At 39.2% G+C, this 235,921-nt stretch overlaps 1 protein-coding gene and 1 pseudogene across 7 annotated transcripts; one reads left to right on the top strand and one right to left on the bottom strand.

Moving 5' to 3' along the window:
* Nucleotides 1-22,070: 22,070 nt before the first annotated feature.
* DGKH (diacylglycerol kinase eta) lies at nucleotides 22,071-207,974 on the top strand. Of its 7 annotated transcripts, none has more exons than XM_046028354.1 (31): nucleotides 22,071-22,293; nucleotides 29,065-29,268; nucleotides 101,877-101,987; nucleotides 104,681-104,761; nucleotides 129,693-129,797; nucleotides 130,072-130,204; nucleotides 136,758-136,864; nucleotides 137,526-137,651; nucleotides 149,272-149,374; nucleotides 150,409-150,568; nucleotides 152,852-152,960; nucleotides 153,090-153,229; nucleotides 156,505-156,589; nucleotides 162,755-162,840; nucleotides 169,505-169,604; nucleotides 171,098-171,371; nucleotides 172,160-172,282; nucleotides 175,896-176,027; nucleotides 181,639-181,756; nucleotides 182,735-182,845; nucleotides 182,984-183,080; nucleotides 185,500-185,607; nucleotides 187,243-187,356; nucleotides 187,603-187,737; nucleotides 189,141-189,304; nucleotides 193,351-193,456; nucleotides 194,525-194,617; nucleotides 197,586-197,705; nucleotides 198,034-198,142; nucleotides 199,840-199,970; nucleotides 205,158-207,974. In XM_046028354.1, exons 1-31 carry the CDS (start codon nucleotides 22,234-22,236, stop codon nucleotides 205,245-205,247), a joined length of 3,735 nt encoding a protein of 1,244 aa, XP_045884310.1. In that variant the 5' UTR covers nucleotides 22,071-22,233; the 3' UTR covers nucleotides 205,248-207,974. The 7 variants fall into 7 exon arrangements, with proteins under 7 accessions (XP_045884310.1, XP_045884309.1, XP_045884308.1 ...); XM_046028353.1 differs by having other exon boundaries at nucleotides 171,098-171,422; nucleotides 197,589-197,705; XM_046028352.1 differs by having other exon boundaries at nucleotides 171,098-171,422.
* Nucleotides 33,652-33,772, bottom strand: LOC123925391 (annotated as a pseudogene).
* Nucleotides 207,975-235,921: the final 27,947 nt, after the last annotated feature.

Here is a 235,921-nt window from a genome sequence, read left to right as displayed (position 1 = left end):
TTATCAATAAAATTGCTTTCCAAATTTCCCAGTAAGTTTTGTCTTTATTTTTTTTAATAAAAACCAAGCTCCCCCCCACCTCTCCTTTGTTTCTCTGTGTTTTCCCAAATTCTGTTGGTATAAGAAAAGAAGGAATTTAACATTTATTGAGATCCCTATGTATGAAGTTTTAGTATAGATCAAGATTATGTTTATCTTTTAGTATTATTTTCAAACTTTAAATTTGGTTCAGAAACAATTTTCACACTGTTCTCTTTTTGTGTCTTAGATTTTGTAACAATAATACTTTACTTAAGATACTTAATTACTGGGCGCCTGGGTGGCTCAGTGGGTTAAAGCCTCTGCCTTTGGCTCAGGTCTTGTGGGATCAAGCCCTGCATTGGGCTCTCTGCTTGGCAGGGAGCCTGCCTCCCCCTCTCTCTCTACCTGCTTCTCTGTCTACTTGTGATTTCTGTCTGTCAAATAAGTAAATAAAATCTTTAAAAAAAAATATATATATATATATATATAATCTAATTACTGTTCCTGTGATAGTCATCTGAATCACTCAAGTTTATTGTCCCTTCTTATAGGCCCAATCTTTTGTAGATGCAATTCTGTTAAAATAGTCCTTCAGGCTCTACATTTGCAAAAAGACTTCTGCCTTAAACAAAAATGAACAACAACCAAAGCCCAAACTAAACAACTAATATAAAAAAAAATAGCATATTGACATTATGATGGGTTTGTGGTGAGAATCAAATGTTTTTAAGAGACCTATGGTAATTTTATTCTTAGGACCCGCTTATGTTCTATTATATAAATTTAAACATCTTTTACTCTGAATCTTTGAATGATAACTCTGTCTCCTCTTTATTTCTGTTAAATATGACATGTCTTTATAGTTCAAAAATTTGACAGGTAGATATCCAGGAATAATTCTCTAGATACTCTTGTTCTTGTTCTTTCATAACTAAGGACAAGTTAGTTTCAGTGATTTCTTTCAGTATGATCTCTGTGATAATTTTCTTCTCTTTTTCTTTGGCAACACTGTTCACAGATTGAATTGGAGAGATGTTTCTTTGGGTCAATAGGTTTCTTTTGAATTGTTTTAAATTTTAAATCAACTCTCTTAGGATTTGATTTTCTATAACTGCTGGACTTCTAAGGATACCTCCTGGTCTCTTAGTGGGCTTAGGCTTGGAGCAAGGCCCTGTGTTCATGTTTTCCTTGCAGGTTAATTCCGTGGAACTCCCAATGTCCAGGTGACAGTCTCAACTTCTAGTTCAATTAAAAAAAATATATTGCAGGTTCTGAAGGAGATATTACTTCCTTGAAAACAATGATCTTAAGCCAGCAGAACCTTACGTTGCAGAGATGGGAAGCGAATATTTGTGAAAGGATAGATTCCCATCCCTTGATTCCTGGACTGGGCATTCTGGCTATGGGAGAAACACCACTATATGTTGGTCACCTTGATCATGGGTTTGAAGAATGCACTCCATCCTTTAAGGCAGGTCTCCAACTTTGTACCATGTCAGCATTCCCTAGAGGCCTCTAGATGATTGGCACTTGGGAAGACCAATGAATTCCATGGATATGAGGACATTGCACCACTCTTTTTGCTATAAAATTAGTTCTTGGGTCAGAAACAATTACTAAATTGATTATTTTCATTCAACTCCCTAATCAATCTAAGTTCATTTTAGTATATGTCATGAAGTATCATTCTAATTGCTCATTTATAGTTTATCAGAGAAAATAACCTCTTTTATACTCAATCTTTGTTACCTCTTGGTCATCTCGTCAAAAAAACAAAATAGAAAAGACAAAGGAGATGACAAAGAAATGTGAAATGCTCTGATTGATTTCATAATTATGAGAGAGCATTGGTCCTTGTTCCAATTAGTAGTTCAAAATCTACTTGTTTGCCTAAAATATGTTGATTAGCTAAGTAATCCTCAAAGTATTCAAAAGAAAAAACCTTAAAACAAAAAAAAAATCTTAAAAGGAGCTTCAACTTTTTGGTATATTATGAAATGGATATTTAATAAATATAAAATTTTAGTACATGATTTATTGGATAAATTGGTATTATTATACTGATTGATTGCATGTGACAAAACATGTAAGTTTATAGATTACATATATACTGGTTATATTAATTGGTTGTATTGATGTTGATATTTAGAATTTTTTTTCAATTAATAAAACCCTGTGAATAGTTTACTATGCAGCCTCCCAAGCTCTTTTGTATGCATGTATATATGGATGCACACAGTTTTTTTGTGTTTGTCCTAAATGTGGCATCATACTGTATATGTTGTTCCATAAGTTGTTTCTGAATGTATTAGAGATATTTTTGCATGTTAACGTCTATGGATGGCTGTAACCAAATGGTTTTAGGAATTGATTTTATAAATCAACTTAAGGAGAATTAACATTATATGTAATATTTATATAAATAATCTATAATAACATAAGCACGTAAATATATAATGTTTAAGCCTTGCCATGCAAGAGTAAGATACAGTCATATCTTCTTAAATGCCCTTTAGATAAACTTTATAGTTTTCTTCATATGAATCTTATACATTTCTATTTACCCTAGGTATTTTATATATTTTGTTACCATTATGAATAGGATTTTTAAAGAGAACAATGGATGATTACTATTTAATTTTGTACAAGAAAAAAGTCTATCACAGTAATAGTGAACATTTTTGTCTTGCTCTCTTGGTTTTAATGGATAAATGTTAAGTGTGATGTTTGCCATTATTTCTGATTGATGCCCTTTTACAAGTTGGAGAGTTTCCCTCTTTTCTTAGTTTACACAGAGTGTTGCTGGGAATGGGTGTTGAATTTCATCAAGTGGTTTTTAAGGACATCTGTTTTGGGATGATTTTTTAAAATATTTCTCTCAGGAAATTTGATTGTGAAACTCTAACACCCAATTCAATCATTATCTTTTGGATCTTTATATTGGTGTGCAATTGCCAGTTGTAAAATTGTTATATTTATTGAAGAAGATGTTTCAAATCATTTTGATAAATCTTAAGATTAGAGCTAGTTATGTACTAGTAACACCTGATTTGTAAACTGTGCTTTCTGTTTGAATTAATGCTATTGAACTGATGTATAGAAGTCAATTGAGTCTCACAGAAGTCAAGCTTAGAATAGAGAGCAAGTGATATAGAATTAAGAGAGTTTGTTTTTATGTTTCTTCCAACAAATGGTAAAGCCATTTATAAATGCATGCACAAACTAAGAACAGCATTATGATCTTTACAGAGCATCTGCCAAAGTAAATTATAAATACCTCAGTTAGACTTTGAAATTATATTGGAAAATATCATAGTTATGCACTACGGCTGACGATGATGAAAAATCACTAAACATATTTTAAACTTCTGCACTACATTCAAACAAAGTACAAACTCCTAACTCAACACCCAGGGAGAATGGAGTGAAAGGAGCATATGTAGGGAATAGTTAGGGGGACTGAATAAGGTGATCTTCAAACGCTTGTCCCATACTAATGCTGACTCATCACCTTGTCTTCTGGCCCACAGCATCCCTCTGAGATGGATTTCTGACTGTTTGGGGCCATGGGAAGCTAGAACTGGGCAGCCCCAGGCAGACAGTCTTCTGCAGCATTTTTCTTTCAGCCTGGCCAGCCAGACACCTGGCTTGATGCTCTGAGGACAAGACAGGTACAGCAGTAAAATTGTGGGGATGATTATTCCATAGCTTTTCTCAGTTCATCCAGAATATTTTTGGATCATGTGAGACTATGGCATCCATTTAATCAAAATCCTTTGGCAAACCTGTTAAAAACCACACTACTAAAACAAGGTGAACATTGAGCTCTTCTTCCCTCTTGCAGTGTCCAATAAAATACCAAAGTCAACAAACTTGTATCAAAAAAAAATTACATAAAATGTATGTTTTAAATCAAGGTATGATTTTTCTACATTTGAAAACATTTTTCTGTTCTCAAAATAAGGTTGTCTCTTTCTAAATATTATTATATAGAAAGACCTTCCTGTTATAAAGTGATGGCAATAGTAGTGTCTTTCTGCACAATTGGTTATTTGTTTAAAGTAATGGTCAGTACTAAAATGAAGACATCTGTGGTGCCGTTGAATTTGTAAAGAAGATCAACTTGAGTTAAGAGGTCAGGGGAGGCAACCTCAAGGAAATGGTACCTCCACTAGCTTCATTCTGGTGGGATCTGTGAAGTCAGTCTATTTATCACCTAAATGATGGCTATTAGAACTAAGTATTTCAAAATAGTAACTCATGAGCAGTATTTTTGCTAGTTTCCCTTCCCAGGTAGTGAACAGAGGATCTAATCCCCCAGAAGCTGGAGGCAAACATGAAAATATGTTAGTTCTGCAAAGAGAAAGGAGAATTTGGTCTGGGATGTTTCCTAGACTTGAAATATGTTCTTTCCTTCTCTTTCTTGGTGTTTTTCTCTCCTTACCCCCTAGCTCTATCTTCTCCTTAGGCTCTCCCTGGTTCTTTCTACTTTTTTGTTGTTCTACCCAAGACAAGGATCTTAGAAGAAAAGACATTAATGGGAAATAAATTTCCAAACCATCAAGGCTAATGAATTCAGAATCTTATAGCGATAAACTACTTTTTGGTATAGACACTTGGTGGTGACAACTTATATGAAGATAACTTCACCTTATCATGGAAATCTTTCCTTTGGGAGCCCAACTACAGAAATCAGGCTGGGTATTGTTCAGAGGATAGCAGTAAGGGAAAGAGGAAGTGAGATGACTGTGCTATTTGCCTTTACTGAACATATCTAGAGGAATCTATTATTGTTCTCTGGTTCCATGTTCATGACTCTCCCTGGACAGATATGGGACCACATCTCACTTCACTGCATCCTCCAATTTACATATTTCTGAATAATAATTCCCATCTCTCCTTTTTGTCCCCAGAGAAGAAAAGTTGTAAGTAGGCGTGAAACTATGATGCCATCTGAATGGAAGGAAAATCAGTTTGTTCTTAAAATACTTCCATTTGTCAAACCAAAGTAATAAGCAACTGTCTTGGACAGGTCCTTGGTTGCAAACAAAAATATGTACTCTAACTTGTCTAAGTGTCAAGGGACTTATTAAGTTATATACATAGCTTGTCCTAAAGGCTAAAGTGTTGAACTCTAGGTAGAACTCCCAAAACCACATTGCAAAACTAGCCTCCCAAGTGAGCTGCTGCTTCTCTCAAGATCAAGAATCCAGTTAGAAACCAACACACACGCTACTAATGTGGACCACACTGCCTTGACACTGACCCACCCCTTGGCATGAGCCTGGATCAAAGTCTCCCATGGATATGTCTTACTGGCTCATCCTCAGTCCCAGGTCTGAAGCCTAGAGACCAGAGAGGTTGGGAAACTGAGCTTTATGGACTTTGGGAATGAAGGTATATTTTATGGAGAATTCTCACACTGTGGAAAGGTTATTCAAAAGATTTGGGGCAGCTATGCTATGAATGACTGCTCTTCACTTTAGCATCATCCTCTTGGTCTAGCAATTAAAAATTTCTCTCCTTTAGGAAATTCTGGAGTCTGGGAACTCTAGTGAGCAAATAATAATCTAAAAAGGGGGCATAAGTGAAGCTTAATTACTGAAGATCTTGGACACCACATGAAAGAGCTTGAACTTGATTTGGTAGGCATTAGTGTGTCACTGAAGGAGAAGAGGAATGTCACTGGAAGATATACGTATGCCTAGAACCCTTCCCTTTTGAAGATATTATGTATTTCCATGGACAAAATTAAGGTTCTGTCTTGCAGTCAATTTTTTCCTTTAGCGAATTTTGTCTGTCTTGCTTGTATGTTGCCTACTGCTGGTCATCCGTAATAGTATTATGGTCACTGTTGGTCACCCTCAGATAAACAGAGTCTTGGTGTATGAAAATTTTGACCTCTTGATTGTTATTCCAAATGCTTCTGGATTGGCTCATCTGGGTCATGCTCTTTGTTATAAATACTTCCTACTGTTTTCCTATCTTTGCCATTATCTTAGGGCTGATCCAGGATCCAGGAAGGAGCCAAGGTAGCATCCAACTATGAGAATACCTGGGACTTATCACTGGTCTCTCTGAACCTATAAGCTTTCAGGGTGGTCCTAGTTACAGACCTTTGCTCTCTACAATTATATGGGGAGACAGGCAGAGAAGTAAGCAACAAGGCCAGTCTTGGTTGGCCATATGATTTGACGTCAGGACTCATGAGATTCCCCCATGGATATTAGATAAGCCTAGACGGCGGGTATGGATTTCAGGGTCCCAAGGTAATAAAAAGTTAATCAGTGATCAGATACAAAAGAATAGGAAAACTTGCCACATAGCAAAAGTAATTTTTTCTTGGGCAGAGGCAAGACTAAATTAGACCATGAAAAAACAAACCATCAACAGTATTACTAAAAAAAACTCCTTGTATTTGAAAGTCTTGGCTATGGGGAACCAGGTTGGTAGAGAAGCAGTGGGCTGTCTTTGGCAGAGTGGTACTGGGTGTTACAAACACACGGAGAGCTGTTGCCCGGGAAACAGTCTTAGCTTTAGACATGACCGTAGGAGTTGAAGGAGACAAAGATCCCGAGAGGTGATGACTCAAGGTATTAGTGGTCAGGCTGTCCCCCTGTGAAAGGGGAAGAGTGCCTATCTGGTTCTAACTGCTTTTCGGGATGAGACCCGGAAGAAGCAGGGGCATTTAACTGTTCTGCAGTTAGGGCTGGTGACCGGACTCAACATGATTTATAGAGACAGAGGGAAGATCTCAGAGAGGAAACTGGAATCCCACTGGAGAGGCATCTCAGGTCCTTCTGAGGATGAAAGGCACCCTCTGAGCACTGTGGCTAGAGAGTAGAGTAAGATCATGAGGGGGCCTCAGGAAGCCGAGTCCCCCCATTTCATGGATCCTGGGTGGATAACTCATAGGCGGTGGCTCCTTGAGGTTATAAAAAGTTCTGTATAAAAACAGAACTGTCGTTCTGTTCTCCTTCCATCCGACTTAACAAAAATCAGAGGAATGTTGGCCCTTGTTCTCCTTTTCCCCCATGTGTGGTAGGGGTGAAGACCCCTACCCATATACACCTGCATGTTATATCAAAGCACAGAGTGGTTGGAGCATTTCCACTCTGACAAGAAAAGGCACAAAGTCCAAACCCGGGGAGGCATGTTCTTTGTTGAACACAGTGCTCAGATCTTACTGCTTTCTCTTAGGATTCTCTCCTGTCAGAGACGTTAGGGTTGACAGGCTAGAGGGTCATTTCCTGACCTGGGAAGGCCACAGATGGGCAAACTAAGCCAAGTGATGTCATATAGTATCAACAAGCATGGACTGTGGAATGAAGCTTCTTGGGTGAAATCCCAACTCTCTTCCTTACTAGGTGTGTGACCTCTCGGTGCTGCATGTTCCTTATCTGGAAAGTACAGAAATAGTAGTACCTAGCTCTAGCGTTGCTCTGAGGTGGAAACGAGGGCACATGTGTAAAACTTTTATAACAGTCTCTGGCTCACAGCAGCTGTTACACAGTGTTGGCTTGTAGACATTGGGATAAAGTATTCATTCAATAATAATTTATTGGTCATCGACTATGTGTCAGGCACTTTTATGCTGTGAATAAAGCAGAGACCAAGACAGGTATGTGCTCATATGATGCTTACATTTTGGAAGGGAGGCAGTTAGTAAATAAATAAACAAATAACATATTTGGCAATGATAAGTGCTATGAAGACTATAAAACAGGGGAAATGATTGAGAGAGACTGAGAAACTAGTTTGAGTGATAGGGATAGCCTCTCAAGGGAGATGACACTAAATGGAAAGAAACCAACCATGTGAAAATTGGGGAAGGAGCATCACAAAAGGAAGAGCTTGTGCAAAGTCTCCAATACATCCAGTAGGGGGTTAATTCCAAAATACATAAAGAATTTATGCAACCTGATACTTAAAACCCTATTAAAAATGGGCAAAGGATTTGAATAGCATTTTTCCCAAAGAAGACATACAAATGGCCATTAAGCACATGAAAAGATGCCCAATGTCACTGATTATCAAGAAAATACAAATCAAATGGGGTGCATGGGTGGCTCAATGGTTTGAGCCTCTGCTTTTGGCTCAGGTCATGGTCTCAGGGTCCTGGGATCGGGCCCCGCATTAGGCCTTGTGCTCAGCGGGGAACCTCCTTCCTCCTCTCTCTCTGCCTGACTCTCTGCCTACTTGTATCTCTGTCAAATAAATAAATAAAATCTTAAAAAAAAAAAGAAAATGCAAATCAAAACCACAATGAGCTATCGCTCTCATATCTGTCAGATTGGCTATTACCAAAAAGACAAAAAAAAAAAAAAAAAAGATGTGAGGAAAGGAAAGCCTTATGTACTGTTCATGGGGATGTAAATTGGTGTAGCCACTGTGGGTAAGGAGGTTCCTCAAAAAATTAAAATAAAACTATCATATGATCAGTAATTCCGCTTCTGAGTATTTATCCAAAGAAAACAAAATATCAATTCAAAGAGATATATATACCCTTATGCTCATTGCAGTGTTATTTATAAGAGCCAAGATATGGAAACATCCTAAGTGTCCATTGATAGTTGAATGGATAAAGAAGATGTGAGATATGTATAATGGAATATTATACTGTAAAAAAAGAATGCAATCTTGCCATTTGCAACAATATGAATTGACCTAAAGTATAGTATGCTAAGTGAAATAAGTCAGACAAAGACAAATACCACATGATTTCACTTATATGTGAAATTTAAAAGATGAAACAAATGAACAAATAAAGCATAAGCAGACTTACACATATAGAGAACAAATTATCAATTACCAGATATGGGAGATGTTGGGGGGATGGGTGAAATAGGTGAAGGGGATTGAGAGGTATAAACTTCCAGTTATTAAAAACAATGATTCATGGGTGCCTGGGTGGCTCAGTGGGTTAAGTCTCTGCTTTTGGCTCAGGTCCTGGTCTCAGGGTCCTGGGATCAAGCCCTGTATCGGGCTTTCTGCTCAGAAGGGAGCCTGCTTCCCTGTCTCTCTTTGCCTGCCTCTCTGCCTACCTGTGATCTCTCTCTCTCTGTCAAATAAATAAATAAATAAATAATCATTAAAAAAAGAAATGATTCATGGGGATGTAATGTATAGCAGAGGGAATATAATATTGTAATAATAATTACAATATATTGTAATAATATTGTAATAACTTTGTGTGGTGACAGATGGTAACTAGACTTATTGTGGGAACATCCATAATGTATAAGATGTCAGACTATGATATAATCCTGAAACTAAAAGGATATTGTATGTCAATTACACTTCAATTAAAGAAAATGACCAAAAGGTACATGTTTGGGGAACAAAAAGGACAGTGTAGCTGGAGTACAGAAGATTAACAGAAAGTGGTATGATATGAGATCAGAGATGTAGGCAAGAGACAGTAAAAGGACCTTGAGAATTTTAGAATTTTAAATATTTTCAGAATAGTGTTCATAACCATTAGTAAATAGTAAGCAAATAACTGATATGATTTGATCTATGCTTTTAAAAAATTATTTATTTATTCTTTTTAGCCGGGTGGGGGGCTAGTGGGGAGTCAGGGAGCAGGGGCAGAGGGAGAGAGAGAATCTCAAGCAGAGTCCACATGAAGCATGGAGCCTGACATGGCGTTAAATTTCATGACCTTGATATCACAACCTGAGCCAAAACCAAGAGTCAGAGGCTTAACTGACTTTGCTACCCAGGTGCCCCTGATTTATGCTTTTACAAAAGCATTCTGTCTCTCTGCCACGTAGAACATGGATTGTACAGAAGGGGCAATAGTGGAAGCAAGGAGACCAGTTAGGAGACCAGTGCGATAATCAATAAGAGATTATGGCGGCTCATACAAGGGGAAAGTAGGGAGAGCTAGAAATTGGATAGATTCATTTTGGAGGAAAAGTTGACAGAACTTGTGGGGGAAAGGACTCATTTTATGTCTTTCCCTTGAGCTTCTGTGTGAATTTTGATTTTTTTTTTTTATTGGTATGGGGGAACTGAAAGGGAAGCAGGTTATAGGTGAAAACTATTTTGAATATGTTATGGTTAATATGCATATTAAATATCTAGTTGGAGATGTCAAGTGTGAAGGTGGGTGTATGAGAATGGAGCTTGGGGGAGAGTCAGGGTTGGAAATATAAATATAGATGTTCTTTCCATATAGTTGAAATGGAAAGGCATGAGACCCAACAAGAGTACCTGGAAAGAAGGTGTAGATAGAGAAGAGAAAGGGCTTAAAACTGAGTGTCGGGACTAATCAACATTCAGAGTTTGAGCCAAAAAGGAGGAGCCAGCAAAGGAGATTGAGAAGGAGTACCCAGTTGGTGGGGAAAAAACTAAATGAGAATAATATCATGGTTCTTTGTAAACTTAGAAGTCAAAAGAAGGAAGTATTTTAAAAAGTAGGGAGTAATCATGTGCGTTGAAAGGTCAAGTATGGTTGAAAAGCTAAGTTAGGTGAGGACTGAAAAGTGCCATTTGTTTTTGGCAACATAGAGGATGCCGGTGAGGTTGACAAGACTAGCTTCTGTAGTGGAGATAAATGAGTTAAGGAGAGGTTGGGAAATGGGGACTATTTTCTACGGACGGCTCTTTCCTCACCTTGAGAGTAGTAATGAAAGAAGGCTTTTGACTCTAGACCAACCTTAGCCCACCTCAGCTCAGCAAGGGACTGCATCACAGTTTGGGAAAAAGCTTCGTAGTAATTTGGAGGACACTGTCCTTTTCCACACTTCATTTCTGAAGAATCTTTAGGGGGACTGGCCATGTGGGGAGGACAGGATAATTGGTTTGTCTTCCCTCTATTTACTGAGAAACCCAATCTGTGGTTATCTTTAATACCAACAAGAAAACATTAGAATATTAATTTCATAAATCCCCACTTCATTTTTTGGAGTCTATGTGTTTAAGCTAATGACCCTTTACCTTCAATCCCAGCTCTTGGAAAGCTTTTAATCTTGTTAATGATATGCTTAAACAAATTAAACAACATGACTAATTCTGTGGCCTAGTCACTGACTGATTCCAACAGGAAATTTCTCTTTAGGAAAGTTCATTCTGAAGGTACATTCATCTGATGTCTAGTCATAGAAAGGGTGTTTTTCAGACCGTGAGACAAGAATATCATATTCTAATAATAGGCCCGTTGAACCTGAGATTGTTTATTCACTTTGATTTCTTTATTCAAAGCGGTGCTTTAAAAAAAGAAATTGTAAGAATCTTGTGTTTGAAATAGGTTTCCAACCTCATCCTCCGCCTGCTCTCCAAAGGGTAAAGCCTGTCCTAGCTTGTATTTCTTACTCCACCCTGGAGGAAACTGTTAATTTTTAGATCTTTCAAGATGCCAGACTGGTTAGTCAGATGATTTCTAAGCCTGTTCAACATGGCTTCCTCCCCCTTCAATCATCATTCCTGTGATTCTCGACTCCTTCAGCCTCTATTAAAAAAAAGAAAAAATTAGAAAAGAGAAGTAGATATTTTTTTAAATGATCCCTGTGCTCTCTCTAGTTTTGAAGACATTATATCAGGGTATTCAAGATGGAAGATAGTAAGTTGTTAAAATCGAAACTCACTTGCTTCTAGGAGTTATAAGGATTAATTAATCAATCAAATGATGTGCTCGCTGCTTGCTATTATTATTATGTTAAAGATGTGAACACGGTAAGTCTTTGCTGCTGTTCTAAGCCCTTCATAATCCATGATCTGTTCGCTTCCTCGGTCTCATCTCATACTCACCACCTCACGCTGCAGTTAACCATAATATTGCTCTTCTTTTCAGAACTGGAAAGAACCAGAGGAACTCCCTTGTACCTCTTGACTTTTATAAAGAATTCATTTTTTTCCCCTAGGACTGCTTTCCTTCCTCCCAGCTCCTTCCTACCCAACTTGGTCTAGCTAATTCATGAGAGTTGAGTCTCACTGTAGATGTCACTACCCCAGGAAGCCTCCCTTAATGACCCAAGATCCTTTGAGGCATCACTTCCATGTGCTCTGGTTATCCTTACATCTTGGCACTTACCAGACTCTTTTATAAAGGTACAGATGTCTCCCTGGTCCCCAAGTCTCAAGGGTAGTAAGTGCCCAACACATATGTGTTGAATGAATGAATGAACTGAATAACTATGACTTTATGAGTAAATACATTTAAAAAAACATTTTCCTTTAACACATTCAAAAACATTAAAATGATAAATATGGCATTAAATGAACTACTAATTTAACTTCAGCCTAACAGTTTGTAAAGTTCTAAAAGTTCCACACCTTGTGACCAGAGACACTTAGCTAATGAGAACTGTTTAATATGATTCCTGAACAAGCCAATGTTAATGAGTTGCACAAGGTTGGTGTCCAATAAACTCTTATGGGCAGAGAAATTAAAACACAAGGTATTGGGGCACCTGGGTGGCTCAGTGGGTTAAAGCCTCTGCCTTCGGCCCAGGTCATGATTCCAGGGTCCTGGGATCGAGCCCCACATCGGGCTCTCTGCTCAGCAGGGAGCCTGCTTCCTCCTCTCTCTCTGCCTGCCTCTGTGACTACCTGTGATCTCTGTCTGTCAAATAAATAAATAAAAATCTTTAAAAAAAAACCCATAAGGTATTGACACACTTTCTTGGTGACACAAAAAGCAGAGGTATCATTTGATGATTTTCACATCAAGGTTAGTGGCCCTATGATATCCTCTCTGACTTGCTACATGGCACACACAACCCCCCACGCCCATAAAGACTAAATGCAAACAGCTCCACTTCCCAAAGTCTCCCCTTCCCCATCCTCTTCCACCACCATCCTTGTGATCCCCGGGCTGCCACTAGCCTGACTAAGAGTACTATTGGGGGGGCGCCTGGGTGGCTCAGTGGGTTAAGCCTCTGCCTTTCGCTCAGGTCATGATCCCAGCGTCCTGGGATCGAGCCCCGCACTGGGCTCTCTGCTTGGCAGGGAGCCTGCTTCCTCCTCTCTCTCTCTCTCTATGCCTGCCTCTTTCCCTACTTGTGATCTCTATCTGTCAAATAAATAAATAAAATCTTTAAAAAAAAAAAAAAAGAGTACTACTGGGAGTGTCCATAGGAACAGGGCTATGTAAGGGAGAGAAGCAAGATTGGACTGATAAAATAGCGTGCACTTTGCTCTGGGCTTGGGCACAACTGGGACCCACTTGCGACAGGCATGAGGCAACACCAGCAGGGTCAGGAAAGGCTCTTTTTTTTTTTTTTTATAGGCTCTTGAGGTCCAGTCCCATTCTCTGCTTGTGATCCTCCAGGTCCCTAGCTGGGCTGATAAAGCTAGAGCAGGGAAAGTGGAGGAGAGGAAGAGGCTCCTCCTAGGTAGACTGGCCCAGGCCCCTGGCTGGGTGGGAAGGTGGTAGAGCCGGAAGCAGAGTCCAAGGAAAGCAAACAAAGGAAAGTGTCCAGGAAAGTAGGCATCATGTGCAAGAGTCTGGAAAAAAGGGAGGACCAAGAATGATCTCGGCCAGTCTATGACCTTTTTACTGAGTGCGTTGCTGTATCCTGGGGTAACACGAAAGAAAACACACTTTAGACCTAGACGCCAGCCAGGTCATAGTGACAGTTAACCTATAAGGTGTGTTTCTCTTCCTTGACTCCTTTACTCTTGGCTCTGAAGAAACGGAGTTCTATGAGCCTTATTCCTCGACCCATGCCTCAGCCCTCTCCCCAGGAATTAGTATCTCTGTCTTTGGCATTCCATCATATCCCCCTCTACTAGTTCCCTCCCACTTGCCGAAACACACGTTTGCTTCCCTTTGCTTTGAAACAACATTAACTTCCTCCCCCACCAGCAGAAGTCTTGAAGTGTATGTGGTCTGTTTTCCTTATTGGTCTATAAGAACTCCACGCAAGCTGGCTCTCTCTCTCTCTCTCTCTCTCTCTCTCTGACAAATTCTGTGACTGCAGGCAAATTGTTTAATCCCTGAACCGTAGTCTCCTCATATGTAAAATGCAGATAATAATAATTATCTCATAGGGTTTTTGTGATGATTAAAACCAAAGTGTCACTTATCTAAAAAGGACTTTTAAAAACCTGTGATGTTGAAGCTTTTAAAAAATGGATGTTTTTCTAATTCCAGTAGCTGCTAGTTTCAAAGATTATAGGACATCTCCAATGAGGGGATGAGGGGTGATGGTCCTTGTCTAATTTGTGGGACATAAAAGTCATATTCCCTTCATTTCTTTTCCTTTTTAGTTATGTTTGTAAAAAACACCTATATTATGCCAGACATTTAAAAAAAAAAAGATTTTATTTATTTATTTGACAGACAGAGATCACAAGTAGGCAGAGAAGCAGGCAGAGAGAGGGGGAAGCAGGCTCCCTGCTGAGTAGAGAGGCCAATGCGGGGCTTGATCCCAGGACCCTGAGATCATGACCTAAGCCAAAGGCAGAGGCTTAACCCACTGAGCCACCCAGGCACTCCCCTCCTCCCCCTGGTGCTGTTCTTAAGTAACACCCTGCTTCCCCCATCTAAGGGACAAGCCAGGCATTTTTAGTACAGTATTTCACTTATCCCTCACACACTACTGAGAAATGGGTATCGTTATGCTGCTTTTACAATGGAGGAAATGATTTGCCCAAGGTCTCAAGGAATAAGTGGAAGAGCAAGAGTTTGAGCACAGTTCGCTTTTACAGCAAATCCCGTGTGCTTTCCATTCAATGTGAGTGTTGACCAGGTGCCAAACCTCATTCTTGCCTTCATCTCTTCCTTGTAGTTTTCCAAAAGAAAATACCTTTAACCCACTCTGAGAAAACCACTGTAAAAACATTAGTCCCTTAATCTGGGATCGTTTTATTAAAATTCACCGCCCCATTACCCAATGCTGAAGGCTACCACTGACCACTGGCTCCCATTGCCCTCTCTGGCCTCTTGGCCCCTGCTCCCATCTCCCTGAGGACCACTGAACTGGGTGCTGGGCCACCTGGTCAGAGCTCCCTTCATATCCCTTGTCCCAGTTCCCAGCATTTTGCTTTGGCTTGATTTTTGCCACTTGGCTCTTGACAGCCCTCTTCCTGAGATCTAGAACTCTAACTTTGAATCCAAAGTAGCTGGACACCTGCCACCACCCAGATGAAGTCCATGACTGTATTCTCAGGGCTCGCAAAAGCCCCATCCTTGGCTTTGCTCGGTTGGTGGGAACCTCACAATTTCCCAGTTTGAATCACAGTGAAATTTGTCACATTTTATTTTAACTCTAGACCCAATTCTTCACCCTCATCTGGCCTAGAAGACATAGCCCGAGGCCCCAATTATTTTCACTTTTCCTCTGCCTTATTTCCCAGTCCCTATGTATCTCTTTTTATGCATTTAGGGATTTATATTCCCCTAAATATGATGATTTTTATTAGTTTCATTATGACCAATTGTTTGTAATTTTCTCTCAAAAGCAATAAATACTGTGGGAAGATAAGAAAATCAAAGAATGTGCACAATCTTACCAGACATCAAACAAAACGAGAAAGGACGAATACAAGAGATTGCGGAATCTACCCGCCCACCAGTAGTAACTAACCACCTTGAAGTATATCCTGCCAAACTTCTTAAATACTTCGTTACATAATATTTACATATTTTATATGTTGTGTTTTAAAACCTGCCTTTTCCCTTAATTGTATTTTTAGTTGACTATTTTCATAGTCAACAAATGTTTGATTTTTTTTTTAAGTGTTTTTCTCATGAAATTGTGTGGGATGAGGGCAGAAGAGTGAGATAAAATCATTTGTAGAATTTGTACGTCTAAGTTGTGGTCTATAATAAGTAGAAAACACCCGCAGCACCCTGCTACCTGAAAAACCACAAAGGGTCTCTTTATTAAGGCAGCAGGGATAACGGCCAATGTGAGCCGCAAAGAGTTGGATTTGCTATCACTCTTCTTTGTGTGTGTGTGCCCCACATTACTTTGATAAAGTGGACCAAAGGCTATGATTTCTACTTCCTGCTTCAGGTAGGTACATTATTACTAAGATGTAATCTGTAAACTTGCTTCAAGTACAAGCCTTAAGCAGAGATTCTCTATCAGATGATTTCTATGGGAGGTTTTGTTAGACTCCAGTAAGCTCCGTAAAAGATCCAGCCGGGGCAGTGAGATGTGGCAGCCCTTGCTTTTTCACTGTGGAGAAGGCTCTATGCCCACGTTTTAGCTGGCTGGATTCTCCATGGGTGCTAACTCATGCTCTCCAGCTCCCGGGTCAGAGAGAAGGAATATCCCTCTATGAATATAATCTAATCTGAGAATGAACTTCTGGTTGCCCAGACATGTGACACTGAAATTTACTAAGATATATCACTGTGGTAGAGCAGATGTTCTAAAGAGCACTGCACGAGTAGAAACATCTCATCCCAAACGTTCCTCTTAAAATATTTTCGATACTCCTCCCACTGATGAGTTTGAGGTCGTATGTTCCATACCCTTGAAACTGGGCAGGGTTTTGTGACAACTCCATTCAATTCACTTGGTGAAAGTTGATACTATATGATTTCTGAGGTGAGTTCGTAATAGAATACAGCACCCATCTGGCTTGTTCTTTCTTGACATACACCTTACAAGCCCTGATCCTACATATGTAAGAAGTCAATCTAGATATCCGGAAGCCACCGTAGTGAGAAGAGTCACAGAGAAGACTCTTAGAAATGGAGAAACCTAAGGAAACCCTTCATCTGCTTGAGACTTCCAACATCTACTGCCAGACATGTAAGTGAGCCAGGAAAACTTGGAGGTCCCTGGGTCAAATGTAATACCTCACAGAGGCTGCACACCCATCATGGAAAATAAGTCCCATTGAAGAGAAGCTCACAGTAAAACACTAGAAAGCACACAAGGAAACATACCACCACAATTCTGACTTAGCTAGTGCAACAAATGGGAGAACTTATACACTAACTATAGATATTAGAACAATTTTTAAAAATTAATTTTTTAATTTTAATTCTAGTATAGTTAACATAGTGTTATGTTAGTTTCAAGTGACAATATAGTGATTCAGTAATTCTACACATTACTCAGTGTGTGTCATGGTAAGTGTGATATATTAGAGCAATTTGAAGGACTTTTAAATAAAGGTGTTTAAAATGTTCAAAGGGATAAAGGAAAGAATAGATTCTAGGACAAAAGTAAGATATTAGGAAAAAAAAGAGCAGGTAGATTTTAAAAGAAAAGAAATGAAGATTTTAGAAATGTAAATAAATTAAAATTCTATGTCCATATTAAAGAGTATATAATCCAGCTGCAAAGAAAATCTGAGAGAGAGAATCAAAGGGATCTGGGAAAATTACCCAAGAGCAGCACAGAGAAAAAAGAGCAGAAACATGGAAGAAAAATTAAGACACGAGAAAAAGGGAAACTCAAACTCTCACCTAATATGAGTTCCAGAAACAAAATAGAGAGGAGGGAAAAAAAAAAAAAAAAAAGCAACGCTTGGGGTGGGAGTGGGGGGAAGGAATATTTGAAGTACCTAAGTGCTGAGAATTGTCCAAAACTAAAGAAGGACCCGAGTCTTCTGGCTGAAGATGTATATTGAGTCCTTAACAAGCTATCTAAAAAACAAAATCTACCAAGACAGATATCACTAATGTAAACATCAACTGGGGAAAAAAAAAAAAAAAAAGAAAGGAAAAAAGAAAAACGTTACTATGGTGAAAAAAGAGTCTATAAAGGAATAATAATGAGACTGACCAGCCTTTTATCACCAAATAGTAGATGCCAGAAGGTAATGACACAGTAACATCGAGATATTGAAGTCAATAGTTGTCAGCTTAGAATTCTTTAACTGACGAAATTCTGATTCAAGAATGTGAGAGAAAATAAAATGAGAGTGAGAGACAAAACAGAGAATTTTGCTCGCAGATCTGCTGAAGAACAATACTGAAGAATATACTTCACCAAGACATAAATTGAGCCCAGAAGGAAAGGATGGGATACAGAAAGCAAATAGTAAGAAAAAACACTGATGAATTATGTTGGAAAAATTAATTAAATAATTATAAAAGTAGTAATGGTGATGACTAATTTAATGAAGAACTAAAAAATACATGGGGAATTATGGGGCGCCTGGGTGGCTCAGTGGGTTAAAGCCTCTGCTTTCAGTTCTGGTCCTGATCCCAGGGTCCTGGGATGGAGCCCCACATTGGGCTCTCTGCTCAGCGGGGAGCCTGCTTCCCCCTCTCTCTCTGCCTGCCTCTCTGCCTACTTGTGATCTCTCTGTCAAATAAATAAATAAAATCTTTAAAAAAAATACACGGGGAATTAAAAAATACTAGATAGAATGAATCGAACACTACATCAAATACTAATAATGTATTATATGGTGGCTAACTGAACATAATAAATTAAAAAGAAAGAAATATGCAAGACCTAAAAAAAAGATACTATATAGCAATACATAGTTTATAGGAATTGTGAGCTAAGGTGTTTTACTTATTTTTGTTTAAGATCATCTTTAAAGGAAGGGGTTAAAGATATTGATGGAATCTTGGATGATAAGTATAAATGTTTATACTTTAAGGGTAACCACTAAAAATTGAAATAAAAGGTAAAAATTCCAAAACAGTAGGAATAGAAGGCAAGAAAGGGGCAAAAAGAAGCAAAGAGAAAGACAATTAAATAAATACAAAATGAGACAGTGGTAATAAATCCAAAGATGGTATTCCTGGTGTAACAGAGAATGCTAGTTTTCACCAAGATCTGTTCTCTGTCTTCCATGGTAATAGAGTTCTGGTTGGAACATGGCGCCCAGCTAATGGCTTCATTTTCCTGCTTCTTTGACGCTAGGTGTAACCATGTAACTAAGTTCTGGCCAGTGTCACATGAGCAGATGAGAAGCGTGTCATTTCTGGATTTAGGCTTAAGAAGTCAGGCTTATGCTCCTTTATACTCTCTTCTTCTTTCCTTGAGCTAGAACTAACTCCTCTAACCGGCTTCTCCCAGGTAGATAAAGGCAATGCCCTAGGGGAAGGAGTAGGAATCTGGAGCAAAGGGTCCACCCTAACAAACTGGACCACTTATCCCAAGACTGTTTCAGGAAAGAGAAATAAACATTGTGATTGGGAGAAGCCAGAGAAGAAGGATCTCTTTCTTACAATCACCTTTTACCCTAATTGATTAACATGATAAATGAAAACTGATTAAAACAGGAGACTAAAAGGCTGACTCTCAGAATGAGTTAACACTACCGAAATTCAACTGTTATTTACAAGATACACATAAAACATAATGACTCAGAATGGTTGGAAATAAAGAGATGAAAAGATACATACCAGGCAACCACTAACAAAAAGAAAACTATGGTAGCAGGCAAAATAAGATTTAAGGTGAAAAAACAATGGACAGATAAACACTTAGCGAATTTACCTAGGCAACTGGATTATAGTCCTGGTTTTGCACTTTATACAGTGGCACCTTGGGCAAATTGCTTTATTCTTACCTAGTTTCAATTTCCATCAGTATAAAAGATGATAATATTTTATTTGCAGAACTGTGAGAATTAAATGAAATAATACACAGGAAACTGGTTTCCCATAGCCATAAAAATATGGTAACTCAAATTCTATCACATAATTCATTCAACCTTTACTGAGCACCTATGATACATCAGAAGCTGTACTGAGAACTAGGAAAATGGAGATAAGTCGGTCATAATACTTGTCATCAGGGATACTATATGTTAAAAAAGTGAGTTTAAAAATGAGTTTAATAAAGTCTTCCAAGGCCTTGTGATGAGGGTGGAGGGGTGTGCATTTCATCCAGAGTGGGCGGCTGGTTCTAACCTGCAGCAGGGTCAAAAGATTTCGTAACAAAGCTACTCTTATAGTGAATCCTGAAAGATGAGCAGGTGTTTGGATAGTAAGTGTTTGGATGAGTAAGAGGAAGGCTATCCCATGAGACAGCACAGCATAAAATTAAGTGGCCTTACAGGGAACTGCATGTGAGGAGCTCAGAGTTGTTTGATGAGACTGGAGAAAGAGATGCTGGCTAAGATACGGGGACTTCATCCTACAGGTAATGAATGGGGAGCTATAAGAAGGGCTTATTCAGGGAATAACTCACTCTAGAGTTATTCTAGAATGCACTTCTAGAATAACTGCATTCTAGAAGGCTTACTTTGGCCACAGTGTGAGAGATGGTGGTGGTGGAGGTCCCACCAGCTTTGAGACATTTAGATTAATAAGGAAAGAAATGCAATTTTTCCGGGGCTTGAAACAAAGGACCTGAAAGGCAAGAACAGTGAAATGGAGGGAGATAGATAGGAGGGTGATAGATAGGAATGTTCTGTTGTGCGGGACAATTTTCAGATTTTTCCTTTGGGTGACTAGGTGGATTATGAAGACTTTTACTGAGAGCATGAGATGAGAGAAAAGCCAGCTGGCAGGAAATTAACCTTCTGTTTTAATCAAGCTGAGTTTAAGGTCCATGGGACGTCAGGGTAGAAATTTCTGGTAAGAAATCGGCTTTAGGGAACTGGAGATCTGGGGTAGGGATGGCCATTTTTCAGTTATCAGCACATGGTTGGTAGTTGAAGTCATTCAGGGGAGGATGTGCACGGACCAGGCAGCATTAGAAACAGAGTAAGGGCTGACTATTTAGGCACTCCAACATGGAAGAGGTGGCAAGAGGGCTGAACAAGAAATGGCTGGAGAACTTGGAGACAGAAGTGTCAAAGGGGCCAGTGGAAGAGATAGTTTCAAGGACGAAAGTCAGGTCTCCAATGACAAATGCTGCACATGGGTTAGTAAGAAGAGAACTGAAAATAAAAACCACAACAATCTCATTGTTTGGGGTATTTTTAAAGCCACACATGGCCTTTGTCGGCCTTAGTGGAGGAAGAACTTCTGCAGGGAAAAATGAGTAGTAGATTAAGATATGTATGTGAGAATAATGGGAACCGGCCTTTATCTCCCAAAAAACTTGGGTGGGAGGAGGTGGGGAGTGGAGGCAGACTGGATCTGGTAAGTGTTCTTAATTTTCAGTTTGTTTTAAAAACGTGAGAATGTGTTTGACATGATTAAGAGCCCTGGGAAGATGCTGAAAGAAGGAGCCTGGAAGTCCAGGAGAGGGAATAGCCCGTGAAAAGCCATTCTTGGCTTGGAACTAGATGGAAACCGATTTCCACGCCAGAAAGATGATCGGAAACGCCATTTGTAACGTTTTCAAAGGGCTGGAGAAGGTGACTGGCCATTTATTGAGCACTCACTGGGAACCAGTCCCTTTCTCTAATATGAATGTACTGCTGGAACTGGAAGGCTATCGACTCGGGGCCGGATTTCTTTTCACGAAACCGTTAATCATTAAAAAGGAATGAAAGGCAGCACTCTCTCAAGCTCCAACCCTACTGCACAGGCTAACCCATCTGCAATCTTTTTAACATCACAAAGAATACGGCACAGCTGGTTCGCGAGCCGCTCTGGAGTGCAGCTACCTCCCCTGCTCAGTGGAAGTCGGTAACTGTCCAGTGCGGTTTCCTTCGAGCCTCAGCGCCCGCGGGAGGGGAGGTGCCCGCGGCCCCGGCAGCCGGCGTTCGGAGGGAGGCGGGCGCGGGCTGCAGGCACCGGGAGGGGAGAGAGGGAGAAGGGTGCCGGGGGGCGTCTCCCGGGACTCTCGGCCACCGCCGCTCGGGTGGCCAGCGCGCCGACCCGCCCAGCCCGGGCTTCCCCTGCTGCTCCCGGAGCGCTTGGCAGCCCGTCCCCGGGAACGGCTGCTCGCGTCCGCCGGGCCGCCCGATGCCCGTGACCACCCGGCGGCCGCTTTCGGTTCCGCGCCTTATAAGGCCTGACAGGGGGGTCACGTGCGTCCCGGGCCGCCCGCTGGGAGGAGGGGGCGGCGGGGGGAGGGGCGGGAAGCGGGGAGGAAAAGGGGAGGGAGCCGGGGGCGGAGGAAGGAGCGAGGGGCGGATTCTGTGGCCGTGGGAGGCGGTGGCAGCGGCGGCGGGGAGCGGACCGCTTGGAGCTGGACCGAGGACGAGGAGGAGGAGGTGGAGGAGGAGGAAGGGACCGGCGCGGGGGCGGGAGAGCGCAGCTCGGCGGAAGCCGGAGACGGCGGGAGGGCCGGTGGCTGGCCCCGGGCAGGAGCCGGGGCGGCGGCGGCGGCGGCGGCGGCCGAGAGGACCGCGGCGAGGGAAGCGCATCCAGCGGCCCCGGCTGCGGCGGCGGGGGCCCGGGTCCCCGCGCCCGGGCGGCCGGCGGGCGCGGGCGGCGCGATGGAGCCGCAGCACGTGCGCCCCGCGCCCGGCGCCCGCAGCCCGGCCTGGGAGGAACCGGTGGGTACAGCGCCCGCGCCCACCCCCTCCCACTTCTCCTCTGCTCCCCCCCGCCCGGGCCGGGTTCCGTTCAGGAAATGGCCCGGGATGAGGTCCCCAGCTGCTTCCCAGCCGGGGCAGCGCTTCCTCCGCCGCCCGGGCTCCTCCTCGCGCGCCGCCCGGAGCGCCTTTGTCCGGCCAGCGGAGGCTCGCCCGGAGGGGCCGCTGGCGAACCGCTGACGACGGCCCTCGGAGGACCGTTTCCTTTGCTTCATCGACTCCTCAACTTTTGACTTGATTTTAGAGCACGGGGGGTAGGATGAGGGAGAGGAGAAACCCTGACTCTGGGGGCAGCGTGCGGGCTCGGAGGAGATCGCTCTTGCCTCCCGAGACCGCGCCCTGGCAGGCACCTGGGCGCTCAGGTTCCCAAGGACCGCGGCGACCGCAGGCTGCTGGCGGCTGGGAGCCTGGAGCCACGCCTCCTGCTAGCGGCTACGGCCCCGGGTTTTCCAGGGTTCAAGGGTTTTGCCCGGGATGAAGCGGGGAGCTAACCTCGATCTCATGCACATGCCACCCAGAGGTTGGGTCATTTCAGGGACCGAGAGGAGCGTGTGCGTGTGTTTTGTGTGTGTGAGGATAAGGAGGAAGAGATTGGGGGGCTTTGGATTTGTTCCCTCAAACTCCTCCAACTTCCTTCTCTCTTCCAACTCAGACAGTCAGAACCATCTCACATCCCTCCAGGGATTCTACCCCGGAATCCCCGTCTCACTCAGAGCTCTGTAATCCTGTGTGGGCTGCCTTTTCCCTGGCATCGAATTTTGGCTCTCCACGCCCTGCCTCGATGTTTGCTACTCCGTCTTGGTTGAAATTCTTGAACCTGTCTGGAAGCCCTCGTCTGAAATTTCTGGCCTCACCCGTGTTCTGTTCAACGTGTTCGGATGTTCTTTTCCCAGGGACTCTGCGTGTCTGCTCAGACTGGCCCCCCTGCCTCTTAAGAGTTTCTAGGTCAGGTGCCAGGCTCGGTTCTCCTTTTTTTTTCTAGTAGGTACACTCTAGGCTCCTTTGCCCAAATGCATTTCTCTGCCTCTTGTTTCCCGACCTTTCAGAAGTGTCCTTGGACTCTGACCCATCTGTATCTGCAGCTGTCTTTGCTTTTGCAAATTTGAACATGTTGTTAGGTTGCCCATCTGCTCCTCTTTCTTCTATTGTGGTTATCACTGGGGATTAAATTGTTCTTGAAACTAAAACTGCGATTCTGTTTTGAAGTTTAAATCAAAGATCACTGAGAACTAAATTCATTGACCTGGTTTTGTTACTTTTTTTTTTTTTTTTAAGTTTTAAACGTTCCTATACGAAGTCCCTTTTGAACCCAGATGCTTTAAGCCAACACCAATCACAGTGAAAAATGCCCTGTTATATAGTATTTTGCTTTAGGCGAGCGATGGCAGAACTACTTCATGCCTAGAAAAATAGGGGAAAAGTTTAATGTTGCTTTACTTCAAGTGACAAAAATGAAAGTGCTCGTTTATTTGCTTTTAAAACTAGAGCCCTAACAGAAATGTGTGAATGAACTGTGACACTTTATCCAGACTGCAGAACTCTCCTTAAAAAAATTGGGTTTATTTTCTTTAAACACTGGAGGCCTTTTTATTCACTCAAAAGAGATTTTATCCCTCACCTACTGTGTTCCAGGACTTTTGGATATAGCAGTTAACCCAAACACGAATCCTTGCATCCTCACAGAGCGTACATTCTTAACAGAATATCTTGTTTCATATATGTTAAGTGTTGAAATTCAGACAGTTAAAAAAAAATCTTCAGAGATCTCATGTATGTGGCACAAAATGATACTTTGACAAAGTGATTTTATTTGCAAACCTGTGGTCATACGGGTATGTCTAAGTCTAAGAATTCTCATTTAAGTTCCTTAAAAAAATGTTACCCAAGTTACTGAAAAGTGGCATAGACAAGAAACAGGGTGATAAATTGAGGGGGGGGGGAGAATTCTTACATGTTAACTTAAGTATTTGAATCGAAGGGAGGAAATATCAGCTTTGTCTGATATTTGTTTTGAAAGGACACAAACTCCATCAAAATCAGGAATTCTGAACTTATCTTGGGTCAATGAGCCCTTTAAGAATCTAACCAGAGTTGGGGCCCCTGGGTGGCTCAGTGGGTTAAAAAATCTAACCAAGGCTATGGCGTGTCTCCCCACAATGTATCTATGCAACACGCATATAAAAATAATAATAAAATTTCAGGCGGGTCAGAATTCCTGAAGCCCAGTCTGTGGACCCTCAAAGACCATGGGCTAAGAACATCTGCTTTGACTAGGATGCCATTTGGCAGTTATTGAAAATCTACTGTCTGATTTCAAATATCAACAATTTTAATACTTTACCATAAAAGTATACTCCTTTATAATAAGAACATTTAATATTGAATAGGAAATATTCACAATACACAGACCCTGAATTTTTCCTTATTGTGTAGAAAGACATACCTATAAGGATTTACTCTCTTTGTTCTTTTTTGATGAAACATAAAACATGATGATATAATTCTACCTAGAACTGTTCAGACAGATGAGTAAACATAATCTCAGGAATTGATGCTGAATAATAGTAAAGAGAACAGAGCTTCTGGCTTGCAATATACCCATGTCTGGAGCTGAGAGTCGGCTACTGGGCTTCATGACATTCTTTATATTTGGAGATAAAAATGAAGTTATTTAGTTAAGGGAGGATATTTAAATAAACAGTTAGCCTTATCATTACTCCAGCTAGGGCATCAGGCCTAAAAGAAGATAAATGTTAGCATTCGGATTTCTGTGTATTTTCCTTAATACTAGCTTTGGGATGTAATCAAATATGTGGGCAGAGAGGCATTACCTAAATTCCTAATCAATATAAAAATATTTTGGTGGTGGGAGGGAAGACATTTAGGGAAATAACCCTTACTCATAGATGATGTCCTAGGATGGGGGTGGGGAGATGGGTAACTTGAATTCCAGCCAAAACTCAGAAACTGTGGGAGTATTTACAAAACAGACCTCAGACAGTGACACTAGGATATTAGGGTACATTTTACTTACTAAAATTTGTTTTTTATTTCCATATGGTTTTTATCTACTTGGCTCTGATGGAATGATTCAAAACTAATAGAAAATTAGCAAAGGAAGAGTTTCAAAGGAAAAGGGGCCAAAATATAAATGAGAGGTTGTAAGCATATTTGTGCATTAGGTCTAGATGACAAAAGGTTTTTGCCTCAGGTACAGGGATGCCCATAGGTACATGTTGTTGCTATCATGATGAATCTAAAATCTCTTATTCAAGTAACAACCAAGAACATTTTGATGGAGTGAAGTTTTGAATGTTGAATTTCAAATATATAACAGATAGTATATTGTGGAAGTAGTTAGAAAGTTTGAATGAAAGCAGGCCTGTACTTATTCAGCCTGCAGTGTTCTTTGCATGGTTCCCATTGATTAGAAGTATGAGTCCTAGAATGTTACTGTTTGAAAGTCCAACTTGGGTTCTTCAGTACACAAGTGCAGACTTCTACATATTTGTGATATAGTGTTTAACATAAAAGCATAGACCATAAGGGATTTAAAGGTTGCAAGTGGATATTAAACTTTTTTGTTATAGGTAATGATCAATAATAAGACTATAATTTAAAATATCTATCAGTAAAAATATGCTAATATTCACAAAGTTGGTATCAATGAGAATTGGCTGTGATTTATACATCTTCAGAGTAATAATTTTTCCTTCTTTAAATGGGGCAGAAAGCCCTATAAAGTAGAAACCTAATTTAGTGATAGCTTCTATTTCCTTTCATCCCAAATGCAGTGTCTACATGGCTTATGTCCAAGTTTTTAAGAGTGTGTTTGTGATATGTTATGTACCAAACAAAGATTTCAGAGTAACAATAATAAATACATAAGACACATCTAAGAAATTATTTGAAAGTCTAAAAACACCAAGTATGGTAAAAGTCAAGGGAATTTTGTAAATTGAAGAAATAATGTAATATGCCACATATTTGAAATTTGTTTCAGTTGCCATTCTGAGCTACATTAAAATGGTTGAAAATATGGCGCTCTTGACATTGCTATTATATTTTTAGCAGAAATGAAGTGCATTGCAGGTATACAATATACAGGTTGGATATTCATTCTGGAAACTTCTAATTTACGGATAAGAACTGAAAAGAATCTAATGGATCAGGTACTTTACATTAGTTATCACTTGAAACGATCTTGTCAGAAGAGGTAATTAAAGAAAAGAGGGTTTTCATGAACTGCCTTTTGTGGGAAATGAAGTGACATTCCTTCATTTGCCTACACACTGTTTTCACTCTGAGCATTCTATGTGCTAGGGAAACTGTAGAGCAGGGATAATTTATTTAGCATGAGTAGGCTAAGACTGGCTATGCTTTCAAAGTCACAACCAAGTTTTAGAACTCGTTATAGGAGTCTTTGAAGAGCAGGTACAACTGAGGTTAAGTTTTTAATGGAGTATAAATACCTTCACTTTGAGGTATTAATTGCCCAGCTCTTGCACATGAAACACTTTTAAGGTATCTTTCAGCAGTCAGTATCTGAATCAGAATGAGAAATGTATTCACCCGTCTTCTTCAGATCACAGGATGGGCATGGGTGTTCAACAATGTGTTTCAGTTTAATCACTCTATCTGGACTCAGGAACATGTTACTATATAAAACTTGAAAGCCTAAAGTGTGAATACAAACATAATAATTGACAAACTAACTTTTGTTACATGGTGTGCTGAAGTGAATAGAATATTAGCATAGTGATCACCTAATTTTGACTTTGGCCCTAACTCATAATTTGGGGCCTCACTTTCATTAAAGGAGAGGTCTGAACTAGCTTTATTATTTCAGAAGGCCCTTTGCTAAGTGTTCTTATCTACACTGACAAACTCATCAGTGACCAGACAGGTTGGGCTGAAGGCCGTTACTTTGATTATTTTTCTCTTAAAGAATTCCTGTCACAACAATATGTTCTGTGTAGATCTAGAATTGCATATTTACAAAACCATAAGGGCTCATAAAAGTTTAATTTGCCTCGCTCCTTCCCTTCCTAAAGAGGACAGCAGAAGCTGGAGAAGTAGCTTCCATCAGTTAGTATTTCAAGGCAGCAATCTCCTGTCTTTGAAGATTCAAACCAGCACATTTTACATTTTAATCAGCAATGTGGATATATAGTATTGGGATTGAATATTGTTTCGTCTAACCTCTTAATACTGTTAGTTTTGACAGAGCAATCAAATTAGTGTTGAGAGTAAGATTACAGCTAAAAAGAAACAAAACAAAACTCCAATAGAATGCTAGTGTGGAGGACCCTTAAAGGTCATGTCAGCTGAAAAAGTAGAAGGTCATATCAACTGAAAAGCTAGGACCGGGGGCTGAAGGACAGGAACACGCTGAAGAGATTAAGTGCTTTACTGAAGTGTGAAGAGTCTCCACAGTCTGGCGGGGACTTTTTGCCCTACTTAAAAACACAGCTAAGTTTAGAGTTCTCTGTGGATGACAAGAGGAATCTGTCATTTTAGTATCTTCTCCCCCAAGCCCTCCCACACCTACAAGGGTTCTTCGACGCTCAGCGTGCACACCCCGCCGCGAGGCTGCTATTCTCAAGTGCCCGCTTAGCCCGCTCGCTTGGGACGAGTTGTGAGCGCTGGCCACAGCCTGTTGATCCCATTTCCTCCCGCTCCGGTCCGGGTTAGGGAGTGGCTCTCCCAGGACCTCCAGTGTTTTCGTGCTCGGGCACGGGTGTTCACAGGGTTTCGGTGCATTGTTTTCTTCCAGGCAGTCTCGGCTGGCGCTTCAGTTTAGACATTTATTTCGCATTCTGTGGTCTTGGGCTGTGTGTACTCTCTTGTTTCTGCGCTCTCTCCACGCCCTTCCCAGTTTCCTGTTAGCCAAAGGGATCGCTCTTTCTGAACGAAAAGTTCTCAGAGCGGAGTGGAACCTCCCGGAAAATGCTCTTCTCTTCCGTGTGCGCCGGATGGAGGTGGGGGTGGGCCAGAAACTAAACGCCACGGTCGGGATTGCGGAGAGGACCCAAACCCCGAGGCAGAGGCGGGAGAGGTATGGTTCAGCGGAGATGCGCCGAGGGGTCGTGAGACGGACAAGGGGCAGCGCCCATCCATCTGGGGAGGCGGAAGGGCTTTTATTCAGTGGGAACTGTGCGGCGAGGCCCAAGGCTCTGGAGATATTCTAGGTCTGGGGTGGCAGGGTGTACCCAAGGGAGTCGGGAGGAGGCCGTGGGTTCCCTTTCTACTCCAGGGGCCGTCCTTGCCCTGTGAGCCAAGGGAGGGAGCTTAGCCGCTGCCCGACTCGCGGAGGTTTCCTGCCCACCCCCCTACCCCCCCGGTCCATCCTAGGGACCCCAGGCTCCCGGGGGAAGTAGTAGGTCGCCCCGTCCCTCTGTCACTCCCATCCTCTCTACCCGTGCAGGTCGTATTCTGGGTCAGGAACCCCGTAACATCCCGAGGCTGGGTGCACAGGGGTCCCAAGCGGGCGGGGGTCCGCGTCCCCCGTGCCCCACTGCGCTCGCCGCTCTGGCCGGAGCCGGGCGGAGGGGCCTGGAGGGCCGCTGCTGGGAGGGCGTCTGATCCCCCGCGCCCCTTCCCCTGCGGGGGCGGCTGGGGGAGCGGAAGATGGCGGCTGCGGCCGGGCGCGGGGCTCTGGGCCCAGCTCGGACCGAGCGCACCCACTGACCGCCGCCGCCGCCCCCGCCGGGCGGTGCTGTGTCCCCACAGGAGTCGGAAAGGATGGCCGGGGCCGGTGGCCAGCACCACCCTCCGGGCGCCGCGGGAGGAGCGGCCGCCGGGGCCGGCGCTGCGGTCACCCCCGCCGCTGCGTCGGCGGGGCCCGGAGACGATTCGTCTGACAGCGAAGCGGAGCAAGAGGGACCCCAGAAACTGATCCGCAAAGTGTCCACCTCGGGGCAGATCCGGACCAAGGTGAGGCGAACCCTCGGGCAGCGCGGAAGGCGGGAGGCTTCGGGCGGGGAAGAAGAGCGAGGGCGCCTGGGGCGCTCGGAGCGCGCGCGGGAGATCCCGGGAACGTGGGGCGCAAGGTGAGGGCGGGGCCTGGCGGGGGCGGGGCCGGCGGGAGCTGGACCGCCGCGCGGCCGGAAGGGATTCCCGGGCCCGCACGGGAAGCCGCCAGGGTGGGCTCCCGGGGAGCTGGCGGCCGCGGTGGAGGAGCAGGGAACGAGCGGCTCGGCGGGAGCGTGGGAAAATGCTGAAGCGCTCTGGAGAGTTCCCACTCAGGGAACTTAAAAGGACTGTTTTATTTTTTTGTCCTCCCTGCGTGCGATGGTTGGGTGGAGTGTGTGCCTTCCGTAGGGAGCCCGGCGCAGGCCGACCAGCCAGAGATGCAAAACGCGCCCCCCCTTCCCTTCCCGCGGGCAGCGGCAGTCTCCTCCCAGGACCACTCTGAATGGGTGGGTGGGGAGGGGACAGCAGACAGCCGCCTTACCTCCCGCTGCCGTTTGGAAGGCAGAAGTCCAGGCGCGACGCCTGTGTAAATGATGCTGGCGGTTGAACACCCTGCGTGGCACATCAGCAAGCCAGGCTTTTGAGTAGTGGGTTCCTGCTCAGCGCGGGGTTCAGATCTTAACAGCCATGGTTATCTTAATGAAGATTAACCGCCTTGTCTAATGTGTGCTGTTACTTCTGTGTCTGTAGCAGATGCTTTTGAGAGCTCAAAGTTGAAGAGTTTTAAATAGATCTTGACCATATACATAGGAAATGCTTACCACACTGAAGGGCTATTTATATTTTTAAGTTTTCATCGTACTTTAAAACACATCGTACTTTTGAAGTGTGTTATCACTGGAGTACTTTAATGAGGTTATTTGAAGAGAACCAATGAAATTACTGGGCTTGTGTGCTCTCATTAAAAGTAAATTTGTAAAAGTTAATTTTATGCTTAGTTTTATGAGAATTCATTTTTTAAGATCAGTGGACTCCTATGAGAGTAGAACTTTTATTACATGTTTATGAAATAATGTTTTTTTTTTAGCCTACATCCTTATTTTCTAGAATAAATAGGGAGGGGTAAGCGCATGCAAGTGGTAACAAGATGCACTTAGCAAAGAGTCAAAGATTGCTTCTGTCAATTTTTTAACTGCCCACTGTAACTCATTTTAATAGTGACGTTTCTTCATTTAATAAAATCTATGATAACTTAAGGATTTGGGTTTAATATGTTTTTAGAAGATTAAGGCTAAACAAGATAGGGACTTTCTAACAGTGCCTTTAACATTTGAAATCTCAATTTTAAAAAAGTTCATGAAACCGTGTTACTAGCAAACAAAATGGCAGGTTTAAAAAAGTGGCATATTTTATAGATTCTTATGCAATGGTTAAAATTCCATGGAAAACGTATCAAAATTTACCAGTACATTTATACTGCTTGAAAGAAAATTTAGAGATGGCTCTAATTTGAGTTAAGTTAAACAACAAATTTGAGGGCGTACAATTAAAATTTGTAGGTCTCATGAATTCATGGTAGTAGCTAAGTTTATATATTTTAAATTTTATATTATCTATGGTTTGGGGTAAGGCATGTTTTTAAGACTAAATAAATTTGAAAAGTTCATTTATTATTGGTTTTCCATTTAACTTTCTAATAAAAATATTTAGCACATGTTTTTTCCCCATGATTAGAGACAGTTATCATTAAATGAAATATTTCTTAAATTTCACAAGATGTATTGAATTTCAGAAATCCTGCATTTTATACTAACTCATACAAATGCATGTAACTTCATCAGCATTTTCATACATGAACACCTGAGATCCAGGCCTAAAACTCCTGAGACTGGTGAGCCTCAGCCTCTCTGCGTGCCCCTCCCGCCTCAATCCAGACTGTTTATATATGCTACAGAATTCATCAGTTACATCTCTTTATCCCTGATTCTCAGGGAAGAGAGAGCTAGTGCAGTAAGGGGATTAATAAAGTGAGAACTGCTAAATTTAATACTGGTTCCTAGCCTGTATTACATTTTCTAAATTTAATACTGGTTCAATTATGGTCCGGCTAAGAGTTAAGGGAAAAGATCTTTTAGAAAAAGACTGTACTTACTTGATCATCTCCACGGATATGCAAGGTGGGAGAGTCTAGAGGAGAATGAGACCAGGACTAGTGGGTTTTGAGACAGAAAGCAGTTCTGGGACGCTTAGGTGGCTCAGTTGGTTAAGCCTCTGGCTCTTGATTTGCACTCAATGTGGATGTGATCTCAGGGTCATGAGATGTGAAGTGATCTCAGGGTCATGAGATCCGCCCCTGTGTCGGGCTCAGCACTCAGCATGGAGTCTGCTTGAGATTCTCTCTCTCCCTCTTCCTTTGCTCCTACCCTGTTTGCGTGCGCTCTCTCTCTCTCTCTAAAAATAAACAAATAAATCTTAAAAAAAGAAATACAAATATTTATTAAATGAATAATGTATATATTATAATGTATATATCATACAGTTATATATAATGCTTCATATTAATTCATATTAATTAATTAATTCATATTAATTCATAGGTATTATTATTAAAACATGTTACTTATTTTGGTTTCCTTTAAGAGCCTTATGATCATGAAGTTGTCTGGTTAGTTTAGGTTTGGGATAAAAAGGCCACCAAAGTAATTACCTTATTTAAAGTGTTCTTTGTTGTAAATACTGGTTTGTATTTTAAATAATTTGAATAATCTTAAATTAATTGTAGCATTTGGAAAGTATCCAGGTACTTCTTAACTAAAATAAGTATCGCGGCCCGTAATACAATATTGAACAGTGTGAGAGGCTGTTCAGTGATGGGAGGGTATTCTGTGAAAAGTCAAATCTCCCTCTCACTCCAGACCTTCTAGTCTCCATCTCAGAGGCAATTGTTGGCATTTTTCTTGGTATACTTCCAGAAAATGTCTATGAATGTACATATGTTTCTTTAAAAAGTACAAGTGGGAACATTCTGTGCACAATGCTGTGTCTTGTTTGGAGTTTGAATATCATCATTTTCCTAATGGTGTGTACACATCTACCTCATTCTTTTTAATGGTAGGAAAGTATTCCATTATGGTAGGTTGAACTAAATGAATTTGTGAGGTCAGTAGGTCAAGAAATGGTCAAAGATGACCAAGGGCCTGGGTGGTCTGGGAACTGGGAAGACGCTGTTGAAAGGGTACAAATGTTCAGTTCTAGAATGAATAAGTTCTGGGAATCTAATGGGCAGCATAGTGACTATAGCTAACAGTACTGTATTATATCCTTGAAATTTGCTGACAATAGATCTTAAGCATTCCTACTTTTTAAAAAAGATTTTGTTTATTTATTTATTAGAAAGAGAGAGAGAGGAAAGAGAGAGAGCAGGGGAGGGGCAGAGGGAAAATGAGAGAGAATCTCAAGCAGACTCGCCGCTGGGTGCAGAGCCCGACTTGGGGCTTGATCTCATGACCCTAAGATCACAACCTGAGTCAAAATCAAGAGTCAGATGCTCAACTGACTGAGCCTCCCAGGCACCCCTAGATTTTAAGCATCCTTAAACGTGAGCACACACACACACACACACACACACACACACACACACACACACATTAATTAAGTGAGGTGCTGGTTATGTTAATTAACCTAATTGTGGTAATAATTTCACAATATGTATGTCTATCAAATTATTACATTGTATACTTTAAATATAATTTTGTTTGTCAATTATATCTCCACAAAGCTGGGAAGAAGTGGTTGAATATGGGAAATTTCATATGGTTTGGCCTAACATGATAGATCATCATTTAATTACCTAGTTCTCTATGGAACTTCTCTGTGGAAGTTCTCTATGGTTATTTTAAGACAGCACTAATCTCAGTTTTGTATATTTGTTTTGCAGTGGATATGATGACTTTTATTTATTTATTTATTTTTATTTTTTTGACAGGAAGTTGGATTTATTGGTGGGCATGAATATGGTGGGAGGGAGTAGTACCAAGGTTCTCATGAGTGCAGAGCCCTCCATTTGTCCAAGGGACCATGGTTAGGGATGTATTTGAACCCACAGCCATCTGGGATAAGCCACTTTTCAGCCACCATGTCTTCAAATTCATCCACATTGAACTTAGTAAAGCCCCACTTCTTGGAGATGTGGATCTTCTGGCGGCCAGGGAACTTGAACTTGGCCCTGCACAGGGCCTCAATCACATGCTTCTTGTTCTGCAGCTTGGTACGGATGGACATGATGATTTGGCCAATGTGGACCTTGGCTACTGTGCCCTGGGGCTTTCCAAAGGTACCCCACATACCTGTCTGCAGCCTAAATTGGAGATACCCATGAGGTCAGACCCCAGCATCCACCCAAAGGGCTGTCTTCAAGGTCCCTTAGGGCAACCCATACAATCAACAGGCTGCATACACTACCAAGGAGACTATTTATGTGACTTTTAAAGTAAAAAATAAGACTGGCGTGCTTTTTTTTTTTTAAGATTTTATTTATTTATTTGACAGAGAGACACACAGCGGGAGAGGGAGTACAAGCAGGGGGAGTGGGAGAGGGAGAAGCAGGCTTCCTGCTGAACAGGGAGCCCAATATGGGGCTCTATCCCAGGATGCTGGGATCATGACCTGAGCCGAAGGCAGAGGCTTAACCCACTGAGCCACCCAGGAGCCCCAAGACTGGCATGCTTTTAAAATTAGTCTGATTTAATAATAAAATTCTCCCATACATTTTAGTATCCTCCTCACATCCCCACTTTGTATACTCTTTGTTCTCCTTTTCATTTTTCTCCTGTTTCTTTGTCTTTGCTGTGTACTATTTTTCTCTCTCTGTTTTTCACTTTTTCCTTTCTCTGTATCAGCTAAGTAGAATTTTGGGTAGTCTCAGCTAGCTACTTGGGTGCTACACAGTAGATAATTTTATGGCTGCTTCTGTTTCCCCAAAGAAAAAAAATCCTTTACTTCAAAAAGTGGAAATGATGCTGATGTGAGAAAGCCAGTGGGAGCTATAAGTCATTCCATCTCTTCCTCTCTCCTTATCGTTGACTCTTATTCCTAATTCTTAGTTCTGTCTTAAGGAGGAGGTTGATTTTACATTCAGATTTACCATTACAAAAAATTTTGCAGATATTTATTAAGGACGAGACATTCTGAAACAGCATTAATATAAACTCCGACCACCTTGGTTTTGAACATGAATGTGAAAGAAGCTTTGTTTGCTCTTTTTTGCCCGATGGATACTGTTGGCCCATGAATACAGGGACTGGCTGGAGGAACCTTGGTCAGATTTGCAGACTGAGATTGTTCAACCATCGTAAGCCACATGGTATCAACAAAGGAACCATCTCTGACTTTTTCTGACAATGACTCATCTCTGCCAAGGTCTTGAAGTTTCATGTGTCAAAAATATCTCCTAATTAGGTTTACTGTGCTCTCACATCTCACATTACTGTGATCTGGCATTTCTATGTATTCTTACAGTTAATTTGGAATATTGATGGGTCTTTCTTTTTATGGGTCTTTAAATTTAGGTAACACATACCTAATCCCCTAAATGATATTCAGAACTTTGCAACATTATATCTGGATTAAGATATCTCTTTAAGCACAGTGACAAAATAGTCATCACAATCTTCAATTGTTAACTTGGTTTTACTTTAACATGAAAGTTAGTATAAATAAATTCTTGTACCTTTACGGTAAGGCACTATATGGAAATACTGATTTGTATTTTTCACTGCTTAATGAGATGCAATTTGTGCAACTAAAACATTATCTTTCACTGTAACTGTAGTTAGAGTAGTCTAGGGAAGAAATGCTCAGCATTTTTCAAATTGTAGGTGGGAGCCCATTAGTGGGCCGTGATAGTTTACATTTAACATTTGAAACAGAATAGATTAGAAACTATTACTCAAAACTTTTAACCACAGTTCTGAATGGAATTTTTGGATGGGGTAGTGATCCAAATATGAGGAGAAACAGAAACATGGCCAGAAGATTGTTAAGAAATGAGAATAGGGGCACCTGGGTGGCTCAGTGGGTTAAAGCCTCTGCCCTCAGCTCGGGTCATGATCTCAGGGTTCTGGGATCGAGCCCTGTATAGGGCTCTCTGCTCAGCGGGGAGCCTGCTTCCCCCTCTCTCTCTGTCTGCCTCTCTGCCTACTTGTGATCTCTCTCTCTGTGTCAAATAAATTTTAAGAAAAAAAAAAAAGAAAAAAGAAATGAGAATAAAATAATATTGATAGGTTTATTGTTCAGAAGTTCAATATGATATGAGAGGCAAGTAGGAATTTTAATATTTTGCTAGGTGGTGAGCAGGAAGGTATTTTAAATAATAAGAATAATTAATATTCATCTAGGGCAGAACTTGGTGAACTTTTCTGTAGAGGTTCAGAGAGTAAAGTCTTAAGCCTTATGGGACATGAAGTCTGTGTCAAAATTACTCCGCTCTACCGTTGTTGTGTGAAAGCAGCCATAGACAATCCTTTTTTTTTGAAGATTTTATTTATTTATTTGACAGAGAGATCACAAGTAGGCAGAGAGGCAGGCAGAGAGAGAGGGGGAAGCAGGCTCCCTGCTGAGAAGAGTGCCCAATGGAGGGCTCGATCCCAGGACCCTGGGATCATGACCCAAGCTGAAGGCAGAGGCTTAACTCACTGAGCCACCCAGGCGCCCCATCCATTGACAATCCTTAAGTGAATAAGTGGTGTGGTAACACTTTAATTAACTATTTGAATTTCATATAGCTTTCAGGCATTAAGAAATACTCTTTATCTTCTTCTTCTTCTTTTTTTTTTTTTTTAAAAAGCCATTTAAACATGTGAAAACCTTCGTAATTGATGGGCTATACGAAATCAGGTAGCCAGAAGAAAATGGCCCATACATTTGGCTGGCGGGCCATAGTTTTCTGACCCCTGTTCTAGGTGATGGAAAATGGTACAGTTTGGTTTGCAACGCACTGCAAAGTTAAGGTGCTGCTCGATGCTCTCGGCATTTAAGGGACCAAATAAAGCTAGATTTCAATCCATTTAAAAATCTCATCTTTGTAGAACATTTTATTTTTAGCTTGGTTTGCGTCTTTGCTTCCATTTTAATGTGAACTAAATATAGACTGGAAACTCTGAGTCCTGGTACAGTTAATACATGGTATAACAGCTTTCCATTCTGATTAGAAGTTAAACATGATATTCCATTATTAAAGATAAGACACATAATAAATAATTTACTAAACCTTTACATCTAACTGAAGATGCTAATTTGAAAGTATCTAAATTTAGAAAGCTTTCACTTAGTTTAAGGTTGCATCTTTGCTGTTGTGGTAGGAGTGACAAAAGGTTATATGACACGACCATTGTCAACCACCCAGGGCTCCTTTCTGTTTCCAGGGGACAGGGTTTCACTCCTATTGGATGTGTTAGACTTTCCTTACTCAGGAAGTGTGTTTACAAGCAAAGGTTTTAATTAAAGAGAGTTTGTTTTATATCTAAGAATAGACCTTTGAAAAAGGCCATAATATGTTAGTACATTATTTTCCCTTGACAAATTTGTGTGGTTTTGCTGGGTATCGTGTATATTTCTCCATGAATATTTAGTCATTTGAAACACTTTTATATTTTTGATTTGGTTAAGTGGCTTAAAATGGCCAGTAACCGTTATTGATAACAGCCTTCATTTAGGATTCAGTGCTTGTTGTTTCTGCTTCAGGTAGTCATTTTTTTTTTTTTCAAATGAACATATATGGTAATAATCCCCCCCCTTGCTCTTTGTTATGAGGATATTTGGAAGACTATTAAGCTCTTGTTTTATACCAAAGAAATATGATTAACTTTATCGTGCATGGAGCTGGAATTTCTTTTTTTTTTTTTTTAAATATTTTATTTATTTGACAGAGAGAAATCACAACTAGGCAGAGAGGCAGGCAGAGAGAGAGGAGGAAGCAGGCTCCCCACGGAGCAAAGAGCCCGATGTGGGGCTCGATCCCAGGACCCTGGGATCATGACCTGAGTCGAAGGCAGAGGCTTTAACCCACTGAGCCACCCAGGTGCCCCGAAGCTGGAATTTCTAACCTTCTCCCGGTGCCGTTTGAGTCCCATGACTTTTTCAAACCACCAACATGTGATTTACTATAATAAATCTTTATGTATAGGCTTGGAGCATTTATGTCAGAAATTTTAAAATACACTTCTACTTAGCATTTTACTGTTTACAGAGCAGTTTTTATAACTGAATGAACTGAATAAACAGGAGCTTATATAACAGTTCTGCAGAATTACCTAAATTTTACAAATCATAAATCCGAGACTCAGTTTAGTATCTGCTGAGTAAATGGCAGGCTGGAACTCAAAAGCGAGACTTGTTACCATTATTCCCTGGCACAGTGGACCCAATGGTAGGTTCCAGATTCCTTTTTTCGAGAGTTCCATCAGCTTCTTGGGTTTTGAAGCCTTACCTCTACAGGGTACAGGCACAGATGGGGGCCGGCTGTCTCCACTTCCCTTCCCCACTCCACACTTCCCCTGTCCCTGTCCCTCTCCTCTCTCTACCCCTTCCTCCTCCTTCCTGCCCTGCCCTTCATCAATCTTTTTAGTCTGTAAGTATATCTCTCACCCATGTTATGGATTTTATAATGTCTTTTTGCATCCGAATCCCACATTTTTCGTGACACGTTTAAGAGTGTGTGTTTGCAAAGTAAATTTCTGAATATAAAAGTTTCGGCTGAAATTTCTCCTGATTTTAATTACTGTTAGCAAAATCATGGAATCACTTTGAAAAACATCTTTAGAAGGACTAAGTTAGAAGAAATGCCTTTAGGTAGCTAACTCTTCAGGTAGATTTTCAAAGAAAACTGTTAGTTTCACGTCCATAAGGTAAGATGCTGTTTTTAAAAGGTCATAATATAGTGTTAAAAAGAATTATATGAGGTAATTTTTCATGTGGCCCGTTATAACATAGTTGAGGAAAAAGTATACATAGAATTTATTTTTAACTAGTTAAGGGATAAAAATGATATTTGGCATGCCATTTTCTCCATCTACCTATTTAATTTAAATGAGAAATTTTGCCAGGCTGTATACCTGAGCAGGCATACTGTTTTGACTTGGATTATTTATGCAAACTCATACAGTACTTTAAAGTTATAACAGAGATGTGTGGATGGCTCAGTCAGTTAAGTGACTGACTCAGGTCATGGTCTCAAGGTCATGAGTTTGAGCCCTGCTTTGGGCTCAGCACTCAGTGTGGAGCCTGCTTCAGATTCTCTCTCTCCCTCTCCCCTCGCCATGTTCGTTCTTGCTCTCTCTCTAAAAAAAAAAAATTACAATATTAAAGTAATGTTGTAATGTTAGATATCATTAATATATAATAAATGTAAATTTTATATATGCTTAACATATAAATATATATAATGTGTATTATAGATGCTGTATGAACATAGTATATAGTTATAATGTTTTATGAGCATGTTACATGCATGTTACATATATGGACATACCTCTGTAGTTTGTGAAGCAGAGTGGTGAAACAAGCAGCCCTGATCCCAGTGTAAGAACCAGGATATTTCCAGGCCCATATATCGACCCAGGTGCTCCTTCTCTTTTTTATTTCTTTGTTGCCCCTCAGTTCATTCAAAAAGATACGTATGGTGTTTCCAAGCACCTTCATAGGTGCTGGGGATTGAGCAATAAACAAAATAGACAAAAACCTCTGCCTTCTTGGAGTTCACATTGTAATGCAGGCAGAAGTTATAAACTCATAAATATATAAACTGTGTCACATATTAGAAGGTGGGAAGTGCTGTAGAGAAAAAAATTGAGTGGGGGTGGGGTTGGAAGGGGAAAGATCTTCCTGAGAAGGTGACATCTGAGCAAAGATCTTGAGGGAACGAATCACGGACTTCTGAGGGAAAAGCAATGTAGGCAAAAGGAACAGCAGATGCAAAGATCAAGAGACAGAAGCTGTGATACGGAGGGGGATCAGTGCAACTGAAGTTGGGGGTGGTGGGAGTCAGGGGGAAGCAGATAGAAAGTTGGAAGTAGGTAAACAGTGTCAACAGTAAGGTGGTACTACAGAGAAGAGTTCTTAGCTTGGGGTTCATGCATTCCATAGCATGGGTGGGCTTTGGAGGGCTCCTTGCCTTTTATATCTGTGTATACATCCCTCAGAAGACTGAAACCATGGATTTGTAAAAGGGAATTGCTGGACAGACCATAAATAGTGGATGAAAAAAAAATACACATACACTGTAACCAACAGTTGTTGTGGCCATTTGGAGACATGCTACAGTGGGGGGTGGGTTCAGTGAAATGAATCATCTTGAGTGGGATAGGATAGCAAGGTTCCTTTCAGGAGTTAGTAGTATTGGGTTTGTATCTTGGCTATTTCCAGTCCTACTAGGTGACCTTAGTCATGTTACTTAATGTGACAGAGAATGCTGTGCCCATCAGGTTCTATTTCTGCTGTTCTTCCTGGCCCACTGTTGGACTTCATTTCCCCCTGCAGATAGGTGGGGTTAGGTGACTGAGTTCAGGCCAGGGGAATATGGATGGGAGAGATGTTTGTTGTTTGGCTTCTGAAGCGTTTTATGGGACTCTGTCTTTTGTCTCTTCTCTCACCTGCCAGCTAGATGTAGATTATCCAGTGAGAGGAGCTTGGATCCTTGAATGACTTCATGGAGCAGAGCCTCTTTGCTCCTGTCCCTAAACCTCACTGGTCGCATTGGATGGTGACATTAGAAGGAAATAGACCTTCACTGTGTTAAGCCTCTGAGATTTGGGCATTGTTTGCTGTATCAGCATACTGTGACCAATACAGTTCATTTCTGTGAAGGCCAGGGTTCTCATTTACGGAACAGATATAGTGATTTTTGCCTCATAGGGTAGGTAGGTAATGAAAGATAAAGAAATACACCATATGCTTCTATATCCTTGATTTTTATAATTATTTTTTTAAATTAAAAAAAAAATTTTAAAAATTGATATAAAATCTGGATAACTCAATTATTCACGATACATGTATTTCTTAAATAACTTAATCAGTAGGGTATATAGACTGCTGTTCTTTGTTGACTTTTTAAAAGACTTGATAAAACTATTATGTTCTATAGACCATTATTTTATCATTAAAAGTAAAATGTCTTTCAGGCATCTGGGTGGCTCAGTGGGTTAAAGCCTCTGCCTTAAGCTCAGGTCATGATCTCAGGGTCCTGGGATTGAGCCCCGCATCGGGCTCTCTGCTCAGCAGGGAGCCTGCTTCCTCCTCTCTCTCTCTCTGCCTGCTTCTCTGCCTACTTGTGATCTCTGTCTGTCAAATAAATAAATAAAATCTTAAAGTAAAAGAAAAGAAAATGTCTTTGCTACCATGAAGGGTCTTATGGACGTGTGAAAACTCACATTGCATGAGCAATGAGGATAGGCTTACCCTACGTGATGATTTTAGCTAGGGTCAGTCTTGTTCCTAGAGTAATGTATGTTATACATGTCTTATGAAAAAATACTGTAATAGGAATGAGTGACCACTTAGAGATGGTGGTAGAAATAATTGGCCTGGTAGCCTTTTAGGTGCTTTTGTGGCCAAGTCTACTTTACCCTGGAATGTTCTTCCTGACATCCTCCCTGTCTCTTTAAGTCTTATTTACTCCTCAGTCCACACAATCTGGCTTTTGCCCCAACCATTTTATGAAAACGTCTTTTGCAAAGGTCACTACCACCTAATTGCTAAAAAATCCAGTGGTCTCCTTTTAGTTTTCACTCAACTGTATTTTGTGCCAATTTTGATGCTGTTGACCATTTTTCTCACATCTTTCCCTTTTATTTTCAAGGTTTGAATTTCTCTTATCTTTCTTATTAGCTTTTTACTGCCTGTCTGTCTCTAGCCCTGACTCCTTTGGCTAATGCTAAATGTTTTTGTTTCCTAGGATTCTTACTCTAAGTCTGTTTGCCTCTGTCTTAGTTAATGTGATCGATTCGATTAGACTTCCCCTACCAGCTGTACCAGTCTTTGCCTAGCCTGTGCTCTTTCCTGAGACCTGGACCTATATCTCCTTTGCCTACCAGTGCTGACTCTAGTGAGTCCTCTAGCCATTTCAGTCTTTGCTTCACTACTTTAATATCTTACAGGATTTGCCTTGTAGTTAACTTTGACTGTTTATCTTGCTGATCATCTTCATCAACTCATTTGCTGTCAGTAAAAATGCATTCAGAGTCTACTGTGGCTGGGCAGAGTGCTAGGCCCTGCGGACGGAGCCCTGAGCTCCGTAGGAGGCAGGCACAGCCCCCTTCCTCATGGAGCTCAGTCAGCAGTCACCAAATGTAGTCAGTTTCTGTTTTGTTATATGTTATCTCATTTAATTTTCATAACAAAGCTGTTAAGTAGGTAGGTGTAACTATTATATTCGTTTTAGAAATGAGGAAGCCAAGGGTTAGAAAGTAACTTGGAGGTTGCACAGTTCTCCAGTGACTGGTTTGATGCCTGGTTTCAGTCTATGATGATATACTGTCGCTTTGTCTACTGGGTGTGTTGGTTGTGAATTCATCCATTTCCTTTTATTTCTATTGCTACTTACCCTAACGTCATTAGACCTGCAAAATTTATCATTTTGATGTTTGCAATGGATTTCCTCTTTGATCCACCGCCAGAGTTCTATGAGAGGGAAGTGTGATCATAACACATTTTGTATAGCTCTTAGACATTGCCCATTGCTAGTGGAATAAAGTCTAAATTTCTCAGCATAGCTTAGTAGGTCTTTCTCAGTTTGATAGTAAAATAACATAAAAAATCCTACCTACTAGGTCTTACCTTCTATTAAAGGAGAAGTTAATACCCATATAAACAAATATATGTCAGATGTTCCTAAGCATAATGAAGGAAAATAAGACAGAGTAAAGGGGGAGGGAGTGATGGGGTGGTGTATGTGTGTGTGGAAAGTATTTGGGTTGACTAGGTCCAGGAAGGACTCTCTTTGGTGAAGTGATTTTGAACAGAGATCTGAATGAAGTGACATGAGCCATGCAGATATCTGGTGTTGGAACATACCAGGCAGAGTCAGGGCCCTGGTATTCCAGTTGTGTTTTCTGTCACTGTCATCCTGTGGGCGATCGTGCCAAACTCTTCTCTGTTCCCAAAGTAAGTCAGGTACTGTTCTATCTCCAAGTGTTTTTATGTGATATTCCATCGACCTGAAATGCTCCTCTTTCCCCCCCTATTTCTCTGCCTGATTTATTTATCTATTTATTTAATTTTTTAAAAGAGATTTTATTTATTTATTTGAGAGAGAGAAAGCAGGAGCATGGAGAGGGGCAGAGGGAGAAGCCGGCTCCCCGCTGAGCAGGGAGCCTGATGCTGGGCTCCATCCTAGGACCCCTGAGATCATGACCTGAGCCAAAAGCAGATGCTTAACCAACTGAACTACCCAAGTGCCCCTGCCTGATTTATTTGTATGTACTATTATTTCCCAACATTTCTGAAAATATTTGAAGTGATTTATGTTAATACTGTGTATCAAGCTTAGGTAAAATATAGATAGGACTATGAGACCAAGAATGTTAGTAGGTTAGTCTATAAAGCAGGGTGTCTGTGTCCTATCTATCTATCTATCTATCTATCCATCTATCTATCTATCATCTATCTATTGTTAAAGATGACTTATTAATTTGTCCCCAAGCTTCCTGGTAGTCAAAGCAACAAGATCATTTACAAAATTTTATTGTCAGAGAAAAAAATTTTTTTCTAGGTCCCAAGGAAATGTGTCTGTTAGTCGTCCATGGTGGGGGGGTGTCACTGAGGGATGAAGTTGATGACATCACCAATATGTGTGGCAGGATGGGATTTTGTGCAGGCCTGATCTGGAAGCAGAATTATTTATCCAGAGGGTGCAGTAGATTCGGAAGGAGGTGCTTTCGGAAGCTCTTTTCTGATTATTTCAGTTTTCTTCGTGGAATAAGAAGCTAGATTATCCCCTGAGAATAAGATGGGGGAGAGGATCTTAGAGATCTGGGAGAGAAGAAAAGGTCTGCAATAGGAGAATTAAATAGAAGAATAGGAGAATGGAGTAGACATGCAGGGTAAATATCAGGAGGCATTTTAGGCACACCTGAGGCAAGTGACCATGAATTGAAGGTAAGCCCTGTCACCCTGGCTGTGGGACCATGTTCAACTACATGGCTGTAGGCACAGAATAAATAGAGAACTGGGTTAAATCAGGGTTATGGTTTGGCTAAATAAGTATGGCAGAGCAAGAGGGGATAGGGGGATTGAGGGTTGACACAAGGGAGAGATTACAATGACAAGCTCTGGGATTTATGTTGGGTAAAGAATGAGTACTTGAGGTGTCTTCAGAAGCAACTATGGGACCAAATAGCTAAGGAAGGGTAGAAGAGAAAATAATTGCAAAGAATGAAATTTTAGCCACTCAAAGAAGAAGAGAGAAAGAAAAGAAAGTCTACTAAAAAGCTGTAGAGTTCTAATTATTTTATTTAAAAATTTTTAAGAGAGGGAGGGGAGGGGTAGAGGGAGAAGGAGAGAGAGAATCTTAAGCAGGCTCCATCTGTACCCAGTGCAGAGCCGGACTAGGGGCTCAGTTTCACAACCCTGAGATCATGACCTGAGCCAAAATCAAAAGTCAGACACTTAACTGACAGAGCCACCCAGGTAGCCCCAGTTTTAATTATTTTAAGTATGCTTTACAGATGCATTAGTAATAGGTTTTGCTGGGGGAAATCTCTGGGTCATGTATGTATAGCTGAGGTCTCTTCATAAGTAAAATACAAAGAATATTTTACTCAGAACATGAGAATAGTTCGTCAAAGAAATAAATGGATCTGGGTTGGAATTTAAAAAACAACATACAAATGAAAACTTAACGTGCATTAAGTAACCCATGAGCCCTAATTCTAGTCCTTACTGGTTAAGTCAGGAACCTCTCCAAGTTTGAGTTTTCTCATATTTAAATTCTTATAAGGTTCTTGTGAGGATTGAAGAGATACAGTCCTTAGCTCAGTGCCTGGCACACAGTAAGTGGTAGTAAATGTTAGCCACATAGTCAGGAATCTTGAGGGGCACCTGGATGGCTCAGTCAGTTGAGCATCTGCCTTCCGCTCAGGTTGTGATCCCAGGGTCCTGGGATTGAGCGGGGAGCCTGCTTCTCCTCTGTTCATGATCTCTTGCTCTCTCTTTCTTGCTTTCAAATAAATATATAAATAAATTAAATCTTTAAAAAAAAAATCTTGTGTTGAAGGGCACTCTTTCTGAAATGTGCTTTTGCTCTTAGAAGTATGCAAGGGAGCGAGTTGCTAGTGAAATCTTCAGTCATAGTGAAAATCCCTGTGCGTAGCTTGCCTTTGGCAGGCCCGAGTCTAAGCTGTGTAATTGTAAACCTTTTTGAAGGTTGATGAGGGGATGGAGACATTCTCATAGATCTAGCTAAGATTCTACAGTAAGATGTTGAAAGAGATTCAACTTTCCCCTGGTAACACGGTTACCTCAACATCATCTATACATATCACGACAATTCTAAATTATTACTATTCAAGCATTCATGGTCTTTCCCCTCCTCCTTCTCCTCTTCTTTTTTAAGATTTTATTTTTATATAATCTCTACATGCCACATGGGACTTGAACTCACAACCCCAAGATCAAGAGTTGCATGCTCTACCAACTGAACCAGCCAGAAGCCCCTCCCCTTCTCTTCTTAAAGAGGAAGCATTCTAACACGTTCTTTTAGCTCCTTCATTCTTCTTGTTATGGAATATGATGGTGGATCTAATGAGAAAACAGGAAAATGCTCATTCTGTGGCATTTTTCCCTTCAGGGTCCCAGTACGTGTAGTGTAATTGAGAAGCTGGAATGAACAGGGGAAGTCACATGCTCTGACTTTCCTGTCAAGGCAAACTGTGAACGTACATGAGACATTCTCTGGGAAATATTTAGATGAAGGGGAAGGACTAGGGTCCCACATGAGCAAGTAAGAGAAACAGGCGTACAATATGGATTATTGTCATCACTGTGACCCCATGTATACCTATAGGCTGATAAGGCATAGGAACTTGAGGTATAGTTTAATTAACCATCTATATAGTACGAGCACATGATGTATAAAACATTTAACTTATAAAGCAGTTGGACACTCATGTTCATAGCAGCATTATTCACAAGAGCCAAAAAGTAGAAGCAACTCCAATGTCCATTGACTGTCGAATAAAAAAACAAAACAAAACATGGGATATACATGTGATTGGCTCAAAAAAGCAAAGAATTCTGATACCTGCTACAACATGGATAAAATTTGAGGACATTATGCTAAGTGAAATAAACCAGCTACAAAAGAACATGTGATCTCACTTAGATGAGGTCCGGAAAGTAGTCAATTTCAGATATACAGAAAACAGGATGGTGGTTGCCAGAGGCTTGAGGGGGATCAGGGAATGGGGAGTTAGTGTTTAATGGGTACAGAGCTTCAGTTTTGCAAGCTGAAAACAGTTCTGTGGATGGATAGTGGCTATGGTTGCACAGCCATGGGAATGTACTTAATGCTAGTGACCTGCATACTTAAACATGGTTAAGATGGTAAGTTTTATGTTAAGTGCATTCTACTATAGTTAAAACCAATGATAAAGTGGGCTTCATAGGAATGGCCCACTGTAAACTCAAATAGTATTATGAGATTTTTTTAATGAGATAAAGATGAAAAATAAGTTTAAGACGTGCAGAATATCAGGAAAACAATGAAAACATCAAGAAAACTGAAACTTTGCTGAGATGCAAAAAGAATCTGGATGAATGCTCCAAGTTTTATCAAGTTTACTCTTCAATTTTACACAATTACAAATACATTTGCTATTTGAATTTGGGCTAACTCACTAAAATGATCTATAAAGTCTTAAAATAATACATGTTGAAAAGGAGGAGTAACAAGGGGTACCTAGCCAAGCAGACGTCATTAAAGTAACAAAGCCTCAAAAATAATAAATGTGGCTTTGATATGGGAATAAACTGAAAGATAAATGGAACAGAATAAAGTGTTCAGAAACTTACCTATAAATATGTAAGAATATAGTTTATAATTATGATAATATTTCAAGTGGGGAAAATGGATTACTCAATAATTCCTCTTGAGGCAACTGGCTCACCATTTAGTCAAAAAAATTGGAAGCCTGAGTCTTACCTCACATTATGGGCTACATACTTTCTAGATAGGATAAAGATCAAATTTACAATAAACAAGTCATAAAAGTACTAGAATAAATATAGGTAAGTAATCGCATAGTTTCAGGCTTGGAAAGAATTATAAAATGTGACACTAAAGAAGAGAATATAAAGTGAGAGCTTGTGGAATTCTGACATATTGAAACTCACCATAAACTAAGTGACAAGGCAGGGTGCCTGTGTGGCTCAGTTGGTTGGGCATCTGCCTTCGGCTTGGGTCTTGGTCCTGGGATCCTGGGCTTGGGTCCCGCATCGGGCTCCCTGCTCGTCAGGAAGCCTGCTTCCCCTCTCCCTCTCCCACTGCTTGTGTTCCCTTTTTCTCTGTGTCTCTCTCTGTCAAATAAATAAAATCTTAAAAAAAAAAAAAACCCAACTAAGTGTGACAAGGCAAATAATTTCTCAAACCTCTTCAGTATTTAGCCAGAAAGATTATTTCTCATTTTTTGTTTATGATACAAATGTCCAATAATAAGGAACTGGTTAAATTAATTATGCTGTATCTATATAAAAAATTCCATCAGGTATGTGGCGCCTGGCAGGCAGTTGACGTTCAGTAGGTACTAAGAGAGTAGATAGGTGAACAAATTAACTATTAGCATCATCTTGACATGGAAGGTACTCCCATATATGGGGCAGAAGAGGAGATTGTAGTATGTATAGACTCTGGGCCCCAGGAAAGGACATATCAGAGACATAGTGGTTTCTCACTGTATTAGAGAATTATGAGTATTTGCTCTTTTCTTATTTCATTATTTTTTTAAATTTTAATTCCAGTTAGTTATCATACGGTGTTATATTAATTTCAGGTGTACACTACAGTGAGTCAGCACTTCCATACAATACCCTGTGCTCATCTCAATAAGTACACTCCTTAATCCCCATCATTTATTTAACTCATCAGTTTGTTCTCTGTAATTAAGTCTGTTTCTTGATTTTTCTCTTTCTCTCTAATTTTTTCCCTTTGCTTGCTTGTTTTGTTTCTTAAATTCCACATATGAGTGAAATCATGTAGTATATATCTTTCTGAGATTTTGCTTAGTGTTGTTCTCTCTAGTTTCACCCATGTCATTGCAAATGGCAAGATTCTAATCTTTTTTATGATTGAATAATATTTTATATATAACATATATATATAATATTGTATATATCACATCTTTATCCATTGATTTATCCATTATTTATCCATTATAAAATATTATATATATATATCTCACATCTTCTTTATCCATTCACCAATTTATGGACACATGGGCTACTTACATTTCTTGGCTATATTATAAATGATGCCCCCAATAAACATAGGGGTGCATATATCCCTTCGAGTTAGTGTTCTTGTATTTTTCAGGTAAATACTCTGTGATTGCTGGATCATGAGGCACTTCTATTTTTAACTTTTTGAGGAACCACTGTGCTGTTTTCCATATTGGCTGCACCAGTTTGCATTCCCACCAACAGTGCATGAGGGTTCCTTTTTCTCCGCATTCTCACCAACACCTGTTGCTTCTAGTATTGTTGACTTTAGCCATTCTGACAGGTATGGGGTGATATCTCATTGTAGTTTTGATTTGCATTTCCCTGATGATGAGTGCTGATGAGCATCTTTTTATGTGTCTTTTGGCCATCTGGATGTCTTCTTTGCAGAAATGTCTATTCATGTCTTCTGCCCATTTTTAAGTTGGATTATTTGGGTTTTTTTGGTGTTGATTGTATAACTTTTTATTGGATGCTACCCCTTTATCAGATGTATCATTTGCAAACATCTCCTCCCATTCCATAGGTTTTCTTGATTGTTTCCTTTGCTGTGCAGAAGGTTTTTATTTTTATGTAGACCCAATAGTTTATTTTTGCTTTTGTTTCCTTTGCCTCAGGAGACGTACCTAGAAAGAAGTTGCTATGGCCAATGTCAAAGAAGTTACTGCCCACGTTCTCTTCTAAGATTTTTATGGTTTCAGGTCTCACACTTAGGTCTTTAATGCATTTTGAATTTATTTTTGTGTATGGTGTAAAAAAGTGGTCCATTTTCATTCTTTTGTATGTTGCCTTCCAGTTTCCCAGCACCACGTGTTGAAGAAACCGTCTTTTTCTTATTGGGTATTTGTTAATTGATTTGTTAATTGACTGTGTAGTTGTGGGTTCATCTCTGGGTTTTCTATTCTGTTCTATTGATCTAGGTGTCTATTTTTGTCCCAGTACCATACTGTTTTGATGACTGTAGCTTTGTAGTATAACTTTAAGTCCAGAATTGTGAGACCTCCAGCTTTGCTTTTGTTTTTCAAGATTGATTTGGCTATTTGGGGTTTTTTGTGGTTCCATACAAATTTTAGGATTGTCTGTTCTAAATCTGTGAAAAGTGCTGTTGGTATTTTGGTAGCAATTGCATTTAATGTATAGATTGCTTTGGTTAGTATAGACATTTTATCAGTATTTGTTCTTCTAATCCATGAGCATGGGATGTCTTTCTATTTCCTTATGTTGTCTTCAGATCCTTTCATCAGTGTTTTATAGATTTCAGCGTACTGGTCTTTCACCTCATTGGTCAGGTGTATTCCTGGGTATCTTATTATTTTTGGTGGTATTGTAAATGGGATTGTTTCCTTAATTTTGGCTTTCTGCTGCTTCATTATTGGTGTGTAGAAATGCAACAGATTGCTGGATGTTGATTTTGTATCCTGTGAATTTACTGAATTAATCTGTTCTAGCCTTTTTTTGGTAAAGTCTCTTAGGTTTTCATGATATAGACTATCATGTCATTGGTAGATGGTGCAAATTTTACTCCTTCCTTGACAATATGGATGCCTTTCATTTCTTTCTGTTGTCTGATCGGTGTGGCTAGGACCTCAGTGCTATGTCGAATAGAAGTGGTGGGAGTGCACACCCTTGTCTTATTCCTGACCTAAGGGGGAAAGCTCTCAGTTTTTCCTCATTAAGATGCAAGCTGGAGATTTTTCATAGATGGCCTTTATGATGTTGAGGTATGCTCCCTCTAAACCTACTTTGTTGAGGGTTTTTCTTGTTTATTTCTATTTTCAGTTCTGTTTTACAGATTACCTGTTTGCTTTTGCAATAAGAAAAACCTTTAGTTTTTAAATTTGGATGTGTCTCATTACAGAAAAATGCAAAGAGAAATTTTGAATTTTTTATACCAAAGGAATTCAAATACCAATGACTTTGTATTAATGAAATGTCTGATAATTAGGTGGTATACTTCATATTTGTAGAGGTGGATTAAACATTTCTGTAGGAATAGTCAAAGATTAGATGGTATCACCCACCTAGAATATGCATTAATTTTTCTGATTCCATATAAAGGAATAATCAAATAATAATTCAATAATTTATCATTTGTATAAAGGCAAAAACAAAAAATACTCCCTACTGGTATGATCTGTATTTATTGATGTGATTATTATTAGGGTGTTATTGAGATATTAGAAGCTAAAAGTCTGCATAACCTAATTTTTCTAAAAAGTAAAAGGTTTAATATTGATAATAAAACCAGTAGCCCCTAAGACAGATTGTTGAAATTTGCCAGAATTGTAAATGGAATAATATGGCTTGTAAGCTGAACTTACCTGCAGACTGACTTTGGTTTTTAATTTGTTTCTTTAGTAAATTAAATATTAATGTAAAAAACTTGATAATGAAAAGCCTTGGCTCTCAGTAGCATTTCTAAAACTTAACTGGACAAAAGTTTTTAGTAAACTGGAATGTATTACTACTACTATTACTATATGACTATTACTATTAGTAATGTATTGATAGAATACTAATAGGAACTTGTTTGATAAAATGTACCTCTTCTGTGACAAATTCTGTTCTTTCAGCCCCTGGAACAGTATCAGCACATCTACTAGAAATTTTTTTTTATGCAAAAAACCATTGGAACATATTTTGACATAATAGGACAAGATATATGACCCCAGACAATGATGACATACATACATACACATTCAATAGTGAAATGCTGCTTTTGCATCACTGTGAGGTGAGAAGTCATATCTTCTCACGTCCAGCATTCTTTAGTGCAGCTTGCTGGTGCTCTTGTGTGACACAGCAGAACATTTAGTACAGTTCTTCACACAAGAAACAACGCTACATGCACATACTTAACATTGTATTGGGTGGATCCTCCTTATTCACGGATTCTGTATTTGCTAATTCACCTACTCACTAAAACTTATTTCTAACTCCAAAATCAATACTTGCCATGCTTTTGTGGTCATTGGTGGACATGGGTAGAGTGGGGAAAAATTTGAGTTGCTGCATGAACATGTCACCAGCTGGGGTTGATCCAGCTGACTGTCTGTCTTCCCCCATAGTAGATAAGTGGCCTTTTTGTGGTCTGTTTATGGAGACGTTTTTCACATTTTTATGCTCTCTGGTGGTGATCTTGCTGTTTAAAACTGGCCCCAAGCCTAGTCCTGAAATGCTTTCTAGAGTTCATAAAATCAAGAAGGTCGTACATGCCTTAAGGAATAAATTGTTATCTAAGCTTTCTTGAAGTGTGAGTTCAGGTGCTATTGGCCATGGGTTCAATGTTAGTGGATGAACAACAGATAGCAAACAGGGTGTAAAACAGTTGATCAGTTGATGGAAAGGCTCACAAGAACTTAGCCCTGCATTTCCCCTAGGAGCTTTGGTTCAGTACTCACCAGTTCAGTATTCACAGAGACTTTTTTTAGTTTCTTGAGTTTTGAGGTATCTTTTTATTGTTGTTCTATTCAGTTTTTTTTTTTTTTTAAAGATTTTATTTCTCTTTTTGACAGAGAGAGACACAGTGAGAGAGAGAATACAAGCAGGGGGCGTGGGGGAGGGAGAAACAGACTTCCGGCTGATCAGGGAGCCCAATGCAGGGCTTAATCCCAGGACCCTGATATCATGACCTGAGCCAAAGGCAGATGCTTAATGACTGAGCCATCCAGGTGCCCTCAGTTTTGTTTTATTTAAATAATTATATTGAGATATAATGACATAAAATACTATGTTAACTTTAGATATGCAACATAATGGTTCAATATTTATAGATACTGCAAAATGATCACAGTAAGTGTGGTCGGTGTCCATCACCATACATAGTTATAAATATTTTATTCTTGCGATGAGGACTTTTAAGATTTACTCTACTAGCAACTTTCAAATATGCAATTCAGTATTATTAACTACAGTCACCCTGCTGTATATTATATCCCCACGACTTATTTATTTTATAGCTGGATGTTTGTACCTTTTGACCCCTTTTACAGATTTTATAATCACCCCCACCCCCACTCCAGCCTTTGGCACCTGTCTGTTTTCTGTATCTACAAGCCTGGGGATTTTGTTACTGTATTTTTTAGTTTCCACATATAAATGAGATCATATGGTATTTGTTGTTTTTCTCTGTCTGAGCTTTCACTTAGCATAATGCCCTCAAGTTCCATCCATGTTGTCACAAATGGCAAGATTTCTTTCATTTTTTAATGGCTGAGTAATATTGCATTATACGTACATATACCACATCTTCTTTATCTCTTCATCCACTGATGGACATCTAGGTTGTTTCCATGTTTTGGCTATTGTAAGTCATGCTGCAGTGAACATGGAGGTGTGTGTATCTTTTTGAGTCAGTATTTTCATTTTCTTCAGATTAAATACCAAGAAGTGAAATTGCTGGATCATATGATAGTTCTATTTTTATTTTTTTGAGGAACCTCTGTGTTTTACGTAGTGACTGCACCATGTTATATTCCCATCACAACTTCACCAAAAAAGGTTATTGGGCTTTTTTTTTCTTTTTTGATTATAGCTGTTCTAACAGATAGGAGATGATATCTCATTGTGCTTTTGATTTGCATTTTCCTGATGATTTGTGATGTTGCACACCTTTTCACGTACCTGCTGGCCATGTGTAGGTCTTCTTTGAAAAAATGTCTATTTTGTTTGTTTGTTTTGCTATTGAGTTTCTTGAGTTCTTTATGTATTTTGGACATGAACCCCGTATCAAATATATGATTTGCAGTTGTTTTTCATTTTTCATTTTTCTGCCTTTTCATTTTGTTAATGATTTCCTTGACTCTACAGAAATTTTTTAGTTTTATCTAGTCCCATTTGGTTCTTTTTGCTCCTGTTGCCTGTGTTTTTGGTGTCAGACTCCCAAAAATCATCGCCAAGACCGATGTCAAGGAACTGACCGTCAGGGAATTTTCTTTTAAGGGTTTTATGGTTTTAGGTCTTACATTCAAATCTTTAATCCATTTTGAGTTAATTTTATGTATGTTGTAAGGAAATGGTCCAGTTTCATTTTTTTCACATGTGGTGGTTCAGTTCTTCCAGCACCGTTTATTGAAGAAACTGTCCTCTCCTCAGTGGATATTCATGGCTCCTTTGTTTTGTGTAAATCAATTGACCAAATAAATGTGTGTGGGTTTACTTCTGGGCTCTCTATTCTGTTCCATTGATCTGTGTGTCTGTTTTTATGCCAGTGCCATACTGTTTTGCTTGCTATAGTTTTATAATATAGTTTGGAAGCAGGGAGAATGATGCCTCCAGCTTTGTTCTTCTTTCTCTAGGTTGCTTTGGCTTTTTGTTATCATTTGTTGCTCCCACAACAAGATTATAGAGCATAGCTACTGAGAATAACAGCAATCAGCTGTATAGAAAACGATTTCAAAGGAAAAATAACATTCATTTCTAAGTTTTTCTTTTCAAAGAAGACTAAAATTGTCTGTGAAATCCAATTTAGGAAATGATTCTACAAGAAAACATCTATTAAAAGACTTAACTTTATTGAGTTTCTTCTTTTTATTCCTCAGGAGAAAAGAGTTATCAAAGACTTTTAAATACTTTTTATTATTCATGAAAGCAGAGTCAATATTTGAGTTGAAACCAATCACTTCAGAACCCATCAAATCAGAATAGTATATCCCAAAATCTGTTCTGTCAGAAGAGAAACTAGTTTAAGATTTGATTTCAAATCACTTCAAAAAAAAAAGAATTTTGATGGTAGAACACAGAATTACTCATTTCATTAAGATGACCCATTTTTCCCTACACCAAACACATATTTGACTTTGAGATAATCTGTTCATGTGATAGAAAAATGGCTTTTATCCCAGAAAGACCATAAAAGCTTGAAATGACAAATAGATTCCATTTTGTGTTGGTGAACACCAACAATTTACACTAGTTCTTAATCTTTGGGTTTAATTATTAATTATTGCTACAATTGATCCAACAATTAATAATACATTTCTTGCTTCTGTGTTGATTTAATTTAAAAGGAACAGCTCTGAGACGAGAGATATTCTTAGAGACAGAAGGATGTGGTTTACTTTTGTTTTTATCAGTTACATTTATTTCCTTTTCCCTGTTGTAATGGCTCTTCTGGGATCACCATTCACTGAGTTTATGAAATAGATTCCCAAAATGGTCTTTAAAAATAGGGGCTGTGTTTTGCTTCTAGGAGTTCATATTGCTTAATGTCTGAATTATAAACAAAACCCTTGTTATGAGGTCTCTTTCCATATGAAGCTTATATGTGAAGAATTAATAAGCAGGTATGTTAAAAGGCTGATATAATACAATTGCTCTTACCTTTGAGGCAGTAAAGTGTTGTGGTTAAGAACATGGACTTTGGTTTTTGAGAAAGACCTAGTCTTAAATTCCATTTGTCTAACTTACTGTCTAGGTGATGTAGTGGGAAGTTACTTAATCTCTCTAAAGCAGACTCACCTGTAGAATTGGGAAAGTAGTACTCCCTTACCTTACAGACTTGTGAGGATTTAAATGAGATAATATGAATACTAGAGAATGGTTGGAACATAACTGGTACTCAGTAGAGGTCAGTTATTATATTAATATTAAAGCAAATAGGTAATATACCATAGCAAGTTTGATGATTAAAATAAAATCAGCATCTAAAAAAAAATTTACTCTGTGATGGTCAAGGGAAAAAAGTTTACCTTTCAAGGAAACATAGATTTGCTCATTGTCATCAGACAATGGCAACTCATTAGTTCTGCTTAAAGTAATTTCTTAATTTACTGGATTGTGAAATCTTATTATGAAAGCATTGATAGGGCAATGTCTTTTTGGAGTTTTGTTTATTTCAACAACTTACAGAACATAGTGTTTTTAACCAATGAATTTTTAAACAAAGGAAAAGGTCTCTTTAACTAATAAGATTTCCTTCCTCCCTTCAGATGTTGCCTCAGTGAGACCTGCCCCCGGAATGCTCTCCAAAATCGCAAATCCCCACCCAAGCCTGGCATGCTTCAGTTTCTTTCCTTCTTTCCTTTCCCCTCATCATTGATCACCATCCAATACCTATATAGTATGTTTATTTCTCTATTGTCCTTCTTCTAACACTAGAATAAAAACTCCCTGGGGGCAGGGATATTTGCTTTTCCCCCTGCTCTATCTCTAGTACCTAGAACACTGCCTGTTAGAAAGTTATTGCCTAAAAAGTCTTTGTTGAATGAATAAGGGAACAGTTCTATTTTGAGAAATTCTTTTATATATTTTAGTTGTGGTGGTAATATTCATCCTTCCCTTCGATATCTCTGTGGTAGGAGTAACTCAATTTTAGATTAGTATCCTGCCTGATAGATACTCAGTATTTTATGTAGCAAGGTATGCAGCATGCCAATACTTTTTTTCTTTGCCATTTATTAAGGGTTCATTCTGTGCTGGGGATATAACAGTAGAACACAGTCCCTTCTTGTAGGGGATGGATGGGCAGACACCTTGTATACAAATATATATGGTAACGGATGCAGGCTGTAAGAGAGGCAAGCATAGAGGGCGCTCGTGGCTCATGGGCAGATGGGAAGACTTCCGGGGGAGGCCATATTGAACTGAGCCTTGAAGAATGAGTAAAGGAAGTCAGGCCCCAGGGAAGAAATGCATCCCGGCAAGCTTCAATGGCTTTTTCTTCTGGTCCTCTGCTACATAAGTACTTTGCTACCCTCACTTTAAAACATATTTTTCTGTGTGTGTCCACTGAATTCATTGAACTTTTTTTCAGGTGTTCTTATAGAAATTACCACGACACTTTGGTTAGACTGTCTACAACAGGAAAGACTAATCAGAAAATTTAGAAAGTTCTGTTTATACTTTTATTATGGCCTAATACATGTTTTGGAAGTAATGATTTTTCTTTTCATTATAGTTGTTATGGTTTTAAGGTACATAGAAAACAATCACAGTTGAAGGGTGCTGATTTATTTTCCTTTTTTGTGTTTTGGACATAGGAGATTATTACTGAGTTAAGTATGTTCTCTAAGGAGTAACGAAGCCATATTAAGTAATTCTTCAGAATCTGATTTTTGCCATGATTACACCCTATTATTCTTAGTTTCATGTCTTCGATAAGGTCACCACATTTACCAAGACTTCATCCTGAAGATGGTTAAAGTTCAGGTATCTCATTCAAAAATCAGCTGTGAAAAGCACTAGATTTTATCTGCCCTTTCTTCTTTTTGTAAATTAAACAAAGGAAATATTGGTAAACTCTTTATTTATTGTGACATATTAAAATAAGTATTAAGATGACCCTGGAAGCAATCCACATTATGGAAAGGGGGAAAAAAAGGGGATCTCTGCCCTACCTTGGCATATGAACCATAACATATCTGTGTATCCACTAACTCAGGTCATGTTCCAAACAGGCTGCCTCCAATACCCATCCATCCACTGTCCCCCTAACACCCTTAATATAGGTACTATTTATGCACCAGAATTACAAAGATTAATAAAACACATCTTCGTATTAACTATTCACTATCTGGTATAGCTTTCTCAAGTTGAATAATACTGCAAAAGTTCTAATAAATGCATGGTTTGATTTAACAGAACAAGTTGTGAAAAACGAAATAGCACATTGGATAGTAGATGCCACACTGGAGAGGAGTGGTAGCTGGTACTCTGTTTCATATCCAGCAGTAGAGCAATAGTGCGTCATTATGGATCTTGCCTGGGTTTTTAAGGCATAGGGACCCTTCTGCCTCTTACATGTACTGCTTGTATGCTAATAAGTGAGTTAGTGAATATCTTCAAGCCTCGGTTTTCTCATTTTCAATTAATATGAGTAGATCACTCCATGGGGTCGTTACAAGGATTAAATGGAATAAGATGGGAAAGTGAGCTTTAGCTTACAGCCTGTCTCTTTTGAACTCTTTCCTGTGTTAGATCCTATTTCTGCAGTTGGTTACACTGATGTTACATTTACTAGTGGTGTTTGAAAGTGTAATAATCCCTCCAGTTTGGCAATACATCTAGAATATTCATTTTCAGGCTGGCAGGTTTGTGCTGGTTATGCCGTGACGTTGTTTCTCACTGTTCTAAAGCAAAAGAACTTTATAACTAAAATATTTACTTGATCATGGAAGTGTATCTCTTGGGGCTGAGGACATCAATGAACGTGAGATCTAAGTGTAAAAGTGCAGTAAGTACTTGGCTGACCTTCCACGCTCATTCTTTTTGCACCCTTGTTAATCTGTAAATAAGATCCTGTCATTCTTGTTCCTGAATTTGCAAATCTTGCAGAAGTCCCTTTGAAATTGGGCCCATAACACATCTGTCAGCTAGTCCCCATTGCTTCTGCCTGCCATTTAGACTACTTGCGTGTTATTTATTAATGTCTGTGGGTTGCTGGAGCCACTCTCTGAAATTTAGGGAGGGGTGATGCGAAGGTGGGGACTCTTTCGGTCCTCTTGCAGTGCTGGCTGTTCATTTGATCGCTGTGGTTACCCCAAGAGCACCTGCTGCTACTGTCCCTGAAACTTCTTTCTGTTGTTTTCTATTTTCGGGCTGCTGTCTACATTTTACTCATTGTCACCTCGGATCCACCGGCGGTAGCTATTTCCATCCTTGGATTTGTATGCTCCTAATTGAAGCTCCCTATTTTTCTTTTTGAAGGCTCTCCATCTCTTGAACAATTTTAGACAACATACAATACAGCCAGCTTTGAATCTTCTAACATAATAGCTTTTTTCTTTTAACATGAGCCCACGTTCAGTGGGATTCCATTTTTCACTTTGGATCATCACACATAATCCTCTTATAACCTTTCTCTGGAAATTGCAGATGGTGTTTGTAAATATTGCATGCATGGTTTTTTTATAAATAAACTTCTCAAAATTTAGTCTGTGATTTAAAAACAAAACAAAACAAGTCTCCAGCCTCCAAGACATAACTTAAAAAAAATTACTTGACTGGTAAAATTATTATTCATGCTCTTGAGAGGAAGATAATTCAATCTTTCATTGGCCCGTAGAATAAAAGTATTACTGCTGTAGACCCCATGTGTCTCCCCCAAGTTCATATGTTGAAACCTAATATTCAGCGTGATGGTATTTGGAGATGGGGCCTTTAGGGAGGGGCTTAGGTAGGAAGGGTGGAGCCCTCATGAATGGGGTTAGCACCTTTATAACAGAGGCTCCAGAGAGCTCCCTCACTGCTGCCCCCCTGCCGTGTGAGAACGTGGTGAAAAGATATCCATTATGAACCAGGAAGCCCTCCATCACTAGACACCGAATCTGCCAGTGCTCTGATGTTAGACTTTCCAGCCTCTGTTGTTTATAAGCTCCCCAATTTATGGTATTTTGTTAGAGTAGCATGAACGGACTAAGACAATTACTATATAGCAAAAAGAATTCCATGCGTATATTTGGATGTATAATCTGTGCTAACGTAGTAGTTTATTTTCTGTTCCCTGTCATGGAAACTTTCTGCACTGGCCTTTTGGACAAGACCAGCTGGAGAAAAAAGAGGAATATCAACCTCCAACATAAAGCTGGAAGGGGAAAGACATAATATTTATATCAGTAAAGTGTTTTGTAAGAAAACATGATGACTTTTTTTACTGCTCATTTTCTAGAAATCTTACTGCTATTCATGTTGAGCGTACCCAGGCTTTCTGTGATGGTGACTCTATTTCTGTTTTCTGTGACCATAACATTTTAACATATAACGTTGAGAATTTGATTATCTTTTCATAAGTAAGTTACAGCTCTTTTCTAAGAATTTGTAAGCAACAGAATATTGGTTTAAAGTATGTGCCATTTGGGGGTGCCTGGGTGGCTCAGTGGGTTAAGCCTCTACCTTGGGCTCAGGTCATGATCTCAGGGTCCTGGGATCAAGCCACCCATCGGGCTCTCTGCTCAGCGGGGAGCCTGCTTTCTCCCTTTCTCTGCCTTCCTTTCTGCCTGCCTCTCTGCTAACTTGTGATCTCTCTCTCTCTCTCTGTGTCAAATAAATAAATAGAATCTTTAAAAAGAGAAAATAAAGTATGTGCCATTAATAAAGGATGTGACAGTATGGTTCTTCCAAGGGAAACAGCTAAGTCCTGCTAATAAAAGGAAGTTGAGGGGCACCTGGGTGGCTCAGTTGGTTAAGCAGCTGCCTTCAGCTCAAATCATGTATCCAGGCTCCTGGGATCGAGTCCTGCATTAGGTTTCTTGCTCAGTGGGGAGCCTGCTTCTCCCTTGCTTGTGCTTTTCTCTCTCCCTGCTGCTCTCCCTGCTTGTGCTTTTCCTCTCACTCTCTGACAAGTAAATAAAATCTTAAAAAAAGAAAAGTTGATAATATCTCCAGTTTCTGTAGTATTGGCAAAGAAGCTATTGGTATTAGATTGTTTTCTGTGGATGGGTGTATGTGTCGGTTTTTCTTTTGGTGGCTTCTAGCTTAAGACTTTTATTTCTGGGGTGCCTGGGTGGTTCAGTGGGTAAAGCCTCTGCCTTCGGCTCTGGTCATGATCCCAGGGTTCTGGGATCGAGCCCTGCATTGGACTCTCTGCTCAGCAGGGAGCCTGCTTCTCCCCCCCTCTCCCTGCCTGCCTCTCTGCCTAATTGTGATCTCTGTCTGTCAAATAAATAAATAAAATCTTTTTTTTTAAAAGGAGAGGGAGAGAAAGTCTTTTTTTTTTAAATATTTTATTTATTTATTTGACAAAGAGAGAGAGATCACAAGTAGGCATAGAGGCAGGCAGAGAGAGAGAGGGAGAAGCAGGCTCCCTGCTGGGCAGGGAACCTGATGTGGGGCTCGATCCCAGGACCCTGAGATCATGACCTGAGCCAAAGGCAGAGGCTTAACCCACTGAGCCACCCAGGCGCCCCATAAATAAATAAAATCTTAAAAAAAAAAAAAAAGAATGCTGCATCCTTTGTAAGCTTTGCAGTTAAAAAAAAAAAAGACTTTTATTCTGTTAAAAGTTCTCAAAGTTTTTTCTTCCTTTTACAATATGGAATTATGCACCACTTTCTCTTTCTCCACAATATTTATTCACTCCCTTTGGCAAATCAGTTCAGATATTCCTCTTGGTGCTTTTAAATTGCTTATATTTGCAATAATCCCTCCACTTCACCATTTAATAAATTCAGTAACATAGCCCTTGAGAAACTGGACAGTGTATAGACAGACTTCAGTATTCTGCCCATATTATGAATTGAACATGTCTAAAAATAATAGACTATTTTTTTCTGATGTAGTTAAACTCACCATTTTATTAATACTTAAAAAGATGATGTTACAGACTTCAGCATAGGCAGAGTCTATGGTTAGGGCCTTTAAAAGCTTGCATGGAACTTTACTATTGATTATTACTGGTGGCACTTGGCTTTATGTTTCAATACTAAAAGAATGAAATCATTTACTCAAGAAATAAAAAGGTATTTTAATATTCATTCAAGGAATAATAAATATAAGTTTCTGAAAATTGTTTATTTGAAAGAGAATTGAAATTGGAAAGCAACTTTTCACTGTCCTTGGCCCTGTCCTTGAACTTTTATCTGACTAATGGAAATGTTATGGTGGTTTAGGTCATCCTATTTAGAAATATCTTAGGGTACTTTGACTTTCGCTTCAAGGCACTCATCTGCTGTTGTGGCTAAAGGAAATAGAAAGTCCTGTGACCATCCAGATTTAAATGTTATTTACTTCTATTTCAACCAGATACAATTAGGATAAAAATATCTAGCTATAGTATGGCCTCAAGGGTAGTTTGGGATTATTGCGTCGGGATCCTAAGTGGTTTTCCTGATTCCAGCCTTGGTTCCCTATAATCCTATTTCTACACTACAGCTAAAATGAGATACTTATTTCTTTAAAGGAGAAATATTTGGGGGGAAAGGAATTTAGAAAGTAAAAGGGAATAGCCTTTCATATGCTACCATCCAGAATGCAGCACCATAAATGTTTTGTCATATTTGCTTCCATATTTTTTATTTACTTGAACGAAAATCGCTGCATTGTTTTTGTAAAAATAAATATAATACCTGCTATTGTAAAGAATCAAAAAAGTGCTGTATCCTCAAGGTTTCAATGCAGTAAACAAAACATTCTGGGTATTTTAAATAAAGAGGGATTTAATTCTAGGAATCGGGGCCTCACCAAGTCCTCCAGGGGTTGGGGGAGTACAAATCAGAGGCCACCAGTGGACTGTCCATGTTCAGGTGCCATCCAGGGGTCAGGAGGCTGACTCTGTTCCTGGAAACAGATCTTTTGCTGTCACAGCTGTCTCTTACCTGCAAATACTTTCAAGAATGGCTCATGGATATATTTTTTTTCATTCTTTTGGTTTGAGAATGTCTGTCTCTTGTCAATATACATGAATAATTTGGCTGAATATCATATTCTTGAGTCCCATTTTCCTTCCCTCTAAATTTTGTTCCATTGTCTTCTGACTTTTTTATTACGGAAAAATCTGAGAACAACCTGATTTTTCCACATTGCCTTTTCTAGTGATTCTTTCCTTATCCTTGAAGTTAAATAATGGCTTATTTTTCCCTATACCCAAATAGAACAATTACTATTTAACCATGTAACTTAGATTTCTTTATCCTCACCTATTGGTGCCCTCTGTCTTTATGTTTTTTGACATAGCACTTCCCATAGAATAGCTAATGTTTCTCAGATCAAATGTAAGAAGATTAAGGAAGACTTTTAACTTTTCAGTTCCACATTTATTTTAGACCTTATGAGATGCTGGGTTTCCCACCGTATGGATGGATGAGCAGTTTTTGAATGACATGATTTTCTGTCCTCTAGAATAGAAGGTTGGAATAGGTGATCCTTAAGTTCCTTCCCAGCCTGGATAGTCCTTAAATAGTACTTTGTGACTTCCAGTATTAGCCCATACCTGGCAGTTTCATCATATTCTGGTGAAATCCTTTGGTAATTATGTTTGATGTAATAAAAATGAATTAACTAATTCCAGTTCTTGCAAATCTTTTAAAAATGAATTTCTGGATCAACTCATCTTTCAGAAATTTCCTTTAAGAATTTTAGATTCTGGGAAGACTACTAAACTTGACTGTTGTTCATGTCGGATCTGCAGTACTAAGTTGTAACAGAATCTTTTATGGCTATTTTTTCCCACCCTACATTGTTTTTTGAAGTCAGAAAACTCCAGATTTGTGAGCATTTTCTATTAAGTAGACCCATTTTGGTTATTACTTAAATTTTCCTCAGAAAATTTTATTCCCAAGTGATTTATCTGAATTTTATATGTTATAGCTTCATGCAAGATTTTATTTGGGGGAAAATGGCTTTCTTGAACAGCTTAGAACCATGAACCTAGTTCATATTCCTTTACAATGAGGAAACTAAGAATCAGTGAAGTAGCCAAGGATTAGGAACAGCCTGTTCCGAATTGTTATGCTTCTTAAGCCACACAGTGCGGGGAAACAAAAGCTCAAATCATTCTTCATTAAAATTTTGTCATTTTATATATGTATCTTTTTTTTTTTTTAAAGATTTTATTTATTTATTTGACGCAAATAGGCAGAGAAGCAGGCAGAGAGAGAGGAGGAAGCAGGCTCCCTGCTAAGCAGACAGCCCGATGTGGGGCTCGATCCCAGGACCCCGGGATCATGACTGGAGCCGAAGGCAGAGGCTTCAACCCACTGAGCCTCCCAGGCGCCCCTATGTGTATCTTTAAATGCTAGACATATATATGTATTTTAAATAGTGACTATGGTATTTGCCAAATGGATTTTCTTTTTTTTTTTTTTAAACATATATCACTTTATTTTTTTTTTCCTTTTCAGCATAACAGTGTTCATTGTTTTTGCACCACACCCAGTGCTCCATGCAATACGTGCCCTCACTAATACCCACCACCTGGTTCCCCCAACCTCCCACCCCCCGCCCCTTCTAGACCCTCAGGTTGTTTTTCAGAGTCCACAGTCTCTCATGGTTTGCCTCCCCTTCCAATTTCCCTCAACTCCCTTTTCTAATTTAATCATTCTTTCTGTATTTATTAGTTGCCATTCTACTAAGGAAATGCTTTCTCTTCTTTCCATCTATTTTTAAATTTATTTTTGTGTATGTCAGTAGGAACGCATGACTTCCTATTGTGCTAGACGGGGTCTATGCCATTACCATTACTTATTTCCATGCCTGAATTCTTAGATCATCCAATAGAAGCTCTCTCAGGTTAGTTTCTCTATTTTTCTGATATGTCCACATCATTCTTAAGCACTCCTCTACTTTCTGGCGTAATGAAATATCCCAGAGATACGTTCTTTCCTTTCCCTAGCCTTGAAATAAGCCCTTTCTGCAAGAAGGTCTGGAGGCCCAAGTTCCTTTAAAAGGAGCATAGAATTTAGAAATCAAGATCTGAGTATTAGTGGCAGTTTACGTCGTACTTATTTCTGTATCTCTTCCTATTGAAAACCATAGTGTCACTCTGGTATTCTTCATTTTAGTCCAACACCACAAGTTTTGTTCAGGTTTTCTCCCTTTTCGGAGAATGGGAAACCTGGCTCCCATTATCCTTAAGTATATTTACTTAATAGATCAGTGACATTTTTAAGATTCTCTCACTTCGCAGATGACATGATACGTTATATGGAGAACCCAAAAGACTCCACCCCCAAACTACTAGAACTCATACAGCAATTCAGTAATGTGGCAGGATACAAAATCAATGTACAGAAATCAGTTGCTTTCTTATACACTAACAATGAAAATACAGAAAGGGAAATTAGGGAATCGATTCCATTTACTATACCACCAAGAACCATAAGATACCTTGGAATAAACCTAATCAAAGAGGTGAAGGATCTGTACTCAAGGAACTACAGAACACTCATGAAAGAAATTGAAGAAGACACACAAAAAGATTGGAATGCCATTCCATGCTCATGGATCGGAAGAATGAACATTGTTAAAATGTCTATACTGCCTCGAGCAATCTATACTTTCAATGCCATCCCGATCAAAATTTCACCGGCATTTTTCAAAGAGCTGGAACAAACAATCCTAAAATTTGTATGGAACAGGAAGAGACCCCAAATTGCTAAGGAAATGTTGAAAAAGAAAAACAAAACTGGAGGCATCACATTGCCTGATTTCAAGCTTTACTACAAAGCAGTGACCACCAAGACAGCATGATACTGGCACAAAAACAGACACATAGACCAATGGAACAGAGTAGAGAGCCCAGATATGGACCTGCAACTCTATGGTCAACTAATCTTCGACAAAGCAGAAAAAAATATACAGTGGAAAAAAGACAGTCTCTTCAAAAAATGGTGCTGGGAAAACTGGACAGCTATGTGTAGAAGAATGAAACTCGACTATTCTCTTACACCATACACAAAGATAGACTCTAAATAAAAGACCTCAACATGAGGCAGGAATCCATCAAAATCCTAGAGGAGAACATAGGCTGTAACCTCTTCAACATCGGCCACAGCAACTTCTTTCAAGATACATCTCCAAAGGCAAAGGAAACAAAAGCGAAAATGAACTTCTGGGACTTCATCAAGATCAAAGCTTCTGCACAGCAAAGGAAACAGTCAAAAAAACAAAGAGGCAACCCACAGAATGGGAAAAGATATCACAAATGATAGTACAGACAAAGGGCTGATATCCAAGATTTATAAAGAACACCTCAAACTCAACACACACAAAACAGAATCATGTCAAAAAATGGGCAGAAGACATGGACAGACACTTCTCCAAAGAAGACATACAAATGGCTCACAGACACGTGAAAAAATGTTCATCGTCATTAGCCATCAGGGAGATTCAAATCAAAATGACATTGAGATACCACCTTACACCAGTTAGAATGGCCAAAATCAACAAGACAGTAAACAACAAGTGTTGGAGAGGATGTGGAGAAATGGGAATCCTCTTACACTGTTGGTGGGAATGCAAGTTGGTGCAGCCACTTTGGAAAACAGTGTGGAGATTCCTTAAGAAATTAAAAATAGAGCTACCCCATGACTCTGCAATTGCACTCCTGGGTATTTACCCCAAAGATACAGATGTAGTGAAAAGAAGGGCCATCTGTACTCCAATGTTCATAGCAGCAATGGCCACAGTCGCCAACTGTGGGAAGAACCAAGATGCCCTTCGACGGATGAATGGATAAAGAAGATATGGTCCATATATACAATGGAGTATTATGCCTACATCAGAGGGGATGAATACCCAGCTTTTGTATCAACATGGATGAGACTGGAAGAGATTATGCTGAGTGAAATAAGTCAAGCGGAGAGAGTCAGTTATCATATGGTTTCACTTACTTGTGGAGCATAAGGAATAACACAGAGGACACTGGGAGATGGAGAGGAGAAGGGAGTTGCAGGAAATTGGAGGGGGAGACAAACCATGAGAGACTGTGGACTCTGAGAAGCAAACTGAGGGTTTTGGACGGGAGGGAGGTTGGGGGGATGGGTGAGCCTGGTGGTGAGTATTATGGAGGCACGTATTGCATGGAGCACTGGGTGTGGTGCATAAACAATGAATTTTGGAACACTGAAAAAAAATTAAAGTAAAGTAAAAAAAAAAAAAAAAAGACATTAGTTTCCCTGGATTCACATTACTGGCTCACCTACTGTTTTTGCTGCTGCCCAGCAGGGGACACCCTCTGGGAGGGGTTGGGAATGGGCCCTGCCCCACCCCCCCAGGGACTCCCTAGCAGAGGTTAGGCAGGGTGGTTAGCACACTTGCCTGCAGTGGCCAGGGTACAGGTAGTGCCCAGCGCTCTCCCCTATAGGGTATCCTGTGGTCTCTATGGCTGCCCATAGTAAGACTGAGAATCCATGGCTGGCACATGAACCCACCCTCTTCTTTTTGCAGACCCCATTTCCTTTCCTCACTTAATCCGCTACTCTTGCTGCCTTGGGCTCACTGTTTTCTAGGGTGTCTGAGCTAGGTAGGTAAGATAAATAGCTTTCTCTGTCTTTAAAAACTAAGGAAAATATTGAAAACAAAACAAGGAAAAAAAAAAGAGAGTCAGAGAGTGAGAGAAATTAAAACAAACCAGAAACCCGTTATGTTTTCTCAAGAATTATACCAAGTAAGAAATAAAGCCAGAGTTAGGTGTTACACCCAGCTTTAAGGAGCATCAAGGACACAGAAAGGAACAGCCTGGGCACTCCAGATAAATGCGGTGACCACAGCAGAGGGCCAAATACAAGAGCAGATTAAGGTGAAGCCATATTAGGAACTGATACCCGAATTTTAACAATGATCTTTACATAGTGATCTCCTTGACACCCATATTTATGTGAATATGTTAATATAAAAAACAGACATTTATACATATGTGAACTTTATATGTTTATAAATGTTTGCACCAAAATGATTATGAAGTAAGAAAAAAAATTTGTATTATTTATTCACAGGTATATCTTAGAAGTTCTTTACTGTTCATTTTATTGCTGTCCAAACAGAAACAGTACAATCTGTTCTTTTTTCCTTTGCTATCACATTGTAGGAAATGATCCCATCTGCTATTCAGTGTTGTATATAAGAGTGCTTGCGTGTTTTTAGTTTAGGTGTAAATATTTAAAACTACCAGGATTTTTTCAGGAAGTTATTCACAATAGCCTCATTCATCTTAAAGAGTTTTACTATTTAAAAAAAGTTGATACTAAGGTTAGCTTTATACGATCATAAGAAGATGTAGTTACCTTGAAAAATGTATGTTACTGTATTTGAGTTTTAACATAGTAGGGCATTGCCTATATTCTTTTCACTTTGAGCAAACATTAAAATAACCTTTATGGTTATATTTGACCAAACCAATATATTCTTAGAATATAATTTTACAGTTAACAATATCCTGTGTAAGCTATGGAGAGATAGCTAAGGATTCAATTTTTTTATTTCTCAAACTAGTAGTTTAAACATGCTAGATTTCTGTTTTCTGCAATATACCTATAATAATTTGGGTTGGTAGTATGCTGGCAAAACGATGGGACTTTATATTTGTCTAGGTTCTGAGTTTAACAGAGAAGTATCGCAAATTTGGAAAACAGATGTTTGTGGTCAAAGTAATCCTGTGTTCTTAACCCAGTGAAAATTTTCATAATGCTTGCTCTTTGTTAATATAAAATAACCTTTAATCCCATAAATGGATATTGTGTATGCACTCTGGACTTCTGTTTACTATTTTTGCTCATGGTACTTTATACTGCTATTTTTATCCCTACTTTTAAATATCCAGCGATCATCCATTTTGAGCTAGTGATCCATTTTATGAATTTTACATATGATGCAACATAAGGAAAAAAATACAAATTTAGGTTATATTAATGGATGTGGTAGGCTGAAATGATTAAAGTGTTAGCTGAGATGGGCTCTGTCACACTGAAAAATAGTTGGGGTGAACTGACCAACATTATATTTATAGGGCATATGGAACCTTCGAGACTATAACAACTATTTGTAAATCAGTATTACATTTCATATTTGTAAAACATATATGAACAAAATAGTCTCAAGAATTCTCTTCTTACATCCTCTACTCCCACAAAATAATGGACATCCTTCCTCCATAACCTTCCTAGGAGGGCCATGGCTCCATGGAATACACTTTGAGATATACTGATATAGGGGAAAGTACAGTGATTGTGATCTGGAGCTTGTGGCAATAGTTTGAAAGTTCTGACTGTTCTCAAAATAGAACCAATGAGGCTGTTAGGATACAGCGAACATCTTGAAATGTTAAAAGAAATGATCAAAGATGGAAGTTTTGCAGGAGAGCCGTCTTTTATGTGGATGGAATGGATGTTTTGGGGGAAAAATGTAAAGTAAAACCAACATTTTTAAAGAAATAAAACAGTGCCAGGATTTAAGATTGTGAAACAGAGTTGTATGGTTTTTTTTTGTTTGTTTGTTTGTTTGTTTTTGAGGCTAGCGAAGGCAGAGTTTTTAAATTGTTTCTTCTCTTGAAAAATCCAGATATCTGGTTACTAGATATATCTAAAGTCCATAGTTTGAGTTATGCCTTTCCTCTATGAATTTCTGTGACACTTAAGAAATATCTTTCCAAAGACATTGACTACACACCGTGTGTATGTGTGATGTCTGTATCTTTATCTCACCTATTAGACTTTCAGCTTATTATAAGAACAATACGAATAATGACAGTTTATGCATCTTTTTTTTTTAATATTTTATTTATTTGACAGAGAGAAATCACAACTAGGCAGAGAGGCAGGCAGAGAGAGAGGAGGAAGCAGGCTCCCCGAAGAGCAGACAGCCCGATGTGGGGCATGATCCCAGGACCCTGGGATCATGACCTGAGCCGAAGGCAGAGGCTTTAACCCACTGAGCCACCCAGGCGCTCTCGACAGTTTATGCATCTTTGTATCAACCTTTGTGCCTAAAACATTGCCCTAGATATAATCAGATATTCAATAAATGTTTATTAATGAATGAATAAGTGGAAGAATTTCTCCTGCCATTTCTCTTACTTTGCCATCTCCACAGTATTGAAATACAAGGATAGGCCTGAAAACTACAATAACTTTGTTGTTACACAGTCAACCAGAAGATTGTTGTTTTACTTTTCAGTGTTTTTATCCACTGAGGAAAAAGTTGTTCTAATATATATCCTCCCAACTATAATTTTCTACCTTAAGCAACCATTAGTTATAGTATGTTCCTTTTTTTTTTTTTTTAAGATATATTTATTTGAAAGAGAGACAAAGCAAGCCAGGGGAAGGGGTAGAGGGAGAGGGAGACAGACAGACTCCCACTGAGCATGGAGCCTGATGTGGGGCTCCATCCCAGGACCCTGAGACCATGACCTGAGCCAAAATCAAGTACTGACTGAGTCACCCAGGCTCCCCTATAGTAGGTTCTTTTAAAATTGTTTTGATACAAACAGATGTTTAAAGAGATGAAAAATTAGACAACAGTGAGAAAATAGTTTGCCTTCTGCCATGATGGAGTAACAGAGACTATCTGCCTTAAATAACCATACTAAACAGTGGTTTTCAGATAATAGATAGCACATGTCAGTGATCCCTTAGAGAAAGGGGGAGGGCGGGCTGTGTGGAAATCAAGATGTGAACCCTATGATTGCCCCAACTTAATGCCTAAAGAGAGTTTCCAGGCCACAGTGCTGGGGGGGGGGGGGACACGACCCAAAGAATGTTCTTTATTCTTGCTAAGTTGATGAAGTAGAATTCAGAGTTTTAGGAGGGCTTAGAATTTGTGTGGAAGAATACTGAAGAGGCGAGAGCTGCACAGAGAGAAAGCTGTAGAGATCTGTTGAATCCTCTTTGGTGCAGAACTAGTTTTTGGTGCAGAACTAGTCATTGCCTGTATAGGAGAATACTATCTGAGGAAAGAAATACCAGAAAGGAGTAGGCAAAACAATTTTCAGAGCTCATACACAGCTGGGAATAGTTTATTTTCTCACTGGAGAGAGTGAAAGATGTGATAATATACAGAACATCAGGTAGAATCCTCAGAAGGATATTGCCTCAGTAATGGAGACTAGCCCTAAGGTTTAGGTTATTCTTGTCATGCCATAATAAAGCTAATAAGTCAGCCTCAAATTAATTTAGTTGTGTTCTACTATAAAGCCCAATGATAGTTAAAGGAATACAATGAATTCCAGATCTCAGTGACACAATTCATAATCTCCAACATCTAATAAAAAATTATGAGGCATACAAAAACTGGAAAATTAGACCTTTAAATAGGAGAAAAAGTAATAGAAACCGAATTACATATGGAAAATATGATAGAATTAGCCAATAATCATTAAAACAATTATTATAAGTGTACTCCATTTGTTTAAGGAGGTACAGGAAAACATGAACATAATGAGAAGAGGAATGGAAAATACAAAAAAGGACTCACATGCAACTTCTGGTATGAGAAATATGGTATCTGAAATGAAAAAAATACCAAGTGGGCTTAACAACAGATTAGATACTGTAGAAGAAAAGATTAGTGACTTTGAAGATACAGCCTTAAATATATCATATAAATCAAAGTTAATAGTTGATGCTTTGCTCATTTTTTTTTTTTTTTTGCAATGAGCTGTGGGATAATATCACACCTAAAACACATGTATAATTGGAATCCCAATAGGAGGAGAGCAAGAAAGAAGAGAAATGGAGAATGTATTTGAAGAAACAATGCCATAATTTTTCCAAATTTGATGAAAACTAAATGTACAGCTCCAGGAAGCTCAATCAACCCCAAGCAGAAGAATCATAAAGAAAATGGCACCGAGACACATTAAGATAAACTTGCTAAAAACCAGAGGCATAGAGAAAATCCTAAAAGCAGCCAGAGAAAAAAGACAAATTATATGTGGAACAAAGGAAAGTGTCACAGCAGACCTCAACAGAAACCATGGTAGCCAGAAGACAATGGAGTGACATCTTGAAATTGCTGAAAGGAAAAACCTGTTAATCTAGAATTATATGCCCAGCAAAAATATTTTTCAAAACTGAAGGTAAAATGAAGACTTTCAGACAAATACTGAGAAAATTCATTACCAAGAGACCTACACGGAAAGAAATATTAAAGGAAGCTCTCAGAGTGCCTGGGTGGCTCAATCAGTAAAGAAGCGGCCTTCGGCTCAGGTCATGACCCTAGGGCCCTGGATCCTAAAAAAAAAAAAAATGGAGCCATGCATCGGGCTCCCTGCTTGACAGGGAGTCTACTTCTCCCTCAGCCCCGTTTATCCCTGCTCATTCTCACTTGCACTCTTCTGTCTCTCAAATAAATAAACTCTTAAAAAAAAAAAAAAGGAAGCTTTCCAAGCAAAAGAAAAATAGGACCAGATGAAAATTTAGAAGTATAGAAAGGAATGAAGACCATCAGAAATAGTATGTGAGGAAATACAGAAGACTTCTGTTTTGGTATTATTTTTACAAACTTAAAGGATAATGGGTCCTTAAAAGCAAAACTAATAGTGTGTTGTGGAGCTTATAACATATGTGGAAAAAAAAGAAATGTAAGATAACAATAGCAGAAATGAGAGGGGATTGGAGGGAACTGGATGCTTACCATTGAGATTCTTTTTTTTTAATTGAAGATTTTTATTTCTTTATTTTAGAGACAGAGAGTCACGGGCGGGGGGAGGCACACAGGGAGAGGGTAACAAGCAGAGTCCCTGCTGAGTAGAGAGCCTACCACAGGCCTCATCCCAAGACCCTCAGATAATGACCTGAGCCAAAATCAAGAGTTGAATGCTCAGCTGACTTGACCCATCCAGGCACCCCAAACCATTGTGGGATTCTTACAGTGTACATGAAAAGAAATCTGAGTGTGCACTGTGATAAAGATGTATATGGTAAACAATAGAGAAGCCACTTTAAAAAATACAAAACACTAAGCAACAGACACATAGGGACGCCTGGGTGGCTCAGTTTGTTAAGCTGCTGCCTTCAGCTCAGGTCATGATCCCAGGGTCCTGGGAGTTTTTGAGTTTGAGAGTTTTTGGCTGAGCTCTTTGCTCAGCAGGGAGTCTGCTTCTCCCTCTGCCTCTGCCTGCCACTCTGCCTGCTTGTGCTCTCTCTCTCTCTGACAAATAAATAAGTAAAATCTTAAAAAAAAATAAATGACTCTTAATCTCACAAAACAAACTGGGGGTTGCTGGGGGAAGGTGGGGTTGGGAGAGGGGGAGGGGGTTATGGACATTGGGGAGGGTATGTGCTATCGTGAGTGCTGTGAAGTGTATAAACCTGGCGATTCACAGACCTGCACCCCTGGGGATAAAAATACATTATATGTTTATAAAAAAAAAAATTGGAAGGGGAGGCGAACCATAAGAGACTATGGACTCTGAAAAACAACCTGAGGGTTTTGAAGGGTCAGGGGTGGGAGGTTGGGGGAACACGTGGTGGGTAATAGGGAGGGCACGTTTTGCATGGAGCACTGGGTGTTGTGCAAAAACAATGAATACTGTTACGCTGAAAAAATAAATAAATTAAAAAAAAAACTTAAAAAAAAAAGTAATAGACACATAACCAATAAACCAATAACAGAGATTAAATTGAATGCTAAAAATGATATTCATTTAATTTCAAAGAAGGCAAGAAAAAAGGAGGAAAGGTGGCAAAGAACAGGCGAGACCAATCAAAACAAATAGGAAGATGGTGGATTTAAACCTAATCATATTGATAATGACATTAAATGTAAATGTTCTAAATAATCCCTTTTGGTTACTGGATAAGTAAGCACAGTCCAATTATTTACTGTCTATTAGGAACCTGCTTTAAATATAAAGATACAAATGTGTGAAATGTAAAAGAATGGGAGAAAATATACGATGCAAATATTAATCAAAAGATGGCTAGAGGTGTTATATTAATATCAGACAAAATAGACTTGAGAACAGGGGCTGTTATAAGGGGTAAAAGGTACTTATAATAAAGTGCTCCATTCATTAAGAAGATCTAAAAATCCTAAATGTGTATGGAGCTAATAACAGGTTTAAAATAGCTGAAACAAAAACTAATACGAATGGAGAAATGGCCAAATTTACAAATCTATTTAGAAATTTCAACACCCCTTTCTCAGTAACTGCTGGAAAAAGTAGAAAACCATTAAGAATATTGTGACTTGACTTCCACTGTTCATCAACCTGATCTAACAGAAATTTGTAGAGCACTCAATCCAACAACAGTAGAATACCCATTCGTTTCAAATATATTTCCCAAGATAGACCATAGTCTGTGTAATAGTCAAGTCACAATAAATGTAATATCTTGGTTTTTTTTTTTTTTTTTTTTTTTTTTTTTTATTTTTTTTTATAATATCTTGGTTTTTGACTGCTGTAACAAATTACGAAAAATGTAGTAGCTTAAAACAACACAATTTTATTCTCTTACAGTTCTGGAGGTCTTAAGTCCAGAATGGGTTTCACTGGGTTAAAATTAAAACTGTTGGCAAGGCTCTGATCCTTCTGGAGGCTCTAAGGGAGAATCTGTTTCCTTGCCTTTTCTAGCTTCTAGAAGCCATCCACAATGGCTGCAATGTTTGGGTGAGTTTTTACTCATAGTGCCATCTCTTTGGTTCTGTTTTCTACTACCCTCTTCCACTTAGAAGGACTCTTGTGGTTATATAAGGCCTACCTGGATAATCTGGGATACTCTCTCCAGCTTAAGGTCAGCTGCTAAATAAATTTAATTCCATTTGAAATCTTAATTCCCCTTTGCCATGTAAGGTAACATATTTCCAGGTTCTGGCTGGTAATTAGAATGCGGAACTTATTAAAGGGGAGCATTATTCCGCCTACTACATTTAAAATGATTGAGATCATGTTAAGTATATTCTCTGGCCACAAGGAAATGACATTAGAAAAAAATATCAACACATTTGAGGATCCATACTGTATCCTGGAAGCTAGGGCCATTGCTGGCACATAGCTGGAGTTGAACATGTATTTGTTAAATGAATGAATATGAAGTATTTAGTGAGATAATAAATGTTTCCTGAACCCAATACATTGAATAGATACCTTTGTGTGCTTTAGAAAGAAAGCTGTTTCATTTTTTTAAAGATTTTATTTATTTATTTATTTACTATTTATTTATTTATTTGAGAGAGAGAGCATGAGGTGGGGAGAGGAGCAAAGGGAGAGGGACAGCAGGCACTGCTCTTAGTGTGGAGCCCAAAGCAGGGTTCAGTATGACCTGAGCCTCAGTGCGGAGCCCAACACGGGGTTCATTCATTTCGGAAAAATATGAGCAGCACAGATTCAATAAATTAAGGTCACCTGACTCAGCTGTTCCTCTTACATTTAGAAAAAAAACTGCCATATTGTTATATTCTTGTATAACCTTCTTTGTCTTCCCACATTTCCACGTGTAGTTCATGATATTGCAAAATGCTATGAAACTGCAGTTCTAGTGTCTTCTGCTGAGTGTCAGTTTTTCTCTGCCTCTTTCCCTAGACAGTGGGGCACAGTGGGAAGAGGGCAGGCTTGTCTTTGAGTTCTGTCACGTCATATGTGCACACGTCCCTTCAACTGTCAGACTTCATTTAGCTTATTTGTAAAATAGGCTAGTAATGCCTAGTTTGTTGTGTGGTCAGTAAAGGAAGGTATGGGAAAGCACTTCCAAGACCTAGTAGGATATTGGTAAATTTCTTCAGTCATAATGATAAATCAATATTTTTTGGTGAAAAAACACTGGGGTTGAAATTTTGCCTCCTCCAGTTATCTGTTATTTGATTGTAGGCAGGAGCCTTCACTCTTCTGAACTGATTAAGTAATACCTGCCCCATAAAGAATTATACCTACCTCATAAATTTTAAGAATTAAAGGTGACACGTAGGAAGTGTTCAGTAAACTTCAATTATAAAATGATTTTTAAAAGTACCTATATACATGAAATCAACTCAAAATGGAAAAAAGACTTGAACATAAGATGTGAAACCATAAAACTTCTAGAAGAAAACATAGGTAGTAAACTCCTTGATGTTAGTCTTGGCTGTCATTTTTTTTCTTTATTGAATGCTGAAAGCAAGGCAACAAAAGCAAAAATAAATAAATGGAAATACATCACACTTGAAAAGCTCTGTACAGCAAAGGAAACCGTCAACATAATGAAAAGGCATCCTACTGAATGGGAAAGAATATTTGCAAATATATATCTGATAAAGGGTTAATATCTAAGACATATATAGTACTCATACAACTCAGTAGGAAAAAAGCCCAAACAATCTGATTGAAGAATGGCCAGAGGGAGGGTGCCTGGGTGGCTCAGTAGGTTGAGCATCAGACTGTTGGTTTTGTCTCAGGTCATGGTCTCAGAGCCATGAGCTGGAGCTTTGGGTCCACCTCTGCACTCAGCAGGGAGTCTGCTTCTCTTCCTCTCCTTCTGCCCCACCCCTGCTCTCTCTCTCTCTCTCACACACACAAACACACACACACACACTCTCTCTCTCTCCCTAAAATCAATCAATCAATCAATCAATCTTTTAAAAAGATGGGCAGAGGAATTGAATAAACATTTTCCCAAAGAATACGTAGGAATGGCCAATAGGTGCATGAATAGGTACTCAAATCACTCATCAGCAGGGGAATGCAAACGAAAAGCACAGTGAAATATCACCTCACACCTATTAGGAGGACGATTATAAAAAAGATAAGAGATAAGGAGCGTTGGTGAGGATGTGGCAAAATTGGAATCCTTGTGCACTGATGGTGGGAATGTAAGATGGCACGGCCATTTACAGGAAACAGTATATAGTTCTTCAAGAAATTAAAATAGAATTACCACGTGATCCAACAATTTCACTTCTGGGTATATACCCAAAAGAATTGAAAGCAGGGTCTCAAGAATATTCATAGCGGTATTATTCACAGTAGCCAAAAGATGGAAACCCTCCAAATGTCAGTCAAGTAAGGAAATTCTAACACATGTGATAACATGGATAAACCCTGAGGACAGTATGTTCAGTGAAGTAAGCCAATCAGAAAAAGAAAAAAAATTTACGATTTCACTTACATGAGCTACCTGGAGTAGTTAAATTTCTAGACACAGAAAGTAAAGTGGTCGCCAGGGGCTGGGTGTAAAAGAGATTGGAGGATTGTTTAAAGGGTGTAGAGTTTCAGTTTTGCAGGCTTGAAAAGAACTCTGGAGATAGGCTGTACAACAATGTGAGTGTAGTTCTCATGACCAAATTGTACACTTAAAAATGGCTAAGATGGGGGGTGCCTGGGTAGCTCAGTTGGTTACACAACTGCCTTCGGCTCAGATCATGATCCTGGAGACCCCAGATCGAGTCCCACGTCTGGCTCCCTGCTCAGTGGGGAGTCTGCTTCTCCCTCTGACCCCTCCCCTCTCATTCTCTCTCTCAACTATATAAATAAAATCTTAAAAAAAAAAAAAGGCTAAGATGGTAAGTTCTGTGGTATGTGTATTTGACCCAAATTTTTTAGAAAAGCTTACAAAAATTGCATAAAGGTGCTTGTTAAAATAGTACTCAGAAAAAACTGCTCTGATTTAGTTGTACTTCTAGATTTCAGGCAGCTTTAAAAATCAAAAATTGACTCAGAAATGCTCAAGGGATGCCTGGATGGCTCAGTTGGTTAAGTGGCTGCCTTCGGCTCAGGTCATGGTCCCAGCGTCCTGGGATCGAGTCCCACATTGGGCTCCTTGCTTGGCGGGGAGCCTGCTTTGCCCTCTGACTCTGCCTGCTACTCTGTCTGCCTGTGCTCACTCTCTCTCTCTCTCTCTCTCTGACTAATGAATAAATAAAATCTTAAAAAATAAAATTAAAAAAAGAAATGCTCAAAAGATGAATATCGTATTCTTCTTTAAATATACATTTCCTAATCATAGAGTAGAGTTGGGTTTGGAGATGTAGAATTTAGTGTGGGTCTGTGAAAAGCATCACAAAGTTCATAGGGATTTGTCCTGATATCTCTTTAGTAGGGGTTCTTTCCATTTTCATGGTTCATAAAGGGTTTGTATTTTTCCTTTCTGTTTCTCACAGGCCCGAATCTGTCATGAGCTGAGTGCTCTCAGCTGGATAGAGTTAAGGGATGCATGTACAACGTTGTACCATGTCAGAATTTCTGGAAAAAGGAGATTTAAATTTTTGTACAAATGGCTGCCAGATTTCACGTTCAGAATTAACTTTGTTTTATGCAAAGCCCATATGTTGTGTTACGCAGTGTCAGAAAGACAGACTGATGGACAGATTCCCACCCCTATATGTCATGCATAGCAGCTACCACTCCTTTGTTTCCTTATAGGTTTTTAGCAGTTGTGTTTTAACAGAAAACCGTAGAAAGGTAGCAGAAAGCAAAGAGGTAGTGTGAAATGTGCCAGTTGGCTCTCTGACTTGCAAAAGCCCTTGACATATAGGTAGAACACAGGGCAAAGCGGGGAGAGGGAGGGAAGGCTGGGGAGCAGGACATCACTGAAGGATGGGAAGGGGGTATGGAGGGACAAGCCACTCTCCTAAGACATATCGCCTGCTTCACAGTTGTTCTCTCTTTCAACTGTGAAAGATGTTAGTACAGTACTTTCTTACATACAGCAGCCGCTCAATAAACGCTGACTACTTTTACTGAATGCGTCATAACTATAGGAGGAGCAGATTCAATGTTGGAGTTAGGAATTGTGTTTTTAGCAACGCTCAGCAGCTTTTTCACTTGCATTATTAGAACATTAATGATTAGTCATTTTTTTTATTACCTCTAATTTTCTTCCATAGTCTCTCACTTAAGAGAAAAAGTTAAAGACACTTATTCGAGGTACCTGGGTGGCTCAGTCAATTAAGCGTGGCTCAGGTCATGATCTCAGAGTCCTGGGATCGAGCCCCGCATCCGGCTCCCTGCTCAGCAGGAAGCCTGCTTCTCCCTCTCCTACTCCCCCTACTTGTGTTCTCTCTCGCGCTGTCTCTCTCTGTCAAATAAATAAATAAAAATCTTAAAAAAAAGACATTCTATTTTTCTTAGAGTGAATTTAAAATTTTACTGTACTTCTGATGATCTACATATGAAAGTATTTATATTTATATATTGAACTTCCATAAAACAGTATTTGATTTGATCCCTGTGAATAACCATTGACCTAAATATTGTCATAATTAACACAGTTTAGGTAACTATGTGTGGTTGGTAATCTGGTTTAAAAATGTTATGTTTGCTTTACCCAAATTTCTGTCTAAATTTAGAGAGCAGAGCATTTGCAAATGTCCATTTGGAAATTATGTCATGTCCCTGTTGCATTTTCTTGATAGAGTTTTAAATTTTTTATTTTATGATTAATTTTGTTTTGGCTTATGTAAATCTAGTAGTTTTGGGTCAGAAGTAATTTTTGAGAGACCTCAAATTCAGCTTTGATTCCATTTATGTGGCAAACTTTTTACGATCATTCCAGACTGGCCAAGTTTATTCCATCAATGACTTTGAATAGTTTTTATTCAAAAAGTAATGCATTGCACATTCTGTGGTGTTTGGGTGGATTTGCAGGATACATAAAATTGCTGCCCAGCTGGAGACAGTGTTCCTTGTACCTGCCTGAGGACTGTGTGAAAGGGGAGGTGCCATTTGAGGTGGGGTGGAGGGAACCACATGGAAAAGAAGAATGTGCAAAGATTCTTCAGGGACTCATGATGAGTCTGAGTACGTAGGAGGAGAGGCTCCTGGGCAGGCGGGTTTCCATCTCTGAAGATGGTTCTGTTTTTCCATCACATAGGTTGGTGGTTTGGCTGAGTTTCCAATTCTACTTTGGAAGCCATTTTCCCCTCAGAACATTGAAGACATGGCTCCCCTATCTTGTAGTTTCCAGAAATGAGAAATTCTTTACAACTTGGATCTTTGATGCTTTGTGTGCCTTTCATCTCCTTTATTTTTGGAAGCTTCTGGGAAGTTCACTTTTCCTCAGGAATCTGAAACTTCACAGCAATATTCACATGGGTTTATTTTCATCCATTGTGTGGGCTTTTTGTATGCCCTTTCAGTTCTGAGAAATTGGCTTGAATTACCTCTTCTCTTTTGTTTTCTCTGTTCTTTTTTGGGTTGGGGTATTACAAAGTTGATGCTAGACCTTCTCCACTTATCCGTCATCCCATTTTCCTCTTCCCCTTACCTACCTCATTTCCCAGCTTTTCATCTTTTCGTCCTGGTTTCTGGGAGATTTTCTCAACTCCATTTTCCATCTCTTCCACCGAATTTTCTGTCTCCTTAGATAGCTAGATAGACAGACACATATACACATATTCAATGACACATTTTATAATAGACTTAAATGCTATGAAAGGTCACAGTAGAGGGAAATCCATCTTGGCCGACACCCAACAAAGAGATGCTTCATCTCTGGACATCCTTTTGTAACCTTATTTAAAACTCATCTTCTCGTCCATACTGATTCACATAGCTATGGAGTTGTGAGTAACCATAAAGATGCCGAGTTTATCAGTTCTTTCCCGGCTGATTCCAACCCACAGCTTCCCACTAAGTACTTGCCCTGTTTCTGCTTGCACATCACAGTGCTTGGGCAGCCCACCTACGTCTGTCCTTGTGCTAGTGGCACTGCCGATTGTTCCATTCTCCTCTCTCTCTACTTCACATTATCAAGCCTCATTGATTCTTCCTTTGCCATATGTCTCCAGTTCACCTATTCAATTCTAGCATCTCAGTATGTTTATTTAAGCACCTAATATGTGCCTGGGTGTGTGCAAAGTGCCGGGGCTGCATAAAGGCCCCTCAGGGAGCTGCTACCCCCTCATGGGCACAGTAGACGTGGATTGAAGATTTCAGGAGAAAAGCAGACATGTTAGCAAAGTGTTTTGCAGAAGATCCTATGGGTGGCACGGGGCTGATGCCAAATCCACAGGGGGGAAGGCCTGATGCTGCATAGGCATTGGGTGTAGGGTAGTATTGCTGGTGTAGAAGGTGTTCTGGCTGAAGCAGAGCTATAAACAAGGATGAAGACTTGAAAGATACTTTACTCAGGGGCACTGGGTGGCTCAATCCGTTAAGCGTCTGACTCTTGGTCTTGGCTCAGGTCATGATCTCAGGGTCATGAGATCGAGCCCTGTGTTGGGCTCTGCACAGAGCATGAAGCCTGCTTAAGATTCTCTCTCTCAAAACAGTATGGAGATTCCTCAAAAAATTAAAAATAGAGCTACTCTATGACCCTGCAATTACACTACTAGGTACTTACCCCAAAGATACAGGTGTAGTGAAAAGAAGGGCCATATGTACCTCAATGTTCATAGCAGCAGTGGCCACAATAGTCAAACTGTGGAAAAAGCTGAGATACCCCTTCAACAGACTAATGGATAAAGAAGATATGGTCCATACATACAATGGAGTATTACTCAGCCATCAGAAAGGATGAATACCCAACTTTTGCATCAACATGGATGGGACTGAAGGAGATTATGCTGAATGAAATAAGTCTAGCAGAGAAAATCGATTATCATATGGTTTCACTTACTTGTGGAACATAAGGAATAACATGGAGGACATTAGGAGAAGGAAAGGAAAAGCTAAGGTGGGGGGCTTGGAGGGGGAGAAGAACCATGAGAGACTATGGACTCTGAGAAAAAAACTGAGGGTTTTAGAGGGGAGGGGGTTGGGGAGATGGGTGAACCCAGTGATGGGTATTAAGGATGGAGCACAGGGTGTTATACGCAAAACATCGTGAAACACTACATCAAAAACTAATGATGTATCATATGGGGACTAACAAAATACAATAATAAAAAAAAAAAGATTCTCTCCCTCTGTATACAACCCCTACCAAAAAGATATTTTGCTCATTCATTCAACAGATATTTTTTGAGCACCAACCATGTGCCAGGCAATTGTTTTGCCACTGGATGCAGCAGTGAACCAAACATACAAAAATCAGATAGAAATGTGAATTGTATAATCCTATAAAATAGAAGTATAATAAATCAGTAGATCACATAATCTATTCGAAGGGGATAGCTGTGATGGAAGCCAGCAAAGCAGGATGATGGAGATGGGGATCTTGAACCCTGATCTGTGGTTGAGTAATTTTCACACTGTAGTTCAGGGAAGCCTGAGGGCTTCTTCCGGGGGTTGGTGAGCATTGACATTAACTGCAAAACCACCAGCACATACACTTACACCACTGTGGTAACTCCTGCTTGGAAAAAGCCTTGACTTTCAAACAGTTCTGTTGCGATTAATTGTCTTCATAGTATATAGTTTTATCCACTTAAACCTAAAGATGAATTGAGTTTAGTAAAGCATCTCACCTATGTATTTGATACATTGAGAATCAATTGCTAATACTATTTGAAAACCACCGTGTAGACATTCAGTGTGACTTGTGTTATCCTAGCTGCCTTCCACACCTTTAGATTTTCTCTTTCTAATCACTCTTGCATACTATTGCCAGAATTAGTTTTCTTAGAACACTGAAGTTCTTAATTAAATGCTTGAAATTAAACCCTGTCAAGGGGGAAAGCAAACCCAGATGTTACCTGTAGCCCTGCCACAAGATGCTCTCTGTGACCTTAAGCAAATCTTCGTGTTCTCATCTGTATCTTCTCTGCTCTAAATGTTACGCCCGTGATTCTTTCCCCCCAGCTGTTAGTGGTCTTTATGATGCATACCTAGTTTATGCACTCAGTCCCCATCCTGCCCTCATCCTCTCTACTCTAGCATGCCCTTCCTCTTCACTCATGTCTTTTCCCTTTCCCAATGTATACACCATTTGCTGATTAATTACTCTCTGCGTAAGTCCATGCTATTTCCCCAAGCCAGACTGGGCTCTTTCCTTAGCCCATTGAATTAAATTCTGCACATTCTTTAAAAATCGTCGTCTAGAACTGATGGCCAAAGCAAAGTTCCTGGAAGAACACTGGTGGTACCAAATGATGCAGCTTTAACGTAGATTGAGCATTGGGAACAAACAATTTGATTTGTCTAGAACAGTGCTGTCGGGTACAATAGCCACTATCCATGTGTGGCTCTTTCAGTTAAAATCAACTAAAATTAAATACAAGGAGAAATTTTGTCTTTCAGTGCATTTCAAAGTGCTCAGTAGCCTTCTGTGGCTCATGGATGGACAATGTGGATTTAGAACATTTTCTATCACTGTAGAAAGTTCTATTGGGCAGCACTGGTCTAAAGGTTCACAGATGACTTGAAAATTGTTTCAGGGACTTCTGGAGGAGGTGGTTAGAGGAAATGTTTGGTGAAGAGATAAAAGCGATATGTTTAGACAGTTGGTTCTAGAGATTTGACAGTGGCAAGAGGGAGAGACATAGGGGGAAAAGTAATGGCCAAGTAAAAGGAGGTTTATGGAAAAACATTATGTAGAAACAGAAGGACTGAATCTGTTACAGACATTGGAGGAAGAGTGACTAGGAAGAGGCAGATATATTGGATAGTATGAAAAACAGTCAAAACTTATGTTGACATAAATTTCACTGTGTTTTGATTTTGGCTGAAGCCCCAAAAGGTTGCATAGCAAACCAGCAAGTAGGTGGCAATGATATCCACATTCCTAAGGAAGGTTTACACCCCTTGGCCCAATACCTTGAAGGTGTGCCTGAGGCGGAAGAGGCCAAGATGGACTGAGAGGGCTGGAAGGAAAGGAATCCCTGCATTGCCCCTCTAGCTGAGTGAATGGGTTGGAAGGAGACCACTTGGCTCTTGTGACATGATCTGTGCCCTCCTGGGGCTGTGAAGACCAGAACATGGACCAGAGACGTTTAGAGGTCAGTGCTGGGGCTATACCTGCCTGGCCTCAGAACAGGGGGATGGCTACACCGGGAGCCTGCTGTGTCTTCTCTAATCACAAGGTAGAGGGTCTGTCTTCCATGGACCAGGAGAGGCCCTGGTGGTCTTTTTTAAAGAGTAGCTCCAGCCAAGGGCCTTTCCTGCCAGATGAGGAGGCTGGAGGGCACGCAGGCATTTGGAATGATCAGGGCTTATCTTGAGCCTTGGGAGCTGCAGAAGAATGTTTCCAGAGGGAAAGTCTCTGCAGAACCCACAAAGAGGCCCCATTTGAGGAGTCAGACAGTGTGGGTAGGGAATTGAAGAAAGGAGTGGACAGGTTCAAGAGAAGCCTGCTGTGTCTACAATAGCCTGGGCTGGGGTCAAGGAGAAACTTTAACTTTGAATAAAGTTTGGAGTTTGGCCTGGACATTCTACTCACTGAAATACAGTTCTTTTGGGACGAAAGGTTACCAGAGGACGTTTAATTTTTGTAAATGACTGGGACAGCTTTGGAATAGGTTTCATCATGACAATTAACAGGCTTCTGAATGGATTAAAGAGACCCGAGGAGAAAGAATGTGGTTCCTGCTCTTGCCCTCAATAGAGCCCTGCCTGTCTGGGGCAGTGGCTGAACTAATTTGGAGTTTGATGAAAGTACAGAATGTTTAGAAGAGCTTTTAGGAGATTCTGTTGAGAATTAATAAGGACTAAGTGTCAGAATGATAACCTGCAAAATGACCAGTTGAAGAGAGACAACGGGAATTTACTGCATCAAGCAAATGAAATTTTTTGGTTCTGTTTCCAGGAGCAACTCCTTAGTTTGGGCTAAGGAGGAGATTGTTAAATATTTATTTGGGGTTTATAGTCTTGGTAATTTTTGGATTGTCATTTTGAAATCAGAGGAAAGTAAATGGAGAAAGCTATTTACCCTAGCTGAGCTTTCTGCTGTTTGTGGTGGTTCCTGTGTCCTTTGATGCTATTAGTGTGAGGGTAATTAAATATGTTTTTTTTCAGTTCATGATTGGGCTGGAGTGGTGTATTATCTCTACTTTATTTTTAGGATTGGTTCATTTATTATGTATATTCAATGGGGACTTTACCAGCCAGGACGCCATCAGCTGTAGGGAACAACAAACCCTAAACCATACTGGCCTAAACACGTGGAAAAGGGGTGGGCTCAGACTCCCTTCTCTCAGTGATACTCCAGGTTTTGCCCTCCTCTCTATGTTAGCTGTATCCTTAATACATGCCGGAATCAATTCCAGGTGTCAACAGAATTTCTCTTCAAGTATACCAAATGCTGCCCCCCCAACCCTCAGGAGACCCCTACTTACATTTCATTGGCCAGAATTGGGTCACAGCCTACCACTGAAATAATTATTGCTGGTAAGGGAAAAGGAATCCTCCCAGCAATTTATTAAACTATTCCATAGGTACTTGCTAAAACAAGGAATAGCGTCAGCATCCCCTGAACATATGACTTGAAGAGAAAGAGTGGATGTCTGAACCAAATCAGGGTTAGGAAGGAGGAGAAGAGAAATGGATGTTATGTGGAATCTTGTATCTATTCCTAAAATTACATATAATGACTAATTATAGATTAGATGGTAGGAACAGAGTGTATGTAGACTAGCAAATCTGCTGTGACAAAAGCCCCAAATTTTCTCTCACCAGGAACAGTACAGAGGCATGTGGTCCAGAGCTGGTGGGGTAGTTCTAATAGTTTGAATATTACAGCTGCCATATTGTGATGGCTAAGAAACCTCCCAAATTCAGAGGTAAGGAAAACAAAGAGCTTTCACTCTTACATCACAGTGTGAGGCAATCTTGTGAGGTTGAGGAGGTATCTCTGCTACACTGGGCCATTCAGGATCCTTGTTCCTTCCATGTTGTTTCTTGGATGTCTCCCAGGGTCATTGCCTGCATAGTTAAAGCTGTGTCACCATTTCCAGGTTCTGGCCAGAAAATGGCAAAGAGAACGTACAGGAGGTAGGCCCTGTATAAAGGCCTGGACCAGCGGCACCTGGGTGGCTCAGTTGGTTGAGCAACTGCCTTCAGCTCAGGTCATGATCCTGGAGTATCCGGATCGAGTCCAGCCTCGGGCTCCCTCCTCAGCAAGGGGTCTGCTTATCCTTCTGACCTCCCCCCTCTCATGCTCGCACTCCTTCTCTCTCAAATAAATAAATCTTTTTTAAAAAGTAAGTAAAGGCCAAAAAAAAAAAAAAAAAGTAAATAAAGGCCATTACTTTTGCCCACATTCTGTCACAAGTTCTTAACTATAGGGGTACATGGAGTTGCAAAAAGCCTTGTGTCTCTGTGCCTTCAAACTGCTATAACAAAGTATCAGAGACTGGATGGCTTATTTACACGTTTATTTCTCATAGTTCTGGAGGCTGGGAAGCCTAGGGTCAGGGCGCTGGCAGATTCACTGTCTGATGAGGGTCGGTTTCCTAGTTCACAGCCGGCCATCTTCTCCCTGTGTCCTAACATGGCAAAGGGGGTGAGGGAGCTCTCTGGAGTCTCTTTCATGAGGACACTATTCCCATTCATGAGGGCTCCACCTTTATGACCCAGTCACCTCCCAAAGTCTCCACCTTCAAATACCATCCCACTGGGATTGGGTTTCAACATAGGGATTTGGGGGGAACACAAATATTCATCCTGTCACACCCGAGAAATGTGGTATCACCAGGCAGCTTCCAAGGTTTCTCATGGCATCACCATTGCCAGCCAGCAGAAAGTGAGTTCAAACCCAGGTGAAGCGTCTGTAAGGAGATGACAACTTGTACCCATTGCTCTTAGCCTACATTCAGTCACATGGCCACATGCAAGGGAGGCCAGGAAATGGAGTGGTGCTAGAAGGCCAAGTATCAGGACAGGGGAAGAATTGGTTACAGTGAGCTAACTACTAGTGGCTTCTCTCACACAAAGGTTTCTCTCTGTTCTGCATAGGATCTTTCCATTTGGAGACTGTTTATTTACAAAGCAAAGTTCTATTTAGTGCCTGAGGCCAAGAGTCACCCATCATAACATTTCTGAGGTTGGTTACTTGCCATTCTTCCACTATAGGAAAAATCAATATTGGTGGTAAACCAGTATTAGCACAGCCATTGTGAATAGAAAAATTTCCAGAGGTGCTTTTAATTAAAAAATATGCATAATCTTGGCCTTCTTAAACAATTTGTGTGGCTGTGTGTGAGTGTATGCGTAGGCATATACTTTTAAACTCAATAACCTAAGATTGTACATTTGATGTATAAAATAAAAAAGAAAACAGCAGGCATTTCCTTGGAAGTGAGTGGTTAAAAAAAAAATTTTTTTTGAAGCTCCTTTGTACTTTTGATTATGCCCCCCTGAGGTGGCTGCTTGCTTTTTCATGTAGAAAACTATTCTTTGACAGTTCTTTGGCTATTGTCCTAAACTTTTATATTCACCCTCTTACATGCTATTTTCAGATTTTTGGGGGGTCATACTTACGAACTAGTTTAGTAAGGTTTATAAGTTGATGAATAGATTATACACACCTTTTAGATGTAGACAAACTAAAATGAAATTAGTTGTTAAAAATCCTTCACAGAATCAGTCTGAAGCATAACACTCAATATATTATTCGTTCCTAGAAGGCAGGCATTGTTATCTTTGTGTTTACTGTTCTAGCTCCAGGACCTAGACTAGTTCCTGGCTTGCGGTAGACAGTAAACACATGGTAATGAATGAAAAGATATAGAAAACACAAGATAATCCATCGAACCTGATTTTCACTTCTGCACTTCAGGAATTTGTATTTCTTAGGCATCTGGGTGAAGTAGTCTTTATTTGCCTCAAATAATGGAGAAAGGGCAGCAAGCGGTGAGTCTCCCCTGACTCTCTATGACCTCAGCAGACGGATTCTCTGTGTATTCAGAGAATTGTATATAATAAAGGTAACACGTGTAATATGGCCTAACATAGGCATCCAAGACATCGGGATAGGTGAATTGGAGTGAAGGAAAGGAAGTGTTTCCTTCCATCCCAACAGCAACAAAAGCATTCACTTTTTTCCGATCATTTTCTCAAGTGAATTGGAGCGTGAGTAGGATGAGGAAAGAAATAAAACAATCGGGATCTTAGATGGACTTTTGAGGGTTAGGGAGATAGGGTTAAACAGAGTGGCTAACTTGACCTGTTTTATGATTTATTTTCTTTTCATACTGTAATATATTTTTCAGAATTCATATGCCACTGACAATATTGAAAATGGGAGAGATAAGCTTTTTAGAGTAAACATCATCTTAGCACATTGCTCTCCTCTGTGAATCCATTACCTTTTACAAATAGGGCTCTGTGAAGACTGAGCCCATGGTATTGCCAATGAGTGAGCTCTGCTTGGGTGACACATTTGGAAAGGGGAGTGTGAAGCCCTACATTTAAGGGTGAGTCGATGAGAGGCAAGATCCTGGGTCTCTGGAAAGACTGACGTGGAGTCCCCCAGATAGGAGGATGTGTGTTTTGTTCAGGTGGTGGTAGGTAAACCGGTGTGCCCAGACCGGAAGCTACAGGGCTATAAAGAGGGAAATTGCACCAAGATATGAGGACACAAAAGCAGAAAAGGTGTGGACAGTCAAGGGCCCTAAATGCAAAGTTTTTGTTTTACTCTGTGGTTTAGGAGCAACCAACAAAGACTTTGGGCAGGGAAGTAATAGGATGAGAGCCGTATCTTAAGGAAACAATTCTACGTGGAAGGAGTATGGATAATTAATTAGGAGGGAACAGTTTATGTCCATGTGATTTTCTTTTATGAACAATAGGACACATGGGTTGGATTGCAGTGTCCAGTGGGGGCCGGCCCCAGTTAGCTAGCATCCCTTATTCCTCTACTCAGAGGAGCAAGAGCTGTGAGGATGGTCCCCGGCCAGGCCAGCAGGAGGGTTCATCTTCTTAGTTTGGGTTTGGAGATCTTGAGTGTGGTGTTTCTCTCAGCCTGTGGTTCTTGATGATAGGGAATGCCTGGTCTGCCCTGGCTGGGGGAGCCAAGACAGAAAGGTCCTGAGGTCCCTGTTTGGGCTCACAGACCTGGAGAACAAGAGGTATTTTGTTCATACCATATACCATGGTCCTTGGTGTTTTGTCCCTTTGGCTCCTAACCAACCTTCAGCAAAGACTTGTTTGAGAGATCTGCCTTGCCTCTCTAATGAGTTATTAAGAGCAGAGTTCTTTCCCACATGTGGACCAAACTCACACTGGAGCAGCAGGATCTTCTTAATGAAGGGTTAGTGCTGGCGGTGGTCTGGCTCTTGTCTCTACAGTTCTTCCTCCAGTGCTAGTCCTGGTCACTTCATAGGTGATCACTGTTCATGTCTTGCTGAGAAATCACACAGTTACTACGATTGGGGCAGTGGTGGTAGGAGCAGAAAAGAAGACCAGGTTTTGCAAACGTGCTGATGGCACTTTGAAGGATTTAGGAGGAAGGGAGAAGAGATGAGAGTTTGGCAGTTTGGGGATTGTGTGCTTAGGGAAATGATACCCCTGCTAACAGATGGGGTCACAGGAAGAGGAACAGAGTTGCCGTGGGAAGGTGCTGCATTCAGTTTGAATTCTGGATGGGTGACTTTTACCCAGTGTTGTGTAGTTATTACCTGGAAGTTTCAGAATTAGAATCTAGGTTTCCGGACCCGAGCACTGTTTTTTTCCATTATACTAAGATGTACATTACATGAAATGAAATGTACTTGTTGAGTTTCCAATGGTGGTAGCGTCTCCATGTGCGGATGTCAATAGGCAGCTGTAAAAGGAGTTGGAGTGAAAAACTGAGAATAAATGCAGACATTTGTTTTGGGAGTTATGCTATATTTAGAGGACATAATTGGAGCTATGCAAAGGGTAAGTTCACCCAGAGAGAGTTGGCATGTGGGGTATTATTGGAAATAGCCATAAGGATGTTTTCTTAAAGAAAAAAGGAAATTATCTAGTAAGGCTGAGGAAAAGGAAAGAGGCAGCAAGGATATTAAATTTTTTTTTTTTTTAAAGAAGGTTTGTAGTAATAGAGAAGAAGGCACAGATTGTGAGCTCGGATGTAATGAACAGGTGAAAAAAGTTTTTTCTTTTTAAGATCAGCCATGCCCAGGGAACAATGGATAGAGAGGGAACAATTAGATATTAAAACAGAGAATAGTTGAGTTTGGATCAATAAACTGATCATGAATGAGTAGCACTAGGGTGATGGGCATGGTGCTGGCTACTAGCCATACAAAGAAGTAAATGTGGTCCTGCCTTTTGGAAGTCTACTGCTACTAGAGGACAGGAGCAAGAATGACCCAAGAACAACTGATCTCCTGAGCGCTATGTGTCAGGAAATGTACTTTACATGCATTGAGTCATGTAGTCCAAACGACACCCCTGTGAGGTATCTATCATCGTCATCATCCGCCTTGTGAAGGAGAGGAAGCTCAGGTGCAGTAACTTGCCCAACATCTTTTAACAACCAGTCAGCCAAGGAGCCATGATTTACACCCAGGCCATAGTACTGCACCTCTACATATCATGTGAAGATTATTACAGTACAATGCAAAGAGAGATGGAAGAACAATGTACTAAAGTAGCACAGAGGAAGGGGGAGTTTAATTTTTCTGGCAAGGGAAGAAGTAGAGCAGGGAAGATCTCAGAGGGGAATGGGTCCCGATGAAGGAAACCACGTCATGACCAAAGTGTAGAACCCACGGTGGTATGAAGTGTGTATGTATGTGTTACTGTTTCACCTGGTAATTGATGCAGCCTTCATCTCTCATCTTTTTCTGCCCCATCCTTATCACAGAGGACACTCACATTTGGTTTTATCCATTTCTGTGAACATTAAGATTTTTTTTTTTTTTTAAATCTGATAGGATGAAGGGGTACCAGGGTAGCTCAATGGGTTGAGCGCCAGACTTTTGGTTTCGGCTCAGGTCATGATCTCAGGGTTGTGAGATCAATCCCTGCATCAGGCTCCATGCTCAATCAGGAGTCTGCTTGAGAGTCCTTCTCTCTCTGCCTGCCCCTCCCCTACTCATGCTCTCTCTTTGTCAAATAAATAAATAAGTCTTTACAGAAAATATGAGGAACTGGGTTATTCTTTGAGCAGTTATCAGTCTTGTCCATCAAAACCATCATTAAAATAGTTTATGATTTGAATATAGCATATACATATCTCTCTGCCTACCCACCTATCTATTTATCTATGAATTCAAAGAACTGGCAAAAATCTGAGAATTTCCTGCACATTGGGGACCCAAATTATCTCTGGAGAAGAAAGAGAATTTGAGAGGCCGATTATTGAAGATATAATTGAGACTAGAAAATAAGCAGATATTTGCAGAGAATGGCTAATAGCCCTTTCTTTCTTACTTTTTTTTAAAGATTTTATTTATTTATTTGACAGAGAGACATCACAAGTAGGCAGAAGCAGGCAGAGAGAGAGGGGGAAACAGGCTCCCTGCTGAGCAGAGAGCCCAATGCAGGGCTTGATCCCAGGACCCTGGGATCATGACCCGAGCAGAAGGTAGAGGCTTTAACCCACTGAGCCACCCAGGTGCCCCAATAGCCCTTTCTGAGATAAGTTTATGTAGTAAATAGATGACTCCTGGTTATATCTGGTTATATGTACCAGACCTGAGCTTTACCCCATTTCCCATCTCATTGTTGGCCATACCACTGACCCCCAGCTTCTACCCCAGCTGAATGGCAGTCTTAGACCGGGAACACCAGGGAGAGCACCAGTTTTGTCAGACTCAAGCCTGGTGTGATGTTGTCTGTTTTATACAATAGTTACTAGTTTAGCAAATTAACATAATGTTTAGTCGTTTATTTTAGGCCATATCAAAATGCCTGTACATCAAAATAGTTGTGTCATTGTGGCATTGTGGGAAAGTGGTTACATCAGAACGTCACGTGTGGGCAAAAGATTATTCTTGGAAGTGAGGAGGGGTGTTTGATAAGGGAAGAATTAAATTCAGAATTGGAAAAGTAGATTTTTTTTCTTAATCCCTTTTACAACACAGTGTTACTAAGTGCCAGTCACAGGTATAGGCAAGGACCCATCTAACTGCCAAGAGGCCTATCCCTGTTTTCTGTCTCTGAAAGAAAACCTGAGCATTAGGCATGACACCACTGCCACCCAGTGGTAATCTGTTGTAATTCACTGTATTTTATGAAGAAAGTATGTCTGTTGTTGATGGGGCATGAACATGTTGTATGTTCTCCTTTAAATAAAAGTGTAATAGCACTTTATAAAATCAGATATTTTAATTTCTTTAATAGTATTTTAAAAGTACGTTGAAAATAAATAAATAAATTTTTAAAAAAGTACATTTAGAAACTCTTTAAGAAGGAACATCTTAAAAGTAGAGATAGAACTTCATTTTAGGAAAGAACAAATACAATGTCACAAAATAACTATGGTCTCAGGAAGGTTATTTATATCTATAGATCTTCTCAAGAAAATTACAAACCAATATAAGGGCCAAAGTACTTTAGTAAGAACAAGATGGTTCATTAGTAAATAGGGTAATTATTTTTTTAAAAGATTTACTTGTTTACTTGAGAGAGAGCGAGCGAGCAGAGTGAGAAAGAGCCCAAGAAGGGAAGGCAGCAGGTGGGACGGGGGGAGCAGACTCCACTCTGACCAGGGAGCCCAATGTGGGACTCGATCCCAGGACGCCGGAATCATGACACGAGCCAAAGGCAGATGCTTAACTGACGGGGCCACCCAAGTGCCCCTAAAGAGGGTAATTAGGATATGCTGGGTAATCTCCATGGTTTTGCTTTAGAAGGCATTAATTTACATTTAAATATAAGTGTCCAAAATATTAGCGTTTATAGTAACTCAAATGAAATAATGAAGATATTGTGAATATATTTTAAGTTTTCAGGAGGCTCAGTGGGAATGAGGAAACTACAGCTTCCCCCTTCAGCTTCCCGATGCATGTGTTCCCTCAGTGTCTTGAGGAGCAGAGCTTGTCACTTCTCAGGGTCTGTGCATGCTGCAGCGTAACTAGCTTTTATTCGCCATTTTGGATTTTTTCCTTTTTAGGCAGGAGCTGTGATGGAAAGCCTTTTCCATCATTGGACTGAACGCAGCAGGATGAAAAACTGCGGCGCCAGAGACCCATTTTAGTGTTTTATGCCTCACTTGACTTGACAGCCACTTGTACGCACAGCGCTGGCGGCTGTAAACTCCCCGTGTCGGACGGATGACCACACTACATTTTCCTCTCAACCTGTACATCTCAGACAGCCTGAATCAGAATGCGTGTGCATGTGTGTTACATCTAAAAGTAACGATTCTGGTAATAATTAAAAGACACCAATGGAGGTTGCATATTTTTCTGAGAATACAAATGAATGAACCTATTTCACAAACTTCTAGAATATTAAATGTCAAGGTTTTGTTGTATGGATACTAAATATTCTGTTTAAACACACGTAATCATCTTGCCTCACCGTTTTTAACCTGGATTTCAGGGAGCTGTGGGATCCCTCTGAGGGATCCCTCCTCAATCCCAGAATGAGGAGGCTGAGTTGGTCCAGTTCTGGGTTACTTCTTCAAAGTACCTGGTGTTGTATCCTCAGATTATTCTGGTACCCCAAAACTGCTTGAGGACAACTGTTCCAGGTGGCAACTTATAAAAAGGTGTTGTTTCAGCCTATTCCATTATCATTAAACACCGGTTCTGGAAGCCCACTCTGTGTCCATTCTTTTGTAAGCTGGGGTACCTCTCGCTTACTGCATTATCCTCTGGGTCCTGACTGAAACACCCCTCATTGTAACCACTACAGTTCCTCCGCCAGCATTTGCCTTCTTGGCAGGGTCAGGCTGGGGCCGGCACGGGTTTTGGGTGGTGGTGCAAGCTAGAGACATAGTAGGGAAAGGGGAGGGTAGGCAGCTGAAGGACTCCTCTCTCTCCCCATTACCCAGCCCTTGGTAGTGTCCAGTGCAAATCCCAGCTTTTTATTCCTTACCTTCCAATGCAAATCAAACCTGTTTTGCCTCTGAATGATAGTTGAACAAAACCTGGTTTCTTGCGGGCAGCTGGCTCTCAGGAGGAGGAAGGGGAGAGCTGGCATGGGCATGCTGTGTTATTAAACCCAAATCATTCCCCTCACCTCCACTGGAGCACAGCCAGTGGGGGTGCGGAGAGGGCAGGGGGGCATGTGAATGGGGTTCCACACACAGAGAAACACATTTTAAGTGTAGAGTGTCTATACATACTTACTTACATACTGTTTATCTGAGTGTTTATTCAACCTGACTGATGATAACAGTCACCAAGAGAGGTTTTTGATATGTGTAGGATTCTGTGCCCTATCCCAGATTGATTGAATGAACAGATGAAGAGGTTCTGAATGTCCGTAAAGTTTTCTGTGCCGTTCAGATGACCAGCCAGATTTTAGAACAACTAGTATATTTAATAGAATATATGTATAAGATATGTATATTTTTAGATTTTATAATAAATGTATATTTTATGTAGTATACATATATTACATATATATACATATGTATTATACATACATATACATTTTTTTTTTAATTTGAGAGAGGGAGCATGAGTGGGTGGGTCAGAGGGAGAGGGAGAGAGAATCTGAAGTAGGTTTCCGACTGGGTGGGGTGGTTGAGGCGAGGGCCTTGAGATCACAACCTGAGCAGAAACCAAACATGGGATGCTTAATGAACTCTGTCACCAGGCGCCCTTATATAGTCCTTTTCATGAAGAGGCTCAAATTTGTTCTTAAGGGAGTTGGAAATCTCTGGTTGGATAAAATTCAGAAGGGGAAAGGACGCAAGGCACGAAACCCAAAAGGGCCCGGAATCAAGACAAACTGAGGGAAATTTTGGAAGTTGAGACAAAAGCCGGGCTTGAAGCATTTTAACCCGTGACTGACAAAAAGAGGTAGACAGACTGAAGCAGAGTGAGATGCAGCGGCCAGCCTTCTAAAAGCCGTGAGAAGAGAGGCAGCAGTCATTCAGTATAGCTTCTGGCATGTGTGTGGAGAAAACAGTTCGTGTTTTATAATCACACAGAGAATATTTAGAAGGGCTAATAAAAGAAAAAAGCAGTGTTACAATCGGAGAGACCCAATTCAATGAGACTAGTGATAAAGACAGACTTGTAGTTTCAGAGACATTGGATCAAAAGAGTGATGGATTTGACCACCTTTCAAGCCAAATTATGTAAGTTCAGCTGTTGGGTAAAATATGGCAGGATAGAAAGTCTCTTTTAAACAATAGCTGATTTATACACCCTCCGGGTGTATCTGCCTTGTCTGCCACCCAGAGACCATATTAACGCGGATAAGAGAGATGGCCTCCCTTAAGAATGATGGAAAAATATTTCTGTGGACGAAAACAGAATGGATTTCAATTTAGGAAAAAAAAATAAAAAGTAGAGTAGTCAACAACTAAAGGCTTATAATTGCTGCAAGGACATTTCCAAGAAGAAAGTGATGGCCAGAAAAGCTCCTCTGGTTCCAGCTGGAAGAATGCTGGCAAGGCTCCTGCCCAGGCTCTCCCTTAAGAGCACTCAAGATAGGGGCGCCTGGGTGGCTCAGTGGGTTAAAGCCTCTGCCTTCAGCTCAGGTCATGATCCCAAGGTCCTGGGATCGAGCCCCGCATCAGGCTCTCTGCTCAGCAGGGATCCTGCTTCCCTCCTTCCCTCCTCTCTCTCTCTGCCTGCCTCTCTGCCTACTTCTGATCTCTGTCTGTCAAATAAATAAAATCTTTAAAAAAAAAAAAAAAGCTCTCAAGATAACGTACCATTGCTCCCTGCATTCCTGTGTTCTGTGAATAAGGTTTAGGTGTGATTCTCCGTGCAAGGAACTGTGATAAGTCGCTCACAGGCTAGTTGGAAGATAGATACATCAGTTCAGTTAGTTCAGCTAATGAATTTTGAGGTTCCAGTGACTCCAAGGCACTTTCTAGCCTTTCTGACTCTTCTTAGACTGACATTCTAAGTTGTAAAATAGTAATTTATAGTAGCTGTAAATTCTGCTCCGTTATTAAATACTAGCTCATGACTGCGCTATGCTCTTAGGTTTAATGTTGAGAAAACTTTATACATGTTGCGAACATACACCTTATGGGATTAAACACGGTCTTCATGGAAGTGGTTCCAAATCCACCACTTGACAGATACGTCACCAAGGTGACACTACATTTGCTTCTAAAAAATGGCTCAGATAAAGGTTAGTACAGGATAGATCTGGAACCCTTAAAACAGTGATTTTCAGGGGAGGTGTTTTGGAAATTTTGTGTGTGTGTGTGTGTGTGTGTGTGTGTGCGTGTGTGTGTTTTAAATCATCCCAGTGATTTGGGCATAGTGAGCCCTCCTAGCCATCAATCCTACAACATACCAGGCAGGTCCAAACTTCAAAGAATTGTCCTCTATCATTTATGACCTTCAGATGTCCTCCAGGAGATTATTATGGGCAAACTTGATTTATAAGCACCTGAGCTTAAAACCTAACTTCATGTAACACAAAATCTTAAAGCATTATTATAGGATATTAATTTTCCAGGTTTATAACTACTGTGTGTAGAAAGGGAGGTTATAGTTTGTGTGTTTGTTTTGAGAAGGGGCAGAGGGAGAGGGAGAGAGAGAATCTTAAGCAGGCTCCATGCCCAGTGTGGAGCCCAATGTGGGGCTCCATCTCACAAGCCTGAGATCATGACCCAAGCCAAAATCAAGATTTGGATGCTTAAGACCGAGCCACCCAGATGCCTCTATAGTTTGGTTTTTGATCAGAACTTTACCAGGAGCTATTTACAACTTCAGAAGTTATGTCACTAGTGGCCACACTGTTCACTCCCGTGTCGTCTGGCGTTTGAGGTTGGTGCATTGATGGAGATTTTATGATCAATGCAGTCATCTCTTTCCTCTCTTATGTCCACCATTGTAGTCATTTGCATATGGAAGTACACATTATCTATTATATATTACATTATATATACACATTATATATTACTCTTTAAAGATGTCTCATTTATATTACACTTAGAATATTACTTTCATTTTTTAATTATTGTTAGAATTCACTTCATTAAGATTTTCACAAAATATAAAACTCAAACATAATTGTCTATGTCTACCACAAAATAAAATAAAATAAGTGGTTAGTGCGTGCACACACACACACACACACACACTGTCTCTGATAACTTCTCTTTATGTAGGCATCAAGCCCTTGTTCAAGAGTGTTATCTCTTTATTTAACTTGTGTCAGTCCCACTTAAAACACCTTTTCCCACAAGTATGACCTGCTAAAATAGTACCTTACTTACAATACTTTATACATATATAGCATTTGGGAGCTTATGAAAGATATTTACATGTCATTCTGTTTCATCCCCAGAACTCTGAGGACTACGGGGCAGGTGATTTTATCCTCACTTTAGAGATGGGGAACTTTGGTTCATAGGTGTTGTTACTTTCATTTCTTCCTTGTTGTTTCCTGATTACTCAGTAAGTTGATTCACATGTATTAATGATTTTCTTAATGTCAGGTTCTATGGCTATATTATGGCTCTATGGAGGGTGGAAAAATAAATAAGATACAAATTTTTAAAAATTCCCTTACCACATGATTCATGCTGTAAATGACGTATGAGCAAAGTGCTGCGAGTGCGGGTCGGCTGTGATGGCGGTCTGAACCTTGAAGGATGATGGGATGGGGCGGGAGTTATAAGAAGCAGCAGAAGACAACATTCCGAGTAGAAGGAATAGCTCTTGAAAGAGGCCGGACACGGGGAAGGATAGAGGGTTTGAGGAGGAGCAAATGCTTCTCTTCTACTCTGCTGTTAGGTGGATTTAGGAGGACTCCTGAAGGTTTAGCTGTACAAGAAGGTGGGTCACTTGAGGAAGGAGGAGTCTGTGTGCTCAGCTCACAAGGCTGGAATTGTACTATGGGTGATAGGAAACCACTGAATATATTAATACAGAGTTTGGCAGGATCCCGTCTGTTTTTCAGCGATAATTCTGTCCATAGTGGGAAGAATGGACCAGTGGTGGGAAAAATTGATAGCATGAAGCATGAAGGACCTTTAAGGAATGGTTGAGTTCAAGGGAGTTAAAGGAGCTTGAACTAAGGCAATGGCAGGAAAAGTGGAAAGGGATGGACTAAGGAAGTGAAACCTTTCTATAATAAATAATACTTATGATGGGGGCTAATAATAGTCAAGATAATATCTTGCCATGCTACATTTAAACATTTTTTTTCATATTACATGTTTAAAGAATTGTGTATTCTTTCACACCCACTGTCTCATGTGTCATTGTAGCACATGGTGATACACAGGTATTATTTCCAATTTAGAGATTAAAGTCCATAAAACTAAAGAGGCTTACCATTAAAGAAAGTCAAATAGACTCACGATGTTATAGGTTCTGTACAGACACCCAGGAAGGCATAGACAGCTTTCTGGGAGCCTGTATAACAAAATGGATAAGGAAGTATATGTGTCAAAGAAAGATTTTCTATTTGCGGGGTAGAGTTGACAGAAGTTAAGAGAGATGCAGTGGGGTTCTGGGGGACACCTGGCTGGCTCCGTCAGTGGAGTCTGTGCCTCTTAGTCTCAGGGTTGTAGGTTCGAGTCCCATTTTGGGTATAGAGATTACTTAAAAATAAAATCTTTAAAAAGAGAGAGAGATGAGAACGATGGTATGAAGACTCTCTCGACCCATGTCTTAGTCTGTTCAGGATCCTATAAGAAAAACACCATACATTTGTTTAGACAACAAATTCATTTCTCACAATTCTGGAGGCTGGGAAGTCCCAGTCTGGGCACCTGCTGATCTTGTGTAGGATGAGGTCTTGCTTCCTGGTTCATCAATGGCGGTCATCTTGCTGTGTCCTTATGTGGCAGAAGGAACTCTGTCTAAAGGCCCTACCTCCTCATACCAACAAAATGGGGGTTAGGATTTCAATTTCGGGAGGATACACCAACACTCAGTCCATAACAACAAATTTCATTCCCATTCCTTAGAAGAGAAGTTAAGGGGGTCATGTTAGGCAAGAGGAGGAAAAGCTAGAGATTCTTCTGGAATTTTTGAAGACATCTGTAAAAGATGAGTCATCACTGACATTTCCATTTCACTATATCAAGCTTTTCACCACACCTATTTCGATGGCCAAAAAAAGTCAGCATACGAAAATGTACATTTATCAGATAAATCAGGCAGTGACTGATTTTTCAAAAATTCTTAGCTTTACAAAATGGCTCACTGAGTGACTATTAAAATTGTGTTCTCCTTGGGACGCTAAAGTAGTATCCCATCGAAGTAGCTTCAACTTGTGGCACACAAGTGCTTCTGAAATTGTAGGTGAAATCTTAGAGCAGTGTGTGTATGTGTGCGTGTGTGTGTGTATGATTACAAAAGAGAAATGACTTGTTTGAGCTGCATAAGGAACATGAAATGAACAACTCTATGTCCTTAAGACATTAAATTATAGACTTCCTTTAAAAGCCAACTAGATAAGAGATTTTTCAACTTAAAGTTTATTTTATTGAAATGATTTGTTTTTCGAAGCCAGGTTTTTCATTGAACTTTGTGTTTTTAACACCTGGAAACTGGGTTATTGGATTACAGTTAAGTCTTCAGGGCTTTACTGACTTTTCATGAGTGTTGGGTAGTACTGAACCAATAGGCCAGTCAAATGTAAACATTTCTAAGCCTTTTCTTGATGGAGGGGAGAATTTATCCCCTAGCCAGGAGACTGTGAAGAAAATAAAATTAAATTTTGTACTTAATTTTAACAGGTTCTTAATCATAACCGTCTTATCATAACTTTCTTATATTAGTTCCTAACTTCAAATTGTTGCTCTACTTGAACATCAACTTTGAATATAATAAATATTATGATTTTAAAGAATGATTGCTTGTTTATTCACATAGTATACACAGTATTTGGAGATTTTTTTGGACCCACACATGTTTTTCTCTGAACCACACTTTGATAATATGATTATATTTTCTAGAGCTGTTGCAAATTAATCATTTTTTGTTATGCTCCTTCTTTTATAAGAAGTGTTCGTTTAACTAGCCATATATAAACAAGTTTATTTTGAGGATTTACTTTCATGTGAATAACTGCCTTCTAGTTAAATGTTTTAAATCCCATCTCTTAGAAGAAAGCAGCCTCAGGATTTTTTTTTTCTTTTTTTTAAAGACTTTAAAATTAACCGTGTAACATAAAAAAAGTTTGTAAATGCATGAAGATAAGGACTATATCTTACACATCTTTGTATCCCCCACAGCCTCACACATTGCAGATTAATTCATGCTTATGCAAGATTTAAAGAACATAAAGTGATATAGAAAGAAAAATACAGATAACTATTTGCTTTGAAAGTGACTATGTGAGGATCATCTCTAAATTAGCAATCGGGATAGATAGACATTTTCCTGTCCTCTTCCCAACTCTCCCCAACCCCTCACCCAAGGAGTGCACCCAAGGGCACATACCCCTTTGGGCCTCGTATCTGCTGTTTTTATATGCATGAGAAGAAGCAGGCTCAGACCTGCTGAAGGCTGGAAAATACAAGGTCATATCCAGCCACTGGGTCCTGGTTTCTCATTCTTTCATTCTTTTAAAATACAAAGTTATCTGACATACTATTTTACATTTAGCTGAAAGTTGCTCAGTAGCATTTACAGAGGCCCTAAGGTGTCAGCCAGTGTTAGGTGGTGTAGGATATTGCCTTTGCTCTGAGGAAGCGCAAAGCATGGCTGGACCACGCACATGGAACCCGATGCTCTCTCATGTCATAGATGCTGTTATACAGAGAGGATAAAGCACCTCAGAGGGACAAAGGTGGGGTGAGTGACTTCTTCCTCAGGGTCAGGGAAGCCAGGGGCAACGGCGTTGGATCCGAGCTGAGATGAAGAGGAGTTTTCAAGACGGGCCAGTTGACAAGACTCCGTTTAGGGCCTAGGGAGGAGCATGGGGAGAGGGGCAGGTGACGAGGTTGGAGAGATGATGCAGGGTCCTCTGTAGTACCTGTGGAAGTCTGGGCTTCCTGCTGCCGGGGGAAGAAAATTAAGCTGCGGTATGACATAATCAGGTTCTCATTTTGGAAAATCACTCTGATAACCGGGTGGGGGATGAAGGAGGTTATTTGATGCTTCCCTTAGTGCTGATAGAACATAAATAGACCAAACATGAAGTTGTCTTCCTCATGGCCTTAAACAAAACTGTACAAAAAACTCAATACATCCACTTTTAGAACAAATGGTTTGTTCTTTGGGTAAGTTATATTTTTATAGTATTTTATAGTATTTAAGCACTTTATGTTAATAGTATTTTAATATTTTATAGTATTTCAGTACTTTGTGTTTAAGAATGACACCTTTCTCCCCGGGGTGATACCAGATACAACACCATTCCCCAGTCCCCATTTTCTCGGTCTCTCGCGTCTAGTTTCCCAAGCCAACAGCTTAGACTTTTCCTCGGTCCTTCTCCTCTCTCTTGCCCTTGATCCCTGCCAGGAAGTCCAGTGGATTCTGCCTCCAAAATAACATCTCAAATGGCTCTACTTCTCTCTAACCCAGTGACGCCACAGCCTCCACTCGAGCCCTTGAAGTGTCCCTCCCCTGGACATTTCCCCATTCTCACTCTCTGCTTCAAACATTTCACTAGCTTTTTGCACTTACAGTAAAAAACGAGCTCCCCATCGTGGCTGCCTCTCTTGGCCCTTTTCTCCCTTGACCTCATCTCTTGACGCTCTCCTTCTGCCCCAGCTGTTATTTGCCCTCCCGGTGGCCTGCAAACACTTACTCTTTTCTTCCAAGAAGCTCTTAGAGTTTGGTGCCTGGCAAATACTCCGCAAACTTAATAGCATAATGATATCATAATAATAACACTTTCTGCCATTTATTGAATGTTTTCTGTAACCCAGACAGTGTGCTAAGTGCTCTCGAGCCATTACCGTATAATTAAATTAGATGCAACAAGCTTGTGAAGTTGGTATTATTATTCCTGTATTTCAGGAGAGGAAACTGGGACAGATTGCTGAAGCAACTAGCCCTATTTTCAGTGTGTGGTGGAGTCTGGCTTGAAGTCTGTCTGTCTGACTCCAAATCGAGCTCTTCGGTATGAAGTTGCAAAACTATTTTGTTAGTGTTAAAAATGTACAATTCCTGGAAGACGGTCTCAGAGCAAGCTATGGGGAAACTCTCATTGACATTGAAAGTAAACGTTAATATAATTTGACTACCTTATTGGCGACAACACATTTTTCTCGATATTTAAGTCTTGTTCATAATAGAAGATGGCACAGTGTAGACATTGGGAATAAACTCTGGAGTCAATCAGAAGTTGAGTTTTAGTACCTGCTCTTCATTCATGCAGATCTGAATTGCATGTGTGCTCGATAATGCTTTTGGCACTTGAGGTCATTGGTAGGCAATCCAGTGGGATGGATTTAAAATTTTGGTTCTATGAGTCGTTTTTGTCCTGGAAGTTCACCATCGCTTTACTGCTCCTTTAGGAATTCAGTATAAATGTGAGCCCTCTTGGACCCCATCCCAAGGGGATCCGTTTCAGTCAGTCCCGTGACATGTCTCCTAAGGACAATCTCAGAGGAAGACTACATTTAGCTTGCCATAAGTTAGTTGCCTTCTTCCTTCCTATTAAATGAAATGTTGAATTTAATTTTATTAGACATAATAAACCCAGGTAAAGTCTATTCTAATAGGGGTGGCACAATAAACATCATAAATGTGCAAATTACATCATGCATTGGAGGAGGAAAGTAAGACCTTTGCGTGAGGGAGTAAATAAAATGAGGGGAAATATGGAGATCACATTGTGGTATTGAATAAGAAGTCAGTGAGGTGCACTGAGAAGGTCCAAGACTTGAAGGAGGCGAAGGAGTTGGTCAGATGGGTATCCAAAGGAAGAGCAGCCCAGGGGGAGAGAGTGGGTGGTGTCCAGCCCTAATAAGAGCATGCAGGGCCCCTTGAAAGCAAAGTACCATGTGGACAGTCAGGACAAAGGGAGGGAGAGATGCTGCATGAGACCAGGGGGTTCTACGTATCTTGTTCGTAATGAAATGAACTTCATACATGAAGCACTCAGCAGAGGGTCTGGTCCAGAATCACAGAGCCCCTGCCTCCCTTCTCCAGTCACATCTCCTGCCGCTCCCTCACTGCAAACCCTACTCTGCATTTATAACTGGAAGTTCTTTGGAGAGTCCCCAAATATGCATGCTGTTTTAAACCTTTCTACTTTTGCATGCACCTAAAATAGGCTTCTCCCTCCCTTGTCATTCTGATAAATGTCTTGTAAACCCACCCCAAGGGAGTCTCCTCTGAGAAGACTTCTTTGCCTCCCTGTGACAGAGCTGATGCTTCCTTCTCTGGACCACCATGCTTAGTGCTTTGACTACGTTTGTTACAATAACACATAGCTAAGGTTAACATTTAATGAGCACTTACTGTATGCCATGAGATAAGTCCTTTCTATGCTTTTGATGTATTCCTCATAGTAAACCTATCAGGTGTGTCACAGAGTCATCCCCATTTTCCAGATGAAAAATAAAGGCATGAAGAAGTTCAGTAACTTGCCTAAGATCATCTAGCCACTAAGTGGTGGCATCAAGAAGGTTTCTGGCTCCAGAGCCCATGGTCTTAATCATTACATTATATTGCCGCTCTCTATTTTCCAGCGTTATTGAATACTTCCTATATACAAGGTAGGGTACACATCATGTGGAATTGTATTAGTTTGGTGCACGTGCCTCCCGTATTACTTGTGACTACTTGAAGGGCAGAGAACCATGGCAGATTTACCTTTGTTCATGAGGCTTTGCGCATGTCCCTTGGTTGAACAGAAAGAGGAAGACAATTTCTCGTGTAATTTCTAGGACCTGCGAAATGATATATAAAATATCGCTGGGAGTGTGTCATTTATTCTGAATTTTATTTGGTTCTGAATTTCATTTTAATCATGTTGTTGGCCTTCTGTTTCTCCCCAGACCAGTATTAAAGAGGGACAGCTGTTGAAGCAAACCAGTTCCTTCCAAAGGTGGAAAAAGCGTTACTTCAAACTTCGAGGCCGTACACTTTATTATGCAAAGGACTCAAAGGTAATTTGGAAGAATATTACTCGCGAGCGCTTGAGGTTGTGGATGGATTAAAATTTTAGTTCTATGAGCTTTTTGTCTTGGTGCTCAGTAGAGGTTTACTGTTCTGCGAATTTGGTATGCATGTGATCCGGCTTGGACCAAATCCCAAGGGAGTCTATTTAAGTCCATTTCATGGTGTCCATGGAGGACGATCTTCTGGGAAGGTTCTAGCATAGTATTCTTTCTTCCTTTCCTCTTTCCTTACAATTAAAGTAAAACACTAAATGTAACTTTATTAAATGTAAAAAGCTGAAAATTTTGAGTTTCCCCTCTCTACCTTTTGCCTTCTACATCTTTCCCTGAGCATGACAAAGAGTGATTTGCTAGAGTTGCTAAGGAGGTGTCCTCTGGTTTCAGATGAGGGATTGTATTCTACTTCCAGCACATTCCACTGGAGTGGCTGCGGGCAGCTCTTGTTGCATTGAGTAGGCTTCAGTGAGATAACACACATGGTACCTGACACAAAACAATTACTCAGTTATGCTAGCAGTTAAGAATAAAAACCATAGTGAAGTAAAATCAAGGCTTTAAATAATTTTTATGTAACAATTGAAGAAACTAAGAATGATGTGGTTTGGGAAGAAAACAATTAATAATGATGAGCTTCCATTTAAGACTGATATCTTAGTGTTCCTTCAAAAGTAAACATTAAGATTTCTGGCTACTGTATCAGTTGAATAATTGATAATTTCCCTATTTAAAAAAAATGTATGTTCCTGATATAATTAGTAGAGTTATACGCTGGGAGGTAAAATCAAATATGCAAACAAATGTAATTCTTAGTTTATGCCGCTGTACAAGTAATAACCAAATAAAGTAATCTCATTTGAAAAGTCGTTATGGTCAAGGTTGTCCCTGATCTGGCTCCATGCTGCCTTTCTACATTTGTCTCTCGGCAGCACTGACCACTTGATAGCCTTGGCCTTGCCCCATGTTTACCATCTGCAAATGACCTTTCCCTCCTTCTCCACTTGATGAAATTCCCTGTATTCCTTAAGATCTCCTCAAAAAGTCTTTATTCCGTCATTTCACAAGAGCAAGAGTTTGAATGTTTTCTGCAGGGGAAATGATCCGTGACCTTCCATAGCATTCTGTAGTATTTCTTCCCTTGCATTTTCAGTAGACCATCTTATATTACAGTTAGTCATTATGTTTCTTCTCCTGCGCTAAATTAAAAATTCTTTCTGGTTGGGGAGCACGTCTGATAGTCATATTGGTTGGAGTGAAGTGGGCTTGCATACCCCCCAACCCCGCCAGGGATCTTGGGGGTGGTGTAGAAGTTATCAGACAAGGGACCCTTTTTCTTTATTTTTTGGGGGTAAATTTATTTTTATTAATTTTTATTTAAATTGAATTTAGTTAATGTATGCTATGTTATCAGTTTCAGAGATAGAATTTAGTGATTCCTCAGTTGCATATAACATCCAATGGTCATTCTTAACGTCCATCACTCAATTAACCCATCCTGCCACCCACCTCCCTGGTAGCAACCCTCAGGTTGTTTCCTATAGTTAAGAGTCTCTTATGGTTTGTCTTCCTTTCTGATTTCATCTTATTTTATTTTTCCTTCCCTTCCCCTATGTTCATTTTTTTGGTTTCTTAATCTCCACATGTAAATAAAATCATATGGTATTTGTCTTTCTTTGACTTATTTCACTTAGCGTAATACCCTCTAATTCCATCCACGTCATTGCAAAAGGTAAGATTTCATTCTTTTTGATGGCTGAGTAGCATTCCATGTTATGTGCGTGTATATACAACACATCTTCTTTTTCCATTCATCTGTCACTGGACATCTGCACTCTTTCCATAGTTTGGCTGTTGTGGACATTGCTGCTGTAAACATTAAGATGCATGTGAAAGGGGCCCCTTTTCTGGAGTTTCTAGAGTTGCTTTGTGACCCTGCCTTGCTGCAAGAACATCAAGTGAGTGTGAACAATGACCAAATGACTGACAGTGGGAAGGATACATTTATTTAGTAGAATTTTCTAATATCTAAATCAAACATTATTAAAGATTCCCTTTCTGTGGAGTTTTGATCATGGAAACTTTTTGATTGAAACCACTTTTAAGAGTACGAACAAAACACCATTTTATATTTGCAGAGCACATTCACCTTCTCATTCAAACCCATTTATGGATGAAGAAAATAAGTCTCAGAAAGTTTAGTAACTCACCATGATCCGAGCCAGGACTAGTTCTCATTTCTTACTTAGAAGATGTGGGAAAGATGACGTTGCCTCTGCCTTCCTGGCAAAGTTGTTCTAGGCTGTTGCCTGTCAAGCGGTATAACTGTGTGTGTGGGAGTGTGTACACGCACGTATGTGCACGTGTACGCACGCGCATGTGCACAACACACTGAGGAGGCTCCCCTAGATTATGCTTCTAGAGAGCAGGGAGCATTTTGCTCTGAAACTCTGTGCTGTGGGGTTCTTTGAAGACCTTTTCAGTTTGGGATTTAGGAGTTAGTTGTACTTTGTGGTTTGACTCTTCCTCAGAAGATGTTGCAGAGACTCACTAATGACTTTCTCTTCATTTTCTATTCCTAATTCCTGACGTGGCTTCAGAGTCATGTCCTGATGGGGGAAAAAAATTATTGATGAGCATTGAGTTAGGTTTTCATTTAATGTGTTTGTGTTCTTTTTCATTAACAGTCTCTGATATTCGATGAAGTTGACCTCTCAGATGCCAGTGTAGCTGAAGCAAGCACAAAAAATGCGAACAACAGTTTTACGGTATGGTTATATTCTACTGACTTCCTTCTCAGAAGTTACAGAAGGGCCTTTCCTAAGTGCGTACAGAGTGTCCTCTTCAGTTACCAACCCTGTGTCGACTTACACATGTTGGAGTTCCTTGCCGACACAGTAAACTTGATAAGTATGCTGTATACCCAGTGCTGTTCACGATTGTTTGGGTCAAGAAGCCAACATATTAAATGTATTTTCTAAAAATATTTACAACATTTTCCACTTTAGGCCTTTTAATTTTAGTGCTTTAAAATTGTCACCTCTTTTAAATTTAATACTTCAACGAATTGCATTGTTTTGGAATATTCAAGAAGTTTGTTTCTTACCTTCAATCTTAAAAATAATGTTTTCCCTTCTCTTCTACTTTTCTCTGTTGCTGTGGTTCAGGTCTTCATTTAGTCTCATATAAGTGATTCATTTGATGGTTACTTAAGAGGTATCCTCTGTTCCAGTTGATTCTTTTCCAATTACAAATCACACTTCTGGAAAGAGCTCACTGGCTCACTCTTGCCTGTCAAATTACAGCGGCAGCTCCATCCTGGAGTCTTGTGAAATCATACCTCGGCATTCTAGTGTTACTGAGACCATTCGTCCTCTCGCACCCCACTGGTCCGGCATTTCTGTCCATGCCTGGGCTTTTCCCATTCCCCCTGGCTTGACTCATTTCTCCTTCATCTCTGGCTGTTCTTCAAAGCCAGTCTCAGATACCTCATTCTTCTCCTACTTCTTTCGTTCAAAAAACAAGATTTGAATCCCCACCATGGGCTAGGCACTTGGGCTAAGCACAAGAAATTTGGAGATGAATAAACAGATTGTTACTTCTCTCAAAATATTCAGAGTTCAGTGAAGTTCCTCTGGGGTAGTTTTTATAACCTCATATTCCTAGGTCCTCTAAGACGACTTGCTCCTGCTATGTTGTTGCCCCCGTCCACACTCCCAGCCCCTGTTCGAGAAGCCAGCACTGCTAACAGACAGTGGTGTGCTGTGTCCCTTCTCCCAGGCTTGCCAGGGCAGGGAAGACAGACAGATAAACAAACACAGAGCAGTGCCATGATAGAGGTAAGCGCTGGTGGGGGTGGGGGGTGGAGTGGGGGAGGAAGCAAATGCATTCAGATTTAGCCATATGGATTTACTGGCACATGGGATAATCCTTGGTGTCCCTCCCACCTCTCCAGGGAGATTTTTGTTTGAGGAGAGGAAAGCCAAGAATAGAATCCTGGGAAAATGTTAAAATTTAAAGTTGGACCAATCAAGACAGAGCATTCTGAAGTATAGAAGGAGTCTTGGGAGGCGATGATGTTAGGAAAAGCCTGTGGAAGATAGTTTTAGGACGGAAGTTGTTAAACATCAAATACTGTAGAGAGATCAAGTCAAAGAAGAAATGAGAAGCGTCTGTGGAATTTGTTAACTTGGAGGTCATTGGGTCACTTTGACTGGATGACTTCGGGGAGGGGCGGGGGTGGCGTGCATTAGGCTGCCCTGAAGACCAGGTGGGAAGGCAGAGAAGCCGGGGTGGATTGCTTCTTTGAAAAGCTTGGCTGTTAGGAGAAGGAGAACAAGTATGATGTTCAGGTTTGGAGGAGCTTCTGTAGAAAATGAGAGTTGAAACTGAACAGGGACCTGGAGAAGATTACGAGGTAGTAGACTAGCAAAGATGGAGATCGGGTTTACTAATGTACCTAATTCCTATGCCTTTCACATTTTTTTTTCTTCTAAGATGGGGAGCGAGAACAACAGCTAAATTGACCCAGGGTTAATGGTTTATATATATATATATATATATATATATATATATGGGGCTTATTGGACAGAAAGACAAAGGCATTGTTGGATATTTGAGGGATCAATAAGTCATCCATCTTCCCCCCTGTGTTACAAGTTGTTGAGATAAAATGTAAGGAGTGAGGGACAGCTTATTTGTTGCTGAACAAGATCCAACAACCACTAAATTCAGAGCTTCTGATAAATTGTTGGAGGCCTAATCAGAGTTTCTGATCAATTGTTGCTTCTTTTTCCTTCCTTACAAATGAAGGTGGGATAGGCTGATGAACCACTTGCCTTCTCTAGGGAGTGATCCATAGTCCTCTCCCCTCTGTGGAGATTCATGGGGGAGTGGGCAATAAGGGTTTCCCCTTGACAGGGATCTAGAATTTAGTCTGAAAGAGGGTTCCAAAATTGAAGATTTGAAGGATAGAACAATTTCAGATGAAGACAAGGTCTAGAGTATTGGTGTAGATAAAGGTAAAAAGAAGTGAAAAGCTTGGATTTGAGAGAGGGTATTCAAATCCTTCGTAGAACTCTTTCTTGGACCTGCATGTACATTCATTCTCTCCTATAGTGCCTTTCTTATTATAGAACTCACTATGTTCTGCCTTGTACTTAATTAGGTACTTAGGTTTATTATAATCTCCTTGAGGACAGAAGACTCTGTCATATCATTTTACCTCAGAGTACCTTATCCGTATTTGTTGATTTAATTAATAAGATGAAAGTTTATTTTCCACATGAGAAGACTTCTTGTTGAAATATTTTCAGGAGATTTATCCACTCAACCAGATGTTATTTCTGAAGTTTGTTGGACTAGAAATGTGGAGACTAAAATATTAGGCAGATTGCTTAGAGTTTTACAGCAAATGAGTTTGCTTGAACTTTCTAGGGCATACAATAGAATAAGGGATAGATTTTCAACCAGTAATTGACAATCTTCCCTATCTTTAAATATTTAAATATCCTACCTTTCTGGATTGCATTGACTGCTCTTCATACTGTTATTTTGGCTAGTTCATGTCAAAGGTTAATGGTATAGTTTAGTGGTATTATGACTGGAAAATACAGGAATGACCAAATTCAACTTTGCTATAGCTATGCCTTGAAGTCCCTAAGGATGATATACTGAGAGGGGACAATAGTGAATGGAAAATCTGGGATTAGCAAATGGAAAATAGAAAAACTATGCTTTGGGGGGCGCCTGGGTGGCTCAGCGGGTTAAGCCTCTGCCTTCAGCTCAGGTCATGATCTCAGGGTCCTGGGATCGAGCCCCCGCATGGGGCTCTCTGCTCAGCAGGGAGCCTACTTCCTCCTGTCTCTCTACCTGCCTCTCTGCCTACTTGTGATCTCTTTCTGTCAAATAAAATAAATAAAATCTTTAAAAAAAAAAAAAAAGAAAAGAAAAACTATGCTTTGCCTGAAAACCCAGTGCCAAACTCTCTAATAAAATGGTTCCAGGAGAGCTCCGCAGAAACTGACTTCACATGGGATGTTACTCTGCATTGTTTCCACCGCATCTGTCAGAATGAGTGAGTAACTCAGGTTGGCTGAGCTTCAAGGAAGGGGATAGAGACACCAAAAGGGTCGCGTCAAAGGATCTGTGGACATGGTTCAGACCTACCTACTCAGTGGTTACTTTTCCTTCCTTGTGAAGTCCTGTGCTCCCATCCCTGGAGTTAATAATTATCTTGTTGTTTTCGTTGTCAAAAATCACCTTGGGTACATATTAGTTTTCTATTGGTTTGTGACAAATTACCACAAACTTAGTGACTTAAAAACAGCACCCATTTGTTATCTGACTGTTTCTATTGGTCACACAGCATAACTGGGTTCTTCTCCTCCAGATCTCACAGTGTTGAAATAAACAGATTTTTAAATATAGATAGATGTGTATACACACACCACAACCCCCCCCCCCCACAGCCATGCATATTTAATTACCTTGCATGGGGTGACTTTTGACCTCTGTTGGAGTTTTGGGTTTTATAGGTGTCTTCTACAACAGGCACTCCTGATGGCACCAACAAGACACTGAAAGCATTTTCCGTGCATTAGGTGTCAGTGGTGTGATCAGGGAATGGAAAAGGACAACCCCTGACAGCCTAGTTGGTATTTTATAAGCCTTCAGGATTCATTAATGTTCATCCCTAATTTATGAGTGGCTTATGTTCTCCCATAGCATTGTCTATGATTGTGGTATCTATAATACATTCCTAATTTTTCCTTCATTTTTTGAATTGTGTATTTCCTTTTTTATTTTACTGATTTCTGCATGATGTTCTGTTTTTCACATCAACATTTTTATCTTTAACACACCTCTGTGCTGTGGGCAAATGTGTTCTTCTATTAGACTGGAGAAAAGAATTGATTTTTTTCCCCTTGGTCACACTGATGCGCCCTTTGGAAGGGTCCCAGCCCTCCTGATGCTTAATCCAGGGCTCTTCCTTTTCACACAGTGTTCTTTCCATCTGGTTAGTCTTTGCCTCTGTTCTGTCCCTCTTCTCACATCTGCTTGCTCTCTTTGTCTCTTTCTCACTCATCGTGATGTGTACATCCCAGCTTTTTGTGACTTGGTCAGTTGCAGACCTTAGACCATGAAGTGAAGTCAAATAGCATGGGTTTGTGTGCTGGCTTGGCCCTCTCTAGCTACGTGCCTTTGGACTAATTCGTTAACCCCTGTGAATCTGTGTCCTCTGTAACTGAGAATAGTAGTGGAACCTGTCCCATGGGGTTGTGAGGATTTTAGGGCACTATTAATTCCCTAGCACCGTGATGAGCACATAGAGTTTAGTAAGTGCTAATGGCTGTTATTATCCTGAGGTTATCACCCTGCCTGCTCCCTTCACAGGTGATAGTCTGTTGTCAATTCCTAGTAAGTTTGGGGATGTTAAAGAAGAATACAGATGAACTTCATCTCGAGAAAACTGTTCACCCTGCCTCTCTTTCAGAGGTGTGGTGAAGATTTATTTCCACTTTTATCTCATATTAATAGATGTTATTGGAAAAAGCCACCCTTTTGTGATGAATGAAATGTCGATTGTACCTTGTTAGCCATTTGCATAGGCTAACAAAGAGCTTTTTTTTTTTAAGGGGAAAGAGAGGGGAGGGTCAAGCCATGTGGCCCCTGCTCTGCCCTGCCCCCCCCTTTTTACGAAGAGTTATTTTATTGAATGGAGAGTTGTCACAATTGCCATGGCATACGTTAGATTTTCAAAATGTGCTGTTCAAGTAATTGTTTTCTTTAAATTTTAATGACAAGTAGGCTCAATCTTAAATACATAGTCATCATTTTTAATGAAAGTACTGTATTGACACTGTCAGAACTTTTTATGGAAGTTTGTAAAGAAAGCAATTTTTATTTTTATTTATTTTTTTTAAAGATTTTATTCATTTATTTGACAGAGATCACAAATAGGCAGAGAGGCAAGCAGAGAGAGGAGGAGGAGGCAAGCTCCCCGCTGAGCAGAGAGCCTGATGCGGAGCTGGATCCCAGGACCCTAGGATCATGACCTGAGCTGAAGGCAGAGGCTTTAACCCACTGAGCCACCCAGGCGCCCCCAATTTTTATTTTTAACTAGAAAGAAATATAGAGGTAATTTATTTGGCTTATTTAACTACCCTTCACTTTTGTTTTTTTAAGATTTTATTTATTTGACAGAGAGAGAGATCACAAGTAGGCATAGAGGCAGGCAGAAAGAGAGGGAAGCAGGGTCCCCGCTGAGCAGAGAGCCCGACGTGGGGCTCAATCCCAGGACCCTTGGATCATGACCTGAACCAAAGGCAGAGGCTCAACCCACTGAGACACCAAGGTGCCCCCTACCCTTCACATTTTTAATGAGTGATCTACGAGTGTACTTGGAATCTCACAGTGACTACACACCCACACTGGCTTACTCGACTGTGTGAAACCCCCACATGGTAGCACTTATTTTTAGAGCTTGCTGAACACCGGAACAGAGTCATTTTAGTTCAGGGTCACTTGCCACAGCAGACACGACTGAAAGTTGATTAACATTCGAGTTGATTCCTCCAGTGACGTTTCAAAAAATACGCATAAAAACAAGAAAAAGAGAACATCTCGCACCTGAAATGCGGAAAATTATACATTCATAGTACAGTTGAAATGAATGGGCTGTGTTTTAATGGGAGGGGGAAAAAATGTTCCTTTTTTTTTTTTTTTAAGATTTTATTTATTTATTTGACAGACAGAGGTCACAAGTAGGCAGAGAGGTAGGGGGAAGCAGGCTCCCTGCTAAGCAGAGAGCCCGATGTGGGGCTCGATTCCAGGACCCCAAGATCATGACCTGAGCCAAAGGCAGAGGCTTAATCCACTGAGCCACCCAGGCACCCCGGGGAAAATGTTCTTAAAGAACTCCTTTCTTTAATGTGTACTTTCTGTTTATTTTGTTTTTTCCTTAGCTTCCTCTCTGTTATTATAATTCAGTTCATCTTCTCTCTTAAGAGAAATACCATATCCTTTGAACCGAAGTATCAGTTTACTTATATCCATTAGTATTTCAGTCTTTAGTTACAAAGGAAGGGGCGAGATGTTATTTTCCCCTCATTTGTCAATGCTCATCATAAAACAGGTGTTTAATCATCTGAATAAGTAATCCCTTAGATAAATAAGTTGCCTATTCTGATGGTAGTATTTATTGTAACTATATGTACCTCTTCTAAATGCTGATCATTCATTCTTTATATCAGTCCTATAAGATAGGTACTATCTTGCTCTCCATTTTGTAGATGAGAGATCTGAAACAGAGAAGTTAACACCTAACACATGGACTAACTAGAATCTGAACCCATCTGGGTCGTCTAACCGCAGTCTGTACTCTTGACCTCTCCGCTCTCCTACCTCTTTATTGTGGACCTTTAAGTGAGTATGGTCCACATAGTTTTCCTCTAATTGTTCGTTATGTTTCAGTTGTCTTTTCTCCCCCAAGTCCATCACAGAATCTTGTCATATTACCAGATACGTAGTTAGCCCTGCTGGTCCTACTGCCAATTTAGAATACTACATTTTATTTGGGGCCCTGTATTTTTAATTGAAATGTTGATAAAGAGCTCACGGAGGACGGTAACCAATATTGTACAAAGATCTGTCAAGTCGTGGGATTGACACTAGAGGCCACTTTTTTATCTTCAAGATTTGGGGAAGTGTGACATCTTTTTAATATTTGAGGGATTATCATGCAGAAGAGGTGGTTGGCAGGTTCTGTGTTACTTCAGGGTTCAGGACAAAGATTCACAGTTGAATTCACAGAGGGACAATTTTAGCTCTGGGTAGAAGAGAGCTTTCTAACGCGAGTCTTCTGATAGAACGGGCCTTTTGTGATGTAATAGCTCTGTCCATTATTAGAAATCTCAAGTCCTCTCATTCCCTATGAACTGGAAAAGGCTTTCAAGAACAGAGTTCTCAGAGCAGACTCGGGCTCACAATGCTGAAATGAATTTCTCAAGGTTGGATGGCTAATAGCTATGCACAGCTAGTGTGGAATTTGGGGCTCCTAGCTCTCAGGGTTTACTGAGAGTAGGCGAGGAGGAGTGGATTTAGAGATTCCCTGGCCCTTTCCACACACACTGTCATTCTACCACACAGCAAGAGCTAAGTGACCATCCTTTGAGATGCTGTTGGAGAGATCTTTGCGTGGTGTGTGTGTATGTGGGAGGGAGTAAAGGGAGGTGGCGGAGACTGAAATTTTCTTGCAGACGCAGACTATCTTCCTCACCACTGGATCCCCAGGGCTAACACAAGACCTGGTACAGAGGGGAAAGACAATAAATATTTGTCAAACGCATGAAAGAGAATGTCTTGTTGAATGAATGAATGTAAACTCTAGTGTTGCTTTGGGAGAAATTTGTCATTTCAAGATTTAGCTAGAGAGCACAGGTTCCTAATTTCCCCCAGTGAGATTGGATTATAATATACCCATAAATACTTGTATTCTAGTTGAACTCTTTCTAGAGGTGACTCAGGTGATTTTTTAATCAACGACAAGTCTTACAAACATGATTCTTGCTGTGATTAATGGTTGTGGTGGTCTCCTAGTTATTCCATGCCTGATGTTGGCAGACCACAGATTTTTTATTTATTTATTTATTTATTTATTTATTTTATTTGACAGAGAGAAATCACAACTAGGCAGAGAGGCAGACAGAGAGAGAGGAGGAAACAGGTTCCCTGCGGAGCAGAGAGCCCGATGTGGGGCTCGATCCCAGGACCCTGGGATCATGACCTGAGCCGAAGGCAGAGGCTTTAACCCACTGAGCCACCCAGGCGCCCCCAGACCACAGATTTTTTATGTCTATGTTGGCTTAACTATTTTATGGCACTCGAAAATCATACCACATTAATGCAATTTGAGTGGCTGTTTTGCTTCTTAAAATTGACTTATATGCAGTTCAGATGGCATCATTCGATGAAATCTGATAATTTATAAGTGGAGTTTGAAATTGGCATTCCTTTTTTTCTCTAACTTGGACATCAGGCTTTTAGAAGTGAAATAGCTGATCATTGTTTCTGTAGGTATATCATGTTTATCTTTTCATTGAATGGTATAGCATCTTTTCCAAGAGTACAACCCAGAGAAACACTTCTTAATGTTATGATGAGCTTCCTCAGACCAAAGTCCTAGGAAACAAACCATTGGTCTTTTTGTGGTTAGACTAAAATCTTGAGGTGCTCTATTTGCTAGGCTCATAATGTAAGAAAATCCATCAAGACAAATCGGCTAATCCTTCTCCCTTTGGGGACCTTTGTAGGAATTTAGAGTTGTTTTGTACAAATGAAGTGTTGCTCATCAAAAATGTCTTAGGTTATACATGCCTTTTCAGGATGGCTAAAAGCATGTCCACCAGTAAGGACTGACAGAGCTGGACTTCAATGTGCTGCTGAAAAAGAAAGATTTTAACCTGAGGTTAAATACAGTATGACCAAGATAGGCACTTCACAGGTTAGGTTGTAAAAAGAGTTTTTTTTTTTAAGTCCTTAAAAAATGGGTTCATCAGTGCCTTCACTGCCCACATTATCCAGCGTTTGCAGAGATAGTGAAAAGTACTGTTTATGTGCGCCAAAACATACGTACAAGGCTACTTACCCATTGTAATAGCATGAGATTGGAAATAACCTAAGTGTGCAAGTTAGAGACTGGTTGAAATGAATTATGAACCATTTCACATAGTGCAATGTTACACCACCATGAAAAAGAAGGAATCAGCTCTGTATATAATATTACACACTGAACTCCAAGTTGTATTCAGTGTGAAAAGCCAGATGTGGAACAGTGTGCATGTATAAAACGTTACTCAGTGTTTTTTACTCTGTGTGGGGGTGGGGGTGGGGTGTTGTGTGTATGGGCCCACAGTCATGCATTTAAACCCTGAAAGATCACATATTTGCTGCATATACAGAGACTATCTCTGAAGAGATACAGATAAGCTGACAGATATTTGCCTTTAGGAGGGAGCCTTGGTAGCTGGGGGGCAGACTTGGGAGGGAGATGTACTTTTCATCCTAAATACATTTAAAATTTTTTTGTTTGTTTCACAAATGCTCATTCCTTATTCAAAGAAAATTCTAAATGCTAAATGGGAGCCCTTTCTGGCAACTTCCTATCAGATGCATTTGACAAGAGTGATGGACTTAGCAGGAAGCCCAAGTTGGACACTGCTACAGTATCCAGGGGAGCCATTATAAGGCCATATCAGACCATCTGTAATGGGAGGGAAGGAAGTAATACATGAGGGATCTTGTGGGAAAGACTGGAAAGGTGTGGCTAACAGGAAGGGAAAAGAGAGAGGAGGAAGCTAATATAGAGTTGTTGAATTTGGTAGGATTGCTATATAAATGATGCCTTTAATTAAGGTTAGAAAATGAGAATACAAGTAGGTTTATTGGTAGTGAAAAAAAGACATTGTGAACTAGACACTATGAATTTGAAGTGATAGTAAGATACCCTGGTAATGTCTAGTAAGCAATTGAGAGATGCTTTAAAAACCTATTAAAATGGCTTAAAGGATTCCTTTAGTGTCATTTCATGGCTCTTTTTTAAGTTTCTAGCATATCAGATGTCTTCTGTATTACTTAAGTATGATCATGGTGTAATGGAAAATTTAGGTTTTAGAAATGTTTTAGCTTTGTGGTGACTGGTATAAACAAGGTAATTATTTTGTTTTGAACTTTCCCATTACATATGTGTTCTGTACAAAGCAATTTACGGTTATAAACCAATAGAGCTTGTGCCAAGGGAATGAGGCTAATGCTTTGTTCCAATCTCTGGTACATCCTGAAAATATTCAATGAGTGGTAAAACTTCTACTGTGTCCATTAACTAATACTCACCGCTAATTTACAGTAAGAGTGTATGTGGCAGCCTGCATAAATCATTTCTAAAATCACTGTGATCCTTGTCTTTACAATTAATACTGAAAAAAAACCCCTCTCGTTTTCCTGTGTACAATGTACAAATAAGATACTATATATGATTATGCATATGACATGTGTATGTATATCATACTATATATGATAATATATATGATTTTATATATCTTGTCAATATTTTGTTTTTTAAAGGTTCCTGGTTTGCGGAGACCTGAGTTAGCACATTTATTATTATTGTTGTTATTATTAATTTACTAGCACCTTTTCTTGCTCATCTTTAAAGTATATACAAGTATATATAGGATTTAAATACAACTGTACAGCTGCCCTGATTCTTTTTAAGAGGAGAAACAGTGAGCAGCATGTGAAGGCTTTTCTGCCTATTCTTGTAGAGTAATTGTCAGTAAGTTCTTTGCTATGCCTTCATTCTCTAGTAGATGGCTAAGAAGGCAGACAGAATTTAGTTTCAAATCCTACGTGTGCTTTGTGACCTCGGGCAAATGACAAACCTTTCTGAGCCTTAGGTTCCTCAAGTGTAAAACGGGTTGCTACATTTGGGGTTGTGTAGACTCCATAAGATCTTGTGCCTTCTATAAATCTTACTTATCTTCTAGAAATAATATATTTTATGTTTAGCACACACAGGTCCTGGCCTGTTAAAATTACTCCGTAAGTGGTAATTTTGGACTTGGAAGCTATTTCCATTCCAGATGTGAAAGCTGGAGTCGTCCAGACTTCTCCCTCATTGTCACACCTCACAAGCACATAGTCACCAAGTCCCATTAATTCTGTCTCCAAGAAACTATTGACTCTTTTTTGTGTGTCTTCTCTGCCCACATCTTCATGTCATGGTCTCATACACAGCAGTCCACTGCCGCCGTAACCTCATAGCCCATCAGGCCGTTTCCAAAGGTTCATGAATCTTCCTCTGGGTGTCAGTTGGTTAAGTGTCAGACTCTTGATTTCAGTCCAGGCCATGATCTCTGGGCCCGGGATCAAGCCTCTCAACGGGCTTAGCTGGGAGTCTGCCTGGAGATTCTGTCCCTCTCCCTCTGCCCCTCCTTGTTCTCTCTCTCTCTCAAATAGATAAATAAATCTTTTTTTTAAAAAAAAAAAGGTCTTCTCCCTTGGGACCCGACCACCAAGCTGACGCTCTGTACAACTGCCAGCCTCCGTCTAGAACGTGTGATTCCTGGCTCTTCCTGGCTGAAAGCCTGTTAAGGTGTGCTCTGTCACTGATCCATTTCCCTTAGCATGATAAAAGGTTTTCTGTGATTACCTCTCTGGCTTTGCCTTGTTCTTCCACCCGTGGTGGCCATCTTATGCTACTCACAATACCCAGCCCTTATCTTTTTATTTTTATTTTTATTTTAAGATTTTATTTATTTATTTGACAGAGAGAGCGAGGTCACAAGTAGGCAGAGAGGCAGGCGGGGAAGGGAGGGAAGCAGGCTCCCTGCTGAGCAGAGAGCCCAATGTGGGGCTCGATCCCAGGACCCTGAGAACATGACCTGAGCTGAAGGCAGAGGTTTAACCCACTGAGCCACCCAGGTGCCCCCCCACCCCAGCATTTATCTTGACCTTTCCTCCTTATGGGTTTGTGTGTCCCTTTGTTTGCAAGATCCCTTCCTCCTCTCCCTTCTCCCTGGCTCCCTCCCCACAGAAATCTCCCTCCCCAAATCTCACTTGCCTCTCACCCTTGCTTGCTTGAATATCACTTCCTGGAAAGCTTTCCCTGACTTTCGACCTTGGTTGGCTTTCTTTCACTGCATTCTAGGAGCTCCCTGGGTGCTGACAAGTAAATACAGGTCCAGATCTTGAAGGAGCTTGGAAGCTAAGCTGAGTGGGTTTGGAAGATGGCAGGAACCTACTGTACTGGAATTAGGTTTACTTATCTGTGTTCCTCATTGATCTGCAGGCTCCATGAGTACAAGGACTGGGTCTTCATCTCTGCGTCCCTGAGTTGCCACGTTGCTTGGCATAAAATAAGGCACTCTCTGTGTTTTCTAGTGAATGAATGAAAATTTGGTGTTGGAGTCAAAGAGTGTCAGTTTTAAACTATCACAATAGTTATCATGATGTTGTAGCTCATTTACCCCGTCGTCGTTGCCCATCACTTAAGATTGATATGCTCTGCGCTAGAATTGTGCTTGACCTTTGCAGTACATTGTGAAGCAGACACGAAGTGGGCAGACTCCGAAAAGGATCAAATGCTAATATGTAATTGGACAGAAGTGCTGTTGAGGTAAGAATAGCAGGTTGTGGTGGAAAGTCAAAGTGGAAAACTTCTTACATGAGGTTATCGAGAAAGCGAACTGCTTTTCAAACACTTGGGCGCTGAACTTGAAGAGAAGCTTGGAAACTTCCCAAGTGAACTGCGTAGAATAATGCAGCTGACTTGTGTAGACTGGCTTTCAGTTCTGAACTCTTCTATGTACTTTCATGGTTGTGAAATACGCTTGCTTTATATTAGCGGTCTAAATATTCATTGGGATTTTGGTCTGCTATTAAAAGTCCTAATTGATTAGTAATTTTTAGGCTTTTTAAAAAATACCAATTTTGGGGGTGCCTGGGTGGCTCAGTTGGTTAAGCATCTGCCTTCAGCTCAGGTCATGATCCCAGCATCCTGGGATTGAGCCCTGCATTGGGCTCCCTGCTCAGTGGGGAATCTGCTTCTCTTCCCCCTTTTTTTGTGCTTTTGCCCCCTTTCTCTCTCTCTCTCAAGTAAGTAAATAAAATCTTTAAAAAAAATACCAATTTTGGTGAACCAAGTGTATTTTTAGTCATAGGGCATAGTTATAGCTATTATTACATATATAGTGAATTGGAATTATAGCTTAATTATTTAAAAAATTTTTACATACAATATTACTTTATTATTGCTAATCTGCAACATTCTATATCTTAATGTTTTTATTTCATCTGGACAAAATTGTTTTTACTGGCAGTTGATTTCTTAGAGCTACACATGATATGTGTAAGGTTCTGTGGTCCACATAAAGGCAGCTGAGAAACAGGCCCAGCTTGTCTGGTGTAACAGGGAAAAGAAGTGTGATTTGAAACCAGACCTGACTATGTACACTGATTCTCCTACTTACCGAGTTTGCTTTTACCTATCAAGTGGGCCAGTTATATGGGAGATTAAATGAAATAATATATGTGATCTTACTGACAGCAAAGCACTTTGAAAGTGTGAAATACTGCAGGAGTAATCATTCTGCTTAATTATCAACCTTAGAGGTCCCTAAGTATCCTGTTTTTCCAGATCTTCACTATTAATTATTTGGAAGAAATGTCATTGGTATTCATGGATAGTCATTAAGATATGAATATAGTAAGAAAATAGAGCACCATGTTGTTGATTTTCCTGTTCACTTTTATAATATCAAAAGTTATAATTGTATAACTTATATCACATTATATCTATGATATGGGGGTGGTAGGCTGAATGATGGACCATAAAGATATTTACATTCTAATATCTGTAAACTGTGAATGTCACTTTATATGGCAAAAGGGACCTTGTAGTTTTGATTGTGTTAAGGATCTTGAGATAAGATTGTCTGGGGCTATCGAGTCCGCCTGGTATAATCACAGGGGCCCTTATAAGGGAGAGGCAGGAGGAATCAGGGAAGATTTGACCAAGGAAGTAAGAGGTTGACTTGATGCAAGGAAAGGCGCTTGAGCCCCAAGGAATACAGGCTGCATCTAGAAGGGAAAAAAGCAAGCAAACAGATTCTCTCCTATAGCCTCCAAAAGCAATGCACCCCTTTGGACACCTTGACCCTAAACTTCTGACTGCCGCAACTGTAAGAGGAATAATTTGTTACAGCAGTGATAGGAAACTAGTATGTTAGGGGCTGACCCAACATTGATAGCTACAGTTTGTTTGAATTCTTTTTTTTTTTAAGATTCGTTTATTCATTTATTGGACAGACCAAGATCACAAGTAGGCAGAGAGGCAGGCAGAGACAGAGGAGGAAGCAGGCTCCCCGCCAAGCAGAGAGCCCGATGCGAGGCTTGATCCCAGGACCCTGGGATCATGACCTGAGCCGAAGGCAGAGGCTTTAACCCACTCAGCCACCCAGGCGCCCCGTTTGTGTGAATTCTAAGAAACTTTTAATACTGACTTGAATCCAAACCTAATTAGTCTTCGAAGAAATAGTGGTTTATTGTTATACATGGAATTTTTCTATACAAATAATAGAATAGGACACCACAGTAAACAACACAGAAAGCCTTCTTGGTGGACTCCCTGGGGCTTTTGCCCCAAGTCCCTTTTCCAGGGAGAGCAGGATTGGGGAGCACAGTCTACAGAAAGGCTGCCTTTATCTTCTGTGGTTTCACTATATCCTTCTATCTTTGGTTCTCCAGTGAATCAGAGACTCTGAGAAGTCACAGTTAGGCCCACTACTCTGAAACAAAATCTTAAAGACAAGATAGTTCCAGAAGATGTTAGATAGATTGCTTTCTTTAACACTTTTCATGTAGATTCTAGGACTATATAAATTTCACAGTGTTGAATTCAGTTGCTTATTTGAAAACTGGATTATGCCAGCTTACATGCCTCAATTTTATTGTGTTAATGTTTTATTAAATGCTTTTCAGTAAAATTTTGATTTTAGAGTATTTTGGATTTTTACATTGAAATAAAGGGGAAAAATCACTTTTTAGATGGTGAGATCCATGAAAATACTGTGTATGTAGTGAGAACATTGGTACTTGACCTCATTGAAATCTGTGGTTCCTTTTTTCATGAAAACATATCAGAATTTATGTTTTATTTATATTTAATACTCTAAGGTAGTAAAAACCCAACATTAGGTTATAGAGGGAAATCAAATAAACATGGAAAATGACTTTGTTATGAAGCCATTATTCCTTAGTCAAGAAGTAGGTTTTGTGGCCTGCAAACCTAATCTTAAGCAGAATCATCGAAGCTCAAGAATTATGGAAGTAAGATTTGCATGGCTCTCCTCTGCTCTGACCACCCCACCCCATCTCACTCAGTGATCAGAAGACTCACATCATTAGCTTCTGTGGACATTTGAGGTCATTTGGGCGAGGGGACCACATTACTCTCTTAATGTGAATTTGATACAGGAAAGGGCAGTTAAAGTTCAGAAATTTGGGTCCTGATGGGTGTGGTCTGTAAGCTGAGTTCAGGTCAAGGGTTAAAAAGGGTCTACCTAAGAGAAGACTAAGACACCTAAATCCCTCAACTCTGTTCTTGTCTTTAGTTCATTGAAGGGTTTTGCTTGTTCTCCAATACTTGTTCTCCAGTACAAAAAAAATATACATTTTTTTCCGAAGAATTTTTTTTTAATTTTTTTTTTATATTTTATTTATTTGACAGAGAGAAATCACAAGTAGGCAGAGAGGCAGGCAGAGAGAGAGGAGGAAGCAGGCTCTCCGCGGAGCAGAGAGCCCGATGTGGGGCTCGATCCCAGGACCCCGGGATCATGACCTGAGCCGAAGGTAGAGGCTTTAACCCACTGAGCCACCCAGGCCCCCTACATATTTTTTTTAATTGTGAAAAAGTCCACATCCCCATTGCCCAGCTCCTACTACTATCTTGATGTTGCCAACACTTGCTTTCCCCTGTTTTATTGAGAGTGTTTTAAAGCGGATCTTTCACATTGTTCTACTTGACCCCTCATTCTTCAGGAGCCATCCCTAAAAATATCATTGCCAATTTTTAACTCTACTTCTTTTTCATTGTTTTCAAAGTCTGTGAAAGAGCATTATGGAATTGCCTGTAGCTTCTCAATTCAGTATTTTACAGTGAAGGAATAATCTTTTATTTTTATTTTTATTTAATTTTACTTGCTATAACAGTGCTGTTACTGTTTTTTCCTTTTTTCTTTTCTTTTTTTAAAATATATTTTATTTATTTATTTGACAGAGGTCACAAGTAGGCAGAGAAGAAGGCAGAGAGAGAATGGGAAACAGGCTCCCCGCTGAGCAGAGAGCCTGATGTGGGCTTGATCCCAGGACCCTGAGATCATGACCTGAGCCAAAGGCAGAGGTTTTAACCCACTGAGCCACCCAGGCACCCCTGTTACTGTTTTTTATTAATTCCTCATAATAGAAGCATATTAACGTATGATAGACAACTCATTTAGCTTTTACATTTGTTTTTCCCCTTCAATATGTTGTAACAAAATTAATCCCATGCTTAATTTATAGAGATGGTTGAAGAATCAATGAGATATGGCCTTTTTGCCATAAGTCTGTAGTCAAGTATTCCTGTACATAAGAAGACAGACATTTTCTTGGCAAAGATGTTCTGCTCTTGTCCAAAGGTTTTTTTCCTTTCTATAATTAGTACATTTCTCAGAATAGTTGTTATACATATTTACCAAAAAAAAATTCCATCAGAATCTATTTTGTCAATACTTAACACTTTTTTGTGGAATCTTTTCACAAGTGAGTAATGTTTCATATAATGCTACAGAAATCTCCATCAATTACTTATTCCAGGGCTTAGGTAATCCCTTGATTTATAGTTCGATTTTTGAAATTAATATTATATATAAAGATGATAAAGACTTAAAATAAGCAGCATTGGGGTAGACTTCCCTGTGTCCTCCCTCTTTATTCTGAGAGCTGATGCACATGTTTGATACCCCCAAGTCTACATTCCAGGCATGCCCACAAAGATCAGTAAGTTGTCTTCAGCTAGAATGACTCATCCATTGGAAAGAGGACCAGTCCGCCAAAACCAGAAGGATGGAATGACTTGCAAAGATCCTCTTTAACTCTCAGTGAAGGGTGTGTATGTGCGTTTGTGTATAAATCTAAACATGGCTCAAAAGAGATGTCTGAAAAGATTTGTAGATCTTTCTGGAAGGGACTAGGAAGACCTTAGTTCAACTTCCAAGCAATATGATTTAGAATCCTGTTGACATCGAACACTGCCTGCATAGCAGAATTTCTTTATAAATTCCAGCAGTAGATTAATAATGAGGCTCTTGAGTGTATATGAATTACCTGTCAACCTCAGCCTTATCGTTTAGCCATATTACATCGTTATATGTTATTTGACATCATTTGAGATGTTGTCAGGTTTGTGCTCCAAGATGTTGTGGAACTACTCTCTGCATGAGCACGGAATGCAGGTTCCACAGTGTTCACAGCTCTGTGAAGAATGTTTAGGGTATTACATCAGTACAGTAGGGTCTCTTTTAATTTTATTTAATTTTATTTTTTTTTTAAGATTTTATTTATTTATTTGACAGACAGAGATCATAAGTTGGCAGAGAGGCAGGCAGAGAAAGGAAGGGAAGCCGGCTTCCTGCTGAGCAGAGAGCCGGATGGATGCGGGGCTCAATCCCAGGACCCTGGGATCATGACCTGAGCCAAAGGCAGAGGCTTTAACCCACTGAGCCACCAGGCGCCCTGACTTTTTAATCTAAAATTCTGTTATTCAGTTGATTTGAATTATACTATCTGGCTCTTTCTTTGGTCTTGGTGCCAAAACCACATTTGTTGTGACACGGTACTTTTCTTAGTCTTCCATTAAAATTCAAGCACCACTGGGACAAAATAGGCACAGAAAGTTTATCATCTATAACGCCTCAGAAAAAAATCACTTTTAGATCAGCGGTTGTCATCTTTGGAAATAGATGGAACTTGAGGCGACTGGATGATAAAATAGGGAAGTATTGATCCCAGCGGGAAAAGGATTCAGTCCGTGCAGGACTTGCAAGCTCAGATGCCTCCAGGGCCCCTTGGTGACCGAAGTGTATGAAATAGCCAGCAGAAGAAAATAGGTTTAAGAGCAAAATACATGTCTAAAACGACGGATTTTAACTTCTCGTCATTGTTGTGGTTTTACAACACAGCTCTACAGGGTTCGAACAGGATGGCCAAACAAAAACATCAGAGATCATCATTTTGGGGCCTCTGTTATACACACGCGGTGCGGTAGGTGGTAGACTCATTCCGGTGGATCCCCCACAAAGGAATACTGTTTAGGGACAGTTCAGGATACTGGAAATTTGGGAGCACAAGGGTGCTGAAAAAGGAGATAAGGAGCCATAAAGATTAACAGCACTTTCGTTCCATTCCTGAGACCAGATCCTGACTTGACTAATGGCAAAGTTGGATGCTTCTAGTACCTTCCATGATTAATACAGAGGCGTGCATCAGAATCACCTGTGTAGCTTTGCCAGACTACAGAGTACATGAAATTATCCACGCCTGCCTCCAAATTAAGATTTTGATGCCCCGCATCTGGTTTGAGCATGATTGGCTATATTTTGGAAAAATCCTTGGCTTGATTTAGGTGTACACACATAGCTGAGGACCTATGCTCTTGGATGTAGAGGTTCCCCGGTTACTGTTTGAAATATGGGAGTAAGTATCTCTACTTTCATAATAGCACTTAAGTTGAAGGGACTGCATTACAATTTGGCACATTTAAATTGTCAGAGTGAATTATTTCATTTCATAAAAGAAGAATAAAAAAATGCAATATATACATAATTTAAGAGCTGGTTGTAGATATATGAGGGAGGATGAAGAAGTAGGTACTTTAAAACTGAGCTATTGGCAGCTTCAGGTATCACAAACCTAGTGTTAAAGAGACATAATTACACCTGAATTGGCTTTAACAAAAGTCAAATTATATCCCACAAGTTATAATAAACACAGGCAGTAAAAAATTGTTATGACAACTAAACTTTCTGTTTGTTCTGCTGTCCAAGAAAGGCTTCTTACTGCGTATGAATTTTTATTTCAATCAAATAGTTCAGGTTTAATCACTAAAGATAAAAAAAATAAATGTTGCATTTCATGGAAATGGAATCACACAATATGTGGTCTTTTGTAACTGGCTGCTTTCACTTGGGATGTTTTCAAAGTTCATCCATGTTGCAATATTGTCAGTCTTTCTCTTTTTTAATTCCCTGTATTTATTTAAATTTTTCCTTTTTTACTTTTGCAATTACATCTCTGGAAAGCAATACTTTTGAATTTCAAGTTGGGATATCAGGTTAACTTTGTAAATGCATTTGGATTAAGGAACTGATTTGATTTAAATAGATAAATTATGTAGTTGTTATCAAACATGGCGTCAATTTTTTATGTCAAATCTCGTTTTACTTTTTTAATTAAAAAATTTTTGCCATTAATTTTTTTTTTATCTGGGCATGGGTGTGGTGGAAACACAATGTTGCATTAGTTTCAGGTGCACATCGTAGTGATCGGGCAAGTCTTTACATTATGCTGTGCTCACCACCAGTGTCGTTCCCATCTGTCGCCGTACAGCGCGATTATGGTGTCATTGACAGTGTTCCTTATGCTGTGCCTGTTTTTCCTGTGACTTAGTCATTGCATAATCAGAGACAAAGTAGAATTCATTGTTGCCAATGGCTGGAGGTGGGGCCAGGTTTGGAGGAAATTGGGGAGTTACTGTTAAGGGGGTTCATTTTTGGGGTTGTGGAAACGTTCTGAAACAGATAATGGTGATGGTTGTATAATGCTGTAAATACACCAAGAATCATTGACTTGTACGATTTAAGCAGATGAATCAAATAGTATTGTGACTTAATCTCAATAAAGCTGATCTTAAAAAATAAAAAAAAGTAAGATAAAATGTATATAGTTTACTTTTTAAAAGATTTTTATTTATTTATTAGAGAGAGGGAGGGAGAAAAGAGAGGGAGAAGCAGACTCTTTGAGCAGGCAGCCTGACATGGTGCTCAATCCCAGGACACTGAGATCATGACCCGAGCCAAAGGCAGATGCTTAACTGCCTGAACCACCCAGGTGCCCCTGAAATATATATAGTTCCAAAAAAAGGACTGCCATAGGGCAAATATGATTAGTTTGTTGTAAAGAATTTTAGATCAGAAATAAGATTTCCTAATGGAAAAAGTTGTTGGACATTTCAGATTACCACAGAAGTTTTCAGAGTTTCCTTCATTGTAGAATCAAAAATCTGAGTTAAAAGAAGGAACTGTCTGTTGGAATAGTTAAAGCATGGTACCCTACTAGAGACGGCATGCCCAGCTTTCAGTATTGTGCAGGGATCTGATGCGTTTCGCTTTGGTAATCCTTCTACCATTTTATATTCCTGCTGTGGGTGAGATGAGATGCTGTGCAGTTAAGGGGGGACAGTTTTTTCCTCAGGTTTGTTGGCATTTTCCCAGTACCTTCTAAGGAGCAGCTCATTGTCATTATTCCCCTTTTGGTGGTTTCTAGTCAGTGACTATTTTGTTGGCAAAATACCTCCAGTTCTTTTTTTTTTTTTTTCAAGATTTTATTTATATATTTGATGGAGAGAGACACCGAGAGCAGGAACACAAGCAAGGGCGAATGGAAGAGGGAGAAGCAGGCTTCCCGCTGAGCAGGGAGCCCCATGCAGGGCTCAATCCCAGGACCCCAGGATCATGATCTGAGCCAAAGGCAGATGCTTAATGTCCCAGGCATCCCCAATTCATGTTTTGACTGTGGACACACTTTTAAAAGATACATGTAAATCTGTACATGTATACATAATTTCTGTCAGCACCAAGAACTGGGATGCTAATATTTGCTGAGCTTTGGCTTTCTTACAGACACTATGCTGAATGCTTTCCATGGATTGTCTCACTCACCCATACCACACTCCGTAGAGCTGGGAGTTAGTGCCTTATCTTCACTTAGCAGGTACCACACTGAGGCTCATAGAGTGGAGGGAAGGAACATTGTTCACAGCCACACATTGAGAAAGGCTGCTGTTGGTCTTCATTCAAAGTGGGCCTAACTCCAGAGTGTAGGCACTGAATCACTCTGCTGTTGCATTAGTGGCTTCTAATTGGGAATTTGCAGATTAGCAATTCCCTGTAATTCACTGGGCTCTAGAAACATCCATCATTTTTTAAGTTCTAACAGTGTTGTGGGGAACAGCAAAATATCTTTAGGGCACTGCTTCACAAATGTACCTGAACTTTGCTATTATCTGGAAGTTAGAAAAAATAAAACTGGTGCCTGGGTCCCACCCTCATCTGTTCTGAGTTAATCCATATGGATTGTGGCCTGGACATTGGGATTTTAGAAATTCTCCCAGGTGATTCTAATGGGCAGCCAAATTTAAGAATTCCTGCTTTGAAACAACACAGAGTTTTAAGTTCTGAATTCCCATCCTTCTGTTAGTTAAAAAATAAAAAAATAAATAATTATGTTTCATTACAATAGTACAGCAAATTTGCTTTAGAAACCATAGACAAACCAAAAACATTATAATTATCTGTAATCCCTTCACTAAAAGATGACCAGTCCAGTATTTGTGTTTTTTATGTTTATGTACTTAAAGTGCATGTTTATGTACTTAAAGTCTTCACTATAGTGTTACTCATTTATAGGATTTATATCTTTAATGCCAGATTGTCTCCTGTTTTATGTATCTGTATGCTTTCCCAGACTCAAAAATTCTCAATTCTTATACACATGTAATAGTGTTGTTGGATTAATACTTACAGCCCAGTAACTCTCCAAATGGGTCAATATGTCTATTAAAGGAGAGTTTGTATATTATTTGAGGCAGCATTTAGGAAATCGATTTAGATGTCTCTCTTTAGTGCTCATTGTATACAGCTCTTTTTCGGACAAGCAAACTTTGGTTGCCTTCCCTGTCTCTCGTCTAGATTATTGAGACAAAGCCCCTGTGGTTTGTGGCCCTGGGCTCTGACATACCATACATGCTCAGTAAATGCTGGAGTGTTCAGAATCTGAGGTCGAAGTGGTGGTTATAGTCAGAAAACTAATGACTGAAATAAGTTCAGATGTGCCTTAAAAAAATTATTTGGGACTGTTGGGATGGTGGAGAGAGAGGGTAAGAGTAAGCTTGAGATAAGAAGGACAGGGGCTAGAGGACACTTGAAGATAGGTAAGCTGCAGATCCTTCAAAAAGGTAAAAAGTAAAAAAAATGAACGGTAAAAAGTCCTCTAGACTTCCTGGCCTTGGTTCCACTACCCCCCTGCCCCTGCCCAGTCTCAGACAGCTCTCCCTGGGACTAGATCCCTCCCCACACCTCTTATCTTTCCATCTCCCCACTCGGCTCACCTGTCCTAATAAAAAGGCTGAGTATATTGATACTTTCAGAATGAGAATCAAATAATTTCCAGAGTTTGCTGCTTCCCAAATATTTTCCTATTAAAGCCTTGGATGAGAAACCACTGAGATATGATGGGGTTCAGTTAGGGTACAACCGAAGCTTATCAGCTAACAACTGTGACTGTCCCATTTTTTTCCTACAAAGGTGGAGGTTGAGGAAGAAATTTTAAATAAAAGGTGGGGAGAGGGCTTAGAGCTTTGGTGGGCTGGTTTGAGATTACTCCAGAAGAAACGGCCAAACTGGGAGACCTTACAGGTTTACTTGGTAAGTCAGCCTAGCCATCAGCTGGTCCCAGACAACCCCAGGCAGAGCAGCAGGCAGAGAGGGGGGAAGCAGACTCCCTGCTAAGCAGACTGCCGGATGTGGGGCTGGATCCTAGGATCGTGACCTGAGCCAAAGGCAGAGGTTTAACCCAGTGAGCCACCCAGGTGCCTCTGAAGACGTATTTTTGATACTGAAGGCACAAAGCCAGACATCTCTGCATCACATGATTTACAAGGGATTTTCTTTTTCATACAGACTTCTTATAATGTAACTGTAATCAGTAGATTTCTTAATTATGCTTAATCACAAGACTGGTAAATCAAAATTACTTATAAGTTCTTTTTGGCTCTTAAAAACACCTTTTGTGTTATGATCTTTATTTGCTTATTATTGACCACTTTTTAAAGCATGTTTTTGTTAAAAAGGAGAAATTGCAAAAGTACACCTTTTACTTCCTTAGCAAATAAGGTGCATGCATGATTTATGTTGCTGAATTTTTTTAGGATTGATTCAAAACTATTTCCCTATTCTTCTTTCTCACCTTTTTATTGAATTCACGGTGATTTTAAAGAACATAAAGGCATTAAAGATAGTTAAAACCATCAGACATCCTGCTTTACTTGGAATTCAATGATAAACAAAATCAAAGAATAAGATAAGTCTGATTTATTTATCTGAATAACGTCTCACTATACGATTATAATGAAAGCAGGGGAATGCTTAAGAGTTACATCATGTAGTATAGCAAATTAAAATAAATAAATAAATAGAAATGCTAGTGGAGATATTTATCCAGATAAGTATCAGATTTATTCAGTTAGTCCAGTGAAACTGGGAGGTTTCTGGAGTGCCAGGCCGGTCGTCAGAGCCAGGAGAGTATTATGATTTAATGTTGTCTTTTCTGCTGCATTTGATGAGCTGTCCTAGAAAAACATTTTGAAGCAATAAAGCATCCATTTGGCTCCTAAGTAATGAGGGAGGCAGTGCTCTTTCATTAACTATTTATTCAGGAAGAAAAGTGACCAACTGCTAATAAGCTTTATCCAAAGAGGGTGGCGGAAAACAGGAGAAAATGCAGAAGTGAGGTTCTGTTCAATTTCTTATGCAATTAACAAACACCCAAAGCTAAGCGGTTGGTGCTCCTCCTCCATGTGACTTCTAGCTGGCTGTATTTAAGTGAGAGTGCCTGTCAGATGCATGAAAGGCCCCTTGGTTTAGGAAGGATTGTGCCGTCTACACCAAAGACAAAAAGAAAGGAGGCAATGAGTGGTGAGTAGCTAAAAGGGGACTGATCTCTGTAGTTCTGAATAATGGACTTATTTCCTAAGATGAACAGTAATGATTGAGGCTTGCAGGGTTGCTCCTTTTGTTTTTAGATGATTACTGCTTTTTCAGGACTTCAGACATCTGCTCCGTAATGCAATATGTAGACGATCACTTGATCAAATGGCTTCTAACTTGAGAAAATTTCTTATTGGCTATGTAAGTATATGACTTGTTATTTAGAGAGAGTTTCGAGGTAGGCATGTAAAGTTTGCTCATCTTCCACAGGTAAATATAGGGCCCCTTCTTTGTAGTGAATGCGTAGGATTTAGCAACTTCAGGATTACACCGAGAATGCTGTATTCACACATAAATAGAGGCTCCTTTTAATTCATTTCAGAATCTCACTTTTGAAGTACAATCTTCATTTCACTTGCTTAAGCCTTTTAATACAATTAATTTGCATTCTTTAGTGATATGATGAAAAGATGAAAGTCACAGTTATTTTCTTCCAAGCCAACTGAAGGACTTTTATGTTATTAATTCTTCTGCCCTGCTCTCACTAAAACATAGTAGTAGTTCTGTACGATGGGGGAAATACCTTTCCTATTTAAATCATATTAAAATAGACAATGGAAAGGATATGTAAATCCAGCATTATTTAATAACAGAATATTCCTGATATTATCACGAACTGATTATGAATTATTCAATATTGCATTCCTTTGGTTTTCAGTTTTTTAAATTTCCATATTGAAAACTGTGTCTGAATTCTAAGCGTACTATGAATTATTCTGAAGTATATTTAAAAATCATTTTCAACATACATTCCATGAGATAGGAGTACATTGTTTATTTGCATTCATAGCCTTTGGTACTGGGCAAAAAAAGCCTAAGTAAGGAGCAATGATATTAAAGACAAGAAACAGCCTCCTTGGAATTTTTCTTTCCTAGACCCCATTGTATCGTACTTAGAGAACTAAACTCTTTTATGTTACAGAGACTCTTACTGTCTTCATCAAGGAAATAAGGACTCCAAGAATAGAAATGAAATTTCCTCGTACGATTGATTGCTAGGTTTTACAATAATCTATCTTGTTGGTTACTAACAATCATTAGATCGAATTACCCCTTTCAGATAATAACTCCATTCAGAAGACTGATGCTGTGCGCTGAGAACAGGAAGGAGATGGAGGACTGGATGAGCTCACTGAAGTCTGTACAGACTAGAGAACCTTACGAGGTAAAGTAGCATCTTTTCCCGGCACCTTCTGTTCTTCGAGAAGGAAAGTCATTCAAAGAGCTAAAGCTATATTCTGCAAGGAAAACTATGTGTAGATTCATTAAGCAACATGCTTACATCTGATATTGACCTTTTTAAATTTTTCACTTAAAGTGTTTCCATTTTAAAAAGTACACATTTGAAATTTTAATCCTAACTAAGTGCATCCCTGAGGTTCACGGTCTGTCGTCTTGTTCTCTCTGTTGGCAAATCTGTGCTCCCGTCTCGTTTCTAGGTGGCCCAGTTTAACGTGGAACATTTCTCAGGGATGCATAACTGGTACGCCTGCTCCCACGCGCGACCCACTTTCTGTAACGTGTGCAGAGAGAGTCTCTCCGGAGTCACCTCCCATGGCCTGTCCTGTGAAGGTACTGTAGCCCGGGGCCGGCCTTCTCCCTCACCACTGACCACACAGGGAACACGCTGCCAGCCTAACAGAGAAACATCCCTGTTTTGTAGCCATTTCCCATGGGTGGAAGCAGGAGCTGGGAGCACTCCAGTGGGAACGTAGCGTTTAAGTTTTACTGTAGCTTCAAGTGGAACTCGACGCACATAGGACCAACTTGGGAAATGTTTTTGCTGAGGGAAGGATGAATACAAATCACTGGGAAGGAAGTATAAATCAAAATGTAGCATTGCATGTCTGAGGACCTAGCGCCTGCTGCTTAAAAATTGTCTTTAGACTGTATCCGTTTTTCTGCTTTTCTGGTCTTCTTTTTCTGTTCTGACTGGTTATGAGGACAAAACTTTCAATGAGGACAGTACAGGCTCTTTGACAGAACTTCGCATTGTTATTTCTGTTTCATTGTTTTAAATGTTTTCTTTTACTTCACTTAATGTTTAATTGAAATGGATGCCATCCTTTTTAATTTCTTGAAGGTTTCCTGAAAATAAGCCCAGGGCTGTTGTTTTCATTATAGGATTTGTGGGTGGTGGTGGTGGTTGTTTTTTAATAAAAAAGCAGTGGCCAGTAGAAGCAAATATACTTAATACTTACCAAGAGAAAACTCATAACTTTTTAGACTTATTTAATTCCATACCTCAGTGATCACACTACTGTGTACTACTTTCTGAACTAGATCTAATGCTAATATTAGCTTTTTTTCTCTAATACAAAAAAATCTGCATTTTGAACATAACTTTATTAGATTCCATAATAAAATAGTAATAGAGTCGCAGCTTTCATTCACTTTAAGGTAGCTCCACGTTTTGACTTTCCTTTCCTGATCTGCAAAACAGGGATAATAGTCATTTATATTCACAGATGCTATGAAAATTAAATAGGAGAATATATCTGTAAGGAAACTACTTTTCTAGTCAAATAAATTGTGGAAGGTTGTAACTGTGTCCTGTAAGAAATCCGTCAAGTAAATAACTATAGATTGTGTCATGGCCCGAGGCATTAAAATTTGTGAAAATGAACATTTGGAAGAGGCATTACACATTGTTTTTGTTTTTTTAAGATTTAAAGAGTGGTTGCAAATGAGATGTAATTGCCCTTTATGACTTTAGTAATCTACAAGGGTTCCTGTGGCTCTGAGTTACTCTTACCAAGTGTAATACTCTAAGGTGTTATTTTAAAGGTCTTTTTAGTTGCCTCCTAGTCTCCCATTCCAAAAATCCTAAAAAAGATATCAGATCTGAGATACTCTCTGGTACCCTACTAATTTGATTTATGCATTATTGGATATATTTAGTTGTTTGTATATTGAGTTTAAACTGGGATGACTAAGTATTTTTCCAAATCTTTTAAAAGAAAAATGAAAATTGTATTAACGGATGAGAATAAGAAACTTAAAGTCCTTAAATAAATTTATCATTATTCTGTTAATAATGAAGTCTTCCTGACTGTTTAATGCCTCAGTTACTGTATTTTTGAATTATAGTTTCAGAAGATTATATGTTAGCCCTCATTTTCTCTGCTGATAAAAATTTTAAATATGTGGTGTCTTGCCCATTGGTATTGTTAGAACTGTAGCAAAAGGTTTTAAATATCCCAAGCGTTTTATGAATGTATAAAGAAGTTATTTTTTTTAATTTTACAAGAATGTGATTATTTAGGATCATTTTCTTGTAATCCAAGTCATACTTAAGCTTTAGACACTTCCCCCAAATCTGAATAAACTCCTTGCTTAACAAAAACAAAAGACAGAGGATGCAAGAGGCTTTAAAAGATAAAACAGAGATGCAAATACAAGAAAAATTCGTTTCACAGTGAGTGAGTAACTTTGTATTGGAATGGAATTCAGTTTCTAGTGTGTAAAGCCATCACTAAATTTACTTAATCCTTCTGCCCTTGTTTTTCACAGGAAAACAAGCCTGTACTGATTTGTCTTCTGAGTTTGTGTTGATTAATTACTAAAACTGTTATTTTAAAGCCTTGTATGTGTAAAATATAGGAGTGAAAAATAGAAAATACTTTTCATAAATGATTCCCTAAATCGAGAATGTCAGTAATAATTTCAGAGCCTATTTGTTCTTCACAGTTATTTAAACAGTCACTGAACAAAAAAGTTAAATGGTGATTTTTTTTCTTTTTGATTCAACAGCATCAAATATGTTAACATAGGTACCTAAGAATTCTTATCTTAGCCGCTCTTGAACACTTAAAAAGATTCAGTGTGGTAGACTGAAAATTGCAATTAAAAATCATAACTTAGTGACATGTCAGCATATTTTTTTTTAAGTTCTGTTTTTTAAGTAATAGCTTTGTAGGTCAGGGGAAAGTGCTTTATTTCAGAATAACTTCAGAATGGACACCTAACAAAATTAAGGTGCCTATTAATCATTTCCATTCCTTAGTGACTGTAATCACAGTATAGTTTATTTTATTATTATTGTGCACTACATTAAGCACCTTTGCAATTTTCAAGACTCGTTGCACAAAGCACTTTATTATTTCAAGTGTGATTTTTGTTTTTAATGAGCTATTTGATTTTTAATGGCAAAATTTTCAAAAAGCCATGAAATCATTCCCCGTTGCTCTCTTTTATTTCCTCCTTTGCCTCTTAAAAAAACACTTTTTGACTATTAATATCAAATACTTCATTGTACTTAAAAAGCACCCTGGGAATTAGTTGCAGATAAAACTTAAAACTAGGACCACACTTTTGAGAAATACCGTAAAGAGATGAAAGACCTAGAGTTCCTGATTAACCTCGGGTTTAAAATAGTCACTTGCATGGGAGCAAAAGGGAGCGGGTCATGCTAAAATTGTTTTTCAGACTAAGCTTACTTCCTTCGGTGCTCGTCTTTACACATTTGTCTATCAGCAATGAGATTCCATTGAAAAACCGGTTTATTCTCTATGAAGCCTGTGCTCGAGTCCCCAAGTCATTTATCACAAAAATAGTAGGATTTCCAGGAAAGAATTTGTCAAGGTACACAAAAGACCAGTTAAATGAAACATTTCCAATGTCTAGACTAATATTTTTCAAGGAAAAACCAACTCCACTTAAGTGACCTTTTGCATCTCGGCTCCCCGTGACATCCTGAAGCATTTTGAACATTTGGCTATAGACACTCAGGGATTTTACCCTTTCATTTGTGTGCTACAGTAAATTGGGACTTTTTTTTTTTTTTAAGATTTTATTTATTTATTTGACAGAGAGACCTCAAGAGAGGGAACACAAGCAGGGAGAGTGGGAGAGGGAGAAGCAGGCTTCCCTCTGAGCAGGGAGCCCTGTGGGGCTTGACCGCAGGACCCTGAGATCATGACCTGAGCTGAAGGCAGACATTTAAGGACTGAGCCACCCACGTGGCTGTAAATTAGGACTATAATTTCGGACTTTTAAAATTAGAACTTTTTAAAACAATGGCATGCATTCCATCATTTCAAACCTGTTAAGGGTTTGCAGTTAGAAATGCAAAAATCATGTGAAAAGGAGCCACCTTCCATTAGCATTTAGGAGCAGTTACTTTTTCTATTTCCACTGACGTGATCTCTGCTTTTAAGTATCTGCAAAGTCAGAAACTGGTATAACCATCTTATCCACCAATGCTTGGATAATTTGTATCCTTAAAAGTATGAAGTTTAGTAGTAGTAAAGTTCTGATTTTCATAAGTAAGGGTCCCTTTCTCAGATAACATGTGGCTTACTTGTTTTTCATATATGAGCTGCTGCTTTCCTGGTTCTTTCCTCTTATTTCTCTCTTTTGTGTTTTTGATTTGATATTTGTACAGATTGTAAACCGATTATCCAAATAGGTCTACTGAACGTCTGTCACCAACCATAGTTACAGAATTTTTTCCTTACGATGAGAACTTTGAAGACTTACTCTTAGAACAACTTTCAAATATTCGAAGCAGTACTGTACTCACCATGCTGTGCATTACATGCCCATGGCTTATTTTATAACTGGAAGTTTGTACCTTTTGATGCCTTTCACCCATTTGGCCCACCTCCCTCCCCCCGCCTGGGCAGCCACCAAAGTGTTCTCTGTTTCTATGAGCTTGGTGTTTTGTGGGTTTGTTGTTTTTACAGTCCACATATAAGTCAGATCATAAGGCATCTGTCTTTCTCTGACTTACTTCAACTTAGCAAAAATCCTCTAGGCGCACTCATGTTGTCTCAAATGATTCATTTATATGGCTGAATAACAGTCCATTGTGTAGATACACATATGGATATCATATTTTCTTTATCTGTTTATCCACTGAGGGACACTTAGGTTGTTTCTGTATCTTGGATATTATGGATAATGCTATAATAACATGAGGGTACAAATGTCTTTTCAAATTAGTGATTTCATTTTCTTCAGATTTATACCCAGAAGTGGCATTGCTGGAATTGATAGTTCTATTTTTAATTTCTTGAGGATGCTCGGTACTGTTTTCCAGAGTGGCTGCACCAATTTGTATTCTCGCCAATAGTGCACACGTGTTTCCTTGTCTTCAAATCCTTGCCAACACTTGTAATTTCTTGTCTTTTTGATAATGGCCATCCTAACAGGTGTAAGGTGATATCACATTGTGGTTTTGATTTGCATTTCCCTGATAACTAATGATATTGAGCATCTTGTCATGTGTCTGTTGGCCATCTATATGTCTTCTTTAGAAAAATGTCTATTTAGATCCACTGCCCAGTGGATCTAAGTGGATTAAGTGGATTGCTTGGTTTTTGCTATTGACTTGTATGAGTTCTTTGCAAAATTTGTATGTTAACTCATTACCAGAAACACGATTTGCAAATATTTCTCCTGTTCAGTATGTTGCCTTTCATTTTGTTGATGGTGTTGTTTGTTGTGTCATAACTTTTAATTTAATGTAGTCCTGTTTGTTTATTTTTGTTTTGTTGTCTTTGCTTTTGGTGTCAGACCCAAAAAGATCATCTCCAAGACTGATGTCAAGGAGCTAGCTGTTGGGAAGTTTTCTTCTAAGAGTTTTATGGTTTCAGGTCGTTATTCAACTCTTTAATCCATTGTGAGTTAACTCTTATATATGGTATAAGATAGGGTCTGGTTTTATCTTTTTGCACATAAATGTTCAGTTTTCCCACACCATTTAATGAAGAGACTGTTCTGTCTTTATTATGTGTTCTTGGCCTCTTTGTCATAAATTAATTGGCCATATATATGTGGATTTAATTCTGGGCTCTCTCTTCTGTTCTATTGATCTATGTGTCTTTTTTTTTTTAAGATTTTATTTATTTATCTGACAGAGGGAGAGAGATCTCAAGTAGGCAGAGCAGCAGGCAGAGGGAGAGGAGGGAAGCAAGGCTCCCCGCTGACCAGAGAGCCCTATGTGGGGCTCCATCCCAGGACTCTGGGATCAGGACCTGAGCCGAAGGCAGAGACTTAACCCACTGAGCCACTCAGGCGCCCCATGTGTCTGTTTTCATGCCAGTACCGTACTGTTTTGATTACTCTGGCTTTGTCATATAGTTTCAAATTAGTGAGTATGATACCTTCCACTTTGTTCTTTCTCAAAACTGCTTTTGCTGGCTATTCAGAGTCTTTTGTGGTTCCATAAAAATTTTTGAATTATTTGTTTTCGTTCTTTGAAAAATGCCATTGGAATTTTGACAGGGATTGCATTGAATAAGTATATTGCTTTGGGTACTATGGACATTTTCACAATATTAATTCTTCCAATTCATGAGCATGGGATGTTTTTCCCATTTATTTGTTCTTCAATTATTTTTCCTTCATGTCTTGTACGTTTTAGTGTCTCTTATGTCTCTTTTTTAGGCTCCCTTTTGATAGTATGGCTGGGCAGAATTAGTGATGGATATAATGTACTACTTCTTCATTATTTTCTTCTGCATTATAATGTAGTGATCCCAAACAGTAATATCTTTAAAAAACAATGCCATCTTTGTGAACTTTATCAACCTATTCCCTGGGACTGCATATTTTCTTGACATACTTGTATTTTAAATCTCCTTCAGATTATCCTGTTCTTTATCTTATTGATATTTTCAAACTTTTTATTTTAAATACATGTTCTGAAAAATACAAATATCAGAGGAGTACAACTGGTAGGATTTTTCACAAATTAATGGCATTTATGTAATCAACATGCAGATTAAGAAAAAGGGAGTTCCCAGCACCTCTGTATTACTGAATTTTATTTAATTCTGTTTGTGTGTGTGTGTTTTCTCCTTTCTCCTAAAGAACTAGTTCTTTTGTATTTATTTCCTTTCTGTTTTATTAGTGAGTGGAATCTAAGTAGCAATCTATAGATTGATAAAAGTGCTTCATAAATACATAACCACATGTATCATAAATACATGAATATCTTCTGAAAAGGTATTTTCAGTATACCTTTAGTATTGCTGAAGAGTAACTAAACTTTTTGAATTATTGTATTTTTCTTACCCCACCCTTGAAATTCCATGCTGTGAATTCCTCTAATCATTGTTCCAAAAGTATATATTCCTTTAGAAATGGTTAACTTTTTTTTTTTTTTTTTTTTTTTTAGTGTGTAAATTCAAGGCTCACAAAAGATGTGCAGTGAGGGCAACAAATAATTGCAAATGGACGACTCTAGCCTCCATAGGGAAGGACATCATAGAGGACGAGGATGGAGTAAGCTCAGTTCTGTCTTTGGTTTCTTCCCAGTACCACCTCCCTCTTATTGTTTGCCCTGTGGAAAATGACAGAGTTAAGTGAGAGTATTTACTAGTAGGACTCAATGGAAGGCTTTGGTCAGTTAGGAGTTTCTATTTCCAGTTAGATCCTCCGTAGTTTCCTTTAGCTCTTAAATTTTGAGGGAAATGTGAAGAGGGCTTGGCAGTGATTGCTGCGCTGGGCTGGTGTTGGAGACCCTTACCTGACAGGAAAATATTCTTCAAGGCTGGTCTCAGGTGTCTGTTCGGATGTCTGCTTCTAAGACGTTGGGGCCTCCCTTCGGCAGTGTCCCCTCCACCTTCAAAACCTTGTCTTCATGGCAACTTGCATACGCATCTCTGATAGCACTTTGTAATCACTTCATGATTATGCCTTGACCTTCATTGCTCCTCAGTCAGACTACAAATCCTGAAGGTCAAGGATATGGTGTTACTTATTTTTGTATCCCTGTGGTGCTCAGGTCATAATAGAGGGTCAATAAAAGTGGACTAAATGAATGGGTCCCACAAGTGATACGTATCTTGATTCCGTAGAATGAGAAATAATTGTAGACCTTCCCTAGGGTAAGAATGGTGTCCTACCGTCTTTAATTTGCCTGCTGTTTATTCTCGCTGTGTAGGTAGCTATGCCTCACCAATGGCTCGAGGGTAACTTGCCCGTGAGTGCCAAATGTGCTGTCTGTGACAAAACGTGTGGGAGTGTTCTTCGTCTACAAGATTGGAAATGCCTTTGGTGTAAAACAATGGTGAGAATCCTTTCTAATTCCTTCATAATTTTTTTTTAATCTATGGAATTTAGGAGTAAAGAATTTACGGTCTAACAGAGCATGGTAGCATTCAACTTTTTCCAAAGTATATTCCTTCCAGTCTGGTTACTTCTTTTATTTATTTATTTATTTATTTATTTATTTATTTTAATTAATTAATTTATTTTTATTTGCTTATTTACAGCATAACAGTGTTCATTGTTTTGGCATCACACCCAGTCATCCATGCAGTACGTGCCCTCCCTATTACCCACCACCTGGTTCCTCAACCTCCCCCCACCCACCCCCCGCCGCCCCTTCATAACCCTCTGGTTGTTTTTCAGAGTCCATAGTCTCTCATGGTTCATCTCCCCTTCCAGTTTCCCTCAACTCTCTCTCCTCTCCATCTCCCCATGTCCTCCATGTTATTTGTTATGCTCCACAAATAAGTGAGACCATATGATACTTGACTCTCTCTGCTTGACTTATTTCGCTCAGCATAATTTCTTCCAGTCCCGTCCATGTTGCTACAAAAGTTGGGTATTCGTCCTTTCTGATGGAGGCATAATACTCCATTGTGTATATGGACCACATCTTCCTTATCCATTCATCCGTTGAAGGGCATCTTGGTTCTTTCCACAGTTTGGCGACCGTAGCCATTGCTGCAATAAACATTGGGGTACAGATGGCCCTTCTTTTCACTACATCTGTATCTTTGGGGGAAATACCCAGCAGTGCAATTGCAGGGTCATAGGGAAGCTCTATTCTTAATTTCTTCAGGAATCTCCACACTGTTCTCCAAAGTGGCTGCACTAACTTGCATTCCCACCAACAGTGTAAGAGGGTTCCCCTTTCTCCACATCCTCTCCAGCACACGTCTTGCTAATTTTGGCCATTCTAACTGGTGTTAGGTGGTATCTCAATGTTGTTTTAATTTGAATCTCCCTGATGGCTAGTGATGATGAGCATTTTTTCATGTGTCTGATAGCCATTTGTATGTCTTCGTTGGAGAAGTCTCTGTTCATATCTTCTGCCCATTTTTTGATATGATTATCTGTTTTGTGTGTGTTGAGTTTGAGAAGTTCTTTGTAGATCCTGGATATCAACCTTTTGTCTGTACTGTCATTTACAAATATCTTCTCCCATTCCGTGGGTTGCCTCTTTGTTTTGTTGACTGTTTCCTTTGCTGTGCAGAAGCTTTTGATCTGGATGAAGTCCCAAAAGTTCATTTTTGCTTTTGTTTCCTTGGCCTTTGGAGACATATCTTGAAAGAAGTTGCTGTGGCTGATACCGAAGAAGTTACTGCCTATGTTCTCCTCTAGGATTCTGATAGATTCCTGTCTCACGTTGAGGTCTTTTATCCATTTCGAGTTTATCTTTGTGAACAGTGTAAGAGAATGGTCGAGTTTCATTCTTCTACATATCGCTGTCCAGTTTTCCCAGCACCATTTATTGAAGAGGCTGTCTTTTTTCCATTGAATATTTTTTCCTGTTTTGTCGAAGATTATTTGACCATAGAGTTGAGGGTCCATATCTGGGCTCTCCACTCTGTTCCACTGGTCTATGTGTCTGTTTTTATGCCAGTACCACGCTGTCTTGGTGATCACAGCTTTGTAGTAAAGCTTGAAATCGGGTAACGTGATGCCGCCAGTTTTGTTTTTGTTTTTCAACATTTCCTTAGCAATTCGGGGTCTCTTCTGACTCCATACAAATTTTAGGATTATTTGCTCCAGCTCTTTGAAAAATATCGGTGGAATCTTGATCGGAATGGCATTAAAAGTATAGATTGCTCTAGGCAGTATAGACATTTTAACAATGTTTATTCTTCCAATCCAAGAGCATGGAACAGTCTTCCATCTTTTTGTGTCTTCTTCAATTTCTTTCATGAGTGTTCTGTAGTTCCTTGAGTACAGGTCCTTTACTTCTTTGGTTAGGTTTATGCCCAGGTATCTTATGGTTCTTGGTGCTATAGTAAATGGAATCGATTCTCTAATTTCCCTTTCTGTATTTTCATTGTTAGTGTATAAGAAAGCCACTGATTTCTGTACATTGACTTTGTATCCTGCCACGTTACTGAATTGCTGTATGAGTTCTAGTAGTTTGGGGGTGGAGTCTTTGGGGTTTTCCATATAAAGAATCATGTCATCTGCAAAGAGAGAGAGTTTGACTTCTTCCTTGCCAATTTGGATACCTTTGATTTCTCTTTGTTGTCTGATTGCCGTTGCTAGAACTTCTAATACTATGTTGAACAAGAGTGGTGAGAGTGGGCATCCTTGTCGTGTTCCTGATCTCAACGGGAAGGCTGCAAGCTTTTTCCCATTGAGGATGATATTTGCTGTGGGTCTTTCATAGATAGATTTTATGAAGTTCAGGAATGTTCCCTCTATCCTTATACTTTGAAGCGTTTTCATCAGGAACGGATGCTGGATTTTGTCAAATGCTTTTTCTGCATCAATTGAGAGGACCATGTGGTTCTTCTCTCTTCTCTTATTGATGTGTTCTATCACATTGATTGATTTGCGAATGTTGAACCAATCTTGCAACCCAGGGATGAATCCCACCTGGTCATGGTGGATAATCTTTTAATGTGCTGCTGGATCCTGTTTGCTAGGATCTTGTTGAGAATCTTTGCATCCATATTCATCAGTGATATTGGTCTGAAATTCTCCTTTTTGGTAGGGTCTTTGCCTGGTTTGGGGATCAGGGTAATGCTGGCTTCATAAAAAGAGTCTGGAAATTTTCCTTCTGCTTCAATTTTTTGGAGCAGCTTCAGGAGAATTGGTGTTATTTCTTCTTTGAAAGTTTGGTAGAATTCCCCAGGGAATCCGTCAGGTCCTGGGCTCTTGTTTTTTGGGAGGTTTTTGATCACTGCTTCAATCTCATTACTAGATATCAGTCTATTCAGGTTGTCAATTTCTTCCTGGTTCAATTTTGGGAGTTTGTAGCTTTCCAGGAATGCATCCATTTCATCTAGGTTGCTTAGCTTATTGGCATATAACTGTTGGTAATAATTTCTGATGATTGTTTCTATTTCCTTGGTGTTAGTTGTGATCTCTCCCTTTTCATTCATAATTTTATTAATTTGGGCTTTCTCTCTTTTCTTTTGGATTAGTGTGGCCAATGGTTTATCGATCTTATTGATTCTTTCAAAAAACCAGCTTCTAGTTTCATTGATACGTTCTACTGTATCTCTCGTTTCTACCTCATTGATCTCTGCTCTAATCTTGATTATTTCCCTTCTTGCATGTGGAGTTGGTTTGATTTGTTGTTGATTCTCCAGTTCTTTAAGGTGTAGAGACAGCTGGTGTATTCTGGATTTTTCAGTGTTTTTGAGGGAGGCTTGGATGGCTATGTATTTCCCCCTTAGAACCGCCTTTGCTGTATCCCATAGGTTTTGGACCGAGGTGTCTTCATTCTCATTGGTTTCCATGAATTGTTTAAGTTCATCTTTGATCTCCTGGTTGATCCAAGCATTCTTAAGCAAGGTGGTCTTTAGCTTCCAGGTGTTTGAGTTCCTTCTGAACTTTTCCTTGTGATTGAGCTCCAGTTTCAAAGCATTGTGATCGGAGAATATGCAGGGAATAATGTCAGTCTTTTGGTATCGGTTGAGTCCTGCTTTGTGACCCAGTATGTGGTCTATTCTGGAGAAGGTTCCATGTGCACTTGAGAAGAATGAGTATTCTGGTGTTTTAGGGTGGAATGTTCTGTATATGTCTATGAGGTCCATCTGGTCCAATGTTTCATTCAATGCTCTTATTTCTTTGTTAATTTTCTGCTTTGGTGATCTGTCTATTTCTGAGAGAGGCGTATTAAGATCTCCTACTATTATTGTATTCATATCAATATGACTCTTTATCTTGATTAATAGTTTTCTTACGTAATTGGGTGCTCCCATATTGGGGGCATAGATATTCACAATTGTTAGATCGTCTTGGCGGATAGTACCTTTAAGAATTATGTAGTGTCCTTCTGTATCTCTGACTACAGTCTTTAGTTTAAAATCTAATTTATCTGATATGAGAATCGCTACTCCGGCCTTCTTTTGAGGCCCATTGGCATGAAAGATGCTTCTCCATCCCTTCACTTTCAGTCTGGGTGTATCCTTAGGTTCAAAATGGGTCTCTTGTAGACAACATATGGATGGGTCCTGTCGTTTTATCCAATCTGCAACCCTGTGTCGTTTTATGGGCGCATTTAGGCCATTCACATTGAGAGTGATTATTGAGAGATAGGCTTTTATTGACATCGTGTTGCCTTTGCAGTCTTTCTGTCTATAGATTGTTTCTATATTTCTGTTCAATGATATTCTTAGGATTTTTTCTCTCTTATAGGACCCCCCTTAATATTTCCTGCAGTGTCGGCTTGGTGGTTGCATAGTCTTTTAAGCCTTGCCGGTCTTGGAAACTCTTTATCTCTCCATCCATTTTAAATGTCAATCTTGCTGGATAGAGTATTCTTGGTTGCAGGTTCTTCTCATTTAGTACTCTGAATATATTTTGCCAGCCCTTCCTGGCTTTCCAGGTCTCTGTGGAAAGGTCTGACGTTATTCTAATGGGCTTTCCTCTGTATGTAAGAAGCTTCTTTGTCCTAGCTGCTTTTAAGAGGGTCTCTCTTGAAACATAATTCCCCATTTTAACTATAAGGTGCCGTGAGGACTTTCGAGAATCTAAAATCTTGGGAGGAAATCTTTCTGCCTCTAGTACATGAACATTGTTTCCATTCGTGAGATTGGGAAAATTTTCATAGACAACTTCTTCCACTATATCTTCTAGACGTCTTTCTTTTTCTTCCCCTTCAGGGATTCCAATAATTCTGACGTTGGAACGTTTCATGGCATCGTTTATTTCCCTGATTCTGTTTTCGTGGCTTCTGAGCTGTTTGTTCCAGGCTTCCTCCTGATCCTTTCTCTCTATCTGTTTGTCCTCCAGATCACTAATTCTATCTTCTGTCTCAGTTACCCTAGCTTTTAGAGAATTTAGATTGGATTGGAACTCATTGAGAGCATTTTGAACATCATCCCTGGTGGCTTTCAGTTCTGCCCTAACATTGTGAACATCATCCCTGGTGGCTTTCAGTTCTGCCCTAATCAATTCTGTTTGGTCATCCATGGCTTTCTCCAACCTAGCTATTGCCTGGATAATTGTTAGTCTGAATTCCTTTTCTGACATATTGTCTATGTCGATAGCCATTAGTTCTGTTGCAGAAGGCCCATCCTCTGTATTTTTCTTCTGTTGGGTATTCCTCCTCCTAGTCATTTTGGTAAGAGATGACTAAACAGATGCAGCTGGACTTATCGATTGTGGTGCAGTTAATGTGCACCCTGGAACGCTTCTGTGCAATCAGGATTCCCCACCCAAATGAGAGAAAAAAGAAAAGAAAAAGAAATAGAGAAGAAGAAAGAAAAAAAAAGGGGGGGGGAAGAAAAAAGGAAAAAAAAGAGAGAGAGAGATAGGAAAAAAAGGGAAGATACAAGAGAAGGCTCAGCCCAAATGGGCCACAAGGTAAGATTTGTGGAGTATACAAACAAAAACAGACAGACAAAAAGAGTGATAAAAGTATATGACAAGAGAAAAAAATATGTATATATAAGCAAAAAAAAGGGAAAAACCTCCTCAGAAAGAACCCCAAGTATAAGATTTATATATTATCAGGACAGACACAAATTCACAGAAACACTGACAGAAGGAAAAATTGGGAGAATGGTTATAGATTCTCAGTGTGGGTGAGGAAGGTTATTTTGATTCTTCCTGAAGGTATCTTGATGTTTTTGTTAAGGGACTCAACTTTCCTAAGTTACAGGGGGATTAGAAACTGGTTTGCCTATAGGGGTAGCATTGATTGGGGAAAGGGGATTACCTTGAAGTTTAACTCTATATGTATAGTAGAAAATAAAAATTAAAAAAAAGAATAAACTAGACTAAACTAAGTTAAAATTAAAAAAGAATTAAAAAAATAGAAAAACAAAAGAAAAACACGGGTGTATGTATCAAAAAGTTCAGTTTAGAAGGTTATTAAAGAATTTGATGTCCTGGACATCTCAGTGTGATGGTAAATAGGTTAAAAAATTATCTGTATGTATAAAAAAAAAAAAGAACCAGAATATTGGTAAAGAGTTAAAAATAAAAGTTGTATTTATGAAGTAGTGGTGGTTGTTCTCTTGTAGTCTTTTTTTTTTTTTCTTCCTTCCTGGTTGGTTTTCTGGGGGAGGGGCCTGCCACGTGGGTTTTCAGACAATGATGTTCCCTGAGCTAGGTCCTCCGGCTCCCCTCAAGGGGGTGAGCTCTTTTTTTTTTCAGGAAACTGTTTTTTTTCAGCCTTTTGTTCTCTGGGGGTTTTTATGTTCTTTCATCTGCTTTCTCTCGCCTTGACAGCTTTTGATGGTTTTTGGAGGTTTAGAGGAGAGCAAACAGCACCCCGACCTCCCTCTCAGAGAGAAGCCTCAGACTGTTTTGCAAAAGCTGCTGGCAGAGTCGGTTCTGGGGATGCAGGAGCTCCTCGTTGTGCCCAAAACCAGGGCAGCGGTGGCTGTCTAGGCAGCTCCAGACCGCCAGAGAGGTTCCGAGCAGAGATCGTGCACTGAGATTTTCCCGCTGTCCCGGGCTGGGAATGTCTGGTTTTTCCGGCTGCCAGAGCTCCAGGCTAGCGCCTATGAGCACCTATCCCAAGGGAGGGTGTGGGACGCGCGCGTTTCAGGATTGCCGTCTGGCCAGGCTCCCAGCCCCTCATGGGAGCCAGACCCCACTCGTTCTCGGGCGCGCTGGCATTCAGGCGCACCGGCGGCTCAGGGACGGAGACCTGATTTCTCCGCCGCACTCTCTCTGGCTCCGCGCCAGGGGAGGCTGTCCTGGGTCCGGGGACTTAGGACCCTGACCCTAACCGCCCAGGTTCCCACTATTACCCCCCCGCCCCCGCGATCCTTTGCTGTTTGTTTTTTGAGTGCTTTCAACCAGACTCCAAGTTAATGCTGGTCCCCAGACGCAGAGCACTCTCGTGTTGGGGTGTTACTTTCCGATCGGTCACCTCTGGTGGCTCCCTCCCCCTTTTGTTTATCTTCCGATATCAGTCGGACGTTCCCAGTCTGCTTTACCTGCCACTGGCGTCTTCTGCTCCAGTAGAGATCCAGACGTGTATAATTCTGATCTCAGGCTGATTTCATGGGTGGTCGGAGTTCTTTGGTAGGTAATCAGCTCACTTTAGGGTACAGGTTGAAATGGTGCCTCCTCCTACTTTCCTGCCATCTTGACTCCCACCCAATAGTTCCAGTCTGGTTACTTCTTAAATATCCTTTTTGTAATGCCCTTGTCATCTGTTTTTTGTTTTTTGTTTTTTTGTTTGTTTTGGGGGGTTTTTGTCTGAAGACCTTTTTCCCACAGTTTTGTTGTTTTTCATTATGCTGTAGCCACATTTAATGGTTTACTATTTTTTAGCCCTGTTTTACCACCTGTTACACACAGAAAGCCACCAAATTTTGATTGACATGCGAAGTATAATTTCAGTACAACCCTGCACATGTTCTCTGACGAACGCCAAGTTCAGTCAGCCATACACAGGTATAACTGAAATTAGATTTTTTAAAAAAAGATTTTATTTATTTATTTATTTGAGAGAGAGAGAGAGATGAGAGGGGAGGGTCAGAGGGAGAAGCAGACTCCCTGCTGAGCAAGGAGCCTGATGTGGGACTCGATCCCAGGACTCTGAGATCATAACTCAAGCCAAAGGCAGCTGCTTAACCGACCAACTGAGCCACCCAGGTGCTCTGAAATTAGATTTTTATATTACATATATATTATATAGATAAATGTTTTAAAACTTTCTCACATGTGTAAGAAAGCAATGAGAAGTATGCATGGCATAACATGGAGCCAACGGCAAGGCATGGTCCTGTCTGTGCCAGACTGTATGAGGACTGAGCCCGCATCTCTGATAGCACTTTGTAATCACTTCATGATTATGCCTTGACTTTCATTGCTTCTCAGTCAGACTACAAATCCTGAAGGTCAAGGGTATGGTGTTATTTATTTTTGTATCCCTGCTTCATGAGGGCAGTCAGAGCAGGAACTCCGAGGGTGGACTCAGGCCGCTCAGAGGTTGGTGTGCTGCTCACTGTAATAGGCTGGGGAGGCAACAGCTGTGGGTGCTCATCTCAGCACTGGGCGATGCCGTCCAACTGTGACAGCGATTGCCTCATATTGGGCTGATTTGTTTGGTCTTGTGTTGAATCTTGGAAGTCACTTCCCACCCCCCACCCCCCCCCCCCCACAAAAAAGGGTGGAAAACTCATTTCTTTCAGTAAGTATGATGTAGATCCTCAAAGGAGAATGATGTGAGTACGCTGGGTTGATTTCGTAATCGGTGAGATTAATTTCATTCTTTTCCATGGGAAAAAAGTCCTGCAGTTTTTCAATTGGGCCTGACAGGTGACCTGTTTCCTTCTTATTTTTTTTTTTAAGATTTTATTTATTTATTTGACAGACAGAGATCACAAGTAGGCAGAGAGGCAGGCAGAGAGAGAGAGAGAGAGAGAAACGGAAGCAGGTTCCCTGCTGAGCAGACAGCCCAATGCGGGGCTCGATACTAGGACCCTAGAATCATGACCTGAGCCAAAGGCAGAGGGATGAGCCACTCCCACCCACACTGAGCCACCCAGGCGCCCCTCCTTCTTATTTTTAAATCAAACTTGATTCTATCCTCATGCTTTTATTATTCTTCATCAGTTACCCCTTTTGTCAGCCACAGGTATTACTTCTAATTTCTCTGATGCCCTGTAAAATAATATATAGACTTTCTTAGGTATATCTTTGGCATTTTGGTGAAACTCTAACCCCTAAAACCCTCTTATGGCATAACCCCAGGATCAAGAATCACACACTTCCCAACTGAGCCAGCCGGGTGCCCCAGCATTCCTTATTTTATTTTGTTTATTTATTTTTAAAGATTTTATTTATTTTTTTATTTAGAGAGAGTATGTGAATGAGTTGGGGGGAGGGGCAGAAGGAGAGGAAGAGAGAGACGCTCAAGCAGACTCCCCGCTGAGTGCAGGTCCCCACATGGGGCTCGATTTCTGGACTCCCGAGATTGTGACCTGAGCTGAAATAAGAGTCAACCAACTGAGCCACCCAGGAGCCCTCCTGGCATTTCCTTATTTTAAGAGTGCTTGCAAAAGGCCTGTAAGATAAAAATGTTATAAATAAATAAGAAAAATAAGTAAGTAAGTAAATAAAGGCTCCCATAAATGACATTTTAAAACTTCATCCCACCTAAGATTTCTCTTCATGGGGGGCAGCCTCTGATGTGTGTGCCTACTGCTAATTTCATTAGTCTGTACGTCTGTTTCTCTGCTCCTGGAACTTCTGCTGTTCTCTTTTTGAAAAGAAAGCAGATTATGTATGTGATCAGTTACTTGAGAAAGGTTTTATAGAAGTTGTCTCTACCTGCGGTGTGTAGGTCTCTACTTGTATTTTTTCAGTGGTTTTTCAACTTTGTTAACGTTCACAGGAGGAGTTCACTAGCTACTTTATTTGCTCTCTCTACTCGCCCCCACCTTTTAAAAATTTCCTGAACGGTGCAGAAGGGTGGATACAGAATATGGAAGGAGGCATTCTGTAATGTCTTCTCCCTCTTTTTTCTGGCAGACTTAGATATCACCTTATCATGAAGTCGTTCCTGCCCTGTACTGTGTCCGTCCGACATTCAGGCCACTGTCACTTTGTCGCCTCCTTCTCAGTCTGTACTTCCTATACAATATCACTTACCTCTTCACACATTATTTTGTCTTTAAAATAATGAGTTTCTGACAGAATATCTAGTTTGTAAACCAGTCATGTAGTTTATTTATTTATTTTTAATTTTTTAAAAAGATTTTATTTATTTATTTGACAGAGAGATAGAGAGCACAAGTAGGCAGAGAGGCAGGCAGAGGGGGAGGGAGAAGAAGGCTCTCTGCTGAACAGGGAGCCCGATGTGGGACTCGAGCCCAGGACCCTGGGATCATGACCTGAGCTGAAGGCAGCGGCTTAACCCACTGAGCCCCCCAGGCACCCCCCAGTCACGTAGTTTAAACAGAGTAAAGTAAGACCATAGTTCCACAACTCTAATGAGTCCATTTTTCCATTTGTTGTCCAGTCTCTGATTACACTTTTACCTTTTTTATAAAAAGAGTGAAGATATGATTTTATCTTCTGCTTTTTTCATTTAACTTTGGTATCAATATTTTTGTTTTGCTCTGTAATTCTCATACTTTATTTTAAAGATTTTATTTATTTTTATTTGAGAGAGAGAGTGAGAGAGAGCATGAGAAGGGAGAAGGTCAGAGGGAGAAGCAGACTCCCCATGGAGCTGGGAGCCCAATGCAGGACTTGATCCTGGGACTTCTGGATCATGACCTGAGCTGAAGGCAGTCGCTTATCCAACTGAGCCATCCAGGCACCCAATTCTCATACTTAAAAAAAATCCTTTTAAAACTACCTGTACGTGCTTGTTTTTTTTTAATCCATTTAAGATTTTAATTTTTATAAATAATATTAGGGAACTATCCAAAATTAGGTCACCACATAAACAAGAATCACTATTTAATTTCAGTTATTTTCTCAAAAGTTTTGATAAATAGGTGTTTAATTAAATATTTTATTAATTTTCTAAAAAGACTGATGAAATAAAGCTGTATTAAATTTAAGTGCTTTATGAAATGTCTGCTTTTACTGCTTAAAACATTTCCAGGCTCTTTAGGTAAGTACTTAAAGTATTGTAAGCTCCCTGGGTTCTACTTAGCAAGTTAGCTCTGCTCCTGTTCACAATAGTATCTTGACTCACCTTGAAACTTTGTTTCTACGAAGTTCACATATTTACTGAATGACTATGATATATATCACTTTCCAGGATAAGTGTCCAATAATAAGACCTTTTCCTTTTCTTTACAGAGCCAGAAGTCTAGCTGAGAAAATAAGCATTCATGTATTTATACCTATAATAACATGAAAATGTTATATATAAAAAAAGGTGTGAATAGAAAGTTATAGGACCACTGCAGAAAGAGCAGATACATTACAAATTTTATTTTCATTAAATTCTATAAGAACATTATAAGATAGAGGTCATCAGTTTCTTTATGGACGATGATATTGACAAGTACTAGTGAGCTTCCCTCCTTTCTCTTCCTCTCCCTTCCTCCTTCCATTCATTCCTGCCTTCCTCTCTCCCCTCCCCTCCCCTCTCTTCCTCTGCACGGTGTTCTCCTCTCTTCCTCTCTCCTCATCTTCACTAGGCAGTCTTTTCTTTTATTTAAAGTAATATCTGCACCCAGTGTGGGGCTCGAACTTCCAACCCCAAGGTCAAGAGGCTCATGCTCTGCCGACTGAGCCAGCCTCATTCTACTCACCGGGCATTTCTCGATATACCCTCCTTGCCTGTGATAATCATAAAAGTAGGCTACACAGACCAAATCAAATTCCCATCTCTACAATAATCCGCCCATTCTTTAGCATTGTAAGTATTGTGCCATGAATTACTGAATATTTTGTGATATAGTTCATCTTCAATGATCACTTTCTTAGATGCAATTTATGCCATAATAAAACATTGATGTGTTTTTATGATTCTTGAAAGTTTATTTGTTTGTTATTAGGTACACACTGCCTGCAAAGATTTATACCATCCTGTGTGTCCCCTTGGCCAATGTAAAGTGTCTGTCATACCTCCAATTGCACTGAATAGCACTGATTCTGATGGTATGTATCAGTAGTGTAAAAATGTATATTCCTGGTGTATTAAGTGTTGATTTATACATTTACTTTCCTAGAACAAATTGAACTGTGGTTGGTTATTCTGGTCAGTTTTTATATAAATCCATTTAAATTGCTGAGCAGTACATTTAACTTTTAAAAGAACATTGTAGAATTAGAACTTAACATAGCTATTAATACACTGGTGAAATTACTACATATAAGCCTTACAGATTTTACATTTTGGTGAGTAAAATAAGATCATTATTCTATAACAAAATGCAATCCAAAAGGTTAATTTTTGTGTGTTCTTTTTTCCTTCTGTAATTGAAATTGCCCGTTATCATAGCTCTTATTAAAATCTGTTTTCCTATAATTTCCTTGGAGGAACTTATATTTCTATAAATTCCATCACTTTTTCCAGAATTACAACTTGGTTGAAAGTGCTAAAGAACACTGTCTTCCTTCTAAGCAAACAATATTACAAAAGGCTTTTACCATATGCTGTTTTAAAGTTTTACATTGAAGTGCTTTATGATTTTCAGACTTTTTATGTTAATTATGCTGATAGATATTATAAATACAAGGATATGGGCTGAAAAGATGTGATTTTTTTTAACCTATGCTGTTAACAGCCATCCCCCACAAGCCCTGATAAATCAAGCTTCTATTATTTATGATAAATTTTAAAGTATTTTCTAAAGCCTCATGAAGGAGAAGTTAAAACATTTTATAATACTGAGACTCATTGGTGTTAACTCATTGGTGTTAAGGTAGGTGGTGTATCTTCAATTATCTATTATTAGTACTTTTGCTATCTTTGGTAGGATTTTTTAATATAGAGCATATTTTAAAAGATAAGTTCTATAGTCTTAGTATGTAAATAAAACTTCTCTCCGTTTGGGGGGCTAAATTTTAATTTATTGTTCAAGTAATAAACAAGGTTCTTTATGAATTTATGTTCTTTTCTCTGAAGTTTTGTCAGTAGTTTAAAAGAGGCAGCTGTTCATATTGATCCTGTGTTGTGTGTTTTTTTACAGGTTTCTGTAGAGCGACATTTTCATTCTGTGTTAGTCCTCTATTGGTTTTTGTCAATTCTAAGAGTGGAGATAATCAGGGAGTAAAGTTCCTTCGTCGATTTAAACAGTTGCTAAATCCGGCTCAGGTGTTTGATTTAATGAACGGAGGTCCTCATTTAGGGTAATTGATTATTGATAAATCTCACTGGAATGAAATAGCACTAAGCATGAAATATGTTTGATTTTTCAGTTTGTGAAGATTGTCGATTCATCGAGACATCTCTGTATTGATCTTCCCACTCTTCCCTTTTTTAAAGCTCTAATTCTAAATTTTAACTTCACCTTTTGATATTTGTATAACTTCCTTATGTGCTGAAAACTCCAAAATTTGTTCAGAAAATGTTTTAGAATATATCCTGCCTCAAACAACACTAATGGTTTGCTCAGCTCTAAGAAAGATCAACTTGTGTAAATATAGAAATACCCGGTAACTTTAGAAAATGATCTGCACGGAAGGCTAGCAGCATTGATTTTTATGTAATACAAATAATCAATTATTTAATGAAAGCCCAAACACCACTGTGGGTCTCAAGGACAGCTCCTCAAGGACTTGAGACTCAATTCCTACATGAATGACAAAAAACACTGGTGTTGATTGTTCCTTTCAGCTTTCAGAAATGTCCTCTAACTTACAATCTGAAAAAAATTTAAATGATTTTCAGTGAGAGAAAATATGCTTTATGGTACTTCTAATGCATTTTTGGTGTGTGTATATGACTTTGTTGAGGAGGTGATATTGGATCCCCTGACCCTGGGTTCTGGCAACCTCTTCATGATTGAATTCTGCCAACTCCACTTTTCTCTTGGGTTACTGTCACTTTAAAGCATGAACAGAGATGTAAAAATGGGGATTTTAGATACCCTGAAAAGGCCCTGTGTTTTTAATTTAGTATTTTCCTGTCTTTTCTCTCTCCTGCCTCAGTCTGTCTGTGTGCCTCTGTTCACTTCTCTTTGGGTTTCTTTCTTCTTGTTTCTGTTGCCTTCTTGCCAAGTTTCAGGCCCTCTGGTCCTGTTGATGTTGGTCTTCATCCTTTCCGAATGCTCGCCCCCCGCCCCCGCCCCGCCCGCACCCCGCCCCATGTCTCCTTGTACATGTCTTCCCCTTGTTTGGGTCTGGCATTTCCTCACCTGGCCTCACCTCTCAAGTGTGTCTCTGGCATTTCCTCACCTGGCCTCACCTCTCAAGTGTGTCTTTTGCATTGCTGGTTAGCTGTGTCTTTCTAGTGTGTCTATTTCATAATCCCTCACAGTTCCTGTATCTTATTTTCTTTATGTGTACTTTTCCCACCCATCCTTTATGATTCCAAGGAAGGCCCTTTGTTGAAACTTCTTGAGATTGTCTCGACAGCATATTTTATAGGGTTTTCCACGGTACTTGACGTGTACAAAGGTACATTCAGGAGATGGGATGTGTCCAAATTTAAGATGAAGGAAGGACAGAGGTAAAAGACTGACCCAGACTAGGGAACGAGGGGGAGGAAAAGCAAGGGTTCCGAAAAGTGGTATGTCGGCAAGGTTTGGTGGATTCCTTTAGGAACTGACCGGAGTGCCAATAATATCAGCGCCCTAGATTCTCCACGCCCGGTTTGTAATATGCCGTTCTTTTTTTTTTTTTTTAAGATTTTATTTATTTGACGGAAAGAGATCACAAGGAGGCAGAGAGGCAGAAAGGCAGACAGAGAGAGAGGGGGAAGCAGGCTGCCAGCCGAGCAGAGAGCCCGACGCAGGTCTCGATCCCAGGATTCTGGGACCATGACCCGAGCCAAAGGCAGAGTCTCAACCCACTGAGCCACCCAGGCACCCCTGTAATACGCCATTCTTAAGGAAATCACATATCCTTGTAATGGGAAGGAAAAAAATCACTACTTTGACCATGTTTTACAACTTACCTTTCATTTTTTTTAAAGATTTTATTTTATTTTATTTATTTGAATAAATAAATGAGATAAGAGAGATCACAGTGTGTGAGAGAGAGAGATCATCACAAGCAGGCAGAGCAGCAGGCAGAGAGAGAGGAGGAACCAGGCTCCCCACTGAGCAGAGAGCCCGATGCGGGGCTCCATCCCAGGACCCTGGGATCATGACCCGAGCCAAAGGCAGAGGCTTAACCCACTGAGCCACCCATTTCATTTTCTTTCCTGGGTTCTGCTTCTTTGTCTTCTCATTTCTCACTCCCCTTCCCTCCTAATTCTATCTCCATTTCTACTTATAATCCCCTTTCATCTTCATGAGTAAGAAGTTTTCTCAAGTTAAAAATTGCACTTCCATCTTTAGAGTATCACTGCTATGTATGTAAGCATTCTTATATTTGATCTGAACACAAATACCAATATGTACAGAATAACAAATTGGGGAAAGTGATTTTTATTTATTTATATTAAAATAAAATGCTTTTTGCTTTCAGTTTAAGATTATTCCAGAAGTTTGACAATTTCCGAATTCTTGTTTGTGGAGGAGATGGAAGTGTAGGTTGGGTCTTGTCAGAAATTGATAAGCTCAACTTGAATAAACAGGCAAGTACTAAATCTTTTCATGACTCGTTAACATGCATGTATACTAACCTGCTGACCAGAGGAGAGCAGACCCGTCATGGCTCCTGTTTCTCATCGTGCCTGAGATCTCCCTGTTGTGCTCTCTTCCAGTGTCAGCTGGGAGTATTGCCTTTGGGTACAGGAAATGACCTTGCCCGGGTTCTAGGCTGGGGTGGTTCCTACGACGATGACACCCAACTTCCTCAAATTCTAGAGAAGCTGGAACGTGCCAGTACCAAAATGCTAGACAGGTAAAAGTGAATTTTCTTCTAACACTAGCCTGAAAATGGCATACTGACATCATTGTTGGCAGTGGAAATTTTACGAACTGTAAGCTCGATGAGGACGGAGACTTCCTGGTCTTACGCACTCTTTTCACGCCTGAGGTCTACTAACTTGCGTAGGGTAAACGCTCAATAAATATATTTTTGGGGTGGATGGATGAATTGTAGCAAAAACTGAGAAAACTAGTCTAATGAACCCACTGTTTTAAAAATAGAACATCCTGCTTGTAGAGCACTTACCTTTCATTGTTGTTCAGGTCAGAAGACTTAAGCAGTTCATTTTGTGTGGGGGCTTTTGATGACTAATGGGTATGGCCCCATTGTCCTGTGGCTTCATTAAAGCTAAGGAAGATGTATAAACTTGAGATGTGTTAGATATCTCTTCTTGATTATGCATATTAAAAACGAATTGAACCAACAAAGAACTAAATACTAAAAAAGACAATCCTTTCCCAGTGACTGGGAAATACTAAGAACACCATATCAAGGAATTACTACTGTGTTTGTGGTATCCTTGATCACATCTCAACTTCTTTCTCTCTAAATGCCCCGTGTATAAAAAAGGAAATCACAGTGTGTGTACCCTGAGTATTATAAAGAAGGTGGGTAGGATTGGGACCCAGTGAGCAGTAAGCACCCCTCCCCCCACCATAGGTAGAAGACAAATGTCAGAATATCATTATAAACTTAAGCTAGCATGAGTCAAAACAACTTTGATAGGATTAGCCATCTGTGGAACTGTTCCTGAAAATAACAAAATCTCATCAGGGAGCCACCAATCTAAAATGTAATTACTCTAAAATGAGCTATAACCTAATTAATTGTAACCTCGGCCATCATAAGGTAATGTATAATGGTTGATTCCTTTGCTGACAGGATATTTAAAAAGAGCTGGGCTGTAGAGCTTCTGTCTGTGGTTATCCAAAACTATTCGTGAGAGGGATACCCCCGTAGCTGGGGTGTGTAAAGTGGATTCCGTCTCCAGTCTTTAACAGAACCTGGAGGTGATTTCCCAATTCTGTGCTTACCAAACCACAAAAAAATGGCTTTTTGCACACATTTTAACACCATTCTCACTGCCTCCCAGGAAATGCTACTAGACATTTCCTCCACACTGGGTGTGTGCTTTTCCTTTGTATGTTAGAAAAATTAACTTCTCCAGGTGGTCCGCAGAGGAACAGTGCCCCCGAGGGGAGAGTCTTTGATACAAACCTGCACGCAACAAAAGAAGAGAAACGTCAAAAGAGGCTGGAGAACCTACGACCATTATTGGAAACATAAGACTATTTCGTTCCGGTGTTGTCTTCGCTAAGAATACTGTTGGGAGAGAACAGGTGGCAGAAGTCACTGTTTAATATTATTTGAATTACAGAAGCTTTTTGGTTTTAATCAATTGATTTGCTCCTCAAAACAACACTGTCAGGCGGCTACGAACAACATTATTATGACAATTTTACAGAGATGAAAGTTGAGGCTTGTGGAGACAGTGAGAAGAATATTTTTTTGTCTGCCTGGTACTTTTACTTCCTTTACGTATCTCATTTAATCATCCCTCCACACCTAATGCTGACTGAAATTATAATCTCCATCTTACAGGTAAAACGGCTGAGGAGTTTTTGCTATTATCAGTGTCGCACAGCTAGTAAGTGTAGAACTAACCGGCACTCTTTCTGGAATCCTGACTCTAGTTCTCAAGCTCTTTCCTCAGTACCACGCACTGTGTCCTCAACGCACACATGCGTCAGACAGGGCCCGACCTTCCGGCCTCTGACTTGGTTAGCTGGTCCCAGTACGCACCCTTTCTTCATTTGTCCCGCCACTTTCTCCTCTGTCTTTGGCTCCAGCCATTTTCTATCAAGGGAGGATGTACAGCATGGAAGGTACAGCAAACTTAAGATGTTGGATTTCTTTCCCATTTCTTTCACTGTCCTTTGACTGGAGGAGTATTATTTCAGCTATAGGGAACTTGACTTTTATGTTTCTTGTGGTGGTCTTCCCTCTTTGGCTATCTACAGAGTTTCATTATTTTATGTGTTTTCTGCACCAGGATATAAACTTCATTTGGAAAGTCTTAATCAGCATTGTGTTTCCAGACCACGGAACACTGTCTGTCATTTTGAGATGTTCAATAAGTGTCTGTTGCATGAATGAGTGAATGGCTTTTGGTGCCCAAATATCTATTCCTTGATAGTATATTCATGTCAAGATTTGAGGAGTAGGTATAGGTATTCAGTTTTTACATCCTAACATACAACCTATGGCTTTGGGGGAAATTTTCTGGGAATTTGGATTTTTATGCAAAGACTTATTAGTTTGAATGATACACTCAGCTCTGTTTAAATACTGATGCTAATCTTGGGATTTTCCCCAGGTTCAATTACTGGCTTCAACCGTGATATGCTTTTCTCAAAATTCATATGTTACGGTACTGCTTTTATTATGCTTTGTGTCTTCATAAAATCATGATTTCACATCCTGTTACTGACAACAGTAATGTCCTACCCACTGTTCTTCCCAAATTGTGAAATTATTTTAGATGAAGACTGGATTTATCTGGAGTTGATTGCTTTTAGCAGTAGGTGATGCAGTGTTTGGTTTGAAATTAATATTTACAGCTAATTGAAATAAATTTGCTTCAAGTGTTAAGAAGTTAAGTATTATTTCTGTTGATTTTTTTCTTCTCAACCCCATGCTTAATTTCTTACTTATTTTAAGAAGGCGTATTTAGTTAATTTTCATTTTATGTGTGTATAAGCTGACTTGGCAAGACTGGTTTGGTACACAGAGAATGATTTATCTTTCATTGACACTATGCATTTGTTTAATCAGAGATATTGTTTTAGAACTTTGGGATGTGATCCATTAGTAACCTGTGAATCTAGTTAGTAGCTTGCAGTGAACATTATTTAAGAAGTGAAAGAAAAAAGAAAAGTTAGAATGCATTGCACTAGTAAAGAAGGGAAAGATTTGTTATATGTGTGCATTTCTTACTATGGGTCATGGCCTTTAAAAAGTTTGGGAGTCCCTAATCAGAGGCTTGGTAAGATATGGACATCGTTAAGTATGACTTCAGAATTTTGTGAGATTACCAAAATTCCATCTCTTTCCTAATGTTTGGTTGTTTTAGGTACAATAAACCATAGTTCATGCATATTTGTGCACATGTATATACATGGGGTAAGAACAAAGTCAGTTTATTAAATTTTGAAGGAATTTTAGACCAAAGATTTTTCTCCCTTCAGGTGGAGTATAATGACCTATGAACTCAAATTGCCACCAAAGGCTTCTCTACTTCCAGAACCTCCAGAAGCATCGGAAGAATTTTATGTAAGACTTTAACCCTTTGCCTCTTTATCATTTGAAAATAGGGGTGAATATCTCGAACGAATAAGAAAACTTTAGAAGATATGGTAGCATGTTTGCTTAATTTTATGCTTTATTATGTTGGGTCTGGGTTCATTGACTACTTCTAGTCCTCTGCCCCAGAAGAAAGAATCCTTACGATTTAGGTTAGAGTCCTTCTACGACCACTGTCCTGGGAGTGTGAACTTGGCCATATCACTCACTGTCACGGGCCTCCATTACTTTATCTGTAGAGCAAGTTCCCAATGTTAGGAGGAGTAAACACAGGACCCAATGTGTATAACGCACCAGGCATGCGAGTTCCCTTCCCCCACCCTGATAGTTCTCCCTCACTAGTCCACCTGCCTGCTTCCGTTTACCAACGGGGCTCTAGGGAAGGCCCGCGGATGAGAGGCTCCTGTTAGCTTTTACTCATCTTCTGCTTTGGCCGTAGACATCTGACTGACCAGTAGGTATTAGCTCAGCAATTTCCAAACACACCAGTGCTTGTGGGCAGAATATTATATAATTTCTCTCTTCCCACTTTGTCTCTTCGTTGAGGATTCACCATTACAAGTTTCCCCGTGAAGCCTATTGGTCATGATAAAACAGTGGAAGAAAGAGCGCTCACTTCATTCCATCCCTGCTACAGACCGGTCATCACTCTACTTCTTAGATGTTTAAAGACTGAGTGTTTTGACTAAACCTCAAAGCACTGGAGAATTGAAACAGATCCTAATTTTCAAAGGATTATCCTCTGACTGACAAGCTGTTTGATCTATGATAACTTATTTTTCCCTCTAGGAAAATTCATCTGTTTATTTACAGTTGAAATCTCTGTTTTGTCATTAAGAAAATTATGAACATGTCAAAACTAAGGAAAGGAATGATAACTAGAAACGGGGCTATTCCTTAAAGAAGCTAGTTGTAATTGAACATTTTTTTTTATCTAAAAGTAACAAAAACTGCTTCTAAAAAATATGGAAAATACAAAAATAATTGAAAAAATAATCTTACCTATAGTCCTGACGAAGATAATTCCTATTAAAGATTTATATGTTTACTACTTTATTTTCAACAGTATTTTTATTTATAGTATTATTTTATCCAACTATAAATATAATACTTGTTCTTAGAGAAACCAGTCTTTTTTCTTAATAGTATCTTTGTAAATGATATTAATTTTCTCCCCAGAGGGACAAAAGGGGGAATTCTTTTGTTCTATTTACTTTAGAGAGGTCTATTTCCTAGACCTAGGTCTATTACCTTTACAATGATAAAGATAAACAATTTACTTTTATTACATATATGTAGCCGCTAAATATGAGATACAGTTGTAACTACATGGAAAAAAATCTTTTTTTTAGTATAAAAAGGTTTTGAATAAGACTTAATTTACTTTTTTTTTTTTTTTGTTAAAATATTTATAACAAGGGATGGCATGCCTTAAGATTACAAGTTAAATGAATGTTGCATATCACTCCAACTAGTGGCCATGTGTCCTTTTTGCCTTTAAAACTATAATAAAAGCAAGTTGAACCTTCCTTCTTAGGCTCAACCTAATTCCCCAGCTTATATTTTTTTAAGTATTCATTTTAAATTCCCTTATGCATGATTGTGAAATTATTATTTTTCCAGTTTTCCTTAAAAGGGCACAAATGTGGTTGAACTTCCTAATTATCTTATTAACTTAGCATTCCACTGGCATCATAGAGTCACAGAGCTTAAAGAATTGTGACAGTTTTATTAATTCCTGATGGCCATAATTAAGTAATTCTGTTTGCTGTTGTACTTTTTAAACCTAGAAAAAACAAGGATTCCATAATTCCTTTCAGTAACAATGGTTCTGTTAATACTCAATATTAGGAAACATGTTGCTTACATTTAACATGAAATCCCCTTGCCGTCATGTACTTTTCTTTTCTATCCCTTTGCGAATGAATATGTGTCCCCCCAGTGACATCATGCTCAGTTCATACCTGTCCTTACTTCAGGTATCACCTGCTCCAAGAAACCATCCTTCATCCCCCAAGCCCTAGTACCCTCTCCTGCTTCACAGGTTCAATGGCCCCCTTCCATTATCTTGGTGCTATTGTACTGTCAAGACCAGGCAATTCATTCACCATTGCGTTGTCATCTGGTGTTGGGACGGCACAAGGTGGACAATTAATAAACAATTCATAATTCATTTTTTGGTCTAAATACCAAACGCTTTTGGAACAATGGGCATCTTGTCATCCAAGCCCTCTGGCCTTGTGTATTTCTTGGAAGCCCAATTCCCATCACATTCAGATTAGATTAAAAGTTTTTTGAGGCAAGAGTCATCGTTTTTGTCTCTTTTGTATCATACCCCTATCACACCAGTATACTCCTATCACACCGTCTAGTGAGCTTATTTATTAATGATAAGGTCATCAGAAAGAAGGTGTGAGCTGCTGTCTCTTCACCAACTCCCTGAAAATGAGAGAGAATGGCTTCAAATCTCTGGGAATGGAATTCTTCCTATTAATTTGTTTTTAAATTTACTCTTTTTTTTTCTTTTTTTACAGGTGTTTTTATTTTTATTATTTTTATTATGTTAATCACCATACAGTACATCATTAGTCTTTGATGTAGTGTTCCAAGATTCACTGTTTGCATATAACCTCCCCAGTCCTCCACGCAATACGATATCCCAGGCATATCTTAAGTATGTTTCTAGCTTTGTAAAAATTACCATATTGCTTTTCAAAGTGGTTGTACCATTTTGTATTCCCATCACCAGTGTATGAAAATCCTAGCTGCTTTTGTTCCAACCAGCACCTTTAATTATCAATTTTTTTGTCATTCTTACAGGTATATATTGACACCTCATTATGGTGGTTTTAATTTATATTTTCTTAATGACTAATAATGTTGAACCTCTTTTTATGTGTTTATTGCCATATATATATCTTCTTTGGTGAAATATCTGTTCAAATATTTGGCCTATTATTTCTGATTGGGTTACTATTTTTTTGAATGTTTTTAAATTTACTCTTACTGAAAACTTCTCTCCCCTCAGTTCTTTCTGTTTCCTAAGCTGTTTGGTTACAGCATGCTAAGATGTTATAACTTTATTTGTAAATTATATTTATTATTTCTTTCAAAGGGCTCTTATGTTGCTAGGGCATAACTACTAATTAAGTTGTTTGTACTTAACTACTGTTAGGTATTCCTTTTGGCCTTGGGGTACTGTGACAAAATCATTCAGACATTAAGGATGCAATGAGGCCAGAAAGTTGGAGAATCTCAGTTCTCAGGGGAGAACTATATTTAAGTTCTCTATAAGAGAATTTATAAGTTCAGCTATATTTAAGTTCTCTCCAGGGCATAATGGTTGCACAGAAGAGAGGATGTTTCATCTGGAAAACTCAGTGACGTCTTTACAGAGGAGGTTGTATGTGAATGGGTTTTTGGCACCAAAAAAAGAGAAGTTGGAATTAGCCATTGAGAAGGAGCATGACATAGAACCTCATAGTAAGGACCTTGGTACATTTGGGGCACTGCAGGGAATACTTTTGGGTTAGAGTGGGTGGTGCAAGGCAAGAGCATCAAAACACGTGACAGGGAGAGAAGGAGGATTTGGATCATGGAGAATCCTGGGAATTATGGAAGGTCTTGCATGTTAGCTGAAGACTTTTGAGACTTTATCTGAAATGTAAGAGGGGGGGAGATCCCTTCAGACATGAGAGATATAGTGTGCTCAGATTTGTGTTTTAGAAAAAAAAAAAAAAATCAGGGTGCCATGAAGTGGAGAATGGTTTGAAAGGAAGAGGAGAGACATAGGGATCCCAACTACCAGGCTATTATAATGATACACTTGAGAAATGACAAAATTTATATTTGACAAATACTGTTAACCAAAGACTAAGACTTGCTTGTGGGGGGAGGCAGTATGATGGGATAAGCCACAGACCTGGCCTCTTAGTTTGTCTTTTCTTCATCAGCTGTGGCTCTTGGGCAAATCTCTCAACTCACCTGAGCCTAAGACTCCTTGGCCTAAAACAGGACAATTAATGGGATAAATACATACAGAATATTTCATCACAGTGCCTGATACACAATAAAAATAATCATTACTACCTTAACTCCCTGACTCTAAGTGACTACCTAGTAAGTGACATCAATGATTATATCTTCGGACAGAGAGGTTATTTATTTTTCCTCTGGGAGAGGTTGTATTCTTTGCCTTTGGTTATTTTTAATGGACAAAAAGCTGGATTTTTACATGTACATTCAAATGGAATTAATGAGAGTTTAAAATATTTCCCCCTATCTTCTTAGGCTTTATGACTATGTATCCTGTAGGGAAAAGAAATAAAACTAATCTTTTTGAAAAATATTTCCCTTCATTGCTTTCTAAGAAGGTAATTTTCATTTTTCTGATCGTGACTGTAAAGAGGCAGCTTTTAATGTTTAGACTAGAAAATGAGCGAAATGGATTTACGAGTGAACACAATGTTGTGTGAGGCTTTGAGGATCCTTCCCTCCCGTCTTTCCCCATGAAGAAAGTAAGATCAAAATTCAGAAGACAGACATACTGGTTAGCCACCGGTGGAACTGGATGGAAGTCAGGAATGAGATCTTTTGGGAAGACGCTAGTCAGGAAGGCTTTAAGGAGGTGGAGGGTGTCACTGGATCTTCATTTCAATCAGAATAAACTGGTGCCAATGGGCAAGAAGCAATGAAAGGACATCTGAGTGGGGCAGAAGAGCACAGGAGGCCAACTTGAATAGAGTGGGTGGTTTACACTGGCAGTTTCTGAGCTGTAGGACGTGGTATATATTTGAAGCAAACATTTGATGGAAGGCTCTGACTTGAGGCTGTTAAAATACTGTGCACATTTTTACTTATTAGGAAGATATGTTCTTTAAACAGAACATTAAATTTTGAGTCAAACAGAAAAGGGAACATAGGACTTCCCGAGCATTTTGATTCCTTCCTTCTCTAATCTATTTATTCACATGGTTGTAGGACAACGCATTCAGCATTTTAAAAAACTTCTTATTGAATTATACAAACAGAAAAGCGCACAGATCATACATATACTATTGGTAAGTTTCCACAAGCCAAACGGACCCATGTCATCAACCCCCAGATCACAAGGCAGCATTACCTGCACCCCACGAGCCCCCTGAAACCCCCTTCCATTCACCATCCCCAACTCCCACCCACAGAACCACTCTCTCGGCTTCTAAAAGCACAGATTATTTTTGTCTGTTTCTGTATTTATAAAAGGAATGCTTTTGTAAGCAGCCCTTCTCTGAATCCTTTCCATTCAACTTTACGTCTGTGGGATTCATCCACCTTGTGGCATAGTTGTAAATCACGCGTTCTCATTGCTCCACGATACTCATTGCACAGATATGCTACATTCTGTTATCGATGCTACTGTTGAAGGAATGCGCTGTGAACATTTTCTAGCACGTGTCTTCTGGCGAACATACATCGTGTTTCTTAGCGGTATATATGTATGTAGAAATAGAATTGCTGGGTCATATGCTGTATGCCCGTGTTCAGCTCTGATAGACACTTAGCAGTGTTCTGGAGTGTTTTTATCATCCCCTGCCTCCCACCGGCAGTGAAGTGAGAGTTCTGTTGCTCCAGAACCTCGCTAGGATTTTGCACTTCCCAGGCGTAGTACTGTTTTTGCTTTCACTGTAGCTTTTCTGGTGGATACAGTGAAACTCCATTGTGGTTACAGCTTGTGCTTGTTTCCACAAACACAAGCTGATGGCTGATGAGGCTGATCACCTGTCATCGGTTGTGGCCCGTTGGTATTATCTTCTTCTTTAAATTTCTAGTCTTTTGCCCATTTTTCATTGGTCATCTTGTGCCTTTTTGTGCAGATGCAGATGGGTTCTTTAGCTATTAAGCTATTCGACATTTTTTTTAATTTAATGGATTTTATGGAAGACTCTAGATTAAGGAATTTCAGAAGCAAAAAGCTTTTTATAAAAAGGAAGTTTTATTTCTTTCATATGATGACTCTTTTATATATTTCGTTATAATCATTACCCTGTGTCGTGTGTGTCCTGAACGGTCCCAGTTTAAAAAGCAGTAATAACTGGGCAGTATAAATGCCGGAAACAATAATACAGTGTAGGTTTTGTTTTGTTTTGTTTTCAGATGACAATTTATGAGGACTCCGTTGCAGCTCATCTTACAAAAATTCTAAATTCTGATGAACATGCTGTGGTCATATCATCTGCCAAGTGAGTGACAAAGTTGAAGCCATTAAACAGTTACACGGTGAAAATGCTCATTCCTACCATTTATGTCACTTTTTGTGATTTTTTTTCCTCCCCCAAAATCCATGAAGTAGTTTACAGAGTTAGATGTACTAAACTTGCATTGGTTTTGGTTTTTTTTTTTAATCACTTTACCATCTTGTTTGCAGTGGAGTATATATTTAGAGGGGTTTTTTTGGATGCTTAATCTGAAATATTTTTATCAGAATAGTGTAGTGTTTAGAGTTTAACTAATCTAAGCTCCTATTTAAAGAAGCATTCATATGTTAACTAAATTGAATTTAAATAAAAATTTAAAAATAATAAGTAAAATAAAGAAGCATTTATAATTAATTATAATATGAAAAACACATTTCACTATAATTTATTATTTCCATAAACACTACTCCTTAGGAATTGTTTACATCAGGAAAGGGAAAATATTGAAGAGTTTTTCAAGATGACATCAGCATGTTTAAATCACATAATTATGTTTTAATTCAATGTTGTCAGATTTTAGTTAAACTGATTCTGTACATGGAGCCAGAGCTACTTGATTTATTATTCCAAATGTTGTGTACCCGGAACTTAGAACTTCATTTTGAAGCATCCTATACTGATGTCCTGAGACCTAGAAAGTCAACTAGAGGAAAGGGAGAAACCCACTGCAATTTTCAACAGATAAGCAAGGGTAAAATCATGCTTTACAATTCTTGCTTAGCAAGGAAATATTACTCATCTACACAAAGAGGAGAAAAAGAAGAAGTAAAGAAAGAGAGTGAGGGATTCGGGAAGCTGTGGGGTCAAAAATACACTGACTTTAGTATATCAAGGGAAGACAAGATAAATCATTATAAACAGATTTGCTTGTGACAGAGTATAAATGTCGTGACAATTGCTTTTGATGCCATAAGCCCCAGGAATAGGAAACAGGGCTGGGCAATAGGAGGAGTTGAGCAGCTTAAGGCAGGGGTGCACCCTGGTTGTCCAGAGAGGTGGAGGGGCAGACATGGTGTTCGATGCGTACATAGAGCTGCTGCTGGTTTTCTGTTGCCGTTGTCTGCTTGGGTGTTTTCTGACGAATTGTGTTGCCTTGTGGTGAAATGTAGAAATCTCCAGTTTGTCCCAGGCCTCGGTACTCCCTATTGTTTTCCTCATCTTGGGCCAAATTTATATACCCAAGTTATTCCTTAGGTACTTCCTAAATTACTTCTACAAAGAAGACATTTGCGTTTACTGCCCTTGCCCTGTGAGTCAGATGCTTTTTTTATACGGCATTTAGAAGATCGTGCTAGAAAAGATGGAAAGCTGAAATGGAAACTTTTAAAAAGTATAACAAGTTATAAAAGAATTATTCTTTGATGCAGTTAAGTAAATATTTTATCTGGCCCCCTTTCATAGTTTGGATGTTAGCGAATCTGTAATATTGGCCTTCATGTGTTTGATGTGTTTGGTTACTGCCTTCTATACATCTAACATATTTTTAATTGAGAGATAATTGACTTTTAACATTGTCTTTTGTGAAATAAGATCTTATGTAGAATTGCAATATTTTAAAAATTAAAATTGTATTTTTTTGTCATTAATAATTTGGGCAGTATTAAATTATTAGTCATTTGTGAGAAAAATTAAGCTACAATTGTAGATGACACCTACAATTTTGTATTTGATACAGCTTGTAGTTATTTCTGTATCTTATTTCGACTCTTGAAGACAATTTCCTTACTGCCAGGTAACTGAAATAAAATACAGAAAGAATTGAAAGCTGCATCAAATATAGTCTACGATTTGCACCAAAAAAGTGTGAATTCTAAAGTAGAAGCTGGCATATTATTTGTCTCTAATATCTCTAATGATTATTTGAGCATGTAAAAAATTATATCCTACATTTCTAAATGAAATTTGAATCAAGTATTTGCAGAATCTTTGACGTATTTCTGGAAAACAGCTTGAACACCACTGGAGTAAATCACAACGTTGGACTAAGTAGAAGTCATTCTGAGGTCCTAGCTGAGATTCAGCCATTTGCTAGCTTTGTGGCCTGTGTCCATTTTATCAAGAGTAAGAGAGGAAAGCGTGCCTTTCCTTTCTCCCTCATGGAACTGTTGGGAGAATTAAGTTGAGTAATGAAATATAGAGTTTATAAATTACAAAGTGCTATATTAAATTATGGTATCATCTTCTCATGCTTTAATCAATTACATTCAAATTTTTTGTTTGACCTTGGCCTGGCTCTTTATCTAGGCTCTACTATTAGCTTTAGCTTTGGATTTCTCTCTGACTTGCTCATTTGCCTTGAAACAGATTCTGTTCCACCCCTGGCCCCCTCTTGTCACTCATCTGTGCTCCCAGACTGCCCAGGTGTCCTGCCTTTATAACCCCAGATTAAAATTTTAGGGGATTTGCCATAAAGAGGTATAAGAGAGAAGAAAGGACAAAATGTAGTAAATTTGTACTAGTAATATGGTATATTTTTAAGTTTAATTTTTGTTACGAACACTTTCAAACATACATAAAAGTAGAGAGACTGGTATAATGGTTTTCCACCATACCCATCACATGGCTTCAGTATTTATCAAAGTTTTGTCATCCACTCCCACTTTCTTCTGCTATAGTATCTCTAAGCAAACCCCAGAAATCATTTTATTCTGTTTTCAGTGTATATACCTAATAATCTTGTTAAAAAGTCTAATAAAATTTGGAATTCTCGAAGACTATCTGTATACTCCATCCATATCCATTGTCCCTAATTATCTCAAAGTTTGTTTTAAACAGTTGATTTGTTCAAGTCAAAATCCAAACAAGGTTCAGGTATTGCATTTGGGTTGTATGTCCCTTTAAGACTTGTAAAGTCTGTAATAGTTCTCCATGCTTAAAAAATTTTTTTGTTAAGGCATGATAACATGATATTTCTCAGTAGCTTAAGCTGTTTTAACTATTTTTGAAATGCTGAAAATACTGATGGAAAAGCTATATTCCATTAGCATAGCTGATATGTAGGTTAACTAATGTAGTTACTATGGGTTAACCAATATCATGTCAACAGTTCTTTGATTTTGAAATTTTGTCAGTTTGGCATGGTAACATGAGTTACCTTCTGAGAGTCAGAAGCATTAGTTAGCAATTATAAGTCTCATTTACTAATAAAAATACAAAGCAAAGTTATTAAGTAAATGCAATTTGTTCTGTAGACAAAACTTCTTAGAAAATGGGATTATTGGCCAGAAAAAATAATAAGATTGAAACTATTGCCATAAGATCACAGAATTTCAGAGTTGGTATCTATCATAGAGATAATTTAGGCAAACTCCCCCCCTTCCTCACTGAATAGATGAGGTAAGATATGTAGTTGTTAGAATGTTTCCTCAGAGCATAGAGATAGCTAAGGGTTTTTCTAGATTATGCATTGATACTTGTAAATCGTCTTAAATTTCTGATTGGAACTTTTACACATTATTTCAGATTCTCATAGGATGACCCCTGCCTGCCCATATGTGCATCTGTTTGGGCACCATTGCCATATTTTTCTTAGTGTAGTGTTTGCATATTTTACTGTCATTTGCCCCTAAAAATATTAAAATATTAAATTTTAATATTAAATTTTAAATTAATATTAATATTTAATATATTTTTATATTTAATATATAATATTATATAATATTTAATGTTAAATTTTTTAAAATATTAAAAAATAAGTGGGGGAGGGGCGCCTGGGTGGCTCAGTGGGTTAAAGCCTCTGCCTTCGGCTCAGGTCATGATCCCATGGGTCCTGGGATCGAGCCCCACATCGGGCTCTCTGCTCCGCAGGGAGCCTGCTTCCTCCTCTCTCTCTGCCTGCTTCTCTGCCTAGTTGTGATTTCTCTCTGTCAAATAAATAAAATATTTAAAAAAAAAATAAGTGGGGGAAAACTGATAAATGAAGATACTGCCGCTATTGATAAAAAGTATAGATCTCATGAATACAATATAATTGCGATGATAGAAGAAATCATCAAGCTTGCTAAATATGGACTTTTGTTAGCTTCAACAGAATATTTGGTGCAGTATCAACTGCATATTTGTGCTCAACTTGGAAGGAAGAGAACAAAACTAAAGATATAAAATGCTTGGAAATATCTTGTCAAAATTATGGCTAACGTTGATTTAAGATATAATTAAGGATTAAAAATTTTTATAGCCCTGTGGGAAAATCCACATTCCACTTTCATTTATTTGATTTTAGCACATCTTTTCCAGATGTCTTTATGCACTAAAATAGAGAACTGTATCAGTTGGAGAATATCTTCCATGTTACCATAGCAAATACATCTTAAAATTGTTTTTCTGCAATTTGCAAGTTCCCAGGTGGTATGACTTTGAAATCACGCTATTTTTAGGTATACATTTTGTCTCAACTTCAAGAAATCTACATTCACTATTTAGGTATAGTAAAAAGTTCTTTTCTCCAGAGTTTAATATTTTACGTCTTCTGGAATTTGAAACTTATTGGATCCTAAGGTAAACCACTTCTTCTGATCCTTGCCACAACTTACGTGGCAAGTCTTCTCTAACACAGAATCATACTCTGTTTCTTCAGCCTCCATCTGTCTGAGCAATATGGTACCTTTGTTGCCCCTTTCATTCCTAGGCTGATGGACCTACAGGCTCTGTCCCTAGGAGTTAGTAAAATACCAGAAAAAGTAGCTATGGTCATGTTATGGCATATGCAATTTTACAAATTTTACAGGAGAAAATTATGTTAAGACGTTATAATAATAGCAAGGAAAACATATCTTAGGGTTACATAAAGAGGGAGGACAGTGTCTCCTCTCCTTAGAGGTGGGACATCTGAGAGAGACTTTCAGTAAAGCTCATAGAAAAAATTTAGTGACAGCCAGCCTTAGTAGTTCAAGAAGTTTTGTAAAAGTAGTATACATGAACAAAGAAGACAAACCTTGAGGTAAAGCACGTGACTTCATCTCCAATAGTAAGCTGGAGTCTCTGGAGGAATGTAAATTTAAAAAGCCAACGAAGAGGTCGAAGGTTAGGAAATACTACTTTCTGTCCAGGTAAAAATCTAGAAATGGTTGCCAAAAAATAGCAAAGAAAGCAAAAATTATCAGGAATAATTCATAATTTATTTTTTAGATGATAAATGTGAAGGTTTAGAGTGTGCATGTGTGTGTGTGTGTGTGTGTGTGTGTGTACTGTACCTAATGAATGGCTTAATGTCATAATACTTAAATATCTGGAAACATAATCAGTATGTCCCTCACATGCCAGAGAAAATTGCAAGTTTAGTAGAAAAAATAATTGCTGGAATCTGCTTTTTTTTTCCCTTCAAATTTCTCAATCTGTATCCATAATAAAGACAAATACTTTTATTTTAAAATCATCTGATTTTGTTTTCAGACTCACTATTAGCCTTAGCCCTTGCTACAAAAAGCTGGTCACATGCCGTTCTGTTGGGTGGTTTGTAATCCAACCCCAGTCCCAAAGGCTTTTGAAAGACAGATTTAGTTAGTTTAGGGTTTCAGATAATTTTTCTTTTGATCTATTTCTATTACAAAGAAACCAAATGTAATTAAAAGCAACAAACAAGTAAAATCATATATTGTTGACACTAACAAGATCTAAAGTAAGTTAGACTTGCATATGACTATACTGGTTACCTTAAGGAAAAAAACAAATGGATTTACGGAGAATATAACTCAATTCAAGTGGCAGCTTGTTTACACAATCCCTTTCCTCTTCAGGAACAGTAACACTTTCAAGATACCTGGATCATGAGCAGTAGAGTGACAGTGACAACATTAAGTGACAAATTTATCCTTTTTTGTTTTTTTAACATTGCAAGTCCTGTTATGAAGATATGTAAAAGGCTGGAGATAATGCTTTTTTTTTTTTTTTTTTTTTTTTTAGTAATATTATATATGGCTTTTAAATTTTTTAAAATTTTTTCTTAATGAGCACCAGGTGTTAAATACACAACTAAGAAATTGTTGAACACTACATCACAACCCAATGAGATACTATATGTTGGCTAACTGTACATAATGCCTTTTTTTAAAAAGATTTTATTTATTTATTTGACAGAGATCACAAGTAGGCAGACAGGCAGGCATAGAGAGAGGGGAAGCAGGCTCCCTGCTGAGCAGAGAGCTCCATGCGGGCCTCCATCCCAGGACCCTGAGATCATGACCTGAACCGAAGGCAGAGGCTTAACCCACTGAGCCACCCAGGCGCCCCACTGCTTATTTTTTAAATGAAATTTACAAATACTCTCCTCGAGAATTTATTTTAAATATTTGAGAAAGGCTTGTTGTGACCTTAAAATGATGATCAGTTAAATTACACAGAGCAGAGGGGATTTTTTTTTCATTTCATTTTATTTTATTTCTCTTCAGTGTTTCAGAATTCATTGTTTATACACCACACCCAGTAGAGCAGAGTTTATTTATGTGCATTTCCATTTATCACTCAGAATGTCTGAAACTTACTAGTAGTATGTATTACACAGCACATAGAAGTGTGGGTTTTATATACAAATGGTACATATATACCTATGCTTTGACAGTTTGCCTAATTGTGCTTGTTTTTTAAATATATTTGTAAATCAAACCAAACCAGTCCGCGGGGTTTACTGAATTGCACTTTCTTTTCCTCAAAGGATACTCTGTGAAACTGTAAAGGACTTTGTTGCCAAAGTAGAGAAGGCCTATGAAAAAACGTTGGAAAACACCGTTGCCGCAGATGCCATGGCCAGTAAAGTAAGCGGGTCACCTTTAGGGCACACAAGTTTTTTACTGACAAGGTTAACACTGCCCTGTGTTTCACAGCTAAATAGATCAAATGCCTTTCTTGCCAAAACATCTTAAATCAAGTGAAAAACTACTTTTGAATCAGATGTGAGGGATTAAAATATATTCTATTTTACGGTTACCCTTGAATGTGTAGGAAAACTGCATTGCTGAATATTATCTGAAATCCTGAATTTTATAAACCAACTTGCTTTTCCCATGGATTGACATCCCCAAGGAGAGATGCTCAGCAGTGGGGTCACATGGGGGAAAATGCTGGGTGGCTGGTGTTCCAATGGGGAGAGGAATGGCCTCCCATTTCCAGGCAAACTGGTCATCAGGCTCCCACCTAGTGTGGTTCTTCGGGTTCCCCAGGCATTATGGTCCTTGGTCCCTTTCAGGATACTGTTTCTTGCTTTGCCTTTTTCTTTATAGATTCCCGCCTCCCCCGCCCCCCACCTTATGAGCTTTTGGAGGCTAAAGTAAGAACCTTAAAAGCTACTCTCTTTACTTTCATTTGTTCTTTACCAGACATTCTTATAAAAGGTTTGGCTTTCTTGGGCTTGCAAAGGAATGATCTCATTTATGCTATGGATGGTGACTTAATTGAGTGAAAGGAAAAGGAAATAGAAATGAACATACATTTGATGTTTTCAGCCTCTTTTTTTCTTACTTTTCTCTGTGGAGAGCTTCAGAGAACAGACGACCTCTCCAGCCATATTTTTTTTTCTCTTAACTATTTCTGTAGGAGGAAAGGACAGGAATCAGAGTGGCAGTCAAAGGTGTATTAGGACATTCGTAGCATCAGCGTCAGCCCTCTGTGTTTCTTTACCCTTATTCATTCGAGAGAAGCAGACAGAAATAAGGGCAGAGTGCATGTTTTTCTTTCTGCATCTTCTTCTTCTTCTTTACCCTTGGGCATTTTCCTTTTTGCTCTTTTTTTGAGCCAGTAAGCCTGTAGGCACCTTCACCCCTTTCACAACCAAAGCTTTGAAGGAGAGCTTACCAAGAACTCAGACGGATCTGCAGTTTATGATGCTCAAAACAATACCTTACGTCAATTACTTTAAAAAAAAAAGTTTACACAATGTTTTATATAAGTTTTGCCTAAGTTTTTTGTGGAATGTGTCACTTTGAAGTGAAGTGTTTGTTCTTTGAAGGAAAAATACCTATATAAAGATAATAGAGGTTTTTGTTTTATGGGAAAATAATTATATAAAGATGGTAGAGTTGGAATATTCTGGACGCACACATACAAATTTACATAATTGTGCTCTTTTTAAAAAAAATGATAAATTACTTAGTCTATAAGCTATCTAAAAGTATCCTTTATAATGGGTAGCCAATTAATTGGTAAATATTAATATAGGCATCTTTCCTCTAAAATCAGAAGTGGTTCGCTCAAACTGTCCTTTTCCTTTTCCACCCAGTGGCGATTCATTGCTGTATTTTTGTTTTCTTAGTGTTCGGTCCTTAATGAAAAGCTTGAACAACTGCTTCAAGCTTTGCACACAGATTCCCAGGCTGCCCCCGTTCTCCCAGGCATCCACTCTCTCATCGTAGAAGAAGACACCGTGGAATCTTCTAGCGAAGAATCCTTGTGTGAAAGCAAAGAACAGCTCGTGGATGACCCTGCAAAACCTCCCTCCCAGAAAGCTGTCAAGCCAAAGGAAATAATGCTGCGGGCAAACAGTTTAAAGAAAGCTGTGAGACAAGTCATTGAAGAAGCCGGCAAAGGTACCCGTGAACAAAGTTGGCCTTTGAAGAAGTTAGCCACGTCCCCATCTTGTAAGCACAGTGGAATTTTCATATTGGTCAGACTGGACACACACACAAAATTTTCAGGCAGGACGGAAGATGAGGCCATTAGAATGAAATTTGTACTAAGTCCTATTTGCTGTTTAAGTAGAATTCACATATGATGTTAATGGGAGGAACGGCATATCAATGATACATAAAATAATATCTCAAAAATAAAAATACACTGGAAACATGGAAAATTACTTTAAGTTACAATTCTAAAATTTTAAATATCTTTTACCTAATGGGAATCTGTTGAGTTCTTAAAGAAAATCTAACCTGCAAACTACTTTGAAAATACTCTTAAATTCATTTCCTAAATGTTTATGTTACTTTTTAAAGAGTCTGTAAAGGTTCCACCTGTATTTTAATTTTTTGTATGAATATAATGGATATGCTTCTCTTCAAATTTTAGCAGTGGTCTAAAAGTTAACTTTAACATAAAAAAATTAATATTCAAAAACACCTTATTCAGGTTGTAACTTACAGATGGACTTGTATTTCATTCCCAAATTCTTCTACTTTTTTTCTTCTGATAAAAAAGTAATGTTTACAGTTTCAAATATTGAGTTTGATAATGTCTAGTCCTTATGGTTATCACCCCCAAATGTATTACGTTAGTATTTGTGAATATGGAATTTCTTTTGCTTTAGGCTTTATTTTTCTTTTTAAGCATATATTAATATTTATGGATTTTATTTTTACTTGTCCAAAACATTTCTCAGTTATGGATGACCAGAGTGTCCATCCCTGTGAGCCAGCTAGTCAGTCGTTCGATAACGACAGTACAGAAACAGATGAATCTAAGGAAGAGTCTAAAGACGATGACGCAAGAGAGTCATTACCTGGTAAGAAAACTGTAATTCTTTTGGAATTAAATAGAATACAATTCTGCTTTTCATTCTCAAAAGGCATATCAGTTTGAAGTAAATTTTTTTATTTTTAACAAGGCTTTTCAGAGGTTAAAGCTTAAATAGTTATGAATACTAAAATAATAAAGGTAACATTTAGATGATTGTCAAATACTCCCACATCCCACTTTATCATATAATCTGGAGATTATCGTAATAAACTAAGGCTTATGGGACCAAACATAGCTAAAAAGCTTAATTTTCCTGGGGAAAAAAATGAAAAAACATCTAAATCAGCAGATTTTAACCTGTTTTTAGCCCATAGATGCCTTAGAGACTTATGTGAAAACTGCACATTGAAGTGAAGTTTTGGGCATATTACACATGCCCAAAGTTTGCCTTTTGAATAATTGAGCAGTCCCCTGGATTCCATTGATCAGCCTGGATGGTTTGCTAATTTTTACTGCTAAATTAATCTTCAAAATCACTGGACATCTAATTACACCCCTATCTCTACTGAAATTACGTTCGCCAGGAAATTAGTATGTAGTCACTTGAAGAACATTAATTATTCCTCTGCCTCTTAAGTTTGAAGATGAATTCATACTTTAATATTTCAGATTGTATAAGGGAATAATTATTAATTTACTAGAATAAAGCAAAGCAGAAATTAAAGGATAATGAGGCTGAGAAGATAATATGAAAATAATTGCATGGTACTAATGAAAAGTCAACACTGTTAACTCAGAACTATAATCGTTACGTTTCTGCTTCACTTTCATTACATATGCACTTGGGCGGATTGCTTAATTTCTCAACAGTTTCCTCATTTGTAACAAGGGGATAATGACGTGCCTACTGGTTGTGAAGGTTAGAGAGCTGATCTATGGGGAGTGCCTAGAATAGTGTCTGGTGTCTAGTGCTGGGAAGGAGCATTTGCTGTCATTCTCACTATTATTAGTGCTATTCCTCCCACTGCTGCTACTACTAATTATGACAGCTTCGTATGTATGTAAAACTCTTAGAAACTTTGAATATAGACCTTACAGTCTTCACATGTCTGGAATACAACCGATGTGTACATTATTTGACACCTGTAGCCCTTTTAGACTTGAAATGTACTTATGCCAGTATACAACTCATCTCTCTAACTTTATACCCTATAGACCTTAAAGGTCAGCCTGTAATCCTATACAGGCATATACTTTATAACCCTCTTGACAGATGGCCATTTAGCCTTTGGATCACTCACTTTCCTTTTTTGGTTTGTTTTAGATATTTTATTTTATGTGTTTAAGTAATCTCTACATCCAGCTTGGAGCTCGAACTCATGACCCCAAGGTCAAGAGTCGCAAGCTCTACGGACTGAGCCAGCCGGGTGCCCCACCATTCACTCTCACTACATCCCATTCTTAAAATCAGCTTTTATTGTCAGAAAGTTTTTCTTTACATTTAGCTTTGTATTTTCCTCCTTCCGTTTCTGCCCTTGAGCACACTAATTAATAAAGCTTCATGTCTGATCATGATAACAGTCACAACTGCTGACTTTTGTGTGGTGCTGTGTGAGTACCTTAAAAGCAGGCTCATGTGGCATCCTGTCTTCTTCCCATAACTTAGTATCTTCTTTCCCACATTATCTCCTCAATTCTTTCGCCAATTATTAACTCAATTCCAAACTTTTTCGTTTTCCTGGTTGCATTCAATTGGTCAATATCATGTCCCATTTTGAATGCAATCCCCCTGATATTTTGTACTCTAACACCACACTGATAGCCATACACTACTCATTCTGGACATTTTTTCATGTTGAAGGACCACTCAAGACTTCTTCTTGGCGTGAAGTAACATATTGTAATACTATATAAACCTGGTCTCCTCCTATTTTGTGCAAGTGATTTTTTAAACCTAATTAGAATAGTACATGCTCATCCCTATGAACTTTTTAATCTTTTTGATTTGGAGCTGTCATTGCATCCTGTCAAAATCTCTTGAAGCTTGACTATATCATCTCAAATTGACTTTGTCTAGAGTTTCATAAGTGGGACTTGTATGTCTTCACCCATTATAAAGGTGACTTTAGTAGGGCTGACAATGGGATTCTTACAGTATGCTGCCTGATCATTTCCCTTAAGACAAGGCATGGTTTCTTTGGAGGATTGGTTTTCCAGCACTCATTGCTAATGGTTTTCCAGCTGGCTACCATCCCATCTTACTATAGTCTCATGAACTTGAACACTTTCATTGCAGTCTACAAAAAAAGCTAAAAAATAAAGGTAGGCAACTCTGGATACTGAAGTTGAAATAGTCATAAATTTACACATATTGCAATGTTTGGTACCTTAATGTTGTAATATTTGTTCTTATTTTCTAGCTAGTAATCCAATTTAGTGGGAATCAGTAGTAATAGAAGTATTTTTATATTAAATAATCATTACTTTTTGAAGAGGAGTCATTATATGATTAAATTATGCAACAGTTCATATGCCTGAGATGTACAATGCAGTATATTAATTAATATGATCGATGAGATGTTATGTTTAAGAACCATGAAACATTAATTTAGTTACCATCAATGTTACATCAATCTCAGTCACTAGGACGCTCTCTGGTTTTTATAAGAGATGAATATCAAAAGGTTGTTTTTATTAGAAATTAGCTCTGGGTCTCTCATCTGTCAAAAAAAAGTGGCTGTCTGCTACTTTTCTTTAGTGCAACTGGACTGTTTTTGAAGAAGGAGAAGAGAGTGTAAGATTAATGTGGTTAGTTTGTAATTAGCCTTAGGGAGAGTAAAGGTAATTAAATTTTTAAGTATTTTTAAATTGAGTTTGAGGAATACTGTTTTTTTATTTAAACACCTGCCAATAGCTCCTAAATTAGTTAAAGATACTATTTGCTCTCCATTACGTTGCCGTAGTTTAGACAGAATTAAATCTTTTTTTGTTGCCTTTGAGAGTAATTCTCTTTAGGAATAATCTTTTAAATGTATTGAACATTTTAAAGAATGTGATAGACCTATCTGGGGCAAATTTTTGTTTTGAGTATATAATTGAGAAGTGCAGGAAATATATATTGGTTTCATTTGAAAAAAGATACCATTTTTCCTTTTATGTATGGAAGATAATGTTAACTCACATTTCACATATTAGCTCTGGGAATTAATTAATTAAATGTGATCGTTCACCCAACATTTATGGCAAAAGGATTACACCGGTGGCATACATTTTAACACATATGTACCATTTGCAAAAATCATCAGGCTTCAAAATTTCTTTTTGTCTTTAAATATGGGTTGGACACATTCAAATTGTGAGTATTACTGACCTTTAGTTATGGTAGGCCTATACTTTTTACTAATTTCTTTCTGTTTGAAATGATCTATCCATCTACCTGTGGCCGAATCCCTCCGAACAATAAATCTCAAAGAAGTGAAAACAATGGTAAAAGAATAGGTAAACACAATGTAATATCTTCAGTTCTGCTAATTGATTTAAATACACATTAAATTATTTTTATGTCCTGAATTTATTAGGGCTTGCTTATTCTTATAACTTTATCATTACCTTTTTTTTTTTTTTTTTTTTTTTAAATCATCGGGACTTTTCGCCAATAGTTAAAGCTGCACCTGCACCTCGGTCTCCAGATGGCCGGGCAAGTCGTTCCCAAGCTGACTCTGGCTCTGGTCCCGCTGTGGCAGCTGGCAAAGAGAACCTTCCTGTGCTCAACACCAGAATAATCTGCCCAGGTAGTATAGATTCTGAAACATGGCGTATTTGTAAGCATTTCTGTGAAAATGTATTAAGTACTCATTTCTATGCACTATAGAAATGTCTTCTTAGAGATAAATGTCCCTTTGGGAGAATGTTCTTGTCACTCATACAACCAGATTCCAGATCCTTAGACTTCTGTGTGTGTGTGTGTGTGTGTGTGTGTGTGTGTGTGTGTGTATAAGAGTTAGAAATAAGAAGGAAAGAAAGGAAGTACTAAACTACATGTTTTGGGGCACTGCCCTAAGAAGTTTTAATTGAGTTATACTAGAATACAGCCCAGGAATCTGCATTTACTAAGCACCCAGGGTAAATCTTATCCTATATTCTACTACCTCTTCATTATCTCCCTAGCTTTCCTCTTTGTTGTGAGCCATAAGTCTCCCCATCATTTTTAGACTAGTAATATTGCTTCCTCTTGGAACATCCGAGACATCCATTCCAGCTCCGATGAGATGAATTGGCTTTGTGATTGGGTTAGTACTAGTGGAAAGCAAACAATATATGCAGCTAGGGAGGAGGAAAATACAGATGTCTCTGATGTCTCCTTAAATACCAGTTGTTTGACTTAGTGAAAACACTCCAGATTTATTCCAAAGTTGATTGGACCCAAATTACACCCTGAAAATCAGTCTGTCCTACAAGATCTTTTTAAAGGTGAATCACAATTCAATAAGGATAGTTGGAGACTTTATTATCGTACTTTCGATAGTGGCTAGAAACAACTAGATAAAAATCAACAAGGAAATAGAAAACCTGAAAAACATACAAAACAAGCAGAGCTACAGAACACTCCAGCCAACAACAGCAGAATATTCATTTTCAGTCTCATACACGTGGAACATTTTCCAGTTTCGATCATAAATTAGGCCATCAAACAATTCTTAGTAAATTTAAAGGATTGAAATTATCAAAGGACGATTTTTGACCACAGTGGAGTGAACTTAGAAATCCATAACAGAAGGAAAGTTTGGAATTGCACAAATATGTGGAACTATGTGGGTCAAAGAAAAAAAAAAGTCATGAGAGAAAATTTTAAGTCCTTTGATATGAATGAAAACAAAAATACATCACACCAGAACTTACTTGATGCAGCCAAGGAAATGCTTACAGTGAAATTTAAAGCTGTAAATGCATATATTAAAAAAGTAGAAAGATCTCAAGATCTAACTCTGCACCTTAATAAACTGGAAAAGGAAGAATAAAGATACCCAAAGCAATCAGCAGAAAGGAAATAATCAGATTGGTGTGGAAATAAATGACATAGAGAATAGAAATCAATACAGAAAATCAATGAAACCAGAAGTTAATTCTGTGAACAGTTTAACAAATTGACATGCCTTTGCTAGAGTGACCAAGGAAATGAAAGAGAAGATTTGAATTATTGGAATCAGGAATGACAGAAGAGGAACATCCCTAATAGCCTTACAGAAATAAAAAGGATTATAAGGGAAAACTATCAAATATTACATGCCAGCAAATTAGATAACTTCAATGAAATGGACTAACTCCTAGAAACATGCAAACTACCAAAACTGATTCAAAAATAGAAAAATCCAACTAAACGTATAACAAAATTTCCTGCAAAGAACAGGCCAGCACGCACAAAGTTTCAGTTAAGGAAGGTGAATAAGTTCTAGAGATCTGCTGTGTCCAGCATTGTACTTACAATACTGCCTTGTACACTTAAAAATTTGTTAAGAGGATAGAGCTCATGTTAAGCGTTCTTAAGTGTTTGCAATAAAATAAAAAGTCAAAACAAACAAACAGAAACAAAAACAAAAACAAAAAAAGGAAAGAATGATATCTATCCCTAAGTCCTGGACTCATGTAACTCAATTTTCTTTTCTAAAGGTTAACTGGTAAGACCTCATCATTGGTCTTCCTCTTAATGATCTTCAAATGAATTCATTTTACATTTTGCTCAGCTTTCCTATTTGCCCTCATAGTGAGGAGGAGTAGTTAGTCTGATCAACTGATAATCTGCCATCATCAAAATAATATGTTTACTTTTAGTTTTTGCAAATTCTGTGTTGTTGTGGCTTCCCATGAAACTTTGTTCTCTCAGGATACCTAGGTGGCTCAGTCAGTTAAGTATCCGACGCTTGATTTTAGCTTGGGTCATGATCTCAGTGTTGTGAGATTGAGCCCTGCATTGGGCTCCATGCCCAACATGGATTCTCTCTTCTCTCCCTCTCTGTCTACCCCTCCCTACTGTACTCTCTTTCTCTAAAAACAAATAAAAACAATGAAAAAACAAAAACTATTTTCTCTCATAATTCAAAAAGAACAAATGAATGGATGAAAGAAGGAAGGGAAGGAAGGGAGAAAGGAAGGAATGGAAGAAGGAAAGAAGGAAAGGAGGGAGGAAAGAATGAAGGAGAGACAATCCATAGGACAGAAGAAAATAGTTGTAAATGGCATGCCTGATAAGGGACTAGTATTCAGGATATAAAAAGAACTCTTAAGATTCAACAATGAAAAGACAAATACCCCAATTTAAAAATGGGCCAAGGATCTGAGTAGACACTTTCCAAGAGAGATACACAGATGGCCAATATGCACATGAAAAGATGCTCACCATTATTAGTCATCAGGGTAATGCAAATCAAATATCACTTTACCTTACTGGGATGGCTATGATCAAAAAGGGGAGATAATAACAAATATTGGCAAGGACATGGAAAAATTGGAACTTTCATACATTGCTGGTTAGAATATGAAATGGTACAGCCATTTGGAAAAACAGGTTGGCAGTTCCTCAAAGAATTAAACACAGAGTTAACATATAATCCAGTAAACTCCTAGTTATAGACCTATGAGAATTAAAAATACATGTCTACACAAAAACTTGCACGTAACTGTTTATAGCAACATTACTCATAATAGCCACATAGAAGAAACAACCCAAGTAATTGTCAGTTGATGGAGAAACAAAATGTGCAATATGCAGACGGTGGACTATTATTCAGCCTTTAAAAAGAACAAAGCACTGATAAATGCCACATGATTGCCTCCTAACATGTTATGCTAAGTGAGATAAGCTTGACATAAAAAGCCACACATTATGTGATTACATTTATATGAAATGTCCAGAATAGTCAAATCCATAGGGAAAGAAAGTAGGTTGGTGGTTTCCAGGCTCCGGGGATGTGGGGAATGGGGTGGAAAGGAAAATGACTACCAGCAGGTATGGGGTTTGTTTTGAGAGTAATAAAAAAAAGTTCTAGGGGCACCTGAGTGGCTTAGCCGGTTAAGTGTCTGCCTTTGGCTCAGGTCATGATCCCAGGGTCCTGGGATCGAGTCCCCCATCAGGCTCCAAGCTCAGTGAGGAATCTGCTTTTCCTTCTTCCTCTGCCTCTCCACCCTCCACTTGAGTGCACTCACTCTCTCTCTGTCAAATAAATAAAATCTTAAAAAATATATTCTAGGGACACCTGGGTGGCTCAGTGGGTTAAGCCTCTGCCTTCAGCTCAGGTCATGATCCTGGTGTCCTGGGATGGAGCCCTGCTTTGGGCTCTCTGCTCAGCAGGGAGCCTGCTTCCCCCCCCCCCCACCCCGCCTGCCTCTCTGCATACTTGTGAACTCTGTCTGTCAAATAAATAAATAAAATCTTTAAATATATATATATTTATATATATATTCTAAATTAGATCATACTGATCATTGCACAACTTTATATATAAATAGCTGAATTATACACTTACTTAAAAGGTGAATTTTATGGTATATATATTACAGCTCAATGAAATATTTAAAAAGATAAATACAGAGCATGTTTGGTTCTGGAAAGGCCTCCATGTCTAGAGGTTATATCTATTTAAACCTGGAACTGTGGGATGACTATCTGGGCTAAAGCTGTGAATATGGCTAACCTTAAAATATTGTATTATTGGGAGTGCCTGGGCAGTGCAGTCAGTTGGGTCTCCCACTCTTGGTTTGGCTCAGGGCTCAGGGTTGTGGGATGGAGCCCTGCGATGGGCTCTGCACTTAGTGCAGAAAATCCCTCTCCCTCTTCCCCCTTCCCCCACCCCCTGTGCTTGTTCTTGCTCCCTCTCCTTCTAAAATCAATGAAAAATAAAAGTTCTTTAAAAAAAGAAGATATTACACTTTTCTTTAGGGCAGCTGGAATCTGGTTCTTCACGTCTCCAAACTGTCCTTTTTTTCCTCACCAGAATAGTTGTTGTTGTTTTTTTCCATTTCTTCACTTATTTAGAGATAAGAGAAACTGGCATGGCTAAATATGCCATAACCCTTTCAAAACTGTGAAATTGAATGACAGAATAAAATTCGTCTTGATTATTTGATAATCAGCTAAACTTTGTAGCTAAAATAAATAATAATCTCCTAAAAGAACACACAGTTGAGGAAAGGAATGTTTGCTCAAGTACTTTTTCCCCAATTTCCTAGTGTTTCTCAATTACATATTTTTCCTCATTCTTCTTTCCCTTTTTTTGTTCCCTTAGGCCTCTATTACTGTCTCTTCTTTCCAGAGTTTAAAGCTTCTAGAGTCAGTAATTGGTTGGGTAGATTATAGCTTTGAACATCATAACTACTTAGTTAGAAAACTAACTAGTTGTTGAAATAAGCTTGAAGTTTTACATATTTAGAGGTAAGTTAAATGCTTCATTTTTTATGTTCAAACACTGTATTTTTATAAAACTCATAAATACCTGTGTTTGATATTTTTGTATTTACTCTTGACACCAACAGAGTTTTGTATATATCAGTTAATTTTTTTTTCCCAATGATTTTATTTATTGGAAAGAGAGACAGAGAATGGGGTAGGGGATGGGTGGGGGCAGAGAGAGAGGGAAAAGGACAAGCAGGCTCCCCACTGAGCAGAGAGCCCAATGCAGGGCTTGATCCCAGAACCCTGAGATCATGACCTGAGCCGAAGGCAGATGCTTAACCGACTGACCCATCCAGGCGCCCCTCTGTTAATATTTTTAATTGAAATTATTATTATCTATGCTCTGAGTGTATGGACATGGTAACTCTGTGACATTCTTGGTAATTCACTCTTTATTGTAAATTCCTTACAGACTACCACTTCATTTGCTATAACAAAGGAAGTAATATTTGTTGAAGTTCTGGAATCACTAGAATGGTAAATGAAAAAAAAAAAAAAAGAATGGTAAATGAGAAGCTGTCACAAAGAGACTTTTTTTTTTCTTTGACAGAGAGATCACAACTAGGCAGAGAGGCAGGCAGAGAGAGAGGAGGAAGCAGGCTCCCCGCGGAGCAGAGAGCCCGATGTGGGGCTCGATCCCAGGACCCTGAGATCATGACCTGAGCCAAAGGCAGAGGCTTTAACCCACTGAGCCACCCAGGCGCCCCCACAAAGAGACTCTTATTTGGGTCTTCATCTGCTGCATTTTTATGACAACATATAGATCCTAAGAAGGCTCAAAAATCTTAAAATTACCAGTGTCATAGTTCTTAGTTTTGGCTAATGAGAAGGGCAGACACTGAAAAACCATGCTTTGGGGGCAAGGTGTCTGAGACCAGGCCTGAAAACAATGCACTGGCTCTTTCTCTGTCTTTTTCTTAACATGTGATCCTGTATGTATTTATTTTTCTGGCCAGGTTTAAGAGCAGGACTAGCTGCCTCCATTGCTGGGAGTTCTATAATCAACAAAATGTTACTGGCAAATATTGATCCTTTCGGTGCAACGCCATTTATCGACCCCGATCCAGATTCAGTGTAAGAAAATAGTTTTGTAAATATCTTGTTTTGGCTCTTCTTGTTTCTGCTTTATACTAATGGTAACATTGTCAGTGCATTACAAGAAGTTTGGCTCCCCATACAAAAAGGGTCATCAGAAAATTCCAAAAGTTGATATAATGATGAGTACATCGATGCATTGGAAACACAGTGGTTTTCATGATCTGTTCCTGAGGTAGGTCTTGTCCAGCCCATTGTCTCAGATAACCCTATGGCAAAATGAGGCACAGCTATATTCACTTCTCCCTAGAATAGTATATTCATCGGCTCCTTCATAACCATATTTTTGCTATTCCTTTTTCCTCCTTTCTTCTTGGTCTTGCCAAACTGCTCATCTTTCCCCATCCAGCTTGTAGGTCTATTTACTTCAAGAAGCTTCTTGGTCCACATGGATCTCTTCCCTTCTTAAAACTACAATTTTTTTTGGAAGTTCAATATGAACTTTTTTACTTCCGTATTTAATTTTGCTTTTGTTATATCTCATTTCTCTAATGACAGTCCTCAAAGACAGTAGACGTCTTTGTACTTTCCAAAGAAGCCTGAAGAGTGGACTGCACATGGTCATTTTACTGCTCAGTAAATATTTGTCCATTGATAAGAGTCTAAGTGGAGAGAAATTTCCTTTCACCTGACTGCAAGGCCCTCCCATTTGTATGTTTGGTGAAGGGCTTACAAAGGAAGCAGAACTAAGGTTTTTTACAATTAATAGAAAAGCACTACCATGACTGTCTCTGCTTTGCCTTACTCACTATCCCTTTATATCATATGCACGAAAAATGACATATATGTACTGGGCTTGTACACATGACATACGAATAGGAAATAATTCCTGCTAAGTTTTAGTCTCATCTATAAGGCATGGAAGCTTAAATGCTTTTAAGTGCTATTTCATGTGCAAATTGTAATTGTTGTAATGAATCTGAAGTTGACTTTATGTACTTTTCCTTATTATCACAGAGATGGATATTCAGAAAAATGTGTCATGAACAATTACTTTGGGATTGGATTAGATGCAAAAATTTCATTAGAATTTAATAATAAGAGAGAGGAGCACCCTGAAAAATGCAGGTAATTTTGGTAATAGTAATACTGTTATTACATGGAGGTAATTCCACTTTAATTTCATTTATTAGCTGTTTTGCTTGCTCTGCCTTTAAAGAGTAAATCAGTAATAGCTATTGAATTGTCTGCCAATATTTATTTCAGGAGCCGAACGAAAAACTTGATGTGGTATGGAGTCCTTGGAACCCGGGAGTTATTACAGAGATCATACAAGAATTTAGAACAGAGGGTTCAACTTGAGGTAGGTCCATCTCGACGTAAAGATAGTTCAGATTATCTTACTTAGAAAAATAATGACATTTGAGGAGCTAATTTGGTCTCAGCGATTAAACACCCATTGGAGGTGATTATCGACTTTATACTACAGGAGGTGTAGACACTGGCTGACACATTAGTGATCATTATCATTAGCTCCTGAGATGTGGATGGTTCTGTGGCACCGTGATGCTCCCTGAGGAGGTGAAGCTATGAGAGGACATTTATAGGAGAGCATTTCTAACGAATTTTCACAGAGTTTCTCGTTTACGTTTACAAATTCTGAGCCAATTCTATAATGCCTGACATTCCACAAATCCCTGAGGAAAACATTCAGAGCATATAGACTCTTTTGATTGAACTGTGTATTTGTTCCAATTCTTACAATAGTAAAATAAAAAGATTTTCAGCATTTAAATTTTTTAGGAGTTTTTACTAATTTAAGGAGGAAATTAAGGATGGCAAAAGTTTTTTAATCTTCTACACTAATAGGAGAAACAAGATTGGGGGCTTGGCTCTGAAAAGTCTAAATTCTGTGGATTTTATTTTCTTTCCTCCTTGGTGCTGATACACATGTCTTTCCTATCTTCTATCTTTTTATAACCAGATATCTTTAATTTCAGGAAAAGCCTATGTACAGAAAAGTGTACAAATCTTTTTTTTTTTTTTTAAAGATTTTATTTATTTATTTGACAGATAGAGATCACAATAGGCAGAGAGGCAGGCAGAGAGAGTGAGAGGGAAGCAGGCTCCCCGCCAAGCGGAGAGCCCCATGCGGGACTCGATCCCAGGACCCCGAGATCATGACCTGAGCCGAAGGCAGCGGCTTAAACCACTGAGCCACCCAGGCGCCCCAAGTGTACAAATCTTAAGTCTACAGCTCATTAAATTAAACAGAGCATTATTATTTTAGGTGTTATCTAGACTACCGAAGTGCCTGGCTCATTCATTATCAACTAAATGTCCGAGTAAAGATAAACTCATTATACCTTCCACTCTGGAGCATGAGCACATGATCGGCTGGTTTGGTTTATCCTTGCTGAGAAATTAAGATGGACATTACTGGCATATCTTCCATTTCCTTTATGTTAGTTACATGTTGTTGTTTTGTTTGTTTGTTTGTTTGTTTGTTTTAAAGATTTTATTTATTTATTTGACAGATAGAGATCACAAGTAGGCAGAGAGGCAGGCAGAGAGAGAGGAGGAAGCAGGCTTCCTGACAAGCAGAGAGCCCGATGCGGGGCTCGACCCCAGGACCCCAAGATCATGACCTGAGCTGAAGTCAGAGGCTTTAACACACTGAGCCACCCAGGTGCCCCTTAGTTACATGCTTTAAACTGCTTGTTCTAAAGTACACAAAGATACAGATTCAGAAAAAGTTTATTATTCTACTCAATACTTAATGTTTGTTCATTTTAATAAATACACAGTGAGCCTTAGCTGTGTGCCAGGAACGGCCCTAGGTGCTAGGATAGAGTATAGACCTTTGAATGTATTTTCATGAAAAAGAAAAGAAAATGTAAAAAATGAATGAGGGAGTACAATCAAGTATAAAATGTTCTCAGTTATCTAAAATGGTTGAAAACTGGATTTTCATTTGTTCTAAAGTTTAGAGATCATTTCGATCAAGCATTAAAATGCAAGTTTTATAAAGTTACATTAATTACTTTTTATTGTAAGAATTAATGAAACTGTAGCATCTGTTGTACGTATGACCTCTGCAAGCTCTCCTCTTTTAAAATGAAGGAGTAAACCTTCTATTCAGTAAGAATTTGCTTACCTGTCATGTATAATTACTGACCAGCCAGAGGACATTTTTTTCCTATTTAATTGGTAATTTTAATTTTCATTGAAGTGATTAATTAGAAGACACAGAGTATAAGATACTTCCTGACATGCATGGTTTTTCTTTCCTTGGTTTTGGTTCTAACTACTTGAGAAACCCAGCTTTGCGTTTGGCCAGCCAACAGTTAGTTACAGAGCAGGAGCACAGTCCTGGGAGTTGAGACACCGGCTTGATGAGGGTTAGGACCCAGAAGCCCTCCCCGAACCTGCTTGCAAAAGGACACTTGACATGAGCACAAAGGTGACCATGATGCAAGTGAGAATATTGTAAGTGATCTGAAAAAAAACGTCCAGAAAAGTATGGCCTGATTTTGACAGAAAGAAGAGGTAAAACATCTTAAGTCAGTTTTCTGCAACATTTTCTGCCATACGAATGTATATGCTTCAAATTTTTTTAATTAGAAAAACAAGAGAAAGATAACGTGTAGGAATATATTTGCAGGAAAAGCAAACATTGCCAATACACTTCCCACCATCATCCTTTGTCTTGGGTGTTCCACTGGCTTCCCAACTAGCAGTTTTGCTCTCTTTATCTAACCTCTAAGCTTTTTACATTACAGTGTGATGGGCAGTATATTCCTCTCCCCAGTCTGCAAGGAATAGCAGTGTTGAACATTCCCAGCTATGCAGGAGGCACTAACTTTTGGGGTGGAACTAAAGAGGATGATGTAAGTATTTTCTTTTACCTTCCAGATGCTAGAGACTGCCCACATTCCTTGGCCCATGGCCCCTTCCTCCATCTCTAAGGCCCACAAAGGCAGCCTGAATCTCCCATTGCATCATTCTGATCTCCCCAACTGCCCTTCTCTTCCACTTTCAGTGACTTTTGTGGTTATATTGGGCCCAGTACGTCATCCAGGATAATCTCTCCTTCTCAAGGTCCCTACTGTAATGACATCTGCAAAGTCTGTTTTGTCACGTAAAGTAACATTCATAACCTCAGCAGATTAGGACATGGACATTTTGGGAATGGGAAGGGGGATTGATATTATTCTGCTTACCAAAATACCTTCTGTACTTTTTAACTTTCTAAATTTGTGTCTGTTACTATTATTTTTATCTTTAGAAATGTTAAGAGGGCTCATTTGGCCTTTGAAATTTAGGGCTGTGTTTTAACAGGAAAGTCGAAAAAAAGAAAAACACAACCTAGCAAATGTAATAAATGTTTTAAAAATAGTAAAATGAAAGAGAAGGAACAATTGTTAAGATCTACGTAACAATAAAAAAAAGGATTATCACAGTCTTTGAAGAATCATATGTAAGGAATTATAACGGGCTTATAATGCAAGAGCTCCCACTGACTCATTTTTTCAGGGTCCTTGAATGAACAGACAGAGATTAGACTATAACATAAATTGGAATATATTTGTGACTTTCATTACGTGAATGTATTTCAGTCTTATTGAACTATAAAACTTATGTTAGCTGCTGATTTTTTTCTCAGCTTGTACTACTCTTAAATATTTTAAAGGGAAGAAATCAGTGAGATAAAGATAAATAAAGCTAACAGCATCTACTAGGTAATCAGATAGTGTTCTCAGAACTTCGCATTCATTACTAACAACCACAATTTTAATCTAAATTTTACCAGTGAAGAAACTGACACTAAGTTCACACGGGAAGTGTGACAGCAGAGACAGGATTTAAAACCACGCATTCTGCTTACAGAGATGATAAGAAATCATCAATGTTTGCAAATTCATGTCCTGATATTTTCAGTGAAAATTTTAATTGGGATATTACTTGATACTGAATAATTTTTTTCAGAGGCATAAATGTTTATCATTATAGTCAAAGAGAGAATAAAAGGAACAAAGCGATACAGACAGAATTTAATTTGTTTGATTCAATTAATTTTGTGAAAAAATGCATTTAACATTAAGACTGAGTAAGCCTGCATGATTTTTATTCTCTGAGGTGTCTGATGCCGTCTTCTCAAATGCCTTCAAAGTTGTTGTATTAAGATATGAAGCACATTTTACTTACCTATTGCTTGAAACACATTGAAAGACTTTCCTTAGAACGTACCAAGGGAACTGGGTATTTTAGGCTTCCTAAAAATGCACCATTTTATCAAGACATCTGAGTTATGTGTGAACAGATATTTAATACATTTTATACAAAGGTGGATTATTTTGTCCTTGGATTATCATTTCCTAGTAACGTTTACTTACTTTTCTGCTTACTATTTTCCCAAGTTTTTTTTTTTTAATATGTATATTACAGAGTTTACACTGCTAATATGCCACTTCATGTAAACCTTAACCTCATCAGGGGAAATGTAATGTAGTTTTTCCTTTCAGATATTTGCTGCACCATCATTTGATGACAAGATCCTGGAAGTCGTTGCAATATTTGATAGCATGCAAATGGCAGTTTCAAGGGTCATTAAACTGCAGCATCATCGAATAGCCCAGGTTTGTTTTCTCTGATCAAACCTGACTTTGCAACTTGGAGGACTGGGGAAGCTATTCCAAAGGACTCCCGGGCTGTCTATTCATCTATAAAATGTTAACTTTCTTGTCATGTCAGTAGTTACTATGTCATGATAATTGGAAAAAGATACATTCCATTCCACCGAAATGGACTAAAAGTTAGGCTTGAACGCAGATTGTCAGTTTCTCGGGATGATTTGTTTTCTAAAATGGATCATTTTATTTCAGTGCCGAACAGTAAAAATCACTATATTTGGCGATGAGGGAGTCCCAGTGCAGGTGGATGGCGAAGCATGGGTTCAGCCTCCAGGAATTATCAAAATTGTGCACAAAAACAGAGCTCAGATGCTAACAAGGGACAGGGTATGTAAAAAAATATACACATATTCTTCGAGATTTTTATCAAGCCTCTTAAAAATACTAAACTGTGGGGGCACCTGGGTGGCTTGATCGGTTAAGTGTCTGACTCTTGATCTCAGCTCAAGTCTTGATCTCAGGGTTGTGAGTTTAAGCCCTGCATTGGACTCCACGCTGGGTGTGGAGCTTACTTAAAAAAAATTCAGTTGTTATAGAAAATAGAAACCAAGGAAAAATACTTAAATTGCCTCGTGAATCTAACATTTAGGTCATTGTGGTTTTAAATATGAACAAGTATTTAGTTTTTTAAAAATTTAATAGACTAGGGACACCTGGGTGGCTCAGTCTTTAAAGTAACCAACTCTTGGTTTCTGCTCAGGTCATGATCTCAGGATTGTGAGATTGAGGCCCACATAGGGCTCCACACTGAGCATGGAGCCTGCTTGGGATTCTCTCTCCTTTCCCCACTTCCCCCACCCCGGCTTGTATGTGCACATGCGTGTACTCTCTCTCTGTCTCTCTTAAAAAAAAAAAAAAAAGTTAATAGTCTATATTTTTATAAAATACAGAGAATTCTAATTCTATTCCCACATATCTCCTTACCTCACTAATATGCAATCCCTTATTATTAACATCTTATATTAGTGTGGTATATTATAGTTGATGAGCCAGTATTGATAATTATTAATTAATTAAAGGTCATAGTTTACTCTTCATGTTGTACATGTTACAGTTTTTAAGAACTATATAATCACTTATATCCACCATGATAGTATCCTACAGGCTAGTTTCACTACCTTCAAAATTCCTTCTGTTCCACCTAGCCATCACTCCCTCTCTTACCTCAACCCGTCTCCTTAGTTTTGCCTTTTCCAGTAGATGTTTTAATTAAGATCAAAGACTGCCAGTAAGGGGTACCTGGGTGGCTCAGTGGGTTAAGCCTCTGCCTTCGGCTCAGGTCATGATCTCAGGGTCCTGGGATGGAGCCCCACATCTGGCTCTCTGCTCGGCGAGGAGCCTGCTTCCCCTCTCTCTCTGCCTGCCTCTCTGTCTACTTGTGATCTCTGTCTGTCAAATAAATAAATAAAATCTTAAAAAAAAAAAAAAAGACTGCCAGTATCCATCTTGATCTTGTCTATTATGCATTTAAAGTACAGAAATTGAAGCTGGTCTTTTAAAAAACTTTTCAGTAATACCCTCCTCATCACTGACTACATTACTTATTTGTTATGATAATGCTGGAAAACTTTAAAATAGCTTTCCTGTATCTTAAGATTTCTTTAACGAAGCTTCAGATTAGGATAAAAGGCAGTCATTTCAAAGTCTTTCATGTAACATTTAAATACACTCTTATGTATGGGTCTCAGAGTTCCAAACTAACAGTTCCTTGCAACATTGTTCTTAAATAGGCTTTTGAAAGCACGCTGAAATCTTGGGAGGATAAACAGAAGTGTGATTCCGGTAAACCAGTTCTTCGAACTCATTTGTACATCCAGCATGCAGTTGACTTGGCAACAGAAGAAGTGTCCCAGATGCAGCTCTGCTCCCAGGCCGCAGAGGAGCTCATTACTAGGTATGGTGGTCCTGCTTGCCGTAGGCGAGAACAACTCTGGTCTTGACCAGGCTTGTTTTTTAGTTTTGATTGGTAATGTCATTCGTTTGGGAGTATCTAAAAGAGATGCATTTACTCTCTTACCTCATTTGTTGCCTCATTTATGCCTCAATTAAACCCCCTCCAACACACACACACACACACACACACACACACACACACACACACATATACTCCTGTGTTCTCTGCAGAACAGACTTTGGACTTCCTGAAACCCGGTGGGGAGCTTGGCTAACTTACCCTACCACACGGTGCTCTTTTCTGTTACTGTTTATTTTCCCAGTTTTACACAGTCTTTGTGCTCTACTACTTATGTGTATGTTACCTTATAATTATTAATTAAATGCTTCGGAATGTAGAAGGAAATATAAATATTAGCCCTGCTCCCAAGAAATTTAAGTGGGAAAAGTCTGAGAACCAGTTTCCAAAGACATATCTAGAGACTGGGAGACCGATCACATAGTAATTCATTCTAGTAGACAGAAAAGGAAGAGATGAAAACACAAGTTCCAGGAGCGTGAAACAGATAAAAATCATGATAACCCAGGAGTCAACTTTGTTGGGGGAACGGAGGCCAACCATGGACAAGTTTCATATCCCCTCTTCACCTAAATCTTCTCTATCAAATTGAGATAGTAAGAGCTACTCTGTTGGTCATTGTGAAAGCTAAATGAAACCCACCACATAAAGAACTTAATAGCACATCACGTCTGGCATATATAGTGTTCTGTGAATGGTAGCTATTATATTCTTTCCACTTTCATCTGGTCACTGATAAAGATGTTGAAAAAGAAAAGAAGGAAAACAAAGCTCTTTAAATATTCGTTGGTGGGCGCCTGGGTGGCTGAGTTGGTTAAGGGACTGCCTTCGGCTCAGGTTATGATCCTGGAGTCCCAGGATCCAGTCCCGCATCGGGCTCCCTGCTCAGTAGGGAGTCTGCTTCTCCCTCTGACCGTCCCCCCCTCATGCTCTCTCTCACATTCTCTCTCAAATAAATAAATAAAATCTTAAATAAATACATAAATATTTGTTGGAAACCTAGAATGTACTAGATGTTAGAAATATGAGAGAAAAGATTTGAATTTCCTACTGCTAGAGACCCCAACATTCAGAATTAGAATAAAGTATGATAACTCAAGATACTGAGTGGCTTAGAAGCAAGGTAAGAGAATATTAGTATTTAGTTAGTTAAATGCACAAAGCTGCATTATTGTACATCTCAGCTTTTTATCACAGATTCATTTTAGGGTAATATGAGCAACTTCTGTGGACTCCCAATTTACAGGGTTTTGGCGGTTTTTTTTTGTTTTTTTTTTGCTTTTCCAGCTTTATTGAAGAATAATTGACAAAATCACACACACACACACATACATATATGGTCTACAAATGATAATTTGATATATGTATACATTATAAAACAATTACCATAATCAATCTAACTAATAGACTATGGAAAATAGTATGGAAGATTTTTCAAAGAATTAAAAATAAAACTGCAGCATTTTATTGAAATCAAAATATACTATCTGTATTATCTCCCTTGAAATTAAATATACTTCCTAAATTAACTTCCTGTCAACTAACCAAATAACCTTATCAAGAAAGGGGAAGTGAAGGTTGGCCAGACCTGCTTTTGGTCAACCTAATTTGGTTCCCCACATGTGTTGTTGTTGTTTTTAATTTGCAAGAGATGAAAATCAGGCTCACTCATCTATTTTCAGAACTTATTCATTCAGTATTCAACAAATAATTTTTAATCTCTTCTGCATGCCAACCACCATATTCAGCAGTGGGGGGCGCCAAAATGGCTGGGTTGGAGTCCCTCTTCTTTTAATTTGCCTGCAGGATTTTAAGAGAAAGTGTGGCTAGAGTGCCATCACAGGGCTCAGTGGGCGCTGTGGATACACACAGGAGGCCAAGAAAGCAAAGGAGGGCTGCCTGAAAAAAGTGATCTCAGCCAAGTCCTGATGGGAGAGTAAGAGAAGGAACATTCTCTTTTTTTTTTTTTTTTTTTAAGATTTTATTTATTTGACAGAGAGAGAGATCACAAGTAGGCAGAGAGGCAGGCAGAGAGTCAGGCAGAGAGAGAGGAGGAAGCAGGCTCCCTGCGGAGCAGAGAGCCTGATGCAGGGCTCGATCCCAGGACCCTGAGATCATGACCTGAACCGAAGGCAGCAGCTTAATCCACTCAGCCACCCAGGTGCCCCAAGAAGGAACATTCTCAACATGGGAACAGACTTGGGCAGAGGTCCAGAGGAGTGTGAGTGGAGTACTTGTAGGAAATCTCAGGGAACTGGGGATGGCATGGTATATGTGAGAGAGTAGGAAACGTGGTTGGAGAAGGGAAGAGGGGCCAGGTCTTATCTGGATGTTTCTGGAAGCAATGTGTAGCATTGTTTGCAAGATAACAAAGCAAGGGCAGGGTAAATACTCTTAGAATGGTCCTGATAGGAAATGATGGACTGAGGTAGTAGAGATGGAAAGAAGAGAGACTTAAGATTGATTATGATCTAAAATTGCGGAATGGCCTGAATTAGGAGACAGGATGACCCCCAGGTTCTAGTGAATGGCTGGATGGACTGTGGAACCTTTGATGGAACCATAGGATTCAGGAGGGAAAGTAGAGTTGAGAGGGAAAATGACAGGGTCCGTGTTGGATTTCCAGAATTTAGCCTACATTAGAAATCTTTAGGAGGAGGGTCACCTGGGTGGCTCGGTCAGTTAAGCATCCGACTCTTGGTTTCCGTTCACGTCATGACATCAGGGTTGTGAAGAAGAGGCTCACGTTAGGCTCTGCACTCAGCAGACTCTACCTCTGCACCACCCCCTCCCCTGACTCATGAACACACGTTCTCTCTTTCTCTCAAATAAATGAGTAAATCTTAAAGAAAAGAGAGAGAGAGATCTGGGAGGAAATTTTAGTAGGCAATTGGAAATGTTGATCTGAAATTGATTTATTTTTTTCCTTTTTTTGAAAATTAGAATAACATTTACCCACCTGCATTCTTCTGATAAGTAACACATTCTTTATGATTTCTCAAGGTCACCAGTAGAAATATTTGAGATGATATTTGCAAATTTCTTTGTGGCTCGGATACCAATTGTATGATCTTGAGGAATTAAGCACTCTCATACTTTCCTGTTGATTCGACAATACAGGCCTAGTCTCTTTTCTTGTTTTACTCTTTCTAGTGCGAAGATCATTCTCCTTGTAGATGTTAGAAGCAAAAAGGATTTGCATTGTTTTGCCTTCTTGCTCATCCTCCAACTTTACATCATTTTCCAGCAATTGGTGGAACTTGTCCTCTTTTTTCTTCTTTGGCCTTAGTGTCCTCCAGGATCCTGTCTGTTTGGGATATTCTTGAACATTCCAAGATTCCAGAGGACTATGGTACAACAGACTTCGGAGCTGATAGACATAGATTCCAATCCTGGCTCCATGACTTCTTAGCTTTGCATACTTACCGAATCCCTCAAGGTCTTCATCTATGAAGTGGAGAAAATTAATCACAGCTACCTGTTAAGTTGTGAATATTAAATTAGATAGTGTATGTAAAGCACTTAGCGTACAGATGATAAATATGGCCATGTTCTTCCCGTACTTTGTTTTATTTGCTCCTGGTTGAAGTTGCAATGAATAAAAGATGAAAAAAAAAAAAGATGGAAGTTTCTGCTCTGCCCCATCTCACTTGCCAGTGATACTTCAAAATGAAGTGTTGCTGTATTTTGTTCTTCCAAATTGTACCTCAGTGTGTTTCTCTGTGATTCTAAGTGATTCTAAGCCTAACTTTCCTATAAAGATTTTGGGTTTTACATTCTTTGTTGCAGTGGGGCCTGAATTTTGTAAACCCATGCTTTGTTATTCATAATTGAGCTGAACCCATTTAAAAATATTCCCTAATCTTTTTTTTTTTTTCCCAATTTGTCTGATTCTCCCATTTCTACACTTGCGGAAAATCAGCAACACTCAAATTTTTTTTGTTCACCTGACTCATTTGTGCTTTCAGGATCTGTGATGCAGCCACAATCCATTGTCTCTTGGAACAAGAGCTGGCCCATGCTGTGAATGCATGCTCCCACGCCCTGAATAAAGCCAACCCACGCTTCCCAGAGGTGAGGCGCTCATGGTAAATTCTCCTTCCACAGATTGTTATGTATTACATGTATATTTCGATGCGACAACATGGGCCATGCCCTTTGAAAAAGCACTGGGCAGTCTATAGGAGTGTCTGTCAGAAGCTTGTGATAACTTTGTGGCCATGTTTTTATTTTTCTTTTCCTGCCATTTTTCCATTCCATTCCTTTAAAATCTCTCCATGTTTCCACATCTCTCTTTCAATCACTTGACACCTTGCCATCTTCCTTGCACTCCCTCTCCTTCAAGCGACCGCCATCCCTCCTTGTTCTTTCTGTCACCTTCTCCCCTGCACTTTGATGTAGGGCAAACTACATACCACGCGTTTTATTAGAGATGCTCGTTCATTGTCGAGGCTGTGTACAGAAGTTATTCTCACTTCATTTTGTTCTACGAAGCTGGTAAAGTGGGTAAACTTCTTAATGTAGATGCTGCAATTTTGTAACTTCTATAATTTTTTTAAGGTAGGTGTTAAAAAAAAGGGAAAGAATACAATTCTTTTGAAATGTGATACGTGGTACAAGGCCGTGGTGTAGAGAAACCTGATGATAGCGTTATTTTATTCTTTTGATTATTCAATGGAAGTTACCTAAATTGATTCATCAGTGCTAGTCCTCAAGGTGAAAGTCTAAAAAACACCCTGGCTGGAACTTCTGAGAATGAAAGTCAGTGGATAGAACTGAGTGTGATCTGAAAATGCCCCATTATCTGATACGGCATCATTTTCTTTGACTGAACAGTTTTGTGGGGACACGTGTATGTGGTTGCAAGTATCCACACGTTTGTGTTCAGGAGATGGGGACCTAAGTGTGTAACCACAGGCAGAGCACTCCTTTGGTTCTGAGATGTAAGGATTCGAAGAAATAATCCTTTGAACAAATACGAGTGTGAAATTGTTCAGTTAGAATAGAACTGGAGTGCATTTGTAAAAATACGTGTGATGGGAATTTATGGGAAGAATGAAATGTTAAGTATTTGCTGATGATCGAATCCCAACCTAATCCAGAACTACTTGTCTTTGATGTGTTGTTTTTTTTTTTTTCTAGAGTCTTACGAGAGACACTGCCACGGAAATAGCCATCAATGTGAAGGCACTTTATAATGAAACAGAATCTTTGCTAGTGGGCAGGGTCCCTTTGGTAAGGAAGAGTGACCCGTGTGTGGGCCTCGGCTTTGTTCATACATTCATTCCTCAGATTCTAATGCAGAGCAGCCTCCTGGCCTCCATCCTTGGGGCTTCCCTTTTACCTGGCTTTTGCCTTCCAGAAAATGCCTGGCTACCCCAGGGAGTTATGATTCGGGCTAAAGGGGGTAGAAGTCACATGCCACGAGGTTGTCATGCAGTCCTGTTCTCCCCAGAGAGACTTGAACCTTCTACAGTGTAGCAGGCATTCCTCGGGAGCTCATTACTTCCTAGTGGCAGAGAAGTAGAGGAAATCATTGACTTGTTCCCGAAGGTAACATTTGAAAAATGATTGGTGCAGTTCTTAGCTTTACTGAAAGGGCAACACTTTCTAGACTCAGTGTTTCAAGAACTAAATTCTCAAGAGCTAGCCTTATCTCTAGATTAACTCAGATCAGAGTTGGAAATGAAGCTTCGGGCAGGTCTGAATCTGACCACATTCCGTGGATCTCCAGTGCTAGAAGTCCACAGATAGCCGGTTTGCTTTGCCCAGAGTCTGCCTTGTCAGCCTTTTATTCTCTCACCAGTTTCAAACGTTCTAGAACATGGGGTCCTCTCGCCACCTAGCGTTCAACTGTGGGTTGACATGCGCTGCTGTCACTGTGTAAAAAGCCTGATGCATTATGATGCATTTAGCTATTTTCCTCTTCCTTGTCACGATTCTGATGAACTGGTCTGTGATGATCTTACAACATTCCTCTTGACTGTAATTTTCTCTCTTGCTTTGGAAAATAGACACCTAAATTAAAGTGGTAGTAAAAGTCATAGTATCTGGCATAGTGGGAAAATGGGAGGTGTGTCACAGTCTAGTGAACGAAGTAACTGTGCTGGGAGTTTCTGTTCAGTTGGAGTCCAGAAGGACACCAACCTTGGAGGATCTTTCATCATCTGAAAAGAGAAGCTTCAGGGATGAATGACATCCCTGTCTCTTACCCATCTCCAGAAGCTGAAGAACAACTTCTTCAGGGCAGGACGCGGCTGCCTATGCTATGGCCAGGAAGAAAACTTTCAGGAAGACACATTGGTTATCTTTTTTAATAAAACCAGTGGGATATTTTGCCAATTCTTGGCTCTTCTGTTATTAGCCAGAGTCTTCTTGTTGCTCTTCTAAAATTAGTCCAGTGAAATCCAGTGAGCTATGACTTTGATCCCATTTTTTAGGTGAAGGACATGTATTTTTTTGTCCTATTTGAAATATAAAATATATATTTTATATACCTGACAACAGCTAGAAGCATAACTTGTTCTGTATTTTCATTCTCTCCACTGAAAGCACCCACTAAATGGTAGTTGATTAATATTTACCAATTATATTATGTTCTTTTTAAATTTGTTTTAATTTTTTTTTATATTATGTTCTTATAGAAGGACCACCCACACACTCTTAATCATTTTGATCTACTTTTGTCATCGTCAAACATGGGTGTTTGGCTTAAAATGTATACCAGTGAGTTTTTTCAAAACCTTTGACCATATTGACATCAAAATACAGTGTCAATCATATTCAAGATCAACTAAGCTTTACACTTTATTTTGCTGCTAGAATGAATATGCAATACCATGTTATCAATTTTATAAGATGTATATTCTTAGACTCAAAGGAAAGGGGTAAATTTTACATAACAAGATGGAGAATCTCCATATTTTACTTAACTACTAGAAATGGTAAATCCCTTGAATAACCGAGGAGAAAAAAAGAACGACCATAATAAGTAACAGTAACGATTTCGCTGAACGTTCATTTTAAAGTTCTGTGAACTTATATGTAGATGCTCTACAATCTTAAAGTAATTTTTGAAAGGATTGGTTTGCTGGAATAGACCATAGAAATAATCTAGTCACTCTACTATTTATTAAGGAAGAAACTAAGACTCCTACCATGGGTCAGCCTTCCGTCGGTTGCAGGCTTAGTAACAAAGCCAGGACCAGAAGGCAGTCACCTCCCTTCCTGTTCTACATGTAACAGTGTTTATTTCACTTTTACTATTGAATTTCTAAGTGCTTTTTAATAGCCGCCTGAAATAAGTGGATAATAAGTGACCAGTTAAATTCCCTTTAAAGTTTCCAAACCCTCTTTCAGATTCCAAACCATTGGGCGTTTTGCTCTTGCCCTGATTTTTACAACAGCTTTTTTTTGTTTGTTTGAGATTTGTGGGGCTTTTTTTCCCCCTTAAACTTATTATTTTAATTCTCCGGGGGATCTCTGTGCCAAGCAGTTCTTATGATGTGACATATTTTGACCGATTTTTTAAAATAGTATTATTTGCTTACATAGCAGCCTATGGAAATCGGAAGGATTTTTGCCACAAAGAAGTAGAATAGTGAGATTAGTTACTAACAAGCAGGCAGAGTGGGTGGATGGATGCATGGATTGGAAGGGAGGGAGAAAGTAAAGAATTTACAAGAAAGAAAGAAAGAAAACCACCAAAAGCGATACTTTTTTTCTGTGACATTATTGAAGTCACACTAACTACATGTATTATCTTTGGAAAGTATGGATAAATCTATCCAGATTTTTAAAAAGTGAGCTCAATGTAAAATAATCTGTTCTTTTTTTTTCCATATTCCTTTTTTCTTTTTTTTTTTAAAGATTTTATATATTTATTTGACAGAGAGAGAGAGCGCACAAGTAGGCAGAGCAGCAGACAGAGGGAGAGGGAGAAGCAGACTCCCCGCTGAGCAGGGAGCCCCATGCGGGGCTCGATCGCAGAACCCTGGGATCATGACTTAAGCTGAAGGCAGTCACTTAACCGACTGAGCCACTCAGGCACCCCTCTATATTCCTTTATCTTATTAATGATAACCTAGACGAGCCTAATAAGAGATGAGGATGTTCATTGTCAAAAATAAAACGATTTTCTTCTGTTTGAGATTGGTCACTGAGCCTTGTTTTATTTTGTTTTTTAAAATCTGCTGGTAAACAGCAGTTAGAATCCCCACATGAGGAGCGCGTATCTAATGCCTTACATTCCGTGGAGGTGGAGCTGCAGAAGTTAACGGAGATTCCGTGGCTTTACTATATCTTACACCCGAACGAAGACGCGGTATGTGAAACGTGGCCCACTTCTCTATAAATGCAGGCTGTGTGACAGCAGAATTTGGAAAAGGGATATTCAAGGGAGAATAAATTCGAGCACCACTTTCAGATGTGCTGCTCTTGAACAGGCGAGCAAAGGCTTTTCCGTGAACAGAAGTGTCTCACGGGCATCAGTCCATTTTCAGGAGTATGTAGCATCATGCTAATTTTTAACAAGTCACCATTCCAACAGTGTGTTGTGTTCATAACCCATTCCTGCGCTGGCTTTAAGATCGGAGTGAGGTTTTCTTCTCGTCACGTCCTGAGCAAATTCTTTTCTTGCCCCACTCGAACAGGAGCCCCCCATGGATTGCACCAAGAGAAACAGCAGAAGCACAGTTTTTCGGATCGTGCCAAAGTTTAAAAAGGAAAAGGTTCAGAAGCAGAAGACATGTTCACAGCCTGGTAGGTGATCCGCACTGGAAGGGAAAGTATAACCCTGTGCAAAAGATAACTTATTAAAGCCATGTCACCGAGGTGATAAAAATGTTCTGGAATTATTTGTGGTGACCCCTGCACGTTATAGAGGTACTAAATGCCTCTGGATTGTACACCATAGGATGGTTAAAATGGTAAATTTTATTTTATGTTCATTTTACCACAATAAAGCAAATCCTGTCACACCTAAAGTAATCCCCCCAGACGGTGGAGGTCTATAGCAATGAAGTACACAAGAAAACAAGGTGGGCGCTGGTTTGCTTCTCCTCTGTTCAGCGGACATCCGTGCATCTGTTTAGACGGTCCTTTGTCTCGTAACAACAATTCAAGGCATCGGTGTATAATTTCTTTTCTCCTTCAGAGTTCGAAGTCTACATCCCTTTGATAAAAGGAATGTAGAAACTTTCAGTTACTCCTTTAACTTGCTAAATATTTAGACTTTTCCACCTAAAGTTATGCATTGTCTTTCTCCTGTTCCAACGGCTTACTGCACCATTTCCACCCCTAAGTCATGACAGTCGACAGTGACACTTGCATTCTTGCATTCATGACACTTGCAAAGATTAAACTGCCTTTGGTGTTTTTTGTCTGGTTCCCTTTCCCCCTTGCCCTAGAAATTACTTTTAATGCGATAGTGTTGCCGAGGCACCTTCAAGTTCTGTGTCCATGGCGGCAGGTGCCTTTCACAATCCAGTCACTTTATTATCCTTCCGAGTGAGCTAGCTCCTTTGAAAAAGTGATCTATGACCTGATTTTTGGCATTTGTAGAGCAGCTGTTGAAGGGCATTTTAAAATCAAATATGGCATTTTATTTAATTTTTTAAAGATTTTTGTTATTTTATTTGTCAGAGAGAGAGAGAGCACAAGCAGGGGGAGCGGCAGGCAGAGGGAGTAGTAGGCTCCAGCTGAGCAAGGAGCCCAGTGTGGGGCTGGATCCCAGGACCTGGGACCATGACCTTGAGCTAAAGGCAGATGCTTAACCGACTAAGCCACCCAGGCATCCCCAAATACAGCATTTTATAACCAAATAAATTTGAATTAAGCTAATCAATGTTGAATAAAATGTATAAAACGATGATACATATTGAAAAATAACAGTCCGACTCCTCTTAGCAGTATTAACAGTTTCCAGAGGACCTTAAAGTGAGCTAACAACACATTTAGTGCTATCCTTATTAATAATGCAGTCAGTGAAGTCATCACTGAATTCAGCCGGACCTGGAGTAAAATTCAGGAACCCATGTCAGATTTTCAATTTTCATTAGCACTTGTAGCTAATTCAATTATAACTGGTTTCATATGCGGTCTTAAGGAAATCATCAGAGCTTATTTGGATCACAGACTGTCGATCCTAATCACAAGAAGTACATATTTTATCTGGATTGTGTGGCGTGGGTGGCTTGGAGAGGAAATTGAGCTGAAGGTAGAGGCACCCGTGCACATCCGTGAATGCGTCTGCATAGTCAGATCTGTGTGGTTGGAGAGTCTGTAACCTGCATGGGGGAAAAAGCGACATTGGGGTTTCGTGGAAACGACACCTTTAACCTTTCCCTCTGCTAGCACTGCCGCTGTACTCTCTGTTTTGCATCTTCTTTGGCCAACCTTTGCTTTGTAATGCATTGAGCATGTAGAAATTACGGGGGTTTTGCTCTTAACTTTGGTAGTTCAAAAATGGGGCACAGAGGAAGTTGCTGCTTGGCTGGAGCTGCTCAATTTGGGAGAGTACAGAGAAATCTTCATCCGTCATGACATCAGAGGGGCTGAACTTTTGCATCTGGAAAGGCGAGATCTTAAGGTATTTCCTTTGTGCTACTCTTCTGCTTTTGAAAATTTCCCGGCAAAACAGAATGCTCTCTCCTGCGCCTCTTTTGTTATATGCTTATAGCTTGGCTTATGTCCTGTGTCCTGCAAACGGGCAGTAATCTAATATGCATTGTCCTGTGGTCGGGGTTCCTTGTGTGCTTTTTAAACAAGAATGTCAGCAGTGTTGTCCGATCAAGTATCATTCTCTGATTATTATAGCTAAAGCTTAGCATGAAGTTAATAATTTTTTTCTCTGCATCCATTGGTATGGCTATCCCTGTGCTAATATTTCCAAATAACCCATGTTTCCATCAGCTCATTTTATTGGATCAGCATGAAAGGTGATCACTGTTGCTGAAAATGACCAAAAAAACTAATAAAAGGTTAACCACTAAAAATTAATTCAAAATACCAATAACAAAGTTTTCCTAATATGTGGAACTGGGTAAGAAACTCACAGCAGTGGCAATTGAGAGTCTTGTGATTCTGTTGTGTTTCTGACTGCCCTTTCAGAGCTCACGTGAAAAACTAGACCAGTAAGTTCAAATACACTCCCTGCGAGTTACTGTTATGATTGTATTATTCTCAAAAAGAAATGTATTATTTCTTTAGTAAATGAAGTAAAAATCACGCTTCGCTTTTGCTAGAAGGTGGCTGAGAGCCTATTTGTCATTTACTGCAGAGAAAGAAAATCATTAATTCACGGTCTACAGCAATTCCCTTTTATTTTCTTGGGTGGACATGCAACATGGCCAAAGTAGACTATTCTATCCCAAGGTTCTGAGTTGAATTTTGTCATGTTGAATTTTCTTACCAAACAGTGCCATTTTTAAAATTCCAAGATTGAGTAATAAGCAGGTGACAAAGACTTTAACCTATATTGGAGTGATCCCTTTCCTGTAGGCCAAGTTCTGAACTGCGCAGGATTAGGATACAGTGATTTCCTAACTAATTCCTGAACTGTTGGTGCCTTTATCTACAAATACGCTAGCAGAGATCTTGGAGCAATTAGTGGGTAATATATAGGATTTTATAAAGCAGAGTCATACAGTCTTAGCACATTAAAAGCGGACACCAAATCTACCTAAACATTTTTAACCAGAATAATAAAATAATGGATTAATTAATTACCCCAGTTGAGAGTCCCAAATCTGGAAAATAGAAAAATATACAGGGCTAGAGTTCCTAGAGTAGAGGTTGACTTCAAAACTTGGAGTGAGTGCACAAAAAAAAGAAATGTAAGGGGTCATTACATCTAACATATTTATGTAGCATCTTATATCCTTGTCAGGCAGCTACTGAATAGCTTGAATTTATTTGAATTTATCTTGAATTTATTGAATAGCTACTGATTGATATATTACGCCAGCCTCTCTAGGAGCTTACATTTAATTTGCCACAAATAAGCACAAATTCCAGGAAAAGACTGAATGTGTGTGAGAATATATAATTATATATGTATATATTACATATGTACACACAACCATAAACATACACATAACACACACACACATACACAACGAGTAAGGCAGTAAGGCAGATATTCGCAGGTTAGAAAAACAAAGCTCATACACATAGGAGGTCAAAGTTGGAGTGATAGGATTTGGCTGGAAGAAAGAGTATGAGTAAAAAGAAAATGGGTAAGAATTATTTTTGTAAACTTTCTCTTTAGCTTTATCATGGGACTTCTTGTTCTGCTTTATTTTTACTTTTAATGCAAATTACATCCCTTACCTTAAAACTTTTCTTTCAGAAATTTGCGTTGACATAGTCCTTTTTAACTCTTTTCCTTCCAAAATGGGGCTTGGGGGAATGAAAAAGAAAAAATTATCCAGAAAGAACCTGCTATAGAGCAAAGCCATGAGGGGAGAAAATGAGCTTCCCCTTGACCTCTGGCTGTAGCTGTAAGAGGGAGCAGACTCTTCGGAATTTTTTAAGTCTTGCTAGAGGATCTCCTACTCTCTATGTAACCTCATCCATTCTTACTGCTGCAAATATGGTCCATGAATACGTCTGTGGTTCACAGGTTTGTACCCCCAGCACTGACCTCAATTTGGAAGCTTTAGGATTTTATCACCAACTGCACTTGATAGTTGCCTGTCACACAGGGAGGGTTCTGCGAATATCTTAGTAAAATCACCCCTCTCTCCCTCCAGGCTCTCGAGCCAGAGAAGCCCACGGTCACACTCAGCGCCTTCCTCTTCCTTATCCTTGTCCCCTAACTCAGTAAGCCTAGCACCACGCCAGGTTTCCAGACTGCATCCGTTTCTCTCTCTGCTTTCCACACTCCTACTGTGTGCCAGGGCACCGCTTGCCTGTGTGAGGCCGGGGTTCCTAACTAGACTTTTCCGCTGCTACCCGCGCTCGCTCTAGCTCATTACCCACACAGCAGCCAGAGTGATCTCAGTGTCAGATCACCTTTCCCACTTCTACTGGAATAAAGACTTGCATCTTTGGGAGGTCTATACGAGACTGCCCATTTATGGAAACTGCTGTGGAATCACTGGCCCCTTGCTGGGCTGTACCCCATCCACACTGGCCATGTTCCATTTGCCCGAAAATACTAGACTCTTCCTCACCTTTAGAGGTGCCCCCTGCTACGGCATGTGTCTCCCACTACCCATCACCTGGCTATTTCCTGCTCACATCTTGGCTGTTACTTTCTTATCAGCAAGACAATTAGAGGTACAATGTGACCGTGTAAAGGTGGGAAAGGAAAAATATTTCTAAGGTGCTTTAGGAAATAAACTTATTGTATTATTCTCCCTCCAGGAAGACAGTAGCCAAAAGTGAGGGGCACCAAAGACAATGGCAAAGATGTAATGGTTTTGTTTGTGTGGTTGGTTTTTGTTTTTCTTTCCATTTGGAAAGTTGCATATCTGTGCCTAGAAAGGTAACTGAATATCTACAAAGCATGTTTTGCAAAATTAGACCTGTTCGTCCAAAGAAAGAAAAGGCGCATAATAAAGAATCTGATAAAAATAAATTAAGAAAACTATAACAGATGTCACGGCCATAACGTCATCACAGTCTAACTCCTAGAAGTCATGAAGGTATTGAACTCAAGATTAAAAAAAACATAGCTAGACGTTAGTGTAATTCCGTGGAAAACATTCATCTCATTACACCAAAATGGTAATTCTGAGCAGAGTCTGCTTGCCGCAAAGAAGTTTTTTATTCTTGAAAATACAACGTGCATATGGCCTGAAGTAGAATATTTAGTATTAAATGTATTTCTTCATCAGATAATTGTTTTCACAAAGCAGAAAGAGTAGTAAAATATCCCGCTCAAATAAATGCAACTGCAAATGCATTTGTATTTCAGAGTTAGGTAGCAGGCCGCCGGCTCACTTTCTTTAGGATTTGGCCTTGCTTTTAAGTTTGCTATGTTAGCATACACTCAGGAAACACACAGTTCGTTGCCTTCAGACTGATTATGAATGACCTGGTGTCCTATGAGAAAATACTTTTTCAGGGTTAGTTGCATATTGTAAAAATGTGACCCAGAAATTATCTCAAGCTTGACAGGAGCACTTGCTATATAGAAAGAGTATTTTTCTGAAAGATTCAAAATTGTCAGTAGAAAAAAAGAATTGTCAGTAGCTTCGCTGCTATAGAATCAAAGAGCCCATTAATTATATGGGAGAGAGAGAACGGGGGTGTGCACGTGCTTACAATCGTCTAATCTATTTCATGTAAAGCTTAAAAATAAATAATGCTTGGGGTCCTGGGTGGCTCAGTGGGTTAAGCCTCTGCCTTTGGCTCAGGTCATGATCGGGTCCTGGGATCGAGCCCCGCATCGGACTCTCTGCTCGGCAGGGAGCCTGCCTCCCCTTCTCTCTCTGCCTCCCTCTCTGCCTACTTGTGATCTCTCTCTCTGTCAAATAAATAAATAAAATCCTTTAAAAAAATTAATGCTTTTAGCTTATGAAGTAGGACAGATATTTGGAATCTTTATCATCTCAGACACATAATTTTGTGGTACCTTGTAATCTTTTTGAGGCTGCTTTGGAAGCCATCTTTTTGCTAATTTTATTTATTTTTTTTTTTTTTAAGAACTTATTTGAGAGAGAGAGAGCATGAGAGGGGAGAGGTCAGAAGGAGAAGCTGACTCCCCGCTGAGCAGAGATTCCCAATGCGGGACTCGATCCTGGGACTCCAGGATCGTGACCTGAGCTGAAGTTGCTTAACCAAATGAGCCACCCACGTGTCCTTTTTTGCTAATTTTCAAATATTTCAAGCCCTCTGTTTTTTATACCAAATTAGTTTGACTTCACATATTAGCCAATCAGTTGTGCCCATTAACCTTAAAGAAACTTTAGGGCTCAGGGGCCTTCACCCTTTCTTTTAGTTTTTCGGGTCGTGAATATCATGGCTGTCTTGTATGCATCTCCTTCATTCCCGCAGCAAGGATTTATTTGCCGAGAGCCTGCTGTGCGCTATACATTCTGGAATCATCCTCCCTCTCTGAAAACTAACTATCGAATTCTTGGCCCTTTAAAGGAAGACAGTTCTGTAAGAAACAAGGAGGGTTCTGAGGCAAAGGAGCTGCAAGTGTTCTGAGGAAAAGCATCAACCCACAGTTAGCCAGGTTGAAGTAATTTCTTATTTTCTCTATAGAAAGAATATTTAAACGGTCCACTCAAATCAAAGACTCTAAATGTAACCATAGATGCACTGACGTTCCAAATTTAGGTGATGGCCACTGATCTCTGTCTTTAGGATTAGGCTTTACTTTTTAAGTACTATTTTAGGAAGAAAGTGTGTGGTTGCCTAAGACTAGTTGCAGCAGCCCTGATGTCTTCCGTCACTGTTCTCTGAGATCCCAAAAGAACCTGTGTTTTGAAAAAGAAGAAGCAGAAGAAAAAGGAGACCCTAATTTTGACTCTGAAGAACCACCATTGTGTATAATTTCTGAGACTGTTACATTTCAGAGTTAGTGTAGGATGTGATTTTTTTTTTAACTTGTTGATAATTTTTCCATGTCAGGTTAGTTTCACTTTATAAACTGATTTTCATAGCTTAAACTTCCTAAGTCTGAATGCTAATTATGCTATTTCCTAGTGAAATATTTAATCCCCAGTTTTCTCTTGTCAGTTAAACGTCTTTCTTTTCCTTCTCATTTTTTTTTTCTTACCTTTTCTTTTTTTTCTTTTCTTCTCTTTTCTTTTTTTTTTAGGACCTGGGGATAACGAAAGTGGGTCATATGAAGCGAATTCTCCAGGGAATTAAAGAGCTTGGAAGGAGCCCTCCCCAGGCTGAGTTGTGATCATATTGGTGCTATTCCTTGGAAGGGAAGTAATTGCTACTTAATATAAAGCTCTTAGAAGCAATGGTCTGTTTCTGTACTTTTCTGCCTAGAAAGCAAGTACCAGGGAAGCACCTCTATGGCTTGATATCTTGCTGTGGGTGAAAATTTTCATTTGAGGTATTAGGAAATATTTTTGTGCCAAAAAAAAAAAAATACATTCCACAAAGCCATTTACTTATTGTGCAAACTTGACGTGTTCAGATCGGCTCATATTAGTACGAAGGTAGGAAGAATCCGAAATAATTGCGTTTTCTGAAAGGTGGAAACGTTTACTTAGGTTGTACTTTCCTGAAACTTGGTCAGATGGAATGTTCTTACCATATGACTGCATTACAATATGTGGCTAAAACTTCGAGGTTTCGTTATTGGAGGCATTGGCTTCTTCCTTAAAAATCACTGGTTAGGAGACTAAGATATACATTAGTTTGTGTTTTGAATGCTAGATTGGGTGTCAACTGAGATTCCTATCATTCAGTGGTCAGGGAACATGGTTGAAACCCCTCAAATATTATGAATGAATGCAGATCTTAATGCACGACTTTCCTGCCTGAACGGTCTTTCTTTTTCTTGCATGTCACATGTAATATCGTAAAACTTAGCTTTAATGTCAGCTTTAATGGAATTTATTACTACAGAAGTTACCTTTTTGTTGGTTCAAGGCACTTTTCTGTTCTTTGATGGGGGATTTTGGATAAATATTCTGTATCTAAGAATTTGCGAACATGTGTCTGTGCCATAATCAACAAATGATACACATTTTATGTAAGCCAGTTCAATGTCACTCTATCATCAACAGTAGACATGCGCATTAAGAAACTCTCTGGATATTTTTATAAAATTACATGTCCTGTTGCTGAACTAAAAGCTTATTATAGCTTCCTAAACCAAAATTCCCACATTTTGGTTTTTTTTTTGGTTTAATTTAGTATTTATTTGATACTCTGTTTGCATTTATAATATAACGAGCTGTTGACATCCAGGAGTTTCCCCAAGGCCTCAACTGGGATTCATATACTGATTGGTCACCCAGACTTACCTGCTAGCTAGAGTAACTACTGATAAAACTTCTCAATGAGAGATTTAAATTTTTAAATTTTTTCTTAAGGGCTTTCTATTATTATTATATTATTATTATTATCTCACTTAATTCTTATATCAAGTAGATACCATTTTCCTTTTCCTAAACCACTATACTTCAGTGTAAGCTTATTAGGAGTCAACATTACAATTACCAAATCTTTGAAAGCCAAAGGCATACATGTCAAAAAGTGATAAAAATATCCTTAAACAATCTTTCTTTAGACATTATATACCAAAAATTAATGGTAATATTTTAAAATCTTCTATATAAGAGAAGAAAACAGGGCATTGACCCAGTGGTGACAATTTTCATGAAGTAGCCTTCCAAGTAGGTGCTCAAGAGAAAAACATACACACACGTACATATACATTTCTACATGTCTACACATTCCTGCATGTGCATTCACACTTACGTATGCATCATCTTGAAATATACTCTCACTGATATTTTCTAGGCAATTATTTGCCAAATGCTTAATGAGAAATATTAGTGAGAAAGCATTTAAAATGAACACTGTCAGACATAGAATTTCAGTATAGCAAAGGAGTTTAAATATTTAACACTTGAGTCTTATTTATAAATTGGGTGTTTTTGATATCTTAAAAATAAATGAGCCTGGTAGGTTCCTGACCAAATGTGTCTGACTATATATTTTACCTAAGTTGTGAATAAATGGAAATTTCCCAAAGGGAATTACATCAAGCAGCGTGAAAGAGAAGCTACTCATTTAATATTATAATGTTACCCACATTAGGAAATCAAAGGGCTTCTTTTATAGTCCTCACCTCTCCAGCCCCTGAAGGTATCCTGCTTTTCCAGGCATCTCCCTATGAAATTAAAAATGGAGATGCCAGCTATCAGTTCACAGATCCCCATCCAGCTCTACCAAAAAAAGAAAGGTAGGGGCAAAGAGGCAAGGAACTCTAGAGAAGAATTAATTAATATAAAAATCTTTACTGACTTTCATTCTCCCGAAATACCCCTTTGCCACTAGAAAAGATTTAAGCTATTGCACGTTCGGAATTTGAGAGTAAGATGAAAATAATTAAGTTTTTTGTTTGATGCTGATCTTTTTACTCATAGGTAATAACTCTTATCTATGCTGTAAAAGCTCAATTAATGGACTCTTTAGTTAACTAGAATTTTCTTGCAGATGGCTTTTGGATGAGGGAAATCCTTTAAAATGACAACTTTGGTATCTTTTTTGTTGTTGTCAAGAGCAATTTTTCCTGTATGCTTTGTCTGTGCATGATGGATGTAGGACCCAGATGACCTTATTCACATCTGTGGGCCAAGATGATGTCCTCAGAGCCTCCCTGGGTGCCCATTAGCATCAAAGAGGAGTCAGCTTATAGTAGATGGGGCTATGAATAAAAAGTAGGAAGAACTGCTCTCAGGAATCTGATCACAGCTCAGGGGAGTGCAGGTGGGGCCTCTGTACCTTGAGCCATTCGTAAGCTGAGCTGAGAAGCTTAGCCCTGCCCCCAGTTGCCAGCTGTAACTGCACGTTCCCGCTGTTAGGCTCTCCCACACCTGGATAATTTGGGAGGGCTGAAGGGGAATCACAGCCCAGCCAACATCCACTCCCTTACAGTCTTATTTTCCTGAGGTCAAAGTCCCCCCCACCGCTTTTTTTTCCCCTTCAGCGTTACCCCACCTCCCTTTCAGAGTTCCCTTCCTACCTCCTGGCTTCCCGTCTCCCACATGCCCATACTTTGACGGTTGCTCAAATCCTCACTGCCATGTGCTACCCTTTCTTCATCAACTCTCCAGCTAGAAAATGACCCCTTTCATCTCTCCCCACTCAAGGGCCCATTATGGGTCATCTAAGCAAAGTGTTAGGAAGAGAACAATTTAAAGAAACGAACTTTACAGTTTGTGTTTCATAAAAGGAAACCTGGTAATCTAAATAAATTGGTGGGTTGGATAATTTGGAGACTGTGATATAGATCGCTGTGGCTGAGATGAGATGACCTGTAAATGTCTAGACCTGTGTTGTCTGATCTTGTAGGGACTAGCCACATGTGGCTGTTTCAGTTTACATTGATTTAATTAGAAAGTTAGTTTCTCAAGTGCACCAGCCACATTTCAATTTCAGTAACTATAGTAGACAGTACAGATGCTGAACATTTCCATCACTGCAAAAATTCGACTGACAGCACTGATCTAGATCATTGCTACTCAGATGTGGTCCATGGACCTGCAGATCCATACCACCTGGGAGCTTAGAGAAATGCAGACTCTCAGGTCCATTCCGGACCTACCAAATATCAATCTTCTTTTAAACAAGATTTGTCAGTGATCAGCATGGGCCTAGCCACATTTTAACTCTCCCAGCTATTAAGGATTTGAGTTCTTCAAAAAGCCCTCAGAATAGCTCATTCCCCAACCTAGAAATGCCAGAAATGAGCTTTAACTCATTCATCGCCCTCACTGAGTTTTCTTCCCAATGCTTTTTCCTGATTCTGGTTCTAGATAAACCCTGCCTACCCATGGGTTTTATTTTGGTAGCTAAGGTAAAACAGGAGATTGGCTGACCAACACAGCTGGCCCCTCTCCAGCTCCCCGTGTCACAGCTGAGTCACTAACAATCCACTTTTGCTCAGTTTCTTGCTCATGTGGCATTCTCATTTGTTCACAACTTAAGTCACAGGGAACATTTCAGAAGAATATGTACCGAGATAAGTAAAGACCAGGTCAGTCTCCTACAACTTGTACATTTCACTTTTTCTTATCACAAGATTATCTTGTTGACGTTGTTCATACTTGAGGATACAAATAGCACATGCACACGAAATGAATCACGAGGCATGGGGAAAAAAAAAAAAAGAAAGAACCAAAATGAGTGCAAGTAAACTGAACATGTCATCAAAGCCCTCAAGGAGGGCGTGCTTTGCTGGACTTTTTTTTCTTATTATGCCAAGTTATCTTGATTTTTCAGACAGTTAATTCTGTAAAGTAGTGCCTACAATATATCATATTTTTGATCCTTAAAATACAAATTATTTAATTCTCTAATAAGATCTTTCCCAGTGATTTATTGTCGATACTTAATCATTTTTACATACTGATATCATTTACAGAACATTACTGCCTAGAGATTCTTTAGCTAATCTTAAGGAATAAAGAGGGCACTACTTTAGTCCTAATAGGAGTTATTTTTAACAGGATTCAAGAAAGAATATATTCATGCAAAGCTATGACTTAGAAAATTACAGTGGAAATCTCTATATACATCATGTATGAAGTAAATTATCTGTTCTGTCAGACTGGGCTGACAACACAGTGGACTTTCACATTATACAGAGGTGAATTCTTAAAGGATAGAGTTTTCCGCTGAGCTCCATAAATGTTACATCTCTCAGCCTTGACCTTTAGGATCTCTCCTTCCCTCTCCCGGCAGAATGAACTCATCCTGCATTTTTCAGATGCAAACTGGGTAAATTGGTTCAGTGTGTGATAATAATACAAGTGGCAGTTTTAATACACCAAGTTTGTATAATCAGTTGGAAAGAGTGAACCGTGAAGATTCTTCACATACTAACTACTGGTCAATGGCATAACCTCTCTGGCAGTTCCCACGGTGCTTGGCAGCCATGTTCCTCCCTCTCTGGCTTGCCCCGACCCAGTATCATGGGGCCTGGGACCTGTTTGTCTCTGTTAGGCATCTCCCCAGTGACTTTTGTATAATGATCTCTGTGTCAAATGGTAATATGATGCCTTTGCAGTAGGATGCCTTCCTAAAGAAACAACCAAAACTTCAAAAAAGGCAACGACTATTAGTTTTTTAATACCCAAAGCACTCTTTATCTTTATTATTGCTTCTTTTTATTATTGTCTCCAAATTTTGTTTAGAGACGTTTCTGTGGGCAGAAAAAACTCTAAAGGTTTATCATTACAGAGAACAGAGAGATAAAAGACAGCTGGACTGTACCGATTTATATACTTCTTTCTGTTATTTTCAGGAAAATAAGTTTAATAGTAACTGAAACTGCACTTGACTCAGTAACAGTGTTTTAGATAAAAACTCATATTGCTACTGTAGATGAACAGACTGATTCCCCTTATGTAACTAAGCTATTCTATTTACACATATTTACATCTTATCTCTTAATTTTTGATACACACCCAAGCTTACATTGGAAAAAAGGGATACCAAGCCACTACTTAAAAGCTATAAAAGCTCCACATAAAATATTTCATTTTAGCTATAAGTTATTCATTGCATAGGAATTTATAAATAGTCTGGGTATTTCATAGGAACTGCATTTCAAGAGTAAATTAATCTTATCTAAAAACATAGGGATACTTTTAAAATGCATTAAGATAAGTTCCATATTCAGTTGATGATACCATTGAAGTAGGATAATGCAGTTAGATAAACAAGCTAAAAAGAAAAAAGAATATATTTTGTCGTCCTTACTGTTTGCACTATTGTTTACCACAGCTTAGCCATATCTGTTTGTATATTCTAAGTATTAAGCTGATATGTAGCTAAAGACTTCTTACAGTTCTGGTAACTGGTAACTAGTGCTGTGAAAGATTTTGGTATTGTTAACCTTCCCAGTTTTGTGAGTTATGTATTGTATATTGAAGATGACTAATAAATTGGAGTAATATATTTATCTAGAGCTGGAAAAATATGATAATTATTTTCAAGTCTTCAAGTAAGTTGTATGGAATTTGTTTCTTCCTCTCAAGTGAGATACAAGTCTCACTTTTATGTTAAAATGTCTATTTATACAACAGGTTTCTCCTTTTACTGGTTTTATTAATTTTCATATTAAAATTTTTCTTATCTTTTGATACCAAAATAATTATCATGCTGGTTATTCCGACTGCCAAGATGTATTTTAGTTTGCGGGAATTTTGGCAGACAAAATATTTAATAACAAACCAGCTTTGTATATTTTGTGGCTTTGGGGGCAAGAATTTTACCTTCGAATCTCTATATGAGGCAGTGCTGATATTAACAAAGTCAATGATAAGACAGTATTACTTGTGATCATCAGTAGAAGGTTTTCTCAAGTTGTATAAATCAGTGCATTTATTTATTATGTTGTGAAATTTAATCTTTATGCAAAATGCATATTCTAGCTCTTTTCTTTGTTACTGCTGTTGCTTAGAGTGTAATAGGTCTGTTAATGATTTACTTACATACTTGAAGTACTCATTTCTGTCAAACAGATGCCCAGTTTTTTTCCTTGTTAAAAAAAACATGGTATCTTTTTTACCATCATCGATAACTAAATAGTAATAGGGATTTGTTAAAAAATAACTTGCCTATTTAAAATAAATACGGAAAAGGGCATAATGCCAAAATGAAATCAGCAGTATTAAGAATTTAATATAATCAAGGTATTCACTGTGCCATATTTTCTCAATATATATTTTATCTTCAAGTCAGAACTTTTTTTGGTAATAAACTTTCTGTTTTTCTTGTAAAAGAGATTTCAGCGATTGTATGCTATTCTAACACTCAACTGGCCCCTGAGATTCTTGAACCCCAAAATATCACCGACTTCTAGGGCCCAGCTTTAGACTCCAGGGTGTGCATTTTTAAAGCATGTTTGCATTTGACTGGCCTACTTTACAAATAATAACCTTGATGAATAATGCTTTATTTGTTTCTGTCAGTTAAGTCTGTGGGACTTTAATTTGAGTTTTGAGTTACTTTTGTTTTAAAAAGTATTCTTTGTTCAACTCTTTAAAAAACTAGAAATTTAAAACAGAAGGGCATAACCTACCACTGAGACTAAAATCAGGTGTTTTTTAGGAAGAAAAAAAATGTCTTGACCTAATGTGAGGCAATGTTGTACACAAAAGGAACCAATTTAACAAGCCGCAAATTCAACCATTTATGGTTTTACAGTGTGAGCAATGGGTGAACTGTGAACTGCTTAAGAACTATAGTAGAAGATTAAGAATTAATTTGCTATAGTTTTAAAGAGAGTTTTGTGTTAATTTTACTGTTGCACAAGCAATTATTGAAGGCAGGAAAAATATAAGAGAAACATCATATTGAGATATGGAAACATCATAAAGTAAAGGGAGCTCGAGCTGGTAATTTGGCCAAGATTTGGAATGGGTAGTTTGAACATGGATATTTTTTCCACCTTATTTCATAGAAACGCAGAACATGTGTGAGATAAAGGGTAGGCACAATACCGCAAAACCCAAAAAAGTCACACTGGTCCAGTCTGAGACTGGACCTGTGTGGTATCAAAACAGCCAGTGAATTCAGGGAGCTCATTCTATGGTTGCAGGTTAGAAGTCCGTGAAGAAGGCAGTTTGGATGACCTCATCGTTTGTGTTTATCACATGATGCAAATTTCTGTGCTTTGTCAACTTCGTGATTAACAAAAATTAATTATCAAAATTAATGGTATTGTAAATAGCTGAATCACATGATTCTGGAGTCGGAAATGTGGTTTAGATTTATTCGGTTCTATAACTGACCGTGGCACTGACTCACTGTGTCTTTTCTACAAACTGTGTATGTTTTGGTGTTTCAACATTCCCAATTAGAAATGGCACACAATATTATGAATTTTAAGTACTTGATAATTTTTCTTTTACAGCAGAAATTATGTATGTGAGAATCATGCTTAAATTTGCCAATTCGTTCCAGCTGTTGTTTGAGATACAAAGGACTTCCAAAGCTATAGTATGAAAAGTTAAAGTCCAAACTAAATCCCTGATGTTCAGTTTGCAAGGAGAGTGACGTTACATTAATACTGTCCATACCAGAGTAAGTTATGGGAATTTTCATCTCTATACTCTAGGTTCATATTATTCATTCACTCCCACTTTTAAAATCTTCCGAAATTTAGAGAAATTTTGTTTTTTCTACACTCAACCCAAACAACTATTTTATAGTAGCATATAGATACTTTTTTTTTTTCAAATTAAGATCTTCATGTCTTATCTTAGATTAATTCCCGAAAGAGGAAAATGTCTCCTTACATCAGTGGTTACAAAAATGAAATACAGGACTTTCTTAACTTGTTTTACCCTGTGATGTCACTTACTCTCTGTACTAACTGAATTCTGAACGTTTCCCCTGCTATTTGGTCTGTAGCTGGGTCATTTGCTTCCATTCTCTGGCTGCCCAGTGGAGCTCCCTTATACAAAGTACCTTCCCAACTTCCTGTAAGGAAACTAGGGATTATTTTCATTGTTACCATTATCGAAATCTGAGTGCAGTTAAAGGGGAAAAATCAGAACAGTTTTGTTAAAATTATAATTAAACATAGGATGAATATTGACTTTTTTTTTTACCTGACATTTGAATTCAGTCACTGACTGATACTGAAGAATTTTGTTCCTAAATCTGGTGTTTATTATGGCATACTATGATAACTCAGAGCTCCTGTCCTGTTACATCCCCTCCCCCTAAAAACGTTGAAACGATGAGAGGGTGTAAGCTGCACGATGGAGGGAAAAACCAGAATCAGAACTCGTCTGCAAGGGATTTTGATCTGTCTTCATGCTACAACCTAGTTTTCAAGAAGACAGGTCTCCAAATGGTGATTCCAGAATGATTTGGTACAGTGACAGGAAGAAATTATTTTCTGGGTATTTGCTTCTCACTATGACCTGGTATGCAGATGACTCTAGTATAATTCAAGTAATTGTACCTTTTATTAGAACCTACTGTGTTTGCAAATCTCAGTCCTGCAACAGGTTTCTAAAATACATGATGATGGGGAGGCAAGAATTGCAAACCTGAAGCTCTTTTCATTTCCTCACCTTCCTTTACTTGAAAAGCTTTCAGAAAGCTTGTGAGAGAGGACACAGTTTCATAGCAACGTGACGTGCTTATGTGTCTCTGCCAAGAAACTAATAAACCAAAATATGGAACAAAACTATGGCTTAACCCCAATCTCGGTTTTGGATTGTATAAGCAAAAACATTTCATATATGAAAGTTTTCTCAGTGTTTATGCAGTGGCATATTTCATTTTCTGTCCATCTCAAAAGTTGAATTGGCATTTTATGTTCTATATCTAATTGTTAAGTGAAGTGATAGTCCCGGTGCTTTAGTCAACTCTCAGTCACTGATTTTTCTCTCCGGTGCTTTTGCCACGGTTTTTAGCAACCAGTTTTCCTACATACATTGTCTGCTACCTCTAGTTTATCTTCCACGTGGTCTGTGGAGTGGTCTTTCTAAAACACATGTCACTTTGTCATTCCTTTGCTAAAAATTCTTACATAGGTTCTCCCCTTTATAGAGTCCTTAGCGTGACAGATAAGGGGCTCTCTGGCTTTGCCTGGTCCCACGCTTTTAGCATCCTCAGCTACCATTTCCTCTAGAGACCTTCGGTAATTCAGGAATTTGAAGCTACTCCCAATTCATTGCCTTGGCATAATCACTTGCCAGAGATCGATGCTTTCAAAACTCCATTCAGATTTAACTTTCTGTGAAGTTCTACCTGACAACTCGTCCCCAGCCAGAGTTAAGTATTCCATTCATGCTCCATAGCACCTTGAAACTTTCCTCTGTTAAAATAACATCACATTTCAATAATCTGTCTACACCTGCCTTTCTCCCCTGCTCTCTGAATTTCTCTTTGTAGTCTCAGTGCGGAGTTAGCATGTAATAGGACTTCAATCAATGTTTTTGAAGGACTGAAGATGGGAGAGCACCCGAAGTTCTTTGTATTTTTATACTTTTACAAATGCAAGCTTAAACTACCATGAGTCATGCGAGGGGGTGTGTATTCAAGAGCAGGTGGGCAGGCAGGCACTCTGGGCAAGCCAGCAGAGGACGGATGTCAAGGGAGAGAGATTGTTTGGAAAAGGAGAATCGTTCACTAGCTTTAAATCAGAAATATTTACCAAGCCTGAATTCTTGTTTCTACAAATGAGACTTAGAAAATTTCCACATGACTGTGAAATTCTTGTTTATAATGCACAAATATGCCCTAAAGATTACCTTTCTCCTTTGCAGACACATTCAGGGTACACAGTTATTGAAAACACATACATTGGTCACCTACACAAAATAAGGTTTAAGAAATAATCAAAACCAATAATGAAGGTGAAATTTTCTCAAAAGTAATAGTTAGCTAGAGATACAGGCTGAATTTGTGTGATTGCCAGTCATTTGTAGCTAATGATTATTTCATTTTTTTATGATGCAATGTTAGATCGCTTGTCTGTACTTATCACCTCTTATAGAACATAAAGACTAAAATCTAATACCTAACAGTTTGTTTTTCTATCATGATCCTATGAAACCTTTCCCCATGGTCTCAAATCATGATAAAGTTCAACACAAAAAGTTCTTCGTAGTTAATAATGTCTAAAAATGAAATAAATAGTAATAAAAAATGCATGTTATTAAATTAAACGCCCTCTTCCTTTGCTCATTTGAGAGACATTTTTCTACCTGCTCTATACTTGGCACTTAATTAGATGCTGGAAAAACAATAAAGTTTGTCTTCAGAATTATTTTCTACAGCCTAGGAAATTAGATGGGGACAGGTTTTAAACCCAGTATTTCTCCGGTGACTTCAGAGTAGCCTTGTTCCACCCAAAAAATTAATCAAATTCTATGTCATAAAGAATTGTTCCCATTTTTATGTCCAGTTTTTACACGACCACAAACAATGTTTGACCACCACTTTGTCAAGTACATCTCTTCATCAATCTGTAGAACCCCGTTTCCGCAACCGTATGTGCTATGTGTGGTCCAAGAGACTAACAGATTGTTGAACAAGGGTTAAATTTCAAGTCCATTTTAGGAAGGCACATATCCCTATTAATGCCACATACACCAAAATATATGAGGTATGCATTGTAAACCCACAGCAGAGGGGAAAAATTATGAAGTTATGCTTTCTGGTATACTTCAAAGACTCTGCTTGAAGTTATGGGTTGGTATTTCCACCTCAATTATTTTTAATGGGGAGTGGGGAGTACGAATATTTAGCAGGTAGCATACTTATCTGAGAATATAGTAAATACACAACTAGTGTTTGTATGCCTTGATGTCCTGATATAGATGAAAGAAAACAAAAACTTTTGAGTCATAAAAAAATTAATTTCTCTGAATATTTATTGATGGCTAGGCAATAGGGTTCCTTTATGCAAATGGAAAAATTCTTTATCTTTATTGTCGGTAAGTATGGAAAAAACCTTACTTGTATGTGTATTTACATTTCGATGGGCATATTTCGAAGTCATTCTTTTCATTAGTATCAAGTACCAACCATTTCTTTGTTCTCAAGCAAAAGGGAATTCTTACTTTGATACAACTTTACTCTTTGTTCGATATTATAAAAGGTCCACAAAAGAAGGGGACTCAAAAGGCTGAGCACTTAATTTCACCTTTCAGTGAAGATAATCAGTAATTATTTGCCTCCTATTTACCATCATATTGAAAACCTAATAGAGCTCCTTTTGTCCCTTACATTTCAAAAGATAGTTTTAATCTAGCCTTTGCCCTATTATTTATCATTAAGAATTTACTACATTTTGGTAGTTGGTTTTGAAACTTTTACTTGTATCTGAAAGATGCAGATCATATCTATTTATTACACAATGGGCTCTGTTTGCTGCAGAAAAGAGTGAAACTTTTAACTGCTTAGCACACTTGCCAGTGAAATATACCTGACAGAGCAGAGGTTATAACTTTGGCTCTAATTACTTTTAATAATGGTAAGAAAATGTGTTTTGTTTGTTTACATGCTGTTTACAATGGCATAATTTTTTAAATATATACAATTGAGATATTTATTGCATACTATTTTAAAGATGTTTTATGTGTTTTCACCTTTGGAATATATTGTTACAGTTACTTATACAGATAATTTGGGTGGCTTTGTTAATGTAGCTAGTAATTTTTATGACTACTAAGTGACCAGTTTTCCGTGCCTTTTATTGTGGGATGCATGATTATGTATTTATTGTACGGAAGTCACTGATGTGTGTATTTTTGTACTTTGCTGAGAGTAATGGTTGATCTCGATGTACATGATGATGAGAGATGCCTTTCCCAAAGGGCACTGCCTTGAGATTGTCCTTCTCAAATTAAAAAGAATGCATTTGGAAAATGTGTGAAGCCTACTTTCTTTGTGGCGGGAAACCTTAGTTTTTTAATTACACTTTTTATTTTGAGATCATTGTAGATTCACATACAGTTGTATGAAAAAATACGGAGAGGGATCATGTGTCCCTTTTACACATTTCCTCCCCATGATAACATCCGGCAAACCGAGAGCACAGTATCACAACCAGGATGTTGACATTGACAGAGTCCAGATGCTGGACAGTTCTCTCACTCCAAAGCACAGCAGGATCCCTTGGGTTGCCCTTTATAGCCACACCCACTTCCCTCCTGCCTTCGTCCTCTCCTTAACCCTCGCAACCACTCATCTCTCTCCACTTCTGTAATTTTGTCATTTCATTTTGCATTAATGGAATCATACAGTATATGACTTTTCTTTTTCTACTCAGCCTAATTCCCTGGAGATGAGTCCGATTGTTGCATGGAACAATAGTTTAGTTCTATTATTATATTTTATATATATATATTATTATTATAGTTTATTATATATAGTTTATTATATGAACTATATATATAATAGTTTATTATATAAACTATTATATATAAAATATATATTTATATATATTTATATATTTATAATAATAATTATATATAATTATATATTATAAAATTATATATAATTATATATTATAAAAATATAATTATATATATTATATATATAATTTTATATATATATAAATTTTAATATATATATAATAAATATATATATTTTATATATATATAGAATAATAATATATATAGAATAATAATATATATTATATTATAGTTTAGCTGCATAATACCCATGTGGTGGGGGAATTCTTAATGGTAAAACATAATTTACCCTTATAGCAAATGAGTCCTTGAAGTTCACCAATAAGCCCTTGTTAACCAAATGGAAGGCAGGTGCTGTCTCCAGTGGTAAGGATCTATGACCAGCCCTTTGAGATTGCTGTCTTGTGAGGAAAAAAGATTATTGGAACAGAGTGATGTGCACTGGTAAAAGAAAAGTACATCACCAAGTATGTGGGGAGCACGGAGGAAGGGAATGTGTAATGGAGGCTTTGGGGCATCTTTCTGAATAGGGAACATTGAGTTGGACTTTAAAGCTGTTAGCAAAATATGTGTGTAAGAAAGGCAGAGGTGGGGCGCCTGGGTGGCTCAGCAGGTTAAAGCCTCTGCATTCGGCTTAGGTCATGATCCCAGGGTCCTGGGATCAAGCCCCGCATCGGGCTCTCTGCTTGGCTGGGAGCCTGCTTCCTCCTCTCTGTCTCTCTCTGCCTGCCTCTCTGCCTACTTGTAATCTCTATCTGTCAAAAAAATAAATCTTAAAAAAAAAAAAAGAAAGAAAGGCAGAGGTAACAATGCAAGGGGAGATAGCAAAATGGGATGGCAGGTCCAGCTTGGTGTTGCTGAAGCATGAAGGGAGAGCAGCAAGAGACAAGATGGAACTTGAGCAGTGATTTGGATTTGAGACCTGGACAGATCAGTGACCTCTGTGGGGTAGGATTGACCTGCCAACGGCTGAAGACGAAGATCAGCTTGAGGTTGTAGGGTTGTAGAAAAGGTCTAGGCGAGAGGCGGTGAGGGGCCTTCTCTAGGGTGGTTTTAGTGGAGCTAGAAAGGAGGGAACAGACCTGACAAATACTAACGTGTAAATGGCCTGCGCGGGCAGACTGGCTGTGGATGACAGAGGAAGAAGGGAGGAACCCAGGTTTCTACCAACTGGAAGGGAAAACAGCAAGGTCAAATTCAGATTCAGACTTCATGGGTTTTGAGATGACTGGAGGATGTCTATTAAGATCTATGACAATGTTAGAGGTGTGGGAAGGAAATAGAGATCTGGGAGCCCTTGTCAGGTGGCTTGAAGCCATTAGAGAAGATGAAAGTGTCCTTAAAGATACTCAGGAAGTCAGAACAGAGGCCTGTGGTGTGGGACTCAGACCTCTGAGGAGGGAGCGAGGTCCATCAGATGGTGCCTCTCGAAGATGGGTTTGGTGGGACTGGCTCTGGGAGTGCCAGAAGAAGAAACTGGAGAACAGGACCAGCCGCCTCTCCCAGGGAGATGGCTGGCGTCCAGGACACATCAGCAGCAGCACGGTGAGTAAAACAAGAAAAGTGAGTCCTTCCTCCTGCCTTCTGTTTCCCTCTTGCGCCCCCATTGGCAGAATGGGGGGGATACCGGCTGACAGATGTGGAGTGCAGTTTGTACTGTGGATCCGGAAACCCAGCGTCCCAGGGCATAGCATCGAGGGGTATATTTGGAGCCAAGACCTACCAGTCCATGATGTGGCCTCTGCAGCTGGTGAAGCACTCTTCTTTAAGGACAACACTTGTGGGGCGCCGGAGGCGGGGCTCAGCGGTTTAAGCGTCTGCCTTCAGCTCAGGTCATGATCCCGGGTCCGGGGGTGGAGCCCTGCATGGGGCTTCCTGCTCAGTGAGGTGTCTGCTTCTCCTCCTTCCTGTGCCCTTTCACCTGCTCATGCTCTCTCTCTCGCGCTCTCTCAAATAAATTAATAAAGTCTTAAAAAAAATTACTCATCACTTTCAGTGAAAATTGGGGCAAGAAACTGGAGGATTCTTAGTTTGAAAAAGAAAATTCAGGGGTGGGGAGTTGGGGTAGATGTAGGAGGATAAGAGCTTGGACGTGAGAACTGTCTTCAAATCTTTGAGGGGCTGTCCAGAAAGACTGGGTTTGCATTCGTCCTACGTGAGAGAAGCGAGATTGACAAGAAAAACTGCCACGTCTGGAGATGGCGCTGAACTGTCTTACGGAATGTGTTCCCTTTTGAGAGAAGAGTTCAAACACAGGCTGCAGGAATGTAAACTCCACTTGGGAAGACAATTCGTTCATCAGTGTGACCCAGTGCATGGAACAGTACTCGGCACATGGTGTGCGCACAGTATCTATTTGTTGACTAGGTCAGAAGTAATTCAGACAACAGATCAGAAGACCAGAACACCTCAGGGTCCCTTTCAATCTTGCAATTGAGGGGCGCCTGGGTGGCTCAGTGGGTTAAGCCGCTGTCTTCGGCTCAGGTCATGATCTCAGGGTCCTGGGATCGAGTCCCGAATCGGGCTCTCTGCTCAGCAGGGAGCCTGCTTCCCTCTCTCTCTCTCTGCCTGCCTCTCTGTCTATTTACGATTTCTGTCAAATAAATAAATAAAAATCTTAAAAAAAAATCAATCTTGCAATTGATTATACATAAAGGAAAAATATGCAGGGTCCTAACCAAATTAGGAAACAAAGGAACCGGAATTTAAACTCTGCAAAAGCTTGTCATCTAGCATTTGGTTTCAGAGCAACCGAAATGTTATGCATCTCCATGGTGACCTGAGGCACAGCTTGATTCTGAAGGGCTTTCTGAATCATCCTATTAAATTACTTTCACTTTAAAATGCAAATTATATTTTACTTTATACTAACTCTTTTTAAAGAAGTAATGTGTTATATAACTATCCTTCTTGATTAATCAGAAAGCCTCTTTCCTAATCTTGGCAGCCAGTTGTTTATAGGCCGTCTTAGTCCCTTTGGGGCTGCTATAACAATGCACGGATTTTGAACAACAGACATTTATTTCTTACTGTTCTGGAGGTCAGGAAGTCCCAGGATTGGGACAGGGCACTGTGAAATTCGGCTTCTGGTAAAAACCCACTTTCTGGCCAGAAATGACCATCTTCTGTGTCCTCACTTGGCAGGAAGGTCCAGTGAGCTCTCTGATGTCTCCTATAAAAGCACTAATCCCATTCCTGAAGGCTGCACTCTCATGACCTAGTCACCTTCCAAAGTCCCTACTCCCTAATACCATTGGGGGTTAGGATTTCCACCAACATTCAGACCATAGCGTAGTGCTAGCGAATTACAATTTTCACCAGGAAATCTAAACACAGTATATTTTTCTGTCTTATTATTATTCATTATTAATTTTAGAAATCAGAGTTGTCCCAGTAGTCCAAGAAGTTGAATCCCACCTTGCCTTCCCTAGCCCTGGCCCCAGTGTGTGTCTCCCTTGGTCCTTGTGCCCCCTGTGGTGCATTCACAAAATGTGACCATCAGTGCTATGGCTGGTAACGTTCAGGAGCTAGTCTTATGGGGGGATGGGAGTACCAACCACAAAAAAGAGAGGCTACAGATTAAAAAAAAAGAGTAACATCCTAGCCCCGTATAGTACCTCTTAGTGTGAGGGACTACATTTACTCCTCATACCAATCCCACAAATTTAATATTCACCCCATTTCAATGTCTTCACATGCTGCACACAACTTCAGTTGGTTCTCCTTCTAGCAGTGAATGACATTTTGGACAAATATGGACGTTGAGCACTACCCTTCCTTAAAGGAGTGACACTGATTTGCCAAGCAGAAAGCAGCCCCAAGAAGCATAGTGAGTAAGAAAAGCATGTTTGCTGCATATCTCCTGTCCCGCCCAGACCTCCCTCCCACCCACGTCCCTGTTGCACAAGCACCATGGAAACTGAAAGTCCACAAATGAAAGGAACCTCATAATACGGTTTAAATTTTTCAGAATTTTTTGGCTGCTACCCACAGTAAGAAATATATATTCCCCATTATGCATCAATATATGTAAACACACACACACACATACAAATATATGTATATACCTTAGTAGATTTAATATAACAGCACTTATTTACCTGCAATGTACTTTAATATATTTTTTTAAAAATACTACTGTCACCTATTGCAACAATGTAGGAGCCCATTAATGAGAGGGTAAGCAAACTTTTTCTGTAAAGGGTCAGACTAAGTAGTTTTGACTTCGTGAGCCATGTGGCCTCTCTGTCAGGTGCACTCAAATCTGCCTCTGTAGGGGGAAAGCAGAGATGGTTAGCACAGCTGTGTTCCAATAAAATGTTATTTACAGAAACAGTAGCCCACCCCCTGCTCTAAAATGCAGCACTAGTTCAACAACATCCAATGCTCAGCTGACTGCTTGAGAATCATCTGGAAAGCATGTTAAACAATGTCCAGGACATACCCCAGCCCTACAGACCTACAATCTGAGGAGTCAGGGTATCCCTCTGATCACCCTCCCTGGGAGACTCTTACCTGCAGCCAGGTTTGGAATCAGTGAGTTGATCCAAGCTCTCTGTTCACCATCTAACAAAAATAAAGGGAAGCTTGAAAGGCCGAGTTCTGGGCTCCAAGCAAATTGCCAACGAGTTTCAAGAACCCAGGCCCTATGAAACGGGGACTCACCATGTGCCGTTAAGTTGGAAATTAATAAGAAATCTGAAACAGGACATGAAATTTATCTCTTGTAATTTGTTCAATACATATGCCTGCAGAAATTCAACCACACTGATAACCAATTAAAGAACAGAAGCCAATGCCCTTTAAACTGATGATAAGAATATTAGACATCTCGGGGGTGCCTGGGTGGCTCAGTGGGTTAAGCCTCTGCCTTTGGCTCAGGTCATGATCTCAGGGTCCTGGGATCAAGTCCCACATCAGGCTCTCTGCTCGGCGGGGAGCCTGGTTCCCCCTCTCTCTCTGCCTGCCTCTCTGCCTACTTGTGATCTCTGTCTATCAAATAAATAAATAAAATCTTGAAAAAAAAAGAATATTAGACATCTCAAGGCTCCTCTAAAAGTTTGTTCAGCCCAAAGGCATAAATGACTAAAAGCTCATTACTCCACGATGACAATTTTTCAACCAATAAGAAACACTAATATGTAACACTAGAATTAGCCTATTATAATTTGATAAGCTATCCAATTTCAACTGGAAATCAAATTACTAAAGCACATCAGCTGAATTGAAAGTGATTATAGCATGTTGACAATATGTTTACTTTTTTTGGCCTGAAGTAATTTTTAAATTTAAAAGTAAAATTCAGTTTCTATTTTCATCAGGATAAATTATCTTGACATACACTTACCATGTGGACTTCAATATACTGAAACAATATGAGCAAAAACAAAATGAGTATAAATAAGCACAAGCAAAAATTTAAAGTTAAATGCTAAGATTAGTGGATTAGTTCACTGTAGACTCTATGAACCCTGACCTATATTCATATTTATAGCTGCTTCTGTTCTGCAATCTCTGATAACTTTAATTACAGAGTATTTTAGTTATTAACTAAAGTCTTGTCTTTCTGCTCTCTATTGAGTATGAATGAAAGGAAAGCTTCCAAACCCTCCTCTCCGTTGCTGGGTTTTTTTTTCATCCTTCTCCATTCCATTCTTTCCTGTCTGCACATACAATACACACACACACACAACTATACTCTAAATTACATCCTTACTCTCCTGCCTACCTCTACTACCAACACCACATCTTCTCTACCTGTCAAGCTCCTGCTTATCCATCAAGTCTCAGCTCAAGAAATCTCCCAGTGGAACCTTCTAAAATCTGCCAAGACCAACTTAGACATTCTGGCCTCTGTTCCTATTACTCTTTGTTCCTATTGCATACCTTGACTAGAGCCATCATACTGCATCATAATTATTAATGCAGCTCTCTTCCCTCTAAATTATCTGTTTCTTAAGAACAATAGAATATATATTATTCATCTTGTCTCCATTGCATTGCTTGGCTCCTAGCTGGTCTTCAAAAAACATCTGTTGAATGAGTGAAGAGAGTATCTTACTTGCAATATTTTGATTAAAAACTCATGTCTATTTTTTTTTGAGATTTTATTTATTTATTTGATAGAGAGAGATAAAGAGAGAGAGGGAACACAAGCAGGGGGTGAGCGAGAGGAAGAAGCAGGCTTCCCGCTGAGTAGGGAGCTCAATATGGATCTTGATCCCAGAACCCTGGGATCATGACCTGAGCCAAAGGCAGCCACCTAACTACTGAGCCACCCAGGTGCCCATCTTATGTCTATGTTCTTAACTGACATTCCACTGTCCTTGTTTAGTTTGGGATTTAGTTTAACAGTAATTCATGAGTTGAAGGAGTATTTTCCTCTTTTCTATTCTGTGAAGGAATTTGTGTAAGAGTAGAGTTGTCTGTTCTTTGAATGTATGATGGAATTATCTATAAAACTGTCTAGGCATAGCTTTATTACTTCCTCCTATTTTGGGGGGAGGGGTTTGTTCTGTTTTCATTTTCTGACTTCTTGGGTTTGATGCTTAGTATATCCTCTTTATTTTTAATAAAATCATGTAAAATGATTTTACTACTAAAGTAGTAATACTTTAGTACTTTTTTAGTACTTTTTACTACTAAAGTACTAAGTACTACTTTAGCTACATCTCACAAAGAATTTTTCTTCCCTCCCTCTCTCCTCCTCCTCCTCCTTTTTCTTTTCTTCTTCATCTTCTAAAAAGGGATCTTGTATAGGTTTAAGATGATCATCTATTTGTCTAGAAATCCAAGGGATAAGGTCAATCACATTAGGGAAGTCAGTGTACTGGAACTCAGGACAGGATTCCAACCCGCATTAGGAAACAGAGGCAAAATCCCATTCAGACCACCAACCCAGCATGGTAGAAATGACAGAGCTGGAGTTCAGTGGAAAAACCCTGTGCATGCTCAGACTAGAGAGCAAATGCCCCAAACAGTCGACTTGCAATTGCATACTAATTCCATGTGATAAGCCTTCCAGTGAGCATGTTCTGCATGCTCAGGATTGAATGGGCAAGACTGGGCTTGCTGGAGAAGGTCTCATGCATCCTACAACTTTTAATATGTAGCTTCATTATTCCCCAATTTCAAGCATTTAATAGTTTGCTTTAGGATCTTTTTTATTTGATTCGCAAGATTTTAGTAAGTGTTTTAAAGGCAGCTTTCTACCCTGGAGGTGGTCTAGTCATAGCACATGGGATGGATTCATTTTTGATTCACTCTTACAGTGATTCACTCCTACATTCTCCCTGCCCCACCCGCGTAAGCCAAAAATGCCTTTTGGCATTTAGCTTAATGGGGGAGTGAGGATTTCCTATTAGACTCCCCACCTGGGGTGGGTTTGAGTTTGACTGTCTTCCTCCAAGATCCTATGAGCCATGAAAATAACAGCTCAATTTAGCCATTTTGGTAAATGGCCTCAAATAAAATCTGATTCAATGGCAAGCTTAACTCTCTAGGTTCTTGCCTTCATTTTATTTATTTTTTCTTGCCTTCATTTAAATTTTATGCAGAACTTTCAGTTATTTACAAAGGGAATGTTGAACCAAATCTGCACTACCCAATACAGTGGCCACTAGCTAAGTGTAGCTATAGAACACAAAATGGGGCTCATCTGAATTTAGATATACACATCAGATTTTGCAATTTAATACAAAAAAATAATGAAAATGTCTCAATAATTTTACATTAGTTAAATATTGAAATGATAATACTTTGGATGTGTTGGGTTAAAGGAAATATATTATGGAGTTAATTTTGCTTGTTCCTCCTGACTCAATATTGTTACTACAAAATTTTAAAATTATGTACATGGCTTATATTAGATTTCTTTAAACTGTTGTTGAATGAAAGAATAAGCAAGTTGCTAAATATACCACATGATACCATTTGCCTAAAAATTTTAAACACTCAAATAGTATGTATTGTTTATAGATTCATACATATATAGTAAAGATATAAAAACATTAATGATAATGACATGCATCAGTTTCAGGATGGTGCTTTCCTGTGGAGAGAAAGGAAGAAGAAAAGATAGTGAGAATAAAGCTTTAGATGGAACATTTTGCTTCTTCACATACAATGTTATATTATTTTCAGTTTGCTTTAAATGTTTCACAATTTAAAACTAGCGTTCATGTTCACGGGGTGCCTGGGTGGCTCAGTGGGTCAGGTCATGATCCCAGGGTCCTGGGATTGAGCCCTGCATCTGGCTCTCTGCTCGGTGGGGAGCCTGCTTCCTTTCCCCTCTCTCTGCCTGCCTCTCTGCCTACTTATGATCTCTGTCGGTCAAATAAATAAATAAAATCTTTTAAAAAAATAATAAAACTAGCGCTCACATTGTGAGTCCATCTTCTCTCTGCAAAACAACCCAGGACGAGGCTTTAGGATTAATCCTTACTTCAAAACTTCTTTAGGACACACAAAATATCCAAGTTTTGATTCTGATCTTATGCCCCAAGTCTAACAACTTAGTTTCCCTATTCATAGGTTGTAATTCTCATTTGATTGAACCTGAGGTCCATGGTAACTGAGGTATTAACTGGGGATTGGAGGCCTCCCTTGTTTTGACCATTTTTCTTCCCCAACTCATGCCCCACTCTTACACCCGTATGGCTAGAGGCCATTTCACTTCTCCATATACTTTCTTAGTGCTTGCCAGTTGTCAGCCTGGATTGTTGAGTGTCTCTTGAGCCTAGATTCCCCGATGTTATATTCTGTCTGCTTTTGGATCACCTCTTATACTTGGTATTGGATTTTTTTGGACACCTGCTGCATTCATGAACTATTTTTTGGATATGAAACGCTGAGCTCCAGGCTGGATTTCCACCCAGCTCTGTTGCCTAAAACCTGTCCCAACCTAGTGGATGAGTGTAATAGATAGCCCCACTAAGAGTGATGAAATTTTACAGCTCTCAGCACTTGCTAAGCTTTCTGACTTCCTTCCTAACCTGTGTCAGACTGATCAAATTAAACACTCGAGATCCAGACCCTCAAAATAGAAGCCCATTTATTAGAACACAGCTGTCTCTCTTTACTTTCCCTCACTCCTCAGCTTAGAGATAAAGTATTCCTTAGAAATACAACCCTCTGGGGGCACCTGGGTGGCTCAGTGGGTTAAAGCCTCTGCCTTTCGCTCAGGTCATGATCCCAGGGTCCTGGGATCGAGCCCCACGTCGGGCTCTCTGCTTGGCAGGGAGCCTGCTTCCTCCTCTCTCTCTCTCTCTCCTACTTGTGATCTCTATCTGTCAAATAAATAAAATCTTAAAAAAAAAAAAAAAGAAATACAACCCTCTGTCTTAGAGATGACTAAGGCATCGTGAGTCCTTTAAACGTGCACCAAGGCATATTCCCAAACTACTTGCCTTGTGAAATACAACATCTGTAAGCAATGCTTTACCTTAGGTCTCCTGAATAGTTCTGCCTTGGCTCTTCTGCTATCTGAGGATTTCTCTCTGACTCTACTTAGGTGGGCTTTTTGCTTCTCCCTAGGACTCATCGTTCATTGTCCTTCTAGAGACTTCTACAGCTCATGTCTGATTTAGCTTCTTTAGCAAATGGACCACACCTAACCTGAAGCCTCATTATCTTCAAATCTATGGACTCTGACCCCAGACCTCCACTGCTATTTTGTCCTCAATCCTCAGGCAGGCAAATGAAAAGAGAGGATTAAAACATAGAGTGGAGCAACAGAGATGTGTTTGTTGCCTCGTTGATGCTTGTGGCCCGATTCTGTCACAGACAGGAAAAAGCAAATAGTCCTTGCCTGCCTTCAAGGGACACAGCTGTCAAATCAGTTGTATAGAAGTCAAAGTGATAGGTGAAGGAGGAGCCAGGCAGAGTCAGCCTAGAGAAAAGTATCCTATGAAGGTTTCCTGCCACATGGTTTTTCAAGAATTCTCAGGGGGTGTCAGAGGATAGGAGGTGATGCCACCTCCTTAAGGGGACTGACCTTTTCTAGGGGCCAGATGGTGATAGAAATCCCAGCATTACAGGTCTCCGCCTCATCTCTGCAGGGTGGTGGCCATGGTCTCCAGATGGCAGGTGGAGATGAGGTGACAGGCTCTTCTGCTTTTATTTCATTTTTTAAAGTACTGTTGCTGGTTTTTTCCCAGCGCATCCATGAATTTAGTATGACATGAACTATATATCTCTAAATATCCTTTGTTAGTATGAAGGGTAGGAGCTGAATTGGGCAAAATGGAGAGGCTGATGAATTTGAGAGCTGTAGAATCTGAGAGCATTTGCAAGCTAGAGTTCTAGGTCACCAATACGATAGCTATAATGCTGAGATGGTAAGAAGTGTGCTCCACAGCTCGGTGAAAGTCTTAAGAGAGAGAAGTTACAAAGATGTTATTGAGACTAGTAGCAGACTGTAGGGATGTCCCGGGGTCCACTGCTGACATGTCCTTTTGAGGTCACTCTGGCTTCCTTGAGAAAGCCTGTCAGCTATCCTTTGTGGCTTAGAATTTCTCCACATATTCTGCAACCACAAACACTGATGAAGAGAAGAAAGCTCAAGAAGTTCCTTAGTTAGAAAATGTAGCGCATGCACATTTGGTATTCTGAGATAACAGTGGATGACATGAGTTAGATGGTGGGAAGGAGAAACAACCAGTTGGTTATCTTGGTAGTGGGGAGAGTGGAGCTAAAGATAATAGCTTTAGGGTTTGGCTGCTTATTTCTGTCCAGTTAGCCGTCTGGGTGGTATCCTGGCCCTGGCCCATTTTGACCTGGCCAGGTAAAGAAGAGACTCTGTCTATGGCAGGATATAAATGTTATAATTTATTTTCTAAACAGATATTTTTGATAAAGAGGTGCTAACAATAGGTAAAAACTGTGAGTGATTGTATGTGATTGCACCAGATAAAAATAGGATATAAAGCTGCCCTGAATATAAATACAGGGGAGTCTCCAGACCAGAGCAATCTTCTTGATGCATTGGTGGAGGCAAAAGATGACCAACACGAATATCCCAGTGGCTTCTGGCATAGGTGGAAGTGAGCCAGCCACTTGTTGGAACCGCCATGAAGTTGGTTTTATATTACTGAAAGGCAGGGAGCTTAGTGAGGAAATCCATTATGAAAGTGGCCCAGGGGAACTGAATGCTTGGCAGGGGCACAGGGAGCCTTTGGCTTCTCCCAGCAGGTATTTGTTCTTGCATATAGTTGTACATCATAACATTCCATCACTTTCAATTTTGACCTGTGGTCATCAAAAGTCATGAGTCAAGGAATGGTGCACCTGGGTGGCTTAGTTGGTTGAACTTCTGACTCTCGATTTCAGCTTAGGTCGTGGTCTTGCAGTTGTAAAATCAAGCCCCATGTGGGGCTCTGTGCTCAGTGTGGAGTCTGCTTGGGATTCTCTCTCACCCTCTGTCTCTTCCCCCACCCACACGCGCTCTCTTTCTCAATCTAAAATAAATAAATAAATCTTTAAAAAAAAGTCACGAGTCAAGGAAAAAAAAATAGACCCTTAAGTTGGCCAAAGTGAACAAGTGAACAGAGGACAAAATTCATGGTAATCTTCTATGACATGCAGGTGATTTTAGGGAGACCTCTCTTTGAGGGCAAGAGGAGGTATTACCTGGCCTTTTCATATGTTACTTGCCATTTCCGGATGAGGGACAAGAAGTCCAATACAAACTGGAACATAGGATGGAACATTGTGGTGTCACAAAACCCTGTTCTCAGGGGAGATGGTGAATCTGATTATTGAAAACAAGGAGAGGACACATTTGCCATGTCCTGGCAGGAGGGACTGATGGATTCTGTACAGTATCTAAGAAACAAGTGTTATTTCTGGAGAAAGAGTTGTCTCTTTGCAAAATGGCATTGTCCAGTCACATTTTAATGAAAGGATGCTCTAGCAGAAAGCAGCATTGACCTTACAGAGACCAGATGAAATGCAAGCACTTCAGTGTACCTGGTGTGGAGAGGTAATAATGATTAAGAATCAAATAGGACAGGGGTGCCTGGCTGGCTCAGTTGGAAGGGCATGCAATTCTTGACCTTGAGGTCATGAGTTTGAGTTCCACGTTTGATATGGAGATTACTAAATAATAATAATAATAATAAACTTTTAAAAAATTGGATAACACAATGTACATTTCAGCAGCCTTCAACTGAGGACTTTAGTTCCTCCTGGAATTTAGTTGAGAATTCTTAGAATTACATAAAGAATACATTGGAACAAGAACTATTCGTGATAATTTTAAAAGTTATGAAAAAAGGCAGGCAAATATTAAAGTTTGAATGGCACAGGATTTGAAACTAAAACACAAGCCGCACCTTGTAAAATGTTGACTTCTGTTTCCCATAAAAGAACGACATTACCTCAAGCCAGACACAAAGATTTATCAGACTTTATTTTATGGCACACCTATTTTCATCAGGAGTTTATATGGCAATTTCAAAATAGCTACTGAGCAGCTAAGAGAGAGAGAGAAAATTATAGGCCATTAAACTGTTAAATGGAGGTTCTGTAGGAATCTCGTTACACCTATTAGACCCTGCCTATAGGCGTGATGTTTCAAGATAACAAGCTATCTTTGTAAGAATCTTATTACGGCAACTGATAAGGATAGCAACCTGTATCATCAAATGTGAGATAAGGACACACTTTCACAAGAAGAATTTTAAAATCAATTTAGAGGTAGGAACAGAATATGAAAAAGAGATTAGGACCTTATAAATTTGGGCTCAAAGGTTGTTTTAAAAATAGATTGTATAGATGCTAAGAAATTTGACACCCACTGTTCATAAAGATAACCTTTTTCATTTTAAGCCAATGCTGATATTTCCCCCTTTGATACTTGAACCCAAATTCACATCCTTCCCTCTGGACGAACAGAAGCCCAAGATGTTTTTTGTAGCCTTTCAACTGAAGTTTATTCTATCCCTGTGAGTTTTCCCTTCTCCGGGTGAAATCCAGACAGGTTCAGTTTAACCTATTTGTATTTTCTAGTCTCCTCCCCTCTGATCACATTCCAGTCGGTGAATGCAGATGTGGACTGAACAAGCTTAAGGGAGGGCCACCGCCTCTTTCGTTCAACAAGCATCCTGGCTTTCATGTGGCCTAAGGTTGCACTTCTTGCTGTGCTTTGGCAGCCACATACTACAGCGGAAGGAGATTGTCCTAACCATGAAATGACGTAGGCCAGTGAAGGAGAAACCAGAGGTAGTCAGCTACTTGAGAGCTCATGAGGACTGGCTCCAAGGAAACCAACCCTGTCCTGCACAAGGTTGCCTGCTGACGTCACAAGTTCCATTGTGGGGAAGGGGAGCCAATTTGTTCCAGGATGATCCCAGGAAATATACATGTAAATACAAATAAGAATCAACATTAGCATGGGGCTACACTAGACCTCTCTAGCATAATTTAAGGGCTTTAAACATCAAGTAGAAGACGGATTCCCTAAAGCCCAGGAAGAATTCAAGGTATCTTAAAAGTTCTGCTACTTCACAGCCTAGATTTTTATCACAGCGTTTAATGCTTCCTGACCCATAAGTAGGCATGCAATATTTATGCTCCGCACGAGTTGAGTATTACCTGCTTTTAAAGATCTAATCACAGAAGGACATTTCTGTTGTATTTCTTTTGAGTTAACTAATAAATAAAGATATTCTTATCTGCATGTTAATGTTTCATTTGAAAAGCAAAGCAGACAAACAATGAGGAATGAGAGACCTGGGAACAGCTTGTTCTAGGATCTGTGTTATCTTGTCATAAGTTTAAGACAATATTCAAAGGACTTCCCTTGCCTTTTGGATACCTAATCCAGGGGAAGTTATCTAATATCGTTTTTTAAGTAGTAAGCATGTATGCCATTGGCTTACACGAAAAGAAAGTGTATTTCACCTTTGCAAAAGGCATTTCTGTGAAGTTGTGTATAATATTTTTTTGTAAATTAAAGCAGTTTCCATTTACTTACACTAAAGGCTTTTGAAATGTTCAATTACATTTCTGCTTCTTTGAATTAGAAATGTCTGTAACATAAGTTTGCTTTTTTTTTTTTTAAGTTTATTTAAGTGATCTCTACATCCAATGTGGGGCTTGAACTCAGGACGTCTAGGTCACGAGTGAAAGAGTCACATGCTCCTCCAACTATAGGTCACAGGCACCCTACACCATAAGCTTTTTTATAAAACTGTGTACTGCTGCTTTTTTTTTTTTTTTAGATTTTATTTATTTATTTGACGCACACAGAGAGAGAGACAGTGAGAGAGGGAATACAGGCAGGGGGAGTGGGAGAAGGAGAAGAAGATTCCCCACTGTTCAGGGAGCTCAACGAAGGGCTTGATCCCAGGACCCTGAGATCATGACCTGAGCTGAAGGCAGACACTTAACGACTGAGCCATCCAGGCGCCCGTGCTTCTATTTTATAACTAACTCTGTACCAACCATTTAAAGTCAGTAGGGCAGTGATATCATTAGTACTCTTTTATGAAGTAATTACATTTACGCATGATTGTTTCTGAATATCAGACAATAATATATTACATTTTCTTAAAATACAGCACATCTGTATTTTACTTATTGGAAGTTAAGTCAGTAATTTTAGCTATTACTATGATGATTTAAATCAGAAAACTTGTTCTATTTGAGCATGATATACAATAGCATTCACATTTATTTTGCTAATTCAGAAGTCTTTAATTTGGAGTGGCACTTCTGAATTATCATCTGTACTATTTGCAAATAACTATAAGTTGTGATTTTAGAAGTCACTGGGCATTTAATGAAGACCCGCGATATATGAAACCATCACTTCGTATCATGTTATAATGTTTGAGATATGCTTCTGTCCTTCAAGAGATTCACACAAAAGAATTTGGTAAAGTATGTAAGTTAGGAAGTATATCAGACCGTACTATAATATACATACTTTTAAGACAAAGGCATGGTGAGATAATTTATCTTTTACATTTAAAAAGCATTTTTACATGATTAAATGGCTAATGAAATTATAATGTCCACATTTTTCCACTTTCAGAATGTTTTACATTGGCTTATTAAATAATGAATGTAAGCATCCTCCAAAAAAGGTGGTCTGCCCCATTATCTTTTCCTGTATTGCCCCTTGTTCTGCAGCAGGAGTGTGTATGGATTTATCATCACAAAAGAAAAAACCCAAATCCAAAAACTGAGCATTGTGACAAAAAGACTCCACTTCCTTCTCTTATAAGAACTGCCAGCTGGGGCCATCACTCAGGCAGGAAACAGGAATTCAGCGAGTGGGCCAAAGGGAGACTCAAGTTTTCCAACAGGAAGCGACATGGAATCTGCTTCTGGCTGTCAGAGATTGCTTGTGTAAAGCTCCTGGGGAAAGATGATGCCTGCCTTTGTAGTCAAAAGGTCATTAGGGGGGATTAAGCCGAAAGGCTAGCTTTGTGTAGTAGGCTTAGTTCCACTGATAGGTAGAACCAGACAACCAGCTAATTTTATTCTGAACTATGGCATTTAGTGCCCCTACATGATCTAGAGCAAATCATTCAAACTTGCTGGGCCATAATTCTTTCATGTGCATATAACCCAAGTGTCTTGGCTCCATTAGACTATGTAAACAAATGAAAGTAGTATTTCCATTAAATAGCAAAATTACTTTGGAGGAGACACTACCAACTTGATTACTAGAAATTAGCTCAGTAAAATGTTCCCTGGGGACATGTGAGATGTTCCCCAGCACAATTTTAGGTGCACTTAGACAGAGCCTGTGTTCTCTGACTTGGCACACTGGTGCCTTGGCTCCCTAGTACACCGCTGTTTTTTCTCTCTCCACACCCCCTTCTATAGGGAACATGGGCTCCTACACCATCCCAGGCACAGAACAGGCCTTCCATTAAACCCCCTTGCCACAGAGCAGATTTGATTTATAAGATTTATCAAGACTTTACTGAAGATTCCTAAGGATAGAAAATGATTAACGAAATAATTTAGGTGATATAAAGAAACTTTCTTTCCCACTTCATTAAGTGGACAGTCTCCAGAACTGCAAAGTGGGGCAGAAATCAGGAAGCTTTTCTAGAATGAAGAAAACAAAAACAAAAAACAAACAAGGACAAGGACAAGAAAAATAGAAAATATCTTACTGGCTGGGGCCACAGAGTCAACTTTGTTCGGAGTTGAGAAAGAAGAAAGAAATGAGGATAGAGCCCAGAGTTTGCTTGGTTTGGGAGGATTGGCTGACCAGATATACTGTCATTTTGGTCTTGTGGAGCATTTACATAGACAGGAAAGTTATTTAAGTTTTGGTTTGCTGAGGCGGTACCCTGGGAAGGAGCAGTGACATCTTGGGCCTAGAAATGTATTTGAACTGCCTAACAAGGGAGAGAAAAATAGAACATGGAATAAGCTGTGAGGATATCTCCCTTCCAATTTTCTTTTTTTCCTTTCCTTCCCTTCCTCCTTCCTCCCTTTCTTCTTTCCTTCCTTCCAATGAACAGCTATTAAGTAACTAATAACACTATGTGCCAGGCATGTATAAGTAAAAACAGATGTGGTTCCTGCTCATGGATTCTATGGTCTAGCAGAGGAAAAAGACCAAATAATCAATCAAATAAAGATCATTATCAATTGATAAATCCATTGAAGAAAAAGTAGAGTCCAGATGGGGAGGAGCTTACCTAGTCTGGGGATTTAGGACAAGAGTTCTTAAGGAAAAGAGAATGCAGCTGAATGCTGAAGGAGTCACAGGCATTCAGAGGCTCAGGGGGTTGGCAAAGGAAGACACTGATGCTGAAGGAAAACCTCCTGGGAAGGCTCCAAAGCAGAGAGGGTCTGGCCCTATTTTGAGAAACTGAAAGAAAGACTTTCTCAGAGGGGGAACTAATAGCAGAATAGAGTAAAGTAGATCACGGGTGGAATCATAAGAGGTCACCGAAGACTTTTAAACAGGAGTGACACTGTCAGATAGGAGCTGCCCAAGGAGAAATGCCAGCCCTGTGGGGAGAGAGCACATACTTCAAATAGCAGGCACGAAAGACAAAGCTAGGAGCGAAGTAACTGTGCTGGGAAAGGAAATACAGATTTTGTAAACTAGATAAATTTTATTTTCAAGAATTAAAAAAGAATGATCAACATACCCACAAAGCTTGTATACAAATGCTCAAAGCAGCATTATTCATAATAGGCGAAAAGTGGAAACAATCCACATGTCTATTAATGGATAAAAGGATAAATAAAATGCACTTTATCTGTACAATGGAATCATCATTTGGCAATAAAAAGAAATGAAATACTGACATAAGCTATATGCATGACCCTTGAAAACATTATGCTAAGTGAATGGAGACTCCAATGACTACATGTTGTATAATTCCGTGTATATGAAATGTCCAGAATAAGCAAATGTATAGACATAAAGTAGATTAGTGGTTGTTCAGGGCCGGTTGTGAGGTGGAGATTGACTGCTAATAGGTATGGAGTTTCTTTTAGATGAAACAAAACTATTCTAAAATTAAATTTTTTGTGATGATGGCACAACTCCAGGAATATACCAAAACGTATTGAATTGCCCACTTTAAAAAGGGTGAATTATATGGTATGTGGATTATGTCTCAATAAAGCTGTTAAAACAGAAAATAATTTTAAAGAGAATCCAGGCACTAGGGACATCTGTAGAAACGCATCTCAATCCTAAATTTCTTCTTGCTTCATATTCATTGTCCTCCAAATAATTGTAGTTAGCAAAAGACACCACAATGACTGTCTTGCTAGGGTGAGTTGGGAGCATTTATGGCTCTATTAATACATGTTAGAATGATAGAATTGAGCCCATTGTTCATCTAAATTAGCAGTACCAAGCAGCTGTTTCAGTTAATCATTATGAGGACTGCAAACAGAACTGAAAAGAGCACTCCATTTTTTTTCAGCATTTAAAAAAAAGGTCTTAATTTGCTAA

Source organism: Meles meles, chromosome 14 (genome assembly GCF_922984935.1).
Source record: "Meles meles chromosome 14, mMelMel3.1 paternal haplotype, whole genome shotgun sequence".
In the NCBI taxonomy this organism is placed as follows: Eukaryota; Metazoa; Chordata; class Mammalia; order Carnivora; family Mustelidae; genus Meles; species Meles meles.
Note: the sequence above shows the minus strand (reverse complement) of the source record. Positions and strands in the feature narration are given on the sequence as shown.

Bases quoted from the DNA above. Each gene is read 5' to 3' on its own strand.
- DGKH (XM_046028352.1), top strand. From the start codon at position 22,234: ATGGAGCCGCAGCACGTGCGCCCCGCGCCCGGCGCCCGCAGCCCGGCC. The intron at 137,652-149,271 runs GTGAGAATCCTT...GTTTGTTATTAG, and splicing joins GCCTTTGGTGTAAAACAATG to GTACACACTGCCTGCAAAGA. The intron at 198,143-199,839 runs GTAGGTGATCCG...TAACTTTGGTAG, and splicing joins GAAGACATGTTCACAGCCTG to TTCAAAAATGGGGCACAGAG.